General features: G+C 46.2%; 10 protein-coding genes across 14 annotated transcripts; 9 read left to right on the forward strand and 1 right to left on the reverse strand.

Moving 5' to 3' along the window:
• The first annotated feature begins 19,993 nt into the window (after positions 1-19,993).
• Positions 19,994-23,313, forward strand: LOC142586322 (beta-1,4-mannosyl-glycoprotein 4-beta-N-acetylglucosaminyltransferase-like). The gene is made up of 2 exons (XM_075697569.1): positions 19,994-20,776; positions 23,107-23,313. The coding sequence occupies exons 1-2, from the start codon at positions 19,994-19,996 to the stop codon at positions 23,311-23,313; spliced, it is 990 nt and encodes a 329-aa protein (XP_075553684.1).
• A 3,700-nt stretch (positions 23,314-27,013) lies between these two features.
• On the forward strand, positions 27,014-38,241 carry LOC142586323 (SEC14-like protein 4). Its single transcript, XM_075697570.1, has 6 exons — positions 27,014-27,098; positions 29,780-29,849; positions 31,374-31,417; positions 33,503-33,565; positions 37,805-37,898; positions 38,060-38,241. The coding sequence occupies exons 1-6, from the start codon at positions 27,036-27,038 to the stop codon at positions 38,239-38,241; spliced, it is 516 nt and encodes a 171-aa protein (XP_075553685.1). The 5' UTR covers positions 27,014-27,035.
• An 893-nt stretch (positions 38,242-39,134) lies between these two features.
• LOC142585473 (SEC14-like protein 2) lies at positions 39,135-54,420 on the forward strand. The gene is made up of 7 exons (XM_075696255.1): positions 39,135-39,214; positions 43,086-43,166; positions 44,971-45,057; positions 47,728-47,834; positions 49,028-49,132; positions 50,539-50,740; positions 52,781-54,420. The coding sequence occupies exons 1-7, from the start codon at positions 39,157-39,159 to the stop codon at positions 52,906-52,908; spliced, it is 768 nt and encodes a 255-aa protein (XP_075552370.1). The 5' UTR covers positions 39,135-39,156; the 3' UTR covers positions 52,909-54,420.
• A 2,981-nt stretch (positions 54,421-57,401) lies between these two features.
• On the forward strand, positions 57,402-103,451 carry LOC142585474 (SEC14-like protein 2). The gene is made up of 12 exons (XM_075696256.1): positions 57,402-57,499; positions 58,404-58,473; positions 61,021-61,064; positions 61,267-61,329; positions 62,035-62,125; positions 63,126-63,220; positions 65,185-65,263; positions 66,931-67,011; positions 69,252-69,338; positions 70,359-70,468; positions 71,595-71,880; positions 102,399-103,451. Exons 1-12 carry the CDS (start codon positions 57,446-57,448, stop codon positions 102,488-102,490), a joined length of 1,152 nt encoding a protein of 383 aa, XP_075552371.1. The 5' UTR covers positions 57,402-57,445; the 3' UTR covers positions 102,491-103,451.
• Positions 82,081-89,515, reverse strand: LOC142584516 (uncharacterized). The gene is made up of 2 exons (XM_075694630.1): positions 88,898-89,515; positions 82,081-82,410 (listed from the first exon to the last, which is right to left on the reverse strand). The coding sequence occupies exons 1-2, from the start codon at positions 89,414-89,416 to the stop codon at positions 82,081-82,083; spliced, it is 849 nt and encodes a 282-aa protein (XP_075550745.1). The 5' UTR covers positions 89,417-89,515.
• A 5,130-nt stretch (positions 103,452-108,581) lies between the features above and the next one.
• Positions 108,582-135,872, forward strand: LOC142585480 (SEC14-like protein 2). Its single transcript, XM_075696268.1, has 12 exons — positions 108,582-108,850; positions 111,229-111,298; positions 119,714-119,757; positions 122,110-122,172; positions 123,067-123,157; positions 125,068-125,162; positions 125,887-125,965; positions 127,639-127,719; positions 128,810-128,896; positions 133,001-133,107; positions 134,806-135,094; positions 135,730-135,872. The coding sequence occupies exons 1-12, from the start codon at positions 108,797-108,799 to the stop codon at positions 135,819-135,821; spliced, it is 1,152 nt and encodes a 383-aa protein (XP_075552383.1). The 5' UTR covers positions 108,582-108,796; the 3' UTR covers positions 135,822-135,872.
• A 25,426-nt stretch (positions 135,873-161,298) lies between these two features.
• LOC142586324 (SEC14-like protein 4) lies at positions 161,299-169,500 on the forward strand. The gene is made up of 7 exons (XM_075697571.1): positions 161,299-161,332; positions 162,329-162,423; positions 162,706-162,784; positions 164,223-164,309; positions 165,312-165,421; positions 166,916-167,204; positions 169,365-169,500. Exons 1-7 carry the CDS (start codon positions 161,299-161,301, stop codon positions 169,460-169,462), a joined length of 792 nt encoding a protein of 263 aa, XP_075553686.1. The 3' UTR covers positions 169,463-169,500.
• A 13,095-nt stretch (positions 169,501-182,595) lies between these two features.
• LOC142585476 (SEC14-like protein 2) lies at positions 182,596-207,625 on the forward strand. The gene is made up of 12 exons (XM_075696260.1): positions 182,596-182,690; positions 189,618-189,687; positions 194,611-194,654; positions 197,873-197,935; positions 199,830-199,920; positions 200,905-200,999; positions 201,278-201,356; positions 202,187-202,267; positions 203,327-203,413; positions 204,913-205,022; positions 206,575-206,863; positions 207,500-207,625. The coding sequence occupies exons 1-12, from the start codon at positions 182,637-182,639 to the stop codon at positions 207,595-207,597; spliced, it is 1,161 nt and encodes a 386-aa protein (XP_075552375.1). The 5' UTR covers positions 182,596-182,636; the 3' UTR covers positions 207,598-207,625.
• A 10,537-nt stretch (positions 207,626-218,162) lies between these two features.
• On the forward strand, positions 218,163-244,258 carry LOC142585475 (SEC14-like protein 2). 2 transcript variants are annotated; one of them, XM_075696258.1, is made up of 12 exons: positions 218,169-218,322; positions 225,973-226,042; positions 229,777-229,820; positions 231,838-231,900; positions 232,624-232,714; positions 235,101-235,195; positions 235,693-235,771; positions 236,593-236,673; positions 237,822-237,908; positions 239,422-239,531; positions 241,006-241,294; positions 244,131-244,258. In XM_075696258.1, the coding sequence occupies exons 1-12, from the start codon at positions 218,269-218,271 to the stop codon at positions 244,226-244,228; spliced, it is 1,161 nt and encodes a 386-aa protein (XP_075552373.1). In that variant the 5' UTR covers positions 218,169-218,268; the 3' UTR covers positions 244,229-244,258. The 2 variants fall into 2 exon arrangements, with proteins under 2 accessions (XP_075552374.1, XP_075552373.1); XM_075696259.1 differs by lacking the exon at positions 244,131-244,258 and having other exon boundaries at positions 218,163-218,322; positions 239,422-239,560; positions 241,006-241,240.
• A 3,458-nt stretch (positions 244,259-247,716) lies between these two features.
• On the forward strand, positions 247,717-271,178 carry LOC142585477 (SEC14-like protein 2). 4 transcript variants are annotated; one of them, XM_075696261.1, is made up of 12 exons: positions 247,717-247,818; positions 248,636-248,705; positions 251,797-251,840; positions 255,145-255,207; positions 255,811-255,901; positions 257,010-257,104; positions 258,913-258,991; positions 259,805-259,885; positions 261,030-261,116; positions 261,856-261,965; positions 270,031-270,322; positions 270,841-271,165. In XM_075696261.1, exons 1-12 carry the CDS (start codon positions 247,765-247,767, stop codon positions 270,930-270,932), a joined length of 1,158 nt encoding a protein of 385 aa, XP_075552376.1. In that variant the 5' UTR covers positions 247,717-247,764; the 3' UTR covers positions 270,933-271,165. The 4 variants fall into 4 exon arrangements, with proteins under 4 accessions (XP_075552376.1, XP_075552379.1, XP_075552377.1 ...); XM_075696264.1 differs by lacking the exon at positions 270,031-270,322 and having other exon boundaries at positions 270,841-271,178; XM_075696262.1 differs by lacking the exons at positions 255,811-255,901; positions 257,010-257,104 and having other exon boundaries at positions 270,841-271,169.
• Positions 271,179-285,798: the final 14,620 nt, after the last annotated feature.

Below are 285,798 nucleotides of genomic sequence, written 5' to 3' on the forward strand. Positions count from 1 at the left end.
AAAAAGTTTTTGAAATATGATTATTGACAGCGGCATTTGTATTCGTCAGAGCAACAACTGTTGCTGCCCTGACGAAGACCAGTTTCGTTGTCGAAACTTACTAGCTCCAGCCTGAGACATCCCCAATTCGACGACCGTTGATCACTTCAAGTCTCCACTTTCCTGCGAAATCCTGTCGCGTTTGGATTTGTTACGGAATGATGAACGACAACCTCGCGTCCCCGTTATGCTTCAGCAGACCATCAGATTAGTCATCTGAAAGGGCGTTGATCCTCTTCGACAGAGGAAAATGTTCATGAGTGCTGCTTGGTGGATACGCGAGCAGTTTGAAAACGCCTGTTAATTTGCATACGCCGTTACGCTGCGTTGAGACCAAAATAAGTCTACTCACTTTCGCGTAAGCCGATCAAGTGACACTGCCGAACACTTGTAATAGTACGCTCTCTGGGTTCCGTCACTAAAAGTATACATTCTGCAGTATCGTCACGCATTGCAATCGTCGACTCTTGTAGTCGCGGCCGCAAACAACTAGTGGTAATTGCAAGGCGGGCTGGTATAAGTACACTTGGCCTTGTAAATTTATGCCGTAAGCCTCGCAGAAGGTTTCGTGGACATTTGTTGTAGCTCGAACATCAAATGGGATGTTTGAGCGGGCAGAGCTATTTGTCATTTATTTCTCACAAGCTTTAGTCCGATGCGGTATATACATATCTCATAGAAAATCAAACTGACAATATTGTCTAATTAAATATAATAAAGACAGTTTCTTTTCTTCCTTATACGAGGAACGTTCACAATTGAATACTGGTTGTGGGCAGGCTTGACTGGCGGTACTACCTCTACCAGGTATACTAAACTGACCAGAATTCCTTGTGTGTGTAGTGATTACGAGGGGAAAGGAAGAGAGAAGTGCAGGGCCGTAACTATAGAATTCCTTGAACATTTTGGTTCTTGTAAACATTTGGGTTCTTGTATGCTGACCTAAGTATAAACGTGACCGGCGTGGTCGATAATCAAACGCGTGCGAGCTCGTGCTCGGAAGCGAAACACAACGAAGGCTGAAATACGTCTGCCGAGGACGGCGCTGAAGCGGCATTTAGTCCAGTGGCCGTGACGCGGCGTTCCGCATCAGCTGCCTTGCATGTTTCTCAATTAAGTTGCGCGCCGCCAACGCTACTAGTTGTTATAGCGAGAGCTATATACTGTGCCAAGGTCGTCGACTGCGCTGTGGGAATCTGCGGCCTCTGAGATCTTGCAGGCAGTTACTTGCGTCGGCAATCTTGTAGGCAACGCTGTCTCTTTCACTCGCCACGTGGTGGCACTAGCTCCCCGTTCAGCGTAGGGACTAAATGCAAGCGCTTGTGTGTAGGCTAGCTCAGCGGCCGCGCTCGAGCACAGGAGCAACGCTGCGTTCTTCCTCGACAAACCGATTCCGCAGCACTGCACGAATGACGCGGCATCTTTTCTTAACGCGAGAGAGTTGAGGGCCACGTTTCGCGGAAATTGCGGCGTCGGCGTCCCGCGTCTACCGTCTTGTGAGAGATGCATATTTCCGAACGACGCATACCCAACCACGCAAGCCCTCCGTGTTAGCGCAAAGATGTTGCTGAACTAATCAAATTGCTCAAAGTAAAATGCGTCAGAAAAAAAATTTAAAGTACGACTTACAACTTGCAGACATGATAGCAATGGATTGTAATTTGAATGTACGAGAAAACATAATTCTGTCACGCGGGAACTCAAACACAAACCACTTTTCAACGTTCCTACCATTCACAGAGCGGCGCACCCGTTTCCTTGCAACACCATGCATCCATGGCGCTCCTCTCCGCGCATTCGCGGCCCATGCAAGAGACGGCATCTCTACCAGAAAGCTCGATTTCGTGCATAGCATTCGCTGTCAGCGTTTCCCGGTGAACATTACGGTTGCAAAAGCTGGAGTTGGGAAGCGTGAGAAGCAGTCAGGGATCTTTGAATCCTATTGCGTTCCACTCTCAAAGGCGAAGCTTAAGCCTCCAAATTTTTCGCAATCTTAACAACCGCCCCCTATACTCTGTTTAATACAGCGACCTGCTTTTTAATTCGTTTAGCATCCTTTGTAAGCTAACCGCGATTCATTGTTTATGTCTTACCGTTTTCACCGGCCGATCCTGAAGATAAAGCAGTCCGATACAGCGATAAGAAACCAAACAGTGGTACGCTACAACCGCGCTATGTTAGCAGTGGCACCGGCGGTGAGGGTAGCCGTCTCGCATTCTTCACTCGTGTCAGCTAACGTTTTGAGACTCTCTTGTTGAGACGAAGCGCTTCTGGTCGAATATACAGACGTTGCCGTTAGGGACGCTGCGCTTCTTATAGCCGATCGCGGACGCTGTCACGGGGTTCCGAACTGGTCCATGAGGAAGCGGCGCTCGAAGCACCAGTTGGTTTCTACGTACCGATAAGACACGCTCGTACCGCCAACCTTAACACATAGTGCACAATGGTGTTACTAATAACCACCACCTCCCCTTCCTAATCATCATCCTCATCATCTTGATCACCGTCATCATCGTCGTCGTCAACATCAGCCTATCGTTGCGTCGACAGCATAACGAAGGCCTCCCTGCGACCTCCAATTTCCTATGTCTCCTGAAGCATGCTAAACGCATTCTTGGATCGCAACCGTAGTTGGTTCATTTTTCTACAGCGAAAGCTTTACTGGCCGCCAACTTGCGATTTCGCCGTGGCCGTGCTCCGAGGGGGCACATGACGTCACACCACGTTCCTCGCAACATAGCGTTCCTCGTCGTTGCGCTAGCCTCCGCTCGCTTCGCCAGCTGCGTCGCATGCCTGATAACATGTCGGAGGATTGAATAGGAGAGCTCGCGTGCACCGCAACGACAGTTGAGGCGGCAGTATGGACGGCGACAATTCTGATAAGCAGGAGGATGCCTGGAATCGACATCGGAACGAGATGAAGAGGAAACGAATCGCCTAGGAAACAGACGAACAGCGCGCCGAACGACTGGCTAAACGCCGCAACATAGCTGGACAACCAGACTAACCTGGACTTGCAATCAAGATTAACCAAGGCTAACCATGCTATACCAGGATATACGTAGCTTTCGCTACGTATATCCTGGCATAGCCGAGCTAAGCCACTGCCAATTTTTTTCCTTTCAACAACTTTGAAGGGCAATAAAGAGAAAATTAAGTTGAACGGTGCTATTAGTAAATTATGTTCCTACAATAAAGCAAACACCTTTCTTAAGAGGAGGCCTAATAAGGTCAGGAAGAACGCAAACGCGCCAACACGAAAGACAGGTGGCGACGCCGCCTTGAAGTTCTTCCACCAGCGCGCCGTGACGTCACACATTTTTTGCGGTGTCTGCCCAGGTCCATGTTGTAAATAGTATATCTTACGCCATGGCCCAGGCCCAGCTTTATTGGCGACGACGGTCTACATTTTGTTCTAAAGGAGCTGAAGCCTAACCTTCGAAAGTTTTAGAGAACTTTTACCGCTCTACGATGGCTCAAATGCGAAAAAGTACATTGAAATCCGTGGGGTTACACTCGCGTATCGGCGCTCGGGGTCATACACAGGAATTTCAGACATTGCCCGTTCTGTCAAACATCACCGTAATTTTCTAGCGTAACTCGACCGAAACACCCCTATAATTTATAACGAAGAAAGGAAGTTCCCGTCTTTTTTTAAAGTGCGGAGTACCTTAGAGGCCCGGGATGCCGTCCGTCCAATGTTATTGGGCGTCGCGCACCCTGTCTGATACCAAAACTAGTCAAGAGAGGGCGCCACAGCCTCTCTGAATAGAACCTGCGAATAAAGAGCCGGTCTTTCCCGCCATGGACGCTGAACAGTTGGTACCATAGGAATGAAGGAAGGAAAAAGTGGAGAAGGAAAGGCAGGGAGGTTAACCAGTTTAGCTCAACCGGTTTGCTACCCTACACATGCGAGCGGGATGGGGGAATGAAAGATGGAAGCTACTATACTGACTCTAGAGGACAAGCTACCCATAGGGCCCATGCATTGAAATCGGGAACCGCAAGAGCGCCACCCTGTTGCTACAGCTGAGGTTGCCAGCTCCTAAGAAGCTTGCTAGACTTCGTGACAGTAATCAGTTTTAATCTGGCAACCGTAGCAGCGTAGGAGCATTGCGTCTCGATTGTAGAGGTGCAAGCGGTGTGATGTGGTGTGTGTGCAGCCGTGTGTGTGTGCTTTACAAGTTCATTCTTTATTCTATGGTGTGGGTGTGCTCGATGTTGGCATGGATGTTGGCCTTGCAGGTGTCAGTTATGCAAGTGAAGGATGATCCTGTTAAAGTTTCCGGCAGTATGCGGTTTTCAGCGGTGACGCACTATTTGCTATTGGAGGTGTCATTCGAAGTGGTTACGAGTTAAGAGCTAGAAGCTGTGGTCGGCAGATTCCTCGTTGGTGTTCCGTAATTTTCCTTGCACGGGCGGGGTATGTTGCAGAAGCCGCGGGGCACTTTTTTCGTTGCGGGGTGCTTTTCTCGTCGCGACGAGAGATCCTTTTTTTTTTTTACAAGTACTGATCCAGCAGGAGGGCACATGTAACCGCCAAACGGAGGTCTCAGAAAAGCGCCTGAGATTATAATAAAGCAGGGCACTCAAAGGGAAGGGGGGGGGGGGATCAAAGCACGAATAGGGGCGGTCCGTAGGTTGGGGCCGCCGAGGCCGGTGCGTGCCAGGGAGTGTTCGCAAGGTATAGATACTTTAAAGGCACCCGAACCCATGATCTTTCTTGTCTCGGTGCAGTGAGCACGATTAACTAGAATAGTATGGAGGGCATCCGGTGCAGTCGCGAATGCGAATGATGGCATATACAGCTCGCGTCGCCGGACGTATTCAGTAATACCAGAGTTGTATGAGCTGCATGCATAATACGCTTTGTTACGGTACCTTAAAGGAATTGACCTAGAGGACGTTGTAAGTACGTTTGTTCGTACCGCGTCTAATCCAATTCCCCCTCCCACCCCACCCACGCGCGCACACACCTTTTTTTTCTATATGTATACACATCCCTTCCCATGACAGATTGACCAGTTCAAGTTGTCAATAAAAAATAACTGTCATAGGCCCCCATTATAGTAATAAACATAATTCCACGATGAGATTGTTTACTTTTTTTATGGTAACACTTAGAACTGTACGCAAAACCTCAGTTTGTATTCGTCAGAGAAGCATAGGCCTTTTGCACATGTGGATATCACAAGGTTAATCCAATGCACAAAGCAGCTGCTACAACATGAACTGCAGCATTGAGGGCCACACAACACATCCATAATTAAAGGTAACTAACATAGAGGGAAGCTTCAAAATATGCTCTGTAGTGCTGCAAAGTATAACATGTATGAGTGCACTAAATGTAAAAAAAAAAGCAATGCAGCAATGTCCCATTTGCCTTCAAGTTTATTATCAAGTTCAAGTTTATTATGAGCATATGTACGACAGGAATCTGCTCGCACATCCGCAGTCATGGTGGCTATTTGAGATGTGCTGGGTGCCTCAGCGTAAGAAAAAGAAAGAAATTGGGTGAATGTCAACACCAGTGCCATTGCTTCTTGCCTCTGACCTGCACATGCATCCGCGGCATCTTTGTTGGTGGAGTGGGTAATGTAAGCCATCCTGTCCGTCTATCCGTCCTTAGGCCATTAGAGTGCCGTAAATGCCAGAAAATCGGGCACGTAAGTGCCGTGTGCGTGAACAAGAACACATGTCCCCGCCGTGGTGGTGATACCGATAAGATGACGTGTGCTGGCTCTGACTTGAAGTGCCCTAACTGCGATGGGCCGCACGAGGCAACGTAGAAGGATTGTCCAAAATTAAAGACTGAAAGGTCTGTGCTAAGGAAAATAATACGAGATCGATCCACACACAGAGAAGCGGCTACCAAGGTACACCGCCGCCAGAGGCGCTCACGTAATCGCAGGAGGAGATCAGAATCGACAGCAGGACTACCTGTACTCCCTGAAAAGTCGTCACGCGCTCCAGCTATTCCTCAAACGCCAGGGCCACCTTTAGCAACGTCTTCTTTTCTGAACATCAAGGACACTACTATATGGCCTTCCCTACCATCTCGGAGTACAGAAGTGCAGCCCGAACGCCAGCATGAACATGAACCTTCATCGTCGGATGGGCCAATCAAGGCAATGCTTGCACAGTTGGTTCGTTCCTTGCGAATGCTGCTTATAGGAGTTAAGACTCCCGTTGCCAAGGCTTCGGTGCAAATTCTCGACGCACTAGAACGAGTGCTTGCTGATATATAAAAGCTAGCGAACACCATTGCATCATCAACTTCAAGGTTATCACTGCAGGAAAGGATAAGCCGTTCCGTAATATTTCAGTGGAAAGCACGAGGTCTGCCGGGTCGCCTGGGAGATCTTAAAGAGAGAGTGCTAAAGCATAGATTTCCAGTTATTGTGATATGCGAGCCGAATATGACATCGCCATTTAGACTCTCTGGATACGAACAATTCGCGTCTGAGAGAAGTGGAAATCATAGCAATGTTTTGCTATGCGTGCGATGTGACCTCACCTATTCGCTAAACCAAGTGCCGGTGCATAGCAGCAACGAGTACGCTTCTATAACACTGAAGCTGAAGCGTCGGACAATCTCGATAATTGGCGGCTATATTTCCCCCAGGGTAAGATTTGACTCTGGACACCTGAAACCTGTTGTTGACTCCAGCCAAGGACCTCACATTATTGTAAGTGACTTCAATGCGCCCTTTGGGGTAGCAGGGTCAGGAATATTTCAGGAAGACAAGTTATTTACTTCACAAGCTGCAATGGTCTTGACATCCTGAACGATGGCTCACGAACATTTTTTCGTGGCACAACGTACAGCAGCTGTTTCGATTTAGCTATCGCTTCACGAGGCCTTTCATCTTCTGCTACCTGGTGCACAGATGCTGAAACGTATGGTAGTGATCACCTACCCACCTATGTACAATTGAGATGGTTCACAAGACTACCAAGTTCTTATATGCGACGCACTTACTGGGATGCTTTTCAAAACAAGCTGGAAGAGTCCTGCAACTGCAACTGTATCATTTCTCCCCAAAGAGACTAAAGAGCGCATTACAGCAGCAATACACGCAACAACACGCATCATCCAAACATCAAATTCAAGGACATCCGTTGACGTTATATGTGAAGACCTGCCGGCAGTCCGACGTCACGCCAAGAGGAAATACAGGCGAACTAAATTGATATCAGACGTGAGAATCTCATGCCATGTGCAAAAGAAAATTCAAAGATACTTAGACAAGCTTGACAGACAACGTTGGAGGTCTTTTGAACCAGCCTGGACCCAAGGAAACCGTTGTCTCCTATACGGCATGTTGTACAAGCCCTACCATCTTCTTCACAACTACGTCCCTTCCGAGCTTTGGCCATCATTTAGACGCACAGTGAGAAGGAAATCGCGGAAGATGTCTCCATGACCTCTTCGGATGTGCAACAGCGGTAGCTTCCCTACTTAGGTGCGCTCCTTCAACAATGGACGATCGTCTCGACTTCCCATTCATGCTGCAAGAGCTACGTGCAGCGAGTGCCTCTTCAAGACACTCAAGTGCGCCTGGGCCTGATGGCATTATCTATTCTACCTTGCGTCATCTAGGCCCTCGAGCGACTGAAGTGCTTCTGGCCTTATACAACCTCTCTTGGTCCTGGGAACTGTGCCTGCACACTGGAAGACAAGCAAGATCGTGGTATTATTGAAACCAGGCAAGACACCTCATGCTATGCTTTCCTACAGACCTGTGGTGCTTGCCAGTTGTATAGGAAAAACAATGAAACACATGGTCTTGACGCGTCTGGAGTGGTTTTTGGAGAAGCGCAATATATATCCAGACGTAATGACAGGTTTCCGAAAGTGTAGGTCGTCAATCAACAGCGTTATTGACCTGGTAACAACTATTGAACATCAAAAACGTCGCCTTCAATTGACGGCTGCTGTCTTTCTTGATATCAGGGGTGCGTTTGACAATGCTGTATATGATGCAGTTTAAATGCCCTGGAATAATATGGCATCGGTGGCCGTATGCATCAGTGGATAGCCAGCTATCTTCAAGAGAGCTTCAAGAGAGAATGATATTCATGACAACTCTAGACGGCGAAACAAGGAAGCATCCCGTCTATCGCGGGGTGCCTCCAGGAGGTGTACTGAGCCCAATTTTATTTAATGTCGTTCTCGTTGGACTCGTCAAAGAACTCGCAGGCAGTCTCGGTCTCTGTGTAAGCAGACGACATCTGTATATGGACCACGAGATTAATGCGCTTGCTAGTGTAAACGAAGCTGCAGCGTGCGATGTCAATAACGTCGACAAACCTAAACAGTCGAGGACTGCAGCTCTCACCTGCAAAAAGTGTCATCATGGCATTTACACGGGCTTCAATGGCCTACTACCCGTTATGATTAATGGGAAGATTATACCTTCGGTAACTCACTACAAGTTTCTCGGAGTCATCATCGACCGTGACTTGTCTTGGTCGAAGCACATCTCTGCATCAAGAAAAAAGCTGGACAGCTTTACTCAAATCATTCGACATATGTCCGGAAAATCATGGAGGCCATCCAAATAATCTCTTCTGCAGCTATACCAAGCACTTTTTGTTGGCTGCTTCCGCTACAGTGCGCCTGTACTTTCTCGGGTTAGTGCAGCTGCTGTACGCACACTTGAAAGTGCTCAGGCTCGCGCACTGACAATTTACCTAGGGCTACCACGATGTACGTCTACTTGGGACACTATTGCAGAGGCACGTGCGTGCCCAGCTGGAGATTATCTGCAACATGAGCCATTGCGAGTGCACCTAAGGCTACTGACTAGACACAGGAATCATCCACTCACGAACGTCACAAGCGTACGGCCTGTGTCCGCCTACACAGAAACCGTGTTGTCGCAGCAAGACTTACTGCCGTCGGATTTCGAACCGCATGATATACCAGAAGTTCCACTCTGGACGATGGCAAAGCCAACGGTGAGGCTCTCAATCCCTGGAATAACGAAGAAGTCGAAAATGCCGCTTGCGGGGCTCAAGCATTTCGCGTTATCCTACATTCCTTACATGTATGGATATACCGAACATGTTTTTGCAGATGGTTCTGTGACACAGAGATCTTCGGTGGCGGCTTACACGGTAACTGGAAGGGGCATCGCACAACGGTTCAAGATAGCACACAGAACGTCGTCGACAGCCGCAGAGTTGACCGGAGTTCGAGAAGCAATTCGCTGCATACTGCAACAAAGCCTTGAAAAGTGGACAGTGTTCTGTAACTCAAAACGAGCACTGCAATTCATCAGCAATTATATGAATCACAGAACCGCATATAGTCCTCTGGTTTATGATATGTCTCTGCTTGCTGAGGCGTCTCAATACGGGTATAACATCGTGCTACAGTGGATTCCTATGTCATTGTGGAATAGCTGGAAAGCTTCTTCTGGGCAATTAAAATTTAAGTTGTGTTCAACTTTGCTTAGCATATAAGTTGATTGGTAAGCGAAGACATTCTTCCCATAATTTGTCCTGGTTCTCTGGTTGTAGCGTAAGTCTTGTTTTATAAGATATCGGTGTTGCCTAGCATTTTCGTTTTGAGCATGCATTTATTTCTATTATATATGCCCTGTAATACTTTCATGCAAAAAAATTTGAAGAGCACGAAGCATTTAATATTCTTGAAATAATGGAGCTGAGATTAAATCTGAGATATTTTCTTGGCAGATGCGGTATAGTGGCAGCACTCTTTTCTGAAGAAGCGCTAACTTGTGATTATGTATGGTCGTCGTTCCCCACGCTTGAGCTCCATAGCAAAGTTTTGAAGGAAGAAGGCAGCTATATTTGCCACTTCAGCCACAGCGAAATGAGCTTCGCAATTCTGCATATTATATATATATATATATATATATATATATATATATATATATATATACTTTTAGATAAACATGCACCCAATAGATTATAATGTGCATTCCAACGAAATTCTTCGTTTAACACCATTCCCCAAAACGTTTGCTGTTTTACTTGCTTCAATTTCATGCCGTTAAAGTTTATGGTTAGCTCACTGTCTGTGTGTCTGTCGCGTGACCTGAAAACAACGTACGTCGTTTTCGCTGCGCTTAGCTGCAACGTATTCTGGTTGAGCGCCACCGTGCTAGCGAAATGACGTACCAATTCACAATATGCTGTTATTCGTTCAGCTCGTGCGAGCTACAAAACCGATTTGTATCATTGGCGTACATATTTAATTACGGTGAATCAGGTACATTAACTATATCATCTACATAAATTAGGAATAATGACGCACCTTATTTGAAGCCTTGAGGTACGCTTTATTAGTTGTCGTAAATGCGCATATCGTAAGATGGGAGTACCCTCTCAACGTTGCTAAGTACGCTCCCGACGCTCCCGAGTACGCTTCCGACGTTCTTGAAATGCGGTCTATATTTTGAGATATCATTTTTTCACGTACTTGATGATTGAGTTACATTGGTGTATTACTGTCAGGTTCAACAGATGGCCGAAGAGGCAATGTCCAACATTTCTCGACATGTATGGCACGAAATAAAAAAAAAAGGGGGGGGGGGAGGGGAAAGCCTCAATTTGCGTTTCAAGTAATAAAGCTCCAACCGCAACATTAACGAAAATACCACTTTAAGTTAATACTTCATCAGTTTAAGCTCATTTTGTGTTGCGCTCCAATGTTTCGCTCCTCCAGCCTGGCCATGTGCCGCCCGTGCCCTATCTTGGAGGTAATCTCTGGCGGATGCAAAAAATTTGCGAGCGGAGATGGCTGGTGGCTACACGTGCTCTGCCTTTCCACGCGCCTAATGCTGGAGTTCGCGTAATCTGAGGTTTCGGAGATGCGTTGACGGGAGTGGCAGCACACGCGTTCGCTCCCCTCTATACGTTGTTCATCACGCCAGCATTGGGACATCGAGTGTTCCTGGTCGCCGAGTCAGATCTGTTCACACTTTCCTGTGCGCGCGTGACATCACGCTTGCTAACTTTATCAAATGCGTAAGCATTGCTATGCCTACCCGACGAGGAAACCTGTCCGTCCGTCCATCCGTCACGCGAGACGATCGCATTTAACATAGGACCCGCAGCAGCGACCAAGTTTACCTCCGCGCTGCTTCTCACTTCAACGAGAACTAAGCGGCGAGAACGCAGCGCACACGAAGCTATCAGCACTCGGTGCACTTTGTCCCCGTCACAAATCGCTTTCAACATAGGGTCCGCGCGGGAGCACCATACGCAACCGCCGTCGGAGTACGGTTCATCCCGGTTGATTATGGTACGAATCGAGAGCAAGCAGCACCATCGACCACGTCTACGTACGAGGTCTGCCAAACGTGACATTATTCCTTTACGTCACGCACTTCAGTGCTCATCGGCTAGTGCTTATGTTCCATGAAGCAGCGGCATCATCCAAACGTACCGTCATCCAGTTTGAAGATAAAGAAAAAATGCAACAAGAAGAACCAAACAAAAGGCAGCGTATACATAATTAATGTTGTATATATTTGCTTCATTTACAAAATCTATCTCGTCATTTCATTCGATGGCCATATCATCTGGGTGTTATCTATAACATGAGTGAACATTGCTGCTACTCGCCCCTTCTTCGTCGTCTCAATTAAAATTTTGGGGTTGCAAACGCGCTTCTCCGTTTCACGATTTTCTTGCGATGTTTCTCGCAATCATACCGAACACAGCAGCATACGACGACGAAACAACAGGTGATTAGTAGTAAATGCTTAAGCATCAATGAGATACCTCCCACAGACGATTCTGCCTGTAAATTTTTAGTAAGCGAACGTGTACTTCAAATTACGGGGCCGATAAAAAGAACGAACTTTACTGCGTGTAGTTGTCTAATACTTTGCTGTCGCTGTCACTGTCCCTGCTTCGCCTTTCGGACAAAACGGCCATTTTTATGGCAGTTTTATAGCATGAGAGACCTAAGCCCGGGTCGCGTTAAACCTTGTCGGACGTTCAATAATGTTGCGTCCATCCATCCATAGCAATTATACAGACACCCGTGGCCCATTCGCGCCGCCTGCGCCGTGCTGTTCCGCTATTGACGGCGGTGAAGCACGGCGTAGTTCGTAGGACAACACGGCATTTCAGTAATTCCTCACAATGAGCGAACTGGGAAGTGGAACTTTGTTGCACCTTCAACAAACACTAAAACGTTATCCATGTCTGCCACATATGGCTGCACCACAGAAATGGCCAACGTTTTGTACGGCCAACGTTTATGGACGGTGCCACAAAGCTCCACTTTCCACTTTGTTCATTTCGTGGGCCTTACTTCTGCCACTTTCTGAATTTCCGCGCTAGTGGATGCGTGCGCGTTTTTTTCTTTTCTCTGCAGGTGTCCTTTGATCTCACGTTATATAATAACCAGTAGTAGCATGCCAAGCCTTCCTTTTGTTAGGCTAAGCGCTACACATGCGATTAAGATTTCCCTCAGCAGCGGGAACGTATTTTCACTGCTGGTTTCCTTGCGATACATTCGTGCAATTGGGAAATCGGGTGCATGGTAGGTGGGCTACATGCAGTGTGAATAACTTAAGACAGCACTGCGTAGTTCAAGAGACTACTGCCCTAGGCTATAGCGGTCTCACATAATGCAGCATGAACATTCTGAGCAGTTTAGCTCACAGGGCCCAAATGCAAAATATTATGCCTTTCTCTTCACTAGTGTAGATACCAGAAACTTAGTGACGTTTCCAAAGAATGGCAATAACATATAAGAAAAGAAAAAAAAAGGTCTGGAACCCAGAAACTTGAAGCTTTAAGCTTCTAGTCAGGAAAGGACTCACAGTAACTCTGCAAACCGCTCTGTAATCTAGGAAATTATAGATGTTTTGATCATCGCTTCCACCGCTGGTCATGATGTCTGTTTTCAATGACTGCCGAACCACGTTGGAATTGCAGGGAACAACAAAGCTAATAGACTGGCAGCTGCAGAGGAGGCATTAGTGCTACTTGAGTTACGTTTGCTTTAAATTATCAGGTGCCAGGAGTGTTCGTCGCATCCTGCGGCACACGCTTTCTGCAGCGACAGACGGTTACATCAGCAGGCCAATTCTTGTCTCCTGCAGCACCTCCTGCAGTTTTCATCAAACGCAAAACAAAAGAAAGAAACAATTTAACTGCACGTTCTACACGCTCCTCTATCATCTCCCCTTGGATGTAGCTAACACGCCTCACTTCTCGGGCTGCATTAAATAATGTTGTAGGAAAGTAGTATTTTCCGCGACAGCCCTGACGCTTCAGTGGCGCATATAATTACAAAATGCCTGCGATACGGAGAAAAGCGGGATTGTCTACATGACTGTTTGGATGGATGGATGGATGGATGGAAGGTAAAAGCGTCCCCTTTGAAACGGGGTGATGGCAGTTGCCACCGTGCTCAGCTTTTTATTTTTGTTTAACTGTGTTGTGAACATGCTTGGCGGGCGCCCTCTAACAGCGAGCAGAGTGCTTGGACCGTGGTCGTACACTAATTAGCAGAGGTGCGCCATCGGTGACCTTCAAGGCTTCTTAGTAGACAGCAACCTCGTGGACAGCCTCCGAGCGCAATGTTTTGTTTTGTTTGATGGCCAGTTGAGTGTTACGCACTTATTTTATTACGTTTACGTGTAAGGTGTTGATGTCCCTTCTGTCTGCCAAGAATTGTGTGGTATTCTCCCACTGGGATGCGAGGAGTGCACAAAACAACGAGGCCGTGCTTTCCAGTGCTGATCCCCGTGATTCCTTTCCAAACAACCACACGGAATAAACAGGCAATGGAGTCAGAGACAGCATAGGGAAAATTAATTGCTGCGTTTACTTGGAACGTAGGAAGAGTAAGAAAAAAAATACAGAAATGAAAGTGGATGATGAAATAACTTGCTGTAGGTAGGAGTCGAACCCCCATATTCCGCATTACATATACGTCGTGCGGCACTTTACAAATTAGAGAACCGCGGCTGCCATCTTTGCATTCACATTCATGGGTACTTGGTTATGTGTGAAATATTAGCCGTGGGAGTATTCGCCAGTGCCACTTACGGCCATGACGGCGGAGGCGAACGTCTTTTGGGGCACCAAATTCTGCGGAACGCATAATATTCAGGTTCGCATTCAGGAGGTTGTGCGGCATGTGTTCCTGCCCTGAATTTTTCACATTACGCGGACAATGTCTCGCGATCCCTCCTTTGCGGTTGCTCTGTAATTTAACTGAAACAGTTGCGGTTCTTCTCTTTATTTTTTGGTATTGTACCAAGTCGATAAGGAGGTTTCACGAACGCACCATTTTCCCTCCTTTTATTTTGGTCATTCCGTTCTTAGCCATAATCAGAGGAAGGTATCTACTGCGATGGAAAATTTTATTTCTGAATATCGCGATCGAGCAGCCTAACCTAATGGTTTTTTTATTTTCTTTCTCTCCATGCTAGTCGTTATTTTTTTTACACTTCTCTTCGTCTGTTCCTGCACACGTGACGGCTCTCAATTTATTTTTAGTTCTCACAAGCTTTCAAGGTGTAGTGTACATAGAATACTCCGCAGATTTTTCTTACGGATCCAAATTCTTCGCCGATATGCACCACACGGGTTACAGGCCAGGATTTTCTAAACGTATTAACATCATAAATCATCATCGTTATCATCATCAGCATATTCCACACTTTGCATGTGTACTGTAGAACATATGCAGAATATTAAGAAGAAGAAGAAGAATGTCGAGCGTGGAAGGTGCCTCGGGCCACAACTAAGGTAAACAAAATCGTTTGACCTGTCGTCAATATGATGGTTAGACAAACAACAAGTTCCTAAGGATCTGCTATGGCTGCCGTTGGTTTCGCAGTGGGCGACGGCAGCGGCATTTCGAAGGAGGCGGAATGTGAAAACCCCCGTGTATACTTAGATTTAAGTGCACGTTAAAGAACCCTACGTGTTCAACATTATTCTGGAGTCCCCCAGCACGGCTTGCCTCATAATCAGATCGTGGATTTTGGAGCGCAAAACCCCCGTAATATTCATTTCGCTGTGGTTTGCAATTTTCACTGAGCGTACAGCTGCGATTGGTGCGAATCGTTGTTAAATGTGTATACATTTGTGTGTCCGCCCACAAGCGTTGTCCCGATCGCGCTAAAGCGAAATCTCGTGCGTACGCGTTCGAGCTCAAACATAAAGACAAAGCATGCCCAGTTGTGCACTTGCAAAGCTATAGCGCTCTTGCCATAAGCGACGATAGGTGGGGTCGCGAATGCGTATAGCCCGGCTCACGGTGTTCCCCGCAAAACTCTTACTAGAGGGAACTCTGGCGCTAGCCTATGCAAATTGTAAGCATGGCCAGCACGGGAACGATGAATATCATTCCCATGGGCCCGCCAGCATGGGCTCATGAATATGCCTAAACTTCCTCCCTATGCAACCAAATCACGGCTTTGAGACTTCATAAATTAGGTAATGTCCAACGAAGTATTTAGTTATAAATGCAACAGTTCGCAATTATGATGCATACGCGCAGAGACTCATTGGCTTGCTGCGCTTAGAAAACTAAGACTACTTGAAATAAAAAAAATAAAGATAAACCGCAATAAGCAACGACGCAACGTTTGAGTCCGAAAGCACGAAGATTAGACAAATTAGTGTACTACCCCTCAATTCACATTGCAGCGGAATGCTCGCAGCGCCAGATTTACCTCCGGTAATTTACCATTTGCGTACCACATCGCGTGTGGCTCTAGGGGGCTGGGGTGCCTAAGAAGGGCCGAAGCGCTTTGACCGGAGCATGTGTGGTATACCACGGGTAGGGCACTGCGAACGACGCGCAGAGGCGGCTCATCATTGTGTGCATGAAAACTTATTGCGGACCGCACGGTCAAGCCAGCCACTGAGCGTGTTGCCGAAGGTGCGTGGTTGATCGTCGTCATCTAAGTTGTCAGGGCTGCAGTAGTGGCTTACACTGCCAGCCGGCCGAAGTAGTGGACAGGCAGAGTGAGGAATGACAGGACATCGCTGTCGCAGCTGCGTCGCGCTTGATAACGTGTAGTCACCGCGACGTAAGGTGAGGGTGAACGCCCTCGGGTTTCAGGCAGTTGGCGGTGTAGTATATCTATTTTATTTAGACAGCGTGTGGGACTTAGGGTTTCACGCTTCTTGCCGACTGGTGTCTCTACACCCTTCCGCAAGGAATCCGTATGGAAGCTATGGGCTGCAAGTAGGCCGGAGAAAAACTTGCTCATGCCTTTCGAGCGCGCGCGTTATGAATTTAGCTTATCCAAACTCACAAGTGCGCAAGAAAACGTGCCCCATAATTACTCGATACGTACCATTATACTGCCTATACAAATGCCTACGAAGGACGTGTTTCGCTGCTTGAACGAAATGCCCTCCATATGGCGCAACTATAGTCTCTCGTACCATACCGATAGCCAGGCACGTGATGGCTATTCCAGATCGTACTTACGCAGAAAAATTCAGAGTGAGGAGGCAACGGTAAGGCGAAAACCTATTACCGTGCGAAACTAATGTTTAATACCAAAAAGTCATAATAATAGAAATAACCAATTAACAATGACTTTGCTTTTATTTTTTGCCGCTCAGATGCTTTTGGCGATAAACTAACTTGTATGCGAATGAATTTCTGGACAAAGTTCAGTATTTTTGGAACCCACTAAGAGAGGGGCAAAGCGATATACGGCTTGACAGGCTAAAAAGCTCAGCGTAGTGAACATCTTGAACTTCGTAGTGACCTGGCAGGTCGCTACGAGGAACTTGCACTTCACATTCTACAACCAAACCTTACTTCTTGAAAGAACAAATATTACGGAAAGTCCGATCTCAACCACAAGTGCCGCACGTTGCAGCGAACAGGCATAAATGTTTTAAATGGAGTTCTCGAATATACTCATAATTAATGCTAACGACAAGACAAAGGGCAACGCTTAATTTGTTGACTCTTAATATCGTCAGGAAAAAGCTAATTAAATTCAATGCCCTTAATTATTTTTCACCAGCGTTTTATTTCCTTTTCTCCTCTATAACTAGTTTTATTATCATTCTTAGTTGAACCTAATGTACGTCCTTCAATTATTCAGTTATTTGATACTGGCTTACTCTGTTCTCTCTATTTATCTCAGCTTTCGACAAGGCGTGCATTCCTAATCATGGATAGATTTTCTCATTCGCACTTTCCTCTCTGAACTGTACACCTTTTGATACAACTAACTTTCCTAGCAAATCACTTCTGCAGAAATCAGGATAGAGTAATTTTTGTCAAAGAAAAAGAAGAGCGGGTTTCCTTTGCAGCCTCGTGCTACCCTCAGCTGGATGCTCACTTCCCTTTCATAACTCAGTTTCTTCAGGACTTTTTTTTTGCGCTATTTAGCCAAGTGTATAGAACCAACGCCTTGCTCCAATTTTTCTTTTTCAATGAACATGAAGCCCACCTGTGTTGTCGGAACCTGGTTGCGCGTGAATATTCCTTCATGTCTTTTTCGTACACGCCAACATTCTTGACGTTTCTGCGGGTTCTTGAAGGACATGCAAAACTGCGCTCGTGTTGTGTACTTCCTCTCGTCCTTGGTCCGGGTTGCGCTGCCCACCCATAGGAACATGCAAAACTTGCCTGCCACCCACCCGCTTTTTCTGACTTGCTGTCGGCATTATCGCGCTTCCCCATACCGCCTTGGGACCATTTGACTTCCCTCGCTCTGACTGCCCGCTTATTCTTCTCTCACACTGGGCGTGGAGGAGAGAGACACGCACAAACGCAGTCAGATAAAGCAGCTGTTAGCCCTTGATGAACACAAGTCCCCTTGTCGAAATGTCTCCTACGCGAGGAATCCTTTGTTCGAGGAGTGTTTCTCTGTGGTAACTTAATTAAACATTAATGCTAAGTTCCCAACAAGACGCATTTGAATTTCCCTTGCTAAGGCCTATGCAAGTACGTTCGGAAGAAAAGTGGTTCTTATTACAGCGAAGCTGTCTGTTGCTGGGTTTCCGTAGATTTTTTGTGTCCATCAACAAAGCTGTGTGCGCCAAAACTCAGCTCCCAAATTTCGATGCGGAATCGCTTCAGTTTATGCAAACGATTAAACGTCGCATCATTTGGATATGCATTATCAGCAGATTAGTAGTCAATAGGCACCATTTTCAATTTTTTTGCTTGCCTATGGGGGTACTTATGCTACGTATGTAGTACGAACCATTGCTTACGGGGTATGAACCATTCATTGTCTTACGGTGGGTGAGAAAATGGTTACATACATACATACATACATACATACATACATACATACATACATACATACATACATACATACATACATACATACATACATACATACATACATACATACATACATACATACATACATACATACATACATACATACATACATACATACATACATACATACATACATACATACATACATACATACATACATACATACATACATACATACATACATACATACATACATACATACATACATACATACATACATACATACATACATACATACATACATACATACATACATACATACATACATACATACATACATACATACATACATACATACATACATACATACATACATACATACATACATACATACATACATACATACATACATACATACATACATACATACATACATACATACATACATACATACATACATACATACAGTGCAATACCGAGCCGACCCGCGGCGGAGGTGAAGCAGGCTTCAAGCGCGCCACCCCTTCTACTACTAACTACTAATAAGTAACAATAAATGAAATAAATGACTGCAGATGAATTGTTTCAAGTTGATAGGTATACTGGAATCTTTTCTGAACAACACGTGGACTCATTAGCAGGAGGCATTGCTATATACGCAAGAGAGAACATGTATGTAGAATCATACACCCTTGACTCGCAAGAGGGTAATGCCAGCGGCTGAGGGGATGCCTGTGCCGTACAAACGAAAAATGAAGTTGTTGTATCCACTGTGTATATGTCTTGAGGCACACACAAGTGTGATGTTGAGACGTTCATGACCGCGCACTTTGCACAGATTAGCCGTGATCACACTACACCTGTGATCATCGTTGGAGACTTTAATGTGGACATTTCAAAACCAGACAAGAAATGGTTCACTGAGTTTGTGCTATAACAGTTCGGTTTGAAATGCGACACCAATCCAAGTTACGAAATGGTCGCGTATAGATTTAACTTTGGCAAAGATTCTGTCTAAGGTTGTAAAAGAACCAGTCAGTGTATATCACAGTACATGCAAAGCTACCGTCACTACCAGGGTGAAAATAAATATATGTACCCCTGTCTAACCATGTGTGATGCCCTATAACTTCGCTGGTGATACACCTTCACCGAGTGGAATGACTGCTCAATATTTTTGTTGTAATAATTTTCTGTAATTTTATTTTCATTTTACAGACGCTTCGTAACGTTCAGCTTCCTGAGCACCTCAAACACAAATTGTGGCTCGCTCTGGCTGTATCACACCGCGAGATTTTCCGCTTTGGAAGAACAATTTGGTGGTTCGCGGGACAACGATCCCTGTGTAGGATGATCGGCGCTTCGTGGGAAACTGAGAAAAAGCCGAGCAGCTCATCGGCGTGTTCATTCTCGTTTCCATTGGTCGCAAGACGGAAACTATTCAAGTTATATGTAATGTGTGCTATGCTTTCCCTCATTCCTGGCGCAATGTATTCCTGCGGCCTCATGACCATTCATAAACCAGCGGTGAGACGTAGGGACCAGTCGATATCGACTCCCTCGACGGTCCAGCATCTGCACCGACCGCCGCTTACAGTAGTCAGAGGCAGTGGTTCATCCAACAGAGCGAACGCAGCGTCGGGCGTGCTGAGACTAGCGTACAACGCGACCGGTGAGAGGGACTCCTTGAAATCGGTTGAATGCTTCGCACCGGGTACAGTTCCGGGACTTGGGAAGAGGATGTGCGTCTGCAGGGACGGCTGGCACGGCGGCGACTGCGCCGTTCCCAGCGCCGTCTGGTCGACGCCGGTGTTCCGCCAGTGGTACTCCGAGGGTCTCATAACGCGCCGATCGCGGCCGCGCGCAGTCTTCAACGGTATCCCTTTGAACCACGAACTCGACATGCTCGAGATACACGTGAACGAGCTGAGCGACGTGATAGACCGCTACGTGGTCGTCGAGTCCAACAACACCTTCTTCGGCGACGCTAAGCCGCTTTACCTGCAGTCGAACCTGAATGCCGGCTTTCTGGGTGAGCACGCGCACAAGATCGTGCCGCTGACAGTGGGCGAGCTCAGGTGCAACGGCTGCGATCCGTTTTGGCCGGAGAACCGCAGCCGCAACGCCACCTGGCTCGAGGGCCAGCGGCGGCTGGGAAACGTCTCGGACGACGACCTCTTCCTGTTGACCGATGTCGACGAGATACCGAACCGCGACGTCGTGCTCTTCCTGAAGCACCACGACGGCTACGGAGAGCCGATCGGCCTGACCCTGCGCTGGTTCCTCTACGGCTTCTTCTGGGAGCGCAGGAGCGCGCTGCACGTGTACGCCGCGTGCACCGTCGGCTTCCTGCGCGCCGCCGGCGCGAACGACCTCGTGACACTGCGTCAGGGCAGGAGTCCCGTCCCCGAGACGATGCCTGCTGGCACGGGTACGGTGGCCCGCCAGTGGGTCATCGAAGGAGCACGGCCACGCTTCGCCGGCTGGCACTGTTCGTGGTGTTTCAACGCCCAAGGCATACAGGTGACGCAGCCGTCTACTCTGGCACGCACCGCAGGATGAGGTCACGTCATTATTTCTTTTTTTTCTCTCTTTGAACAGCGTTTGCGCTAGTCAGTTATTCCGCAGCCATTTCATTGTGGCTTAGGTACAGTTAACAGTGGCATTAAATCCTTTTAGAGAAGTTGTGTTCTTTCAAGACCTCATTTCGTTAATTCGATGGAAGAGGACTGATTACTGGCTGTGAAAAGGGAGGCTAAATGTCGCCCTCCGTATGCTGCACGACGTGCTGCTCCGGTTAGCATTGAGTCAGATGTTTCAATGTATTTACGACTGTTCTTGTTCGGAGAAAAGTTCTCAAAACTTGTTAAACTGAGTCGCTGGTTACCTTAGGACACAACGTAACTATGTCATTCGACAAGACGTTTATTAGTCACGAGCAGGTGCTCTTCCAAATCCATACCATCACGGGTAGATTCTGCGTGAACTCCAAAGTGGCGTAGTCACCTATCTTTCGTTTTTTTCTGCCTTTACGGGCGTACGTACGCTCAGTCTCTAAAGTTAAATTGGACATGCAGACACGCACCCAGGCACGCAAAACCAGACTCCAACGATGTCTTCTGGTACGTGTACTCATTAGCAGACGGAAATTATGTCCTCTAAAGCTCGCAATGCTGTTTCGCGCAGCTTCCACAACCTCCCTCGAGGACCGCAAAGGGGGTACGCTGCGTCGCTCTCACTTTGCATCGCATTTCAATATTTTGTGCCGTGTTATTTTTTGAGCAGTAGCACCGTGACATGAACGTCGGTGCAGCACGGCCAGTTCTTTTATTACTTGTTTTTTCACTGGGATGGCATTTGCGCAACTGCGTTGGTTTGCTTCTGACGGGTGCATCTCGTAGATTGGACGTCGTGCATTTAAGGGGTCACTAAATAAAATGTTTGAAGTGGAGCTAGAACGGCAGATTATTCGTCTAGAAGTCTATCATCGTCGGCTGTGTGCCAACATGTCGCTTTGCTGCAGTAGGAAATCGCCGCCGAAGGCCCATCTGCTACTCCTTAATGGGAACCCGCCGCGCCGGAACGGTCGAATTGACGTAATCTCTACGTGTCCTCTCTCCAAGGCGCTGATTGCAAATCAGCCAATGCTGACGTCACAGGAGAGGTACCAAAATACAAGGCGCCACTCCGATTTTTCATCTGCGTCCTGCTCTCGCTTACACAAGCTTTGTTCTCGCTACGAATGATTACACAAGCATCAATTTTCTATCGAGGTCGACTTACATTTTCCTTTAGTGTCCTTTTATGTTCCGGGAGTTGGCGTTGGCGTCGCCGCATTCAGAACTGTACTATGCAGACTGGAAAGAAATAATTTGATAATGCTGCAAGAGTCCGATTTTTATTGCCGCCGCTGTTGAGAGGAAAGTACGTTGAAAAGAGTGAGTAATTTCACAACGTGTAATAGTGACATACCCTACGAATCAGAGGCAGAAGTTAGTTTGCAAGGACTACAAACTTCTAAAAAATTTAGCAGCGAAAGACAGGTGCATCTCTTCCGGGTTCTTGCAGGCACACTTATATCACGTAGACACTAGACTAAACATTACTGTAATAAAGTGGTTTCGAGCAAGTCACGTAATGCATGCAACGAGCAACCGGTGACATGGTAATATGACCGGACAGACGTCGAAGGATAGGCTCCAGAGTCTATTAATAAGGGCAGAGAACAAGATGGGGAGCTGTAATCTCGGGAAGCATTTCATTGACTGCGGACTTCTTGACGCGAATGTTTGGTGATGATAATTTTATAGCAGACATGTCTGCAGTTACTCCTGGCTTTTGTTAGTAATGAGATGTGCTCCGGCTTTGAACGCCTAAATAAAAAAAACCGGAAGGCATGAATTTGGTTTGCTTGATGCAGGGCAGGGTTAATGAATACCTCAGGCTGATGCCTTTGTTCCACCGTTCACTTGATCACGCTGATTTTGATGATAGCCCATTCCACTTTCTTATGCTAACAGTGACTTTTAGCTTCTGACTGCCGCCCTATCGCCGTGTCGTTTCTCCGTTTTTCGTTTTTTTTTTTTGGTTACGCTCTAAATAAAAAGTGCCCAAGGTGAATCTCAACCAACCAGACCGCCTGTCCATCTTGCTGTATTATTAGTAATTCATATTACTACACTGGCGAGGTGAGATGACAAAATTCGAGTGGGTATTTTTAAACCAGTTGACGTTTTCGGGGGTGACGTTCCCCGAGACACATTTGCCCGGCGGAACATGTGAATTAGACTCCGGACGACAACTATGAGTGAATATTTTTTTGTTCATATTGATCTTGTTGGGTGACATTGCAGTACAAGCTCACTTCGGCGCAGCGGGATGATGGTGTGCGGTGGGGTGACTTGGCCGAGAACACGGACTTGGCGTACATCGAGTCCCTGAGAAAGAGCGGACGGTTCTTCGACGAGCGGCAGTGGACTGTCAGCGCGGACGGCTATGACGCAGCTCCGGCCCACGTGATCAAAAACAAGAAGCGACTTCTGTACCTGCTGGAACCGTAAAACGTTTCGCGCGACGACCGTGAAGGACGTAATTTGGAGCGAGTGAAAGCAGTCTTATAGAGGCACCTTGCGAACATACGTGGTGCATATTTAGTCATCATGTATATGCTTTGTTCGTTATGTTATCTCTTTGCTTCTGCAATCGCTCTTCTTTTGTTTGGCTAAAATGTTCGACGCACTTGAAATCTGATGCCGCAATATCTCAATATCGACACGTTCCTTGTTCGAGCAGTTGCTTCAACTTTTTCGAGGAAATTTTTCTTAACAGCCGACTTAATCGTTCAGACCACTGGAGTTCGACGCACGCTGTTCACGCTGTGCCAGGGTAACACTGTCCAATTTCAGTGAATGCCGGTGGCGTGGCTCCTTTATTGCTAACGACGGTTTTTTGTTTATGTTTCAACTTCTATTCAGGCAACGCGTAGTGCGTGCGCGCCGAATGTTAGAATTTTTTTGTTGCCGTTTGAAGTACGATTGTATTCGGCAGCTTGTTATTCCACATACAGCTCCGCACGAAAGCTCTGCTCAATGAACTCTTCAATGATAACTTTCACAGAAAATATCGTCCTAGTGACATGTTGGACCATTGTGTTCTTCTTTCATAGCGTTCTTATCTTGTAACTGCATTGGTTCAACGGGCTTTGCCTCCACTTGACTCTAGCGCAAACATTGCTTGTTTTTCTCAGGCTTTGTTTCCGCAAGGTGCTCACATGGCAGCATCGCCGAAGGCGGCACATTCTCCCCGCATTTCTTTCATTTTTCAGGCTTGGGAGCATTCCTAAATCATTTGATACAACATTGCCGTTTTGTGTTAAGTCTGTTTACTCTTGCTTTATTTTTTTTTCGGAGAAGCGGAGATCGTGATTCATAGTTCTCGTTGCATAATTACAGCTGTGTCCTTCACTGAAAGCATTCTTGCGTACTATGCTTTCGGTGCGCCCGCTACTCATGATGGCTGTATACAGAAGCAGCGCCGGAAGTACTTTCGCGAGGACTACTACTAGCAATTAGTGACTTCTAGCAGCTAGTGGCTTCCATTCAACAAATGATGCTGCGTCCGCAATCGCTACCTCTTATCTTACGTCTACCGGAAATCGTAAAAGCTGAGCGGTAGGTTACTTGAAAGAGCATATGCTTGGGCATGCTGGTAACCCGTAGTAACGACTCCTTTTAGCGCCCCAAGATGAATACAGGATTGAAAGGAACGACGCGGACACAGCGCTAACTTCCAACGCTTGTTTTATTGTTCGAAGGAGTACGTGTATACATAGAAAACAGATAGCAGCACACGCAGGCGCATTTGTTCAAGTTTCGTACTTTAAAAACAGCAAAGATGCATGTGTGTCGGCAGTCGGAATGAAACGAGGATAGTGATATATTGTCTGCAAGATTAAGAGACCAGTCTATGTCTTGCCATTCCCGTCGAACCACTCTCTGCGTCTTGTTTAGAAAATCCGATCGTTTTTTTCGAGAGTTAGATTGAAGGTGCACTAACACCCGTGTCCCGCAAACTAGCAATCTTCGCCGCTTCAATTATTTCACAAGTCGTTGGCGTCAGACTCCTTCTTATCACACTGCACTGCGTGAATACGGAACGTCCCGTCTTGCCAATGCATTTCTTTTTTTTACCACAGGACAACGGTAACTCGTACACAATATTACTCTCTCTTTTAACAAAGCTCTCCTTGTGCTTTTTCTGGCAATCGGGCTTCTTCGAACCGCAGCAACTGGTCAAGCACAGACTGGAAAGCTGATTTGGCGCTGAAAAGGCGACGCTTACATTTGCGTTAATTCCGATCCTCTTCTACCTGTGTGAGATGTCGCTAATGTACAGTATTACTGCGCACTTCTGCTTCACTCGATCCAATTCCGATGTAGAATATTGCAAATCTTTGCGGGTACAGTTGATGGTCTTAAGCAAACTTACGGTCACTGCTGCGACAACATCGTGCGGAAACCCGGCTTTTTTTTCAGGCGATCTACTTGTGACAAGAAACCACCAGTGTTGCAAACATGTCTTGCTACCAGCAGATCGCCTCAGAAAAGATGGATACTCCATCCCCCTGCGCAGAGTAGCTAGTCGGACCCTTTTTTTTTTCTTTCTCTTTACGAAATAAAATATATCTTGCCCACTTCACGTGTATTCCTAGGCCGTTTACCACAGCTCAACAATGTAATTGAAGAGTATGCTATAAGTAACACATTACAACTGGCATATGACGCCAAAACTTGTAGGATAACAAGAACCTGAAAGTGAAGCTATAAAGTGCGTTCAACGAGGTTACGAGAAAATAGCAGGCGTAAGTTCCAGAGTTACGAAGATGGCGGCGTGGATTAGAGAGAAAATGTGGATAAAATTGATATATTAGTTTAAGAAGATGAGCTGAATAAGTAAAGATCAGTTTGTTTTTTTAAATGTGGGTTTGCCATAAGACAATGTTTGAATATGTGTTGTGTGTGTGCCCGAAGGCCTATGCATTCAAGAAGCGTTTGTTGACATCTGTACACGTCTATAGCGATCATAGCGATAGGCGTTGCAGTGGGGAGCTAAGGCATACTTGCAGGAGACGCGAGATTTCCGGAAGTGACGCTGGACAAGCTCATTTTAGATGGTAGGCATTTGCTTCGTCTTTAGAAAAATTCAGTTTTGACTGGCTGCATCCAGTGGAGAGTACGGCCAGTTCCAACTACAGGTGACAGCCGGCGTTTGTGCGCATAACGTTTTCCAAATCTCGTCGGAGCTGCGAAGGCTTCAGTGTCATGGTGCTCCAGAAAAAAAAAGATGAGATGGAAAGACAGACACGTACATTGATCACAAGTGCTGGACACCGCTGCTTGCGCTCCTTTTTTTTATTAGGAACATTTGCCGCAAGGCATATGTAGCAAAACGCGAACAAGAGTGCACGAAATAAACGTACGCAGCCTTGTGCGATGCAGGCGCTTCAGCAGCGAGTCCGCTCAATTGCTATCCGCTATCCAGCGGGTACAGGCAATATCGAAAAATATAGCCTCTAGTGCGAAGGCTTCTTCGACGTCAAAATATTTGAGAGCCACCGCTCAAGCGACTGCTGAGTGGCACCGCCGGTACCGTTGTCAGATGGGAAGAGGACTTGGCAACCATAGGCGCCGCGTCCCAGAGCTTTCATGTACTCATCAACCCAGCATCATTCGACACATTGACCCCGGTACTCCCCCACAACCCGGGCTGACTGGGTGGGGGGACTTGGTTCGGGCCAACGGTCCTTCCCGGACAAGGGGGCTGTTGTGGTGCAGTCCAACTGAGGGACTGCACTCAACACACAAACAGCCATGTCGGTCTTGCAGGGCACAAGCCTGACTGACCCTCGGACTGCCCTGACGCAAAAGAGGTCAAGGCATACAACCATGGAGACCACCAAAGCCGTCCGCGGAGCAGCGCGACCACTTGAGGGTGCACCACCACCGGTTCCAGCTCTGGGTTCCACTGAGCCAAACAAAACCCCGTAGATCGACTGGCGCACACGGCCGAGTCGTGCCGCCGGAAGACGACGACACGACGCCGTCGCGAATGACGAGTGTGGAGGACGAGCCTCCGCGAGTTTGCCGCCGTGTTTCAGCGCCTCGTTTGACGGTTGCCGGCAGCGGCGCGGCGGCAGCGCCGCGGTTGAGCAGCGGGCGACGGTGATAACTGGACGTCGCGCTGGGCCGAACTTGGCACAGTGCAGGCGCCGGAAGCTGTCGCCATGAGCACGGCATACGCTGTCGCAGAGCTGCTGAGCGCCAGCGAGCAAGCTACGCTCGAACAGGTGAGACCAGTTTAGTTGGGGGTGCGTTCGAATTAGCGGAAGGTGAACGCGCGCGCCCCAATCTCATTGTTGTTGTAGTGGTGGTTGTTGTGACGTTCTCTCTTTCTCTGCTTGATTGGGCAGGCGGTGACCACGACGAGTGTGGCTCGAGCTGCAGTACTTTGAGGAATGAGAGAGGGAATATTTGAGAAACCCTAACTACGCAGCCAGTGACTGGATCGTTTGAGTCTTTATTTGTACGTTTCTCGTAAGTTGCATTCGAAACACCGAAATATCTGCTAATGAGGGTAGCTGCTTGGTGGTAAAAAAAAAAAGAAGTGTGGGATATTCCCGTCGCTAGATTAAAAAAAAATCTGGTTGCTTTGCGCGGAATTAGTGATAGGGGCAAAAGATGCATGCTGCGAGGTTAATGGTGGTTGAACAGCTTTGCGAAGAAGTGTTAGCTCGCATATCGAAGATGGGGGAAAAAAAGAAAAGAAGAAAGATTGCGCTGATTTACGTCGCATTGTTCTGACTTTTTTTTTTCAAGAACAAAAGAACGAGATAACTCTTTGGACCACTTGACAGTGTCAGGTCCAACAATAACCCACAGTGACACAACGCTCTTTCTAATTTCGAATAAAAAAAGGAAAAAAAGGAACCAGGGCAATAATCCAACAATAGATGAAGAACGGCTGTAGTGAGTTAAGGTACACGTGGCTGATTCCGACTTATGTTGAAGAATAGAGACAGTTCCTTGTAGCTTAAACGCTGTTGCGCGATAAGAATCGGATATTCAAGCCCCTCCCACCGCTTCAATATTTCGATGCGAAGAAAATTTACATCCACTATATTGCTATAATCCCAGTGATTACCTCCTAGGACACCACCTGTGACTTCGCTAGTACTAGCAGCAGGCTTTGACGAATAACTCTGTCAACAAAGGCAGTTTAGAAAAAAACGGCTATTTCATCAATGCTCTTATCTTTATTCTAACTACACGAGGCGCGCCAGGTTATCTGTAACGCTTTGAAGTGTCAATGAGCACAATTCACCCACCGCGGTGGTCTATATGTAGTGGCAATGACGTCGCCCTACTAACCCCGAGGGCGCGGTATCATAACCCCGGGCGCGGTGGCCGCATGTCGGCGAGGGGGTTGGGGGGGGGTCGAAATGCAAAAACGCCCGTGTATCAGGCATTGAGTATACGCGTTAAGGAACCCCGGGTGGTCAAAATTAATCCGGAGTCCCCCACTACGACGTGCCTCGTAATCATATCGTGGTTTTGGCACGTAAAGCCCCATAATTTATATATATTTTTGAAAAAGTGCAGTTATCAGCCGATCGAGAGCAATTCTAGAGTTCGAGCAGTAATGGTCGACTACTCTGCGACTCGCCCGATCCCTGACGTATTACACTTAATGTCACCATCACTGCATAATAGAACGTTCTCTGCGTTGTTTGTCTCTACCGCTGCAAGCCCGTCGCTTCCCTTGCATTTCCGTGCCTCCCCAGTAACTCGTGTGATAAGGTATAGCACCCCTCGTCAGCGCGTTCTTGTGACCTCACGGTTCTGATTACATGCCGCGGTCTCGTGTTCGCTGTGTTTCAAAGCAGTCTAGTGCGTTCGTCGGTTTTGTGGTAGTTGTAGTGAATGAGGCAGTCTTACTCGCAACATGCAAGCACGCACGCACACCCGCAGAGAGAGAGAGAGAGAGAGAGAGAGAGAGAGAGAGAGAGAGAGAGAGAGACGGGGTATATCAAGTGTTTCAAGTGAAGCTTTTACAATTTGGGTACTCACTGCAGCAGCTGCAAGCCATGAATGAGTTTGAAAACCGGGTGTTCAGTGACCTCACATCCGGTGTGCCTTCTGTGATGAACAACTTTGCGGAAATTCTGTGACAATATTTATTATCCACACAAACGCTAGAGGAGGCGTTTCCTTCTGTCAACATGGTTTTTTTATAATGGCACAATGACAGGAAATCTGACCACCTGCTTTACGAGACCTGCTTTCCGCTCGCCGTACAAAGCGGTCTCTGTGTATCTCAATGGGGAATGAAACGTTTATTAGTTATAGAGTTTGCTATAGGCATAAACGTACTGCCACATAGTACGTGTATGTCTCTTGTACCCGCTATACCTGCTTACTGGCTTTGGCGTTGCGCTGCTAAGCATGAGATCGCGGGATCAAATCACGGCCTCGGCGGCCGCATTTCCGTAGGGACGAAGCGTAAAAAACACCCGTGAACCCTGTATTGGGTGCACGGTATAAAGAACCGCAGCTGGTCGAAATCGATCCGGAGTTTCTCACTATGGCTTGCCTTATAATCTGATTTTGGTTTTGACACGTAAAACGCCAGAGTTTAATTAATAATTATGCGTCCTGCAGCTCTTGGTTCAGGTCGTGGTGCCTCATTTTAGCGAATTAAAAGGCTGATAAGGAAACAAAAGTTTAAGGAATCCTATACATGCATAGGTCTACTTATTTTTACCTATTTACAATCACCGTAACGAATAGAGACGTACATAGAAAAGTTTCCGGGAAAAGCGATGTTAATTGGTAGAAACACTAATGTGAAAAGACTGCAAAACGGCGCTTTTCTTGTCACCCGTAAGCAATGACCTCAACTACATTTGATTAGTGTCTTTCCTCTTACCATGCAAAATAAATTACACTTTATTTTCAAACAATTCTTCAGTTCCGAGCGACTGTGGCCGATCTTTCACCGCCATCGAGAGAAGATTGGTACTTGCTGAAATGGCTTCGAGGTAGGTGCACAAAGGCAGTGCCTTCAAGTTGTTTTGCCGCGCAAGATTGGTGTAGCCTGACTAAATTATTATTTTTCGATTCCTGGCTCCAAAAGCTTGAAGTCTCATGGTATCTTCGTTATGGGGAACATGTCCTTCGTGTTGCATATGCAGCCTTTGCTCTGAACTCAATTTTTAATCACACACTAACTCATGCATCAGCAGCGCCTCGTGACCTTCCGGTCATGCATTAAGTTTCGTAAAGGACAAGTGATTTCAATGAGTAAACCTTTTATTTCGAAGCGTTTTTACCGCTACTGCGTAAATGGTATACTGAACTGTGGTCATGAAGAGCACAGGGGCGACATCTCGTGAGGGTTTATTCAAATAGAATGTGTATGAAATGTTGTGGTGTGTCCCTGCTCCTTTGCTGAAGACACCATAAGGAATCGAGGCACATATTAAGTTACGTTCAGGGCAACGCCACACGGGGCTGGGTTAGTTGAATGTCTTCTTCCGCTGCTTTACGCGAAAAGCAGAGCGTTTAGTAAAGTTTCCCTGTGGGGCTTTCTAGCTGCGCTGGTGTAGCGATTTGGACCACTTAACTCCACGCCAGCAGATGCAAAACCGAAATGAAGCTTCTGAAATCTTCTCCGCAGCACTGTGGACAGTACTAAGCTGTGACAGTATCGATACAGTCAGCGCACGATTGGCGAAGGCAATGAGTTCATGTCAGCCTAGTGGTCCGTAATTTTTGCATATACCTAACGATGCAGACGTTCGCTGTCGCAGAGTGAGAGTAGCAACGAAAGTCACGAAATTTAACGAAAGTCGTGCACGGCTGGCCACCCTACATGTGGAAATATGGAAGAAGGCAGAGAAGAGAAAACACACACACACACACACACACACACACACACACACACACACACACACACACACACACACACACACACACACACACACACACACACACACACACACACACACACACACACACACACACACACACACACACACACACACACACACACACACACACACACACACACACACACACACACAGAATAACGTTCAGCAACTTAGCCAAAGTGGTCGCAGAGTCAAGCTGTTTTCAAGGAATGAAAGGCTCTCGTGGCGTTCTGCATGCACGCTGAAAAATTCCACATATCAATGCTATGGAAATCGCGACGTCACTGCATGTTTACAATGTCAAGTGCGTGTCCAGGCCAACACAGAGGTACGGCGTGGTATGAATCAAAATGCCATATTACATGGCGTAAAACGGCACCCGTGTGTTGTAGTGTTTGTGCCAGAACGTAACTTCTTATAACAAGCAGAAAGAGTTTTGTTCGCGGACACGTCAAAATGAAGTGAAAACGTCTCCTTCTAGTTTAATCAGCGTTCATACAATTGTAAAACAGTTGTAAAACTCGCTTGTGAAAATTCGATAGACTAGTGCAGCAATACTTGTTAGTACAGAAGGCCTGCCTATAGGACCTGCTCATAACAAGGGCGTCTTCTAATGATTCCCTCCTTCAACAGCCCGGAAGTTCAACGTGGACGATGCGACGAAAATGCTACGCGAGGTGAGCTGAATGGAAACAGGGCTGCGATTTTGTAGCGATGCCTTTTCTAATGCCAATGTCTTTTCGCGTTTCTTCAGTCTCCGTACGGTCTGTCAATGGGATCAGCCACCCGTGAGTGGTGGATGATAAGAATAGCATAGAATGCAGCGGAAGGCCTCGGTACCATATAGCGGCCCAAGGTCCATGTAAGACAAAGGTCTGGCGACCTGTGTCTTGCGTATGTGTTGGGTTTGAGTACATAGCTTGCTGGCACTAGGGCATCGTATACACTTTTTTTGACAAAGGCTGTGAGGCCTAATGAAAGGCTGTGAGGCCTACGGAAGTGAGCTGCCTATACAGAAGCATGCCTCGCTCGAAGCAAACGAGATGTAAAAGAAACAACTTAGTCATGTAGATAACGCATTGTGATATGACGCGAGACACTGAAGTAGTATAATCGAGAAGAAAGAGAGAGGAGAGGAAAGGGGCAGCGAGGGCATTTGGACGGCATGTTCGGTTTGCTACCCTGCGCTGAAGAAGTGGATAAAAGGGGCGAAAGAAGAAACAGAACACTAGTTGCGCGCGCATATAAAGGTGCTCTTCAAGCCTATACGATTTTGCAGAGACATGTCGATTTGAGGTAAAGTAGCAACGCCTTCGATGCTGGCTGAGCCAACGACGCGCACGGCCAATGCTTGCGAAGACGGTCTGGAATATCATCAGTTTAATGAGTTATAAAGGCTAAAATACCTATATAAATATACTGAGAGGTGTGAGTAGCCCTGCGTTATCTAAAAGAAAACATGTTTTTCACTCGGATTCTGCTGTCCTCTACCATGTGGTGTATTCTAGGCACGTGTGTCCTCAATGGAAGTTTGTCATTCAGTGGAAAGGCAAGGAAGACGAACATTGTACGGATACTCGCGTAGGATAAAGTGTCACGCTATATCGCTAGCCACCCGTCTGGGATGGCGAACAGCTCAGGTGCATTAAAAGGGAAAAGAAAGCAGTTTTTTTGTCAGAAAACAGTGCGCAAGACAAATCTAGGTGGTGATGTCATGCTAAGATTCCCGAGGCCTATTTCGATAGCGTCAAACATTTTGATATCAGCTTGCTGAGGCTATTTGATGGCTAGTGAACAGTAATAATAAACCACCATCGAAAATGTAGGGTTTAAATCGGCAGCATTTGTGAACGTTTCGACAAATGGCGGGCCAGAATCTGAACAAATATTAACGAAACGTGTCGTTATGAGAGGTTTCGTCGTTTTGTCTGGTTACGAAAGCAAATAGAACTTTCAGCCTTGTCTTGCGTTTTTTTTCTTTCATGGTCTTTATTTCCGTCACCCCCGAAAAACCGAATAAATTGCGGGATTTTTCAAGAAGTTAGCGCGTCAACTTAGTATTTCAACGAAACCTTCCTAAAAAAAAAAAAAATCCAAGCGCACGTGCTTATGCGCACATTTGCGGCACATCCTTTTGTGCACAGAATAATCCATGGCATCCGCCTTCCCATATGGCTTAATTTTTTTTCTCATTGTGCTGATATATTTAAACACAAGCGATAAGCGGACTTCCTGTGAGTATAATAACCATATAACCACTGTGCCTTGTCAGGGCTATCTGCTCCTACAGCTATTTATGAAGCCCTGAAGCAAGATAGCGGCTAGAGCAACACAATATAGCCGACGGTTATAGTTGAACAAACTACTTTTAAGGAATTCGAACGTGCACTCTTGAATTTCGTGACATCATGATGAAGTCACTCCGGAGCAAAAAATGCGGAGCAAAAACTATGTTTTTGCTCCGCATTTGTTATTTTGTTATGTGTACCGCCCCCCTCACGCAATACTCCTTCTGGAGCCTGTGAGGTATATGAAATAAATAAATAAACTATGAACACGGCCCAGTGCTTCCTGTTCCAATATGCTTCTGTAAAGAAGGTGACACGATGAAAGAATGAATGAAATGAAGGGGAAAAAAGGAGAATAAGAAAGAAGATAAAATAGCGGAACGGGAAAGATGGTATCGGTGAGCCTTTCTCTCCCTCGAGAAATTCCGTAGTAATCATCTGTCTAACAATTGTTCTGGACCTGGCTTTGTGTAGCACATCGCCTGGCGGAAAAAGCACCAAGTGGATACCATTCTGGAGGATTACAAAGTCCCGACGGTGAGCGCCTGTGCATTTTCATCAAGAACCTTACCTTACACCTTACAGGCAAGCTCACTGAAAAAAATAAATTAGCACAAATTCAAAACGGGCATCGTATTACCATTTCTGGCAAGTGTGTACGCTGATTTGGGTCGTGACACGTTGGAACATTTAAGATTCTTTTTTTTACAAAAACTGTATTTGCTCCACACGCATTTGACTTCGCACACAAATTCGCCATAGCGCTCTGCCCATGTTAGCTAAATTTGATCTTAGTGGAATTTGTAGGCACGCGAGGACAGCAGGTTAAGTTTTCCGCCGCTCGCGAAACACACTCATAATGCTCCAGAGCACTTTCATACGTAATTTATCGCAAAGGCAGCTGTGAAACCACACTCTCTTCACCTTTTCCTACGCATTACCCATATCGTGCCCTCCCTTATTTTCGCCAAGTAGAAACGAGGTACCTTGTTTAATTAGTGCACCGAGTACACCGAAAAAGCCATCTACAACTTTGGAATTAGCAAAGGATATATATATATATATATATATATATATATATATATATATATATATATATATATATTGCCGCAAGGTGGCACGCGCCAGCGCTGAGATAGAAGTGACTGGAACGCGCGCTCGGCAAGAGGCGGGAGCTGAAGAAGAAGCAGAGGCTGAAGACGCCGGCTTGAGTTTTGTGTACGTCATCTCGTACAACTGTCTGTCTCGCCGACGCCGGGTACATCTTTAATTGTCTTTGCGTGACAAAACTGGTGGAGGTGCTGGGTACGATTCATCCGATGCCACAAACCCCTCCTGGTAGCAGGAGTACCAGACCTATACTAGTGGACACCCCTGTTCACCGGGCCAGCAGGAGAATCCGAGGATTACCTCCGGAGCTTGATCACCTCCCCGCAACAACATCGACGCCCCTACGGACCAGTATGGAAGGAACATCGACGTCTCTATCGGCCATTATGTAAGGTACGGCCACAACAGCAATTCAGTACCTGCTGCAGAATCTGAGAGTGCCGAAAGTGTTCGACGGGGATGTCTTCGAGGATGTAGAAGACTGCTTAGCCCAGTTTGAGCGCGTTGCTGAGATAAACGAGTGGAGCGACGCTGCGAAGTTGAGAAACGTCTACTTCAGCTTGGAGGACGGTGCTCGCACTTGGTACGAGAACCGAGAGGGGCTACACAAATTGTGGCTCGAGTTCCGCCGTTCCTTGCTGGAGACATACACCAATGCTGATCGCCGCGAACGAGCCGAACGGGCGCTCTAATCCCGCATTCGTCTGCCGAATGAGAGCGTGACGTCGTACGTATATATATATATATATATATATATATATATATATATATATATATATATATATATATATATATATATATATATAAAGGATATGACGCGCCTCTTCCGTCGGGTGGACCCTATCATGTCAGAGGAAAAGAAGCTGCGCCATTTCATGCGGGGAGTTAAAGAATAGCTATTTGCTGGCCTGGTTCGAAGCCCGCCGATCACAGACCGTGGGTGAATTCTTAACCGAAGCCACCACGATGGAAAAGATGCTGCACCATCGCTCAGCTTTCTGTGAAAGGCAAATGAACGCTACGTCACCTTCGGACCCGCGCTCAGCTACGTATGACAGGCACGCGAATGCTGCTTCACTGACGTACGCGGTTGCCTTTGGAAACCTGGACGTTCTCCGAGACATTATCCGCTCTGTGGTTCGTGATGAGCTTCAACGGCTCAATACTGCCCACCTCAGCCCACGCTGGGTTCCATTTCTGCCCTCGTGAGAAGTGAAGTGCAGCAAGCGATCCAAGGTCCCGTCCCAAGCAGCAATGCGCCGCCTGTGACAGCACAGTTGCAGCGGCCGTCGTATGCGGAAGTCTTGGGGCGAGTCTCTGTCCGCGCTCCGACCCATTTCATCCCCGCCACGTCTTACGCCGCGTCATACGTCCCGCCGCTCCCATCAGTGCAACCGTTCCAACGTATGGAGGATCGGCGCCTGCTCGAAAGAAAATCTGACGTCTGGCGTACCCCGGACAGAAGACCTCTGTGCTATCACTATGGAGAAGCCGGTCACGTATACCGCGGGTACCCATACCGCCGCTTCGGACTGCAAGGTTTTGCCGCGGATTCACCAAGGCCCAGAGATGGCGATAGGCCTAGGGCGATTGAAGAGTACCTAAACCAGCAGGGTATGCCACTGTTCCCGCGGCGGTAGTCGCGCTCGCCGTCCCCCAGGCCATCTTCCCCAGCTTATAGAAGCCCTCCAATGGCAGCGCAGGGACCATTGCCAAGCCCTCGCCGGGAAAACTAAGAACAGCGACCTTCGGGTGCGAGGCCGCTGATAATCGCCCTTCCGAAGACCTCCCATCGACGCAAGCATGGTCTATTCAGCACGATTCAGCGACGACAGCAGCCGAACTCAGCGACAGACTCTCGCTAGACATACCTGTTGTGTTCGACGGCCGCTACGTTAGTGCGTTATTGGACACGGGAGCCGATTACTCAATCTTGTGCGGAAAACTAGCGACGGAACTTAGAAAAGTTATCACGCCTTGGTCTGGAACGCAAATTCGTACTGCTGGCGGGCATATCGTGACACCGGTGGGCATGTGCACGGTCAGAGTACAAATTCGTGGGTGCACGTTTCCAGCCAGCTGCCTTATACTGAGTTAACCCAAACTTCAAATTTTGCGTACTCATAACCCATAACGTCTGCCTTATTTTTGGCAAATATAAATTCTGTGTAGAGTTCCTTCGGAACACTGGAAACAGGGTGAAATACCCACATAATGCTTTTTGAGCACTGGCCACTTGGTAAAGTAATTTTTTACGAAGCTTGTATTTGATCCACTTGCATTACTAAATGTTCGTCACGTCCATACGGTCGCTAAATCTGATGTCGGTGGTATCTGTAGTTACGCTAAGGCAGCGGAACAAATTTTCCGCAGCTCGTAAAACAACCTCGTAATGTTGCGGAGCATTTGCATGCGTAATTTATTGCAGAGGTCGCAATTATTCCTCGAATTTCTAACTTTGCGTACATATTACCCATGACATCCCCCTTACTTTCACCAAGTATAACAAAATGCCTTGCTTCGTTCACCGAGGACAAAAGAGAAACCAACTACGAACCTCGTATGACATATAAAAATAGCAAGAAAATGAGGGTTCGCTAATTATTTTAGAGACTTCTACTTAAACAAGGAGCGTAAAAGTTTCGACGCATGTCACTCTTAACATTACCCTTAATGTTTACAAAGCTGAAAATAGTGTCTGGTGCAGTTGTTTTAGGGCTCCGGGAAGCATTGCGGCAAAGCTACAGTATGGCAAGTACTCTGGAACGCTGGAATAAATAAATTTCAACAAAGGCCGTAAATAGACACAGAGTAAACATTTGTCACTTCTCACTCACAAAACTATTGCTACTTCAGCGACGTATAAACGTAAAAAAGGAGAACGGCGAAAAGGAACCACATACGTTCTATAACGTATAAAAATCGCGAGATGAGTATTCAGTATTTATGTTCGAGGTACATAATTGACCTAGGCATTTCAAATAATCGGTACACGTTATACGCAAAATGGCCCCTCTTTTCTTTAAATATCCGTAAAGTATGAAATGTGTGCCGTTTTGGGTCCTCCAAATGAAGCGGGTAAGCTTTTTAAGCGTTTTTAGGCGTTTCATATAACGCTTCTAAACGGGCTGAAAGTGAGGGTTTAACAACCTTTATTTAACCCCTAATTGACACACACGCCTCAATATTTGTCTGCGTATCGCCCCTTACATTGCGCACATTTTCTCAAAATCTAAACTTCGCGAGTGCCTTAGCTTCTTCTCGTAAAGACGTTAAAACTTGTATCTAAGGTTTTTGAGCGCTTTCAGTCGCATTACCAGCTCCGCTTTAAAATTGCACAGGAGTGAAGTACGTGATTTGACAAGTGAAACATCCACGCTTCACTCTGCGCACTTTGCCGACATCATTCACACGATAGCTGGCAACCCAAGCTCTGTCGTAAAGCCATGTCACACTGCTATCAACCTTTGTAGTTAAAGCAAGCAATCATGTTTTTCCTGCTCACACTGCAATATACGCGTACATAATTGCAATAGAACGCGGCCTGCGCGGTTGCGCTTTCCGATGCACTGCGTAGTTGACGTTTTACAATGCGTAGATTATTTGACTGAGTAAATAATAATAATAACGCGTTTGATCTCATCCGTGCTTGCTGTTTCGGGGCAGCTTTTCCTGCAGTATTGTCCTGGCGGCTTCGTCGAATGCGGTGTCGGCGGTCAGCCTGTGTACATCACACCCGTTGGCAGTACAGACATGAAAGGTATGGGCACGATGGTGAAACGACTGATTTACAGTCTTGTTAGTAGATGTTAACGTTACTCTTTTTATTCTCTTTAACCTGAAAAATTGTAATCTCGACCTTCCTTTTGCCTGTGCCATTAAAGTTTATCTGAGCATGCATTTCTACACTAAAATATGCAGGTTTGCTCGAAGCGGCACCGCGCAGCGACTTGCTACGTCACCTCATCTACATACTTGAGACGCAAGAGGAGCTCAAGAGACAAATCTCACTACAGGTCAGTGCTATAAGCAGGCACGTTATGGTCCCACGATGGATGTGCTGGATGGTGGCCTTGTCGAATTCGCGCTCTCCAAAAGTATGAAATGCACAGTGGGAACTGTCGACCATTCCGAATTTCATCGCTGGTCACGTAACCCCACGTGCGAGCGCGCGAAGCTTAGTGAACGCATTCTCCATATAAAACGGGACAGCATCTGCTCGGCCATTTCTGAAAACAGCAGCGACTGGGAGGCTATTGAAAGTTGATGATGTGCCATTCTTTAACTGCCGAATGGTGAATTTTCCTTACGACCGCGACAAACAGTTTATGCTGTCAACAGCTTTGTGCGGACAGTAAGCTCTGAGGAAACACCTCGGAGGGGCAGCGCAAGACGACTAAGACGAGAAGCAGGAGAGACAGAGGGCACTGTGTCTTTTTGTTTGCTGTGTCTTTTTATCTGGCACTTGCTTTGTGTCTGACACCTGCTTTCTTTGTCTTAGTCGTCTTGCGCTGCCGATTCAAGATGTTCAACCAGTAGCAACTTGCCCAAATCTCGATTCTTCTAAAGCTGTGAGAGGTCGTCTTGGAGTCAGAGATGGTGGACTATTGGTGGAACGATTCCTGATTATTGAGTTCAAGTGTCACATTCAAGGCTTCCAGCTCAGCTGCCAAAGCCCATATCAAATACCGAGTAATGCCCTAAATATACTAAGTCGGTCCAGTTGCTGTAGCTACTCAACTACAGAGTGGGTGACTAATTCATAGCTGTAAAAATGGAGGCGACAAAACTGACAGACGATCTTCAGTATTAGAGCGATGCTGCCAGATTTGTACGGCAGAATAGCGCGTTGCAAGAGAATCAAGCAGAAATGTACGCCCATTTCTTGATGATGATATTCAGACAATTGGTGACTTTGGTAGCCCTCCCTTTCCCAAAAGTAAATGGTCTGATTGTGACGGGTCAACCTCGACTAATCGGGAACGTTCTCGCAGAACGGGGGCCACCGTATCGACAAAATGTACTTTGTCGCAGACATGGAAGGGTTCTCCTTCTGGCAGCTTTCGTCAGTAGAAGGTGAGCTTCACGTCGACGTCTTCCATTTCTTTGATTTTGGGCTAATCGTAAAGCCGCTCACTGAGGGCGCACCTCGCTCGTCGTTTTGTTCAGTTATTCGTGATTCAGGGGTAGCTCTGACGTCTAGCGTAGATGACGGCTTCAGATGAGGAAGTCACGTGCCCGCGTGTGGTGTTACACACGACCGAATTCGCGATTGCTCACGTTTTTTTATAATACGGAATAATTTAATAGTACTGCAAGCGATACCAGCTTATAACTATTTCACGCCATGTCGTTCCGGGACTTGCATCGTGAAACCCTGTTGACTCGTATGTTCGGGCTGTCCTCTCCGAGCTTAGACGCGTACTTGTGTGGCTTGCTGCCTTGCAAGAACTTAAAACCCTTTGCTTACAGAGCACTTGTCGACGGCTGGCCGTGAACCACATGTACTATCTAAGTATGAGCCACATCTGCTATAATTGCTTTTTTTATTTCTTTTACAATTTTGACTAAAACTTGTCCGAAAGCATAATGTTGGGTGCGTATTATTTGTATGCCGTGGGCGCAGCGATGTACCCGGTGATTGTGTGCTCAGCGATCACAACTGAGCAGCAGACACACGGTGGGATAAAAGCGCGTGTGTGCCACCTGATGTAATTTTTACGGGCGTGGAGTGAGGTTAGGGGGGGGGGTTAAGGATAGAGGTGAGAGGGCAACTGACGAAACATGTTGTGTAAGAGGCATGGGTGTCAGCTGGTCGGCAGCAATGTTGCGAGGATTCAGAGCACGGCCTTGAATCCAGTGTATGAGCGACATTTAAACCAGCGCACAGTCTTTCCTACGTGGCCCCTTCTGCCTTTACGCTTCGCCGTTGGTTGACACGGTGCCCACAGAGTCAAACCACATCTGCGTATATATTAGCAGTGTGCTGACTCCTATGTTGGACCATCTTTGCCAACGTACCTCAAGTGAGCCAATAAAGTGGACGGGAGGAGTGCTGTCGCGGTAGCTCAACGGTGGAGTAATCGACCGTATGACGTGAAAGATGCGGGTTCGCCTCCTAACTGCGCCAAGTTGTCTTTCAATGTGAAGCTTAATTTGTCTCTTACTTCGACTCTCTGCAGCTATCTTACCGAATAGCTTTTGCCGATTGCGTGGGTCACACTGCAAGTACTGTTAGTCCGCCGTCATCGTACCTTGTTATCCCTGCTGGCTTACGGTGTTGCCCATTTGCCTGGTACCGGACAAAATGCAGACAAACACAGGATTTAGTGCGAGTCGAGGCGGCCGGCGGCGGCAGGTGATGCACGTAAGCTCGGACGCGAGCTCCTGCACCACCACGCCATCGTCATTATTTCATCACCTTCATGCCATTGTGACCGCTCCTTCGTTGTCATGTCATCGTCACCCTCCCGCCGTCCTTACTGTGTTGCCTTCCCTGCGTTGTCGCATCGTCGCCACCACGCCGCCATCTACGAGCCGTGGTCGTTTTAACGTCACCGTCATCTCGTCTTCATCGGCCACTCGTCGCGATTTCTTCGTGGTAATGTCATCGTGGTCGTTTTAACGACCATCATTATGCCGCAGTGACTCCACTGTCTCGCTTTCGTGGTCTTTCTGTCGCCGTCATTGCACCTTCATCAACCCCTTGTGCTCCTGCCTTCGTCGACATGCCGTTGTCGTCACTAAACCACCGTCATGCCATTCTCTTCATGTCATCGTCGTCATGTCCTTGTAATCATTTCAGCATCGTCATCGCGTTGCTGTGATGCCGTTGTTGTCATTCCGGCTGCGTCATTTCCTTCCTCTCATTTTCTACGCCGCGCCGTCGTCCTTTGTTGTCACTGAATCGTCGTCATCCCCTCGTAGTGTGGTCTCAACATGGAAGTGGACGTTAATCAGGTACAGCATTGTTCACGAACACCAAGACGGCTTCGCTCAAACCGACTCTGTATCCACAGATGTTTGAAATAGGAGACTGAGCACGTGCTGGTGGGTGAGTTGGTTATACATGATTACGACGTGGTTGTCTCGTGTCGCATTCCTTCGTCCGTCGTTTTATTTGGCGCCTTCGTCGTAATCACGAAATAGGGGAGCTAAAACTAGTCGCACAGTACCCGCCCTGCGTATAAAATAATCCAAGCAGTTTCTTGGTTTCTGCGTATGCGCAGTGCCTTTGACGCCATTTCTTGTTCCCTTTCGTTTCTCTTTTGCATATTATTTCTACATTTCTGTTAAAAAGAACAAGTAATTTACCCTCTGCTTTCCCTGATGTCGTACGTTGGCATTTGGCTTCACGTGGTATTAACTACACCTAACAAAAAATGGAGCCCCGAGTTCTTTTTTGTTATTCTTCTCGCCCGTGCTTTATAGGACGAGTAGGAGGCTCTCTAGGCGGACCACAGTGTTCCCGGTACCATGATTAAACAGCCTACTTGACGCTATGCCAAGAACACTGTCCCTCGTACACACACCGATGCGTTCGGCGCTACAGTCGCGGTAGTGACACGTAATCTCGTGAAAGTGAAAGCGTCCCGAAGTGTGATAGTCCGAGAATATTGCCTGAAAAATTCGCGAAGCATCGCCATTGATATCCGACGGCGTCGCCACGAAATTCCTGACGGTTCCGTTTATTGGATACAAAACTTCGAGAAAAAGACCGTACGTACAGCTGCGTACACTTCAAACAAGCTGATGAAAGATTTCCTCACCGAGCTCAGGGAGGCTGGCGGGGTGTTCGCAATGTCGTTTTTCATTCGGCGACGTATACTGTGCTATTCACTATTCGCACTGGAGAGCAGGATCGCACATTATCCATCTTATCAGGTGAGCAAACGGGCCAGTCTGGCCAAGGCTATCTCCCAGCTCTTCTTTTTTTTTTACTTCGACTGTTCGACTCGCTTATTTCGAAAAATGAAATATCGCGAGTGCTTTTCTAGCTGCACTGCCATTCATGAATTTGAACAGCTGCTGAAGCGAACTTCGGCCGAAGCTACTTTCCTGGTACGGAGGAAAACGTACTTGCAGCATTTGATCATCCGGCGTTAGAACCCATTTTCTTAAGAGCTCTCCGTAGGGTTTACCAGGCGCCTACTTTAAACTTGATGTAAACCGAACTAAGCTAATTGATCCTGAAAATAACGAACTAGAGGTCACATTGAGAATAAATCCTAACGTATACGCAGACCTGTCATGTCATGACTACTACGGTTGTGCGGTTGTTCGCGTAGTAGGAGGCTCAGTTATAGACCATTTTCTTTAATATAAACATTTGCTCCCCGATATTCATAAGCTGAGATGATTTATTAGCTGTTCACAGTTTATTGTAGTACTTCAAGCAGAGACCACATCACGATCATGAAAGGAATAACGTATGGTAATTTCAAAGTGGGAGGGTTGTCGAAGACCACTTGGCGACACAGAATAAAATTTGGCAATTCGATTTTTATGATTAATACAAAACATTGTATTCGCCTACATCGTTTCACCGTCTTGCTAGGCAAAGTGCCAACACAAATGTGTGATGCAGGATGCTTTTATGTACCTGGTCAGTCTCCAGAATTAACTGTGATGTCCAAAATATTGACGTAAGGTTGCTATATTCGCAGGTATCAAACCTCCAGACTAAGGAAAAATTTCTTACAAATATATTTGAACGCTGAGTTTATAATGGTAACCACTTGATTTTTCTTCTTTCATGGTAAAATACAGACTGAAGACTACCGCAGTGTGATTACAGCTTGCAGTCTATGTCATGTAGTTTGTTCGAGCCGAACTCTTGAGATAAAGTATAAGGACCACGTAAATCAATTGAAGCTCCCTATATGAAGCTATGTACTCTATACAAAAAGTGTGAAATAAAAGCTTTTGTTTGCACTAAAATATGCAGTGGTGTCTGCGATCACTGAGTCCGTGCGGTTATATGAGGCCAACTACCCTGAGATTCTTGAAGAAGCCTTTGTCATCAATGGTGAGAAGCATTCTTCATATTCAGCGGGCAAAGCGTGCAGGTTTTATAGAAGGAGGATCTAAAGTTGCAAGAAACAGCAACAAGCTTCCCGGGTACAACTTCTCCAGAAGTCCAAAAGAGCTTTGACTTTGTAGTTATTGGGAACACTTGTAATCTATTGAAAAAAATTATCCCGCTGTAGCACGTGTAACCAAGAATTATGAAGGTTTTCGCGTTTCAGAACTAACTATGGCTGTCGAATGTTAAGCAGAAACGTGCAAGGTATACTGAATTTGTACAAAATAGCCGGATTTAAGTTATATGATTCCACCCTGCCTCAAGTTAATTCTATAGCACTACTGTTTGTTGAGTGTGTTGGCATGCGAACTTGGATAACATAGCGCATCGTGGTGTATACGTCTCCCTTTATCCAAGAAATTAATTCTCTGACGCTCTCCCTTTTTTAGCGCTTACTATGTTAGCGCGTGTTGTGAAGATGGATGTTCTTTCTTTTTCTTTTTTTGCTGCAACATTTCATTTTCTAAACAAGCTGTATGCAGTAATATTTCTCATGCTTGAAGTATTTTCATTATATTTTCGGCATCTGTGTTTTGTATAATGTGTAACGTGTTTGACGCGTTGTAGACAAGTGTAACAAAAGAGGTCAAATGTGTCCCTCAAACCTCGTATGTCCGGCTTCTTTTCCTCAGTCCCCTTCAATTATTTTTTCAGTGAATGGAAAGGAAGAAAGTAAGTAAGAAAGAAAGTTCTTGGCAATACAGGGATTGGTCAGATCGGTAGTGAGACGTCTTTGATTACATGGCCTAGCTATTAACTCAATGGGACAGCCACGATGTGAAGACGTTCACCGAGAGGTTTCGCGGGGATGGCAGTTGGTAAAATTGTGACCAGTTTTGAAGAAGTATATGACTTGCAACATAAAGTTCAGAATGGTCGTGAGCCAGACTGATCGAATTGCGCATGCACCATTAAACAAGAATACAAGAATTGTTTGGAATTCAATCAGAAATATTTAACATCCCTCCTAGTTCATGGCTTGTGTTTGTGCGAAGTCGCTTCTTGCAATGAGTTCTTAGTTTTACTTATTTTGCGCATAATTTATTTAATTTGTTTGCTGTGACGTCAGTCTTGCCACACTCCATTAGGCCGGCTTAGGGTGCTATCTTCCACAATTTTAATTTTACCCGCTGCTTTTCTGGTGTAAAGTTTGGACTTCCAGAACCGTCTTGTGCAGTGCAGATGGCTGCTCTTTCTTTCTTTTAGAAAGTCAGGTGTTATGGCGCAAGAGCAACTAAGGCTATGATGCGCAAGTCATTTTTTTCAGAGTTGTCCTTTGAGCTAAGCACAGAATGACAGGAGGCAATGTGCAACAGTGGAGTTGTGAAATTGAGACAAACCCGAACACACATTCATACTGAACTATCTGGAACCATAGCTGGCGTAAACAAAGTGAGGAAGAGTCATTCACTTTCGTAGGATTAAGCACGACTGTTGTGAAGAACGGCGAAGAAGGGAAAAAGAAAGAAAAGAAAGGCCTGGTTTGAAAGATTGAAACCGAGATACGTCACTAAAGCAGTGAATGGGACTGACACAAGATTGACGTCACAGCACCGAAAAGCTGCGTAAAGCTATCTACTAAGTACTAGATTAATGCTAGCAGGTTGCTGGCCTTCTACGCTTTTTTCATTGTAATTTACCTTGAATACGATATGTTGCTAGTGTCAACAACCATAAGAGCCATCTTGTCTGTGCAAGCGTAGGGTCAGCTGGGCGTAGATGTTATACATTATGCTTGGAATTTCAGCCCCCAGCTTGTTTCCCGTGCTGTGGAACATCGTCAAACCGTTGTTGTCTCAGAGGACTATAAGCAAGATTAACATCTTTGGAAAGGGTGAGCATCGCTTCTTTCAGATTTTTTTTTTTGAAACGCGCGCTTTGATCGATACACGCAAGGAAAGGAAGAAAGCCGACAAGATCGGCTTGCTACAGCTTCTTTCAGGCTCTCGAAAGTCTAAATTTTAGATTGACGTGACTCTCATTGAGGATGTCACGCAACTTACAATGACATTTCGTTTTACTGTTTGGTACAGCGACGATACGGAATCTAGAACATTACACTTTCTAGCTTTCGTAAGTGTGCGAACAACGATTTTTGATTGAAGTGTAGGCCTGCGATTTCATCATTGTGCAAATTACAGCGTAACTTGTGCAGTATACTTGCGCAGTGGCGCTGATAGCTTTGCAGTTTATGAGATCGTAAGATATGTATTTTATCCTTGTTAAATATGTTGTAAAATAGCAAAACTTCCTTTTTTGCGGAGCGTAGGATGAGGGTGGGTTATATATGGTGCCACGTAATCTGTAGCAGTGACTTTTGGTATTCTTTTATATGTATATGTGTGTGATTTCTTTCTTTCTTAATCCATATTTCATAGCATATCATGTACCACATCGCGCGCGCGTGTGTGTGTGTGCGTGTTTGTGTGCACGCGCGCGATCCTGTGTGTATATACAGAACCCCTCTACCACAGGAGCGAATTGAATCGAATCGAATATCGAGTACTTTTCGCATAATTAATAGATAATAATGTAATAATATGAAACGATGGTAACATCGTAATATTCTTAACGTTAGCAACTTCCATTAACTTATAGCACATTATGAAGCATTGTTTAATAAATACAGAAATGGAGCATTAAGAAAAAAACATTGTTTCTTAGCATGCATACAAATTTGTGTACACTGCGAATGATCACTCTAGTAGCTCGTAAAGTTTGGCTCCCTAACTGACGTAGCCTGCTCCAGTACACACGCTCTCAAATTTTCTCGCGGGGATGAAACTTAGCGTACTCTTGCTCCAATGTTATGTTTATTTGGGCACACTTAACGTTTTTAAATATTTTAACACTATTCAAATTAAATTCGTATTTACGAATAGTGAATTCGAAGAATGAATTGAATAGAACGACGTACATTATTCGAATCGGTTTTCTTTTTTTTCGGAAGTTGCGAATATTCGCCGCCCGCCCCTACAAATTTTGGGCAGTCAAGTCGATGAAGCTTATTTGTTGCATTGTCCAGAAAGAAGCGAAAGAAGATGGAAATGCCCATTTATCTAGGTGACTATTTCAGCTCTTTCAACCATAGCCAGTGTGCCGCTCCACTATCTTTATTCTCTTCCTCGCTTCGTCACGCTTAACAAACTACATAATGACATAATGGTGCGTGCTGTAGCTGTGATCCGAAGTAAATTCTGTCAATTATCCCTCATGCCGTTCTTTAGCATGGGTACTACATGTTATGCTCCGATAGCATTTTATGAATTCAACTTATCACCGCTATGCCAAATAGTAAATGTTGTAGCCGGCTGGTTGCGCAAGAAGAGGAAGGCAGTCCAACAGTGCTGAGTTGGGGCGGAACATGTTTGCCTACGTACCATGCCCATTAAGGCATTCAGTCTGCTGAAACAGAGCTCTGTAGTGGAATGGAACAGGGTGCATGGTCCTACTCATACACAATTTTCCTACTCATAGGTTTGACTTGAATAGTAGATTTTCGAAGAAAAACTGCTCGATTGTTTTATTTTTGTTGCTCGTTTATCACAGTCTAAACATGCAGGTCACACTGAAGACATAGATTCACAGTTCATTAGACACCGAGTGTGCCTCATTCATAAGGCTTCGGCATGGAATACGTATAAAATATAGCCCGATTCCCATTGGTAATTACATCGACGTTCGCACTGACACAGACACCTCGAAATTGAAACTTTTTATTATCATGTGGTGCGTGTCATTGTTCACATGCACTGTGATTACTTTCATTTGCTATGAAGGTTTTTTTTGCTTACTAGCTTTCTTGTGTGATGCAAACTCCTATTCGATTTTTTTAATGCTAGAGTGCTTGATCATTCTGCTATGTTGTTAAAAGGCGCGGGCTCTCTCAAATTCATTTCTGGTATCTTAGTCGGTGGCTTAAACGCCTTCGTGTTCCCCTGCCGCTGTAGCTCAGTGCCTGTGGCATTCTGATGCCGAACACAAGGTCGAGGGTGCGATTCTATGCTGCGTTGGCCGCATTTCTATAGAGTTTATATGCTATGAAGCTCTCATGTGCTTCCCCCAGCGCAAAATAGCCGAAGGGATAGTTATTGTGTTTAACAACCTCTCTGCTCTTTCCACTCTCATTCCTTTCTTTTTCTCTCTTACGCTTAGATTCAGGTTCTCGTTTCATATCTCCGGGTAGTCGAAATTAAACCTGAGCGTCACCAGTACGGCGTCCTGGGTGATATATTCTGGGCATTGTCGAATTCGCCATCTTCTCAGCTCTCATTGGTCCACTTGGCGGCCACGGCCTCTCTGATTGGTTCAATACGCTGCCGTTGCAGAATTTAACAGTATCCGGAATGGGCACCCCTTCACAGCACAATGTGTTGCTTCGAGAAATTAAGCACCATAGTTTGAGTTTATTTTGATTTATTCGCGAGCGAGTAACACTATAGGAAAGCAGATATTTGAGCATACTTGAAGGTGACTCAACGAGTGGAATCCGTTTGGTTCGCAGACGGCTGGCGTGATGTGCTGGCCAGCCGCTTCGACGTGGAGCGGCTTCCAGCTCATTGGGGCGGACGGCTGAGAGGACCCGACGGCGATGGACGCTGCACGAATCTGGTGCGCGAGATTCTGACTGTGTACGCCACGTTGATCACGCAGCGGGGTGAGCCCGTCGCATCTGCAGTTGTCTGCTTGAAAGCGCAACAGACTGGAGTGCACGAACGTATATAGGAACGTTGTGTCTTGTCCGTGTGTGAACGTTGCGTAAACTCTTGCCTTCTTTCTGTCTTTCTCTCTTTGACTTCCCATCTGCATGTGTAGCGTGGAAAACTAGCAAAATGTAGTTACCCATCCTTACTTTCTATATCTTTATCAATATTTGACGCTTCCATTGCTATTTTAGCCTTTCGCATACTATCGTAATAGTGTAGGTGAACAAATGGCCGCGAAAGCTTGTGACAATATATATATTTGTACTTTTCCACAGTCCTAAATGTAATTGGTTGAACCATTTTCATAACCGCAGGCGCAATCCCAAACAACGTCGTTCTCATTACTGCAGACGATACATTCTTACTTTTTGGCAATAATAGTTACGGGAAGGAAACAAACGCTTCTCTCTAAGCTCTGTATTGTGTGCATTTAGCATGACCTCACTTTCGAACATTCTCAAGCGGCCTGAGCAGAGTTAGTTAATCTAGCATAAGCCGTGGTGTACTTTTGTGTTCACAATAAGCACTATAAAACTCATTCGGTGACTTAGGTTCAGCGATTATATATAGAGCACGAAACGCAACAGAACGTGCGTAATTGACGCCATCGCTTTAAGACTTGAACTCAAGTAGTGCAAGTAGCTGGAAAAGTCATCGAAAGTAAGAAAACGTCGTCTTGTCAAACTCCAAGGGATATCCTACGTGCTAGGTACTCATGCCTTTCTTGGAAAAAAACGCCGACTGTAATAACTAATGAGGTCATTTCGATAAACAGAAAATAAGGAAGGAAAGGGCCGGCTGCGTGAAGAAAAGTAAGATCTACCACCCGATTCCTGACCTATTCTACAGAGTAAACTTGTGCAATTTTCAAGATTATCATCATCAATATCGTCAGTCTAGGTCACCCCAGTTTTTGAATTTTCCCAATGCCAAATGTTGTGTTCTGTCCGTTTCATTGTCTGCTTACATTCGAAGTTAATTTTTTTTCGGTCATCGCTTTCTCGTGTGCCGGCTAAGACTAAAAGCTGCCTTACGGTCGAATTAATTTGGCGTTCGCTGAAGCCCTGCTTAACAAACTTTTCTGGCTGTCGCTCGCAGATCTGTCCGGGAGGACCCGTGCCGGTCGAGTACAGAAAGAATTGGTCTGGAACTGAAGGCACCCGGTCATGCACCGTTGCAGCTGGGTGCTGCTGGTCGCTCCCGGTATGTTCTGTGAGGCGAGGAGTTGTGGTTCTCGAGCAGTTCTGGCTACAGGCTTCTTTACAGAGCTGACCCCCATTAACAGCTTCAGATTTCCGCTAGCGATGTGGGTTATAGATTGATTTGTGTTTATTTGTCGAAAGAACAGAATATGCTGTTTTTCTTTCCTGTATTGACTATTGATGTTTAAACAGGTTTATGAAATGTTCGTTATTGCCGGAACATTTTTTTAATACCACCATGTTATAATCCTTTGCTCATTGAACAATCTGTTGTTTGAGGTGGTTCGCGGACAAGCTGGCGACACAACAGTTTCCAGCATTTCCAGTTTCATTAGAATAAACCACTCACTGGGTCACGGACAGGGCTCACTGGGCCCAAGAATATGCAGTTTCTCTCCTACGGTAAAGAGAAACAGGAAGTGTGGGGTGAAATAACGAATAGAAAAGGAAGGAGATGAAAAGAAAAGAAAAAATGGTTGAAGAGAAGGAAAGTGAGCGATAGGGCTGCTGCAGCGAATGTAATGTAATCTCTATCTTCACCTTTCCTTCTCCCACCCCAACAATAGCAACCAGAACAAGTCTCAGCAAGCAGTCAGCGAAACACACGAGTAATGGATACGTTTGGCAGTCTACAAACCTTGGTGTATAACTGATCAGCGCGTCTAGTTCTTACAGGTTTTGCTCAGCTCCTCTGCTCCTTGAACGTAGTAACGTAAAAAGACAGAAAACAATATGCATCTTACCCTAAACAGTTAAGTTACACTGTGCTAGAGGTACTAAGTTCCTTACGCGAATATTTCACCGATAGCAGACAGACGCCTAAACTTGTGCTTGCGTTAAGAAATACCTCAAGAGCATGTTAGTCATCGACCTAGTTGTCGCTCAGTGCGACATCGCTCCCAGTTTTAATATAGTGTTAAGGTAAAGCAGCCCATCCTTGTTAATACAATCGGGAAGTATTTCGCCGGTTTAGTGTCTCGAGCGCTCGAGAATGTGGGAGGGGCTTTATCATTCCGGCAGCTGCAGTGACGTGCGATGAGAAAGCTGCTGTTGTGTTCTTCCTAGAAGAAAGCTAGGTGTTATCGCGTTTGTTGGCGTTTCTCATGTCAACTAGTCTGAGAACACTTAGCGGAATGCCTCCACGTTTTTGTGGCTGAGTGACATGGCGAAATTGTCTTGACAGCCACTCGAAGGACATGGTTCTTTTTGGACGACCTAGAAAGGAAAGGACAGAATAGAGAGAAAGAAGGCAGTTAACTTTACCATACAAAGAAATAATTTTGCTTGCTTACGCAGAGGGCAGGAGGGGAAGAAGCGAGAGCTTATTAAGCACTTGAAGCCTTATACTGTTCATCTGCAGTGGTATGTTGGCGCTCACATAAGAGTGCCTCGTCGGTGCCCTTTCAGGTGTCTGTGAAGCAGGCTGGCTCCGAGCTGCGATGGAAGTTTGGCACGGCGTCAGGGGACTTGACGTTCTCTGTGCGATTCCGGCCGCCCGGAAGCGTCGTGGAGGAAGCAGAAACACGTGACGTTGTGGCTGCCAGGAGGCTTCCCTCCTCCCACGGTGCGCCACACAGCGGCAGCCTCCGTTGCCACGAGCCCGGAACTTGTGAGTGCTTCTGAGCAGGGCCATGAGCGATTGGCTTAGAATTATTTAAGAACAAACCGCGATAGGTTACTAGAGAATGCGATTTCTCGCTACGAATCCATAGCTTCGTCTTTTCCTGTGTGGTCTTCAGTGAGCAGACGGAGGTCAGCAGCCTTGTATTTTTGCGTTTTTTGTTTTTTTTTGCTCAGGCTGATTCGCTTTGAACGGCGCCTTCAGGGCGACTCTCTTGTGCTGCGCTCTACAGCTCTTGTGCAGTTTTGGGAGAGGAGTACCAGGTGTGTATAAAACCAATGGGCGACTTAAGTCAATATTTTATTGGTTTATCCCCCGTCCACGTTGAAAACACAGCAGCTGCGTCAAGGATAGCTGAGCCGGAAGCAACCGTTTATGCTAAGGAACGATTGTTCGAAGCTGTTCGATCGGTGCCCAGGACGGCTGAAGCCAACGTCCGCAACGATATACTGTAGCGATGCGTCAAAAAAAGACAGTGTCGTGGGTTCTCGGAAGATCTCTTATAAACTCCGCCAAGTCAATTAGCTGCACTTGAGCAGGATTTCTATGGATGGCATATTGAAGCTTGTAAAAACGAAATGCAGAACCAAGAGAATGACGATTATCTTTATAACAGACGGCTTGTAAAGATCACTGTGAAGTGTTGGTGCTTGTTGTAAGGAGCGGCTCATTCGTTACAAGGTAGCGGCTCCCAGACAGTATCAGTGTGCAAGCGGTAGTAAATAATGTGAATTGTCACGTTGTTCAGGGGGGCTGAATGTGACTATCGCTGAAAGATGATAAGAAGCAGGTGGCTGTTAATTTGTCTTTCGTGCACATCACTTAAAATTAAGTTAAATTATGAAATTTTACGTGCCCAAACCACTTTCTGATTATGAGGCACGCCATAGTGGAGGACTCCGGAAATTTCGACCACCTGGGGTTCTTTAACGTGCACCTAAATCTAAGTGCTCGAGTGTTTTCGCCCCCATCAAAAAGCGGCCACCATGGCCGGGATTCGATCCCGCGACCTCGTGCTCAGCAGCATAACACCATAGACACTGAGCAACCACGGCGGGTATGTGCTCTTCACTTGAGTGCGTACGACGAATACAAATGAAAACGGACGGCTCACCCCAAGTACAAAAGAAATTATTAGTTTACGTCGCGTATACTGCCCGTGCCTGTGTGCCCTTTAAGCTTTGTGCCACGATGTTTCTACTATCACAATATAACCATGCCGTGCACTGTGCCAGTTAAACGGGTGAGTGTAACTTCAATAGGCATAGGAGACAATAGTTTACACAAACACCAAGTTCATTCCTTTTTGATATACCAGCATACGCTGCTAAATGTAAAGTACATGCACAAGATTAGGTGTATCTCCTCTAACAATCGAGCACAGTGCCACTTAGTATATAGTATAGTATATATTATAAGCACCGTTTATGAGTAAAGTTGGCACAGACGTTCCAGTCGAGATAGCAGAAAAAAAAAACGAGCTGCTCGAAACATTGTCTCGGTTCTCTTGGTTGGCAGCACTATTAGCTAGAAAAAGCACGGGAGCTTAGGTAGTAAAGGCTGCTGGTACTGTGCAGTCTGCCGGGGCTACAGTCAAGCCGTGTTCGAGCCACAGCTGAACTACAACCAAGCTGTGCCTGAGCCATGCCTTAACTACCGCGAAGTCATGTGCCCGCGGATGCCTTCTTGTTGAGACAGCATTTTGCGACAGAAAAAAAGGGAGGAGGTGGAGTGACGAGGGGCATATATGATGTAGTTTCTCAATTTCTTTTTTGGTCCTTGGTCTCATTCTTGTTGTTTTACTTTTCCTGACTGGGAAAACGTGAGGAATTTCTACACGTTTTCTTCAATCAAGCACTCTTTTTTTTTCTTTTGCGGATAATTGCGAAAACACCCGTGTGCTTTGATTTAGCTGCACATTAAAGAACCCGAGGTGGTTTAAATTTCCAGAGTGCCCCACTAAGGCGTGCCACATAATCATATCGCGGTTTTAACTTCTTTTCACGCATGCGCGCGAAATCTGCACAGATGAGCTGGTGTTCGACAATTCCTTCAGCTGGCTGACGCGCAAGGAGATCAGCTACAGCGTGCAGCTGCTGCCTCCAGTGGCGGTGCGAAGCGAGGCCGAGGATGACGCAAGAGCAGTCGTCGAATGAGACTGTTCGATGGCTGGCCCACTGAATTAGTAGAGGGTTTATGGCCACTTTAATGATGAGTATTCATGCACGTTTACTGCTCGACTCGTGCGCGGTGCAGCAGCGTTGAATGCCACGAGGTTACAGAGGTCGCGAGAAGTTCTGGGCAGCTTTTCTCAAGGTATGCGCGTGCCCTCAAGGAAATACTCACTTCACTTACATGGCGTACTCAACTCACGTGTGCACCTTTTTCCTGGATTGATTGATTGGTTGACCTTCTTGATATTAGACCATTGGCAAATTCTATCATCAGACATTTCTTAATGTTTGGTGATTTTCATACGAAAATGAAATGATATAAATACATATATAGAGAGCGAAGCAACGAAACACTTTTTAGAGTTGGTACGCGACATCTGTATATGAGATGTACCACGCTAATGAGCTGTGTTACAAGACAATAAAACATTACAAGCAATACTGTAAAGAATTGCAGATTAGGTACAAGTGCGGATACACTTGCTTACACTGATGAAATTACAACTGGGCAGAGCAAGGGTGTCGAAGCTCAGCTTTCGCAAGGTGCTTACAATACACCATCAAAGATTACGGGAAAACATATCTTGGAGCGCATAGCTGTGAATCTGCTTTCAACAAAATAGGCTCCCCTAGAGGTGTTTATTGCAAACGTGTCATATGCTGCAAACGTTTACTCATAAATAAATAAATAAATAAATAAATAAATAAACAAACAAACAAATAAATAAATAAATAAATAAATAAATAAATAAATAAATAAATAAATAAATAAATAAATAAATAATGTGGTTGCACGTTTGTACTTTTCTTTCTTCGTAGTGATGTTCAAAGACACTGTCACATGTGTTTTTGGTGCTCTAACTTTTCTGGTATTGGTTCTGAAAAAAATATTTTCCAATGATCGTTTTTTTAACTATTGTGGAATTTGCTTGATCACGTTCTGTTTTTACTTGCCCATTTATATATCAAACACCGACGGCCTATAACACTTTTCTACAATTCTTCAGGATCCTTCCACGTCGGAAAACAACTTGCACGCATTAAATAAATCTCCATATACATGAACTTCGCAAGGGAACTTGAAGAAATATGTCGACTTGCTGCGCCCAAGTTATCCAACAAATGGTTTTGTTGACATTGGCCAGTTCCAATACACCCTCTTTTCATCTGGCGTTCGTCCGTAGCGGCCGGATGGTCTACATCTGCTACGGAAGTCGTTAGAATATTACTAAGCTACGCAGATCAAGCGATCACAAGCATGGGGAGACCACCTGCTCTGTATATACGCCGACTGTTTCCACCACATAGGCGCTAAATCGAAAATGGATCAATACACTGCGCTGCTGACACCGCAATGTTCAGACGACACAGATGAGTTCCGGTTTACCCATTTAGGCTGCAAATAAAAAAGAACTTATTTAGCCAAAAAAAAAAAAAAACATTCCGTGTACCTTTGAACGTAGATGTATGCATATTATCTAAGACAAAGTTGTCGAGCCCCCCCCCCCCCCCCCCATCTCTAAATAAAACCCTCGACTTTCCCGCGAAAACGCGACAGACCACGCTACCATGACTACAAAAACGATATGAACATAAAGAAGGTTGCGAGGACGGTTGCGAGGACGGCTGTACGACGACGACAGCTGCAATGGCGACGACGGTGCACCGACTACCTCGTGGCGGACCCGAATTCGAAAACCGGGGTTTGACAATTCAGGTTCTTCTCATTTTGCCGACCACTTCTGTCAAAGAAGCATAATAGTGATACGCACAATGACGATACCTGCATGCACGCCGCAAAAGCTGGCGGCGCTCTGAGCGCGCATCATAAAAACCTTTGGTGAACATAACCATTGGTAGTATTTTCAGTGTCATGCGCACTCTCACTTGAAGGCTGTTTCTGTTTTCTTAGATTTTTGTACTTGTCATGTTTCACAGCTTTCTCACAATGCTTATTGATTAGCCAATTTGTATTGATTTACTTTGTGATCTAAGATTACCCATGCTGCTTTGCATCACTTCTTTCTTTATGCTTTATCTTGCTCGTTTATTCATTCTTTCTAGCGTTACTGTAACTGATTGCAATCCTGCATCGGTGGTTTCGTTTCGTTCTGGCGTGTCCACAGCGTGCATGTTTGTAAAATGTGAATTTTTTATTTGCGACGTTTATTTGCTTGGAAAGCTCTATTTGAGAGCAAAATTGTCACCTTGTACCACTTTTTACATTGTGCAGCTGCTATGCTCTCAACTGAGAGTGGCAGTATTTGGAAATAAAACGTTACAACGTAGCCAAGTTTGTCGTTATTCCGCGACTCCGCGAGTGTCACACTTCTACAGGCTGTGAAATCATAGCTGTTCAGTGATTTTTGGAGACACAGGTCTCCTATTTGTGAACTGAGGTTCCGAGAGCTGAATGAACTGAGCTCTGACCTAGTCTGGACCGCCCTTAGACAGTTTTGTACAAAATCAAGAGCGCTTTCCCGGCAACTTGCAAATAATCATGCGGCATCTAGTCACATATGTGTCAATGTGTGACATATGTGACTTATGTGATCCACCGATTGTCACGATCTCAAAAGCCTTCAAATTTCGTTCCAGCCATGCTCATGTTTGGATCATCTGCACTAATTTGTCGCTTGTCGCTAAAAGTGGTGAAATAAGCGATCGCAGCGTTCCTGTACTTTCAGCCTGGAAGGAATTCAGTCGGAAATGACGTCCAGTAGACGGGACCATTAACATCTGCGCTGTATCCTTATTAGTATAAACAAAACGAGAGGCAAATTTAGAGGTTATTCAGCCGCAGTAGATGTGTCGGTCGTACCACTATATATCAAGTAACCCTTTGACATGACAAGTAACGTATTAGAATTGCTACGCTCAAAGAGCAACGTCTACACGTGTCGGCCACGTCCATTAGAATGCGCATGAAATTTTCAGCTCTTACTGAGGCTACCTTCGATCAGCGACATCGTTGTCGTGTGGCCACTTCAAGACTATGGGAATAAATTATTCCATAATCACACGACAAAGATTTACATCTCATCTGAAAGCCTACCAAATAAAATGATTGTCTACCAGGTTATGAGAACTGATATCAACGGAAGGGAGACTCAGTGCGTGTGATTCGGGAAGGGTTGTTAAGGACATAGGGAGTGTCGACACTAGCAATTTTGCAAACATATTAAATTGATTAGTTGGCGCATGGAAGGGTCGCTGGAGATTTCTGCGAAATAATTTCGACCCGCGAAGGACTAACGTAGGATAATGATGGTGATCATGACGGTGATGACCACGACGATGACAATGGGGACGACGGAATAAAAGGCAAGTGTCTTGCAAGGCATATGCACATTCCGCGCGCAACCGGCTACAACGCCTCACGAGCTTTCAAATAAATTAAGGAGCGCGAAAAATGCACGGGCAGGATAACGCACAGCCCAAGCGCCGTCCTCTATGTGACCCTTATGCGGGCTTTTAATTTATTCTGTATGATGAACCAAACTGCCCAAGAGCTGTCAAGCTCAAGAGCATTCTTTTTCATGGCATTTCCCGTGGCACACGCTAAAAAAGATTTGATAAACGTAAGTGCTTATCTTGTCCCCAGATAATAACTGCCATCTATCTGGCGGGAACTTATTTAACACTCCGCGCTAGTTGTTTTCGGTGGCGAGCGCCAAGTCAAGCTGATAAGTACATGCCGTACGAGACATGAAAGTATACCTTGCGAGTTGCGTTAAAGACCGAGTACGCACGTTAGATAGACGGCGATTATCATTTGGGAAAAGGTCAGCCGTAAAGAGTGAAAAAGCTTTTTCGAGTGTAGCCGTCTGGCACGCACGGCAGCGACGAGAAGTCGTCGCTGTAATTCGCGCACCGCTGAAAGATACTGACAGTGGTGTATGTCACGTTTGGTAACGCTTGTGACGAGTGGAGAAAACGCGCGAATCTTCTGACGTGAGTCTAAAAAATGCAGCAAAAACGGTTATGGTGATGATGAGCAGTGATCAGAAAATTACCAAAATGTTGGTCACGTAAAGCCGAGCCACACATACGCGCGTTTTTTACATTTCTAACACGAATTGCAGTCCACTACTTCACAATTGATGGAAACAGCAGGAACGGTCTAGGATTTAAAAAATGTTCTCGGATGTATGAATGCTCTGACGTCCGTCAGTCGGACATACCACTTGACATTTCATAAAAAAATTGACTCTTAATTGGGTCATGGTCGTATATGTACGGGTGATAGAACAACACGGCAAGACAGACAGGGTAGAGGCTCTGGCACTTACTAAAAAAAAAAGGGGAAAAGAAGAAACTGTCAGAGGCCACATCTGTGTGTTCGGCTGCCAGGCGAAAGTGCCTGTTCCACTTCAACGTCGCTAGCGCCCGCATGGGGGCGTGACGTCATTAGTGTTGTGACGTCATCTCTATTTCCGAGGCGACCAGAGGTTGCGTGCAGTCGGTTGCTCACCACGTGAGAGCGCGGAGCTGACCGGATACTTGGGATACCGCCGAAATGACCGGATACCTGGGTTGCCTAAACGAACGTCAGCAAGCCGCTCTGAATCAGGTAGCTGTCTGAAAGTACGCTCTTGTGTGTGTCAGGCGCATGTGCATGCCTAAAGAACACTGTGTGCCTGTTCGATTGAGTACAGAATGCAAGTGTTTACTTCTTTCCTGGGAAAAAAAGATAATGGGAAGGGGAAGGGGCGCTTGCGTTTGTAGACTTGATACTTCATTTCACACTTTCAAACAGGAGAAGCTTACAGACTGACCGCATCTTACATATCCCAAAGCTACACAAAGGGCAGCACGCACAAAGAACCTTACTCGAAGGTAAATTGGCAGTAATTCGCCGCGGTAGTCCAGTGGCTATGGCGCTGAGCTCGAGCTGGCGAGTTTTGACCCGCTAGCGGGGCCGCACTCTGATGGGGGCGAAGTGCGAAATCATTCCTGTACCGTGAATTGGATGCACCTAAACCAACACTAGGAGTTCAAAGTTGATCCGCAGCCCCACTAACGGCGGGGCCTCATGTTCAGATAGTGGTGCTGCCACGTACAACCACTAAATTTAGTCTGAATCATTTTAATGCGACAGGCGTTGCCGCACAATAAGTTGCAGAATGCAGAAGTAATGACACTTGCGCGAAACGTTCCACCTTGCACACTGGACAACTTGCGCCTATTGTGCGGCAAGTGACTGTCACCCGGGGCCGGGCTTTACGTCCAAAGCAACACTGGGCCCGTGATGTCACAGCAAACCATTTCACACGTTGAGGGTTCTTGCAACGGTAAGGGTGTAAGGGTGTAAGTTATAGACAGAAAACACCCCTGAGGGGTTCAATCGGTTTACAGTGTAGCCATTGCTGACAAGGTTGAATCACTGCAGCCCCTCAGGCTAATTGATCGGCGTTTTAAAAAGCAGTTCAGCTCCTCCAAGAGCGCGCGCGGTGAGCACTCGATTTACCACGCAGTTTCGCGATGCGGTGTCAGACGTCAAGAGACCTTCGGACACGGACGCTTCCCTGCTGCGCTGGTTACGGGGTGAGTGGACGCGAGACAAACTGTCATTGGGTACGACGAGAAAGTATACAAAGTCTTCTGGACTGGCCTATGCGAAATATATTCCAGTGCATCTAGTGATAATATTCAATTTACCGTATTCCGTTCTCATCAATTGCAGTGTCGGATATCGTGTCATCCCGGTACATAAACATGTACCGCTACACTCGTAACAATGTGGCGTTTTCGTGAGCCCCCCGTTGTGAATTTAAAGGTAAACGTTCCCAGTTTCCTGTCACCTGAATAATGTGAGCAGGCGCGATTTCTTTTAATCCTTTGTTTACAGTTCGTCAGTTCCAATGGTAGCACCTATCGGAGAAAAAATTCAGCATCAATTTATAGGAAGCTTTGTTTCCAGGAGTCAAATAAGGACGCCTAGCGCAGTAGTTAGTTCGATCAATGTTACCCTTTACCTGACAAAAGGTAATCACAAATAAAAATCATCAGGGCTATTGTCATTATTTACGGTACGCAAACAACACACATCGGCACTACTCTCAACTTAATCATGACCAGGAACATTTGTGTTTACAACATGGGTCCGGCACTGCTTCGCTCCTAAGCCATTGTGTTTTCTTACACAGAGAGAGCCGTATGAGAGAAAAATATGAGATAATTTTATTATTGAGGCTTCGTGAGGTCCCGTTTCAACAACAACAATACTAGTAAAAAAAATCAACCAAAGCAACAGACCTGCGCAATTTCTCCGGCTCAGAACTCACTTACCGCGACAGGAAGAGACTGTCGGAGCGAATACCACCGTCTTCCAAAGAACAATTCATTTGCATTAAAGAAAAGTTGAAAGTTAATTTCTGCTTCTTCAATAAAATTAAAACTGCTTAATTCTTGCGAGGTATTCAGATATTCCAAGTTATCTGCTTTTCTGAAAAAAAAGGAAACAAAATACATGGAAACAAAGTGCCGTTCACCTTGAAAAGCGAATGAAGACAGATGTTCATGCACGGAATATTCTACGTTTGATTGGCATAGACTATTTCGCTGTCACCTATTTTGTTTTTCATGAGTAAGTTAAGAATTGATTAGTAGGCTATATTCGGACACGAGGCCAAGCCTCGAGCGACTAACTTGTTTTTGAAAGCTCTTGTCGCAGCCCCCCATTTTTGTCGTTCTTCTAATTAAGATTCATAAAATGCAAAGTAGAAGGAACAGCAAACATATGCGGTCTGTAATACCTCTTGGTATTTCAACTCGAAATTTAGTCGTATATCGCATTTGTGAAGATATCGGATGGTTCCAACCTGGTGGTCATTAAGCCGAAAACATGTGACCGTGAGACGATGAAATCCATGAGCGTCGCCTGCACAACTTGCGCAGCTGCACACATAGATGCTTGCTCTACGGTCAGCTGGCGGCCCCGTTCACTCTATTTGTCCACCTTCCATGGTCACTTGCTCTCGGAAGCCTTTCCTAGCGCAAATTTAGACAGTGATTCACTAATGATATCTGAGGAACCTAAAGAAGATATACATTATGGATGTGTGCGGGGCATTTTAGATTAGCCAATTCAACAAAATAATAAATAATAAACAAAATAGTTCCAAACACGCGGAATCAATTCAAGTCAGGAAAATTGGCGAACCTAATTTGATGGCGCATTATGTGCTTTGCATATATCAAGTACGATGTATTGTATGCGCGATACGTTATATTTTACTATATGTTCATACCACGCTTGTACACGTGCCTGCGGGTGAATACATTTTCTTGTGATGTATACAAATTGTGCTTGAGTTGGAGAGCGCACTTATAACCTCTTAATGCTTAGGTTGTCACCGACGGTAGTGACAAGTACAGTTACATGCAAATTCTAATCACGCAGGCTTATTACAAAACGAATAAGTATTAATTATTAAGGACGCGCAGACACTCTAACGAAATGACAGCATACGCTCATTCATAAAGTTGCGTTAAAGTTCACTGGTATTTTTGCCTGCTGGTAAACAAACAGTTGCATATAGAGTAAAATGTTTCAGGCGGTGTAGCCGTATTTCTTTTCACCACTATACGCTCGTGGCTCAGCGCACACGATGCGTGCGCAGGTAGTTGCAGCATTCATTGCGATCCCTGATGTGCCAGTGACTGTGTTGCACCGAAGTATACATATTACTTAGGGAAAGAAAATCAGTCTCACTAAAATTATTCTAAGACTGCAGGCACGGTGTGGTGAACATACGTTGTCATGGAAACGAGCGTATGCTTGGATTCAACAGTTGGCGCAGAGCTGGAAGCAACGACGAATAGACCTCCGGAACAGGTTCACATTTAGCTAATCGAAATCGGGGCCGTACTGGCAGTGATAACAGTTCCGCTATCTTCTACGCGGGCAGAAATAAGAAAACTGCCTGGACGGTGGCAGCGAATATGAAACGTGCGCGTCAGGTACTCGAAAGATTCGTAAAGCCCTTGAAAATTTCGTACCAACAGATTTTACCTTATATACGTTCTATAGAAGCAAATTTCGCACTCGTGTTCGGATCTATGACGCATGACCCGCACCTCGAAATGCAGCTCGGGACTTCGACGTGGGCCAGGCGGATAGAATGTACCGTCATGTGAGTATCAATTCTGCACAATTAACCCGTAGTTCTTGATCAATGTCTAGCCGTCGCAGAAAGTTCAAATGACACTTTCTTTCTTTCTTTCTTTCTTTCTTTCTTTCTTTCTTTCTTTCTTTCTTTCTTTCTTTCTTTCTTTCTTTCTTTCTTTCTTTCTTTCTTTCTTTCTTTCTTTCTTTCTTTCTTGACGGGCATGTAGGATATCGAATGGCGGAAGCAAAACGGGGTAGACGACATGCTGAAAAACTACAAGACTCCCCAGGTATACACTATTCCACCTCCTGTTTATATACTTCCTGTTTATATGCATATGGTAGGTCTGACGATGACAGCAAAAAAGAAAAAAAAAAGCATGCATTCATTCGAGTGGCTGTTGCACTTGTGATTTGCGCATCATTGATAACATTTCAAAGGATTAAGGAAAGGTGTGGTCAATTTTTGGGGAAAACATGGTAAAGTGTAGGAAGTCCTCCAACTACATCGCACGTGTTATCTCGCTCTTAAAGAAACCGCAAAAGCGGAGGAATCTACACATGTCGAAATTTGATGTAGTCGTCATCGCTATCGTGAATTATCTGTGGCCGTTATTACGGGATTTTTATTTCCCTTAAAACATCGTGAATATTCGGCGTAGGCATTTTCACCCGACAGCAATTTCACTAAAAACCGCAATTTATTTTATTTGCTGTAACTGCTACCGAGGATACTGATGCCATTCTACTACACTTGTGGAGGAAGTATATAGTTAACTGCAGGGCTACTTAAATTTACAATGGTGGCGGCATCCGCACTAGTTACGAATGGAAGCGAATTATTGAAAATGTTATAAAGTGGGCGCTAGTAACGTTTTTTTTTGCATTTTGTTGCCAACCATGGCACCTTGTCCTTGGTGAGATTCTCTGGTATCTAAGGAAGGTACAACAGAAACAAAGCTTCTTACAATATACCCTCCTCTCCTCGTGTGCAGATCGTAAAGGAAAACTTTCCCGGCGCAATACTGCATCCGTGTAAAGATGGCTGCCCTATGTGGATAGTTCCAGCAGGCATCAACGTTAAAGGTCAGCTTTGTTATTTCAGGGTGAATCGCAAATGTCACGCCATAAGCGTTTCCTCTCACAGAGATGCGATTACTGTATTTTCCAAGCTATAGTTAAAGGAATTACGCAGAAATTCCGCATGGCGCAGAGTATCTGTAGTTGCGACGATCGTAGGCACACTTTATAGCAAGAATGAGACTCGTTGGCTCCTGCGATATTTGACCGTGCCAAATCCCACAGCGAAATTGACAAAATACTGGGAAAAACTGACTTATTGAAGTGGAAATAAAACGATGGAAATAACAGCATGTTTTAGGGTAATTGGAAAGGGATGTTTGGTGATCGCAGATTCTGCAAGTTCAACCACAGTGCTATGCATAGTATGCAAGAATTTGTGCAATTTCGCAAATGACTGCGAAGACGACTGTGAAACTCTCTGAAAAAATACGTGTTTTACAGTCCGTTGGAAGCACGTACAGTATTCATGTGTCGCCACTCCCTAGATTCGCCCGAGAAGTATACGCTGGTCTAGTTAGCGTTTTGCAGCGATACATGTTTATGCATTCACTGACGACAGTTTTTTTTTATTCTTCTCAAAAGAAAATTGCTCGCGGGCACCTGCGAATGTTTACTGCAACCGATGCCGCGCGAAATAGCGCAAGACATACCGCGCATAATATTGCGCCAGCTATCGCGTCGCTACTTCTCGTTATGCGCGCAACTGCAACTTTCTTTTTTTTCAACCTGGCCAACAACGCAGTTGACAGGACAATAGCAATAAAAACAGCAGACAGCAGATCCTGCTTGTCGCATCTGTCATATTTGCCTCTTAAAACTTCATTCGCCAGCCAGACCTCCCAAGTCACGACATTCAGTTTACATTCCTTACATGTGTCACACTGTGAGCGCTGATTGAAAATACGCGTATAACAGGTACAGTGGACTTTTGCCATGGTTTTTGTTTCTCTGCGACCTTTTATTTTAAGTTTTTGCTTCATAAGTGCCTCTCCTTGTGTCGCAGCGTTCCTGGCAGCGTTGACAACAGAGGCCGTACAACGCCACTGTATTTACCAGCTGGAGTACTTGGAGTCGCTCAAGAGAACGTCTTCAAGAGAGGTGAGGGGGTCTGTCGATGTACCGGGTGTCAAGTCAGACAGAGAGAGGGGGAAAAACAAGGAAGGCAGATGTGTTAAGTAGATGGACGTTTGGTCGGATACCACGCACGAGGAAAAGGGGATGATGAATTGAAAGGAAAGAAAGAAAGAAAGAAAGAAAGAAAGAAAGAAAGAAAAAGAAAGAAAGGAAGAAATGTAAGAAGCAACAGAAGAGAATTCACATACAAAGTAGTTGACAGAAAGAGCCCATAAGAGTACTTTCAGGTTTGTTCATTATTATAAATTTTTGGAGCGCGCGAAGCTTTTTGGGTTGATGTTGAGAGACACCATGCAGGCAGAATTATTGCTCTTGCAAAGAGTTGGCCGTTGAGTTGACCGCTACGAAGTCATTGACATTAGAGGTCCAAGCGGCTGCAGTGGCTGATGAGGTGCTCATTGGTCTCTTCACAGCTGCAGTAGTTGCAATACGAAGGAGTCAGCCAATCACAAGAAGCAGAACGACGAATTTGCGAAGAATACATCTAGTCAAAGTCAAACTGATGTGGCCAATAAAGGAAGTAGAGTTATATGCCACAGCGACAGCATAGCAACTACTCTTGTGCGTGCGATTTTTCTAGAAATGATTGTTGATTCACCCGTAGAAGCCTGCTCCCCACATATCAGCGCTATGTCATACGCCAAAGATAGACATAAAGGAGAAAGGTGATTTTATACAGCAGAATGAGGCACACGATTTTACTAAGTAACTGCACGAAATGCTCACCGATTGCTACCTATTTAACACGTCTCTTCAATGAAGCGACTTTTGGCTGTTAGAGAGATGGAGCTCTCGCTCAATATATTGGTACAGTAACAGGAGGGGGTAGGAAAATAAGGCCGAAGACCACTGTGTATTTCTTTGACTGTAAAATTGAAGTTCAAAGTCAAGCAGCCGACAGGGGGCTGTTTCAACCTCGAACATTCATGCAAAGCCTTTCCTCAGAATCTCCACCCCCTCCCCCTATCAGCTTCCGGTACAACCGCGGGCAGTTGTAGTATTTGGCCGCTTTTCATCTTCATATCACCGCAAATTACATCCCAAGACCAAATGAGATTTATTTTGTCACAGATGACCTACCGCGAAAGGCTCATATGACAGAGCAATGCGTGAAAACATTTAAGCTTACCGACCTGGTTGAATGCGAGCTGACCGTCATCGTGTGAAGGAACACTAAAGGAAAGAGTCAAGTTTGCCGCCCTGGTAGAGGAAAGTTGACCCACGTATATACCTACACTCCAATGCGCACTGAATCCTGTGTTTTCACCTAACTCTTGATGCTTATAATCGCCCGTTGTGGCACTGTATAAAGTTGAAGTCAACGCGTCAAAGTGCTGAGCAATAGAACAAAACAAATTCGCAGAGACACTCAAGACTGCTTACGCGTGGGAAAGCGAAAACATTATTCCGTTTTTAGACCTCGGAAAGCCACGAACACGCTCATGCTATGCACTCATGACGTGGCGCCACCTCATCCCCATTGGCTGCGCCGTCACGTGCCCAATGACGCACGCACTTGGCCACACCTTATGTCAGCCAGATGGCTGCGACATGACATATGCGATGACGCACATACTAGGCACACATTTAATGACAGCCAGAATCGTGGAGCCGTCGTGGCCTCGGGGAAGCGTGCTCTTCTCGCGCCACAGATGATCGGGTTCAATTCCCACCCAGACCGAAATGTACCAAAATTTATTTTCAAAGCCATTAATTTAGTTTGTTTACAGAAACCTACCTGAGAGATTTGACATTAATCAAAGCATTTTTTGACGTGTTTTTGCTATTTATGCCGTCGCCCATTTTTAGTACCATCTTGCGGCCACGCGTACGACGCCGACGGATTTTCCCTCAAAGGGGCACATAATGCTTTCGCGTTAGAAAACATGGCTTGTCTTGCAGTCTTCAGCCCGTTCGTTTATCCTTAGGCAGGCCAAGAACTAGAGACGCAGTACCTGGTGATCGACTTCGACAATTTTAGCATACGCAACGTCTACAGCTGGCAGGGTAAGTCACTCCGCACATTGTTTTGCTCGAAACTTGCGTGTGGGTACGTTCATTTTCGTTGCAATCGATAGTCACATGTTACAGAAGGCAGTGGGCGCCTGTCCTACGAGTATCAAATCACGGTCGTTTGTTATTGCCAAGGAAGAAAATACAAACTCTTCCTATTCTGAAGCAATTGATTATTTGTATGATTATCTCGAACGTAACTTATCGCGCTTTTTAAGCATATGACAATTATACCACAAGCATCTGAGAGCTAGAATAATAGAAAGCAAGTAGAAGTAAAGGGAAGCTAAAAATCAAGGCAAGGGTCGCTCGCCAAATGTTTATTCAATATCTTTCTAAATCTATCTCCCTTCTCTCGCTTCTCCTTCTCCCTTCCCCCAGCATAGGGTAGCCAACCAGACTATTGACTGGTTGACATCCCTGCCTTCCCCCCATATTACTCTCTCTCTCTCTCTTCTAAGGATGTATTCATCCCGTCGTACCGGAGAGCGCTGCAAGCATTACAAAGATAATGTAAAGAAACTTTAAGGCTATATTAGGATAATTATCCAGTCAAATACTGTTAATGAAACTTCATAATTGACAACTGAACGAAATTATGTTCACAGTAAAACTTCGTTGCCGTTATTGACTTAAGAAAAGCGCAGTACAGGGCAGAGACGGCAGAGGACGCGCACAACGCCGACTTCCAAAATCTGCTTTCGAAAGTGCGGACATATATAAACAGACCGACACCGAATGCTGTTGGAAATCAGCGCTGTGTGCGTCGTATTGCGTCGTTGTCCTGTATTGCACTGTTCCAAATTAAAGACAATCGATCAACAAGTACAAATTTTGGCGTTATTTAGTTGCGTTATTACGCAGATTCTGACGGGCTGCCGTCATTCTGAAACGACCGGTGAAATACGCCGTACACACGTGTTGTATACACTAGCGGTACACGTTACTGCTCGTTTTACTGAATTGCACGAACATTTACCGCGCACTGTAGCATAATAAATTCCTGTTTTTACATGTCCACACTTTTGTCTAGAGCGCTAGAGCGATGGTATAAGAAGGAATGAAATAGTAATGAGAAAGCAGCCGCTAGATTTAAGGTGCTGGGTAGAATACCATGCGGCCTGCGTGCCCATTGTTCGCAAGTATTGTCTCTCAAGCCGGCCAGCAACACACGGATACTGATTTACTTGCTTCACGGCGCACCGATTCAGTGCATCAGACAGGAGCGTGGACGAATCTACGTGCAATTTATACAACACGCCCTTTCATGTGGCAGTAATTGAGCGAATTTATGGCTTTAAGGAGGCCATCAGCTTCCCACCTCTTCTTATTCGTTTGAGAAATAGCCAGCCTTCTTTACAGATCAGGGTCAGGCTAATGCAGCGATTATATTCCAATGCTATTCCCTTTTCCATTCCTATTCATTTCCTATTCCTTTCCGTCAGTGGTCAGAGTGGCTCTTATATTACGTTATCACCGGCATCGGCCGGCCGTGAGTGGTGTTTGATAAGAAAGATACAGAATCGAAAGAAAAGAATACTTAAATAACACCAGCTAAGTTTTTATTAGTCTGCCGGCTGTGCAGCAGGATAACAACAAAAATGGTGAAATGGTGAGCAGAAGTCGCATGTCATGTGCTTATGGTGCCTTTGGCAGCGCAGTGGTCAAGGCAATCACGGACGTGCTGCAAATGATGGAGGACCACTTCCCCGAGTGCCTTGAAAAATGCATTGCCATTAATGGTAAGTCTTTGTTTGTTTTTACGGTGCATGGAAAGTAAGTCCCCTCTTCTTTTACAGCCCCATGTGCAGTCATCTAATGATTTGTGTACGGAGAACAGGCAACGACTAGTTTGCGAAAACGCGAGATGAGCGACATCTGTAGCTCCGGGCGTGAGGTAATGCTGCTAAATTAGCCTCAGTTCCGCAGGCGAACAATATTTTTTGAAGCTTCTGGGTCATTGATTTTAATGTCAAAATTCTACGCCCTTCTACGCTATGAAGAATGACCAGCGAAGCTGTGAATGTGGGCCCTTTAATGGCGAACTGCAAGGTGCTGCGGGTAGTCCCGGCATTGCACCGTCTTCGGGATCGGCCCACATATGAAAAATTCTTGGTCTACATCCACGGAGACGAGATACGTCAGAACCTAGCCATAAACAACTTCACTGTAAAAAGTGTATTTTTAGGAGAGGGGATGGGGGCCAGGCCGGGGATCAATGTATGCTCCTTAGCACGGTGGTAACCAAATTAAACTGTACTAATACGTTTATAGCTGTCTTAAAGGACACCCAAGTAAGCGGCGCGTCTTGTAGAAAAACAGACCAAGGTAATAAAAACACAATCCATTGGAAAAAGTATTTCTTGAAATTGATGTCAATTAATCTAAAACATACTTTTTGCATTACGTTTTCATGCATGTTACGGTAGAAGACCACATCGTCTGCTTTCTGGAGTAGAGAGCGGGAGAAATTTGTGGGCTAGTTGGTTTACCATTGCTGCCGTAGACGCGGTACCTTTCTATGCACACATACGATCATAGAAAGTGACAAACACAAGCAGTGCATTTGTTCCACTTTCTGTGATCACCTTCGTATCTGTAAAAAGGCATTGTATCTGGTATAGTAAGGGCATTGAAGTTTGAGGAGATTGAGGAGGAGTTTGAGGAGGAGGAATGGTGCTAATAAATACAGGTTGGCAAGTGAAGCGGGAAACAACGCAAATTTTAGTTGGCGCAGCGTTTCCGCACGCGTAAAGTCAGAGCAGCAGAATTATAGAGATATATTTTTATTTCAGTACTGTAGAGAAAAAAAGAAGTGGAAAAAAGTTTCAGACGCTGCGTATCCCCATTATTTCGCAGATAATATTTTGTGATTAGAAGCACATAGCGCATTCTTGCAGATGTAAGTGTTTCTGACGTTTCCTTTGATCTGGGCTGTTCAGCTCATTGCACAACACATTTGCCGTCGCGTCACATTACGTGAAATCGGAAATCCAGAAATTCTTTGCAATTTAGGGTTTCCGTAACTAAAGAAGATCGTACAGAGTACACGGCGCAATGGACAACGTGGTGGAGAAAATGCAACTAGACGCTTGACACATGATTGTAATTTTAATGAAATGAAGAGTGCGGCGAAGACTCGTCTGGTCAAGATTGCTCATAGTCAAAGGTGAAAGGGACGCCGCCACAAAGCATTAAAAGAAAAAGAAAAGCAAGACGTTCCAGCTCCCATACGGGCGCCTTGTTCACAATCGGTTCTTCACGACTGCGAACAAAGCCCGCGTATGGGAGTCGAAACGTCTCGCTTTTCTTTTTCTTTTAATTTTCTTTGGTCGGCGTCCGTTTCACCTTTGACTGTGAATATAGTTTTGTCGTCCAACCGCTCTTTCGAGAAGAGTCGCTGGCTAACGTGATCAGACGGTCAACATGATTGCAATTATACATTCGTTCTCTCGCAAGCTAGCCTAGCTTATAAACCCTGCATTCGGTTCTAAACCCAATACATAGCACGAACTAGTTTTTTCAGCCGCAGGGATTGAATACTTAATTTAGATCAACTTTTATTTAATATCGGCAAGGTGATATGCATGCTTTTTTAATATCAGTGGCTTGTTAGCATCCATTCCGACCTCGCTTAATGTTCGAGGCACTATATGGTATACAGTTATTAGCAACGCATAGGGAACATTTTAATCAACCCATTGGGTAGTTTTATATGTGCATGCTGATTTGTTACGTTATTGTGAGGTTGCTACCGGCTTTCAAGGTATTTCACAGCAACACCTGCAGTTGATGTAGATTCGAAGCTGAATACATCTGGATACCAGCTTCTTATTTGAAGTAAGCTAAGCCCTCCTGATGAGAAAAAGAAAGCAGAATTGTAAGCCAAGAATACACTCTGTTAGTAACCGTGCATTGTTACTATTCTGTCCATTATTTCCCCAATGCTTGCTGATTGAACTACATTGAACGACCGGCGCAGCGCCTAGTTTCTTCCCCATCCTATGGAGACTGATTCGGCCATTCCTGACCCAGAGGACGGCGGACAAAGTGGAAGTCTTCGGTAAAGGTGAGCATTCACCACGGAGTAGTTCACCTAACTGTTAGCAGCTTTTGGAATTACTACTTTGGCTCATAAGGTCTAACTGGAAAGTCTCTCCACAGGCTTAATTCTGTCCGCACATCGGTGTCTTTTGTTTGTTTTTGTGGTTGGATAATGTCGCTGTAGCACTTCTCGCTTTACACACAAGACCATTGGGCGACACGTGTAAGCCCTGCAATAACCTAAGAGGCCGTTCTTGAACATAAATCTCTTCATCTAAGCCACTCCGAAGCACTTGAGGTCGAGCTGGGCTGCTCTTCCCTATAATGTAGGCAGATACCTGGGTGCTGATAAAATCTGATGTATGCCCGCTACAATATGCCTTGTCGAAAACTGTGGACATTAACGCTTCCGTGCGCGAAGGTTTGGCAAAAGTCAGAGATAAAAGTTAATCGATACAGAGGACAAATATTCGTCGAATGAGATGACGAGAAAGCACATAATTATCTTGTGGACTTGGTAAGCAAATTTCATCTTTTATATGTGATTCCATATTTTTCCCGGGGTGCATGCACAATATGGCGTGTTCTTAAAGAGGACACTTGAACAGTATTCAAGCCAACATAACCTGAACGTACCACAAACTAACAAACAAGCGCTTGATGTGGTACATCAGGCAGATGTCTACATTCAGAAGAGATTATTTCCGAGACCTTCATTTCAAAACTGAGTACGAAATCAGTCGTGAGGTCATAATTCGATGTTCGGATAAGCGGTGGGCTTTACGGTATATCATTAAGCGTAGGAAACAGTTTTCATTGTGCGCATTTTCCAAGTTGACCATCTGTAGATTATCTTTCGTTATCTTCCGTAACACGAGGTGACGATAACGTCAATAAATGCACAAAGTACGATAAGTAAGAAGGTGTAGAAGGTTGTCTACACATTTAAAGGCATTGAGCGAAGAAAAGCAGGCGGTCTTGCTATGGCAAATTCGATCTCCTTGTGTTTAATGAAGCTGATCACAACTGTCCATGCCCTTCTCAGTGGACGGCTGGAAAGAGCTTTTGCTGAGCATCATAGACGCAGCATCTCTTCCGGCCCACTGGGGCGGTGACATGGTGGGACCAGGCAACGACCCGAGATGCAGGCACAAGGTCAGCTGAGTGAAGGGTTAGCGCAATATGCGCATGCTTCCGCGCTACGAGTGATTCGCTAAACGTTGGCATGCCTTAGCACGACTAGCACTGCGGATGTAATGTGCGTAGGCACATGTTGAAACCGTACTCATTACTACGAAATTGTTGATGGTGATGTTGAATACATAGCACGAAATGACTTTTCACCCACAGGGGCTGAATATTCAACATCGGGAAAACAAATTGTTTCTTTTTATATTGATGCATGGCTTGCTATAGTTTCATCTTTGTGTAATCCTCAAGCCATTTTATGATGTACAGCTCTCAGTAATGAAGCCACTTCTAACTGCTAGTAACATAAAATATTTAAAATGTTAAACACACAACGCTGCAGTTCTGCAGTCATGTGTTTCGATATTTTCTTCTTGGTGTTGGTTTATGTGCTCTAAAGATGCGAAAGTATTGGCGTCAAATTGTGAAACTGACTTTTCTGAAACAGCCTGTCAGAGATCTGATTATTTCTGATTCTTGGGTTCACAGTTTCATTCTCCAACCAGTCATATACTCATTGCAGAGAACGGATCGGATAACAATGCAAGGGGCATGCAGTTGGGACATACAAGTGCTAATAGGTCATATACAAGACAGAACCCAGCATGGCTAAACGTGTCACGTCTGCGATGATCTAACAAGATGCTCTGTGGGTATATTGCTTCAAGGTACCGTTTAATTGCGGTCCATGCAGTACAAACCACGTACTAATGTATGCGTCTACAGATCCACATCAGCTGTCAAAGAATATTTCCTACATTCCGTCGTAGCGGTGACCGCAGTGGCAGTGTGCGCTACCGTTTAATCTGAACATGACGATCTAGGCTGGTTTAGTACTGCATTTTGTGCACCGACGCAACTAAACGTTTTGGGTGTTCCAGTTGTTTGTTGGGGAATCGTATAGCGGAATTGTTCGTGCTTGCAGGTGAACTTCTGGAATGCATCATGTAACCGCACAAAAACAAGGGACAAAGAAGGAACACACAAGACAGGCGCGGTCTTGTGTGTGTTCCTTCTTCGTCCCTTGTTTTTGTGCGGTTACATGATGCATTCCAATAACGACCACCAACTAGCACGCTTATCCCTGTTTAAGGTGAACTACGGCGGTCGCTTCGAGGAGGGTGTGGAACGAGGCGAATCACTCTTCGGCGAAGCTGGCGTCGAGCAGCGTACCGTCAGTCGCCGCGACCGGTGGGAGCTGCAGGTCGGCGTCAACAAGCCGGGGTCGCGAATCAGCTGGCGATTCCAGGTGGCCGCCGGAGATCTGGCATTCGGGTTGCGCTTGCTCGCAGGAGAGCCTTTGCTGCCTTTGCGACGCGTGGAGACATGCAGTCATGCGCCGCAGGAAGGAAGCTGGCTCTGCGATTCACCTGGGACATGTATGAACCAGCACTATCCTGCGTTTTTTTTTGTCCATTGTCACGACTAAGAATAAGTAGGCTTTGGCGCCAACAACATCGCCTGAATACACGCAAAGCGCCTCGAGCGGTCAATTTTCGGTCTATTCTAGAGCTTCTTTTGGGTTTGGAAAAATGCCTTTACGTTGCACGTATTGAGCAATAGTTTTCCATTTTGCTCTGCACGTTGCTTGACGCTTTTAATCTAATAAAATTTGACAATTTGGTTAATTAATTAAATCTAATCACGTAATAAGGCGGAATGCCAAATATATCTGAGTATCTCCAAACGACGGCAAACAACTTTACCTTGGTTCTGTCCAGCTACGTGGCGCTGGCATATTTTTAAAGTTTGGCTCAAGTTACGTGGGACACCCCACTTCAACACGAAAATGAAATGCCACAAATACAGCGTCATCCTCTTTGAACGAAAACGCTACGTTCACTTGTTAACCTAGTATAAGTACAATGTCAATAGGCACCAAAATCTATATTAGAACAGCTGCTTTCTCTGCACGTTAACTAACACCACTACTGCAGACATGGTGCTCTAGGACTGGTACAATGAGCGGTTCTGTTGTGTACAATACTTGTGAATGAAATTGTCGTACAAATATCAACTCGTCTGCTAGTCGTACGGGCTAATGGTTTGAAGACGATAGGTTGCGACAAGCTGACGGCGCCATTTGTGTGTAAGGGAAGTGCCGGTGGTGAGCTGCAGCTTGTGGCAAGCATAAAAAAAAAGAGAATGAACACGAAACACGTCTTAACCAGTCTTGACAATTCAACAGAGGAAACACCGAAAGTGTTGTAACGTAATGGACCATAACGACGCTATTATACTATAATACTATACTATAGTATAATACTATAATAATGGAAAGTAATGACTATACCCTTCCATTAGATATAGCACAAGCGCTTCGCAGTAGCCACTAATTCTATCGAAGCTGGTACGGGGATCGAGGCCGACATACACGCGTGTGCTTTGCTGCTGGAACTTCCCATATTACTAAACAACGCCTCATCTATTTGGACTTACGTGCCTATTACAAACCAATAGGCCGTCTCATTACGGTGAGGGACCCTTCAATGTCGAATGCATTCGGAGGCTGGTGCTCACTGAGTTCGTGTTTCACCAGTGTCTCGGGATTATATTTCCCTTTTTCACTTCTTTAGTTTAATAGTTCTTCCGAAGTGTATTCCAAGGCTACAAACTGTGATGTTCAAGAAGGAGTCTGCACTACAGGCATGCCGATAAGTTTCGCCAGCTTGCTGACATGTGCGCACATATATCTCCATGCACAGGGGATTCTTATTGAATCCTCATCGTGTGTCTTCAAAATGGTCCTAGATTGAGTCTGCGACCTCGCGCTCAGTCGCAGAACGTCGCAGTCACTGATACACAGCGAGAAACTGCTCCTGACCACACGGCATTGTGCGCCCAATGCTGTACACGTATAGACGTGGCGCGCACTCCCAACGTTTCACGCGTCAATACTGTTAGCCTGTAATGTTGTACACCCTCCACTCATTCGCCTGGTAACGACAAAGCCAAGAAGCACAAAGTCGTTAAGATGCAACTTTGTGCTTCTTGTTGTCCTTGATGGTCTTGGCTTGCCAAGTGGTTTTGCTCTTTGAAGCTGCCGTCGACGAAGCCATTCTATTGATGACACAAACTAAGTGCGCGGATATTTATTGTGTTTTTTTTTTTCAAATTGTTGATCATACATGGTTCCTTAGTCTATGTGGAAGTAAAATGAAATAGGGGAATGCAAGTACTTCCAACTATCCACTTCCTATTCCAATTCATTCTACCTACATATGATCACGCCTTTGACTACAGTCAGTGCTCCAGCATGGCGTTCTAGTGTTGCGCAAGAATGGAAGAACGCATCAAAGTTGTTTTTTTTCTTAGAGCGCAGCTCTTGGGTGCTCTTAAGCTAATGAGCACAGTGAAGGATGAAAGAGCGAACGCAGACGCGAGGAGGAACGCGGAGGAGGAAGGTTTGGCGAAAGCGTGAGAAGAAAAGCGTAGTACCGCGCGGGCTCTACGGCGACGGCCGCTATGATGCATTTTCTCACCGATGGTATTCGAAGAGCGCGTCCACCGGCACCACATATGGAAACAAAGTGCTGCATGAGCGGAGGTCTCTCTGCGGCTGCCGCTGTGGAACGCGTCCACGCGTCACCCATGCGCTGCCTCGCGATCTCCCGATTAGCGAGGCAGTTGAGCGACACTCGGCTCCATTTGAAATGTACCGCACGAGCTAGATTTTCCACGCCAGTCAATATATCACGGAAACACATAGATTTCGCATTAGGAAGTATCGTAATCGACAGCGAATTTTTCACCCCAGAAAGAAGCGGTACAATGTCTCACAGCATCTTCGTAGCGTTCTGCCACGAGGAAAGGACTGGGAAATGACAGCCGACTCCGAAGGTGGAGGTGCAGCTTAACACAGCTTCCCGAAGCGTTAGCTTCCACGAGGCGAGAATGGGACAAACTGACACGCTCCCGCTCGAGATGCAAGGAAGCAAGTCGTTAATTATAGTGGCAGAATGGAAATTAGAGCGCGCACAAGTGCTCTAGCTCGTGCTATATTGGACGTGACGTACACGTGCCAGTCGTGCCAAAGAAGTTTAATCCAGTAAACCCCCTTTATAACGAAATGCTTGGGACCTCCGAAATCCTTCGTTATACAGGTCACTTCATTGTAAAGGCCGGGCAGCGCACAGCTCACACAAGAACAGGGACAAAGTTATTCCTTCTTTATACGGGTCATTCCGTTCTAGAGGCTTTCGATAGTACTTCGCGTCGGCATGAGAGAAGCGTGCGTACGGTTTGAACAGTCGCACTGCTGTTCCTACGGCGTCAGGGGTTCGACCCAACCAAAAATGTGAAGAAACAGTATGATAACGTTCAAGCCGTTGGAGCCGAATACGTTGCTGTGCCTGCGACGACAGGGGTTCGATCCAACCAAAAATGTGTTTAGAAAAAGTTTATTTCAACAAGAGACGATACGAACACTAAGTGACAATCACGTCACAGTTCCACCAGCACGATAGCATATACACAAAACGAAGGATTGCATACACGACACGTTTTCAAAGTAGTGTCCAAATCCTCACTCACTGACATGTAACCACATAGACCCACGGAAAGGCATAGTTACACATAAACTAATTGTCACATGTATAAAATGATGTTCAATATATACAGTGTACACAATGGCTATTGTACAACGACGATGTGACAGGGACACTTTACATAATGTTGAAGTAATGCTATGAGAAGTGTATATACAAAAATGATCATGTATACGAGAGCACACACACACACAGAAATCGCGGGCACCTGCATTCTATGCACATTCAATGAACACTCCTAATCGCCTGGCTACAAGAGCCAGGCTGGTCGAAAATTAAGCTGTATGCGTCCATCAGCAACCGACAAGAGACGGCATGACCACTGTCGAAGGAACTCTTCTTCCCCAAGGAAGAACAACTCCTCTGACAGAAACGACAGTAGCTCAGAGTAGAGCCGCCCCAGAAGTGGAAAGAGAACACGGCGACGATGCAAGGCCCCCGCAGCAACTAAATGTCTCTCAAAGCGGCCACGTGAGCAGCGACCAGATGCAATAAAGCGGTTACCTCCAAGGCCACGAACACCAGTATGCACGGTCCTCCAAAATAACCCGGCAACGACGCACTGTAGCAGCACATGTTTATTGGATTCCTGAAGGGCGCAATCGGGACAGAGCGAAGATGGGACTACGCCTCACTGCTCAAGCCTCTCACGAGTTGGAAGCACTTGCCACCGTAGACGCCACATGAAGTCGCGTAGGTGAGCAGACAGAAATGACGCCGTTATTGCATCCCAAGACACATTATTGGAACGTGCGCGGCGCGCTGGGGGAACTAGAGGAAGCAGTAAGGGTGACATAGTATCTACAACACGGTTTTCGGGAACGTCTACATCAGGACATACCTGCTGTATGTGGCGAATAAATGCCACGGCCGTAGAGTAAAATGCAGGTGCGTTTAACACTTGTGGTCTGGAATTTAATGTGCACGCCCGGTAACACGTACCGAATTTTTGTGCCAAGGAAATAGCAGGCAAGTTCGCGCGCGGGACACTGATCACACTGTAACAGACGGAGCAGAAATTGCAGAGCAAGCAGCCGGCAGTGGACAGACACGGATGGGAACGCGAACCCACCGCGAGACCGTGGTTACCCAAGCGCCGCGCGACAGACCAGTTCTGTACTGCCGGACCAATAGAATGAACCGAAAAGGGACTGCAAGGACCTAGTAACCCGTAATGGTGGCTGTACAACGCGACAGACATACCACACTCGGCCACAAAACACAGATAGACTGGGCTAAGTATCTTCTTTCTAATAGGGCAAGTCGTACCCTTGAACGTCTTGAATATGTCGCCTTAGATCTTCAAGAATTGAGAGCCACACAGAGTCTGATGTGCCATCATAGGTGTAATCAAGACCTAAAATACGAAGAAAATCGCTCTTTTAAAGACGGAAAAGGGGACTTCGGCGTGTCTGTGGTGAACCAATGAACAACTAATGACTGTTTGAAAAATTTAGCGCAGCACCCGAAATATTTCCGTACACATTGAAAATTCGAAGGCTACGGGATAAGCCATCTTCATTCCTGAGATGCAATGTGATGTCATCGGCGAAGACTGTCACCTTCACAACTGCCAGGCAGTGGGAGACCGCAAACGAAAGGGTCTCTCAGTACTGAGCGCATAAATGGCTCAAGGCTGAGCACAAAGAGTACTGGAGATAGAGGGCACCCTTGACGAACACCACGAGTAATGGGAAATGGTGCACGTTCACGACCATCAAGAAACAATGTACTTTGGATATGTTAATAGGCAGTCCTAATAAGTTCAACAAAATTTCACGAAAAGCCGCACGATGTCAGTACATTAGATATGTAACTATGTTCAGAACTCTAAAGACAGTTGCACCGTATGGGGTGTACATTTGCCGCAGAGCAATAATCGTCACCTGTCTTGTCCGCATTTCCTTCCTTTAATGCTGCGAACCCGGAACTTCCAAGTCGGGAACTGCATGCGCGTTATCATCAAGCCAGAACATCCTCGACAGGAAAGTAACGAGCGCAGCATTTTCAAGAAAGGAAACGCAAGCAAGACAGATGACGATTACTGTTGTGTGGCAAATATACACCCCAAAGGGTGCAACTGTTTTTAGAGTGAACGCGATCGAATGCTTTTTGTTGATCTAATGAAACTAAGAGACCACGTGCTGACGTGGTAAGCGTGTCTGTCATTATGTCACGCATAACGAACGAGTGACTCTGCCAGGGACTGAGCATGCCTGATGGTGTCCTATTAGGGAAGGCATCAGGCTTCCCGAGCGTTGGGTGAGAACAGCTGTGGAGGCATTGTAGTCAAGACTGAGAAGCGCGATTGGCTTCCATTCCTCTGGACGAACTGATGATGGATCGTGCTTAGGTATCAGCACAATACGACCGTCGCAAAAACAAGACGTGAACTCAAAGTTCCCTGTGTTTAGAAAAAGTTTATTTCGACAAGAGACGATACGGACACTGAGTCATAATCACGGCACGATTCCACCCGGACGATAACATGTAAGAAACGAAACAAAGCGCGTTGTCAACGCAAGTAGTGTCCGAGTCCTCACGCACCAACATATAAACACGTATACCCACGGAAAGGCACAGTTACACATAAACTAAATGCCACATGTACAAAATGATATTTAATATATACAGCGTACACAGTGGTTATATACAATGATGATGTGATAGAACACTTTACACAATTTTGAAGTGATGTGCACGAGATGTGTATATACAAAAATGATCATGTATACGAGAGGACACACACACAGAAATCACGGGCACCTGCATTCTATGTGCATTAAATGAATAATTCTGATGGTCTGGCTACAAGAACCAGGCTGGACGAAAATTCAGCCATACACGTCCATCAGCCACCGACAGGAAACGACATTACCACTGTCGAAGGAACTCTTCTTCTCCAAGGAAGAACAACTCCTCCGACAGAAACGACAGTAGCTCAGAGTAGAGCCTCCCCATAAGTGGAAACAGAGCGCGGTGCCGACGTCCCATGGCAACTGCCTCGCACCGGTTACGCCATAGACAGAAGGCCCCCGCAGCAATTAAAAGTCGCGCGAAGCGGCCACGTGAGCAGCGACCAGATGTAATAAAGCGGTTAACTCCAAGGCCACGAAATCCAGTATGCACGGCCCTCCAAAATATCCTGGCAACGACGCATTGCAGCAGTACATGTTTATTGGATTCTTGAAGGGGGCAATTGGGACACTGCGAAGATGGGACAACGCCCCACCGCTCAAGCCTGTCCCGAGTTGGAAGCACTTGCCACCCTAGACGCCACATGAAGTCGCGTAGGTGGCCAGGCAAAAATGACGCCGTTATCGCATCCCACGACACATTATTGGAACGTGCGAGGCGCGCTGGGGGAACTAGAGGAAGCAGTAAGGCTGACATAGTATCTACTACGCGGTTTTGGAGAACGTCTACATCAGGACATACCTGTTGTATGTGGCGATAAAATGCCACGGCCGTACAGTAAAATGTAGGTGCGTTTAACACTTGTGGGCCGCGATTTAAGTGTACGCCCGGTAACATGTAGCGAATTTTCGTGCCAAGGAAATAGCAAGCGAGTTCACGCGCTGGACACTGATCATGCTGTAATAGACGGAGCAGAAATCGCAGAGCAAGCAGCCGGCAGCGGACAGACATGGATGGGAAGGCGAACCCACCGCGAGAGCGTGGTTGCCCAAGTGCCGCGCGACAGACCAGTTCTGTACGGCCCGCCCAGAAGAAGGCACCAAGAAGGGATTGCAAGGACCTAGTAACCCGTAATGGTGGCTGTACGACGTGACAAACGTACCACACTCGGCCGCAAAATACAGACTGCGCTAAGTACCTTCCTTCTGATAGGGGTAAATCATAACCTTGAACATCTTCAATATTTCGCCTTACATCTTCAAGAATTGAGAGCCACACAGAGTCTGATATGCCATTAGAGGTGTAGTCAAGGCCTAAAATGCGAAGAGAATTGCTCTTTTGAAGACGGAAAAGGGGACTTAGGCGTGTCTGTGGTGAACCAATGAACAAATAACGACATTTTGAAAAATTTAGCGCAGCACCTGAAATATTTCCGTACTCATTGAAAATTCGAAGGCTATGGGTTAAGCTATCTTCATTCCTGAGATATAATGTGATGTCATCGGCGAAGGCTGTCACCTTCACAACACCGCTACCAGGCAGTGGGAGACCGCATACGTAAGGGTCTCTCACTATTGAGCGCAGAAATGGTTCTAGGCTCAGCACAAAAAGTGCTGGGGATAGAGGGCACCCTTGACGAACGCCACGAGTAACGGGAGACGGTGCACTTTCTCGACCATCAAGGAACAATGTACTTCGGATATTTGAATAGGTATTCCTAATAAGTTCAACAAAATTTGACGAGAAGCCGAACGAGGTCAGTACATTAAAAATGTAGTTATGTTCAAGGCGATCGAATGCCTTTTCTTGATCTAGTGAAACTAAGAGACCACGTACCGACCTGGTCAGCGTGTATGTCATTATGTCACGAGTAACGAACGAAAGACTGTGTATCTCTCTGCCAGGGACTGAGCATGCCTGATGGTGTCCTATTAGGGAAGGCATCAGGCTTCTCAAGCGCCGGGTGAGAACAGCTGTGAAGGCTTTGTAGTCTACGTTGAGAAGCGTGATTGGCCTCCATTCCTCTGGACGAACTGATGACGGATCATACTTAGGTATCAGCACAATACGACCGTCCCGAAAACTAAACGGGAAATCAAAGTTCTCAAAGCATTGGCTGATAACCGATACGAAAGTGGCACCAATATCTTCCCAGAACGTTAGATAAAACTCCACGGGTAACCCGTCCGGCCCTGGGGCCGAGCCACGCCTCATAGAAGATAATGCTGCTTTCACTTCCTCGGCTGATGGTCGTGCACAAAGACGGTTAGCTACCTCAGATGGAACCTGAGGCAGCCCACTAAGCAAAGTATGAAGTCCTTGAGAGCCAGAATCTATTTGCATGGTCGTACGCGCCATGTTTTCAAAATGCGTTACAAATAGAGAATAATCACGTGTGGGAGGTGGTGTAACAGGAAGTGCTCTTGGGGCCGCAGAACCGAATGCGTTCGGCTGTCTAAAAAGCGAGTTTCTTGAAAAGCGCAGAACTTCGGGGTGCGCACACGGATTATGTCTGCATCGCCAAGCAGCAGCTGACAAAGACGACGCCGCGATGAGGCGTTGGAAACGCCTCCGTAGCTCACGCTGCCAGGACCGCATCAACGGTGTCAGTTGATTGACCCGAAGGGCGATGCGGAGCTTCGTGGCAGTATCCGCCAGTTCCTCTGACATACGTCGTCTGAGTGCACGTCCTTCAACTGAACAGTGTAGACGCCACTGCACCTTGAGCGCATCCCATGACTCTCGGTCAGATCTAGAAACAGAGGCGCCCAAAACTCGTGACAAACAAGAGCGCGAGCGCGCGTCATGTAGAACGCGCATGTCCAGACGCCAGGGTTTTACTGATGAGGAAGCAGGGAAGCGAATTTCAAGTATTACTGGTTTGTGATCGGAAATATAAACAGGGGATGAAGGTAACGTTATCACATCAGACTGGGTGACATACTGAGCTAAACTGCTTGGCACATAGGCACGGTCTAACCTGCTTGACAACGCACCGCGTCGCCAGGTCCAGGCAAATAAAGAACCATGAAAAAGTTGATATGTATCTAGCAACGAAAAATGCTGGACGAGGCGCCGCAACTCCCGTGCGTTCCAATCAGGGCGACCCCAGCCCGGGCCCTGCACATCTGCTCGCGTGTCTAAGACGCAGTTAAAATCCCCAACGAGCACCACGTGACGGCCGTCAAGGAAATACACGTCCAGGTCACGGAAAAAATCATTGGACTTAATGGCCTGCGCGGGTCCATATATGCACAAAATCCGTAACCTAAATGAAGATAGTACACAATCAAATGCCAATATTCGCCCAGTCCCATCATAAAAGACATGATGATCTCGCAAGAGAGCTCCGTTGAAAATAATAATACCAACTCCGCTAGATCGTGATGTAGCGAAGGAGAAAAAACAGTCTAGGTTAAAAGTGCGTTTGAAAGTAAGGACATGTCCAATGGTGAAAAAAATTTGTTTCTTGTAAACACAGTATGTCACACTGTTTTGCGCGGGCCACGCTGATAATTTCGGCTTGTTTTACAGGACTTCGGGACCCTTGTGCATTTAATGAAATAATCTTCAAAGTGTCAGCCATAATTAATTAAATGTATCACCAAACTGACCTGGTCGTGTTGTTCAAGTCGGCGCCCCGGGAACAAGTCCAGGGGTTAAGCAGTCCACGCGTCACTTCTTCGACCCTCTCGAAGAAGGCCGAGGTTTTTTGGGCCGCTGTAACTCGGCACGGCGATCGGGGCCGCCGTCCGAGCCAGAGGCTGACGCATGAGCGCGCTTTACGTCTCGTGGGGCCGCCATTTCTATGTCGAGTTCATCCAGGCTTGGCGACAGTCCAACGCTGCTATCAACACCGAGGCTGAAGCTGTTTTCTGATGAGGATGATGTCGGTAGCGGTAGGACGGCGGGATTGATTTCATCGTCGCCGACAACCTCGGCAGCCGGGGGCCCACCCGGATGCAATGGCTGCGCCGCTGTAGGAGATGCAACTGAGGCGGATGAAGCCGCAGCAGACTTCGTGGGTACATCGACTGCAGCGATCGCAGAGTCAGGCGCTTTATCCGCGTTCAAAACTTTGCTGGGATCAGGAGGAGTGATGGTAGCAGCCGAAGTGGAGGCGCTTTCGGCCACAGCACGCGTGTCCTTCGCTGCTTGGAAGGCCAGCGAACATGGCGTGTTGCGATCCGCCACGTCACGGTCTTCTTTTTCAGTAGAGGAGGCCGGCGAACATGACGCGCTGGGACTTCTCGAGCTGCATGCCTCTTCTTTTTCATTTCTTGACGCTAGTTCTTGCGGTGTCAGTGCAATTTCTTTGGTTATGGCTTTACGCGCAGTCGCAACCGCAGCTGACGCCGGCGGTAAGGGGGGAAGGGCCCCAGTAGCAGCGTCTGACTATGAACGCCGCACAGGGCACGCGTCTGTAGGGTGACTGTCCCCGCAACGCCGACAAGGACGGTCACACCCGTCGCTTTCGTGGCCATGGACGCCACAACGGCCACAGAACGCTGCGGTGCACTGTGCACGGTAGTGGTCGCTGGAACCGCACCGACGACACACGCGTTGCAAGCCGCGGTAGTCAAACGTCACACGATGACCAGAGACTCGCAGATAATTTGGGACCGGGGTTGTGGCACTCATTTCCATACGCACGAAGCGTGTGCCCGTGAGCACGCCACGTCGTCCGCTCATGAGACCAGCATTGACAGACAGAACCTTGCCGTATGGAGATAGTGCCTGGACGAGGACTTCGTTCGGAACGAAGGACGGCAAAAAGAGGCAGGTTACGTTGGTTACCTGCGGGCCAACGGTGTTGTAATCGCGCCGCTGGCACGAGTTGTTGGGAACTCGGCGCTGACGCCCGATGTTGCACCTGGGTCGCAAGCCCCAAGGGTAGCGTTGGCCTGGCGGCCTGGGGTACAACTGGAAGCATCCGAAGGTCCCGGCAAAGCATGAGTCGACTGGTAACAACAAAACAACTTGTTTATTCTAACCTCGCAAAGAGTTGGAGGTCAGGTTGACCGAAGTAGAGAGACGGGAGTGCACTTTACTCAACAGAAGAAATCGGAGCCCCTTTTTGGCGTCCGGGGGCAGCTGCTTTTATACTCTCGCAGTTGAGGGCAAGAAGGAACCCCTCTATAGACGAGCACGTGACTGTGCCGCTCGGGAACAAAGGGATAAGGTGGCGCAGCCGTCGTGCCGGTGCCGCTGGGGCACAATGGGAGGAGAAGGTGGCTCACACGTCGTGTCGGCGCCTGTCAGACCCCCTCGTTTCACAGTTGTTGGGAGCTCCTCTCCCCGGCTGCCGCGCTTCGACAAGCGTGGGCACCAATATGCACATACACACACACACGCACATGAAGACACGTGGCATTGGAACATGCCTGGACGCGCTTGGCAGGGAGGCGTAGCGGCGGCGCCGAACGGGCCAAAATGTCTGCCGCTTTGAACGAAGCCCCGGCGTCCGTTGCATCCGCGCCGGCTTTACCGAGCGTCGTAGGCGAAACGTAACAGACCGCCCCGCCGGGGGAAGGAGATCCCGATGGTCAGGGGACTGCATCCGCTGTCCGGAGGGATGTCGCTCGATGATGCTCATAACCGAAGTCGGGCGTCCCTCGACGTTTCCTGAGCGCAGCGCACAGAGAAGGCCTCGTTCTCTCGTTCAGGTTCGCACGGGACACTGCAAAGTGACTTCGGGAGGGTTCACATTTTTGTTCTCGTTCCCGGCAAGCGTTAGAACTACGCTGAAACTCAACCGCTCAGTCAGCAAGCACGGCACAACCCTCACTAAGCCCTGCCAGGCTCTTTCCCCTTTTATACCACTGCCTAGTTCCTTACAGTAGTCTAGCAGCACTCAGAACGCGTCCACAAATTGGAAAATTGCACTAGAAAGCATGTTATCACTTTGAAACACTAAACAAAAGCAATATGTTAAAAATCCTGCCTCAGGAAGAAGAACATCAGTAACAAACAATTTTGAGGCTGATTCCTACGTTAGGGGCTTCGACTTAAGCCATCGGCGTTACCGTTGAGACTCCCCTTTTTGTAACGCACCTCAAAGGAATATTGTTGCAAAGCGAGGCTCCAGCGCAGGAGGCGGCCATTTTTGGGAGAGATGGTCTGCAGCCATTGGAGAGGGCAGTGATCCGTCTCAATGATAAACCTCGAGCCGGCTAGATAGCATGACAATTTCTGAACGGCCCACACGAGGCACGCACACTCTTTCTCGGTGGCGCTATACGCCTGCTCACGACTGGTCAGCTTACGACTAGCATACAGGACGGGGTGTTCTACTTCTCCATTTTCCCGTTGGCACAGTACAACGCCCATGCCTCGCTCACTAGCATCGCACTGAACTACGAACCCTTTTGTGTAGTCTGGCGATCGTAGCACAGGCTGGCTTGTTAGGGCGCTCTTTAGGGCGCTAAAAGCTCTTTCCTTTGTCTCGTCCCAGACGACTGTTTGGGGCTCTGTTTTTCTTAGAGCATCCGTCAGGGGAGCCGCGATATCAGAGTACCTGGGGATGTACCTCTGATAGTAGCCGGCGACACCTAAGAACGACCGAATATCGGTCTTCGTGCGCGGTTGCGGGAAGTCTCGCACAGCGGCCACCTTTATTTCAGAGGGGCGGCGACGACCCTGACCAATCACGTGACCGAGGTAGACAACCTCGGCCTGTGCTAACTGGCACTTGGGAGCCTTGATTGTCAAGCCCGCTTCGCGCAGGCGGGTTAGCACTGCCCGCAAGTGTGCCATATGCTCAGACCAGGATGCGGAGAATATCGCTACGTCGTCTAGATACGGTAAAGCGAATTCTTGCTGTCCCCGCAACACTTTATCCATGAGGCTTGAAAAACAGTATGGCGCGTCCTTCAAACCAAAACTCAACACTTTAGGACGGAATGTTCCCATTGGTGAAATGAACGCCGCATACCTTCTAGCCTCTTCTGTAAGTGGAACCTGCCAATAACCCCTGACAAGATCTAGGGTGGAAATAAACTGAGCGCTACTAACTTTCTCAAGGCGCTCCTCGATGTTAGGGATCGGATAAATTTGATCCTTAGTGATGGAATTAAGCCTGCGGTAGTCGACGCAAGGACGAGGTTCCTTGCCCGGTACCTCAACTAAAATCAAAGGGGAGGTATAATCACTCTCACCTGCCTCAATAACACCGAGCTGTAGCATTTTCTTTACCTCAGCCTCCATAATATCGCTCTGGCGGGGTGACACCCGATACGCCTTGGATCGTACTGGCTCCGGGGAGGTAAGTTCTATGTCATGAGTAAGGACAGAAGTCCTACCAGGCCTCTCAGAGAACAGACCTTGAAACTCTTGTAAGAGCTGGTGTAGTTCGGTTTTCTGCTCAGGCGACAGCGATGCTCCACAGACTAAGTCACTAATGACCTGATCGGTGTCTTTCCTGTTCGTCACTGAGCCTAGTCCCGGAAGCTCGACCGGAAGCTCTTCAGGAACGTTTACCATCATGCACACCACTCCTTCCTTTGTCTATAAGGTTTGAGCAGATTACAGTGGTAAACTTGCTGTGCTTTCCGCTTTCCTGGCAGACTCACCACGTAGTTAACGTCCGAAAGTTTCTGAACAATTCGTGCTGGGCCCTCCCACTGCACGTCTAGTTTGTTGTTTAGCGATGTGCGCAATATCATGACCTCATCGCCCACCTCAAAACGACGGGCCCTGGCTGTCCGATCATAATAAACCTTGGCCCTCTGCTGGGCCTTTGCCATTGCTTCATTTGACAACTCCTGTGCCCTTCTTAAGCGTTCGAGGAGCTTAAGCACGTACTCCACCACGACTGGGTCGTCGCCCCTGCCTTCCCATGATTCTCGAAGCATGCGAAGCGGAGATCGCAGCGAGCGACCGTACACCAGTTCAGCTGGCGAAAACCCCGTAGCCGCATGCGGCGCGGTCCGTAATGCAAACATCACCCCAGGCAGACACAGCTCCCAGTCAGTTTGATGTTCAAAACACAATGCTCTCAACACGCGCTTCATGACGGAGTGGAGCTTCTCAACGGAGTTCGACTGTGGGTGGTACACTGAGCTGTGTAACAGCTTTACCCCACACCTTTCGAGAAAAGTTGTCGTCAAAGCGCTAGTAAACACTGTGCCCTGATCTGATTGGATTTCCGCAGGAAAACCAACTCGCGCAAATATGGACAGTAGTGCATTGACTATCTCAACTGAGCTGAGTTCTTTAAGCGGCACTGCTTCAGGGAACTTTGTCGCTGGGCAGATCACAGTCAAAATGTGTCTGTACCCCGTGGTTGTTACCGGCAGAGGTCCCACTGTATCAATAACGAGCCGTCTAAAAGGCTCCGTAATGATAGGTACCAATCTCAACGGCGCCCTTGATTTGTCCCCTGGTTTGCCCACCCGCTGACAGGTGTCACATGTCCTCACGAAATGGTCTGCGTCCCGAAAACACCCTGGCCAATAGTACTCCTGCAAGAGACGGTCCTTAGTTTTCTTAACTCCTAGGTGTCCGGACCACGAACCCCCGTTCGACAAGCGCAACAGATCCTGACGATAGCATTGAGGCACGATCAGCTGATCGAACTCCACTCCTCTGCGGTCTAGATACTTCCGGTACAGGACTCCACCTCTTTCCACAAAACGCGCATTTTTCCTGGCGATACCTTCCTTGACAATGCAGCGTATGTTTTCTAGGCTGCCATCCTTTTTTTGCTCGGCTATCAAAGCCGACCGGCTGACTTTTAGCAACCTATCAAGTCCGTCTGACGTAGGCGCGATGAGCAAATCTGCAGATAGCTCTTCTAACTTTCCCGCATCGGGAATTTCCTCTCCAGTATCTGGTGCCTTTAACGTTACAGACTCAATTTTATTCAGTTCAGGCGTGCTCTGAATATCAGCTTGCTGCGCCTCTGACCCTTTCTCATTGTTCGATAACGTCGGCCCCGCAACTACCGCCTTTGCAGCGAGCTCCCGAACCTTCGATCTGGTTAAGGCCTGAACGCTAGCCTCACCAAACAAAAGCCCCTTCTCGCGCAGGAGGTGATCGGACCTGCTTGAAAATAGGTACGGGTACTGGGGGGGCAGCATAGATGACACTGCGGCCTCCGTCTCAAGTGCTCCGAAAGGTCCTTCAATAAGCACTTTTGCTACGGGCAGACACACGCTATGAGCTTCCACGGCTTGCTTGATCCATGCGCACTCGCCCGTGAACCTATGGGGTTCTACGTAAGACGGGTGAACTACATCCATTGTAGCTGCGGAATCGCGAAGCACTCGGCACTCTTTCCCGTTCACGAGGAGGTCTCGCATGTAAGGCTCGAGAAGCTTCATGTTCTCGTCAGTGCTGCATAATGACAAAAACACAACTTTTGGTTTTGTTTCCGGACACTGCGCCGAAAAGTGACCCGGCTTCTGGCACGTATAACAAACGCGCGCTTGCCTCGTCTCGAACCGCTTTCTGCGTTCGGCTTCGGCTGCCGCCGTCTCCTTAGGTTCCGTCGCACTGCTTTCACTCGCATCCGCACTACGTGTGTTCCCCTTTGCTCTCATGGGTGTGAACTTCGGCCTCTCAAACTTCGAGCCAAATTCACCCTTTTGACCGTCCTTAGCTCCGCGAGCCCGACGCGTCACAAACTCCTCGGCTAGCTCAGCGGCTTTAGCCACCGTACAAACGTCTGGCCTATCCAAGACCCAGTACCGCACGTTCTCAGGTAACCGACTATAAAACTGTTCCAGCCCGAAGCACTGCAGAACTTTATCGTGGTCACCAAACGCTTTCTCTTCTTTGAGCCACTCCTGCATGTTTGACATAAGCCTGTACGCAAACTCTGTATATGACTCACTTTTGCCTTTCTCATTTTCCCGAAACTTCCGACGGAACGCCTCCGCTGACAGCCTGTACTTTTTTAGCAGACTCGATTTCACTTTGTCGAAATCCTCTGCCTCCTCTCTATCCAAGCGAGCGACTACGTCGGCCGCCTCGCCGGGTAACAAAGTGAGCAAGCGCTGTGGCCACGTTTCCCGAGAGAACCCCTGCTTCTCGCACGTTCGCTCAAAGTTAACCAGGAACAAACCAATGTCCTCTCCAAGCTTAAACGGCCGCATCAGGTCAGTCATTTTGAACAATACGCGTTCTCCTGCACCGTGTGCCTGACTTCCATTACGAGCGCGTTCCATCTCTACCTCAAGACGCTTCATTTCCAAAGCGTGTTGACGGTCGCGCTCTTGTTGCTCTCGCTCTTTCTGTTCTTTACGTTCACGCTCTTCTTTTTCTTTCTGTTCTTTAATTTCGCGCTCCTGTCTTTTTGACCTCTCCTCAATAGTCTCAAGGCATTCCGACAGCTCGTCATCCTCAGCCTCTAACTCAAGAATAGCCTTTAGCAGTTCTGGTTTTCTGAGTTTGTCCGAGACATCCAGACCCAACTCTCTTGCAAGCTCCAACAATTTCGGTTTGCGCAACGACTTCAAATCCATGGCTGCTCTGAATGCTGCTTTCTCTACTGCCTATTATTGTCTTGCCGCAATCTAACCCGGCAGCAACGACAACCACAATTACCAGCTCCGTTTCTGACACTAACAAAAAGCCTGGCAAAGCTCAGAAGAAGAAAGTCCCGCACTCACCAAACCTCGCAGCCAAGAATTCAGCGCAGTCGTTCCGCTGCAGGCAACCAGTCATCACACAGGGCTCGTTGCACTGCTCCCGGATCGTCGATGAGCTGCTCAGCATACAGTCAACTGCATATCTTCGCTGCTGGCCTCCGTTGTCGCGATCCCACCGCTGCCACCAGTTGTTGTAATCGCGCCGCTGGCACGAGTTGTTGGGAACTCGGCGCTGACGCCCGATGTTGCACCTGGGTCGCAAGCCCCAAGGGTAGCGTTGGCCTGGCGGCCTGGGGTACAACTGGAAGCATCCGAAGGTCCCGGCAAAGCATGAGTCGACTGGTAACAACAAAACAACTTGTTTATTCTAACCTCGCAAAGAGTTGGCGGTCAGGTTGACCGAAGTAGAGAGACGGGAGTGCACTTTACTCAACAGAAGAAATCGGAGCCCCTTTTTGGCGTCCGGGGGCAGCTGCTTTTATACTCTCGCAGTTGAGGGCAAGAAGGAACCCCTCTATAGACGAGCACGTGACTGTGCCGCTCGGGAACAAAGGGATAAGGTGGCGCAGCCGTCGTGCCGGCGCCGCTGGGGCACAATGGGAGGAGAAGGTGGCTCACACGTCGTGTCGGCGCCTGTCAGACCCCCTCGTTTCACAGTTGTTGGGAGCTCCTCTCCCCGGCTGCCGCGCTTCGACAAGCGTGGGCACCAATATGCACATACACACACACACGCACATGAAGACACGTGGCATTGGAACATGCCTGGACGCGCTTGGCAGGGACGCGTAGCGGCGGCGCCGAACGGGCGAAAATGTCTGCCGCTTTGAACGAAGCCCCGGCGTCCGTTGCATCCGCGCCGGCTTTAACGCGCGTCGTAGGCGAAACGTAACAACGGGAACGACGGGACAACGCTCGCCACCGATGACGAGGCAGCCAGCATCGACGATTAGAGTCATGGAAGCCATGCTCTTGACGGTGACTTGGAAGTTGAGGCCTCCCATGTGCTGAACGCAGTAGACCTCAGAGAGGACAACTATTGAGGCCGTCGCATCGACGACGGTCTCGGGACCATTCCCCGTAGGGACAACAACATCGAAGACGTGGGCCTTCGAGGGAGTCCATGACGCTGTAGGTGCCATGGCGTGAGAGGTGGACGTCCCCGACGTGGAACACGCAGGGGCGTCGGTAGAAACGCTTGTTCCGTGCTCCTCCTTCTTCGTCTTCTCTGAAGTTCTGGTTGCCATTACCATTGGAGCCGAACATTACGCGTGCAAGCCTGCATGTTATCGCTGTTAACCACGGCAGTTACTCTGGTATTTTTTATAGTCTTCTGACAAATGCCTCATCATTGTATGACTAAAAAGGAAAATCATAACTGTTTTCTAAATTTCTTCGGTAGCAGCAATAGTCTTTTAGCTCAATATATCCCATACATAGTTCTTATAGAGCACGAACTCGATGTTGAAGTTCATATTTTGCAAGAACGAGCTTTTTCGAGAGCCGGAAAAAAAACACCCAATGTCGACTGCCGACCCTCATTTACAGGAAACATCGCATTACGTGAAAGTCACCATGTAGGTGTGCTGTTGCTGTGATACTTGCAGTGAACCAAGTGCATGTCAAAAAAGATTCATTGAAGAGCGGTACATGCCCGCTGGCCCCTGGGGCATGTGCCCACTGAGACACACCCCCAGCGGCCCCATGGATGCATACCCAGTGGTATGTATTTTGCGCATTTTTTAACGCGACAGCATTAAGGAGCTCGTGTCGCAGAAAAGCCGGTGTCGTCGGTGATGGCCGTGAGCGATAAATCTGGGAAGGCACTTCAAAAATAATAAAAACACCTTACAAGATGTGCTGGCTGGGAATCGAACCAGGGTCTCCGGAGTGTGAGACGGAGACGCTACCATTCAGCCACGAGTTCTTTTTTTTTCGTGGTATTTATTACAGTAGCAACAAACCGATGTTCACCAGTTGTGCATAGTCAGACAATGGAGAGCACAATGAAAGTCACACAGCGAAAAGTCATCGTTCATACTGTCGGTAGAAATGTTGGTTTCCCTTTAGAAGGGTGGTAAGGATAGGCACCTCACCGAAATGGGGTACCAGTCCGGCTGTGTATCGAGTCCATCATAAACCTGCTTTAGGTGTAGTGTCATTTGGATGAAATTTGCCCTTGTAGGTACAACCGTTGGGGCGTCTCGGTCCATCATTCGCGTTTTCCACAAATTGTGCATTCCAATGAGAAAAAACGTATCAAAAGGTGCACTATTATCAGAGGTCGGCAGTAGGTATCGCACAGGATGAGCGTTAATCTCAGTCTTTTTTTTAAAAGTCCGTTGGAGGACATGCCAAAGTAGTATGGTGTCAGTGCAGCTAATAAAACAATGTTCAATCGTCTCTGGCACATCACAAAGGCGACAGTTAACAGAAGAGACAAAGATACCCTTTTTCTGTAGCCATGTTTTTACCGGTATGGTTTCACTATGAAGTTTACAAAATAATGTTTTGCAGCAAGGGGATATATACATTTTACGAACTCGATTTAGTACGTCGTGACCTGGCCATTGAATGCATAGTGATCGGTAAAATGGAGGCGGAAATAGCATGGACAATAAATCTTTGTATAACATTTTACGCGACACAGAGTACAAGTATTCAGTGGAAAACCGAACTGTCAGGAAACGAACCGCCAAGTAAACTTCTTGCATGAACCCCCACAAGCATAAAAGCGAAGAAAAATTGGAAGAAACAATTAAATCAGGTAACGCATTAGCAAGTGTGACTTGCATGAATGACCGAATTATATAATGCGATGTATCGCGAAAAAAGAAGAAACGAGACACTAGTTGCCGCACATAAAGATGTACTAAACCAAGCCCACCATCACTAACGGGCCTGAAAATATTGTCTCGCCTCATGGGCTCAAAAGTTGAAGACCATACGAAGGTTGCAAAGATTCGGTGAAAGCGTTGGAGGTAGAGCCTGGCACAGTGAATAACTTGCAATACATAGTAAATTTTTGTTCCCAAGAACTTATTGCAGGCCTCAGCTTTCCCAAAAATAGAAAGTCGGTGTGGAACGAATGTCTGGGCGCAGCTTTGCAGGGCCGAAACCCGCACTTTCCAATAGTGTGCGCTTAATTTATATGCGTCTAGCGGCACGCCAAGATACTTTGGCGGGACACCGGTCCACTTAACGCCTGCAAACTGTTCTGGTGTATAGCACCATGAGCCAAACCACAAGCCTAAGCTTTTTGCGGAGTTCATTCGTGCTCCTGATACGCTGCCAAAATCCTCTGTTGTTGATACTACCTTTTCAACACTGAACTTATCCGTGCAGAAGAACGCTAAATCATCTGCATAAGCTAAGACTTTTACTTCATTACCCAGTACATTGAAGCCATGCATGTAACTCGACTGAATTACGATTAAGCATAGAGGTTCCAGATAAAGGGCGAATAGTAATGGGGACATCGGGCATCCTTGTTTTACTGAAGAGCAAATGGAAACGGGTTTAGAGAGTTGGCCATTAATAACTAAACGAGTAGTACAACAAGTATAGCAAAGCTTAACGCCTTTAAGCACAACGGAGCCAACATTGGCATGCTCCAGAAGAGAAAATAAATAGGAGTGACTGACACGATCAAAAGCTTTAGCAAGGTCAAGCTGGAGCATTGCAAGCTGCTCAGTGGAACCGTAACAGTATTGAAGAAGTGTACGGGCGATATGTATGTTAGTTTGAATGGATCGACCCCTAATTCCACACGTCTGATGGGAACCAATGAGAATTGTCATCGTAAGTTGCAATCTATTCGATAAAACTATTGCAAAAATTTTATAATCCACGTTTGACAATGTGATTGGTCGGTAGCTTTCAACAGAACGCAGTTTCTCCTTATCTGAACTTTTGGGAATTAAAACTGTGTGGGTTTTGCAAAAAGATTGCGGAAGGACGTCTATCTCTAAACTTGTAATAAAAATGTCCAATAATATGGGACTGATAATTGATTTGAAAGCTTTGTAAAATTCACAGGAAAGTCAATCAGGGCCGGGTGTTTTCGACCGAGGCAGCTGATCAATAGCTAGCTCAATTTATTGTATCGTAAGGGTATCACTAATGAATGCACAGTCATGATCCTGTAAAGGTTTTACAAGAGACACAAAACTCTCTAAGACTTTTGCATCGTGATCATCGGGCCGGGCACTAAACAAAACACTGTAGTAAGTTTCGAACTTAGAAATTATGTCATTCGTATTTGTTAGAAGAGTACCTTCGGAGTATATTTCCGGAATTACTTTGGAAACAGCATGACGTCGCTCGTCAAGTAAAGCTTGACGTGTTGGCTGCTCAGACTGCAGAGCACGCCTATTTCGAGATCGAACTCGCGCACCTCTGTAACGCTGTGCATCATACTTTTGCAAGTCACATTTAAGATTTTCTATGTCAACAATGTAAGTGCCTGGCATTTCGCGTTCCATCTGATAAAGGTTGTGTAGGCTCTTAAGAAGTACTGTTTCTTCATTCTTTCTATAGAATGCTTTCAGTGATCCAATTTCTATAGCCACTGTACGAACCTCTTGTTTAAAAAGTTCCCAAGCTGCGAATAACGGCTAGTCTGTAGAACGCGAATTTTTTAGGGCCATGCGCACGCGATTAATAAATTCCTGATCATTTAGGAGCTCAGAGTTACGCTTCCAGAGTGCCCACTGTGGTGGGAAATTGGTTACAGATTTCTCACCAACCTTTGCAATAACCATGCAATGATCATAGAACGAAACTGGGATAGTAATACAGGACAGTGCGCCGGAGAGGCGTGATGAAGACACATAAATCTGATCAAGGCGGGCGTAAGAGCGACCCTGAATTCGTGTATAAGAGCGAGCTCCCTGTCCCGACACTCCTATATAAGTGAGCCCTACATTTTCTATTACGTTAGACAAAACTTCACCACTCCTGCCTCGCTGAGTGTTAATGCCGCTTCTATCGCTCGGATCACATACACAATTGAAATCTCCCATTAACACAATGCACCGATCACAGTCTGTTAGACTACGCCTCATCCACAGTATCGAATAAGAGAATTCGTTTTGCAGCGTCATTAAATGCATAGACGTTGACTAATCGCCATGGCACACCCTGCAACACAAAATCACAACATATATATCGACCTTCAGTCTACATGGTAACTGAATGGTAACAGGAAACAGGCCGCGGATAAACCTACAGCGTGTGAAACGCAGACATTATATTCAGACAGAAAAGGTCGCAACGCCCTTTCTGTCTCGTCATCACTCTCAATCTTCGCCTCCTGCACGGCGAGGAAGTCGAGGCGCTTCCTAGACAAAAGCCGGCGAAGCTGCGCCTCTTTCTACAAAGACCTAAGGCCTCGTACGTTCAAAGTTGCGAAGAGAAGTTGCTGGGACAGGGCCATGGTGACTACCCACGATTTAGACTTAATTCTCTATGCTGTCGGTCCTAGAGGGTAACGCTGACGCTCCCTCCGAACCCTCACCAGGTCTCCTGGACCGTGATCGCCGTCACTGTCCTGAGTGTGTCGATGTCTTGAGGCGACGTGCTTTTCTTGGGGCACTGGCCGTCTCGCTGTCCGTGCTTGATTCTGATCTGTTAGTCACAAGGCGCTTCGGGATTGACGTATCCGCGCTACTTCGTCGGTCCTCTGCCAGCATAGCGCACGTGCTAAGCAGCTTCGGTGCAGCAGATGAGTCATCATCGGCTGCCTCATTCGCTGGCTGGGCAGCAACTGGCTGCGTGGTAACGGGTGCCTCTAATAAATGCGGTGTTGCCTTAGAAACGTGCCGTAGAAAGTTATACTGCGGTGTATATCGGTAATTATGAGCATGTAAATTACAGAAGTCGCAGTTACACGAGTAGCGAAGTACGTTTCCGCTAGAATTCTTCTGCGCTCCGCGCACACGCAGAGCCATCTTGCGGCAAACACAGAAGACCCCCTCCTCGCAATATACGGCGCTGCCCCGACACGTGGCGCGCCACTCGCCCCATGATCGCGTCCGCCTTCGTGGCGCGTCGCGGCCCGTCTGTCCGTGCCGATCGCGACGTTTGGCTCGCGTAGATCGTTTGAGTAGGCGGTGCGAATGGGGTGCGATAACGCTATCGCGTTCCACTCTTGAAGGCGATGCTTCAGCGTCCTCCATTTTTTTTCTTATCTCGTCGGTTAATTTTCTTGGCTCATAAGCTCTTCTTGGCTAAACTTGGCTCATAAGTGGTGTTGTCGTGGTCACGCAAAGACCCAGCTGCTCCCACAGCAGAAAAGCTGCGGGAAAGGGCGGTTTGATGAGTTCACAGCTGCGCCGGCGCCGGAGCGTGAGCAAGGGGCCGAATCTTATAACGGTTCGGAAGGGGAACGGTTCACTTGGCCTCATCTGATTGGCCAAAATTTTGCTGGCGTCAGAAGCCGTCAAAGACAGCAGCGCGACACCGCAAGTTATGACCACGACACGCATCTGTCAATCATTTCCAAAGCGAACCCGTCATTCCAAAGCGAACCCGTCGGAACCGGCGAAGGGGTAGTCCACTTTGAGTTCCGTTGCTGCGGCTTGGCTGTTGGCTTGCGACCTTGGCCGCGCGCGCCGATCGCGCGACTCGGGAGACACGCGGCGTCGCACGCGCGTGCGTTGGTTGCTTCGGAGGCTATTACTTGCCTTTGTCGTCTGCTTGGCGTTGTTCCTTCGGCGTCGACTACGGCTGGAGGTGCTGTACGCGATTGAAGAAATGGCGGATATTTGCACCGCCCCTGCCGGCTTTCTAAGTAGACCTTTTGCAGGCTACGCTATCAACTGGAGGAGAATCGGGTGCAAGCGTACGAGAGGTCATTCCACGCAGAGGAAGGAATTGCACGCTGCGGCTCATCGCCACCGGCCTGCAGCTTCCAGAGGTCGGTCGGAAGCGAAGCATTCTTCTTAGTGGCCTTTATCTCTGCTGCCGACACTGCCCACCAAGTTGCTCTCGCAACTACTGTGTTGGCCGGTGGAAGGGCTGGGTCGGCTTTCCCGTGACCTCCGCTTCAAAGCTAATGCCGAGGAGATCTATATTTGCATGGTGAAATCGAATTCCGAGTGCTATCACCAGCGTGAATAGTTCGCAGATCGGCATTCAGCAATCAGAAGGGTTGAACCTAGGCTGGTCCATCACTGAATTCCTTCGTTCGGCTGATAAAACTGTACAGTCTGGACGAGGATATATTGTGGAGATCTCTTATTTGGCCGCAATTTTTTTCTCTAATTCTGGAGCGCCGCACTCTGTTCCTCAATTTCACGGCACAGCACGCACCGTCTGCACTACGCTCTTCGATTTTACTTCGCGCATGTAATGCAGGGCCCGTATATCGTAATGTTAGATTTCGACTTCCATTGCTTCTATCACGCGATGCGCCTTGGGGCAGGTCGAAGAGATAGTGGCAGTGCGGCGCCAAGCGAGTCATGTCCGAACCGATGATAAATGGCGAAAAAAGAAGGAAAATTGATATAGTCGGCAAATAAAGGTGGCCCTAAGAAACAGTTCACGGTTTAGTGGCATTAATAAATTACTTCTGCATTGCGTAAACGCCCGGCACCCCACGTTTGTACTTTAGAACTAGTCGTATAATAATTAATTTATATTTTATATTGAATTAGCAAGCAGAAACATTCTGCAGTTCCTGGATTAGCTCGTCATACAATGACATACACTTATCTATAGGGCGTGGCCTACCCTTTTTCCACCACCGGCTTGGGAGTAGCAAACTTATCGATGTAAGCGACGAAGTGAACGGTTCGTTTTCCGAACCGTTAAAAGATTGCGCCCAAGGATTCCAGCTGCATAGGCGCGCGCTCATGCCACACGCGCGACCAATCAGAGCCGTTTCGCTTCCGCAAGAGAGGGAAAGGGCAGGAAAGGGTTTCGCGCGCGCTGCGCCGGGTTCGTTTTAGTTCGGTGCAGTCTCGGAAAACGGATGGGACGGCCACGCGTTGAGCGTTCCCTCGAGGAATGGGCAGCGAGAACTCGCCCGTGAAAGGGCTCGCCGTCAGCGCGCCGATCCAGACGTTAGAGCCGCCCGAGCCCAGGCAGTCCGGCAGCAACGAGAAGTAGATACCGAGCTGAGGGAGCGGGAGGTCGAAGCAATGCGGCACCCTTACATGGGGGTTACTTAACCGTGACGAACATCAGGTGAGCACAAGACAAGCTCCGCTTGCCCCCGTTTTCCGGTAGGGGAAGGTTCGGTCACTTTTTTTTTGCTCTTCCCCTATTTACATGATTAAGTACGCGACAACGCTAACGTGCGCACCGAAATAACATTAGGAATATAAATGATCGAGCTCCAGATCTTAGCTTATATACTGTGGTGAGCTCTGTTGGTGGGGTGCATATGCATCGCAATTGCACTAGTTTTCTACTTTATGTATTACCTGATGCCATGAATGTGGCCTGCCTCGTACGCGTGACGACCTTTCACAAAAGCATACACAAGAAAATGCGTTTTCCGGTACTTCAGGCCGTAAAACCCGCAGTGTGACATCACATGAAGCACCGTGATCGCCATCGTCCCGTCGTCCGCTTCCCACGACAGTGCTCTGACTTCTGCCGTTCACCGCGCTGTTCGCCACTACGTCTCTGACGCGCTGCCGGCGCCTTACGACAGCCGGCCGGTGCCTACAGAAGAACCGAACGCATCACTGGGCGACAGGTCACACGCAGAAGCAGCACTGAGTGTACTGAAACTAGCACAATAATTAGTATCGGGCATGTCCATAACTTGCACATCGTCGGTCGCTTCTACAGTGCCAAGACATTCCCTTCGGAGCAGCATCATAAGGTATGGGAACGGGTTGCAAACGAAAATGGTGCTGTAGCCCTGTGTGATGTCCACTGTCGCAAACGGTAACAGCAGACCTTTCCGAGTGATAAAGCGGTCAGATGGAGACAGTTGTGCGACTGCGTCTGAGATGCCGCAGCGGTGCATGGGCACGACCATTGACGCGTTGCGAGGAACATGGACGTCAGCTTGGACAAGCAGTTTCCTCGAAAGCGAAAAATTGTTGGTGAGTGGCCAATCTAACAGCGGCGACAATTCAATTTCTGCCCGTGTGCAATGGATGGCGCCATTGTGGCGCGAAAGAAAATCCCAGCCGAGCATAACGTCATGAGGGCACGAGGAAAGGACGATGAATTATATGGCACATAGAACGTCATGAAATACTACACGAGCAGTCCAAGCCTCTAAGTGGTGAATATGTTGAGCATGGACAGTGCGGAGGGACAGCCCAGAAAGGGGCGTCGTGACTTCCCGAAGTAGGTGGGAAAGTTTAGCGTCCATAACACATACGGCGTCTCCTGTGTCCACGAGAGCATCTGCGACTTGACAAAATCCTCAAACCAGTCGTTCAGCAGTACAATAGGAGGTGCGGAGCCTCCTGGTACAATCCAACAAAGAAGGTGGGTTTGTCGTGCATCCAAAGCTTCTCTTTCAAGTAAATGTCGGCCTTGCCATTGAGAAGAATTTTCTGCTTGCGGATGTGTCGAAAAGAAAGTCGAATGCTCTAGCAACACACACCCAAAATACATTAACAAAATCACAGGGGGCAAGGAAAGCGACCAATGTAGGCTCTGTTCAGAAACAGGAACACTCGCACACATAATGTGGGAATGCACCTCGCTCCCGTTCTCTCATCCCCCCGTCAGCAGCGAGACTGACTGGACAGTCTGGCTCAGTTCCGGGGACGTCGACCGACAGCTTGAACTGGTGGACTGGGCGGAAAAGGCCAAGCAGGCCCAGGGCCTTACTTGAGCCCAAACCCTCAGCCACGCTCCCCTTTAACCTCCCCCTTTCAATAAAGTTTATCACCAGCACCACCTCTAGTAATAAACTCCTCAAGAAACTGAAGCTTGAAGCCTTAGAGAAAGCCGTAAAACAAAGTAAGGAAGATGTGCTACGTGCGTTTCTTGCGGCTAGGACTCACAAGCCAGAGGTCGCGTTTCGGGCTATCGTCACAGAAGGAGACTAATGGCAGATAGTGGTTAGTGTGCTCCTGCAGCGTACGTTGAAAACTCTGGATACTTCGGATCCTTTTGGTGTCCAGAGCTACTTGGAAGTCGTGGACTGTTCAAAGGCAAGCGAGATACGTGCCAATGCTGTGATGTCTGTAGATGTTGTCTTGTTCTATTCTATCCCACACGAGGATCTGTTTACAGCTATACGTATCTCATTGAAGGCCGAGGGAAGTAGTTTTTATGAACTCAAGCGCTTTGTCACTTGAGTCATTTATGGCACTTTTCATGTTTTACCTATCAACCACTGTAGAGTCCTTTAACACAGGTGTCTTCATTCAGGGAGAGGGTATTTGCATCGGATCTAAGATCGCTACTGTACAGTGTCATACTTTCTTTATCCAAGTTTGACAGTAATGTAATTCACAGGCTACAGACAAACAGACCGTACGAATTTTTAGGTATGTGGATGATTCTTTAGTGCTTTTAAGGTTAAATTCCAATGATAAATTAGAATCAAACGCGAGAAGGATTTTAACGTGTTTTGAAGAGTCTTCCCGGAATTTCAGATTCACCTTTCAACTCTGCAAAGAAAATTTGATTAGGTTTCTCGATTTGGAAATTAAATTTCAACGTGAAAGTCATGTGTGTTGACATCTATACCATAGATCGAAAAGATCGCTGTTCCCGTACAAATCGTCCCGCTCCAAATTAATAAAGTGATGTGTATCTTCCTTGTGCTTCACGAATGCTCTTAACAAGAGCTACACCCACTATTTGCAAGAGAGTTTTGAAGCCCAGAAGGCGAGGTTAATGTCGGCAGGATAGCCGGCCTCTCTTTCGATGTCCGTGGCTCAAAACTTTTTTAGGAAGATGACGAAAAAGAAACTCATGGAAACGGCGGACGACAATGAATCCTCAAAAGGAAAAAAAAAGAGCGTAGTGATGCCGTTTCTGCATGGCCTGTCTGATAAGCGGGAGGCCACTAGGAATGGCGCCACACTAGTGTTCTCGGCGCCGTAAACTCGCTTGTTTGGGCAAAAGCATTACAGGAGAGAAGAAAGATGCGAGTAGTGGCTGTCGAAAAAAGCATTCCCTTTTTTTTTCACAGAAAGTGCGCATCTTCGGTCGTGTGTCATGTACCTCTCTCATGCGGACTGTTCTACATTGGCCATGCAGGCCGTTGCATCACTGATCGCATGGGTGAACATCGCTAGTTGCTCCCTACAGGTACAGGAGGGAACTCGCCCTCGCATTGAAAAAGAACACGAATGCCGATCACTTTTTGATAGTGTATCCACTGTGGGGAGAGAGCGCAGTAAACTGGAAAGAGAAATAAGCGAAGCGTTCAACATCAGAAAGTTGGGTGCGTATATATGTAGGGAACCTTCGGTCCATCTAACTGATAAGGAACTGAAATATTTGAAATGTTCACGTCAATCCAAGTGTTGTGACCCTTGTCGGCAAGGGGTGTGGCTAGGCTCTCTTTATTGCGATATAAATTATATGGACACTCCAGGCTCATTTTGCCGTCGGCGTCGCCGTGAGGCTCCGTATTCAGTCCAAGGGCGATAAAACCATCGTCGCGTGCCGTATACTGTTTGTGCGAGTGAAAGCATGGGAGAGTCAGCCGGCGAACGGGGGTTTGATCTCGCGGGCGCGAGCGAGGAACACGGACCGGATATATATATATATATATATATATATATATATATATATATATATATATATATATATATATATATCGTGATTTGGGAGAGGGAAAATACGCTCAGTTCTGCAGCCCATATGGGAGCACGGCGCAGCCCTCTCCTATCGCGCGCGAGGCAGGGGTTCAGGGGAGGGAGTAGGGGCGTTCCTCTCCGGCTGCTGCCAGCGTGTCTCGATGTCCTCCTCGCCCGCCGCTTCGCATAGAGTGGAGACAACCGCGGCGTCTTCTACGGCGTTGGCCACGCAAATCGCGTACGCCGTAGTAGACGCCTTTAGCGGACGCCGTAGGGACGCACTGCCGCCGCTCGTGTGTCTTGAAAGCGATCTGCGACGTGGCCAAAGTGCACGCCCGCGCGGGCCTCATCTTCAAAACGATTTCCGATGTTTGCACAGTGCGCCGTAGTGCCGGTAGCTTCGCATGCGCTGTGCTTTCGATGTTTCGTTCGCGTTGAAGGGAGACATGCATGAAGGTCAATTCGCTTGCTGCTGCCGCGCATCCTGACACCAGAATTTTGACAGCGAGTTTCCGCGCTCATCGAGTGAGATGTGTTCATGTTTACCTGTGCGCGCGCGCGCGACGCTGTGCTGGTTAATTAAGCTAAAACACGTTGGCGGGCTAGTTGGTTTGAATCCATGATGGTATGTGTAAGCGCGAATGAACAAGTACGTAGAAAGAAGCAGAAACACAAAGACAGCGCTGTCTTTGTGTGTCCTCGTTCAGTCATGGTTACACATTCTATCATTGTTAATTTAGTTAGTAAGCGAATGTTTACAAGTTTATACGGCTGTTAAAACTACTATCCTTACTTCGTACAGCTATCCACTAATTCGATATCGCAATCGGTGCTTCGCCTTTCGGGCTAAACTGTGAATTTTTTGTGTGTTTATCTTTGACTATAAACCTTGTTATTGTTCTTGGTATTCTATGCATGCGTGGCGGAAATTTGTTGAATGTATCCCCGATAAACTTCAATTGTAACCAGCGTTGTCCTGTTTGTTCGTTTTATTTCTGCTCGCGTTTGTACTTGCTGGAACACCCTGCGCGTTCACCATGCACCAACTGACCCAGCAAACAACATACTAAACACCGATTACGTTCGAGGGACTGTGCTGAGGACTGTCACATTTCAGCGGTGTCGCAGCACTTGTACCTTGGACTGCGACGATTAGTTTTGCTCGTCTTGAGCTACGGGCCCAGGTCTCGTCGGCGACAGAGAGCGACTGCGAGGATACGGTGAACGACGGGTAGCTGGCGTCGGGCGCCACGCCTGTGACATAACCGCCGAGCGATCGTAATATGGACCATTGGACTGGCTTATCACGGTAGTGGTATGGTCTGACGGTGGTAGTGCGGCGCTAGGCCGGCTGCACATGATTACAAAAATGTGCGAGGTGACCGGCGTAGCCGCATGCAAAGCAAACTGGCCGGTTGTCGGAAGTACGCCAGCGGTTCGCTGGGGCAGCTCCCATCCATGTTAAGGCCGATCCACACGACGGACCAAATTGCTCTTTTGGGCCGCGGTCCGCGCATCACGTGATAGGACGTCACCAGTTCGTGCGTACCGCCGCTGGCCCGCGCAAGACCGCGGCCCTCGCGGTCCAACAAATCGCCGGGGCTTTTCCCGCTTCAGTTTCGGCGGCGGACCGCATGCAAACCGCAGCGATTTTGGCGTAGCCAACGAATGCTATCCGGGAACAGAGTGTCTTCAGCCAAATCCAATCTAGTTTTCGGCTCGGCAAAAGCCAGTCAAGCCAGTCGTTTCATGACAGCCGTTCCGCCTGCACGTGCGTGCAGCAGATATATTTTTTAAACACCGTGTCCTCTTGGAGTGACGAGGAGGCTTTTTATTTTGTATCCATCGTTGAGCAGTTCCCGGCTTTGTGGGACTTTAGCCGGAATGATAACAATGATAACACTCTGGCCGAGAGTGTAGCTGGTTGGTCTGCTCTGCCGTCTGCTGTGGCGGTCCGCCGTGTGGATGTGCTCTGCGCCGGCGGAATAGGAAGAGGGGAATAAAAAGAGAATAGATGGTATCCGTGATACGCCTGGGACATAGCCCTTTCGTATTAAAGCAATTCTACGTTTAAGGGTTACGTACTGACGTCATTGATTGGTTGATTAATGATCTTCTATGGCGCAAGCGCCAGTTATTGATGCCGTCTGGGTCGCAATGTTGTTATAGTCGGACCAGCACGGTGAAGGGCTGCGCGTTACCTAGATCCGTCTATTTTCAATAGCAAAGCGGAAGCAGTTATGAATAGAACTGCAAAATGGCGCCACGTGACAAAATGTGAACACTCCCAACACACGGCGAACGCGAAGGTTGCGGGCGCATGTGTGGCTTTCGCATACTACCACTGACTCTCAAATCCTCACTTTTTTCACTCTTTTTTTCTCCGACGCAGATGTGCTCGAGTTCGACAACACCCACAGCTGGTTCACGAGCAAGACTTTGGCTTATGAGGTGAACGTACATATCCCGGAGGACGCTCACTGATCATCACAAGTCGGCGCATCGACGTGGTGGCTACGAATAGCGCGACCTTTTCTCATTTTCTTCACGGCTGCTCCATTTCTTTGGCAACCTTACGAACAGGCGCAAATAAAGGACACTTCGCTCGCCACTCGGATTATATTATTGCGATAATTGTTATGGGTTCTTCCCCAGCTTCAAACTTATATGCAGCAAAACATAAGCGACCTCGCCCGCGAATTCGTGATTAGGGAGACGATGGTATAAGGGCAATCCCCTGCATTATGAATGAGAGAAAGGAGGCCGCGGCGTAGCTCATGCGTATGCACCCATACCGCGCAGCGAAAGGGCGGGGTCATAGTCGGAAAGCAGAGTGCGATCCTTGAGCCGGCGCTCATCCTACACACGCAGAAATGAAGTAATTCATGTAAGTGCGATTGTTCGTATATATTGCGTAGGCAAAGAGAGCTTCATTTTAAATGAACACTCTAATAACAGGCGTGATATCGCGCAACTTAGGGCAGATATGGTTAACAGTTTTTCAAATCAAAAGGCTGAAAGCAGCCCGCTTTCCGCTATCTCATCTCACTTACGGGCAAAGTGGGAATGTGTAAAAGAAATGATAAAAGACGAAGACGGCATACAGTGCTTACGTCGACAGACATCTTCAAGTAATCGAAGAAGGGGAGAGGGTACATAGGAACTACGCAAATAAATAAAAGGCTAAAGATCATAAACTAGCGCTGGTCACGTACAAACACGTCACATACTAGAAGTATCAGTACATTCAGGCACGTACAATGTGACACGGTATGGTGAAATCACTTTCATGTGATCATTACTCGAGAGATGTCGATACCAATGTCAGCAGTCAATATACAAAAGTATGTCGAGACAAGCTTTCCAGCAGAACAGTTATTTTTTCCTTACGCAAACATAGTCTAAGAGTAGGCCGAGACAAACGGCGAACAATGCCTGACGTGGTATCGGCCGCTTTTACATAAATGCACAACAGCTTATTGTTGTGTATTTCCACAAGCAACATTTTCGTTGACCAATTTTATAATTCGAACAGATTTTGAGCCCGCTGTAGGGAACCAGCGCTGTCCACGAGGTGCTATGGCAGTTCGAGTGGGCTACTAAAACATGCTGACAGCCGACACTGTCTGGCAGGGAGGTCACGAAATTGCCTTTGGTCCAAGAACAAGAACAATGCTTGGTGGCGCAACCCGCCACCCCGTTTCGAAGGGGATGATTACATCGTCCCTCCATCCATCCATGACGCCGCCATCAGCATGTCCCTTTTGTAAATGGTGCTGTCTGTCGGGTTCTGCTTTCATGCAGCACGTCCTGCATTGGACACACTGGCAAGCACCTCAACATTCGCCTGCGCGAGCACGCGAACAATGTCAACTGAGGACTGGAAGGTGACATAGCGCCACATTGTCGCAAGTGTGGGTACAAAACACAGTTTGACAGGTGCACTGTCCTGCACAACCTTAAGTGTGTGGAGCGAACGCGAGCGATAGTATAGAGGCATCGATATTTCAGGGTGCGCCGGATAAGCGTGCCCCTGTGGAGCCCATTCACCGTCTTCAAATGTAACTAGCTTTCCTGAATCGTAACCCAAGCACGTGTCGTACCTTGGTGTGGCCATGGCATGTTATTTTGGTAACTATACTTCCAACTTGTTCACTTTTATCATGTCTCTTTATAATTTTTTTTTCATTTTCTTCCTTTATCGCTGAGCATATAATCGTGCCCTTTGAAAATAAAGTTCATTTGGAAGTTTTCACTTGAATGTGTCAGTCTTGTCACTTGCTCCTTCTTTGCGCTTCAAGTTTAAGAGGAAGCCTTAGCTCGGGCCCAACTCCAACGTGGCCTATTCAAATACATGTAAAACGCAAAAACGTTTTTCTGAGATAACCCCTGGACCTATATTAATGAAATTTGTTGCGTTAGAGAGAGGAAGTTAAATTCTAGTGACTGTTGGAAGCGAAGTTTCGATTTAAGGCCTGAATTTTGTTAACAAGATGTTCAAAAACTTTAAAGTTCGAAAAAAAAATAGAAGCACGACTTTTATAAATTAATAGCTCTGCATCAAGAACGGATAACGCGGCTCTGTAAGCGGCATCCGCTAGATAATTGAAAGCGGACAAATCTGATATGTCATATTATATGTTACGTGAATTTGTTACGTTGTGTATACAAGGGTTCCGCAAGAAATGCTTTTCCATACTACTACATTTTTTAGATGCAAGTGTAACACATCAATTTTGTCCGCTTTAGGTGTACTATTAGATGCGATTCACATAATTGTAATATTATTTTTCATTGCTTAGTTACAGCGTTGTAAGCTTGATAGCTTTGTTTTCTGAAAATTTTCTATGTTTGCCACTTTTTAATAAAAAAATTGACGACCTAAATAAAGAATTCGAAACCATATCACTAGATATTAAGTGTTCCTTTTAAATGCAGCAAACCTCGACAAACTTGGCGCAGAGGTTGCCGGGAAGAACGAATTCTCCTTTTACATGTATTTAGATAGAGGCACCCGAGCTAAAGCTTCCTCTTCGTTAGTTATGCAATATCAATCGGACCACTCTCAAGTCTTGCCTGCCATCCGCTCGTATACTTTATAGCATGCCAATGCCTACTCATGTCAAGCTGAACACATGCGCCTCAAGATGAGCGATGAGTTTGCTGGAACATGTGCTACCGAAAACTCGGCTGGGTGTTACGTGGCTGCTGTTGGCACGCGCTGTATCATCGCTGATTAGCTCCATGGCCTCTCGAGAGTAAACGAGAATGCACCGTGTCGTGCTCATCATAGAGGTACTTACTAACAATGTCACACACAGCACTCAAAATTATTCTTTAAGGCTGGCAACGTTCGCAAGTGTCCAGCCCTTTGCGGTTTCGTTTATTATATTGGCCTGACTACAAGTATTTATTGAAACATCAGATTTTTGCAGACGAATGTGTTCTCTGTCGACCAATTAACGGCATTAACGAGATTTGAACACTCTGATCCAATCTTGTTGAAGTTGAAACGGGGGGCAGAAATTAGCCTATGTCACTGAGCGCTAACAAGGCATCTCCTCTTTCTTTTCACCGCAGGCAAAGCCACCCTGCACTAGAATGTCTTCCGCGTGACTCCTGAATTTCATCTGTAACCTCGTATAACCTAGGTTATACCTGCGTATAACCTGTAACCTAGGCAATTTAATTCTCTTCTGATTTTTCTTGGTTGCACCACGAAACCAAGGTAACCTACAACGCCAGGCGCGTTCTTGGCTACCTTCACCGCAACTTTCGCCTAGCGTTGCCTTCTGCAAATGCTAAACTTATTAGCTTACAATACTCTGCACAGGCCAACAATAAAATACGCATGCGCCACATGGGACCGTAACCAAATTCAAAGCCAAGCTAAATATTCATAGAACAGCCTCATCACAGAAAGAAAGTCCCGTTTTAGCCTTCCCAGCCTTGTTTTCCTCGCAAAGTCCACACGACTCTCTGTCTTTCACAAATTTTATCATGCTTCTACTCGTCCATATGCAATCGATCGCAACAGCCCACCGCCATTCTAGCCGACTCAACCACGATAAAGCCGGTCCGCAGCTCACTAATCTTTTTTCTGTCTTTTTGTCGCAAGACTGGAATACACAGTCTTCCTGCCGACGCCGTGCACCACTCCAACTCCATCCGTTTCAAGGAAGACATTGTACATCTGCTCTGTTAAAATGTTGCCCACCCGTCACGTAAGATCCCTAAACAGGGGCTTTTGAGATACTGGAAATACGTGAAAAAAATTCAATGACTGAAAGGGTACGCACTTCGCAAGAGAACCAGGTCCAAGATGGCACAAACATGGTTACACCAAGTGTATTTCAACGGCGGTTCTGAGTGCCCTAGCTTGTGCGCCCACTGCGAAGTGCCTTAAGCGAATGTCTCTTCTATGTCATCTATTCTCACCCTATAGGCTTTCAGACACATTCACGCTGGGAGAAGGGCATGCATGTGAGAACGGCAGTTATCCGACAGAGGAAAGGATGCAGTATACAAATCAACGTGAACTATACTGGGAATGCAAAGTTTTCTCGGACGTGATATCAAAAGGATCGCAAAGCTACAGGTGTGGAAGTTCTGTATACGAAGCCATATTAACACCAGTGGGAAACAGTCTATGTCGGAAACGAAGCTACGCAATGTTAATAATCACTTTCCTTCCTTATTATTATTTTTTTTCATTTATGGCGCACGAGACAATGTGGTCGGTATTGTGTGAGTATATTTTTTTAAATGTTTTCGTTATGGAGCCCCCATCACATTTTTTTTTAAAGATTGGTTTTTCTGATAGTTGATTCAGATCAACGTTTTCGCTAAACTAGCAAAGAGGCAATTACACTGCGCGTGCGCGTACTGATCAAAATACCGTATTGGAAGCACGTCAGGGAAACGACAATGGCGCTTGGGAGCTAGCCAAGCGGAGAGCAGACAAGCATGTCTTCACGTTGCAGTCGCTTCGTAGACAGGATAAATTTTGTTGCTTTGCAGTACCCTGGCGTTATGTCCTTACGCGGAGCTCCGGAGAGATAAAGCTAGCGAAATGGAAAGTGGGTGCGTGCCGCAAAAGCGTTTAGCGAAAACACACTCTTGCTGTGACGGCGCCACGGGGGCACGTTTTCTGACAACCAATTACATTTTCATTTCATTTCGACTGCCCTGATATGTTTTGACGTGGCTAGGGCGCCAGCGCCGTGCAGTTATCGCCAGGATCGGTCACTATGCGCGATTCGAGATAACAAAGCAACTTAACGTGAAATGGAACGCTCCAGAATACGGTTTCCTCGATTTTAATCTTGCCTAAAAGCAGTGCCATCTACTTCCCTCCTCCTCCGCTCCACTCCCGCGATCGGCGCGGCCTCGACCATGGCGCCGCCTATGCTGGCCCTGTCGTAGCAGACGACGGCTAACGCGCTACGGGAGGAAATCGGCAGAAACGTTCGTTCCAGCTCTGCGGAGCAGTTTTTGAAGCGAGGTTTTGCTTCGTCAGTCGGTAACTGGCCTTAATAATGTCGTGTTGGAATTACGCAAAAAATTTAGAGAAAAGGACCATTATTTAAGGCGTAAAGCGCCCGCACGTTGAGAGTTCGTGTTGCTGTGAAACACGACGCATGCACACGGTGTGCCCAAACACGTGCATAATTACCTCCGTTCCAGGTTTTCACTGCGTGAAAATATGTGTATGTGGTTTCGTAGGCTCATTTACGTGCTGCAGGATACTTTTGTTCAGCCGGCGCGTGAGAAATTCCAACTGTCTAGGGCCAGCGATGCCTAGCAACGGGGACACTTCTGCTCCAGACTTTTTACAGATGTGTGTAGATTATGCCCGGACTGTGGCGGCCATGAGCAACGTTTTCAGACATAGACACTATGATAATTTGAACAACCTACCAGCACATGGAATCGCTGTTTATTTATTTATTTATTTATTAGAGTGCAAGTGGTTGGAATTTGATAGCAAGAACGAACTTAATCGGACAACTGAATAGAGATTCTGAAAATTATTACTCCCCCTCCCCCCTCATTAGCACGAGTAACACTTTTGTTGAAGTGATGATTTTACATCTGTATACTACGTGCGTCTGTAATCTTTTGCGTTGTATATTTTCGCAGGGATGCAGTGTTGCTTTAACTGGAACACTCAAGGCCCACAAGACAGAGAAAAAAAATGATTCTTGGGTTTTACGTGCCAGAACCACGATATGATTACAGGCACACCGTAATGAGGGACTCCGAATTAATTTTGACTAGCTGGGGTTCTTCAATGTGCCCCCAATAGACAGGACACGGGCGTCTTCGCAGACGGGGCCGCCGCTGCCGCAATTTCATCCCGCGACCTCCTCAGATCAATCCGTCTGCGCTCACTTTTGTCGCACTGAACCAGCAATGGCAGTTGGAGCGCGCCGGAAAGAAAAATGTACAAAAGCGCGGCGCATACTTCCACGTGACACAGAATGGCCAATGGGGGAGCGGAGCAGGCTGGGACGACAGGAGGCAAGGAGGAGGAAACGCCGGGGAGAGCGGGGTGGCGGAAAGATCTAAGGATGGCGCTACTTTGAGAAAATTGAGGTGTTTTAATCTTGCCGGTGCTGCCTAGCAACCTTGCGGCGGCCACGGCAGTGTGACAGGAGTGACGTTACGCAACGGCAGCGCGACCTCGTCGCGTTGGTTTCGTTATTGCTCCCCGTAGCGAGACCGGAAGAACTTGATTGGTTTGGATGCCGGCGTCGGTGGCAACGTCTCGAGCGAAGCGTACGGACCATGAGCGGCTACCTCGGTGGCTTAAGCGAGCGCCAGCAAGCAGCTCTCGAAAAGGTGCGTGCGCGTTTTTTTTTTTTTTTTCTTTCGGCGCTGCAATCTTGCGTGGCGCAAACGTTTGCTTTTGAACACTGTACCTTTGGTAACGCAGCTGTAGTCCTGCAGATAGTAGGCGTACATTCGCACCTGCGAAGAAAAAAATATTATTGCGTTTGTTGTAGAACTATACGACGTCGTCAAACTTGGTAACACAATGCCATCGGCGCAGATTTTCATGCTACAAGCCGTGCTAGAAAGAAATTTGACGGCGATATTGTTCAACGTCTACCTAGAGTAGGAATCTTGAAACCCCCATCAGTGTCGAGATGTTCGCCCTCATAACCTGCAGCAATATATGTTAGTTTCCCGCATATTCATAGTCCGCACTGCGCGAGGAAAGCGTTATGAATGAGTAAATAAATGGTGCGCCAATGCATTTATCCGCAAATGCGGACGCATGCCTCGAATGTGGCCATAATGACGAGGTTCATACGTTTAGAGATTGCATCTTCAATGCGATGACCGGTTTGAGTTCAGCAGTCGCAATATGCCGTAATATCGAATATTTGGTTGAAAAGCTAATTAGTAACTTTTAGCGAACTCAGACGAGTTTCGAACAATTTCTTGTTTGTCGCCTGCATACTAATGTGCTTCAGAAATAAAAAGGTATTCTTATCTCTATGCGATCTTCGCTGAAACACCCGGCAAATATATCCTCTTGAGAGCCGCAGAAAAAGAAAAAGCTAGCCGACAATAGCAGCTTTGGGACAATGCGCCTCTCTTATGGCACTATTTCGTCTTTTTTCTGAAACACTGACGCTTGTATAGCGACACCCAACGTTATCAGGAGCGACGACCTCCTCCATTCGCATAATCTACGTTTCAGCGCAGTATACAAATTTATTCGCAACGATAAATTGGTATTGCTGACGAAGGAGCAAAAGTTATAGTAAATACAGTTCAGCGTGTAGTGCATGACTCAGTTTTAAACACAATTTTATGTCAAAGTTAGGTTCCACTCAGAAGCACTGCAAACTGAATACATTTGCTACACAAATGAAACATTCATTTACCAGCGCACTATGAGACCAGCCAGGTGAGAAAGCCTATAAGAAGGTGAGGAAAATGAATGCGTTTTTTCTTCATGCTTCAATACAAAAAATTAAAATTATGAAAGACTGTTATTTTTTATGTCACTTCACAAAGCTGTTCGCAAAGCTGAACTGGAATTTTTTGTCGACCATGGGACTAGACTCACGTCTGTATCGCTGCTACTCTGCGTGTGATTGTGTTGTGTGTCCTTTATTCCTCTTTTTTTTTCTCTCACTTCTTTTAGCCCCTTGTTTCCTTTTTTTTATTTCTCTCATCTGTAACGGGTAGGCATGGGGTCCATTTTAGTAGATTATTGCTAGCTCGCTTTTCTTTCTTTTCGTGATATTTCACCATAATTAACAACACCAATAATATATCCTCTAAACCAGTATACTCAAATCAATGTATGTTCGCAGCTTCGCTTTGATCGACAATATTAAGGCATAAACCATTCATCAGTGCGATCACGTCAGTGTGCGTTTTCCTGCTGTTTATGTCCCTCCGCTTCATGGTGTCACCCGCTCGATTACAGAAAAGTACTGCTCTTATAGCATTTTTCCCTCTTTCTTCCAGCTTATTGCTAAGTCATGTGAAAACAAGGTACTTCTTTGTAAACAACCATACATAGTAAAGGCACAAAGAGAGAGAGAGAGAGAGAGAGAGAGAGAGAGAGAGAGAGCGAGAGAGAGAGAGCGAGAGAGAGAACTGTATTGACACATCTTTCTCACTGCTTTTCGCTTCCAACTACAAGCTTTAAAATAATTATTTACTTAGCAGGGCGGACACTTGGGCCTGATTTGGGTAAAATAAATTGTACTTAAGTTTAACGAGGCTGCAAGTTGGGCAAGTTGGTTTACATTCAAAGTGAAAAGCAGCACAAATTGAACATGGCCAGTCAGAAAAAACACACGGACGAGCGCTGACTCGAGCGCTTGAGTTTCTTCTGTCCATCCACGTTCAATTTGCGCTGCTTTTCACCACGAACTTAACTTTCAGAAGCTGCGAAGTGGACTATGACGGAGGCCGTAGTGGTGAGCTCCAGCCACTGAGCCACCGCGAACGAAACAACCTTTGCGAAGTGGCTTGTGAAAGCGCACACGCTTACCTTAACCTTGCCTCCCGCGAAAATAGGCGCCACTAGAGCTCGTCAACCATTTCTTCCCTTCTTTCTTCGACGGCAGAGCTACCACGTCCTTGTTACGTCAGACTGTGAAGCTTGTTCATAGTCACATTGTATACGCCACTGCTTTACTCGTGTGAGACATGCACGTCCTGCACCGCCGCTTCTTTTTGTTCCTCCGCAGTTTCGCTGCGCTGTGAAAGATGTCAGGAGGCCGTCGCACACGGACGCTTTCTTGCTGCGCTGGCTACGCGGTGAGTACGGGTGTGTTACACTGTCACGAGTCGCCACGAGCAAAGTACAACAGCCATCCCTGGCAGTGGGCTCTTTAGTCAGCGTGAACAGCGCACGTGGACGCTTACGCGAAAGAAGAACGCGCAAGTTAAAAAAAGAAAATCAGAGGGTGCTCCGTAGGGGCCGCATGCTGGAGACGAGGACAAGCGATAAACTTCACCTAGAATTTGTTGCACCGTCATTTTGATTGCTACTTTGTTTGTTTACACACCAGCGCATGTTCCTGAAATGTGACACAATCTGCATGTATAGGAGAGGCCTCCCGCCGCTCACGTTATCGCCGCAGACTACAGCACCCTGCCATAGACGTAGCCACGGCATCGCTCAAGCGTGGCACCTTAACTAATTACTCCTCAGAAGAAGAGTCATCTCGTGTGGCCTCCGATCCTGTGAATGGCTGAGCCCGATGCAGCGTATCGACTTGATGAGCTCACGAGTGCCTTCACATTCAGCGTGACAGAGGAGTACCGAAAAGGCATTCTAAGCTCGAGAAGAAAAAACGTACACTCCAAATAAATTACTTACTGAGCTTAAGCGTACTCCTTTCTTGTTATTCATGAGGACTGGCGAAAAGCGCCATCCGCGGTAGTGGCGATGACGTCGTGCTGGTGAACTCCAGAATTCGGGGGAAAAAAATATAAATGCCCCTTGGAAAAAACTGGGGTTAAAAGTATTCGCGATAGCAAGTGCGGATCTTTCACACGATCTCGCTGACGTACAGTCGGCGTCCCCCTTGTGTAGAGCGCGGGAACGGCGGCCTACGGGGCGCTCAGGAGCCAGCCAGCGACGTCTAACGGTAGTTGATGGGCCCAAACACGCCCAGCAGCTACCGCTGAACGTCGGGCACAGCAGCTGGTGTCGAACGTCGATTACTGCCTCCGGAGCGCCCCGTAGGCCGCCGTTCCCGCGCTCTACACGAGGGTGACGCCGACTGTACGTGCTCCCGCTCATCAATCAACATCTCGGGTGATACGTCGACAAACTTACGGTTGCAAGGCGCAGCAGATACTACGCGACATTATGAAGCCTCCGTTCTTGATACATGGCGACATGGTTGCTTCCGACACACACACACACACACACACACACACACACACACACACACACACACACACACACACACACACACACACACACACACACACACACACACACACACACACACACACACACACACGCACACTATATATATATATATATAGCGTGAGTATAAGAGTCACACATACGACACGAATCAGCACAAATCATATCTTCAATTATAAAGCTAGACGCTATTGCAATTTAGATGTCATTGTTTCCTGAGGCGGTATTCCGTAGGAGTCCACCTAGTGGACGGTCCGTTTCGGCCCCTGCTGATTGGATGCAGCTGTGCGATAGAGGAGGAGACGAGCGGCGCTAGCCAATCAGCAGGGGCCGAAACGGACCGTCCACTAGGTGGACTCTTACGGAATAACCCCCCCCCCCCCGCCCTCGAAAGGTGACGAAAGCCGAAGGATTTGAAAGTGACGACACATACAGGACAGAAGCTGTGGGATGTCACTATGAGATACGTATGAGAACGTACGATGCAAAGCTGGGTCAAAGTTATATACACATCGAGGCGCAGAGAAAGGCGGTCGTCGCTCGTCGCGAAGGTTAGTTTATTTTCCCAGCTTACTGCGCACCACAATGCAGGTGTTTTAGCAAACGGTTCGCTTTCCGGGGGGAGTATGCTGAAAAGCGACTTTTTTTTTTTACGACCGCGAAAGAACAAGGTGGCTAATAAAACAATGCGCCAAGGACGTGCTATAGTCAGCCGGCATATGTTATTATTTGGGTGGTGGTGCTCCAGCAGGCGAGGCTAGCCTGGCACACATAGCCAGCAATTGTTTCGCCTGAGCCTCCTGTGAGTTGAGATCAGGAGTGTGTCACCAGATGTCGAAGAGCCCCGTGTCTCGCATGAAGGCAATCAGCAGTATTATAATTATATTAATTAAATATATCACACTAATCAGCCGCCTGTTTTATGTCCACTGGAGAACTAAGGCATCTCCCTGCGATCTCCAATTGCTCCTGTCCTGCGCCAACCGATTCCAACCAGCCCCTACGAATTTCTCCGCCCCCCCCCCCCCCAAATCTTCCGTCATCCTCTACTGCGCTTCCCTTCTTTTGGCACCCATTCTGTAAGCCTAATGGTTCATCGGTTACCTTGCTACGCATTACGCGACCTTCCCAGCTTCATTTTGTTCTCTTTGTGTCAATTAGACTATCGGCTACCCCGTTTGCTAACATATAATTTACCCTTCTTGGCTTTAACGCCATTCCGAGCATGCAATGATTACACGTCATGGCCGGTCACGTTTCGACGCTTTGAATAGCGCACAAACAACCCCGAGGCAAGGAACGAAGCGGGAAAACCTCATTTTCAATGCTAATCGCGTTTCTGTGCTGCAATGCGACTCCATGGAGAAGAAGCACATGCAGCGTGACGGTGCGTACGGTCTCGGGTTGTTGGCGGAACGATTTAATCTAAGGCAATGAATTGCGTGCTTACAAAAAAATCAACTTATGCTTCACGTAAGTTGCTTTCTTTTTAAGCGTAAATTAGATAAATTGTCAGCAATACCATCTGGTCAACCGAATTTGCGCAAATATTTGTAACCTTGTTTCGCCCTTGAAAACTAGCGTTTGTTTCGTTTGTGTCTTCATTTGTTTGTTTGCATTTTTTTTCCTTCTTTGGTTCGATCGTTCGTTCGTTTACTTGTTTGTTTGTTTGCTCCGTCTGTGATATTTTCTATGATTAATACGCACTGCAACGAATGTACCGGACCGCTGTACATTCCTGAGCGCAAAGCACGCCCCTTGAATGACTAAACTCCACATTCACTTCTAGCGAGCAATAGGTCGCTTTGAAGTCATATGTGAATCCGTTTTGCTCGCTCGTGTGCACTGTGTTCGCCTTTACTGCTGTTAGCAAATAGTCACGGCTACTGATGTAGCCTATCGATGGTAAAAAGAAAACGGTGGTAAAAAGAAAACGAACAAAGCAAAACAAACAAACAAACAATCAAAGATCTATTGACAAAAACTGCTGAAAACAAAGTGAAACTCAACTGCCTTGACTATTTTATAGCTCGCGTTTGATCAAATACGCGGGCGGAGTGACTAGCCTTGGCACCAACTTGCATATCTTATTGGGCCACCTTCCCCAGAGACGAGCAGAGACGTGCGACAACTGTACGCAAATTCAAGGTTGTCATACATTAAAAACGAGGGCACTTAAATTAATGGTGTACATTTTCACGTTCTTGTGGTTAACGCGCATTCTCGGCCAAAATAATGGCGAAGTGTCCTAAATAATACTCTTCTTTATATAACGTTAACATGAACGTAAAGTAATGCGATACCCAAAATGCGCACCTGTACCAATAAAATACGATTACTCTTCAATCACCCTGCACGACCAACTTCAAGGTCGGCCTTGGCAGTGGAAAGCCTGAAAACAGGGACAAATAGCACCTCGCATATGTTTACTTTTTCGCCTTTAGACTCAAGGGGCATAACCATAAGCTTTCCTCATTGCTGTCTCAGCTTGTTTACGGCGATCTTGGAATGACTTGGTCGCTGTTCTGAATACCGAGACAGCAGATATATTGAGCGGAGACACTGGACCGTTAACCGATCATACGTTTGATTGTAGACCCTGGACAGTGGGAAAAGATAAGCAGGGTATAGGTACACGAGCATTCCCACTTCATTTTCACGGGGGAAGGCCCAGCCTTGATACATGAGGCCACTCAAACCTGCTTGGCGTATTTGTATAACTGGCACTCACGCTGAAATAAACAGCTGCAGTGGGGTACGTGAAAAGTCTTGTGCGTGCTGCAGACGGTGTTGGGCACTATAAGGTACATAAATGACATAACCAAATACAGAAGTTACATTTATTGACGCATTCGAACGCTTAGACGCTTAACTTACTTTACGAATAGTGAGGGTCTTAGGGTCCGATATTGGAATCGTACTCGCTTCTTCGCGGTGGGCCCGTTTGTTTTGCAGACGGTGTTCGGGCATAATATGGTGCACAAAGGACCCCCCCTCCCTCCCTCCCTCCCCCCTGCTGGTGGAGACCGAGACTTCCCTGAGTCTCTCGAGCTCGCCGCACTCGTAGATGGTTCAGACTCCCGCGCTTGCCTACAAATCTCCTGCGCCTGCCCTCCCTATGCAGACGGACATTTTCCCCCGTGGTCAAAAGGTTTGCACATGCCTCTGCCTTGCTTCCCAAGTCCCTTGACGCCATGTCTGAACCGCAGTACGTGTCGAACGCAGGGGTGCGATAGCCGCGATCAAGCGAGCAACTTCTGCAAGAAACTGCATACTTGCAGGTCTTATAACCCCATTTGAGCACCAGTTTGGATTTGATAAATTATACCTGCTATGGCACAGTGAGCGCTCTGGAACACGACCTTGCTTGTACGGAAGGACAAATGCACTGCCGAGATACGCCTCTCTGAACGCCGCGCACGAGGTTAAATATAGCTCCGATTGCGTCACGCATGGAGTGACAATGGCGCTATCTGTTCACGCGACACATGCACGATCGAGTAATGATTTTTTTCCAGATACACAATGATGTCAAAGTAATGCGCGTGGATAGTGCGGCTGCAAAGATAGCTAAGCGATAATTCTTTAACATGCATTCATTGCATGCGGTTTTGGCAAAGCGCAAATCCAACCGATTTTAAACATGTTTCACGTCAAAACTAAAAAAAAAAAGAAAAGACGAAAACCCAAGAGTATGTAACTACGGCGCGACGTTATGCGGCATGTATAAAGTGATGCCTATCGTTGAAGTTTGTATGGCCTCTGCAAATTTTCGTCACGTGTACCGCAGCCTCATATTTAACGAAAAGTAACCAGAAGGTTAAAACACGGGTGGTTCTCCCCGTTGTTTACCGTAAAGAGGGCCTGCGAGCCACTTGCTTAGAAAATGGTGAAAATAGGCGCCTTCATACAAGCTCCCATGTTTCAAGCGTAAGTACGCACGTTGTTCGACTCGGGCACTTTTGGTCAAACGTCTAATGCAGCTCCCTGCTGGGCGCCAAACAACTGCGTTTCAGGATCAAACACAGTATCACACCTGGGCAGCCAACTTTCCCGGATTCTGCAGTAACAATTATAAAACGCATTGGGTATCTGCAGTACTTCCTTTGCTAAGGTTATTAACTGTACGAAAACTGTTTCTGTGCTGCGTTTTCCAAGCAACGCAGAGATGACAGGGCAGTGGTTGTTGCTCTATTGATATAGAACTCGATGCTTTGTAATCGTAAGCATATAATTCGAGTGTTTTATGGAAGTAGTAGGGTTCAAGCTCATGAATACAAAAGCAAAATACGCACTAAAGGTAAAGTATGCCTTGCGAGCCATATTACTACTCTTCTGTAGAAGCAGATACATTTCATTTATCGGGAGCTGACCATGGTATACTCTAGAAGAATACGCAAGGTAATCGATACATGGCGAAGCAGTGCTTTCCTAATAGCGCCCATGACATCAGTGTTCCTGAAAATTATTTAGTGATGCCTTTTTTTTTCGCTGTAGTTTGTTAAATAATTGTTTTGCACTAGATCATAATTTTAAGACAGTCCCACGGGGCAATTTAGCTACTATATATTACGTTTATTTTGACAGAAAGTTAAGGTACAATGGAGCATACAATGCGTGGTGACTATAATAAGCTAGAACCCTTCTGCCAGAGAATGAAGTTAAAGGCGACTTGATGTCGCCTTACTGGACTGTATCCCGTATCCGTAAACGAGCAGCAGTACTGGTGGTGCTCAAGCTTTCATCACGCCGTTCAGTGTTACAGAAATGGCTTGTCTGACGTTGCATCTCGAAGCACGAAAGCCTCATTTTAAGGGGGTGTTAGCTTCTGACTTTGTTTTTTACTTGGAAATGCAGCAAATACCCACAGGCTAACATGAGCACGCATAGGCTCAATGAACGGCCTCTTTGAGCTAATTACTTTCGCAATTGATGATGGAAACAGAGGGAGCTCATATGCAATGTGCGAAAATTACATATTAGCTCTATTTCCTTGTTTGATTGCGAAATATATTTACTCGAAGATGCCAGTGGTTGAGTGTGTGATCGGCGAAGGTTGGACTTTATGTGTTGATTATTTATTTGCTGTATTTTCTCTAATAGAAAGGTTAATTGCTAGTCAGAGCCTGTCCTGGGTTCTTGTTTTCGTGTCTTTCCTGCTCTTTACGCTGTTTTAAAAAAGGAGCGTTAGCTTCTGATTAAACTTTTCCCGAAAGGTACAACGTGTCGACGTTGTAGTTACCTTCGTGGCCTTCACAGTTTCAAGAGAGAGAGAGAGAGAGAGAGAGGTTTGAAGAGGAAAGGCAGGGAGGTTAACCAGATATCAGTCTCCGGTTTGCTACCCTACACTGGAGATGGGAGATAGGGGTTAAAAATAGGACAGAGATAAAAGCGCTAAAAAAACGCGTGCGCAAACACCCACCCACCCACCCACCCACCCACCCACCCACCCACCCACACACACACACACACACACACACACACACACACACACACACACACACACACACACACACACACACACACACACACACACACACACACACACACACACACACACACACACACACAAAAGGCATTCCAGTTAAAGACGTTCACAAAGGTCCATAGATCGCAAAAAGTGCAATAGTGTCTTGCACGGCCTTCTGTTACGTTAGGTCCTTTCGATGGCGTAAATTCTTTTTTCCTTGAGGGGTTGGGCGTCCAGCTGGTCAAGTTCGTGGCGAAGGCATTCCTTCTGTAGATTGTACTGTGGGCAGGCGCACAAAATATGGTCAATCGTTTCTTCATGGCCGCAGTGGTCACAGGTTGCGGTGTCGGTCATCCCTATGGGCAATGCATAGGCTCTGGTAAAGGAAATGCCCAAACACAGTCGATACAAAAGCGTGGCGTCTCCACGGCGAAGCTGTGATGGCGCTCGAATACTTAATGTAGGATCAAGGGAGTACAGTCGCCTATTTCTTAAATGTGGCTCATTCCATTGCGATGTGGTACACTGCCGAGCAATCAGGCGGAGCTTCCGTGCTGCGTCAGTTCTAGAAAGTGGAATTGGTACGCGGTGCTCCTCAGTATGGGCTGAGTGGGCAGCTTGATCAGACCGTTCATTGCCGATAATCCCGCAGTGACTTGGAAGCCACTGGAAGGTTTATTCATGGCCTGCATCATTTATATGGTATAACGTCTCTCTAATGTGAAATATTAGCTGTTGGTGCGGTCCACGTCGTAAAGATGACAGTAGATACTGCAGTGCCGCCTTCTAATCGCAGAATACCGTGCACTTGTGTGGCGGTTCATCACCAATGTGATGAAGGGCAGTAAAGAGAGCTGCGAGCTCTGCTGCCGCCGCTGTTGTCGTGTCGGTCGTCTTAAATTTTATTAGTGTAACTTTCGCTGGTATCACGATTGCCGCCGCGGATCTGTATTGCAGGACAAATCCATCAGTGTAGATATGCGTAGAGTCACGGTAGTTCTCGTACAAAAATAGTAGTGTGAGCTGTTTAAGAGCTGGTGATGATAAATCAGCCTTTCTCGCGATGCCAGGTATTGTGAGGTTGATTCTTGACTGAGCGAGGCACCATTGAGGAATCGAAGGTCTCGCAGCCGGAGTGGAACAAACTGGCAATGATTCATCATATGCGGTTATCGTTTGGCTGAAAGATATGTTTGGTCTGTCCGCTGGTAGAGAAGCTAAGTGATGACGCGGAGTCCTGGCTAGATGCCTTATATGTGTCCTGAGCACTTCAATTTCAACACAGTTTCAATAGGATTATCAAAAATGTGGGGCTGATGTGTGCAGGGTAGTGACCTGCCGCAGTATATACCTCATTTCAATGAGTGCGAACAAAAATAAAAAAAGAAGCGCTCGTGCAGTTTGATTTAGGTACACGTTGAAAAACCCCACAGGTCGTCAAAATAATTCCAGAGTACCACCCCACCCCCCATCAGCACCCCCGCCCCTGAGTAAGGTGTATCTCATAATCCCATTGTAGCTTTAGCACATAACCCCCCATCCAGAATTGAGCTAATTTTAATTATGGTATGTGCAGATCAGTCTGTATGCAATAGTGTGGTTCACAGGAGCATGCTTCGAACAATGCTGCTGGCGAACGCATTATTAGCGAAAGCGGCCAGTTACTGGCAGACAACGTTTACGAAATCGGCAGTAGATCCTGAAAACAATCGGGAACGAGCACGCCCCACCACCCCTCTTGTGCAGCAGATATTCGCACAAAAGCTCGACAGGCGCAAGTCTTAATACATCGTCCACTTTGCATGTGGCGCCCCTGATGCAGCGCGGGACTTCGACGTAGCCAAGGCGGAGAGCATGTACCGGAACGTGAGTACCCATTACTGCAGCGCCAAGCAGCGCGAAGCCGCATTTCTTAGCGCCTGTATCCGTGCACTGCCTGGTCAGTAAGACACGTCTGTGGCGAAATAGGTTGCGGAACAATATTTGCGCATTATTGCTGGCGCGCGCGATGTGTAAGTGTGATGCGCCCTATATAACGAGCTTACTGTGCATTCGGGATGACTTTGCATGCCGAAGCGTCAATAACGTGCCATTCGCTCTCGCGTGCCAATGCAGAGACGCTAAAGGAGCATGTAAGAGGTGAGGTGAAGTATTCGCGTGTTCTTTTGACTCTGTGTCGTTCCCTCTTCTCCCGCGGCTTCCTTGTTGAGAGCGACATTCAATATTCGCATTCCTGCTCGTTAGTACAGCTGTTAATTCATTGGCTGACAGTCAGGCGGATCAATTTCTATCGATCTTCTCGTAGGAATTGTGATTTGTTGATCATGGAACTCACTCGTGTTTCATCTAGCCAAGTGATACAAACACGGTGGTGCTAGCCAGGTTGGACAGCAAGATTGTTTTTTTTAATTATAGTTAAAGTAGTAACAACAAAATAAAAGTATAAGGTTTACTCGATTAATGTTTGTGGCAATAACTTATTTGAACCTACTCTACTGTAAGTTATGCATCTACTGTGGCTGACTTGCATGCACACTATACGTGAACAACTACCGTATAATCGTTACAGAAAGCACCGGTCTAATAATTACTCAAGCTTTGGCGAACTGAACCGATAGACAATAAGGCCTTTCAATATCGCCGGCTTGGCGGAAACTCGGGTTACGCATACACAAGTTGTATACGGGTGCACGGTCACACAAACTATTACAAACCGTCGGGTAATGTGTGTATGCGTGCGTGTGTGTGCGTGTGTCAGTGTTTATGCGTGTGCGCGCTTTGCGTGAGTGCGTTATGCACTACAACGCCAGCTGTCGTCGACTTGGACCATTTCAGCGTAGCATGTGACCTCCCTCACAGCTATATTTAATCTGTAGTGGTACAGGCCGGTGAATATATCTCCTAAACAAACGATGACTGGACATGTTCCTTCTATCACGCTAATGATGTCCAAAGAGAGTCGTAATCATTTCCTTTTTGTATTGCCTTTCCTGCAGAACGAGACACAAACAAATATTGGCGCCCAAGAACACACTCCTCAGCACGAACTTACTGTGAGGCACCGAAGCCACGCTGTCGGCCATCTAATGACTACCACTAGCCTCTTCGCTCAATGCGCGCCTCCCTATCGGGCGTATCATTACTGGCGAAGCTAGCAAAATATACAGCTTTTCGTTCTGCTACGAACGCACGTTGAAGTGCGACAACCTAATGCTATGACGATGAAAATGCGATACATGCGTTAACATCTAGTAAATGCAATCCCGTGGCATGCCACACAATGCTTAGAAGCGCCTTGGATAATATGTGCCTGCCTCGCCCACTACACCTTCGCGCGTGCATTACTGCGTACCGCCTGATTCAACCGAAGGAAGGGGAGCCTATTGAAAGGCTGCTCGCCTTTGTTCATCCTTCGAGCTATCCCAGAAGAAAAGTATTTTTTTTGTGTGTGAGTGTGTCGAAACATGGGGACCGTAGTATACGTTCTATCGCGAGCCCCCAGAACGAATGTTTATCCCTCTGGAGTTGACACTTGAGCAGGCCTTGGCAGCCAACCTTGCACAAACCCTGTGAGGTTTTTCCAGAAGCTACATCTTATGTACAGCGATATCTATAGGTAGTTGATCCATTCATCGTTTGCAGGAACTTTTGGAACATTCCACGCGTTCGTACATTTTAATTTGTTCTGTAGGGTTCACTGGGCCTCGCTTCTTTTTCTTCATTTTGTCTTTGTGAAATGTGTTACGCAACGTTTCCTTTTCTTTGTATCACTTTTCTTTTACTCATTCTTTAGGCAAGCAGGAGATGATAACTAAATTTCGTTTCCTTTTCGTTTGTGTTGTATTAATTGATACACAACGCAGTCAGAGACGAGCTCACTCAATGACACTGCTGCTTGAAAGAAGCGTCTTGGAGGAGGAAATGGCATTGATGCCTCTGGCACCATTTGTTCCCAAAATCAATTACTTAACTTCCGGACGCGGTTAACTGGCTGCAAAAGAAGGAAATATTTCGTGCTGATGATAGATGGTTTTGTACCGAAAGCGCGTTTCCGTAGGCTTTAAGTTACTACAGTATAGCTGACTTGTACGACCGCCTTCCGTATGACACATTGAGCTGTTCCGGTTGAGCTTGCGAATTTTGTGAACTCTCTACTGGACATGGTACATGGACATGGTAATTTTTGCGGCGTTCTCATCTTCTATGTTCAACACACAGGACCTCGAGTGGCGCAGGGAGAACGGCATCGATGACTTGCTGCGCAGCTACAAGATACCTGATGTACGTACATCGCACACTTCGCATTCGCACCCAAACAATAACTACGATGTTTAAGAGCTGCCTAGCATATTGAATTCTGAATGTCACCCTGAATCACCAGTTATAACATAGAGCGCAGAAAAAGATTTATATTTATGTTCACGGATGCACCTTAGCTGGCAAGATGGTTTGGATAATTGTTGATAAGCCTCGTATAGCCTTAAGTGCATAGTCGATCGATCGTTCTCATAGCAACATATATTATGATCCTGGCCTCAGCAGTCACCTATAAACTTCCCTTTAGAGACTGGCGCAAGCTCGTCCGTGCGCTAGCCTCTATGAACTGTTTCGAAACAATGCGGCACTTGAGTTGGAAGCCAAAAACGGCGTCCACCAATCGCAAGCGCAATCGTGCAAATTCAGCTTTCCTCACGCCGTGTGAACTTCCACATCAGTTCGCTGTCTCTTCTCATTCTCAAATACAGTCTCGAGCACGACTGCACGAACCATATACCTTTCAAGCTAGCACAACGTTAGGCATTTCGAAATTAGCGTATCGAATTGCGGCAAACTGTCGCGGGTGCATTTACTCCGTGTAGTTTTTCTTTCCCTCCCCCAATGTACGGTAGCAAACCCGATGCTTGAGCTCAGCACCTTTACTCTCACCTCTCTCTTGTCTGTCCTTGCTCAAAACAATGACCAGGCAAAGCAAAGTTTAATACTGTATTGTAGGCTGTCTTTGTACGTTTCGTTCATGTAGTACTAAACTACAGAGGAATAAGCCTCTGCACTTGCGCGCTGACGAGCCATAAAATATCAGCGGTCAGAACCACACGACCACGTAACACTTCGACGGTTCAGTACTATCCATCGCTCAAGTGGCATTGTTCCAAACACTGCATTCATTTTTTGCAGGTAATAAAAGAGAATTTTCCCGGCGTGCTAGTCCACCCGTGCAAGGACCGTCGACCCATGTGGATAATTCCTTCATGCGTCGATATCAAGTGTAAGCTGTGTTCACTAACCTCACGACGTTGAATACACGTTGATGCATACATTGCAAGGTTGCCCCTAAACATCTCGTCATCCCCGTGCCTGAGGCGAACTTTCATATTCGATAGTTTCCATTAGCAGCGGCAGACGAGCATCACACGCTACGTGAATTCGTAGGAAACTGCGTGTGCTGTGCCAGGCGCTCGACACGCCGTGTCAAAATTCAAAGATGGCATTTCGATATTCAAGTCCCTTTTAGATTATGACAAATCCTTAGAGCATCTTTTAGATTATGACAAATCCTTAGAGCATAAAGCACGAAAGCACAGTACACAAGCGGGTTCAGAAGTTAAAGAACTTCCTCTCCAGAGAGGCAGACATAGGCTTCGTAGTATTTATTTATTTATTTTATTTATTTATTTATTCAATACTGTAAGCCTATTCAGGCCTATACAGGAAAGGGCATACGAGGTACAAGCACTCCATGTTAACGAAGAACAAAGAAAGAAACATGATACATTGTAAGCATAGATGACAACAACAATAAAGCAATACATTTATTATACATCTGACTACTTCAGCGGGTATATCAGAATTTTAAACATGGTGAAAAAAGTAAGAATGCAGTTGTAAAAGGTTATGCACTGTGCGAACGTGATAATATGAAGACAGACAAGACAAAAGAAGTGAAGGAAAATTCGTTTGAACGGAAGAGCGTGTAACTGCATTCGCGATGCATTGTTTTCGCTTTTCTTTGCGCACCAAACACAAGTGGCTTAGTGCAGTAACTAGAAATAGGATTCCTGATGTGGCAAAAATGCGTCAACTGATTCAGCGTTGACAACATCATTCGGCAGGTCATTCCACATTTCGATAGCTGAAGGAAATAATGAATACTTAAACGTGTTACAGGGTGGGAGGAAGGGGCTTATATACATTTGTCGTGATTATTTCCACTCGAGCGACGATTAGGAGTTTTCAAGTATTCGTCTTTATTGATATTTACTAAATTGTGGGAAAGAATAAAAAGAAGCTACAGGCAGGTTATAGCTTACGCCGACTAGCCAGAATTGCGATACGGGCTCGCATACGCAGCGCAGTTACGCTCTTTTTGCATACTTTGCATAACAAATCTAAGTGCCCTGTTCTGGATTTTCCCCAACATGTCGGTCAAGTGCTTTCGGTGCGGGTTACAAATTATCGCTACATATTCTAAGATGGGCCTAATTAGTGTGTTGTACGCCGTTAGTTTCACCTGGGGGGCGGGGGGGGGGGGCGTAGTAACTAGTTTGCGCCTTAAAAACCTAGCTGTTTAAATGCTCGTCTAGAGATATGTTCGACACGGACGTCCCACTTTAAAGGCTGCGTTAACGTGACCCTCAAGTACTTAACAGTATTCACCCGCTTGATGTTTGTACCGAGAAGCGTGTACTTAAATTGGAGAGGGGTCTTTCTATGGGTAATCGCGATGCACATTGTTTTATCGGTGTTAATTTGCATGTCATTTCTATTACACCAGTTGCCGATATTCTCTAAGGATTTGTTCAGTTTTACTTGGTCTTCTGCTTTATTAGCCGGAATGTATAATACACAACCGTCTGCAAAGAGCCTTAGTGTAACACCTGGTTCCATGCAAGTGTAAATGTCATTAACCTAAATGGGGGATAGTGTTGGCCCTAGTACACAAAACATTACACGCAATACGAGACATCCTTTGCCTCCACTAACAACCTTCTGGTTTCTGTCTTACTGAGTTGCAAGGCTGCGGTTCCAGTCTTGTACGATGCGAGCAGTCTTGCCTGTTCGCATCGCAACGAAAACTGAGCAAGAAACCTCGGAACTTTCTGTCGAAACATTAATGGCTTTGCTTCCCGGCCAGGATTTAAACTTTTCCTTTATATATATTCTCAATTGCTGGCGCAGCGTTCGTGGCAGCCATCACTCGAGCAGTGGTGCAGCGTCACATCGTGTACATGTTGGAGTACTTGGAGTCACTTAAACGCAGCTACACGCCAGAGGTAAGAGAAGCGCAGCCGGTGTACGTGTGGCATGCGCCTCTTTCCTTTTTGAATAAAATGCACTAAACTTCCTGTTGAGAGTGTGTAGCGCATAATGCGCACACACTACATAGCGCATAATGTGCACGCTGATTGCACTGCTGGTCCAGCTCACAGCAACTCTTCAGAGCAAATCCAGATACATTATTCTAGGAGTGATGGTTCAGCTATAGCGTCTTCTGTTGCGGGGCACTCGCAGCGTGCTATATGGACCGACACGGAGCAGCAGTATGCACGTTTATCCACACTAACAACCACATGGTGGTGGTACATGTTCGCACCGTAAGGGTTCTCACCTTGAGCTACAACCGGCACTTGAAGCGCGTACCGGCGCTTGAAGCCGCCTCTGCGTGCCGCGCTAGGAAGGCGCTTTTTAACTTTTGCGTGAGACACGTTGGTCTCAATGAGCTACCGTACTCTTGTGTGTCTTGCGTTTATGTTTGGGTTGTTACGTTTCTGTTGTTATGTGTGCGTGGTATGGTCCTCTGTCTGTCCTTTCATTTATCCTGGCATTAACCTGCAGTAGCGCGCTAAACGTGCCTGTAGGCAAGCCTCTACAGCCTTCTTTCTCTCTATTTTCATTTATTTCGTATCTTTCAGGGTTTTCATTAGCTCTCTCATTCTATTTCGCAAGTGTCTCGTGGGCGAGTGGCGTGAATGCAACTGTTCTTTCTTGCTTTACTAGATGGACAAGGAATTGGAGTCCCAGTACCTCGTGATAGATTTCGACAGGTTTAGCCTGCTTCAGCTGTACAGCTTGCAAGGTAAGCCACGCCTACACCGTTTTCTTACAATAAGTGTACGGTGAGTTAACGTGGCTATTTGTGAAATAGGAAAAATGTGTCTGGGTTCAAGTACCATTAATTTAGTACTCACGTACGGGGCAGAAACCTGGAGGCTTACGAAAAGGGTTCTACTTTAATTGAGGACGACGCAACGAGCTATGGAAAGAAGAATGATAGGTGTAACGTTAAGGAATAAGAAAACAGCACACTTGGTGAGGGAACAAACGCGAGTTAATGACATATCAGTTGAAATTAAGAAAAAGAAATGGGCATGGGCAGGACATGTAATGAGAAGGGAAGATAACCGATGATCATTAATGGTTACAGACTGGATTCCAAGGGAAGGGAAGCGTAGCAAGGGACGGCAGAGAGTTAGGTGGGCGGATGAGATTAAGAAGTTTGCATGGACAACATGGCCAGAATTACTACATGACCGGGGGAGTTGGGGAAGTATGGGAGAGGCATTTGCCCTGCAGTGGGCGTAACCAGTAAGCAGGAAGACGATGATCACGATCAATTTCGTGCAACCCGATAAATTTTCACAACACACACTAAAAATGCGTTGGTGTTTGAACTGACACAAATGTAAGCGCGCGTCTGCGTTCATGTTTGTTACATTCATTTTTGCCTGTCCTCACAACGAACTTGTTGACGCAGAATCCATTCGGGAACTGTCAGCATTTCGAGTGTAACAGTAATTAATATTACTATTTGCATCGTTAGGTAAATAGCTACGTGTAGTACTTTTGGTGCTAGCGCCGCACCGTGTATGGAAAAGTTAATCAGATATTGTGCCAAGATTGTAGACAGGACAGAGCGCGAAAACAAGGACGAAGGAACACGTATAAGTAGGACGCACATAGTTCTGTCTATAGCTTAGGAATAAGTCAACTAGCCCAAACCGAAAGCATATTAATTGAACCAAGAACGTGATTGCTTACTGACTCATTTTTCCAGCACCAACTTTCAGCGTGCCACCGCTAATTCGCAGGTGTTGGGTAAACCGAATCGTAATACTTCATCCACAGCGTGGGCAAACTTATCGAAGAAGTAGTAGCGAGTGTGCGAATGATGAAAGCTGGAGCAATTTTTGCTGTTAGGGACTGTCAACATAAACGGACGCGAACGGTCTGACGGAAGCATAGAAACGTGACATCGCGGTACTTTTTGCGGTGCTTTTATACAGCTTGCCATTGGTTCAATACAAGTGCCATGGTCTCGCTTGCCATTATGATCGGCGATAGCTGTTGTCGTGAGAGAGAGAGAGAGAGAGAGAGAGAGAGAGAGAGAGAGAGAGAGAGAGAGAGAGAGAGGAATATAGGAAGGCAGGGCTGTTAACCAGTCAATAGTCTGGTTGGCTACCCTACGCTTGGGGAAGGGAGAAGGGGAAGAGAGAGAAGGGAGATAGAGAAAGTGTAGATATGTGTGTTGTCATGAAGGATTCTTGCGTGCGGATGACTCTGGCACAGGTCTCAAAGAGAGGAAGATACTCAAGTCTGAATAGAGAGATCTAAATAGCTACTCGTAAATTGCAAATAGCCCCTCATAAATTTAAATTGTAAGAAAAATACACTTGCAGATTTGTCGGCACCACATTGCTGTGAGCCCAGGCCTGGTGTATTGTGCTAACTTTTGGCTCTCTGACGACGCAGCAATGAGGACGGTCACTGACATGCTGAAGACAATAGAAGAGCACTACCCTGAGTGTTTGGAAAAATGCATCCTGATCAACGGTGAGCTTCCGTCCGAAAATAAGGCTCTCGATATTTCCCAAACACAACTCATTACTCATATCTAGGATTCCTACTTCGTAGTGACGCCAACTTATCCCATCTTTACCACCGCAATTAAACATCTTTCTTATCGCTAGGGTCTGCTTCATGAATTTTATCTACGTATCGCAGTATAGCCTCGGTAAATCATGCCACTTAGCTCTCTGCCGTCCTCGACTGCGCATGGCTTCCCTTGGATTTAAAAAGTGTGCCAAGTGAAGAGAAGCACAGTCAAGAACGGCAGAGAACGAAGTGTGTGAGGAAATTAGGAAAATTTTCAGCCATGGAATGGAGTGAGCGGACACAAGACAGGGGTGATTGGAGATTGCTCACAGAGGTATTTAATCTTGAGTGGAAATAGAATAAAAAAACATTGTGGGGCACCAGGTTGCAGAGAGGCTGTACCTTCAGCTTTGACTTGGGTATCACATGAGTGCTTAGACGGGACATTTGGGCGTACGTGCTCAACATGCGTGCTGCATTTTGTAACATGCATTTTCAACATGCGTGCTGCAGTGCTGTTTGTAACTATTTAGGCGCGGGACAGGTGCATTACATAAGAAAAAGGGAGAAACAGCACCGGTAGGGAATGCATGAATCTCCGCTAGGGTGATTGGCTGGTGTAGGAGAAAAGCGCCGCTTCAGCGCTTTTCTCATATACCCAACTTATAGTGAGGCCAGTCATGTCAGGAATGATTTCTGTCATGATTATCTTTATTGACGTCAGTGCGCGATGGCTTCTCGGGTGAATGCAGTGCACGCGAGCGTCATATCGACGCCTTGAATCATGAGCCTAGCACGGCAATTAAGCCAACTGTTCAGCCTGGAAGTCGAAGTTAGCGGTAGGTTACGCTCCCGTCTTCTCTGCATCGTAGTGAAGAAACGGCAGAAAGTGACTTTGTTTCAGATTACAAGACAGCGACAGTAAACTTCTGGTGATTCTCAGCTCTACACAAGTTATGCTCAAATCGCTAAATTATTGTAGCGCGAGATGTAACAACTGCAGACAAAATGCCAACAAGTTGATTCACTAATGAAACGCTTGATGCAGCACCCCACTTTTTTCCAATTTTCTGGCAACTGGTGCGGCCCTTCCTGAGTCAAAGGACAGTCGACAAGGTGGAAGTGTTTGGAAGAGGTGAGTGTCAAGCCCAGTTTCTACTCTGAGCGAGCCACGTAAATGTCTGCAGCTGATCTGGGTGGGTGTAGCAAAATGAATGCCGACCGATATCATACCGCCAGTTATTGGCGACGATCAGTAGAAACAACATTTTTACATTATTGTCTGTACTTAAAATGCGAAGGGCTGTCTGCGTCCAACATTAGCTTATTGATCCTACTTTGAACGTTTCTCTGAAAACCCGCTTATGCAGGAAAAAAAGCGGGCGACGCCCTTGGTACACCGTAGCAAGCTGACGCAGGTGTTCACGTCCAGGAACATACGCTCACCAAGGAGACGGCGAAGAAGGGCGATCAGCTTCGGATGAGGCAAATGCAGATCGACAGGCACGAAGACGACGAGGAGTAGTATTTGGCCTACTAGGTTTACTTGACTTCAGAATAATTTAGAGTTGCACTGTACACTTGGTGAAGCATGGAACGTACAAGATGACGTCATACCCGTCGTCGGTAGCCTGCCTGACCGGTCTTGCCTCGCGTGGGGAGGTTCCGTGGATTGCAGTCTCCTGGCTCATCCTGATGTGGTTGGGCTTCTTCCTTGAACGACTTTCGCAGCCCACAAGGGACCTACGGATTCGTTGGAGACGCAGGCCTCCCCACCAGCCATCAGCTTACACCAATCAGGCAAGCCGACGCATGCCAATCAGGGCGACAGTTTAATCGGCCAGAGATGATACCGAAAAACCATGCGGGATACAAAACTAACCACGGCAGCTTGATAAAGCACAGGGGAACCAATCGCGACACGTACACGCATTCTTCCCCGTCCGTTTCGCAGTCCTGTCGAGGTCGGCAGCGTGGCAAAGAGTCTGTTGACGTGGCATGACTTTACACATAGTTACTCATGTACGGCTGCATCGGCCGGGCGCTACCACATACATGACCGATGCGCCGTTGTGGCCGCTTCCGCTAGCGCTAGCTTCCCCATGCAAAGGCTGCGGTTTCCCGCACCCCACGTTTTCGTCGTTCTATGTCTCGGGCCTCGATCTCTGCCCGGCTTCTCCGCCTCGAGGAATACTCAACAGTTGGTTTTTAGATATCCAGCTTGAGCTCTCGGACCAACTCACGTGTTGGATATATAAGCCTAAAGCTAATATGCCCTTGTTAACTTACAACACTGCCCATTCAAAACTTGTTAAAAGGAGCATTGATAGCCTACTCTTGGAAATGCTTTAACATTGCGGTGCCATCACAGAACGTATACAAGCTTGACGAACCAATCGGAACGGTTGTCTACAGCTGGGTTTCCGAAGTACTTGTAGGTTTCTGTAGCAGAGGGTTTGCTGAAACTATGCCGTGTAGAAAATAGCACTCGAAACACTGCTATTCAAGACGCAAAACAAACGTAAGGTAACGGTTGTGCCCTACCTTCACAGTACAGCACACTGTCTTAAAAAATGTTGGTCGCTTGGACATAAAAGTTGTTTTTTCAGCTCCCTAAAAACTGCTAATTAGCAGAGTGCGTCGGTTGACTGACCCATGCAGAACATCTGCGGTTGCGTGTTCCGACAGGCATCGAAACCTATTTGTGGATTGTGAAGGGCAATGGTGTACGAGTTGCCACTGTCCTGTGGCAAGAAGTGTATAGGACAGACAGGACGGTGTCTTAAAGGGAAGCTGAAGAATTTTCCAGGAAAAATGAGTGAAGAGCTGTACGTAATGGCATTCAACCCTCTGAATTCGAATATCACATCGAAATTGAGCGAAAGAAAGCGCAAACATGTTTTATTTCGACGAAAAGTGCAGCAGCAGACTCGGGGCAGCTCGCCCGCCTCGTTTGTGCCTGTGATTGGTCGGGTGCCTCGTGACGTCAACAATGGTGTTCGTCCAGACCGACCGCTGCCGCTATCCATGAAGCACGGTGCAAGTTGGTTCGGCGCTGTTCTGAGACGGTAATGGTAAATTTCGAGAGCTTGCGTTTCTCTGAGGAGTTCGGCGTTGCTCCCTACGTGTACAAGCCGATTGCGAGGAACCGGCCTCTCGAAGAAGCAAACGATGCTGGTAGCAAGCAGCGGTTTCGACGGAAACGAAAGCGAAGTGTTAGCATCTCCTCGTGTTAGAAATGTTATTTGGTGAGTATGTTTTCTGCAAAGCTGCATTCAGCGATGCAGCGAGTTCGTTTCCGAGCGAACAACTGTACTGATATGTTCCTACGTGCCTCCTCGTAGAATGTAAGCGGGGATGCGATCGTCGGCATTTGTGCTCTGCCCCAAAGCGGTCGGCAATCTACATAGACGGTTTACATGCGGGAAAAGTTTTCCAGCTCTTGCAGCACGTGTAGTGACCTTCATCAGCGCGCCATCCGCACGCTACTCGTAACCGAAGTTGTAAAGGCGGCGAATTCCGTCGGCTACGCGAGACGACCGGTTTCTCTCCGTGCGCGAGAGAAGCGGGAGTGCAGCGTCTTAGCGTACGCTGGCTTTCAAACACATGCAAATTTTACACTTGCACTGGGTTATGGTAGCTGCATGTAGGCTGTTTCACAACGCACGTGCGAATAGAAAATTAACGTGCGGTTGGCGACCAAACCTGCGTCAAGGGTAGGAGATAAACATGCACTTTCCATTCAGCGTGCTAACACGAAACTAGCAGTAAATTAAAATACAGGTTTGGGCGAGTTTGTGTATTCATAAGGTCTTCCAAGACCAGTTACCATCCGTCCGACCGCCCGCAACCGTCGCGTCTTTATGTGTTCGTTGTCCCGACCTTTTCGCGCTGCTTTTAGAAAGCCCGCTAGCAGCAAGTCGTACTCCCACGCATTATTGATAAACTCTGGTAGTAATCGTCGTCACGAAAGTGGTTAGAGCACAGCACTGTTGTTCTTGAGTGCTTGAAATTCTTTCGATTCACAGCAGCCTCCCACTTAGCTCCAAGCGTCTTGTCTTGCGGGTAGTAACGGAACATCGTGGCGGCCGCTAGTGTTCGTGCGACCGCAGGCTGCACAGAACGCCGGCATGATCGGCCCACCACTTCAATTGATGTTGCACATGTAAACTACCACTCTACATACACACAAACAAAGGAATGCAGGGTCGAGTGAAGCAGATTATGACGGCACGCACGCAGAAACGAAGCACGGTCGCGGAGACTGCGAAGGAGCGGAACACCAGTGCTGACGTCACTACGCCGCGGTTTCCGGTCTCCGCTCGCATCGTCACCATCAGCAGCAGCGCGCGGCGCTCGACGGGGGGAGGAGCGACAGTGCAATTTTAACCGACGATTGCGTCACTCCTAAGTGAAAAATCTCCCCCCCCCCCAAAAAAAAAGAAATTTTACCTGCATGGTTTATAAGGTTCCCGCATCCGTATATGAGCGTCTTATTGAATTCCACAGACCCGTCAGTTTCCATTTAATGACAGTTTAAAGAGAATAGCTTAAGAGTGAAAAGTCACGTGGCGGTCATCTGTCTGTTCACTGTCATGAGTGTGGCTGCGCTCCTTTGTTTGGCAATTGTGCTGTACTGGTCAGGCACAGAGGTAAAGACGCGCGCGAAATTATTGAGGCAAATACTAGTGGTCAAAGCTATGCAAGCTTACACAGCTTTGACCACTGCGAATGATATATAGTATTTGCCTCAAGCACTCAATCTATCTACCTGTTACATAAGGTGTTATAACTGAACTGTTATGACTGCTACCGGGCGCGAACGACATCCGGCCGCACGGCCAGGAGCATAATAACGCTCACACAAGAACGGGAACACTGCGCCCGTTTGTTCAGTGACAGCCCTTTTCTCCGACTTTCCGAACCCGCTCCGGCGCGCGCGATGACTTCCCCCTCGCGTCATGGCTAACGCGGTCTTTTGTCTTCGTTGTCGTTTTCACTTCGCAGCATAAGAAAACGACCCTTTTGGAAAGCTCAGTTTGACGCACTGATCAGGTGTGGCGCTACGGTGTATGGTGCATACAGGTGGTGCTTTTCTCGCATTGAATTTTGAACTTAGCGCATTGTGCTAACGTCTTCCTTCTGTCCTCGTCCGCAGGCACTAAATGTGTTATCCAAGTAAGAGTACCAGCATGCCCAAAATACAGCAGTATTATTTTTCCTTCCGTTCATGCGCTAGAGGGCTGGAAAGAGCGTCTCCTGAACATCGTGGACGCGGCTTCTCTTCCCGCCATCTGGGGGGGAGACATGACGGGACCCGACGGAGACCCACGATGCAGACATAAGGTTGGTGAACTAAGAGCCAGTGTGGCACACACTGTCAACTCAAATAACGTATTGCACGCAGTAAACACCCGTCTGTCAAGTCATATCGGTTTCTGCGTGAAACTGTAGATACAGAGGCATTCTGTAACGGTTACTAGAGTCTGCTCCAACGAAATTGCCGGAAGCCTGCTGAAGGCTTGTATGGCCTGGTTTGTGAGGCCATATTCCGAGCATGCCGCTCCAGGTGACATGAAAAGCGGTGCATGAAATTACGCACTCGTGCAGACACGCACGAATTGTACACGGGCAACAAGCACTAGCGCGCACGGCAATAGACAATTGCTGCGTAGACGAACGTTTCGGATCAAGACTATATTAGCGCTTCCGTTGTACACAAAGCACTAGCATAAAAGAGAATATCTTCATCTATACCCGATGGTTCAGAACTACATTCATTTGGGCTAGATGGCGCTTACTTGAACTAGGAAAGAACAGTGCCAACCAAGACAATCACGAGCGGGAGAACGACACAGGACAAGCGCCAGCTTCATCTATTTTTATTCACTGAAAAGTCGGCAAATATAAGGAAAATCACAGACATGCATAAAAGGTGTCACAATGAATTATCTGCCACTCCATTCAAGATATGACATTTCGCTTTTAGAGAGGGTCCCAGACGTATCGCTAACACAGTTTTTTTCCTCTGTTCCTTATATGGAATGCTGCCAAAACCTCACGTGCCTTTGTATCTCTACTTCTGCCGGGATCTTTATCTCTCGGAACCGTGGTTCACCCTTCTTGCAGTATAGGCATTGTTTCCGTGGCGTATGCTCTGCGGCTCGGTCACACACAGTGCAAGTTACGCAATTTTGCGTCCCAGTCGTGTTCTCGGCTCCTCGAAGACAAGCACAGCTCTGCGCCCGCGTCGCTGCGAGCAAGGATACGAGGAGCAGCTGCAGCAGAAAGCATGCCATGCAGTTTGTAAAGTGCTGCACTGGTGTGGTATATGAAATACCATAGATCTGCGGAAAAAAACTATGTGGGCCAAACAGGAGTAGATGCAAGAACATATGTGCGGTCAGTGAAAGAAGGAGCTGTGTATCTTTCGCAACATTGCGCAACTTGCACTGTGTGTGACCGCGCGGCAGAGTATATACGCCACGGAAACGATGTCTCTACCGCAACAAGTGTGAACCACAGTTCCGAGAGATAAAGATTCTTGGCAGAAGCAGAGATGCAAAGGCACGTCAGCTTTCGGAAGCAATCCATATAAAGAAGAGAAGAAAAAACTGTGTTAGTTATCCGTCTGTGAGCCTCTCTAAAAGCTAAATGTCATATCTTGAACGGTTTGGCAGATGATGCATTGTGGTACCTTGTACGCATGTCTGTGATTTTCCTCATATTTGCTTATTTTTCAGTGAATAAAAATAGAAATTTGGTGCTTGTATTGTGTCGTTCTCCCGCTCGTGACTGTTTTAGTTTGCGCTGTTCTTTCCTAGTTCAAATCTGCCCGATGGTTGCACGAAACCTGGAACTTGAGTTGAAGCTACCTCCCAAGGCAGTGAACAGACTGTCGAAATTTATCGCATTAACTGACTGCTACAACGCTATGCGCCCTGCTCCGCTTCCCAGCACACTTTTGGGCGAACAGCTGAACGATTCACCTCGAGACCAGTGCGAACCGCGGCAACACCTTGCTTTGCTTCCGCTTTCGTTTAGGTTAACTACGGCGGGCGGTTCGAAGAAGGCTTCGATCGCGAGGCGACTTCTCTTTTCGGCGAGAGCGGAGTCCAGCAGCGGATCATCGGACGCCGCGACAGGTGGGAGTTGCCGATCAGCGTGTCCAAGGCGGGCGCCCGGCTCACTTGGCGCTTCCAGACGGCCTCTGGAGACCTGGCCTTTGGACTCCGCACGAGCAGTGGAATGTCTCTAGTTCCTCTGGAACGTATCGAGGCGTGCAGCTATGTTCCTCAAGGAGGAAGCTGGCCATGCGACGCACCTGGAACATGTACGTACCAGCTCTCTGCTGCAGTCCTTGTGTGAATTCGTGTGAGTAGGTAACGACACGAATAACTCAAGAAATTGGAAACAACCGCTTCTAACTATTTGATTTGGCCAATGGCTCCAACGTCTGTGTTAGGTTACGTGATCGAACGAAGTTTCGCCCAAGTTCTGAGTTAAGGGTGACCGTGAAATCGCGGGCTTTATCCCTGTAGCAACGAAGGCCGCATTACGATGCGGAGGGAGGAGGGGCGATGGACGTGCCCGCTCGTGTACCTTGAACTGTGAGCGCGTTATGCAATCTACACACGCTCTACGAAATAAGTAAACCAGAAGGCTAGCCGCGTGGCATCTGATAGAGAAGGTTGGCCTCGACTCCCATACCTGCCAACTTTGCCTTTCGCGAATCCACCTCCACCGTGCATATTCCAGGAGAACTTATTACACTGAACACGTACATCAGTGAAACTCAGTCGAACGTTTTGCTATGGGAAACTTGCATGCTGTGCTCGGCGAACGTGCCCTTATATAGGCACCACTATTCTGTTTGCGGTTGACTGCTACGCGTACGGTGATATTGCAGCGACGATCGCTGATGCTAACAGTGTCCTTCTGAAACGCGTTCCTGTGCGTTTGCTGCAGACGTGCTCGAGTTCGACAACACCCACAGCTGGCTAAGCGGCAAGACACTCGCCTACATGGTGGACCTGCGTGCACCTGAAGAGAGCGCTTGATAGACGGACGCGCTCCAAGGGGCCCCATATGCGATCAGCATTAAATAAAGAGTACCTTGCTACATCTTCATTCAATTACATCACTTCCTCTCTAAGCCTGAAAACCGAAGGGAATTGGTGGTTTTCGAAGCCTTGCTTCAAAGTGGAACGTCTTCATTGTTGCAAATGAAAATGGCGCTATCGACTAGGCAGAACTGATCATGAATTTTCGCTAACAACAGACAAGGAAATCTGAGAAACAAGGCATCAAGAATGAAATTTACTGGACCGTGTAACTCCTGTGGTCAATTAGGACAGGGATACAAAAAAAAACTGTGCATGTCAAACGCTCACGTTGGACTCTACGTGAAGCGAAGCTTTAGTCAAGCACCTAATTAACACAAATTTCACACAAACGCTTTGCCACATGCAATTTTTAAAAACGTAACACAAATCGTGAATTGCTGTAAGTGCCATAAGGTAATTAAGTAGAAAATTAATTATGAATATCTTTAATTATCTGATAATGCATTTCGACTTTTCCCGCAAGTCATGTCCATCTCTTTGAGTAATCCAGTTCGATGACAAGAAATATGCTATTTGCCACATGCGATTTTAAAAAATGTAAGATTTTGAAAAAAAAAGATCACCTGGTACATCTGTATATACATCCACCGAAATAGCTAACTGACCTAACAGAACTAAGCAGCCAGGCGGCCACACAAAACTCAAAGAGTAGGCAAACAAAGTATAGCAGAGAAATTTTTGATATTGCTGACCGACTGTTGTTATTTTTCTGCGCTGCATTTGGTCACAAATCCTGTGACTATATATATATATATATATATATATGCCAAGCGACGAGCAGTAGCTGGTGCCACTTAAAGGCGCCAACTTCTCCCATTGCGTCACGTCAGTAATAATAAATAAGCTCAGATTTAAAATAAACCGAAAAATACTCAGCTAACATAAAAAAAGCATTACAATAGAAACAAAGAAATGAAGCCTGTTGAATTCTGTCCCAGATACTCTATGCTACGGGTGCTAATGGATGTGTAGTGGCATTATTTGTGTGCTTCTGACTTGTATTCGAGTGGCTAGGGCGCGTGAATACTTTATTCTTGTTTTCTTTCTTGCTACGTTTGAAAAAAAAAAACTCGCTCTGTTCTTTTACTTGTCTTTTCTTATCCGCTTTCATCGCGCTCAAAAAAGTCGGCAAGAAGAAACAATGGGTCATCACAACATTGCACCTGCTTTTAGAGCGAAGCTCTTTGTAGCACGTTCCTGCGACGAGCGTCTTCGGCGGCGGCGGTGGGCGTAACTAAGGTAACGAGCACAGCAAACGATCAAAGAGTGAACGTACGTGGAGCGGGATATCAAAGTCGCGTGGCGCGAACGGAGGAGACCAACGAGTGCGGGCCCTTCAGTGACGTGCGCGCGAGAAACTGGTGTCATGCGCACCCATAGAGTTTCTCACTATAACACCTAGAGGGAAATATGGCGCCACCGTGTATGAGAGTTTCCTAAAGGGCGCTGTGGCCGTCATGAGAATGACGGTATATGTGTCTGCGAGGCTGGTGTTGTAAGAGGCTTCGTCCAATACGTGGATATGGCAACACAAATAACGCGTTCTTAAAGTAATGTCTTCATAAAACGTTTCCATTCACGCATATTACATCTTTCAGTGGAGCACGAGGTCGCGGGATCGAATCCCGGCCACGGCGGCCGCATTTCGATGGGGACGAAATGCGAAAACACCCCTGTACTTAGATTTGTGTGCACGTTAAAGAACCCCCAGGTGGTCGAAATTTCCGGAGTCCCCCACTACGGCGGGCCTCATAATCAGAAAGTGGTTTTGGCACGTAAAACCCCATAATTTATTTTTTATTTTCATCGAAACCGAATTGCGAAAAACGTTTCGAAAGTACTTGTTTTATTCACCAACTCGTGTTCTTCCTCTTCAATACTTATGCTCAAGTCAGAAATGCTTACGAAGCCTACGTGTTTCTTAACACGGCGCGGACTAGGCCAGTGGAAGTTCGGCAAAATGCCACTTTACTGCAGCATCGCCAGGTCTAGGCGACACAAAACTCAGTTCCAGTTACATACTCGGGCAGCTTGCAAACGCAACGATGAAACTGAAGCGGCTTTTGAAACGCTGAGGGGTAAGAGAAAGACAGGAATCTATTTGAACGTCGTTCAGAAAGGCTGTTTAAGCCCCCTTCACACGTGACACCTTCTTTACACTCCTCCTCAGCAGATGGTGTTCAAGAACCAACCGTTCCAAAGTGTGCGTCACGCCTTTATAGACACAACCATAGAAACACAACCATGAGTGTTTCTATCGCTTTCTAGATAAGAAAAAAAGACAGGGTTACCACAGACTCGTCGTCATGGATCTGAACCAGTGCTTTCACTTCAAAAGCACGCCGCGTCGACGTCCACCCATACACATCACGTGCCTGCTCGCTTTACAACGCCCTGTTTAAGTTTCTTGGAGGAAATGTCTGGGGTACTTCAGTACATGCAATGATGCAACTGTACAGGACGCTCTTTCTTGGGTATTTGCGATACAGCTTGCCTGTGCTGACCAACACCTGCAGAAGTAATATCCGTACACTCGAAAGCGTCCAGGCCCAGGCACTCAGAGTGTGTCTTGGATTGCCGCGGTGTTCGTCAACGGCTGAAACAATTGCCATTGCCCACGATTTCCCAGCCAAGACCCATATAGTCATGGAAGCGCTCAGAGCACACGTAAGACACCTTGCTCGAGCCCCTGCCCATCATCTGGCCTCACTGCCAGAGGATCGACCACGTGCTTCCTTTTGTGAAACAGTCCTGCCTTATCGTGCTTACCTTCCATCAGGTTATACAGCTCCAGTGAAAGTTCCGTTTCCACCATGGTGCTTGGCTCAAGCAAATGTTCGACTAATGGTACCAGGATTACGAACAAAAGCCCAACTCTCGTCTCCAGCACTCAAGCAGCTTTCACTGCTCTTGCTGTACGAGACGTACAACGAGCATCATCATCTTTATACTGACGCTTCAACCACGGTGAATGGGTCTGCAGGATCGGTGATCTTTCCTGCAAAACCTTCCACCATAAAAATTCGACTATCTCACCAGACTACATCGACTGCCGCGGAGCTTGCTGCTATTCGTTGTGCACTTCGTGTAATTTCTGAAGAACTACCCAAGAAATGGAGCGTGTTCACTGACTCCAAGGCTGCTCTTCATTGTTTGGTTTCTGCCTTACGCCGAGGACCCCACGAACAACTAGTTATAGAAATCAGACTGCTGCTTCACCACCTCGTCGAGCAAGGACACGACATCACGTTGCAGTGGATTCCAAGCCACTGTGGCATTATGGGCAATGAACATGCCGACGCAGCAGCACGATCTGCACACGAGGATGGCTTGCAAGACTCCATTCCATTCTCAAAAGCAGACGCTGCAACGAAAATTCGTGTGCTTGCAAATGAAGCCATCAAAACTTTATGGAACACACCCAGCTTAAAACATACACGTCTACACCGACTGGACTCATCCCTTCGACTTCGACCCCCACCTGGACTCTCTCGACTCGAAACAGCAGTACTTTGCCGACTGTGGCTTGGTGTCGCCTACACAAGATCCTTCGCCTTCCGAGTCGGTATGGACGACAGCGCGGCTTGCAGACACTGCGGTGGCGAAGAGACTATCGAACACGTGCTTTGACACTGCCCTCGATACAGCGCGCACCGGCTGTCACTAGCGACCGCGTTGGCACGCCTTGACGACAGGCCACTTTCAGAACAGTCAGTTTTGGAATGCCGACGTGAACTGTCGTCGCAGCAAAAGTCGGTCAAGGCTCTGTTGACTTTTCTACGTGACAGTGGCCTATTAGAAAGACTGTAATGACCCCATTTCGTCCCTTTTCATATTTTTTTCGCTTTTATTTTTGTCGCGCTCTTCTTTCCGTCTTTACTTCCCCTTTCCCTTCCCCTAGTGCAGGGTAGCAAACCGGACGTTTTAAGTATGGTTAACCTCCCTGCCTTCCTCTCATTTGCATCTCTCTCTCCCTCTCCCCTGTTTTGAATGCATGAAGCATTAGCCGATTGTCACGGTTGCAAGCTTCTTCTCACAGTCGGCGTCAAAAGCTTACAGATCACAGGCTACGAGAAAACGCTGCATTGCCCAGCACTTAGTGACTTTAACGAGTAAAACCAGTAAAGGGACGAAATAGAGTGCACATGGGAAGTAGCACACAGTACGGGCGTTTTCCGTTGTTGTTTCTTACCACTGTTTATTGTTTCTTTGCGATGTTTTTTTTTAAAAGAAGCCTACTAAAGAACTCGCCGAATTTCACAGTTGGCAACACAATAGTTATCGCACATCCTGGACAGGCCGGAAATCTGAGCCCATATTCGCACAAAAACTCTTACATTAGAATTCCCCCGATGAAAAAAAAACATACCACGTCAGTCGTAATGCAGGAAGTAATATTAGCAAAGACGACCAGCCAATGGAAAAGAGCACTTCCGAATGAAAACCTTCGTGAATTCGGCCTCTGAGATCCAGGCTGGACGTGCCCGGGGAGCAGAAGTATTCATCTTCTCGGATCCTCCGGTCGGTAAAGAACGTTTGACCTTGAGCGCACCGACAGGCAGGGGCCTCAATCTTCCCCCAGTGAGTTTTCTCTGCCTCAAAAACTCGAAGCAGGAGATGGGAGACGGAGGCGGAGGAGGTGAGATGAACTTATCAGCTTCATGTGGGTTACGGTCCGCACGGAGTGGACAATTGGAAAGCCAATAGGGAAAGCAGGATCTAAGCTCAGAGTTTCTGTCAGCAGCGCATGCGGAAAGGGCTCGTCGCAACCTTGACAACCGTTTAGCGTAGAAGCCAACGCGCGCTCGCAGTCAGTCGATCAACAGCCGCGGAGGAGCGCCGACTCGCAGCAGCTGGAGCCATGAGCGGATACCTGGGCTACTTGAGCGCACGTCAGCAGGCTGCTCTCGACAAGGTAGGTCTGAACAGTAACTGGTCAAGCTTTATATTATATATATATATATATATATATATATATATATATATATTATATATATATATATATATATATATATATATATATATATTATATATATAAGAATAGTAAACAGAAAGGAGACAGCTTAAGCAGACCACAGAAATTCGGTTTGCTACCCTTCATAGGGAAGGGAAAAGTATAAAGGGTAGAAGTAGAAAAGCAGAACGGAAGTAGAATGAGCGAGAGAGAAATATTCTCTGAAACATTGAAATGGTAGTAAGAATAAACACCTTACGAATACAGAATAATGTTTCATGCTAAATTCAATTGCGTCGTGTATATCCTTCAGTTGGGCAACCATTTGACTAATACGCGGAGATAAGAAAATTGTACAAGTCTCGCCGTTTTTCGCCGCAGGTTTAGCTATACTGGCCGATTTGGAGCCGGGCCTTTGCGAGACTCAGAGCGCAAGCAGGTGTTCGGAAAGATTTATTTGTGTGCGTTTGCGAGCGAACGTCACAACGTGTGGATTTATGACAATTTGTTGTTTGTTGTTCTCCACACGTAAAGCTTGCGTGATAGCGAAATTGGAGGCACAGTTTTCTTTCTACAGATCTGACCGGGGTCCTGACTCCAAAACAGTATCTTTTAATGAGCTTGAAACTTTTCCTAAACGGGCATCTTTTTGTGCTCCGATCAAGTGTGCGGTACGCCGCATTCCTCGCTCGCTTGCGCGAGTGCATGTAAACGCGCATGTGCACTTTTCTATTTTATTTTTTAAATATTTTTGTTTGTGTTTAGGGTCCACCATCACGAAGAACAGTTTGATAGCTAGTCATGAAACTCGTGGCCACTTGGCCACCGCGTCTATGACTATGGCCTTCCGGAGCTCGTAAAAGCCGCGTGTTCAATTTTCGACCACAGTTGCCATCTATGTATAGGTGCGAAATGCAAGCATACCCTTGTAACGAAATTAAAGTGGACATTGAAGAACGCCACGAGGTCTAAATTGTCCGTAAGTGGGTTATATTACATTGCAGGCCCAACTTTTGCTTTTGGAATAATAAACCCTTACACTCGTTTTCATTAACACGGTCAACCATTATTTTTTTGCAGACTAACGATACAACCCCCTAGGGGGCCACACCAAGATAATGCATTTCTCGCGTGAGGACATGGGGAACAGCTACTCTTCAGAAACGAATACTTGCTGCTCTTGAAGAGTTTATGGAAGCTAATCATGTTGACGGGCGGTTAGATATTAGGATAAGAAATGCATTGACATTTCTCCAGGTTAAAATGGCATTCTATGCATGTACGACGTTTTATGCAGTTTTGGTCGGAAACTGATTTTTGCCAATTTGTCTCTCCTGGGGCGTACTGAGCATTAGCAGTGCGTCTAAATTTTATAGCGTCCGTGGCGTTTTTATTGTATTTCTGTGTAGTAATATTTCATGCTTTGTGGATTTATTGTAATGTCACTTTACATATTTGCTTTACTTTTGTAATTATATGCGACTTGTCATGTATATCTATGTGAATATGAATAGCCGGCCCGATATCTTCGTGCCAACTCCACTTTATGTATCGTGTCGATAAAAAAATGCATTGGTCACTGGAACTAACATCACTTGAAAAAACGATCCCAAAACAACAAACTATTGCAGAGTCCACAGTTCACACTCAAGGTTCGCTTGTGCTAACCGCTAGCGTTTGCTTCAAAGCCCTTAAGGTTCCTCTAAGTGATTTTTTTTCCACTGTATACGACAGCATTCGCACCGGTCTGTAACTTTGGCTTCAGTGACAACAGCTGGAGGACTCGGTGCAAATGAATACCGGGTACCTGTGATACTTTTTCCTCCAGCACTGCATATATTAACCATGTACGTGCAGCCTTCGCTGCGAGTGGTAAGTTGCTCCTCTTGTTTGTGTGTGTCTGTTTCTCACGACCCCTGGAGTAGGGGACATCTGCGCGCGCAATGCTAATATAAATGAAAGCAAGGAACGAAGTTAGAGAAACCTTTTTCCGTTAGAGCAATAAATAAAATTGAATCGATATCTGACCCACTCGAAGGAGGCAGAAAGAAAACGCGTCGATATGGCATAGCCACGTTTCGGCATGAAAAGAGGCAGCTTGCCTCGTGAGAAGGATGTGCAGACGGTTGCTAAATCTTTCACCCTGCAACGAGGCACGTTCTGCATATTTCAGCTTCGATCGTGCCCCTTGAGCACTGTGGTGGACATTCTAGAGCAAGCGCATTTTTTTTTTTTTTTTGCTAGGCAAACGTGGTAAATCCCGGCATACGACATGGTTGACCTTGTAGAAATGCGTCACAGCCCAACAACACGATGACAGACGCGCAGTGAATTTCTATTTGTTGCCAAAGAATGGCTTATAGCCACTAGTGGGGATTGGCCAAGATGCAGGTTGTTTTGCAAGTGTCCGTAACCGAAAAAAAAACCCGAGGACTCCTCAGCACTTCTTGTGAGTAGCGGATGCGAAAGCATTAATGACCACACTCTAAGTGTACGCCTTTTGAGTCGTATCTTGCCATAGCACAATAAACGTCTTGTGTCTTGTCCGAATTTCCTTTCTCTTGGAAGTACCGGACTCGCAACGTTAAAGAAATGCGGGCAAGACTGATGGCGATTATCGTTGTGGGACAAGATGAGCACAAAAGGATATAAAATTATTTAAGAGCGTACGAACTCCTCGCGGGTAAGCGAGCACGCTGAGGCGCTTGACACGTTTTGATTTGGCCTTACCGAGTCACCGTTAGAACGCAGGCTTGCGTGTACAAGGAGCGCGCGGATAACACGGGCTTCCGAGAGCGAGAGCGAGGGTGACGTGGCGTCGCGGCGACGCCCTCTCTCCTCTCCCAAAACCTGGCGCGCTAGCGCAGCAGGAGGTGCGCCCTTTCGCCCGCTCTGGTCCCTCAACCTCTCTCCTCAGCGTAGGGTAGCAAACCGCATCTTCCCATCTGGTTAACCTCCCTGCCTTTCCCCCTTTCTTCTGTGTCTCTCTCTCTCTCTCTGCTCCGTCGAGGCGCGCTCGCGACGTGGCGTTGCAGCCAGTGGGAATTCAGCTGCCGTTTCGCTGCTGCGGACGACAGACGCCGGCTTTTCGCTCAATGGCTAATTTGACGCTTTCGCACCGAGAAAAACTTAGCATATGAGAGCGTAATTTCTGGAAAGAACGCGTCCCCTACCTTCTTTCTTCATCGTCATCTAAAAGGTGTGCGCGCTCACTTTTTGTAAGCTGTTGCTATACAACACGCCTAGTGCACCAAGCGCCTCAAGCGCTGCCTTGTTCGAGTTTATTCTGCCCCTCCAGGCGTGCCAACGTGATTTTAAACAATTGGACGTTTTATTTCCTCGGGCAGGCGCAATCTGTTGCCATAAAAACACTATAATGTTGAAGATCGTTCTGTGAATGAATACATGGCGTAAATGATTGTGAAAGTAGGTGATGCGTATAAGATGATTGACTATGATGAAGAGGGCATGTCAATGTTCCATGCCTTAACGCATGTAAGAGGAGCGTGCTTTGTAATTATAAACACCTATTCAGGTTTGTAGCCAAGCTGGAAATAAAGAAAAAGAAAAAGAGAACCGTGATCTAATGATTAGAGCCTCGAGCTATATGTGCTTAGAGGGTCAGGGTTCAAAACCTATCATCGTACCTTTTATTTATTTATTTATTTATTTATTTATCTTATTTATTTGTAGTGGAAGCTGACGAAATCTAGTCTCCCAAGTTATTCATAACGACCAGAAAGTGACAAATCGAATTGTGGAGGAAAGATCAAAAGAAAGCTACCGCATTAAATAGGACATCGTCTTGCGCCGGAACTCGATATTCCATGCGGGTGGCGCTGGATATTTTGAGGTAATAAGACTACGGCGTGCCTGTCCTATTTGTGCGCCGATGTTATGACAGATGGTATGACACATTGGTCTGGAGCCAGCGATTTAGTTCGTGTCGTGTTGACAGCCGTCACGACGATGGTCCATGAAGTGCCAGTTATGAATCAAGACCATAAGATTGAAGTGCATCTCTGCCCTTACAACTCGTTGACCTCGGTCGTACTATATTGCAAAATATTCTTAAGAGCCCAAAATACCACCGATAGCTATCTAAGTTAATGCATCGTATTAAGTACGCTTTTGAAAAAGTAATGATGAAATAGCAAAATGGTCTCAAAATTATTTAAACTACCGCACTTTGAGTAGAATATTCATAGGATACATACAAGTCTGCCCTATTCCTACAACATAATGCACATAACTTCCTCGTATCGCAAAAAAATATACTTTCCCGGTTGTTCCGGATGCACTTACTCTTGCATGGTGTCGTTTCTGAAGGTGAAAATACTTCTTGCCTTTCGAAAGATCTAAATTTGACTGCTATGGCCAGCCGCTGATGAGTTTCGGAACTCGGTGAATGTATCTACTGGAACATAGAGTGTCCTGCTGTTCAAAGTCGCTTTCTAAGGAAGCTTTGCAGGACAGCTGCGCATGGCACTGTCGTCAGGCGACACGTGGAAAGTTTCTTCGGTGTTCAGGCAAAGCTACCACGTGACTTGGGGCTTTGGATTTGCGGCTATGTGATAGTGACGCAAGCTTTGGCAGCGGCAAACGCACTTCTTATATCGAGCTAAGCTGAAACGTTCGCCATTGGATTAGTGCAGAAGTAATCCAACAAACGCCTTTTTTTCACCCGCTCGAAACTAACGTTTCAGAGCCATCGATGCCTCTTTTTTTCATCTGAGTCTAGCGGAATATCCATATATACTCGGCTGTCTGTCTAGTTATGAATTACGGGCAGATAATACGCTTAGTGCAACCAATCTTTTTACTTACCATGGCCTTTTATTTTCGGTGTATCAAACAATAATGTCTAGTAGCCATCATATCAAGAACATCTCTTCTTGATATTAACAATACACGATTTGCAGGGAGTATGAAGTTTATTTTGCCGCAGCTTCAGACAAACCACAGCAGTCGGTACATGCTTCAGCCTCATCCCTTTGAAACACAGTACCATTCCCCCATATTGCAGAAAGCTAACCGATTTCAAATATCACTCAGTTTTCTTTTAATTTCTTTGAACACCTTGTAACTTTCCTTATCCTGGTATTTTCTGTAGTTGTGTAAGGCACTTAATTCAGCGCGTTTGTATTTTATTTTTGCCTTTTCCTGCAAAGTTACACTGGCGTTTTTTCTCGTATGTAAAATTGCACCATTGAAGCTTTCGTACCTAACAATTTATTGAAAGCCAGATGTTGTATTTTGATCATTTGCATGTTATAACATTTAAGAGGGCTTCATAATTACAAGCTTCGTGTGCTGCAACAACAGTTCGGTTTAAATCATATTTGCCGTCATTCATAGGAGATCCCAATTCAGCTTAAAACTATGGTACCTCCTTCTGCATAAACATATCTTGTGAGTCCGACAACGCCCGTGTCCCGTGTATTACGGGTACGTTAAAGGTCTTCTGGTGGTCAAACTTAATCCAGAATCACCCCACTACCCCGTGCTTGGCAATGAAATCGTGATTTTGGCACGTAAAGCCCCAGAACTCTGTTAATATGATTTTTGTAAAATCATGTTAAAATACCGGCTAGGCTTTTCTAAAACTTTCCCATCATTTTGAGATCCATACTGTTCAAGTTGTTATTAGGTCTATCAGCGAACTGTTCAATCGACCAACTAATCCGAGGTCCTGTCTTCTGTGCAGTTCCGCGAAGCCGTGGCAGACGTGAAAAAGCCTTGGCACACGGATGCGTTCTTGCTGCGCTGGCTACGAGGTGAGCGGACGATTCGTCGCAACATACATTCTCACCACGAGTTTCATCACGCGAACACCACCGAAAGGCGGTCTGTGCTGTGATAAGGCGTGACCCCATGCCTCTGCCCACTGCAGTCATATCAATGCGTACTCGTGAAAGCCGCGAGCTTCTTGCTGCTATCAAGCCTTTTCAGAATGTTCAGAAGTGCTTCGACGGGGGCCAATTTGTATGCCGTCACTGTATGGCATACTGTATGGCGTGTAGGTATGGTATGGGCTTTGCTCAAGGTTCGTGTTTGTTGTGTATTTTCGTGTCAATGTCCCTGAGTGTGCCACGATAGCGATGCAACTATATGTCGTACAGTATTAAGAATGGTGCATTGATATGGGTCTTTGAATGCTCAGTGGACATTTTTCACTTCTTTCATTACCTCCACCCCTGTTCCCACGTTTACCTTACCTATAGCATGGAGAAACCGCGTTAACCTTCCTGCATTTCTCTTCGTGCTCTGAATGTCTAATAACACTGGTCAGCTGCAAACACATATTGCATAGGTTAGGAGAAGGAGAAGAAAGCGGTTTAACCGAGAGGCCCGCCGCCAAGGTCTGTGAGTGGTGGCGCTGGCTAACACTCTCAGGGTTCTGCTAGGAAAAATAAATAGTCGAGAAAGTGGATGGGGAAACAGCGCCGCGGTAACTCAATTGGTAGAGCGTCGCACGCGAAATGCGAAGGTTGTGGGATCGTTCCCCACCTGCGGCAAGTTGTTTTTTCGTCCAATTTCGTTTCCAATAATTTATCGTTTCTTTATTTCATTTATTAAGCACATGTAATTTCCCCTATGTTTTCTTTGGTGTCAGTGTCTGTCGGGCTTCTTATGACATGACTAATAACAATCGGGCCCCTCGGTTAACCCTCTTTCTTCTCGTATATTGCAATTTACAAATTCTAACGGGTAAGACTGCAAGGCAAATCCACTTGACAACAATTTTGTGGATCACATTTCTGAGACATGAGCCGTCAAGCTTGTGACAAAAACGCAGTATTGTTCCACCTAATTTCTTAAGAAGAAGTCAATTTATGCACTGAAGCATCCAAGGAACAGGAACGCCAGTGCATTACTCCGCAAAGCTCAAGAATTAGCATCTCAAAACTGGTGTCATCTTGAGTATTCGTTCCAATTGGATCGCCTTGCAAACTCCCCGGTTAGAATGTGTAAATTGCAATATGTACCACATGGTAATTATTAAAAACTTAATGAGCTATTTTTGTTATTTATTCGATTATGCAGTTCAGTTTCTTTGTGCAATAATATCCGCCTCTGAAAGCAGACCAGCTCACTGACTAGATGTAGTAAAAATAGATACCCAAGCTAGTGGAAGAATTGATAGCCGTCGCCGTAGCACTCCGCCCTGTCCAACTTTTTTTTTGTTAGTCTTGTTAGCGCTAGTAGCTACGTCACGGTAGAGCAACGCACGCGTAATGCGGTGGTAGTGGGTTCGGCTTCCACCAGCGACAACTTATCTTTTCGCCCACTTTCATTTCCCATTTGTTCATCATTTTCTGCATTCCAATTTAAAATCACAGTTAATTTACCCGATGCTTCCCTTGGCTTGATGGTTTGTTTGCTTTCTGTGGTCATGATGTGGTCAGCCCCTCATTTTCCCTTCTTCTCTCGTTTACATAATAAAGCCAACAAACAATGACACCAGGGACAGCAAAGGGAAATTACTTGTAGTTCTTAATAGAATTAATGAAAAGATTATCGAATGAAAATCAAAGTGGATATTCAGGGTGTCCCATGCAGCTAACTTTAGCCAGAGCTTAAGAATATGGAAGTGCCACGCATCTGGACATAACAACGGTAATGTTGTTTTCCGCAGCTTAGAGATACTCAGATTACTTTCATCATCCTAGCTAATTACATAATTAGTCCTAAACAATTAATGAATTCCTCACTGAAAAGTGTCAATGAGAAAATTGTAGAGCGACATGAAAAAATCACGATACAGCTTTCTGTTGCTCAATACGTGCCACATAAAAGTTTTTTCCGAGCGTGAAAGAAGACCGCGGACACACGAAAAGTGCATCGAGCGGCCAGTCGCGCGGCAACTTTGTCTGCATTTGCGGACTTCTTTCACGATCAGGAAAACAGGAGTTCAGATTGTTGAGCTAGTTGGTTCGTTGAATCAATTGAATTTAAGGCGCTGGATTGACACGGACAAGAAAGACGACAGGACGTGCTTCTACGAAAAACCCTTTTATGTGCGTACATGAAAAACACGTTGTGTAGCACGTATTGAGCAACAGAAATAGTTTTTCATGTAGCTATACAGTTTTCTCATTTACAATTTTCAACTAGTTAGAAGATTCGAGAAAGTCATTTATTAATTAAGGCTAATAATCTAATTACGAGGAATGAAAAAAATTGTTTGAATATCTAAAAGCGACGGCACACAATATTACCTTTGTTCTGTCCAGATACGTGGCATTTGCGTATGTTTAAACTCTGGCTAAATTTACCTGGGACAATCTGGATATTGGTGTCATTGTTGGCTACTTATGATATGACTAATAAAAATCGGGCCCCCTCTGTTTCCCTTTCTCTCTTTCGTATTATATATATATATATATATATATATATATATATATATATATATATATATATATATATAGCGTGAGTATAAGAGTCACACATACGACACGAACGACACGACACGAGAGAGAGAGAGAGAGTTTAGATGCGCCCGGTGACATAGTAACAGAATTGAGGTTACCATGAACAAAAATGGTTTCGCCGGTAAGAATGAGCCAGTCAACAGAAAAAAAAAATCTTACGACATGTTCTGGTCCGGGCAAACGGATGAGCTGCATCGCCCCATTTGAATTAACTCTCGGGGTCATGCATTCGGTGACCCTCGTAAGGATGCCATAGCGATGGCTGCACAGCTGTAGCCCTCATCAAAAGTTCAATAACCTAGAAAAAAAGTTCATGTCTTTTTCTTGCTCCTCTTTCGTCAGGCGGGAGGCACCTATGCGCGCGCTCTTGCGCACAACGTTTTACTGGAATTTTGCTTGCTTTTAACTGGTTCAAATTTACCTGTTGTGCGCGCGGTTTGAATAATAGTGTCAATGATACTTTGGCACAAAATTCCGTCCTTCATTATACCTGTGCCCGAAGCGGATCATTCGCAGGACACAATTCCTCTCTCCAATCATAGCAAACACGTTGGTTGGAAATTGGTGAGCGTAAGTTTTGGTATGCAAAATAACAGACTTTGACTCAATAGCGCGCGTCATATTTTACACGACAACGCAATTTTAAGTCACAGCAAGAAAGTATCAATTTCACATTTTTTCTGCTGTGTTGCGTTCATTTGTGCTGCAACCCAATTACGTGTCTAATTTCTGCGCCTATGTACAAGTAAAATGGTTTATCCAGAAGTAGTTTACTTTGAACACATCTAACCTCCCATATAATTAACATATACAGAACATCAGATGATAGAACACAATGAAACGATGTCATATTATTCCTACATTTGTATAGAACAATAATTATTGCAAACACGATGTGTGATCATTAATAGGTTGTGCTCCATACTATTGCATCTAACAAGTATTGTGAGCTATTATAATGCAATTGTATAATACATTATCTTTGGATTCCAAAACCGTACATGCATGCGAACTGTTTTCTTTTTCCTGTGTATTTTCATCGCATATGGCATGGCCCAACTAGCCCGAGAGTTTGATGTGTCCAAGGCGGAGTGTATGTACCGTAACGTGAGTACCAGTCTTTCTTCATATGTCAGAATGCACAATTCGAGAAGCACCCACTGCCAAACAGATAGCTTGAATTCACCTAAACCAATTTCTTCTCTCTTTATTTCAGTTCGACTAGGTCGTTTTCGATCGTCCGCAACATATATATAACACTGGCTCCTCTCTTCAGGTGCACTTATGAATCTTGCGTGTTTAATAAATCTCAACGGCCAAATAGTTCATTAGGAAGAGACACTAATTGAACACATTATTCGCCTTAAGGGCTACGGACAGGATATGTTCGACAATTCACTTCTCGCGGTGAATGAAAGGGCTAGGCCTATAATCCCTACATAAAGCAATGACAAGCCTCGGAGAACTGTTGATCATATTGATATATTAGCTTTTCTACAGGCAGTATCAGTTCCATTTCCAGGAGGGTATTGGTCGTGACTTCATGACACATTATGTGGGATCTGGACTTTCCGACGTTTTAACATTCCCTCCGCCTCACTTGGTCGCCTCGTACTCTGCAACATTCGCTCTCACAACGAGTAGCAGCATTCGAGACAGCCGAGCCAGCCAGAGCGAGTAACGGAACGTCGCAGTGTCCTCCTCCCACGTGACCACCTGCTGTCTCATGACGCCACGACACAGTGTCCTCGTGGGAAACGAAACCGAAACTGGCTGTAGAAAGTCTATCTTGTTAAATTATTCATGGCGCTCTGAGGCTTGTCACTGCTTCTTCTAGGGTTTAGAGGTCTAGTACCTTCATTCGATGTAAAGAATGACTTGTCAAAAAATATCATGTCAGTACCCCTTTAATTCTTGAAGGCCTGTGACGTAATTCCTAAATTGAAGCAAAGCAGCAGTAAAATCATGCCTGTATAACAGGAACCATAAAACTCCACTTTATAGGTATCCGTCCTGAACATTCTGTTCGCAGTACATTGTTATTCCAGTTAATAGTTTCCTAAAGCATGCGTTAAGAAGATCGAGAGAGTTGTAAACGATGCGGCAATGCAGTTTTTGACAAATCTTTTTCAGTTTTTGTCAGATCTTGTAGGCCACTTGATAACGTGTAACGCACTATCAGGACGTTCTGCTCAATGCATCTTCAGCGTTTGGGAAAAATCTTTGCTACAAATAATCGAGAACAAAAGGTCACTGTCCTTTCGCGATTTAGAACAATATCTCAATTAGGGAGGGAAGAGTGTTGGGCCAGTTGGCGCGTATTCCTGACTTGAGACATTGTGCAAGTGCTTACATTGGACAAGCGGGTCGGTGTTTGAGCGATCGCGTGAGGAAACACAGGGGCAGCTGTCAATGCTTTGGCGACTGCTGGCCATTCGGCTGACCATCGCTGTAGGCGCTCGTGCGACGCTCAGTTTCAAAGCAATCGTGTGCTCAGACGGCTCCAAGAGGCAGATCAATCACAAAGAAATGTTCGAAGCGGTTTTTTGGATAAAAGAGCATTCGTGTACGAAAAATAACCTGCGCAATGATTTGTTCCGCCGTGGTTGCTCAGTGGCTATGGTGTTGGGCTGCTGAGCACGAGGTTGCGGGATCGAATCCCGGCCGCGGCGACCGCATTTCGATGGAGGCGAAAACACCCGTGGTACTTAGATTTAGGTGCACGTTAAAGAACCCCAGGTCATCAATAATTCCGGAGTCCTCCACAACGGCGTGCCTCATAATCAGGAAGTGTGCTTTGGCACGGAAAAGCCCATATATAATTGTTCCGCTAGCTTCTGTGTAAGAGCGAAGGAAAGGGAACACACTATCAGGACGTGCTGTTCAATGTACCTTCATCGTTTGGCTAACCCCCATATTTACTTCAAATAATCGAGAACTATAAAACTCCACTTTACAGGTGTCCGTCCTTGACACGTTGTTCACAGTACATTGGCATTCCAGTTAACAGTTTTTTAAAGCGCGTGTTAAGAAGATCGAGACAGTTCTAACCGACGCGGCAATGCAGTTTTTGACAAAACTTTATCAGTGTTTAGCAGATTTTGTAGGTTACTTGATAACCTGTAACACACTATCACGACGTGCTGTTCAATGCAGCTTCATCGTTTGGGTAACCTATTTACTTCAAACAAACGACAACAAAATGTTAATGGCCTCTGCGCTTTAGAACAACATCTCAATCAGGGAGAGAAGGAAGTTGGGATAGCTGGCGCGTATTCCAGACTTGAGACATTGTGCAAGTGCTTATATTGGACAAGCGGGCCGGTGTTGGTAGCGGGTCGAGGTTCGTAGCGACCGCCGGTTCTAGGATGCACCGAGCACAGTCCCCTAGCTCGAGCCTCTGCTGCGCGCTTGATGCTGCCGATGCTGCTGACTTTGTGCTCACGTTCGTTATCTTCTTTACAATGGCCCCGCGGAAATAAAGGAGTCATCCTGGCTACTGAGTTTTCTGGAAGGACGGTAGAATGGTAATATGGCTTGAGACGCTGAACGTGAACGACTTCGCAGTTACGACGTCGCATGTCGGACGGCGGCGTTAGCGGCTGAATCAGGTAATTACCGGGTGATGTTCTCTCGAAAACGAGGTATGGCCCGTCGTACTTCGGAAGGAGTTTTGATGCGTGCCCAGGTGTGCGGTGTGGCACTAACAACCAGACGAGAGCGTCTGGCAGAAAAGTGGGAGTCGATTCTGGGCGTCGTGAACGGCTTTTTGACGGTTCTGGTCATCCGAGGTGAATCGGCGGGCCAGCTGGCGACATTCTTCGGCATGCTTGGCGGCTTCCGAGATCGGCAGGCATTCGGATGGGTCCGGTCGGTAGGGCAAAATGGTGTCGATTGTGTGCGAAGGATGGCGGCCGTAAAAAAGATAAAAGGCTGAGAATCCGGTAGTGGCCTGAGTCGCGGTGTTGTAGGCGTAGGTGACAAACGGAAGAACTAGGACCCAATTAGAGTGATCAGGTGAGGTATACATGGCGAGCATGTCACCAAGAGTTCGATTAAAACGTTTCGTGGTACCGTTAGCCTGTGGGTGATAAGCAGTGCATTTACGATGAACAATAACGCAGTCGGCAAGCAGTTGTTCGATGACTTCAGATAAGAAGGCGCGGCCTCTGTCACTGAAAAGTTCACGTGGACCTACATGATGAAGGAGAAAACGGCGAAGTATTGAATTGGCAACCTCCTGCGCTGTAGCATTTGGTAGAGCAGCAGTCTCGGCATAACGGGTTAAAGGGACACTAAAGGTTACTATTAAGTCAACGTGGACTGTTGAAATACCATCACAGAAACCTCGAAACGCTTGTTTCGTGCCAAGGAGAGACTTATTTAAAGAGAAAATGCGTTCTGAAGCGTCCGCGTACCTCTAGCGCAGTTCAAATTGCCTGCCCTCCGATCGAGGAGTACTGACATCATGGTCTCATAGTGACGTTGCGACATCGGTGAGTAGAACGGCGTCCGCAGACGGCGCTACGGCTTTTCTACGCAAAACGCGAACGCGCGGCCAGAAACAGAGCCAAGACAGAGCCGACAGCAGAGCGAAAGCGGGAGTATGGTTAGGGTGACCCTAGTATGGTGGCTAGCGGAAGGAGAAACGAATTACGTCCCACATTACGTCCCACGGCACACGGAGAGTCCGTTTTCGTTAAACTATTGGCTGCGGCGAGCTCGCAGCGTGGTCGGCGTGGTCTATGAGAAGCGACGAGCCTTTTCGCACTCGCAACAGGGCATAAAAATGTGCGAATCGACGCAAAACTCGGCCTAGAAACGTGCTTCGCCACAGCCAGGGCTCAATACGACCCAAGCTGGCACGACCCAGATGTCGTTTCCCGCACCGCCACCAGGCGCCGCTACTATACCTCAAACTGCAGCGCAAGACGCCCATAAGCTGGTACTTCATTCTATGACGCTAACTTCGACGCTCGTCGCAATGGACCCTGACACCGACAGATTGGCTCGCGATGGTGGGCTCAACTTCAGCGATTTGAGCACCGACGAGCGCGACCTGCTGCTGAGGGCTCGCACTGCCGGCGTCGTTGCGTACTACGACGGCGGCCTCGACACCGGCTCTTCGGAGCGGGAAAGCAACGAGGGCTTCCCACGACATCACATGGACGTGGCATTCTCGCTGCTTGTTCCAAATGAAAGTTTCGCGAGCCAGCAGAACCCTCAAAGCACGACGCGATAACGAAACTACTGAAACACCAAAGCGTGCGCGGCGCAGAGTCGAGCGCGCAGAGTCGAGCGAAAACGAAACCTTTCGAACACCCATATTACTGAAGGGTAACGTCAAAATGTTATTTTTTCTTAGAATCGAACAGACGTAGACAAGTAGCATTTTTTTCCGTCTTATAATCGAATGAAATGATATTTTTAATACGAGTAGTTGAGTATTAGTAACACAAATTATGAGGAGTCCTTTCGTCATCGGGCTAGTACCGGAATGTCGCTGGGGGGTCTCAAATCGTGTCATGCATTTACCTCAATTTCTCGGTTACTAAAGCTCTGTTCGCGATTATATTGACGCCTTAGACGTTCTAGAACATTGCTCTACCACTTTAACTTGAGTTTCTGGTAACCTTTAGTGTCCCTTTAAGTTGTTTACCGCAACGATTATCCACCTGTTGCCGGTAGGAGTCAGCGGAAGTGGCCCGTAGAGATCTGTGCCCACGCGATCAAAGGGTCGGGATGGGCATTGTAAAGGCTGGAGTTCACCGGCGGAGTTGTGCAGTGGCGCTTTGCAGCGTTGGCACTCATGACAAGAGCGGACGAACTTTCGAACGAAATTGTGCATTCCCCGCCAGTAATAGCGGTGTCGACGTCTTTCGTAGGTCTTGGAAACTCCCGCGTGGCCACACTGAGGGTCGACGCGGAACGAGGAGCAGAGAGGTAGAGCAGAGATGCAGTCCAGGGATCATTACGCTGTGCAGCAGCGATAGCGTCAAAGTCCAGAGAGGACAATGTGCACTCGCAGGAGGAGTCGTGACTAGCCTTCGGGGGAAGCGGTGATCGGGATAGCGCGTCTGCGTCGGAATGCTTTCACCAGAAACGGTAAACCATGCGGATGTCGTATTCTTGGGTTCGCAATGCCCAGCGGGCAAGGCGGCCCTATGGATCTTTAAGCGTCGACAGCCAAAATAGTGCGTGGTAGTCGGTCACTACGTCAAAAGCCGTATAAATATGCGCGAAACTTGCGAAGTGCCAACACAATGGCCAAACACTCCTTTTCTGTAACGCTGTAATAGGTCTCCGCCTTGGTTAACGTGCGACTCGCGTATGCGACGACGTATTCTATGTGGCCAGGTTGACGCTGTTTCAACGCAGCGCCAGGCCTACACCGCTTGCATCGGTATGGATTTCGGTCGGTGCTTGAGGGTCAACATGGCAAAGAATGGGTGGCGTCGTGAGAAGACGGCGCAAGGTTGTGAAGGCGTCGTCACACTCTGGAGACCATGATGGGAGATCTCTAGCGTCACCAAGGAGCTGCGTGAGATGCGACATAATTGACTCAAAGTTTCGAACGAATCGCCGGAAGTAAGAGCAGAAGCCGATGAAACAGCGTAGCTTTTCATAGTGGTAGGTTTTGGGAACGCAGTAACAGCACGTAGTTTCTCGGTATCCGGGCGAATGCCCTCCTTTGACACGACATGGCCTAAAATTGTGAGCTGACGAACAGCAAATCGACACTCCTTCAGGTTAAGTTGCAACCCGGCGTTAGTAAAGCAAGTGAGTACGTGCTGGAGGCGGAGCAGGTGCGTTGCGAAATCAGGGGTGAACACCACAATGTCGTCAAGATAGCGAAGACAGATTTTCCATTTGAGGCCACGCAGAACATTATCCATCATTCTTTCGAGCGTAGCAGGTGCGTAGCAAAGTCCGAAAGGCATGACGGGGAATTCATACAAGCCATCTGGTGTAACAAAGGCAGATTTCGGGCGATCGGCCTCTGCCATCGGAACCTGCCAGTAGCCTGACCACAAATCCAGCGAAGAAAAGAACTCGGCTCCCTGCAAACAGTCCAGAGCATCATCGATGCGTGGCAATGAGTAGACGTTCTTCAGCGTGATCATGTTCAACCATCGAAAATCAACACAGAAGCGGATGGAACCGTCTTTCTTTGTGACGAGGACTACGGGAGAGGCCCATGGGCTCTGTGAAGGTTGAATGACGCCTCGATGGAGCAGGTCATCGACCTGGTCTGCAATGACGCGACGTTCCGTAGCGGACACGCGATATGGTCTTTGTCGCAGTGGTGAGTGAGAGTCAGTGTCGATGATCGATCGTCGATGCACGGCCAAGAGATGTTTGCGCAACGTCGAAAGAACGGCGGAGGTGCTGAAGGATTGCGAGAAGTTGAGATCGCTGCGAATGCGTCATATCTTCGGCGATGAATGGGCTGAACACACCAGTCCATGTTGAGTCGATACGGAGAGGGCACTCAGTTCATGGACGGCAGTAGAAGGCACTTGGTTGAGGACGGAGACAATTCGTGTTGAATCGATCGACTCGACGTAACGAAGGCATTCGAGACGGAGCAGTGATAGCGGCGATGAAAGATGATTGTAAATGGGCATCGTGCTGACACCGGCAGCAAGGTCAAGAGCTGCAAAGGGCAAAGGAAGCGCTTTTCGGGTAACAAAGCGATGAGAGGGCATGAAGAAAACCGTCCCGTCGGATATGGTACTACAGAACACTGGTACGAATGCTGAAGAGCACTGGGGAATACAGGTGTCTTTCACGACAACTTTAGTGGCAGGATGAGCATCGACTGAGGCCAGGTCACCAAGATGGAAAAGTTCAATCTCAGCCCGAGCGCAATTCCTGATGGCATTTTGGCGTGAGAGAAAATCCCATCCTAGAATAACGGCATGGGAACCCGATGAAAGAACTATGAATTCGATCGTGTACGAAACGTGCTGTATGATCACACGGGCAGTACAAGCAGCGGTAGGGCGAATGGGTTGAGCACTCGCCGTTCGAAGCGACAATCCAGAAAAAGACGTGGTCACTTTATGAAGCGAACGGCAAAACCTGGCATCCCTAACTGAAATAGCGGCACCGGTATCGACGAGAGCGACTGTTGCGATATCTTCGATAAACGCATCAATGACATTGGCAGGTAAAGGAGGAGGACTTCGGCATTTCCGCACTTGCGCAGTTCTTGCCTCGGGAACTGCGACGTCTAGTTTCCCTTTTCGTTAGAGACCGGTCGTCGACGCATAGGGGAAAGCGATCGGCGACGTGGGGGAGGGTGACCGGAGGCGTTTGAAGCGAGGACGGCGATCAGTCTGGGAACGAGCTGGTGATGGTTCGAAGGGTCCGTAAGGCGCATTTGGATCAGGCGGCACATAGGGCGCTCGTCGATCATGATCGAATGCCTGCGGTCGGCGGATGCAGAATCTTGCGACATGACCGGCATACCTACATGCGAAGCATATAGGGCGATTGTCCGGCGTACGCCACGTGTTAACGACGGCAGTGGTGGTCCAGGGGACGGGAGGGGGAGGGCGATGCACAGGATGCTGGAAGCGACACACGGGCACAGTGCGAGGGGCCATTGTAGCAACCGTAGCATAAGTGACTGGTGTAGTCACGACATCCTGCTGGTGAACAGCCGGCAGCCATTCCGCGACCTCTTCATGGATGACGTTACGGAGATGAGACGGCAAAGTGCTGGCAGACTCCTGACTGACGGACACCAGAGATAGCTGTCGTGCGACTTCTTCGCGGACGAAATCCTTGATTTGGGTTATCAGGGAGGCTTGTTCGGGGCCGGTGGTCAGGCTGCAGAGTGACGCCGCATTTGGTGTGGGATGTCGCCTTGTCAGAGCTCACTGATTACGTAATTCATCATAGCTGTGGCACAAGCTGATAACGTAGCCAACAGTGCTCGGGTCCTTGGCCAGAAGCATCTGGAACGCGTCATCATCGATTCCCTTCATGGCGTGCTTGATCTTTTCCGCTATCGTCATGGCAGCGTTCACCCGCCTGCACAAATCGAGAACGTCTTCTATATAGCTGGTGAATGTCTCACCCGTCTCACTCACAAGGGCGGGCATCGAGATCTTACTAGAAGCAGGCATACAGCCCCTCTTCATGCCACCAGAGAAGTCGCAACTATGCACAAACGCCAAGAGATCAATAACCGTTGATCCCATCCCACGAAACATACACCCCACCCACAACGAAGGGCGGAGAAAAGCGAGAGCGAAGGCACTCCTTGACAACATCAAACGTAACGAAACGAAAGTCCTCTTCGTTGACGCGGCCAGATATCGGAATCGAGGCGCCTACGCGGTCTCTGTGGTGGACGCCCATGGCTCACTCGTCAACGCAGCCACGGTAGTTACCAACTTCACTCACGAAGCAGAAGAAATGGCCATCGCGGTGGCCCTTCGAAGCTGCAAAGGAGCGTCAGTCATTTACTCGGACTCAAGAACAGCTATTAGAACCATCTCGTCGGCCCTCGTCTCTAGGAAAGCAGCTACGGTTATCAACACCATCTTCTTCCAAGAAACGGGAGGAGACAACCTCACGTCCCCATACATCACAGGGTTCCCGGCCCACATGGGCAACATTTCCGGATCTCCTGAATGTAATCCGAACGAGCGGGCACACCAACTGGCGCGAGAGCTCACATTCCGCGTCTGCGGTCCGTCCTCTCGCTTCAACCCAGCCTGGAGGGACCTAGACAACAAAGACCCACTCGTATCGTACCACCAAATCACTTCAAATCATAGGTTATCACGAAGAATTTTTCCTCCTCCTCCCCCAAAGCTCAAAAAAGCACAGGCCGTCACTTACAGACAGTTGCAGACTAGAACATTCATCACACCAACAACACTAAGCAGGATCAATCCTGACCTTCCTACTGAATGCCCACACTGCGGCCACGAATACAACAACTTCGAACACATGCTCTGGCTGTGCCCTGCCAACGCGAGCACGGACTTTCCCGACCAGTCTTCCTGGGACTCAGCGCTCAGAAGCACAGAGTTCATCGCTCAGCTCAAGGCTGTCCAGAGGGCCCGGGCCGTCGCCGAAGGACTCTGTCTACCGGCCCCGACCTGGGTGGAGCCTCCGCACTGATTTCCCCTCAGGACCTAAATAAAGTTCTAACTCACTCACTCCCCCGTGTCCCGTGCGCGTGTACGCAAACGCTGCTCGGCTCGGAATTTGCTGACGGCGGGTTGGTCAAATACTTCTGTAATCGACGTCTTGAACGCCGATCACGTTCGGATATACTTCTCATGGTTTCTGAACCAGAGACTAGCCACGCCCGCGAGGTAGAATAATACATAAGCCAGCTTGTCCGAGTCATTCCATTTGTTGTGAACGCTCACCCGTTCGTAGGATGACAGCCACTCTTCAACGTCATTGTTGTCGGTTCCGCTGAAGATGGGAGGCTCCTGCTGGCGAACGGTGCCAGCGCAAGGGACGGGTGGCGATGGAAGAGTCTTCTGGTCGGCGTCCGGCATGGCCGAGGGTAGCGTCCGAGAACGGAATCCCAGGATGGTAGAGTGGAACGTTACCCCGTACGGCTCCACCACTTATAAAGGAGATTTATCGAGGTTCGTAGCGACCGCCGCTTCTAGGATACACCGAGCACAGTCACCTAGCTCGAGCCTCTGCTGCGCGCTTGATGCTTCTGACTCTGCGCTCACGTTCATTATCTTCCTTAGTGTATATATATATATATATATATATATATATATATATATATATATATATATATATATATATATATATTTATATATATATATATATATATATATATATATATGATTCTGGAAACACGTCGAATCTGTTAAAATACCCTGTTTCTTTTCCTATTGTTTCCTTAAGCCGTTATTCTTCACCCACAGGACCTCAAATGGCGTAAGGAAAATGGCGTCGACGACATATTAAGCAGCTACAAGATACCAGAGGTACGTTTTCTGCTGTGATAAATAGTTGCCATGCATGTAGTGGCCGATGTGCCTAAATTTACTGTGCGATATCTTGGTGAGCCAGCTAGTGCGTTTCTGTCGGTGTATTGAATCCATGCTGTCCATGTTTCCTTGTGTGATTTGTGCTTATACGGCATGCAGTCAGTAATGCTAGCAGTAATTAATCGCACATGATCTTCACTTTCTGATCTTAAACGGGAACGTACAGTCTACGCTTGTCGCCGTGATCAAGCTAACATCTGGCGCCTCTCAACCCGCCGTGGTTGCTCAGTGACTATGGTGTTGGGCTGCTGAGCACGAGGTCACGGGATCGGATAACGGCCACGGCGGCCGCATTTCGAAGGAGGCGAAATGCGAAAACACCAGTGTACTTAGATTTACGTGCACGTTAAAGAACCCCAGGTGGTCAAAATTTCCGGAGTCCTCCACCATGGCGTGCCTCACAATCAGGAAGTGTGTCTTGGCACATAAAACCCCATAGTTTAAAATTTTTGGCGCCAATCAACAGGATCTGCTTGTACCGAGACATACGCAACTTCTGTAGCTGTTACAAGCGACAATATTTCTTTGATAAAACTACAAAATTTATCTTTGTGGCTGTACACGCATTCTTATCTTGCGATTTACGGATTGTTTGTTAGATATTGGCACGTACTCAGCGACGACGCTTTTACTAAATGTGGTTAAATAAATTGAGACTCCGCATCTTACTTATCAGCCACAGTTTCATTACTTTTGTAACGATACAATTTTCAATCAGCGTCCGAAAAATGTACAGTATACTCATTTTTTTTTTTTGCCGATGAGAGATCGCTGCTACCCGTAAACTGGACGTAGAGGAAGTTAAATTACATGCATAAAAAATTAGGAGTAGAAATATAGATCTAGCCGCTGGATGTTTCCTGAGCTAAATAGTTTTGTTAGCTAATGTGCGGCTAGTCAACGTGATTACGTTACCGCAGCTGGTGAAGGAGAATTTCCCAGGCGTAATACTTCACCCGTGCAAGGATGGACGGCCGATGTGGCTTATTCCAGCAGGAATCGACATGAAAGGTGACTCTTCGCCTTGACCTTGTTCGATGTAACCCTACGATTCTAAGCTCGAGGGGCGACGCAGGTGAATAAGCCTACCGACTAAACGGACTAATTAATTATACCAACTTTAACACTTGTCTAATTTCACGCCCGCAGCGACATTAAAAGCAGCCTCTACCTAGCGGGTAATACAAATATGATAAAATATAATTGAAGTGTAAGTTTCAATTTAACAAAAACATGACTTAAACTTCGAACTCATATTTTCTTCTTATTGTGGTTCGAGTGCCCTCTTGATTATCGTTGTTTTATTTTTTATCTTTTCTGTATTTCTATCGCTACTACACGTGCCTTCACCTCTGTTGTTGTAAGCTGTAAGTATTTTGTGTCAGTACAGTACTGCACAAACAAATCCTGCGTGTATCTTCTGTCATATCCTGTGCCGTCGCACAACAACAAAGTTAACTCGACAGAAACAATTTATATGCTCCAAAAATAGCTAATGGTTTGCTTGCAACACAGGGCAAGCAAACTTACTATCTATTGGCGCTGATGTACCGTAAACTTAAGCCTCGGCGTTAACAACAATACTGGCATTGAAGACTGGGTCGGCTAATGCATAGACGAGATAACGTGCACAGGATAACAAAACGATAACGCAAGAGGAATCGCGGCCCACGCGTGATTTGCCCATATCGGCATTAGTTTGTCTGCATTGCCCTATTGGTATCAATGAGAGACGACGTTGAGGGTAGCTACATGGGCCTTATTTGTATGGCATCTGGCATCCTACTTCGTTGTAGCGCGGGAAGAACGACAGGGACACAGAAATGCACACAAGAGAAACACACAGCGACGTGTGTTTGTCTAATCTACCTGTCCGTGTTCTTGTTGCTCTGCCGGCGCTACAACAAAGTACAAGATGGCGTTGAACTTCTGTGCGTTCGTTTAGCAGGCTCAAATCCTAAATTACAACCCTGTTCGCCTTATGACATCATGTTGTGCATCGTGCAGCACTTGTGGCGGCCTTGACCCCAGCCGTTGTGCTGAGACACTGCATCTACATGCTGGAATATACGGAATCACTGAAACGATCTACATCAAAAGAGGTGAGCCAAGACTATTAACCGAACTCTGTTCAATTATTGTGTGTGATGGGCCTGTTCAACGGCAGAACTCTACAATGACTTTAAGGAAAATAATCATTGCAATATATGAGCCATAATGGAGCTTTTTGCATTTATTTAACTATTCTGTCTCTGTCGCTCTCTCACCTTAATACTGAATATGAATATCTCTCCGTTACATTACTTGAAAGCTAAAGTGCATAGCTTTGTCTCCATAGGTCTAGTTGGTTCCTCTCATTTGTTTTTGTTTTCTTTCTTTTTTAGGCAGAAGCGGAAATGGAGACCCACTACCTGGTTATTGACGATGAAAATTTCGCCCTTCGTCAGGTCTACAGCTGGCAGAGTAAGCAGCATCGGAGCTTGACAGATGCCAGTATAATCTTCGCTCCAAGTACAGCGTTTCTTTCTTTGTTTGTGCGTGCCGGTGTATAGGCATTACATATACTGGACTGCAATACAGTACGGACTGTGGAATGCGAGAAAAAGCCTAACTCGCAGAATGAGTTTCCATATCGCTCAAGTCCTGGCTGTCCAGTACGCCCGTGATAGGGCTAGGAGGCTTGAGCTCCCGGTGCCAACATGGGACTAGCCAGGCAGGTGGCAACACCTTGCACAGGACAAGAATAAAGTTATTTCCTCCTGCTCCTCCTTTCCAGCGCTCTCTTTGTTCATGTGTATGGACATCAAATGTTATAGGCTAGACTCATTCAAGAGCTAAGGAGTAGCCGGTGCCTTATCATATCCCTTTAAAAAGAACGCAGACACGGAACATATCTTACGTCGCAATTTTTGGGGCTATCAGGACACTGTATCCTTTGTTGCTAATTTGCTCTTCGGCAGTGCAGCCGTAAAGACCATCACGGACATTCTGCAAACGATGGAGGAGCACTTCCCCGAGTGTCTAGAGAAGTGTATTATTATAAACGGTGAGTACGCCCATAAGTATGCCGAAACGTGGCTTGCTTTTCACGTTGGCTTTTGCTATGCTCTCTTTCTGTGTTACCTATAGACTAATTTCATACCAAATATCGTGATTTAGGAGCTATCGCTATATGAACATCACTGATTGCGTGACAAGATACTTAGCAACTAAGTGATTACCAAAGAAAGGCTAGCAGTTCAATTAAGTACAAACAGCAGGTAGCGGTAGACATGTCTCTTCTTAGCTACCTGGTCCGTGATTATTGCACAGCAGGAAGCCTATAGAAGGAGACACAAGCAAGGCGTCTAATCGCTGGCTGCCAACTTCAATATTTATTCTATGAGAATTTTTGGTGTTTTCGTGGCTCCTTTGCCATACATGTACCATGCCTTTATTAAAGCTTTTACTTGTTAGCCAGAGATTACATTCTGCTACGAAATATGATGGAATAAAATAACATGTCGCAGCTGTGTGACTTCGGTGATCTTTTCGCTGAGTTCTTGACATACTGAATAGCAGGCATGTAAGTTCGTACAAAGTATAGTTTGAGGCGTGCTCACATATTGTACTGTCATTGTGTTTAAGTCGGATAATCCACGAACAGGCTGCAATGGTTTTAGGGCAGCTGACAGGACCGCCAGCTCTTGAGCTCCAACCAACTTATTCATGAACTGCAATCTGCTCATCGAATAAGCCGTTCTTTTTCAATTGGAATTTTGTCACTCTTGGTCGTTTTACAGCATAGACCTTGTAAGCCCCCATAAGCTTATACACCGTGCAAGGAACCGAGTCCTTACGAGAAAGACGTTTTGGTCATATCGACATTGCACGCGATAAGCTCATGAACTGCCTCATGCAGTGCCCCACTTTTTCCCCGTCACGTGGAAGCTGATGCGGCCCTTCTTGACGCAGAGGACGACCGAAAAAGTTGAAATCTTCGCAAAAGGTGAGTTTAACGATATCCACGCTGGTTTCCACCTAGGTCGGCAGTATCAGGGAGATACAATAACGGCAGTAGCTGCGCTGCAGGTTAAAACCATTATATGTGGTAACTTTTGACGAGTTTGTTTTCATACCGTCATCGATTACTGCCACCGTCTATCATGAAGGCCTGCGGAAATTCACATATAGATGTCTGCCTAACGAGCCTGATCAGTCACTTTCATGCTAACGTTAGTCGTTTACTATAGGGACGTCAGTAGGAGTGGAAATGTCGATCTTCGTGTGCGCTTCAGGGAGCTACCTACTAAATATTCCTTACAGACGCAAAAGATGACACAAAGGACAACCGCAATACAAAGACACAATAGACACAAAGGACAACCGCTCGACCTATATGAGTAAACTTTGTTGCACTTGAAAAAAGAAAAAAAGAACATGTTAAATTTTCGATCAATGCTTGGAATTTTTTTTTAAATGCCCCAAAATTGCTAACTTTCAAGAAAGATTGGAACATGTAGTTTACAAATCAGTAACTATGCACCAAAAAACAAATATGGCAGTTCTGTAAACTGCATTTGCTGGAGCATCTAAAGTGGGCAAATCTGATATATGAATTGACAATTTACGGGAAATGTCTGCAATGTTTACAAAGGTTTTGCCTAAGTCCTACTCACAAATTGGTGATATATACGTATATTATAAGGGTAGTTTACAGAATTGTGATAAATTTCTTATTGCTGAGTTCTAAAGTTGTGAACCTAATACCTTTAATTTCTGAAATTTTGTAATCCTCAGCACTTCCTGTAAAAATATTGACAGCAGGAATAAGAAATCCGCTTTTCACAGTCAGTATACTTCAACTTTTCCCTTTAAATGCAGAGGGTCATTAATATTTTTGAGTAGTCGCCGAGAAAGAACGATTTCTTCGTTTCGTGTATTTTAATAGGAGCTCCCGAGCTAATGATTCCTCTTAAAAGTGGGCAATGCTTTGTGGATTCCATCGTAGCCGACGCCTGGAAGGAGCGGCTGGTGGACATCGTTGGCGCGGCCTCCCTTCCCGCTCACTGGGGAGGAGACATGGTCGGCCCTGACGGAGATCCACGCTGCAGGCACATGGTCAGTGCTCCTGACTACTGACAGGCACAGGCCAGTAAAATTCACATGCATGCGGGAACTAACATGCTGTGTCATTAACAAGTAATGATAGACGTACGTTGTAAGGTGAGCTGGTGCGAGTTGCGCGTGTTGGATTTTCGCACTGAATACAATTGCGAACTGAGTTGTCGTCGTTCTTGTCTTTGTATTTTTTTTGTGCTGAAAGCTAACGTTAACCAACTACTGTTACTCACGTCTGAGTCATTAACGAAAATGAAGGGAACCCAATCACGAATTTGTGAACGAACGCGTTCTTGAGACTCCACGTCTAAGTATGAATTCGCGCCTCCCACGCAATGTCAAGAGCAGCTATACGCGTCAAGAACACTTGTGATCGACATCTCCACGTTTCAGATAAAGCGCTATCGTCGCCTTTGTTGCTGTTTTTTAGATGGCTTTACCCTCAAGAACAAGAAGCTGTTTTTAAATTCTTGTTTTAATACACGGTTCGCACACTATCAACTGAACACCTGACGAATTTTAGCACCTTAATGGCAGTCAAGTGGAACGAGATCGTAGGGCCCACTTAAACTCTCACAGAATAAGAACCAACTGCGTCAAGCGGGCTGTGACTTCTTAAATCAAATAACCTTAATATCTAAACATGCACATTCGACAACAGTGGTAACATCTGGTAAAATACATCTGAATAATCCAAAGCAACGGAAGCTGAATGACAGCCGGCTCGAAGGCTCCATCCCCGCGCAAATCATATGATTGAATAACTATAATCGTAGATGCTCAATACAAGCGCCACCAAAAAATCTAAGCTTCGTAGCTTTGGGCTACGCTCAGGTGGTTGATAATTTTACGTTTTTGTGCAAATGTATACTGAAGCAGTGTTTTGACAAAAAGACCATGCTGCTATATGTGGAAGTTTCTTAGTAAGGTTATATTAGGCGTATGTTATAGAAAGTAGGCGCTTTAAGTATTGCGTCGTGTTGCTAAGACAAGAACGAACATAATAATAATAAGCGATGAATGTTCATGAATTGTCAGGGCATTGACCTTTGCGCCAACATATAAGCAGGTTCTGCGCGCTTTGGTTGAATGCGTATTCATATCTTGTCGCCACGTACACTGCTGTTATTGCCTTGTATGACTGGTTTTAAAGCCACAAAGCAATACCGGAAACAATCAGAGACGCCGCTGTGGAGGCATGTGGATTCATTTCCATCTACTATACAAGCCTTTAGCTTGCGACCATAGATCGGGGCTCGAGCGTTTCTGCATTCCTCACGCACCAGAATGCGATCACCTCAGCCAAGAAACAAATCCCCCTGAGCTCGTGCTTATAGCTGTAGATCGCCGGGGCCACTTCCATGCTGCAGCAGTCGCGCCTTATTCTAAGCCTACGGTGTCGTTGACGAGCAGAAGCTAGACTGTAACTTTTTAGCAGTGCGTGTGCGTAAACCTTAAGCTCTCTCATTTCAAGTTAATGGTTCCTGTGTGCAGGTCAACTACGGCGGTCGCTTCGAAGAACGCCCAGAGCGGCAGACATGCTCCCTGTTCGACGAGCCGGGCGCCAAGAAGCAGACCATAGGTCGGCGGGACCGCTGGGAGCTGCAGGTGAACGTGTCGTGCGCGGGAGTGCAGCTCAGCTGGCGTTTCCAGACGGCCGCGGGAGACGTGGCCTTCGGATTGCGCATGTGCGATGGGGAATCTCTGCTACCTCTCCGACGCATCGACGCAAGCGGTCTCATTCCCCAGGAAGGCAGCTGGAACTGCGCGCGGGCCGGAACATGTACGAGCTTCCAAGTCTGCTGAGAACTTGTTCCGTTTCTGAGGACCGGGGCCAGTGTTCGCGAAACCTCTCTTATGTTGTTCCTTTACTCCGATGTTCGGGCGCTTATTGTTCGTGCGGCACATTGGAATGGTAACGACAGGAACCACAAGATGATGGTCGACCGCGAACGACGCTTCCATTGGAGAAAGAGAAAGCAAGAAAAGGCTGGGAGGTTAACTAGACGGATGTCCGGTTCGCTACGCTGAACTTGGAAAGAGAATGAGGGACTGAAAGAAAGAGAAGGTAAAGGGAAAAGACGAGAGAGTTTACGCGCATAGCAGCCGACACAAGGGGTTTGTAAGCGCCATCGAAGGTCATTTCACTTGAGGAAAATCTTCAGAGCGCACGTAGCTTTCTGGGTTGATGATGGCTGAGTTCATGCACCCAGAATCGCACTTAATTATCGTTCATCGTTGACACGTGGTTCAAGGCTGGCCGACCGACACCTCTGTTAATGCCGTCCGTGCCACTTGTCCAGAACTGATTGCACTAAAAGCGCAAGCCATTCCGGTAAAGTAGCCTTTACGCGCCGCAGCACCTTTAAATCCAGCGTCATTATGCCTGGCTGTAGGTACCCAACGTGAACGGTGTGGAATGGCTTAGCTTAAAGAATGCCGGAGTGCTCGAAGTGACAGGGCAGGTATAAAGAAACCCCGGCAAGCGAAGTCGTGGCAGCCTTTCCTGGAACCCATGTGACACACAGCACAGGAAAAGCGAAAAAAAAAAAGCTTTGCTCACTGATGTAAAGGTCGGCCTATAGCCTTATGCGTAGCAAGCCAAGCTCCTTAATATTTCTATAATGAAAGATTTAAGGAAGAACAAGGAAAATTTTTAAAAATCAACGTAAATATACAAAGTGCAAAATATTTATATATCTATATGGCGGTGCATTATAATACATAGATCGATTGAAATTTATTTCTGATGTTCTAGTTCTCTTCCTTAACATATGCGTGCATCTCTTTCTTCTGTCTACCATGGGTATATCGTCGACAATGTGTGTAACAGGAAGTGGTGAAAATGTAGTACGAAAATGATTAGGTGCCAGTATTACGGAGTGACGTTACATTTAGGCATGTCGTACACATGGGTATGAGAATCTTAACCTCCCAATGCCCAACATTTAGTTTTTCATACGCTGAGTTTGACGCTACCAAATGCTGACTTAAGAGCAGAGAAATTAAGGCGACACCCACAGTAGCATTTCGGACGCGCCGTAACAAAGATTCAGTCACGTATAGGTCAGTAAACCGATGACTTAATATCTATTTACTATGCTAAGTTACATTTCTGTGAAATGCCATCCATATTTGTGTATTTGTATAAAAGGAAGAAAGGCGACTTATGAGACCAATTTGCCATCTAAAAAAGTAAAACAGTTTCTTTTTCTTTGTCGCAGTGACTTCTAACAAGAGTGACAACAATGATTCTAACGCCACCGACGAGCTTACGTTACGTGATTGTCATTCGCAATATGTTTGCAAGGATAGCATATTACGGATGCCAGCGCTAGGTTCCCACGCCGCGCCTGCATGCGGTGTTGGAATGGGTTCGCAAGCACGTTGTGCACCTTCAAAGCGTCCACGAGGAAGTCCGCGTTATGCTTTCGATGTTAACCTCGGGACGATGAGCTCTAACAAGACAATCTACTAGCTAAACGAGCCAGCACCGCACACATCATTGCCCCACGCACTATAATTGCCCCACTTTAACGTATGTCATGTCCTCACTATCAAGCGCGCTTCGGAAAGATATTTACGAACTCCCCGACCGCATGGAGTGCACCCCCCCCCTCCCTACCGTGAATCAATTAGAGTTCCTCAGTTTCTACGAAATACCGCTTATAACGAAATATAGTGCCTGTCCTGACGGCTTAACCACAACGACGATCTACTGTGTCATACTGCGGCTTTAAGCCTTGCAAAGCAGCGACGGCGCATTGCTGACGGACCGAACACATCACGTAGCTAAGTCACAAATCTCGGCGAAACAGTTCAAGAGCCTATTCTGTCGCCTTTTCTCTCCGCGCATGTTAATAAGTCGTGTCGCTGTAGCGGGTAGCTGTGTTGCAGTAATGGCGTATTCCGAATGTGGGTCGTCTTTCTATGTCTCGTGCAGACGTGCTCCAGTTCGACAACTCCTACAGCTGGATGACGGACAAGAAACTGGCCTACGTCGTCGAAGTGCAGACGTCGGATGAGAGCCACGTGCCTTAGGATGTAGCAAATAAATACATGTGTTTTGTACAGTGGTTAACTGGACTCTAAGGAGAAAAGTAAGGCTGTACTGGACAATTATGCTTTTGAAATAGCAAACAAAAAAAGAAAACTCGCTAGCATATCCGGAGAGAAAGCTCAGAACACCAGGAAATACACTAAAACAGGACAGGCGGCAACGCCACCTCGATGTTGTCGCACCAGCCAGCTCCCTATGACGTCATTTTGACCGAGCCTGCTCGGGCCCAGTTAATTGTTAATCAATAAAAACTCCTTACATCGTGTTTTAAACTAACCCAAGAGTCCGCCTTTTCCTTGCGCTAAAGATGCCCGAATACCAACAAGCAAGAAACCTTAACCTACGATATCGTAATTTTTGTTTGCGGCCCCCCTTTATCTTGGTAAAACTAGGGATAAAGATTAAGTAATTCACTCACTCACTGGATTTTACGTCTCGAAACAGCACGGTATAAGGCAAGCTATATTTTAACTTTTTAGATTAACATGCAATGACGGTGCTGAACCGCGGCACCACGCAAGCGTGGTTTTCACGGCCAAGCGTCTAACCCAGATGCTGGGATCAACAATGAAGTGCGGTATCTCTCCAACATCTGTGCGACTGCGAATTTTCTTTTTCACTGCCACTGAATGACTTATCATTAGTTATTTAAACTCACACATAAAAAATCACACAGAGAAAAAGAGAAGGGGCTAGGAATTGTCTCCTGAAACGAACAGAACACCACGCCCGCCTGCTTCAAGAGGAGAGAAAAAAAGAAAGGGAGGGAAAGAGGAAGGCACGCCACAACACATCATGCGATGCAAACACTATGTGCACTATACACAGACGAGAGTCTGGACCCGCGGTTGAGAGGAATTATAGTACAACTTTGTGAGCCTTCTAGATCGAGTTGCCGCACGACCTTTTGGAAATAAATAATTGATGGCATATTCGGAAAGACCCGCCGTGGTTGCTCAGTGGCTATGGTGTTGGGCTGCTGAGCACGAGGTCGCGGGATCGAATCCCGGCCACGGCGGCCGCATTTCGATGGGGGCGAAATGCGAAAACACCCGTGTGCTTAGATTTAGGTGCACGTTAAAGAACCCCAGGTGGTCTAAATTTCCGGAGTCTTCCACTACGGCGCGCCTCATAATCAGAAAGTGGTTTTGGCACGTAAAACCCCAAATATTCAATTAAATATTCGGAAACAAGTCCTGAATGAACCAATAAACAAACAAACGAAAATACGCAGCGTATCGGGACATCTATGGTTTCCCGAATGTTACATCTGTGACGTAGGTGAAACAAACGCTGAGCTAGATGGCACCGTACGATCAGCAAATAAAGTTGGCAGGGGCACAGATGCCGGAAATAAGACGTTTATTTTTTAACTGTCAGTTTCTTGAGTTCACGACCAGAAAACGCTCAATCTGACTAGTTCTCCTTGTTAGTCGAAAGTTCGCGTGTTATCGGGCACAGAGTGTACGACACGTACTTCTATCCTGATATACAGGCTTCATCGCTACCATGTCACCGTATTTATATGAAACTTGCGATACCACAAAGACAGAAGACAAGCAAGAGTTAGGGCGCTTAGCAAGAAATACTCAGAGAACCCCAACACGAGATATACAGATGCGGCAAAATACCCAGGTAGAAGAGCATACGCAATTACCGTGACCAACAATCAAGGGAAGGAGCTAATCGCTGCCACCATACCGGCCAGAAATCCAGAAACGGCGGAGGAAGTGGCCATCGTCCTCGGCATCGCCACATGCAAAGACACAGCAATCATCTTGAGCGACTCGCAAACAGCATGTAGAAACTTACGAAAAGGCCGAATTTCTGCCGCAGCAGTGAAGATTCTCAAAGAAATAACAAGACGCCAAGAACTACCCGACACCTACGTCGCATGGACCCCAGGCCACGAACACCTGGCAGGAAACGATGCAGCACATGCTGTCGCCCGAGAGCATACCAGCCGGGATTTCCTGCCGCACGGTCTCCGGAAAGCGACGAGGGTGGAGGACATTCCCATCAACTACGCCGTAATATTGCAACATTACCGACTGGAAAGAAGACAATATCCTCCACCTCATCCAAAATTAGGCAAGGAAGAAGCCACCGCCCTCCGCAGACTACAAACAAATACGTATGTACATGGAATTATCATGCACCGAATGCACCCCACCAAATTCTCATACCTATGCCGGTATTGTGACGTACCAGACACGCTCCCGCACATGGTGTTGGTGTGCCCGCACCGCGAGAAAAACAGTGAAGATGATGCCTCAGAACCGCTACAAGCGATCGAAGAAACGTGGGAGGCAATGTTAAAGGCACAGAGCCTGGAAGATCAGCGAAGTCTGGTGGACCGGGCCCGGGCTGCAGCATTAGCCAACGGCTTTCTGGACTAAGAGAGCCGCCCACCTAGGGCGAAGAAAGGACACTTTCTCGCTGTTTCTTACAATAAACGTTCATTCCTCCTCCTCCTTGCGATGATCTTTCCCGGTGTGATAGGAGTTTGGACTATTTGAATGGCGCGGCCGAATGCGCGTGACTGCTGTGGGACGGCGACGGACGAAGAGGAAGAAGAGGGCCGGTGTGGCCCATTCGAGAATTGGAATGTGTTTTGTTTTCTGGTGCTCCAGCTTATAAATTACGTCCCCTTGTTCTACTTGAGCGGCAAGCTCTACGACTGTGTTGCGGATTTCCGAAATGTGTTGCCAATAACATACTACACCAAGAAGTCAGATTGCCCTCAATATTGTGTAGATTTCATTTACTGATGGTGTAAACAGCCTTAAATTTGTATGAATCCCCTATTACAAGATTGCAATACATATTCATTTCCCAGCCTGCGCTATTTTTCGGAGTACACTGGCATCGTTTTCATACACCACAGGTGGTCTTCGTACAAACATGGATCAATCCCTTAAATGTACGTCTCTGGGACGTACCGACTATTTGTTATGTGCGAGAGAACCTACAAATTACCTATGATGTCATCTACCCAAATAATGCGAAACTTCTATCTTAATGTATTAAACGGCTTATTACAGGACCATTTATATAGTTTATCTATAAGTACGGTCATAGTGACAGACGCCTCACAGTGTGAAGAAAAATCTGGAATTGGCAGTTTCTCTCCCGCTCTAGAGTGGTCATTTGCAATCAGGATTCCGGACTTCTTTTCCGTATTTTTGACTTAATTCCTAGCTGTAGTTCTAGCCTTACGCAAACTAAATTCGTCAATATCGGCGGTAGTAATAATAACAGATTCTTTATCCTTATGTTCCTCGCTCACAGCAAATGGTGCCACTAACTTTTTACATACATTTCATTCTCTAGTGCCTGTCCACATAAATTTAATTAGATTGCTTTGGGTGTCTGGACATAAAGGATTAGTCATGAACGAAATGGCTGACAGTCTCGCGAGAGCGGCCCTCAGTGGTCCTGTATACCATTACTTCCTCCAATAGCTTACCTTCAGGAGACATATGATTATTCAAGACTTTTTGAACCCAGCTGTAGGTAATTTTTCAGAATATCGACACCTCCTATTCCCTTGGCCCAAAAATTCCTTTCACACCAGAAGAACTGAAGTCATCTCTACCCGATTACGTTTTCGAATACCAAAATTAAACTTCTATCGTCACAGGGCTGGTATGGTGCCCTCCCCTCTGAGCCCAGTCTGTGGAGAAGATTAAACAATAGATCATTTTTCTCATATTCTGCCGCCGTTCTACTTCTTTAAAAGAAAATATTCTAGAATCAAGATTTACACAGCTTGGTTGAAGCTTTTCAATTATAAATATCCTTTCTCTAGGAGGCTCATCTCTTGTAAAGTGCCACAGGGATATTTGCTCAACCGTGGAGGAATTTATAATTGCTACAAAGAGATTCTCTTGAATTCTTAAACATTTTATTTTTGTTAATTTCCTCCAGTTAGCTTTACCAATTTTAGTATTTCATAAAACTTGCCTAATTTCATCCAAACCTTGGCCAATCCCCTATAGTGGGTGTGCGCCATCGCATAAAGAATACCGTACATAACCATCTGGGCTGGGGCGGCAGCCATGCGAACTGCCTGAGCTGTCTGGGCTGGCCTTCCGAACGAGCCGAGCAGTTCCTCTGCTCAAGGCCGGTGTTCCTGGGTGTGCTGGCAGAACAGGCCGGGCTGTCCTTGGGCTTCAACCGGCCTGCTCCACTGCTGGGCGAGCATCCGACGCCGACATGTTCCGGTGCAGTTAAGCCTTCCGAACGGTCTACCCTGTGGCAGGCAGACACTCCGAACCAGCTGTCACGCTTGTGGCTCGTCGTGTGCCGGGCATCCGCCCGGCCTCCAGCCCCTGCGCCACCCGCTGCTCCAGATTCACCTTTGCACCTCTTCGTGCCGTGAGCTTGTCATACCGACGCGCTATCGGACGCCTTCATACATAGACGCTGTGCTTGACTATACCTAAGCGACAGACACTCATGAAGGGAACCGTATGTGTTATCGTGTAGGTTACCCGAGTCCCGACCCCGTGTCAATAAAGCCTCTCTGTGTTCATTGTGCCATCCATGTGTGTTCGAGGCCTGGGCCCACATCTTCCTATCACAATTTTGGCGAGCCTGCCAGGATTTCCAAACGCACAGGAGGGACGATGGAGATTGAGAGGTTGTACGTCATAGGGAAAGAGCTAGGAATGACAGGAGCGGAGGTGAAGCGTTGGGTTGATACAGACATCGTGCGGGGACGCGACCTGCGCGCCCAACACTGGGAAGACACGAAAGCGCAGGCAGAACAAGAGCGCCTACGATTAGACGTGGACGAACTAGTGCTAAAGCTAAAGATCGAGCTCCAAGAAAAGACTGCTGGCGCACAAAGCGCCCAGAGTGACAGAACTAAGGAACGGTCGGTTACCAGTGCGGCTCCTGAGCTATTGAGTCCCCATAAGTTGATCTCCCCGTTTAACGAAGCCTGGGATGATTTACACGCCTACTTGCAACGTTTTGAGCGAGTGGCAACAAGTCAGGAATTGCCCCGCGCAAAATGGGGTCTCTCCCTCAGCCTCTGTCTGACAGGAGAAGCGTTGATGGTCATAGGACGACTTGATTCGAATGCAGCCCTAGACTGCGACCAAATGAAGGCTACTCTCCTTCAGCGGTGCACCGCTGAGGGATACCAAGAAGTTTCGAAACGCAAGGCCCGAAGACAATGAGACTGGCTTGCAATATGCAGGTAGAATATCGGGCTACTTTGACCACTGGCTTGAAATGTCGCATTTGAGAGGACCTTCGACTCCCTCAGGGACACCATGATTGCTAAACAGTTTTTGAGAAGATGTTCTGCGTCGCTGCGCATGTTCCTGAAAGAAATTAATTGTAAGACACTCGCCATGTTGTCAAAGAATGCAGATTGTTTTATATAGGCACAAAACCTGACCAATCTAGGTAGAGAAAAGATCGCCAAGGAGGTCGTGTTAGACTCTGCTTGCAAGATTGAACCTCCAACGGCAATGCCGCGCGCAACTAATCGGTGTTTCCTTCGTGATAAAGCAGGACATCGAGCTTCGGAGTGCTGGTCCCGGGCCAAATAGAACTCTGCAGGTCGCGGTTAGTCCGGCAGAAAGGGACAAGGAGGTGAAGCCTCAAGAAGGAAAAATCAAGGACAAGCTTCGTGTATTCTGGCTCCGTCGCAAGCCGAAAAGCCGACAGGAGAGGCTGGCGGATAGGCGTGCTTCAAGGTGGCAAAACGTTCCCAATAGTCAACGTGACGTTAATGCGACAGGGCCCCAAATGTGACAGTGCAAATCAACCCGATGGTTGCACGAAACTGGAACTTGAGGTCAACCTACGTCTTAAGGCTGTGTACAGACTGCCGAAATTTATCGCATAAACTGACTGCTACAATATTAAGTGCCCTGTTTCGCTTCAAAGAGATATACCTGGCACACTTTTGGCGAGCAACTGAATGATTCACCTCGAGACCAGCGCGAGTCGCGGGAACACCTTGCCTTGCTTTCGTTTTCGTTTAGGCTAACTACGGAGGACGGTTCGAAGAAGGCCTCGACCGCCAGGCGAATTCTTTTCGCCGAGAGCGGCGTCCAGCAGCTGATCATCGGACGCCGCGACAGGTGGGAGTTGCCGATCAGCGTGTCCAAGATGGGCGGCCGGCTCACTTGGCGCTTCCAGACGGCCTCTGGAGACCTGGCCGTCGGACTCCGCACGAGCAGCAGAACGTCTCTAGTTCCCCTGGAACGTATGGAAACGTGCAGCTATGTCCCTCAAGGAGGAAGCTGGCAGTGCGACACGCCTGGAACATGTACGTACCAGCTCTCTCATACAGTCCTTGATTGCGTTCGTGTCAGTAGGTAATGACAGGAATACTCAAGAAATTGGAAACAACCGTTTATAACTATTTGATTTGGTCAATGGCCCTAACGTGTGTATTAGGTTACTTGACCAAACTAAATTTCGCCCAAGTTTTGTGTTAAAGGTGACCATGAAGAGAGAGAGAGAAAGGCAAGGGAAAGACAGGGAGGTTAACCAGAGATTATCTCTGGTTGACTACCCTGTACTGCGGGAGCGGCAAGGGGATGCGATAGGTGAGAGATAGAAGGATTTAAAAAGTAAGAAAAAACGAAATAAGAAACTAAACACACATGCACGTACACACAAACTGTTTCTGTGGGCACTGTCACGCAGCCCGCAAAGGCGTTCCTAGTGCTATACAGTGTCACAGTACAATCCTGCATCACACAGTGAAGTAACAATCTGTCAGAAAGTCCAGTGTCTTTTAAATACCGCAGCAGCGCCTTCATAGCCGATCACGCTGATTTTCGCATAGGCCTGTTTCCAAGGATCTTGTTTTCTGTCATTGGGCGCTTGTCCAGTTTGTCTAGGGTGGCTGAAAGGACTGCTATTTGCGGGTTGAAACGAGAGCACTGACAAAGAAGGTGCGCGATTGTTTCATTGCACCACCAGAAGTCACAAAGTGGGCTGTTGGTCATTCCGATAAGAAAGGAGTACGCATTTGAAAAGGCTACTCCAAGCCATAGACGAACTAAAAGGGTGCAGTCGCGTCGTGGAAGCTCGGGCTGAATAGGGAGTTGTAAATTAGGGTCCAGGGTATGAAAGCGTGCACTTGTCAAATCGGATGAATTCCACTGAGGTAATGTCAGGTCATGTGCAAGTACGGCAATTTTTTTCGCTGCGTCGGCTCTCGAAAGACGAATGGCAACGCAGTTACGCCGTCATGGGCAGATCGGGCAGCTGCACCTGCTCGATCATTTCCATGTATGCCACAGGGATCACTGTTATATGATATCGTGTCCTTCGTCAACTATGCGATGGTGTATTTCTCTGATCTCTGCGACGAGCTGTTCATGTGATCCATGGCGCAGTGGTGAGAGTACACTCTGTAGGGCTGCCTTGGAATCACAGATGACTGACCATGCATGGTGACTATGAAATCAAGGGCTTAATCCCTATAGCCACGAATGCTGCATTACGATGCGGAGGGAGGAGGGAGGATGGAGGATGGACGTGCCCGCTCGTGTACCTTGAACTGTGAGCGCGTTATGCAATCTACACACGCTCTACGAAATAAGTAAACCAGAAGGCTAGCCGCGTGGCATCTGATAGTGAAAGTTGGCCTACACTCCAATACCTGCCAACTCTACCTTTCGCGAATCCACCTCCACCGTGCATATTCCAGACGAACTTATTACATTGAACAGGTACATCAGTGAAACGCAGTCGAACATTTTGCTATGGGAAACTTGCATGCTGTGCTCGGCGAACGTGCCCTTATATAGGCACCACTATTCTGTTTGCGGTTGACTGCTACGCGTACGGTGATATTGCAGCGACGATCCCTGATGTTAACAGTGTCCTTCTGAAACGCGTTCTTGTGCGTTTGCTGCAGACGTGCTCGAGTTCGACAACACCCACAGCTGGTTAGGCCGCAGGACACTCGCCTACATGGTGGACTTGCGTGCCCCTGAAGAGGGCGCTTGACAGACGGACGCGTTTCAAGGGGGCATATGCGATAAGCATGAAATAAAGAGTACCTTGCTACATTTTCATTCAATTACACTACTTTCTCTCTGAGCCTGAAAACCGAATGGAATTGGTGATTTTCGAAGCGTCGTTTCAAAGTGGAACATCTTCGGTGTTGCAAATAAAGATGGCGCTATCCACTAGACAGCACTGACCACGAATTTTTGGCAACAACAGACAAGGAAACTTGAGAAAGAAGGCATCAAGAATTAAATTTGCTGGATGCGTATAAAGCAGTCTTGTCGTCTCTTAGGAGAGACATACAAAAAGAAATTGCATGTCAAACGCACACGCTGGACTCTATGTGAAGAGAAGCTTTAGTCAAGTACCTAATTAAATGATTTACAACTAATGACGATGCTTGAATTTTATTTTTTATTTGCTTTCGTGCTATACAACTTGTAATATGATGCAATTTTTTTACGTTTATGCACTACATCGCTCAAAGGCTGTGCCGACATTCACACTCCAAGATACACACTGTGAGACGTACACAAAACGATGTCACAAGGACGAAGGCGATGCGTGATGCTCGTCGAGGAAATGATTGTGATGACAGGCGTCATCGCAATCATCACAAATCATGTATTATAACTAGTTTCTATGTAATAACATGAAAGTATCTACATGTACTTGTGTTTAAAATACTCTTATATCCACACTTTATGCGTGATTGTATTGATACACCAGACGCCACCATGCCTGTCTGTGAGACCGGAGTTGTCAAGCCGAAGAAGTTACGGCTTTATTTTTCCGGCTCTCCCTTTTCACATTGTATCCAGTGGCGAAAATAAAAATCATGATGATGACGATATATGCAAAGTAAAGTACGACACGTATCAAGCAACATTTAGGGGATTCTGTACCTTTTGCGCCACAGTGGGACAGACCCATTTTAGATGGTTGACCAAGAACAGGCACACCCCAGTGACACATACCGAATGGCTAAATCAAACAAAATAAAGTAACTCAAAGAATCCGTTAAACATAGCTCACCATTTATTAACAGATCCGTGTGCTTTAGCGATGCCTGTGAGCCGACAATATTTGTTCACATTATATGTAGGAAGTTATCTTTTTGTTAGGCAGAACCAAGGTACGCATATTTGGTCAGAATGCAAGAGTTCTATTAGCCGTTCGCTGCCACTTCGGGGCACATATAGCCTTTGTATGTACGGCTGTGTGTGTGTGTGTGTGTGTGTGTGTGTGTGTGTGTGTGTGTGTGTGTGTGCGTGCGCGTGTGTGTGCGCGTGTGTGTGTGTGCGTGCGTGCGTGCGTGTGTGCGTGCGTGCGTGCGTGCGTGCGTGCGTGCGTGCGTGTGTGTGTGTGTGTGTGTGTGTGTGTGTGTGTGTGTGTGTGTGTGTGTGTGTGTGTGTGTGTGTGTGTGTGTGTGTGTGTGTGTGTGTGTGTGTGTGTGTGTGTGTGTGTGTGTGTGTGTGTGTTTGTGTGTGTGTGTGGGTGCGTGCGTGCGTGTGCGTGTGCGTGGCGAAATAAAAACAGGTGTACCGCTGCGCTCAAATTTCGCATTAGGGAGTATCGTAATCGCCAGGGAATTCCCGTCAGAATGTAGAAGACGGGCGCTTGCAAGCCGAAACCATCAGCCAGCGTAAGTACCAGATCGGTGTTTCGCGAAATAGCTCCGCCGCTTAAAGAAAATAATAATAATAATTCTTCCGTCCCTGAACTCCTTTACCGCGACAGCAGCAGGCTGACCCAGCATACATCGTCGTCTTGGTTGTTTGCTTGCCTGCTTGCTTCTCAAATAACATCTCTCTACACAGTTGTTGTCTCTTTAGCTATGGCTCGTATTCACATAGGCAGAATGACCGCGGGTTCCCATGGAAACTGCACTATGGTTGACTCTATCTTTGTGCTAATTTGATGGTAAATAATACCAATTTAAAGAAACGCAACATAAATAAAGAAACGTCGGACAGGCCGATTTTTGATGAAGCCACATGAGAAAAGCCAACAAATAAAATGCGTGTTTACAACTCTAGAAGCAGAATGTTTAGCACACCAGTCTCACTGCAGCGACGATGTAGTCGTGCACAAACAGTCCTCCTCTCCTGCTTGTCACTGGCTGATCACACCAAAGTATCAAATAAGAGTAGACAGCCAACACGCGAGAGCGCTAGCTCTGCGTGTATCATTCTTTTGGAAGCATACTTTCGGCAATAGAGGATAAAATTGTGCCGTGATTCTACATCCCCTTGTGAAGCACAGAGTTTCGATCGCGTGCATCCGTCTACTCCTGTAAAGGTTTAATTGTGGAACTCGACACAATAAAAATGTAATCGATACCTCGCACTGTCGATATTCTCAATAACAGCTTCTTCTTTGTGATGCGCACAATGTCGTCTTCACCCGCTATAATAATGCCCGCTGGGCCCTCTGAAGTACGCAGACAGATGCCATACCTTTCAGACTTCGGGTGGTTCGATTGCTTTATCGTTCGATCGATTGGTCGATTGATTACTTCACTGATTGATCCATATACTGATTTATTGTAATTTGGAAATATAGACAACACGTAGAGTGCGTCGCCGCCTCTTAAAACGGTAAATTGTAGAATGAATGAAGGGTGTTGATAGCTGTGCAACATCGCTCAGAAATTGCCAGGCACGGTGTTGCGTGACAGCTCAGAGGCTCACGCGTCCGGTTCCCAACAGCATCTTGTCGCAAGTGCAGGAGTTCAAGCTGCGGCGGTAGGCACCACGGCTACAGCCATGCTTTCCTTAGCCGTATATGGTGAGGGTGAGGATGATAAGGTGGCCGGACTATACGTAACTGAAGGTACGGGCAAAGCAATCTCAGCTGCGAGCTTTTGAACTTGTGTCGAAGTTAAACGGCGAATAGGATTTTTCATGCTGTCCCTTTTGCACCGTCGCGCCCAACATTGGGTGCTCTCTACAGAAAAATAGTGTGCCAAATGTAGAAACTGCTCCCATGATCAGCCATGTCTCGCTGTCATGCTTTCAACGATAAATAGCGCTCGAGTGGCTGCTTTTTTCTTTCGAGCAGCGGACAGTATGCGGGTATTTATGAAGCGCACAATCCCGCCATTGTTCATGAGAATACATGCATCCACAAGTGGCGGTTGTCCCGATACACTTGGTAACGAGCGTCACAGGTCGCTTCGGGGATTCATCTCAATAGAAAACGTTTGTTTAGACACGTGGAGATGACATCGAAAAGAAAGTCTGCTTTCGAACGGTTCACTGGCGTTTTGCAATGGGATTTTGGGCTAGAGCGCGCTTACAATAACTTAGCGCTAGACAGGTGGAGCCAAGTATTGCAGTTAAAATAATATAACAACCTGTTGCTGTTCGCCACTTAATCAAGTTAGTTCATGTGTGCTCGGGAGTTACAAATGTCAATGCCTGTAATAAAAAAAAATTATACATATTCCACACACTGCTGGAAAGGATGTTATTCGATGCATTCTGCAAGTAGCTGGCTATTCAGCATTGTTCGGCTTCCGCAAAGCGTTACGAAGTGGGCCAACGTGTTCGTGTAAATCGATTACATCTTACTCTCTTATAAACCTAATGAAAGCAAAATAAATTTCTTCGCTGCCAAGGCACTGACAGACACTGCCTGGAAGTTGGATAGAAACTAACTTGCGAAAAACGTTTCGAAAGCCCTTGTTTTATGCACCAACTCGTGTTCTTGAGCTTCGATACTTATTCTCAAGCCACATGTTTACGAAGCCTACTTGTTTTATTACACGGCGCCAACTAGGCGAGTGGAAGTTTAGAAAAAACTCACTTTGCTGCAGCATCGCCAGGACTAGGTGACACAAAACTCAGTTCGAGTTACGTACTCGGGCAGCTTGCAAATACAACGATGCAACTGAAGCGGCGTTTGAAACGCTGAGGGGTTAAAGAAAGACAGGAATCTATTGGAACGTCGTTCGGAAAGGTTATTTAGGCCCCCTTCGCACATGACACCTTCTTGACACTCCTAATCAGTAGATACAGCCCCAACCGTTCAGTTCTCCTCAGTTCCTCCTCAGTTCAAGCCCCAGCCATTCCAAATTGGCCAGCACACCTTTATAGACACAACCATACAAACACAACCATAAGTGTTCCCAACGCTTTCTAGATAACAGAAAAAGACAGGGTTATCACAGACTCGACGTCATGGATCTGGACCGATGATTTCACTTCAAAACACGCCGCGTCGACGTACACTGACACACATAACGTGCCTACTTGCTTTACAACACCCTGTTTTGAATGCATCGGTCATCAGACGATTGTCACGGTTGCAAGCTTCCTTGCACAGTCGGCATCAAAAGCTTACTTATCCCCAGCTCTGAGAAAACGTTTCATTGCCGAGCACTTAGTGAGGTTAACCAGTAAAACCAGCAAAGGGACAAAATACAGTGCACATAGGAAGTAGCACACAGTACGGGTGCGTCCCCCCCCCTCTCCCGTTGTTGCTTCTTACCACTGTTTACTGTATCTTTACCGATGTTTCTTGTTTAAAAAGAAGCATATTAATTAACTCGCCGAATTTCACATTTTGCAACACTATAGCGATCGCACATCCTAGACAGGCTGGAAATCTGAGCCCATATTCGAAAAAAAAAAACTCTTACTTTAGAATTGCCCCCCCCCCCTAAAAAAAAACAACATACCCCGTCAATCATAATGCTGGACGCAATATTACCAAAGGCGACCGCACTTCCGAATGAAAATCTTTGCGAATTCGGCCTCTGAGATCCAGGCTACACGTGCCCAGACTGCGGAAGTATTCATCATCATCTCAAATCTTCCGGTAGGTACAGAAAGTTTGACCTTCAGCGTAGCATGAGGCAGGGGCTTCAATCTTACCCCAATAAGTTTTCTCTGTCTCGCGAACTCGAAGCCGAAGATGAGAGACGGAGGCGGAGGTGAGATGAACCTTACCAGCTTCGTGTCGGTTATCGGTCCGCATGGAGCGGACAGTTGCAAAGCCAATCGGCAAAGCATCATCTAAGCTCAGCTGTTCTATCAGCAGCGCTCGCGGAAAGGGCTCGCCGCAGCCTTGAGAACCGTTTAGCGTCGAAGCCAACGCGCGCTCGTAGTCAGTCGATCGACCGCCGCGGTGGAGAGCGGACTCGCAGCAGCTGGAGCCATGAGCGGATACCTGGGCGACTTGAGCGCACGTCAGCAGGCTGCTCTCGACAAGGTAGGTCTGAACAGTAACAGGTCAAGCTTTATATATATATATATATATATATATATACGAATAGTAAACAGAAAGGAGACAGTTTAAGCAGACCACAGAAATTCGGTTTGCTACCCTTCATAGAGAAGGGAAAAGTATAAAGGGTAGAAGTAGAAAAGCAGAACGGAAGTAGAATGAGCGAGAGAGAAATATTCTTTGAAACATTGAAATGGTAGTAAGAATAAACACCTTACGAATACAGAATAATATTTCATGCTAAATTCAATTGCGTTGTGTACATCCTTCACTTGGGCAACCATTTGACTAATACGCGGAGATAAGAAAATTGTACAAGTCTCGCCGTTTTTCGCCGCAGGTTTAGCTATACTGGCCGATGGGAAGCCGGGCCTTGACGAGATTCAGTGCGCAAGCAGGTGTTCGGAAAGTTTTATTTGTGTGTCAGTGCGAACGTCAGAAAGTGTAGATTTATGATAATTTCTTGTTCGTTGTTCTCCAAACGTAAAGTTGGCGCGTTTTGAAATTGTAGGCACAGTTCTCCCTCTACCGATTTGACCAGGGTTCTCACTCCAAAACAGTATCTTTTAATGAGCTCGAAATTTGTGCTAAACGGGCATTGCTTTTATTCCGCTCAGGTGTGCGCTACGCCGCATTTCTCGCGCGTGTTCATTTAAACGCGCACGTAGTAAACGCGCACGTGCTCTTTTTTTATTGTCTTCTTTTATTGTGCTTTTTAATTGTGCATTTAGGATCAACAATCTCGAAGAACAGTTTAATAGCTAGCCAGGAAAGCCTAGCCACGCGGCCACGACGTCTATGAATAGGGCCTTCCGGAGCCCGTAAAAGCCGCATGTTCAATTTTCGGCCACGGTTGACATTTATGTATAGGTGCGAAATGCAAGCACACCCTTCTACCGACATTAAAGTGGACATTAAAGAATGCCAGGTGGTCGAAATTGCCCGCAAGTGGGTTATACGGCATTGGAGGCCCAACTTTTGTTTTTGGAATAATAAGCCCTTACACTAGTTTTCATTAACACTGTCAACTATTCCTTTTTTGTAGACTAATGATAAAACCCCCTCATAGGGCCCCACCAAAATAATGCACTTCTCGCGAGAGCACATGGCGAACAGCTACTCTTCAGAAATGAACGCTTGTTGCGCTAGTCATGTTGCCGGAGGGTTAAATATTAGGATAAGAAGTGCACGCACACTTCAACAGGTTAAAATGACATTCCATGCATGCATGACGCTTTATGCAGTTTTGGTCGGAAACTGATTTTTGCCACTTTGTCTCTCCTGGGGCGTACTGAGCATTTGCAGTGTGTCTAAATTTTATAGTGTCGGTGGCATTTTGACTGCATTTCTGTGTAGTAATATTTCATGCTTTGAGGTTTTATTGTAATGTCACTTTACATCTTTGCTTCACTTTTGTTATGATATGTGACTTGTCATGTATTTCTATGTGAAAATGAATAGCCGGCCCGATCTTTTGGTGCCAACCCCACTTTATTTTTCACGTCGATAAAGAATGCACTGGTCACTGGATCTAACATCGCTTGAACAAACCATCGCAAAACAACAAGCTGTTGCAGCGTCCACGGTTCACACTCACGGTTCATATGTGCTAGCCGCCAGCCTTTGCTTCAACCCTTAAGCCCTTAGGGTACCTTTATTGATTTTTTTTTTCACTCTATACGACAGGACTCGCACCGATCTGTAACTTTGGCTTCAGTGACAACAGCTGGAACACTTAGTGCAAATGAATACCTAGGTGTACCCGTCATATGTTTTCCTCTAGCACTGCATATATTAGGCATGTAAGTACAGCCTTCGCTGCCAGTGGTAAGTTGCTTCTCTCGTTTGTGTGTGTCTGTTTCTCACGACCCGTGGAGTAGAGGACATCTGCGCACGCAGTGCTAATATAAATGAAAGCAGGGAATGAAGTTAGAGAAACATTTTCCCGTTATAGCAATTAACAAAATTTGATCGATACATGCCCCACTCGAAAGAGGCAGAAAGAAAACGCGTCGATATGGCATAGCCATGTTTCGGTATGAAAGGAGCAGCTGGCCTTGTGAGAAGGATGTGTTGGCGGCTGCTAAATCATTCACCCTGCGACAAGGCACGTGCTGCAGATTTCAGCGACGATCGTTCTCCTTGGGAACCGTCGTGAACATCCTAGAGCAGGCGCTTTCTTTTTTTTGCTAAGAACGTGGTAAATCCCTGCATATGACATGCTTGACCTTGTAGAAACGCGTCACAGGCCAACAACACGACGAGCGACCCACAGCGAATTGATGTTCGTTGTCCAAGAATGACTCATAGCCACTAAGGGGGATTAGGCAAGCTGCAAGTGGTTTTGCAAGTATTCTTATTAAGACTGTAACCGAAAAAACCCCGAGCGCACCTCAGTATTTCTTGTGAGTTGCGAATGCGAAAGCATTAATGTCCAATTGAATGGCCGATAAGAGACCCTTCGTGATAGGCTCTTAAAATGGTTGCAGCCTTTGGGGTGTATATTCACCCACAACACCAATCGTCATTTGACTTTCTGGCGGTTCCTTTCTCGAAAACTCGGCGCTCGCTACTTTCCTATAAAGAATGCTGTGTCACGGTGGGAACGCGCAAGCCGTTCGTCACTTAGAAGTATTGGGTTCGCCGTAAAGAAATGCGGGTAAGATTGATGGCGATTATCGTTGTGGGAGAAGATAAGTCCAATAGTATATAACATTTTTTTAAGAGAGTACGAACTCCGCGCGGGCAAGCGAGTACGCTTAGGCGCTTGGCGCGTTTTCACGTGGCCTTACCGAGATGCCGTTAGAACGCAGGCTTGCGTGCAGCACAAGGAGCGCGCGAATAACACGGGATTCAGAGAGCGAGAGCGAGAGTGACGTGGCGTCGCCGCGATGCCCTCCCTCCTCTCCCAAAACCTGGCGCGCTAGCGTGACAGCAGGTGTGCCCTTTCGCCAGCTCGGTTCCCCCAACCTCTCTCCCCAGCGTAGGGTAGCAAAGCGGATCTTCCCGTCTGGTCAACCTCCCTGCCTTTCCCCCTTTCTTCTCTCTCTCTCCGCTCCGTCGAGGCGCGTTCGTGACGTGGCGTTGCAGCCAGTGGGAATTCAGCTGCCGTTTCGCTGCTGCGGACGGCAGACGCCGGCTCTTCGCTCAATGGGTAATTTGACTCTTTCGCACCGAGAAAAACTTAGCATATGAGAGCGTAATTTCTGGAAAGAACGCGTCCCCTACCTTCTTTCTTCATCGTCATCTAAAAGGTGTGCGAGCTCGCTTTTCGCAAGCTCTTTTGTAAGCACTGTTCCAGTTTATTCCGCCCAACCAGGCATGCCAACGTGATTTTGAACAACTTGAAGTTTTCTTTACTCGGGCTGCATGCGGTCGGACACAGTCTGTTGGCATATACAAACTATGATGTTAAAGACTTATCAGTGAATGAATGTGCAGTGTAAATGGTTGTCGAAGCACGTGGTGCGCATAAGATCATTGACTGTGATGAATATGGGAGGTCAATGTTTCATACCTTAGCACATGCAAAACGAGTGATCTGGGATCATAAACACGTATTAAGGCTTGTAGCCAAGCTGGAAATAAACAAGAATAAAGAACCGTGATCTAGTGATTAGAGACTCGAGCTGATGTGCATAGAGGGCCAGGTTTGAAAACCGACCATCTATTTATTTATGTTATTTATTTGCATTGGCAACTGACTAAATCTAGTCTCCCAAGTTATAGGCGACCAGAAGGGAACAAATAGAAATGTGGAGGGAAGAAGAAAAGAAAGCTATCGCTTTAAATATCACGTGGTTTGCGCCGGAACTTGATATTCCAAGCGTGTGTCGCTGGCTATATTGAGGTAATAAGACTAGGGCGCGCCTGTCCTATTTGTGCGCCGATTTTATGACAGATGGTATGACACATTGGTCTGGAGCCAGCGATTTAGTTCGTGTCGTGTTGACAGCCGTCACGACGATGGTCCATAAGTGCCAGCTATGAATCAAGCCCATAAGATTGAAGTGCAACGCTGCCCTTACAACTCGTTGACCTCGGTCGTACTATATTGCAAAATATTAAGAGCCCAAAATACCACGGATAGCTATCTAAGTTAATGCATCGTATTAAGTACGCTTTTGAAAAAGTAATGATGAAATAGCAAAATGGTCTGAAAATTATTTAAACTACCGCACTTTGAGTAGAATAATCATAGGATACATACAAGTCTGTCCTATTCCTACAACCTAACGCACGTAACTTCCTCGTATCGCAAAAAAAATTTATTTTCCAGGTTGTTCTGGATGCACTTACTCTTACATGGTGTCGTTTCTGAAGGCGAAAATACTTCTTGCCTTTCGAAAGATCTAACTTTGACTGCCATGGCCAGCCGCTGATGAGTTTCGGAACTCGGTGAATGTATCTACTGGAACATGGAGTGCTCTGCTGTTCAAAGTCGGTTGCTAAGAAGCTTTGCAGGATAGCTGCACATGGCACTGTCGTCAGGCGGCACGAGGAAAGTTTCTTGGGTCTTCAGGCAAAGCTTCCACGTGACTTGGCGCTTTGGATTTGCGGCTAAGTGATAGTGGCGGAAGTTTGGGGAGCGGCGCAACGCACTTCTTGCATCGAGCTTAGCTGAAACGTGCGCCATTGGATTAGCACAGAAGTAACCCAGCGAACGCCTTTTTTTTCACTGGCTTGAAACTAACGCTGCAGAGTCATTGATGACGTGCGATGAGGCTTTGTTTTTTTCATCTGAATCTAGCGGAACATCCATATATACTCGGCTGTCTGTCTAGTTATCAATTGCGGGCGGATAATACGCTTAGTGCTACCAATCTATTTACTTACCCTGGCCTTTTATTTTCGGTGTATCAAAGGATAATGTCTAGTATCTATCATATCAAGAATCTCTCTTCTTGATATTAACAATGCAAGATTTGCAGAAAGTATGGACTTCATTTTGCCGTAGCTTCGGCCAAAAACGGCAGTCGGTACACGTTTCAGCCTGATCACTCTAAAACACAGTACCATGCCCCATATTGAAGAAACCTAACCGATTTCAAACATAACTCAGTTTTATTTTAACTTTTTAAAAGAACTTGTAACTTTCTTTATAATGGTATTTCATATTATTGTGTAATGCAATTAATTCAGCGCGTTTTTATTTTCTTCCATTTCCTGCAAGATTACACTGGCGTTCTTTTTTTTTTTTTTGCTTATTCTAAATTGTACCTTTGAAGTTTTTCGTAGCTAACAATTTCTTCAAAGCCACATGTTGTATTTCGATCATTTGTATATTATACATTTAAGAAGGCTTTATAATTACAAGTTTCGTGCGTTGTAACGGCTGTTACGTTTAAATCATTTTCACCTTATGCACAGGAGGTTCCAATTCAATTCATAACTACGGTACCTCCTTCTGCATAAACATATCTTGTGACTCCTGCTTCACTACTTAAATGAATAAACTGATACTGATTCTAATATAACTAGTAGGGTAAAGATTCGAGATTACCGAGTAGCGAAGATAATGGAAGTTTCAGAAGTTGCTAAATAGTTATAATTTTCCCCTATTTTGATTATCTCGTTAATGCCCAGAACACAGGATAAGTTGCACCACTGTGCCGTCCTGGGATCTTATCGGCTATCAGCGCTACTCAGGTTTTAGGGACCGAATGCAGAAGGAGACTTATAGCTGTTCTGAACAAGCTATAGACTGCTTGCTACTCGTTGCAGAGATAAAATATAGCAAGAAGTTGTCAACAAAAACTTTCCCACAGTCATTTTAAACTTGTGTTAAACACGCAAATTACAATAAATAAAATTTTACATCACTGGTGAAGTTGTGAGTCAATGATTTTTATTGAAGAAAGCCAAACTGCGTCCATTCTTGAGCTTAGCACTAACGGCTATGCGAACTTGGTTCGAGCGGGTTGACACAAGCTTCTTGCCCTTTCTTTTTTCTTGGATGCTCCCTCCTGTACATAGTACTTTTCCTTGCTTTCGTTCTTTTTAGTTCTTTTTTTTAGTTGACTTTTCGAGAAATAGTCAGCTAAATGGCAAATTTGTTTTAATATATCAGATAGCCGTCAGACATGTTTATCGAACACATCCGTGCATCGACCTTAACTGAAATTAATTGAAATGTTTAGTGATATTACACATATTTATTGCCACATGAGCCTAACGAGGGCAAAAGTATTATATTATCTTTTGTTATTTATGCTGTAGGCATGCCCGTGTCTTTACGAATGTTTAGACTCGCGCTCTCTCTCTTCTTAGCTTCAGGAGCGTCTGATTAATTCTTTTGTGCAGAGCTCTTTTAATGTTTATTCGCTCACTGAAGTCTTGATGATGATGACAGGAGTTTATTGGCGCAAGGGCCAGAAGTGGTCAAAGAGCGCCTCACTGAAGCCTTGAATGACACAATAAAGATGACACGCTGGAAATTCTCTGCTTTAAACAAGTTGCTTTGTCAACAGCGAAGGCAATTATGCGCTGTCGTTGCTTAATATCATGACATTTTCACCCGCCGTGGCGGCTTAGCGGCTGTGGTGTTTCGCTGCTAAGCACGAGGTCGCGGGATCAAATCCCGGCCGCGGCAGCCTCATTTTGATTTGGGCGAAATGCGAAAATGCCCGTGTTCCGTGCATTGCGCGCACTTCAAAGGTCCGCTGGGGGTCAAACTTAATCCGGAATCAGCCCACTACGGCCTGCTTCATAATGAAATCGTGGTTTTGGCACGTAAAATGCCAGAATTCTGTTAATACTACGATTTATGTCCAATCAGGTTAAGATACTGGTTAGGCTTGTGTGAAACTTTCCCGTTATTTTACGATCCATACTGTTCGAGCTGTTATTTATTAGGTATATCAGCGAACTGTTCAACTAACCATCTAATCCGGGGTCCTGTCTTCTGTGCAGTTCCGCGAAGCCGTGGCAGACGTGAAAAAGCCTTCGCACACGGATGCCTTCCTGCTGCGCTGGCTACGGGGTGAGCGGGCGAATCGTCGCTACAGAGATTCTCACTACGAGTTTAATCACGCCAACACCGTCGAAAGGCGGTCTGCGCTGCGGTAACGCGTGACCCCATGCCTCTATCCACTAAAGTCATATCAATGCGTACTCATAAAAGCCGCGAGCTTCTTGCTGGTATCGAGCTTTTGCAGAATGTTCAAAAGTGCTTCAACGGGGACAAGCTTGTATGCCATCACTGTATGGCGTGTGGGCATGGTGTGGGCTTTGCTCAAGGTTCGTGTTAGTGTTGTGTTTTCGTGTCAATGTCCCTGAGCGTACCACGTTAGCGATGCAACTATATGTCATGCAGTATTAAGAATGCTGCATTGATATGGGTCTTTGAATGCGCAGTGGACACTTTTCAATTCTTTCATTACCTCTACCCCTGTTCCCAAGTTTACCTTACCTATAGCAAAGAGAAACCACGTTAACCTTCCTGCCTTTTTCTTCGTCATCTGAATGTCTAATAACACTGGTTAGCTGCAAACACGTATTGCATAGATTAGGAGAACGAGAAGAAAACGGGTTAACCGAGGGCCCCGATTTTTATAAATTATATCATGAAAAGCAAACAAACAAAGCTAACACTCCCAATGTTAGTTGTAGTAGTAACACATAAATACCCGAGAAAGTGTATAGGGAAACTGCGCCGCGGTAGCTCAGTTGGTTAGAGCATCGCACGCGTAATGCCAAGACTTGGGATCGTTGTTTCTTCATCCACTTTCATTGCCATTCATGTATAATTTCTTTAATTCAGTAATTCAGTAAACTAAAGTAATTGCCCTTGTGTTGTCCTTGATGTCTTTGTTTGTTGCCTTCTTACAATATGATGAATAAATATCGGGCCGCTCGGTTAACCCCCGCTCTTCTCGTTCGTTACATAACGCGGGTCTCGAATCCGACAACATTGATGCCTTCAGGTAGCTCGTGTGGGTTTTACCAGTTACCTTCACCCAGAAAGATCACTTACTCGTGACGCCTGCGGCAGAAAAGATGTTCCACATCCGCCGCCAAGGATTGGGAGTGGTGGCGCTGGCTATTAACACTCCCAAGGTTAGTTCTAGCAGTAACAGATAAATACGCAAGAAAGTGGATGGGAGAACCTCGCCGCGGTAACTCAACTGTTTAGAGCATTGTACGCGTAATGCGAATACGTGGGATCGTTCCCCACCTGCGGCAAGTAGTTTTTTCATCCTCTTTCATTGCCATTCATTTATCATTCCTTTAATTCAATTAGTACGTACAAGCAACTTCCCCTATGTTTTTTTTTTGGTGTCTGTGTTTGTTGGCTTCTTATGACAGATTAGGAGAGTCTTTTACAAACTGTGATCGTCGGAACCCACCAGGTGCACTTAAAAGTGTCCAGAGAGGATCCAGGACGAATATTTTTGAAGGGCACAAGCAGCCTAATGAAGCTTCGTTTACATGAACTCGACGAGAGCGGGTCCAGCTAGTCATTGAGCTGATCGATCCCGACACGACTGCGTTCACGTCCATTTTGCCATTTGATTTGAGCCAGAGGAAACACCGCTTCTAGGTAGGTCGACCAATTTCGCCTCGGCGTTCGCTCGGCTCCACACGCTAGCGTTTACATCAACTCGACCACTGGGTTTCTGACTCACAAGCCAACTAGACCCAACTTTACTGCGCGCATGTAAGCGTAATTTTAGACGAAGCGTCTGAATAGGCATATTGATTTGCCGGAGGGGGGTGGAACCGTGCCAGCTTGTACGTATTCAAAGTTTGAAGCGCAGCTGTAACATACAACGACGATTTCCACAGGGCCGGAGCTTGCCGCTTTCGGTCTTCTTTTCAGTATGTTCTGTTTGCAATTTAGACCAGAAATTTCTTTTTTTTTTTTGTGGGTAAAAATGATTCACCACTTAGATTAAGATCACGTCGGAACCAATAAACCCAATTTCTCATGAGTCAGACTTGCGCTTCACTGCTTAACTCTCTGCAAGTACGTTATGACGGATTCACGCTCTTCAAAGGCATTCAATCAGGCGCCGTTTAAAACGATACGCGTGCGTTGTAAGAAAGCACAAATGTGCTCGATGGAGCGCGAAATCTAGCGCCTACTTCGAAACCCTACACCACTGTGCATGTCAGGACAATGTGCAGCAGGTGAAATCTGCAGCTATTGTTCACTCCTGCAGTAGTGGCTCTAAATAACCTTCTTATAACTGCCGAGAAGACGACCAGAAAAGCAGTGCCCTCTCCTGGTAATTAGCTTTCAACTAATTACCATATGATACATATTGCAATTTACAGATTCTAGCGGTTGAGACTGCAAGGCATATTCACTTGAAACTAATTTTGTGGGTCACATTTCCGAGATATGAGCCGTCAAGCTTGTGGCAAAAATGCAGTTTGTTCCACTTAATAACTTTAAAAAAGTCATATTATGCACTGAAGCAGCAAAGTAACTGGAATACCAGTGCATTTCTCCGCAAAGTTCGGGAATTGGTGTCTAGAAACTGCTGTCATCCTGAGAATTCGTTCCGAGTGGATCAGCCACGCGAGCTCCCCGGCTAGAGAGAGAGAGAGACAGAGGAAAGGGGAAAGGCAGGGAGGTTAAACAGAGGGGATGATCCGGTTTGCTACCCTACGCTGGGGAAAGAGTGGAGGGGGAGTTAAAGTGATAACAAAGTAAAGATACAGAAAGAAAGGAGCACAGACATACAATCACAGTCGGTCACTGTCACCGCACAGCACAGTAGCACTTGCAGCACTATGAACCATCTGTTCATGCTACAGCCGCTTGTCCAATTCTGTTGCCCTTAAAAACTGCAACAGTGCTCTCGTCGCCCTCTGCTGCGATGGCTTGTGATGACGGCATGTTAAAATAAGTTCCTCTGTTAGAGGTCTTCGGTCAAAGCACGCTATCGCGATTGCGAGTGATCGCCTCTGTAAATTGTAGCGAGGACAGCCACAGAGAAGGTGTTGAAGAGTCTCCTCGTCACCACAGTCGTCACACGAGGCGTCGTCGGCCCATCCGATTCGGAAAGCAAAAGACTTGGTGAACGCCACCCCTAGCCATATTCGACAAAGCAGGGTAGCTTCGCGACGGCATAGTCCAGCTGGAACGTAAAGGCGCAGAGAAGAGTCTAGGTTGAGCAGCCGGTTGTTTTGAAAACTTCCTGCATTCCAAAAGAAGAACGTGATATCACGGCTGAGCATTCGAAGCTTTCTAGCGGCATCTGTCCTTGATAATGGTATCGGCTCCTCTTCGTCGCCTTGAAGAGCCGACCGAGCAGCGTTATCGGCGTGTTCGTTCCCTATGACGCCGCAGTGACTTGGAAGCCACTGAAATGTCACGTGGTGTCCTTTCTCAGTCAAGGTATGGATTAGTTCTCCAATCTCGAATACCAGCTGTTCGTGTGGTCCATGCCGCAGGGCTGATAGCTAAGACTGCAGTGGTGAGGAAAGATGGGAGGGGGAGGTAAAGTGATAACAAAGTAGAGATACAGAAAGAAAGGAGCACAGACATAAAATGTAAATTGCAATATGTGCCACAATGTAATTAGTTAGAAACTTAATTAGAAAATTTTCGTTAACTAGTCGATTATGCATTTCAGTTTCTTCTTTTTTTTTTTTGCAACAACACTCGTATCTCCGAGCAGACCAGCTCACTGTCTAGATCTAGTAAACATAAATACCCAAGTTAGTGGAAGAATTGATAGCCGTCGCCGTAGCACTCTGTCCTGTCCAACCTTTTTTTTTTTTTCGTTAGTCTTGTTAGCGCTAGTAACTATGTCACGGTATAGTGCAACGGATGCGTAATGAGGGGGTTGTGGGCTCGGCTTCCACCGGCGACAAGTTATCTTTTCGTCCACTTTCATTTCCCATTTCTTCCTTATTTTGTACATTCCAATTGAAAACCACACTTAATTTCCCCGATATTTTCCTTGGCTTCATTGTGTGTTTGGTTTGTGTGGTCATGATGTGGTCAGCCCCTCATTTCCCCTTCTTCTCTCGTTTACATAATAAAGCCTACAAACAATGACACCACGTACAGCAAAGGGAAAGTACTTGTAATGCTTAAATGAAATAATGAAAAGATAATCGAATGAAACTGAAAGTGGATATACAGGGTGTCCCAGCTAACTTTAGCCAGAGCTTAAGAATATGCAAATGCCACGCATCTGGACAGAACAAAGGTAAGGTTGTTTGCCGTCGCTTAAAGATACTCAGATTATTTTCTTCATTCTAGCCAATTACATAACTATTCCTAAATATTTAATCAATTTCTCAAATATTATAAACGAAAAGTGTCAATGCGAAAATTGTAGAGCGACATGAAAACATCCCGATACAGCTTTCCTTTCCTCAATACGTGCTGCATAAAAGTTTTTCCGAGCGTGAAAGAAACACACGAAAACACATGAAAACACACGAAAAGTGCCTCGAGCGGCCAGTCGCGCGGAAATTTCGTCCGCATTTGCGGACTACTTTTAAGCTCGAAAAAACAGTAGTGCAGATTTTTGGGCTAGTCGGTTCGTTGCATCAATTGAGGTCAAGGCGCCGGACTGACACGGACAAGAAAGACGGCAGGACGTGCTTCTACAAAAAAAAGAAAAAAAACACCTTTTATGCGCTTATATGAAAAACACATATAAAAACCTCACATGTAATTAATTTATACAGAACATTACACGATAGAACACTATGAAACGATGTCATATTATTGCTACATTTGTATAGTACAATCATTATTGCAAACACGAGGTGTTATCACGAATAGATTATTATTCATACTGTGGCATCTCACAAGTATTGTAATCTGCTATAATGCAGTTGTATAATACATTGTCTTTGTATTCCGTAACAGCAGACGCATACGAACTGCTTTTTTTTTTCTTGCGCATTTTCATCGCATATGGCATGACCCAACTAGCCCGAGAGTTTGATGTGGCCAAGGCGCAGCGCATGTACCGTAACGTGAGTACCACTGTTTCTTCGCATGTCAGAATACACAGTCCTTGAGGCACCCACGGCCAAACGGAAAGCTTGAATTCACTTATACCAATTTCTTCTTTGTTCTTTATTTCAGCTCGACCAGGTCTTTTTTGATGACCTGTAAGAGATAGCGCTGTTCCCTCTTTTCAGGTGCATTTCTGAAGCGGCTAAACTTATGTGTTTAAGACATAGCCATGTCTAAATAAGTAAGGATATCCACTAATTAAGCACATAATTATTCGCTTTAAGGGTTACTCACAGGATATTTTCGACTGTTTATTCGTCGCGGTAAATGAAAGTGCTAGGCTTCTAATCCCTACATGAAGCACTGACAAGCCTCGGAGCACTAAATTAATTAATTATGGGGTTTTACGTGCCAAAACCACTTTCTGATTATGAGGCGCGCCGTAGTGGAGGACTCCGGAAATTTCGACCGCCTGGGGTTCTTTAACGTGCACCTAAATCTAAGTACACGGGTGTTTTCGCATTTCGCCCCCATCGAAATGCGGCCGCCGTGGCCGGGATTCGATCCCGCGACCTCGTACTCAGCAGCCTAACACCATAGCCACTGAGCAACCGCGGCGGGTAGCCTCGGAGCACTGTTGATCATTTTGATATAATAGCTTTTCTACAGCCAGTTTCAGTTCCGTTTCCACGAGGGTATTGGTCGTGACTTCATGACACATTATGTGGCATCTGAACTTTGCGACGCTTTAACATTCACTCCGCCTCGCTTGGTCGCCTCGTACGCTGCTACATTCGCTCTCACAACGAGTAGCAGCATTCGAGACAGCCGAGCCAGCCAGAGCGAGTGTCGGAACGTCACAGTGTCCTCCTCCCACGTGACTACCTGCTGTCTCATGACGTCACGACAGGGAAACGAAACCTCTGGGAAATGAAACCGAAACTTGCTGTAGAAAAGCTATCATGTTAAATTATTTACTGCACTCTGAGGCTCGCCAGTGTTTTTTCTAGGGTTTAGAGCTCTAGTACATTCATTTGATGTAAAGAATTACTAGTCAAAAATATTCCGTCAGTAACCCTTTAATTGTTTAAGGCTGGTGATGCAAGTCCTAAAATGAAGCAGAACAACAGTAATACTATGCCTGTTCAACAATAGGTATCTGTCCTTGACATACTGTTCGGAGTACTTTGGCGTTCCAGTTAACAGATTTCTTGAAGCGTGCGTTAAGAAGATCGAGATAGTTGTAATCGATGCGGCAATGCAGTTTTTGACAAATCTTTTTCAGTTTTTATCAGATCTTGTAGGCCACTTGATAACGTGTAACGCACTATCAGGACGTTCTGCTCAATGCACCTTCAGCGTTTGGGAAAAATCTTTGTTACAAATAATCGAGAACGAAAGGTCACTGTCCTTTCGCGATTTAGAACAATATCTCAATTAGGGAGGGAAGAATGTTGGGCCAGTTGGCGCCTATTCCAGACTTGAGACATTGTGCAAGTGCTTACATTGGACAAGCGGGTCCGTGTTTGAGCGATCGCGTGAGGAAACACAGGGCAGCTGTGAATGCTTTGGCGACTGCTGGCCATTCGGCTGACCATCGCTGTAGGCGCTCGTGCGACGCTCAGTTTCAAAGCAATCGTGTGCTCAGACGGCTCCAAGAGGCAGGTCGATCACAAAGAAACATTCGAAGCGTTTTTGCTTTTTTTTCATAAAAGAGCATTGGTATACGGAAAATAACCTGTGCATTGATTTGTTCCGCAAGCTTGACCCGCCGTGGTTGCTCAGTGGCTGTGGTGTTGGGCTGCTGAGCTGGAGGTCGCGGGATCGAATCCCGGCCACGGCGGCCACATTTCTATGGAGGCGAAATGCGAAAACACCCGTGTACTTAGATTTAGGTGCACGTTAAGGAACCCCAGGTGGTCGAAATTTCCCGAGGCCTCCACTGCGGCCTGCCTCATAATCAGGAAGTGGTTTTGGCACGTAAAACCCCATAAATAATTGTTCCGCTAGCTTCCGTGAAAGAGCGAAGGAAAGGGAAACAAAAATAGAAATTTACTTCTGCGCGTCGGGACTCCACACATCTTCACGAATGCTATGTACGTATGCGTCAGCGCAGCGGAAAAGTTCGGTTGAAATGCAGAGTCGTGTGCTTCTCGTTCCGCGTCTTCTTAGCGCTAGTTTACAATGTCTTAAGAAGAAGCTTTAGCTCGGGTGCTCCTATGTAAATACATGTAAAAGGAGAATTCGTTTTTCTCGGCAACCACTGCACCAAATTTGACGAGGTTTGTTGCATTTAAAAAAAAAAAAACTTGAAGTATAGTGACTGTTGGTTTCGAATTATTGTGTTCGGTCGTCAATTTTTTATTAAAAATTGGCGAAAATCGAAAATTTTCAGAGAACGAACCGTTCAGGTTTACAACCCTGTAACTGAACAACGACAAATGATAACACAATTCTGTGAAGTGCATCTAATAGTACATCTAAAGCGGACAAAATTGATATGTTACACATGAATATATATAAAAAAATTGTAATATGGAAATACAGCTTTTGCAGAACCCTTGTAACCAACGTAACAAATTCACGTAAGATGTAAAATGACATATGAATTTGTCCACTTTGAATGATCTATTGGATGCCGTTTACAGAACCGCGATAGCTTTATTGATGCAGAGCTATGAATTTGTGAATGTCGTGCTTCTATTTTTTTCAAACATCCGAATTTCTTAAAATCTTTTTACGCAATTTAAATCCTAAATCGAAATTCCGCTTCCAAACAGTCACTAGAACTTAACTTTCTCTCTCAAATGCAACAAATTTCGTTAAAGTCGGTGCAGGAGTTATCTCAGAAAAAAACGTTTTTGCGTTTTACATGCATTTGAATAGGCCGCGTCGGAGTTGGGCCCGAGCTAAAGCTTCCTCTTAAGTCTGAAGGAATATCCCCAGCATCACGCTTGGGCACACATCTTATCTTCATTTTTTCCTGTATATATGGCATGTTTTCTTTCAGATGAATTAGTCCTCTCCTCTGTGACAGGACAGATAGCGTGCTACACACCGGATAACCTCTTTTCCTCTGGTTTTCTTCGTTCTTTCTTGAAACTTTTGCTTTTAAGAAATAACTGGCTAATATATATATAATTTTGGAATCACATAGAATCCGTAAAAATACACGTGTTCATTATTGCTGTTTCTTTTCCTAACGTTTCCTTACGCCCTTATTCTTGACCCACAGGACCTCGAATGGCGTAAGGAAAATGGCGTCGACGACATATTAAGCAGCTACAAGATACCAGAAGTAGGTTTTCTGCTATGATAAACAGTTGCCGTGCATGTGGTGGCCGATGTACCTAAATTTACTGTGCGATACCTTGGTGAGCCAGAGAGAGAAAAAAAAGGATGCATAGAAAGGCAGGGAGCTTAAGCAGAGGCAGTTCCGGTTGGCTACCCTGCAAGGGGTGAAGGGTGAAGGGGGATAAAAAGAGAAAGAGAGCGGAAGGGGGAGATAGAAAGAAATAGAGAGGAGCACGACCAAACCGCGTACGCTACAGAGCGGTAGCGGGCGGCGTTCTTACAGTCTATCGTGAAGCCCCGCAGACCGCAGGAACCTTAATCACGCGAGTAAGGCTTTTAGCGTGGATGTTCTGAGGGAGTACTGACCTAAAGCTCTGAATTCTGATAGTGGACTATTGTCGGTCCAGTACTCTGCACAACACTTGTCTATGGGCACTATATCGCAGGCAGACACAGATAATATATGCGAGAGTCTCATCGATGTTGCATGTGGCGCACGTGGGGCTGTTGGCCATTCCAATAAGGAAAGCATACGAGTTCGTAAATGCAACGCCTAGCCACAGACGGTACAGCATGTTCTGTTCACGTAGTGGTAATCCAGGCGGGAGGTGCATCCGCATGTCCGGAGACAATGAACGCAACCGACACATGGTGAAAACATTTGAGTCTCACAGGGGGAAGTACACTCACGGAACATCAATCGCAGCTCAGCCGCAGCGTCTGTTCGCGAAAGCGGAATGAAGTCTCGTTGACCACTTTCATGTGCAGATCAGGCGGCTTCGTCGGCTTGGCCATTCCCGCTGATGCTGCAATGTCCTGGAAGCCATTGAAAGATTATGTTGTGTCCCCTGTCATGGCTACGATGATTATTGTGCGGAATTTCTGAGGCCAGTTGTTCATTAGGTCCGTGGCGCATTGGGCTTTGTATGCGCTGAAGGGCTGCCTTGGAGTCACTAAAGACTGTCCATTGTTGCGGTGGTTCCTGATTAATGAAATCAAGTGCTAGTGCCTTTCTGTCGGAGTATTGCATCCATGTTCTCCGTGTTTTATAGTGCGATTTTTGCTCATACGAAATGCAGTCAGTAATGCTAGCTGTAATTATTCGCACATGATGTTCACTTTCTGATCCTAAACGGGACAGTTCAGTCTACGCTTGTCGCCGTAATCAAGCTAACGTTTGGCGCCTCTCACCCCGCCATCGTTGCTCAGTGGCTATGGGGTTGGGCTGCTGAGCACGAGGTCGCGCGATCGAATACCGGCCACGGCGGCTGCATTTCGATGGAGGCGAAACGCGAAAACACCCGTGTACTTAACTTTACGTGCACGTCAAAGAACCCCAGGTGGTCAAAATTTCCGGAGTCCTCCACTACGGCGCGCCTCATAATCAGAAAGTGGTTTTGGCACGTAAAACCCCATAGTTTAAATATTTTGGTGCCTCTCAATAGGATCTGTTTGTACCGAGACATACGCAACTTATGGAGCTGTTACAAGCGATAATATTTCTTTGATAAAACTACAAAATTTATCTTTGTGGCTGTACACGCATTCTTATCTTGCGATTTACGAATTGTTTCTTAGATATTGGCACGTATTCAGCGAAGACACTTTTATTAAATGTGGTTAAATCAATTGAGACCCCGCATCTTGCTTATCAGCCATAGTTTCATTACTTTTGTAAAGATCCAATTTTCAATTAGCGTCCGAAAAACGTACAGCATGCTCATTTCCCTGCCGATGAGATATCATTGCTACCCGTAAACTGTACGTAGAGGAAGTTAAATGGTATATCTAAAAAAAATAAGGAGTAAAACTATAGATCTAGCCGCTGGCTGCTTCCTGAGCTATATAGGTCTGTTAGCTATAGCGTGTGGTTAATCAACGTGCTTACGTTACCGCAGGTGGTGAAGGAGAATTTCCCAGGCGTAATACTTCACCCATGCAAGGATGGACGACCTATGTGGCTTATTCCAGCAGGAATCGACATGAAAGGTGACTCTCGACCTTGACCTTGTTGAATGTAACGCTACGGTTCTAAGCTCGAGGAGCGATGCAGGTAAATAAACCTCCCTGCTAAAAGGACTAATTCATTATACCAACGTTAACACTTTTCTACTTTCACGCTTTCTTTTTAATTAAAAGCAGCCTCTACCTAACGGGTAATACAAGTATGATAAAATATAATTGAAGTATAAGTTACAATTTAACAAAAATATGACTTACACTTTCAACTTTTATTTCCTTCTTATTGTTGTTCGAGTGCCCTCCTGATTATAGTTAGTTTATTTTTATCTTTTCTGTATCTCTATCGCTACTTCACGTATCTTCACCTTTGCTTGCCCATTCGTAAGCTGTAAGCATTCTGTGTAATTACAGTACCGCACAAACAGAGCCTGCGTGTATCTTCTGCCATATCCTGTGCCGCCACACAACAACAAAGTTAACTCGACAGAAACAATTTATATGCTCCAAATACAGCTAATGGTTTGCTTGCAACGCAGGGCAAACAAGCTTACAATCTATTGGCACTAATGTACCGTAAACTGAAACCTTGGTATTAACAACAGTACTGGCATTGAAGACTGGGTTGGCTAATGCATAGACATGACGTGCATATGATAACAAAACGATAACGCAGGAGGAATCGCGGATCGCGCGTCATTTGCTCGTATCGTCATTAGTTTGACTGCATTACCCCATTCGTGCCAATGAGACCCGACGTTGATTGTAGCTACGTGGGCTACTTTGTATGGCATCTTCTACTTTGTTGTAGCGCGGGAAGAACGACAGGGACACAGAAAGGCACACAAGTGAAACACACAGCGGCGTGTGTTTGTCTAATCTGCCTGTCCGTGTCACTGTCGTTCTGCCCGCGCTACAACAAAGTCCAGGACGCCGTTGAACTTCTGTGCGTTCGTGTAGCTCAGTCAAATCCTAAATTACAAGCCTTATGACGTCATCTTTTGCATCGTGCAGCACTTGTGGCGGCCCTGACCCCAGCCGTTGTGCAGCGACACTGCATCTACCTGCAGAGACATACGGAATCACTGAAACTATCCGTATCAAAAGGGGTGAGCCACGACTAGTAACCGAACTCTCTGCAATTATTGTGTGTGGTGGAACTGTTCAACGGCAGAACTTTACAATGACATTAAGGAAAATAATCATTGCAATATATGAGTCATAATTAAGCTTTTGCATTTATTTAACTCTTCTGTCTCTGTCGCTCTCTCACCTTATTACTGAAAATGAATATCTCCGTGACATTACTTCAAAGCTAAAGTGCATAACTTTGTCTCCATAGGTGAATTTCCTTCCTCCGATTAGTTTTTTTTTTTTTTTTTTTTAGGCAGCAACTGAAATGGAGACCCACTACCTGGTTATTGACGTTGAAAATTTCGCCCTTCGTCAGGTCTATAGCTGGCAGGGTAAGTAGCAGCGGAGCTTGATAGATGCCAGTAAAATCTTCGCTCCAAGTCCAGCGTTTCTTTCTTTGTTTGTGCGCGCCTGTGTATTACGTATACACATTACGTATACTGGACTGCAATACAATATTAACTGTGGAATGCGAGAAAAAGTCGAATGTGTCCACAATCTCGCAATGCTGCCCGGTATCCTGATTTCCAGCCTGCAAGTATATGCAAACAACGTAGGGCACCGTTTTACTGGCTACGGTCGCAAAGTACTCGCAAATTCGTTTTCGCATGTTCAGCTGTCCGCAAACATTCGGTTGACTGCACGTGCGTGCACGCGAGCTTGTGCGTGTGGGAGGAGGGAGGGAGGGAGTGAGGGAGGGGGGAGGATGGCACGCCGGAGATTTCACGCACAATCTAAGAGACGGCTGCAGCCCCATCTGCTAGAATAACGCATTGTCTCATACTAGGCTCTACCTTCAGTGACTGACGTACACCTCGGTTCCAAAAGTTGCAAAAAATTCACTCTGATGGCGCCCTGAGTACAAGATTATTGTACTCCTCGTATCGGATTAATGGATCCACGATAACTTCCCTAACTTGAGCTGCATATGAGCAAACTAGCAACTTCGCAGAATGAGTTTCCAGCGCTCTCTTTGTTCATATGTATGGACATCAAATGTTGCAGGCTAGACTCGTTCAAATTGTGCGTCAACATGTCCTTATATCATGTCACTTAAAAAAAAAGCAGACGCGGAACATATCTTACGTCGCAATTTTTGTATCCAATGTATCACTGTAGGACACTGTATCCTTTGTTGCTAAATTGCTCGTTGGCAGTGCAGCCGTAAAGACCATCACGGACATGCTGCAAATGATGGAGGAGCACTTCCCCGAGTGTCTAGAGAAGTGTATTATTATAAACGGTGAGTACGCCCACAAGTATGCCGAAACGTGGCTTGTTTTTCACGTTGGCTTTTGCCCTGCTCTCTTTCTTTGTTACCTATCAACTAATTTGATACAAAATATCGTGATTTGGGAGCTACGGCTATATGAACGTCATTGATTGCGCGGCAAGATACTTAGTAACTAATTGCCAAATAAGGGCTAGCAGATTAATTAAATACAAACATTAGGTAGCGGCAAACACGTCTCTTCTTAGCTACCTGGTGTGTCACTATTGCGCAGCGGAAAGCCTATAGGAGGAGACAACCAAGAGGTCTGTTTGCTGGCTGCCAACTTCAATACTTATTGCGTGAAGATTTTTGGTGTTTTCGTGGCTCCTTTCGCATACGTGTACCATGACTTTATTAAAGCTTTCACTTGTTAGCTAAAGATTCCATTCTCCTAGGAAACATGTTGCAATAAAATAACAGGTCGCAGCTTTCTGTCTTCAGTGATCTTTGGTTCAGTTCTTTAAATATTGAACAGCAGGCACGTAAGTTCGTACATGTATAATGTAGGCGTGTTCACATACTATACTGTCATTGTGTAAGCGATTCGTGCACTTGTGCACTACTTGATGTGCGCCGGCTTAAGAAACCTTTGATATTGTCCCTGTGGATCCTCTCACAGTTACTCCCAGTGCTCACTCTCTCTCTTTTTCTCTTTCTATTCCCCTTTCCCCCACTCCCAGTGTAGGGCAGCAAACTGGGTGCTCGTATGGTTGACCTCCCTGCCTTTCCTGTCTTTGCTCTCTCTCTCTCTCTTGATTCTCATCATCCACGAACAGGCTGCGCTAGCTTTAGGGCAGCTGACAGGACATTAGTTCTTGAGCAGCAATCAACTTATTAATGAACTGCAATCTGCTCATCGAATAAAACCTTGTTTTCAATTGGAATTCGCCACCTTTAGTCATTTAACAGCATAGACTTTGTAAGCATCCATAAAGCTTATATACCGTGAAAGGAACCGAGTCCTTAAGAGAAAAATCTTTTAGTGATATCGGCATTGCTTGCGACAAGCTCATGGACTGCCTCGCGCAGCGCCCAACTTTTTCCCCGTCATGTGGAAGCTGATACGGCCCTTCTTGACGCAGAGGACGACAGACAAAGTTGAAATCTTCGCAAAAGGTGAGTTTAACGATACCCACACTGGTTTCTGCCTAGGTCTGCGGTATCAGGGGGACACAATAACGGCAATACCTGCGCTTCAGGTTAAAACCATTATAGTGATAACGTGTGAAGAATTCGTTTTCATTCCGTCGTCGATTACTGCCGACATGCATCATGAGGGTCTGCCGACATTTACATATACATGTCTGCTAACGAGCTTCATCAGCCACTTTCACACTAACGTTAGTCATGTACTAAAGGGACGTCAATAGGAGTGGAAATGTCGATCGCCGTATGTGCTTCTGGGAGCTTCCTACTAAATATTCCTTGGAGACACAAAAGAATAATTCATTTAGTGGCTAAAGGATTATCGTCTACGTCATCTCACTTGCCGCGCCCGAGCAACGGCGACGAATAGGTATCGCACAGACTCGATCCTTCGTAAGAACTTTCACAAGGACCACGTTGACTACTTTCAGATATAAAACATCGGGCCATCAGTTACTGCTATGCGTTACGCGATGAGGGCTTAAAACATTACACAGATCTTTCCAAAACAAAAAGTGTAGTCCTTGCTTGTAAAAATTATGCTGTGACTGAGTGATAGAATGGAACCGCAAACAGCAACACAGTTTAATAAATTTTACGTCAGAATATATCAGCCTGGTCCCCACCATGCACTAATTCATAGTCAGGGCGAGAACTTATTGACGTTTTTTTTTAACAAAGATGCAGAAATGCGGCAGTGCTATTGGTGTAGTTACTTTTTAGGCGGTCGCCTTTAAGCGCCAGCTTTTACTCGGGGCCAACTCCGATTCTTCTATTCAAATACACACATGTAAAAAGTGGTAGTGCTTTTAGGGGACAACCGCTGGACCTATCTCAGTAAACATTCATTTAAAAAAAACAAAAATTAAATTTTCGATTAATGCGTTGAATTTTTTTTAGGTTCCCCAATATTGCTAACTTTCATGCAAGAATTGAACACGTAGTTTAGAAATCAGTAACTACGCAACAAAAAACATATATAGCAGTTCCGTAAACTGCATCTGTTTGGGTATCTAATGTGGGCAAATCTGATATATGAATTAACAACTTACGGGAAACGTTTGCAACGTTTACAAAAGCTTAACAGAAATCCTACTCACACATTGGTGGTATATTTCATAGCACTTTACATTACATCATTTTTTGCGCTTTAGATATATCATAAGGGCAGTTTACAGAATTGTGATGACTTTCTTATTGCTGAGCTACTAAGTTGTGAACCTAATATTTCGAATTTCTGAAATTTTGTAATTCTCAGCGCTTCCTGTAAAAATATTGACAGCAGAAATAAGAAATCCGCTTTTCACAGTCAGTATATTTCAACTTTTCCCTTTAAACGCAGAGGGTCATTAATATTTTTGAGTAGTCGCCGAGAAAGAACGATTTCTTCGTTTCGTGTATTTTAATACGAGCTCCCGAGCTAATGATTCCTCTTAAAAGTGGGCATTGCTTCGTGGATTCCATCGCAGCTGACGCCTGGAAGGAGCGACTGGTGGACATCGTTGGCGCGGCCTCCCTTCCCGCTCACTGGGGAGGAGACATGGTCGGCCCTGACGGAGATCCACGCTGCAGGCACATGGTCAGTGCTCCTGACTACTGACAGGCACAGGCCAGTAAAATTCACATGCATGCGGGAACTAACATGCTGTGTCATTAACAAGTAATGATAGACGTACGTTGTAAGGCGAGCTGGGGCGAGTTGAACATCTTAGATTTTTGCAACGAATACAATAGCCAACTCAGTTTTCGTTCTTGTCTTCGTATTTTTTTTTTCGCTGATAGCTAACGTTAACCAACTAGCGTTACTCACATCTGAGTCATTAACGAAATTGAAGGGAAGCCAACCACGAATTTGTGAACAAACCCGTTTTTGAGACCCCGCGTCTAAGTATGAATTCGCGCCTCCCACGCAATGTCAAGAGCAGTTAGCTATACCCGACAAGAACACTTGTAATCGATATCTCCAGGTTTCAGAAAAAGCGCTTTCGTCGTCTTTGCTGCTCTTTTTTACATGGCTTCATCCTCGAGCACAAGCAGCTGTTCTTACAATGCTCATTTTAATACACGGTTCGCGCACTATCAACTCAACAGTTGACGAATTTTAACACCTTAATGGCAGTCAAGTGGAAAGAGATCGCAGAGCCCACTTAAACTCTCACAGAATAAGAACCAAGTGCGTCCAGCGGGCTGTGACTCGTTAAATCAAATAACGTTAATATCTAAGCATGCGCACTCTCGCACACAGCCTTGGTGTCTTTTAGTGACGCATTCGAAGAAACCTCGAAACAGTGCTAAGATCTGGTAGGATACACCTGAATAATACAAAGCAAAGGAAGGCGAATGACGAACAGCTCAAAGGCTCCATCCCCGCGCTAATTACATGAATGTATAACTATAATCGCAGATGCTCAAGAGAAGCGCCACCAAAGGAATCTCAGCTTCGTAGTTTCGCGCTACGCTCAGGTGGTTGAGAATTTTACCTTTTCGTGCAAATGTATGCTGAAGCAGTGTTTTGACAAAAAGACCATACTGATACATGTGGAAGTTTCTTAGTAAGGTTATTTTAGGCATATGTTATCAAAATTAGGCGCTTTTAAGTATAGCGTCGTGTTACTAAGACAAGAACGAACATCCAAAGACAATAAACCGATGAATGTTCATGAATTGTCACGGCATAGACCTTTGCGCCAACATATCAGCAGATTCTTCGCGCTTTGCTTGAATGCGTATTCATATCTTGTCGCCACGTACACTGCTGTTATTGCCTTTTTTATGGCTGGTTTTAACGCTACAAAGCAATAGCGGAAACTATGAGAGACGCCGCAATGGAGGCATGTGGATTCATTTCCATCTACTATATACAAGTCTTTAGCTTGCGACCATAGATCGGGGCTCGAGCGTTTCTGCATTCCTCACGCATCAGAATGCGAGCGCCATAGCCAAGAATCGAATCCCAATGAGCACGTGCTTATAGCTGTAGGTCGCCGGAGCCACTTAAGGTCTGCGGCAGTCGCGCCTTATTCTAAGCCTACGGTGTCGTTGACGCGCAGAAGCTAGACTGTAACTCTCTAGCATTACGTGTGCGTAAACCTTAAGCTCTCTCATGTCAAGTTAATGGTTCCCGTGTGCAGGTCAACTACGGCGGTCGCTTCGAAGAAAGCCCAGATCGGCCGACATGCTCCCTGTTCGATGAGCCGGGCGCCAAGAAGCAGATCATAGGTCGGCGGGACCGCTGGGAGCTGCAGGTGAACGTGTCGTGCGCGGGAGTGCAGCTCAGCTGGCGTTTCCAGACGGCCGCGGGAGATGTGGCCTTCGGATTGCGCATGTGCGATGGAGAATCTCTGCTGCCTCTCCGACGCATTGACGCAAGCGGTCTCATTCCCCAGGAAGGCAGCTGGCAGTGCGCGCGGGCCGGAACATGTACGAGCTTCCAAGTCTGCTGAAAAGTTGTTCCGTTTCTGAGGACCGGGGCCCGTGTTCGCAAAACCTTTCTTACGTTGGTCGTTTACTCCGATGTTCGGGCGCTTATTGTTTGTGAGGCACACTGGAATGGTAACCCACAGGAACGACGAGGTGATGGCCGATTGCGAACCACGCTTCCATAGGAGAAAGAGAACGCAAGAAAAGGCTGGGAGGTTAACTAGACGGACGTCCAGTTCACTACCCTGGACTGTGGAAAGAGAATCACGTGTGATTAACCGACAGATGATGCAGTTGCTCACGGACATCAGAAACATTTGGCCACTGTCATGTCCTCACTATCAAGCGCGCTTCAGAAAGATATTTACGAACTCCTACACCGCATGGAGTGCACCCCCCCCCCCCTCCCTACTGTGACTCCGCTAGAGTTCCTCAGTTTCTAACGAAATACCGCTTATAACGACGTATAGTGCCTGTCCCGATGCCTTAAACATAACGACGGTCTACTATGTCATGCTGCGGCTAAAAGCCTGTTTTCTCTCCGCGCATGTTAATAAGTCGTGTCGCTGTAGCGGGTAGCTGTGTTGCAGTATCGACGTATTCCAAATGTGGGTCGTCTTTCTGTGTCTCGTGCAGACGTGCTCCAGTTCGACAACTCCTACAGCTGGATGACGGACAAGAAACTGGCCTACGTCGTCGAAGTGCAGACGTCGGATGAGAGCCACGTGCCTTAGGATGTACCAAATAAATACATGTATTTTGTACAGTGGTTAACTGGACTCTAAGGAGAATAGTAAGGCTGTACTGGTCAATTACCCTTCTGAAATAGCAAAACTAAAGACGAGAACTCGCTAGCATATCAGGAGAGAAAGCTCGCAACGCCAGGAATGGCACTAAAGCAGGACAGGTGGCAACGCCACCTCGAAGTTGTCGCACCAGCCAGCTCCCTATGACGTCATTCTGACAGAGACTGCTCGGGCTCAGTTAATTGTTAATCAATAAAAACGGATTACATTGTGTTTTAATCTAACCCAAGACTCCGCCTTTTTCTAGCGCTAAATCTGCCCAAATACCGACAAGCCCGAAACCTCAACTTACGATATCGTAATTTTTGTTTGCGGCCCCCCTTACTTAGTAAAACTAGGGATAAAGATTAACTAATTCACTCACTCACTGGATTTTACGTCTCGAAACAGCACGGTATAAGGCAAGCTATTTTTTCACGCGTTAGATTAACATGCAATGACGGTGTTGAACCGCGGCACCACACAAGCGTGGTTTCCATGGACGATCGTCTAACCAGGATGTCGGGATGAACAATGAAGTGCTGTATCTCTCCAACACCTCTCCGATCGTGAATTTTCTATTTCGATGCCAATGAGTGAATTATAATTAATTATTTAAGCTCATACATAAACAATCACACAGAGAAACAGAGAAGGGGCTAGGAAGTGTCTCCTGAAAGGAACAGAACACCACGCCCGCCTGCTTCGAGAGGAGAGAAAAAAAAGGGAGGGAAAGAGGAAGGCGCGCTACCACACATCACGTCATGCAAACACTATGTGCACTATACACAGACGAGAGTCTGGACCGGTGGTTGAGAGGAATTATAGCACAACTTTGTGAGCCTTCTAGATCAAGTTTCCGCACGACCTTTCGGAAATAAATAATTGATGGCGTATCGGGAAATAATTCCTGAATGAACCAATAAACAAACAAACGAACATACACAGCGTATCGGGACGTCTACGGTTTCCCGAATGTCACATCCGTGACGTAGGTGAAGCAAATGCTGAGCTAGATGGCACCGTACGATCAGCAAATAAAGTTGGTAGGGGCACAGATGCCGGAAATAAGACGTTTATTTTTTAACTGTCAGTTTCTTGAGTGCACGACCAGAAAACGCTCAATCTGACTAGTTCTCCTTGTTAGGCGAAAGTTCGCGTGTTATCGGGCACAGAGAGTACGACACGAACTTCAATCCTGATATAGAGGCTTCATCGCTACCATGTCACCGTATCTATATGAAACTTGCGGTGATGGCAAACGCTTCGAGCAACAAGCGCGCCCAAATAAATGTAAATAAACGCGGCATTTTTTTTCTTTACACACGTGTGTTACTTCGCAATTACTCATCCAGTGCTCCTACAGCAACTTTATTGCTCACATTTGAAAAAACGCACTCGAGCAGGCTCAGCACTTTGCGAAGCGTGCTTGTTGTATCGGCACAGGACATACAAAATAACGAAAGTAGAAATGAGCTCGCGATACAACGATGCTCTAGAACAGGATTTTGAATTCGTAAACGAACTGAAATGTTTGGTTAAGCTGACCTGCCAAATCTCTCCGTTCCACTTGTTGAGTCAAGCGGAGGCGGACGTCTGTTAAAAGGTGGGGATGTCGATGGCACATAGGCAGGATTGTTCGCAACGTTGTTTTTTCTGTTACCGACGAAGTGGCGGCTGCAGATTCTTGAGTTTTCGCTTGGTCACCACGGTCCTCCATCAGGGCTACGCAACACAATTACAGAAGAACAAAACTGTCGCACTTTCTCATGCGAGCCGCTGTGTTGTGGGGAATGCAAGTAATCCGATTACCCAACAGGTTGAACGGCCCGTATGCAGCGCTTTCGCCTTTCCCCTTCATACGATCGCGATGGAAATCGGTGAAATTGAACGTTTTTATTCCGTCCTTCACGTTCATGGCAATTTACAGCACAACAGTAGCGTCGATTGCGGCGTTTCTTCGTAGCGCGCGGAGCTATCGCGGTTGCCGTCGTTTCCGCCATCAGTCTGAAGAGTGAGCCAGCAAGCGCTTAATGGCACTTAGGCGGCGCGTCCGACTAGCGTAGAAATTCATAGCTCTCTGTTTGGGTGTTAAATGCGCAAAACACTCGTAATATGGACCAAAATCTAGTTAAATCGTTGTTTCGCAGTCGCTAGCTGCATAGGCAACTCGGCAAGGGAGCCGGGCTTCGCACCACTCAATTACTGCGTCTTCGCACCCGCAGGTGGCGCTACGCGTTTTGCAAAACTCCCGAGTCTGACGTCCATTCTGGCTCCGTCGCAAGCCGAAAAGCCGACAGGAGAGGGTGGCGGATACGTCGTGCATCAAGGTGGCGAAACGGTCCCTATAGTCAACATGATGTTAATGCGACCGGGCCCCAAACGTGACAGTGGAAATCAACCCGATGGTTGCTCGAAGTTGGAGCTTGAGGTGAAGCTACGTCGAAAGGCAGTGTACAGACTGTCAAAATTTCGCGCATTAACTGACTGCTACAATACTGTCACGTGGTAGTGACTGTGAAGAAAGCAGCCAAACTGAGAAAGACGAAACTAGCGTTTGTTGGGCGAACTTGTGCCCTCAAAAACAGGCTACACTCAAAGAACGGCGACAGCGGCGAACACAGTCGGCGATCGTCGAAAATCTGATCAACGGGTCGAGCGCGTCGGCTTTTATACATCAAGCGTCGAACGTTCCAGACTAATCGCCGGGACCCGCGTGCCTTCCACAAAGTTCTACATCATTCGCACCGCGCACACATTCGATCAGATTACACAAGGTTCGGTCACAGACAGCGGAGGAGGTCGGTAACATTACAGAAACTTCCCACACATGCAAGCGCGTCCTGCGCTGTGCGATAACATTTGTTAGGCGGTGAAACGTGTCGCCCGATGAAGACATAATATATAATAATATTTGGGGTTTTACGCGCCAAAACCACTTTCTGATTATGAGGCACGCCGTAGTGGAGGACTCCGGAAATTTTGACCACCTGGGGTTCTTTAACGTGCACCTAAATCTAAGCACACGGGTGTTTTCGCATTTCGCCCCCATCGAAATGCGGCCGCCGTGGCCGGGATTCGATCCCGCGACCTCGTGCTCAGCAGCCCAACACCATAGCCACTGAGCAACCACGGCGGGTCGATGAAGACAAGTACACCTGTCAATATTAAGTGCCCTTTTTCGCTTCAAAGAAATGTACCCGGCCTACTTCTGGCGAACAACTGAACGATTCACCTCGAGACCAGCGCGAGTCGCGGAAACACCTTGCCTTGCTTTCGTTTTCGTTTAGGTTAACTACGGCGGACAGTTCGAGGAAGGCTTCTACCACGAGGCGAATTCTCTTTTCGGCGAGAGCGGCGCCCAGCAGCTGATCATCGGACGCCGCGACAGGTGGTAGTTGCCGATCAGCGTGTCCAAGGTGGGCGCCCGGCTCACTTGGTGCTTCCAGACGGCCTCTGGAGACCTGGCCTTTGGACTCCGCACGAGCTGCACGCTATGTTCCTCGAGGAGGAAGCTCGCAGTGCGACACACCTGGAACATGTACGTGCCAGCTCCCTGCTGCAGTCCTTGTTTGCATTCGTGGGAGTAGGTAATGACAAGAACACTCAAGAAATCGGGTACAACCGTTTCTAACTATTTGATTTGGCCAACAGCCCCAACGTCTGTATTAGGTTACTTGACCAAACTAAATTTCTCCTAAGCTTTAGGTTAAGGGTGACCTTGAAATCAAGGGCTCAATACCTATATCCACTAAGGCCGCATTACGATGCGGAGTGAGGAGGGGGCATGGACGTACACGCTCATGTACCTTGAACTGGGAGCGCGTTATGCAATCTACACACGATCTACGAAATAAGTAAACCAGAAGGCTAGCCGCGTGGCATCTGATAGTGAAAGTAGGCCTCCGCGCCCATACCTGCCAACTTTGCCTTTCGCGAATCCACCTCCGCCTTGCATATTCCAGGAAATTGAACACGTACATCAGTGAAACGCAGTCGAATGCTTTGCTATGGCAAACTTGCATGCTGTGCTCGGCGAACGTGCCGTTATATAGGCACCACTATTTTGTTTGCGGTTGACTGCTACGCGTACGGTGATATTGCAGCGACGATCGTTGTTGTTATCAGTGTCCTTCTGAAACGTGTTTTCATGTGTTTGCTGCAGACGTGCTCGAGTTCGACAACACCCACGGCTGGCTAAGCGGCAAGACGCTCGCCTACACGGTGGACCTGCGTGCACCTGAAGAGAGCGCTTGATGGGCAGACGGGCTCCAACGGGACTGATGCGAGCAACATGAAATAAAGAGCACCGCAATACATATTTATTAAATCACACCAATTTCTTTGTAAGCCTGAAAGCCGAAGAATTGGTGGGTTTCGAAGCCTGGCTCCAAAGTGGAACATCTTCGTTGTTGAAAATGAAAATGACGCCATCCGCTAGGCAGAACTGACGATGAATTTTCGGTAACAAGAGACAAGGCAATTTGAGAAAGAAGGCATCAAGAATTAAATTTACTGGACCGTGTAAGTATTGTGGTCTCTTAGGACAGAGATACAAAAAAAATTTTGCATGTGAAACGTGTGCGTGTGTGCGCGTGTGCGTGTTTTAGCGCACAATGTTTAAAAAACCCGCCTGTATTGGAGAGCGAAATCGTAATGCTTGAACTGGATTGCTCGAAGCAATGGGCTTTGCTCGCATGTGAAATCAAAATACCTAATCGATTAATTAAACAACTAATTAACCTTTTTAATTAGTCAGCTTGCGGCACCTGTTGCAATTCGTGAGTGTTTAACGGGTCATTTTGCAAGTCATTTCAAGTTGGAGTTAATACTGAGGACGAGATCAGTTTCGAGATATGCGCCCTCAAACTTGCGAGAAAATACGCTGTTCCACTCACTTCGTCTGGGTAATCTTGTCTTACGCACTGAAACATGAAATCACTGGGCCGCCAAAGTATCTTGTCGCCAACTTCAGGAATTACTATCTCGAAACTGGTATCATCGTAAAAATTGGTTCCAAGTGGATATAGCTTCTGAACTCTCCGCCTACAATTCGTAAATTGCTGTATGTGTCATAAAGTAATTAATTGGAAAATTGGTTAGCAATATATTTAATTACCCGATCATGCATTTCGACTTTTCCTGCAAGTCATGTCCACCTCTTTGAGTAATCCAGTTCAATGACTAGAAATGTAGTATTTGCCACATGCGATTTTTTAAGATGTACGATTTTGAAAGAAAGATATCCTGGTACATCCGCAAATACATCCACCGAAATAGCTAACTGACCTAACAAAAAGAACCAAGCAGTCGGGCTGCCGCGCAAAACTCAAGAAAGTAGGCAAACAAAGTTTAGCAGAGAACTTTTTGATATTGTTGACTGACTGTTCTTGCGATTTTCTGTGCTGCATTTTGTCAAAAATTCTGAGACAATATTTTTTTTTTTTTTTGCCAAGTGACGAGCAGAAGCTGGTTCCACTTAAAGTCGCCAACTTCTCCCATTGCATCGCGTCAATAACAATAAATAAGCTCAGATTTAAACTAAACCTAAAAATTCTCAACTAACATAAACAAAGCATTACAAGAGAAACAAAGAAATAAAACCTGTTGAATTATGCCCCAGATACTCTATGCTACGGGTGCTAATGGATGTGTAGCGTCAATATTTGTGTGCTTGTGACTTGTATTCGTGTGGCTAGGGCGTGTTCATATTTTCTTCTTGCTTTCTTCCTTTCTACATTTAAAATTAAAGAAGGAAGAACTCACTCTGTTCTTTTATTTATCTTGTCTTTTTATCCCCTTTCTTCGCGCTCAGAAAAGTCGGGAAGAAACAACAGTGGTTAAGCACATTGCATTTACCTTGAGAGCGCAGATCTTGTCTTGTCTTGTCTTGTGTCCTCAACAGTGGCGCGTAGCCACTATGGGGGATTGGCCAAGAAGCAGGCGGTTTTCCGTATGGTTAGAAGTATAGAGAAACTAGATTTGATTAGGGGAGCGTGGGCCGATAGAACTGTAATTTAGAATTGCAATAAAAATATCGTTAAGAATTTTTTGAAAAATAAGTTAACGTAAAGAAATGATATAATATAAACTATGGATAATTGTACAAAATCAGCAAGGTACTCTTTTTGTATCTCTAATAAAATTGTAAACTGCAACTTAACGTTACAGAGCAAACACCTAAGACGAACCACAAAAGGAAGACACGACACACACTGGCGCTGAATAGTCAGCGCCAGTGTGTGTCGTGTCTTCCTTTTGTGGATCGTCTTAGGTGTTTGCGCTGTAACGTTAAGTTCATAAGTATGTACCAACTAGGCCCAAATGAAGTTTTACTGTAAACTGCAAGAAAAGCATCCCTGCGGCTGGATCCCAGTGAAGTCGCCCCAAAAGAAAGAATGCTTGGAGAGGTTATTGATAGGCCAAGTTTGGTAAATGAGTATTCTAATAGTTTTCTTTGTCTTAGAAAGCGGCGGCATGAGAGAAAATAATGTTCGATAGCTTCAGGTGCACTGCAAAAAGAACGTAGAACGGACATAGCGGGACCAATTAAACCTGTGTAAGTAAAAACTTAGAGGAGGTATACGACATCTCAATTTTGTAAAAGATACTTCCAATTGCCTTGTAGGACACCAATTAATATTCTATGGAAAGCCAAGATGGTGGAATTCAGAACACGGTGTTAGCATGGATATTGCTGTGTTTTGAGATATAGCGAAATATGATATGTTTTACATATGTTTTTGTCTCTCAACATATCACGAAATGAAAACACGTATACCGCTGCGCTCAAGTTTCGCATTAGGTAGTATCGTAATCGTCAAAAATCCGGAAGAAGCAAAATCAAGAACGTTCCCACCGCGGCTCCAGGCAGCCGCGAAGAGCTACGACCGAAACGAACAGCTGTGGACCACCCAGCAGGTCCTCGGGGCGTTCGAAAGGCAGGGACCCAGCGAGCCGGCAACGGCGAGCGGCGACCCGCGCCGAGTAACGGCGACTTCGTAGATGACGTAGGCCCTCGTCGGGGCGCGCGAGCGCCCAACTGCAGGCACAAATAAAGTTGGCTTCAATCCAATCCAATCGTTAGGGAATTTCTTACCGTCAGAATGCAGAAGACGGTCGCTTGCAAGCCGAAATCATTATCCAGCATAAATACCAGCTCGGTGTTTTTCGAACTAGCTAAATAATAATAATTCTTCCGTCCCAGAACTCCTTTACCGCGACAGCAGCAGGCTCTCCCGGCATACATCGTTATCTTGCTTGTTTGCTTGCCTGCTTGCTTCTCATACATCTCTTTACACTGTTGTTGTCTTTTTAGCTATGGCTCGTATTCACATGGGCAGAGTGACCATGGGTTCCCATGGGAACTGCACTATGATTGACTCTATTTTTGTGCTAATTTCATGGTACATAATGCTAAGTTAAAGAAACGCAACGTAAATAACGAAAAGTTGAACAGGCCGATTTTCGATGAAGCCACCATGAGGAAAGTCAACAAATAAAATGCGTGTTTACAACTCTAGAAACAATATGTTTAACGTGCCTGCCTCACCGCAGCAAAGATGTAGTCGTGCACAAAGTCGCAGTCTTTCTTTCCTGCTTATCGCTGGCTGATCACACCGAAATATCAGATGAGAAGAGCAGTGAGACAATACGCGAGAGCGGTAGCTCTGCGTATATCATTCTTTTGGAAGCATACTTTCGCCAATAGAGGAGAAAATTGTGCCGTGACTCTACATCTCCTTGTGAAGCACAGAGATTCTATCGCGTACCTCCGCCTCCTCCTGTAAAGTTTTAATGGTGGAACTCGACACAATAAAAGTGTAATCGATACCTCGCACTCTCGATATTCTCAATAGCAGCTTCTTCTTGGTGATGCTCACAATGTCGTCTTCGTCCGCTATAATATTGCCCGCTGGGCCCTCTGAAATGCGCTGACAGATGCCACACCTTTCAGACTTTGGGTGGTTTGGTTACTTTATCGATCGATGCATCGATTGATTACTTTATTTATCTATTAATTGATTGATTGGAAATTGGAAATGTAGACAACAAGTACAGTGCGTCGCCGCCTCTTAAAACGGTAAATTAGAATGAATGAAGGGTGCCGATAGCTGTAGAAAATCACCCGGAAATTGCCAGGCACGCTGTTGTGCGACAGCTCAAAGGCCAACGCGTCCAGCTCCCAACCGCATCTTGTCGCAAGTGCAGGAGCTCAAGCTGCGACGGTAGACACCACGGGTACAGCCATGCTTTTTTTAGCCGTATATAGTGAGGGTAAGGATGATAAGGTGGCCGGACTATACGTAACTGAAAGTACGGACAAAGCAATCTCAGCTGCGAACTCTTGAACTGGTGTCGCAGTTAAACGGTGAATAGGATTTTGCATGCGGCCCCTTTTGCACGGTCGCCGCCCAACTCAGCGTGCTCTGCACAGACAAATAGTTTGCTAAATGTAGAAACTGCTCCCGTGATCAGCCGTTGCTCGCTGCCATGCTTTCAGCGATAAAGAGCGCTCGAGTGGCTGCTTTCTTTCTTTCGAGCAGCGGACAATATTCGGGTATTTATGAAGCGCACAATCACTCCATTGTTCTGGTATGAGAAGACGTGCATCCACAAGTGGCGTTTGTCCCGATACACTTGGCAACGAGCGTCACAGGTCGCGTCATATCAGCTCGCTTAGTGGATTCGTCTCAATAGAAAACGTTTGTTTGGACAATTGGAGATGACATTGAAAAGAAAGTCTGCTTTAGAGGAGTTCACTGACGTTTTGTAACGTTATTGTGGGCTATAGGATGCGCTTAGAATAATTTGGCGCTATTATGTGGAACCAAGTATTGCAGTTAAAATATTATGACAACCTCCTGCTGTTCGCCACTTAATGATTTTGTTTCATGCGTGCTCGGGAGTTACGAATGTCAAAGCATGTACAAAATTGTAGATTCCACACACTGTTGGAAAGGACGTTATGTGGCGCATTGTGCAAGTAGCTGGCTGTCCAGCATTGTTTAGGCTTCCGCAAAGCGTTATGAAGTGGGCCAACGTGTTTGTGTAAATTGATTACACCTTACTCTCTTATAAACCTATAATGAAAGAAAATTTAATTTCTTCCCTGCAACGGCACTGACACACAGTGACTGGAAGTTGGACAGAAACCGAATTGCGAAAAACGTTTCGAAAGCCCTTGCTTTATGCACCATAACTCGTGTTCTTGCTCTTCGATACTTATTCTCAAGCCAGAAATGCTCACCAAGCCTACGTGTTTTCTTACACGGCGCCGACTACGCGAGTGGGAGTTTAGAAAAATGCCACTTTGCTGCGGCATCGCCACGTCTAGGCGACACAAAACTCAGTTCTAGTTACATACTCGGGCAGCTTGCGAACACAGCGATGCCAACCGAACTGGCTTTTGAAACGCTGAGGAATAAGGGAAAAACGGGAATCTGACGTCGTTCGGAAAGGCAGTTTAAGCCCCCTTCGCACATGACACCTTCTTTACACTCCTCCTCAGTAGATGGTGTTCAAGCCCCAACCGTTCCAAAGTGGGCCTCACGCCATTATAGACACAGCCATAGAAACACAACCATGAGGGTTCCCGACGCTTTCTAGACAACAAAAAAGCTAGGCCTATCACAGACTCGACTCACGGATCTAAACCAGTGCTTTCACTTCAAAAGCACGCCGCGTCAACGTCCACCCACACACATCACGTGCCTGCTCGCTTTAAAGGACCTTGTTTTGAATACATGGATCGTCAGCTGATTGTCACGATTGCAAGCTTCCTTGCACGGTAGACGTAGAAAGCTTACAGATCACCGGCTCTGAGAAAACGCTGCACTACCGAGCACTTAGTGACTTTAACCAGTTAAACTAGTAAAGAGACGAAAGACAGTGCACATGGGAAGTAGCACACAGTACGGGCGCTCTCTCGTTATTGTTTCTTACCACTGTTATTGTATCTTTTGCGATGTTTTCTTTTAGGAGAAGCATACTAAACAACTCGCCGAATTTCACATTTTGCAACACTATAGTTATCCCACATCCTGGACAGGCCGGAAATCTGAGCCCATATTCGCACTAAAACTCTTACACTAGAATTGCCCCAAATAAAAAAAAACATACCACGTCAATCCTAATGCTGGACGTAATATTAGGAAAGATAACCAGCCAATGGAAAATAGCACTTCCGAATGAAAACCTTTGTGAATTCGGCCTCAGAGATCCAGGCTGGACGTGCCTGGGGAGCAGAAGTACTCATCATCTTCTCAGATCCTCTGCTCGGTAAAGAACGTTTGACTTTGAGAGCACCGACAGGCAAGGGCTTCAATCTTCCCCCAGTAAGTTTTCCCTGTCTCAAAAACTCGAAGCCGGAGATGGGAGAGGGAGGCGGAGCAGGAGCGATGAACTTATCAGCCTCATGTGGGTAATCGGTCCGCATGGAGTGGACAGGTGGAAAGGCAATCGGCGAAGCAGCATCTAAGCTCAGTTGTTATGTCAGCAGCGCACGCGGAAAGGGCTCGCCGCAACCTTGACAACGTCGTTTAGCGTCGAAGCCAACGAGCGCTCGCAGTCAGTCGATCGACCGCCGCGGTGGAGCGCGGGCTCGCAGCAGCTGCAGCAATGAGCGGATACCTGGGCGACTTGAGCGCACGTCAGCAGGCTGCTCTCGACAAGGTAGGACTGAACAATAACAGATCAAGCTTTATATATATATATATATATATATATATATATATATATATATATATATATATATATATATATATATATACGAATAGTAAAGGGAAAGCTAGACAGGTTAACCAGACCACAGGGAATTCGATCGGTTTGCTAACCTACACGGGGAGGGGGAAAGTACAAAGAGTGGAAGTAGAAAAGTAGAAGGGAAGTGGGATGAGCGAGAAGAGAGAAATATTCGTTGAAACACTGAAATGGTGGTAAGAATAAACACCTTATGAATACAGAATAACGCTTCGTGCAATTGCGTCGTGTCCATCCTTCAGTTGGACAACCATTTGACTAATGCGCGGTGAGGAGAAAATTGTATAAGCCTCGCCGTTTTTCGCCGCAGCTTTAACTATACTGGCCGATGCGCAGCCGGACCTTGACGAGATTCAGTGCGCAAGCAGGTGTTCGGAAAGTTTTATTTGTGTGTGCGTGCGAACGTCGCAACGTGTGTATTTATTGACAATTTCTTGTTGGTTGTTCTCCACACGTAAAGCTTTCGTGATTGCGAAATTGGAGGGACAGTTTTCTTTTTACAGACTTGACGAGGGTTCTGACTCCCAAACAGTATCTTTTAACGGGCTTTAAAGTTTTCATAAACGGGTATTTTTTGTATTCCGTTCAGATGTGCGATACGCCGCATTTGTCGCGCTTTTGCGTGAGTGCATGTAAACCCGCACGTGCTCTTATATATATATATATATATATATATATATATATATATATATATATATATATATATATATATATATATATATATATATATATATATATATATATATATATATATATAGTGTGTGTGTGTGTGTTTAGGGTCAACGACCTGGAAGAACTGCTTAATAGCTAGCCAGGAAAGTCGTAGCCACTCGGCCACCGCGTCTATGACTATGGCCTTCCGGAGCCCGTAAAAGCCGCGTGTTCAATTTTCGGCCACGGTTGCCATGTATGTGTAGGCGCGAAATGCAAGCACACCCTTGTACCGACATTAAAGTGGTCATTAAAGAATGCCAAGTGGTCGAAATTGCCCGCAAGTGGTTTATACGGCATTGGAGGCCCAACTTTTGCTTTTGGAATAATAAACCCTTACACTAGTTTTCATTAACACTGTCAACTATTCCTTTTTTGTAGACTAATGATAAAACCCCCTCGAGGGGCCCACCAAAATGAAGCAGTTCTCGCGTGAGGACATGGCGAACAGCTAGTTTTCATAAACGAAAACTTGTTGCTCTTGAAGAGTTTTTGGGAGCTAGTCATGTTGACGGGGGGTTAAATATTAGGCTAAGAAATGCATGCACATTTCTCCAGGTTAAAATTACGTTCTGTTCAGGAATGGCGTTTTATGGAGTTTTGGTCGGAAACTGATTTTTACCAATTTGTCTCTCCTGGTGCGTCCTGAGCATTTGTAGGGTGTCTAAATTTTCTAGTGTCGGTGGCATTTTGATTTCATTTCTGTGTAGTAATATTTCATGCTTTGGCGATTTATTGTCATGTCACTTTACCTATTTGCTTTACTTTTGTTATTGTATGCGACTTGCCGTGTATTTTTACGTGAAAATGAATAGCCGGCCCGATCTCTTGGACGCCACCTTATTTTTCATGTCGATGAGAACTGCATTTGTCACTCGTACTAACATCGCCTAAAGAAACCATCACAAAACAACGAAGTGTTGCAGCATCTACGGTTCACTCTCACGGTTCGCATGTGCTAACCGCTAGCCTTTGCTTCAAAGCCCTTACGATTCCTTTAAGTGATTTGTTTCCACTGTATACGACAGCATTCGCACCAATCTGTAACTTTGGCTTCAGCGACAGCAGCTGGAGGACCTAGTGCAAAGGAATACCCAGGTCACTGTCATATTTTTCCCTCTAGCACTGCATATATTAGGCATGTACGTGCAGCCTTCGCTCTGAGTGGCAAGTTGCTCTTGTTTTTTTTTTTTGTGTGTGTGTGTGTTTGTTTTCACGACACGTGGATACGATGACATCTGTGCGCGCCATGCAAACATAAACGAAAGCAGGGAATAAAGTTAGAGAAACATTTTCCCGTTAGAGGAGCAAATAAAATTTGATCGCTACCTGCCCCACCCGAAGGAGGCAGAAAGAAAAAAAGTCGATGCGGCCTAACCATGTTTCGGTATGAAAGGAGCAGCGTGCCTTGCGAGAAGGATGTGTAGACGGTTTCTAAATCTTTCACACTGCGATGTGCTGCAGATTTCATCGACGATCATGCTCCTCGAGGACCGTGGTGGACATTTTAGAGCAAGCGCATTTGTTTCTTTTTTTTTTGCTAACAAAACGTGGTAAATCTTTGCATACAACATGCGTGACCTTGTATAAACGCGTCACAGACTGACAACACGATGAGCAACGCGCAACGAATTTCTGTTCGTTGTCAAGGATAGCTCATATAGCCACTACAAGGGATTTGCCGAGATGTGTTAGCGGAATCGGAAGGGAAGGCTGGCAACAGAGGAGAGGGAGATGGCGGCCGCGAAGGAAGGCAGTCGTCACGCTGCCTTAAACTCCTTTTTTCGTTCATTTATCTATTAAAGAGCGCCTTTCTTTAAAATCTGTGCGTCTGCGAAGAAATTCCTAACAGATGCAGGTTGTTCTCCAAGTGTTCTTATTTATAGACTGTAACTGAGAAAACCCCGAGGGCACCTAAGCACTTCTTGTGAGTTGCGAATGCGAAAGCCTTAATGTCCACACTCTAAGAAAAGTTTACACCCTCTGAGTCGTATCTTGCCACACAACAATGTCTTGTCCTGTCTTGTCCGCATTTCCTTTCTTTAACGCTGCGAGCCCGGTACTTCCCAGTAACGAACGGCATTCGCGTTATTGGCATAACATAGCATTGCCGAGAGGAAAATAGCGGGCGCGGCGTTATCAAGAAAGGAAACTCAAGCAAGGCACATGAGAATTATTGTTGTGTGGCAGATATACACCCCAAAAGGTGTAAACTTTTTTTTTAAGTGCAATTGAGTGCCGCCGAGAGGCCCTTCGTGATAGGCCCTTAAAACAGTTGCACCCTTCGGGGTGTATATTCGTCTCACAACAACAATCGTCATTTGCCTTGCTTGCGCTTCCTTTCTCGAAAACTCGGCGCTCGCTACTTTCCTGCCAAGAATGCGGTGTCACGCCGATAACGCGCAAGCCGTTCGTGACTTCGAAGTACCGGGCTCGCAGTGTTAAAGAACAAAAATGCGGGCAAGACTGATGGCGATTATCGTTGTGGGACAAGACAAGCCCGATAGGACATAAAAATTCTTAAGAGCGCACGAACTCCTCGCGGGCAAGCGAGCACGCTGAGGCGCTTGACACGTCATGATTTGGCCTTACCGAGGCGCCGTTAGAACACAGGCGAGAGCTTGCGCGGATACGGGCTTCCGAGCGCGAAGGTGACGTGGCGTCGCGTCGACGCCCTCTCTCCTCTCGCAAAACCTGGCGCGCTAGCACAGCAGCAGGTGCGCCCTTTCGCCCGCTCTGGTCCCTCAACCTCTCTCCTCAGCGTAGGGTAGCAAACCGCATCTTCCCATCTGGTTAACCTCCCTGCCTTTCCCCTTTCTTCTGTCTCTCTCTCTCTCTGCTCCGTCGAGGCGCAGTCATGACGTGGCGTTGCAGCCAACGGGAATTCAGCTGCCGTTTCGCTGCTACGGACGACAGACGCCGGCTTTTCGCTCAATGGGTAATTTGACGTGATGAGCATCAGATGATTGACTGTGCTGAAGATGGGATGTCAATGTTCCATGCCTTAACACATGTAAAACAAGTATGATCCGAGATTATAAACACCTACTCAGGCTTGTATACGAGATGGAAATAAAGAAAGAAAAAGAAGAGCTGTGATTTATCGATTAGAGGTTCAAGCTTATGTGCTTAGAAGGCCAGGGTTCAAAACCGACCATCGTATATTATTATTTATTTGTGTTATTTATTTGTACTCGCGAATGACGAAATCTAGTCTCCCAAGTTGCTCATCGACGGCCAGAAAGGGACAAACGGAATTGTGGAGGCAAGAGCAAAAGAAAGCTTTAGCTTTATATATGTCATCGGCTTGCGCAGCAACTTCATATGCCAAGCAGGCGGCGCTGGCTATTTCGGGGTAATAAGGCTACGGCGTGCCTATCCTGTTTGTGCGCCGATTTTATGACAGATGGTATGACACATTGGTCTATGGATAGTGATTTAGATTGTGTCGTATTGACAACCGTCACAATGATGGTCCATGGAGTGCCCGTTATCAATTAAGTAAATAAGATTGAAGTGCATCACTGCAGTGACAACTCCTGAACGTCAGACGTACTACTTCACAACATATCCTTAAGAGCCCAAAATACCACCGATAGGCATCTAAGTTAATGCATCGCACTAAGTACGCTTTTGAAGAAGTAGTGATGAATTGCCAAAATTCTTGCAAAATAATTTAAACTACCGTACTTTGAGTATAATTTTCATGGGATGCATACAAGTCTGCTCTTCCTACATGGTTATAACAGGAGAATGCCAGCAAACTTCGAAGTAGAAAAAATCGAGAAGCAGACAGACAAAGTGACAGGAAGGTGGCTGGTCACTTTGTCTATGTTTGCTTCTCGATTTTTTCTACTTTCAAGTTTGCTGACATTCTCCTATTATAACCATGTACCAACTAGCCCAACAAGTCGCTCTCATGAGCTCTTCCTGCAACATAACGCACGTAACTTCCTCACATCGCTAAAGAAATATACTTTTCAGGTTGTTCCGGATGCACTTACTCTTACATGGTGTCGTTTCTGAAGGCGAAAATACTTCTTGCATTTCGAAAGATGTAAATTTGACTGCCATGGCCAGCCACTGATACCGAGCTCCGGAACTCGGTGAATGTATCTACAGGAGCATAGAGTGTCCTGCTGTTTAAAGTCGCTTTCTAAGGAAGCTTTGCAGAACTGCTGCGCATGACACTGTCGTCAGGCGGCAAGAGGAAAGTTTCTTGAGTCTTCAGGCAAAGCTGCCACGTGACTTGGCGCTTTGTATTTGCGGCTAAGTGATAGTGGCGGAAGCTTTGGCAGCGGCACACGCACTTCTTACATCGAGCTAAGCTTAAACGTGCGCCGCTAGATTAGTGCAGAAGCAATCCAGCAAACGCCTTTTTTTCACCCGCTCGAAGCTAACGTTGCAGGGTCATCGATGAGGCGCGATGAGCTTTTCTTTTTTTAATCTCTGCTGTCTCTCTAGTTATCAATTACGGGCTTAGTGCAACCAATCTTTTTACTTACCCTGGCCTTTTATTTTCAGTGTATCAGAGGACAATATTCTGTACCGGTCCCGTCAAGAACGTCTCTTCTTGATACTAACAATATAAGATGTCCAGAGAGTATGAACTTTATTTTGCCGTAGCATCGGACAAACTACGGCAGTCGGTACATTATTTAGCCTTATCACAGTACGAAACTCCATATTGCAGAAAGGAAAGCTAACAGATTTCAAACATAATTTTTAATTTATTCAAACAACTTCTAACGTTCTATATCACTGTATTTACTGTTATAGTGTAATGCACCTAACTCAGCCAATTTTTATCTTTTTCCTTTTTTCTGCAAAATTGCGCTGGTGTTTTTTCGCTTATTCAACACTGTACATTTGCAGTTTTTCATAGGTAACAGTTTATTCAAAGCCACATGCTGTATTTCCATCATTTGCATGTTACAACATTTAAGAGGGCTTTATAAATACAAGTTTCATGTGTTGTAACGGCTGTTAACCTTAAATCATTTTTTGCATCATGCACAGGAGGTCGGAATTCAATTTATACTTACGGTACCGCCTTCTGCATAAACATATCTTGTTACTCCTACTTCACGACTGCGATCAATAAACTGATTCTGATTCTAATACAACTAGTAGTGTAAAGCTTCGAGATTACCAAGTAGCGAAGAAAAGGGAAATTTCAGAAGTTGCTAAATAGTTATCATTTTCGCTAATTTCGATTATGTTGTTAATGCCCAGAATACAGGATAAGTTGTACCACTGAGCTGTCCTGGGATCTTATCGGCTATCAACACTACTCAGGTTTTAGGGACGGAACGCACAAAGAGTCTTGTAGCTGTTCTGAACAAGCTAGCCTTCTTGATACTCGTTGCAGAGATAAAATATAACATGGAGTTCTCAGCAAAACCTTTTCCACAATCATTATAAACTGGTGTTGTTGATTAATGCAGCCGTGTCCGCATAACGGCCAGTGAACATATCCACCCTTGCGGGTTACATTTTGAAACTAGCGAATTAGGCGTCCGGGTGCACTCCCCAGGCGATAAAACCCGAACACTACCCGGTAATGGGTTCGGGAGCGCCTGTACCCATCTCTTTCTTTTTTTTTTTTTCGGTGGGTGCGAGGGGTGGGTTTCGAACTGTCCGCCTACCGCTGTCGTGGCGGTCGCCCTATACATTATGCCACGACTGCGGTATTAAACTGGTGTTAAGCATGCGAATCACAATAAATGAAACTTTACATCAGTGGTGAAGTTGTCAGCCAATTATTTTTATTGGAGCAAGCCAAACTGCTTCCATTCTTGATCTTAGCACTAACGGCTATGCGAAATCGGTACAAGCGTGTTGACACAAGCTTCTCGCCCCCCCCCCCTTTTTTTTTTTCGTGTGCTCCCTCCCGTCCATGGCACTTTTCCTTGCTTTCGTTTTTTTTATTTCTTTTTTTGAGTTGGCCTTTCGAGAAGTAGCCAGCTAAATGGCAAATTTGTTTTAATATATCAGATAGCCGTCAGATATGTTTGCCGAACAACCTGACAAGTATCATCCGTGCATCGACCTCAATTGCAAATAATTGAAATGTTTAGTAATTTTACGCATGTTGATTGCCATACGAAGCTAACGGGGGCAAAAGAAGCATATTTTGTTATTTATGGTACAGGGATGCCCATGTCCTTACGTATGTTTCGACTCGCACTCTCTCTCTTCTTAGCTTCAAGAGCGTCTGCTTCATTCTTTTGTTCAGAACTCAGTTTTAATATTTATTCCCTCACTGAAGCCTTGATGATGATGATGATTGAATTTTATCGGTGCAAGAGCCAAAATTGGCCAAAGAGTGCCTCAGTGAAGCCTTCAATGACACAACAAAAAAAATGACACGGCTGGAAGGTCTCTGTTTTAAAGCAAGTTGCTTTGTCAAGAGAGTAGGCAATTTACGCTGTCGTTGCTTAATATCATAACATTTTTACCCGCCGTGGTGGCTTAGCGGCTGTGGTGTTGCGCTGCTACGCATGAGGTCGCGGAATCAAATTCTGGCCGCGGCGGCCGCATTTCGATGGGGGCGAAATACAAAAACGCCCGTGTTCCGTGCATTGTGGGTACTTTAAGGGTCCCCTGGTGGTCAAACTTAATCCGGAGTAACCCCACTACGGCATGCTTCGTAATGAAATCGTGGTTTTGGCACGTAAGACCCCAGAATTCTGTTAATATGATTTTGTCCAATCATATTAAAATACTGGTTAGGCTTGTGTAAACTTTTCCAATTGTTTCGAGGTTCATACTGTTCAAGCTGTTATTTATTAGGTCTATCAGCGAACTGTTCAACTAACCATCTAATCCGGGCTCCTGTCTTCTGTGCAGTTCCGCGAAGCCGTGGCAGACGTGAAAAAGCCTTCGCACACAGATGCCTTCCTGCTGCGCTGGCTACGGGGTGAGTGGGCGAATCGTCGCTACGGACATTCTCTTCACGAGTTTCATCACGCCAACACCGTCGAAAGGCGGTCTGTGCTGCGATAACGCGTTGCCCCATGCCTTCACTCACAACAATCATATCAATGCGTACTCATAAAAGCCGCGAGCTTCTCGCTGGTATCAAGCCTTTGCAGAATGTTCAGAAGTGTTTCGACGGGGGCTCCTTTGTATGTCATCACCGTATGGCGTGTGGGTACGGTAGGGACTTTGCTCAGGGTTCGTGTTTGTTCCGTATTTCCGTGTCAATGGTCCTGAGTGTGCCCCGTTAGCGATGCAACTATATGTCATACTGTATTAAGAATGGTGCATTGATATGGGTCTTTGAATGCGCGGGGGACCCTCTTCCCTTTCATTAACTCTACCCCTCCCTGTTCCCACGTGTACCTTACCTACAGCAAGGAGAAACCACATTAACATTTCTGCCTTTCTTCTTCGTCCTCAGAGTGTCTAATAACACTGGTCAGCTGCAAACACATATTGCATAGGTTAGGAGAGTCGTTTACAAACGGCGGTCGGCGGAACACGCGTCGCACCAGGTGCACTAAAGAGTGTCCACAGAGAATCCGGGACGAATATTCTTGAAGAGCAGACGTGGCCTAATGAAGCTTCCTTTACATGAACTCGACGCGAGCGGGTCGAGCTAGTCGTCGAGCTGATCGATCCCGACACGACTGCGTTTACATGCATTTTGGCATTTGGTTTGGGCCAGAGGACACACCGCGTCCATGTGAGTTGACCAGTTTCGCCTCGGCGCTCGCTCGGCGTGACACGCTAGCGTTTAGTTCAACTCGACGACTGGGTTTCTAACTCACAAGCCAACTAGACCCGACTTTGCTGCGCGCATGTAGACGTAATTTTAGGCGGAGCGTCTGAACAGGCATTTTGATTTGCCGAAGGGGGGTGCAAACGTTTCAGCTTGTAGGTATTCAAAGTTCGAAGCGCAACTGAAACATACAACGACAATTGCATTGTGAGCAAAGTCATATGTGCTCGATGGAGCGCGAAATCCAGCGCTTACTTGGAAAGTCTGCGTCACTGTGCATGTCAGGACAATGGGCGGCACGTCAAATCTGCCGCTATTGTTCTCTCCTGCAATGGCTCTGAATAATCTTCGTCTAACTACCGAGCAGACGACCAGAAAATCAGTGCCATTTCCTGGTAATTGGTCGAAAACTAATTAGATATGATACATATTGCAATTTACAAATTGTAGCGGGCGAGACTGGAAGGCATATACACTTGGAAAAAATTTTGCCGATGGTACCGTTGCTGAGATATGCGCCGTCAAACTTGTGGTAATAATGCACTATTTGATCCACCTAATTTCTGACGAAAAAGTCGATTTATGCTCTGAAGCACCAAAGTAACCGGAACGCCAATGCATTTCTCCGCAACGTTCAGGAATTAGTATCTCGAAACTGTTGTCATCCTGAGAGTTCATTTACTTCTCAACCTCGTGAATCTCAACCTCAACCTCGTGGCTAGAAATTGTAAATTTCAATATGTCCCGCAGGGTAATTAGTTAAAAACTTAATTAGTGATTGATATTTGGTAATTCGTTTAATATGCATTTCAATTTCCTTGTGCAATAGTACCTGTCTCTTCGAGCAGACCAGCTCACCAGCTTAACCAGCTTAATAGCAGACCAGCTTAATAGAATTAATGGAAATACAATCGAAAGGAAATGAAAGTGGATATACAGGGTGTCCCAGCTAACTTTAACCAGAGTTTAAAATATGGAAATGCCACGTATCTGGACAGAATAAAGGTAATGTTTGCCGCCGCTAGGAGATACTCAGATTATTTTTTTCATTCTATCTAAATACATAATTAGTCCTAACTCATTAATCATTTTTTCAGATACTTAAGTGAAAAGTGTCATTGAATAAATTGTAGAGCGACATGAAAAAATCCCGATACAGGTTTCTGTTGCTCAATACGAGCTACATAATAGTTTTTCCGAGCGTCAAAGAAGCCCGCGAACACACGCAAATTGCATCGAGCGGCCAGTCGCACGACAATTTTGCTTGCATTTGAGGGCTTCTCTCATGCTCGGAAACACAAGAGTGCAGATTTTTGGGCCAATTGGTTCGTTGCATCGATTGAAGTCATAGCGCTGGATTGACACGGACAACAAACACTACAGGACGTGCTTCTACGAAAAACACTTTTATGTGCTTATATCAAAAAGCACGTTATGTAGCACGTATTGAGCAATAGAAAGCTGTATGGGGAGTTTTTCATATTGCTATAGAATTTTCTCATTTACACTTCCCAGCTAATTATAATATTTGGGAGGTTGATTAGTTAAGACTAATTATCTAATTAGGCGGAATGAAAAAAAATTGTCTGTGTATTATAGAGCGACGGCAAACAATATGATATTTGTTCTCTCCAAATACGTGTAATTTGCATATTTTTAAACACTGGCTAAAGTTAGGTGGGACAACCTGTATATTGGTGCCATTGTTTGTTGGTCACTTATATGATTAATAAAAATCGGGCCCCCTCTGTTGCTACCTTCCTTCTCTTTAGCACACACACACACACACACACACACACACACACACACACACACACACACACACACACACACACACATTATATATATATATATATATATATATATATATATATATATATATATATATATATATATATATATATATATATATATATATATATATATATATCAACCGTTAAGGTGCGCCCAGTCCCATAGAAACATAATTGTGGCTATCATGGTTTCGTCCGAAAGAATGAGCCAATAAAGAGAAAGAAAAAAAAAACGCTACGACATGTTGTAGTTCGGGCAGACGGATGAGCTGCATCGCTCCATCTCTATTAACTCTCGGGGTCATGCATTCGGTAAGCCTCGTAAGGATGCTATAGCGATGCTTGCACAGATGTAGCCCTCATCAAAAGTTCAATAAGCTAGAAAGAAAGTTCTTTTGTCTTGCTCGTCTTTTGTCAGGTGGAAGGCACCTATGCGCGCGCTCTTGCGCACAGCGTTTTACTGGAATTTTGCTTCTTTTAACTGGTTTAAATTTACTTGCTGTGCGCGCGGTTTGAATAATTGCGTCAATGATACTTTGGCACAAAAGTCCGTCCTTCATTATACCTGTGCCCGAAGCGAATCATTCGCAGGACACAATTCCTCTCTCCAATCATAGCAAACACGTTGGTTGGAAATTGGTGAGCAAATTGGTATGCAAAATAACAGACTTTGACTCAATAGCGCGCGTCATATTTTACACGACAACGCAATTTTAACAGTCACAGCAAGAAAGTATCACAATTTCACATTTTTCTGCTGTGTTGCGTTCAATTGTGCTGCAACCCAATTACGTGTCTAATTTCTGCGCCTATGTACAAGTAAGATGCTTTATCCAGAAGTAGATTACTTTGAGCACATCTAACCGCCCATATAATTAACATATACAGAACATTAGATGATAGAACACAATGAAAAGATTTCATATTATTGCTACATTTGTATATTACAATAATTATTGCAAACACGATGTATGATTATTAATAGTTTGTGCTCCATACTATTGCATCTAACAAGTATTGTCAGCTACTATAATGCAACTGTATAATACATTATCTTTGGATTCCAAAACCGTACATTCATGCGAACTGTGTTCTTTTTCCTGTGTATTTTCATCGCATATGGCATGGCCCAACTAGCCCGAGAGTTTGATGTGTCCAAGGCGGAGCGTATGTACCGTAACGTGAGTACCAGTCTTTCTTCAAATGTCAGAATGCACAATCCTAGAGGCACCCACGGCCAAACAGATAGCTTGAATTCACTTAAACCAATTTCTTTTCTTGTACTGTTTTTTTTTCTCAGTTCAACCAGGTCATTTTCCATCTCCTGTAACAGATAGCGCTGTTCCGTCTTTTAAGGTGTATTTCTGAAGAGGCTAAAGTTACGCGTTCAAGAAATTGCAATGTCCAAATAATTGAAGAGCTCCCCAAATTAAACGTAAAACTTCGCTTTAAGGGGTACTGGCAGGATATTCTCGGCTATTCATTCGTCGCGTTAAATGCCTCTTAAAAGGCCTCTAATCCCCACATAAAGTTCTGACAAGCCTCGGAGCACTGTTGATAATTTTGATTTAGCAGCTTTCCTACAGCCAGTTTCAGTTCCATTTCCAGGAGGGTATTGGTCCTGACGTCATGACACATTACGTAGGATGTGGACTTCGCGGTGTTTTGACATTCACTGCGCTTCGCTTGGTCGCCTCATACGCTGCAACGTTCGCTCTCACAACGAGTAGCAGCATTCGAGACAGCCGAGTGAGCCAGAGCGAATGTCGAAACGTCGCAGTGTCCTCTTCCCACGTGATCACCAACTGTCCCATGATGTCACGGCACAGTATCATCGTGGGAAACGAAACCGAAACTGGCAGTGGAAAAGCTATCATGTTAAATTATTTACTGCACTCTGAGACTTGTCGCTGGTTTTTTTTTTTTTTTTTTTTAGGGTTTAGAGCTCTAGTACGTTCATTTGATGTCAAGAATGACTAGTGAAAAATATCATGTCAGTACCCCTTCAATTCTTTAAGGCGTGTGACGCAATTCTTAAATTGAAGCAGAGCAGCAGTAAAATCATGCCTGTTTAGCAGAAACCATAAAACTCCACTTTTTAGGTATCCGTCCAGGACATACTGTTCGTAGTACATTGGCATTCAAGTTAACATCTTCTTAAAGCGTGCGTTAAGAAGATCGAGACAGTTCTAACCGATGCGGCAATGCAGTTTTTGACAAAACTTTGTCAGTTTTTATCAGATTTTGCAGGCCACTTGATAACGTGTAACGTACTATCAGGACGTGCTGTTCAATGCACCTTCATCGTTTGGGTAACATATTTGCTTGAAATAATCGAGAACAAAAGGTCACTGGCCTCTCGCGCTCTAGAACAATATATCAAATAGGGAGGCAAGAAAGCTGGGCTGGCTGGCGCGTATTCCAGACTTGAGACATTGTGCAAGTGCTTACATTGGACAAGCGGGTCGGTGTTCGAACGATCGCGTGAGGGAACACAGGGCAGCTGTCAGTGTTTTAGTGACTGCTGTCCTTTCGGCTGACCACTGAGGTAGGTGCTCGTGCGACGCTCGGTTTCAAAGCAATCGTGTGCTCCGACGGCTCCAAGAGACGGGTCGATCACAAAGAAATATTTAAAGCGTTTTTTCATAAAAGAGCATTGGTGTACGGAAAATAACCTGCGCATCGATTTGTTCCGGTAGCGTCTGTGGAAGTGTGAAGGAAAGGGAAACAAAAATTGAAAGTTGCTCCTGCGCGTTAGGGCTCCACGAATCTTCATGAATCCTATGTATGTATGCATCAGTGCTGCGCAAAAGTTCCGTTGAAATGCAGAGTCGTGTGCTCCTCGTTCTCTTTCCGCGTTTTCTTAGCGCTAGTTCACAATGTCTCAAGTCTGAAGCAATGTCCCCAGCATCATGCTTGTGCGCACATTTTATTTTATTTCTTGTACATATATATAGTATGTTCTGTTTCAGACGAATTAGTCTTTTCTCTGTGACAGGATAGATAGCATGCTGCACACCAGATAATCTCTTTCCCTCTGGTTTCCTTCGTTGTTTCTTGAAACTTTTGCTTTTAAGAAATAACTGGATAATATATATATCTGATTCTGGAATCACGTAAAATCTGTTGAGATACACATGTTCATCATTGCTGTTTCTTTTCCTAACGTTTCCTTACGCCGTTATTCTTGACTCACAGGACCTCGAATGGCGTAAGGAAAATGGGGTCGACGACATATTTAGCAGCTACAAGATACCGGAGGTACATATTCTGCTATTATATATAGTTGCATGCATATAGTGGCCGATGTACCTAAATTTACTGTGCGATACCTTGGTGAACCAGCTAGTGCGTTTCTGTCCGCGTTCTTGAGTCCATGCTCTCCATGTTTCTTTGTGGGATTTGTGCTTATACGAGCATGCAGTCAGTAGTGCTAGCTGCAACCAATCGCTCATGATCTTCGCTTTCTGATTCTAAACGGGACCGTTCAATCTACGCTTGTCCCCGTAATCAAGCTTTGGCGCATCTCAATAGGATCTGTTAGTATCGAGACATACGCCACTTATGGAGCTGTTGCCAGCGATAATATTTCTTTGATACAGCTACAACATTTGTCTTTGTGGCTGTACATGCATTCTTATCTTGCGATTTACGAATTGGTTGTTAGATATTCCACGTAATCAGCGACAATGCTTTTATTAAATGTGGTTAAATGAAATGAGACCCCGCATCTTACTTATCAGCCATATAGTTTCATTACTTTAGCAACGATCCCATTTTCAATTAGCGTCCGAAAAGTGTACAGCACGCTCATTTCCCTGCCCATGAGAGATCGTTGCTACCCGTCAACTGTACGTAAATGAAGTTAAATGGTATATCTAAAAAAATTAAGAGTAAAAATATAGATCTAGCCGCTGGCTGCTTCCTGAGCTATACAGTCTGTTAGCTAAAGTGTGGTTAATCAACGTGCTTACGTTACCGCAGCTGGTGAAGGAGAATTTCCCAGGCGCAATACTTCACCCGTGCAAGGATGGACGGCCGACGTGGCTTATTCCAGCAGGAATCGACATGAAAGGTGACTCTCGACCTTAAAGGGACACTAAAGGTTACTACGAAGTTAAAGTGATAAAGCAATGCTCTAGAACCTCTAAGGCTTCAATATAATCGCGAACAGAGCTTTAGTAACCGAGAAATAGAGGTAAATGCATGACACGATTTGAGACCCCCCAGCGACATTCCAGTACTAGCCCGATGACGAAGGCACCACTCATCATAATTTATGTCACCAGTACTCGACTACTGGTATTAAAAATACCATTTCATTAGATTATAAGACGGAAAAAAATGGTACATGTCTACTTCTATTCGACTCTAAAAAAAATAACATTTTGACGTTACCCTTGAGTAGTATGGGTGGTCGAAAGGTTTCGTTTACGCTCGACTCTGCGCGCTCGACTCTTCGCCGCGCGCGCTTTGGAGTTTCAGTTGTTTCATTATCGCGTCGTGCAGCGCTGGTTCGGCTGGCTCGCGAAACTTGCATTTGGAACAAGCAGCGAGAATGCCACGTCCATGTGATGTCGTGGGATGCGCGAACGGTCCGCGGAACTTGGCCAAGGGCAGTTGCAGCGGCGAATCCAACGTTACTTATCACTGTGTGCCAACGAGTGAACCTCTCCGTTCGAAGTGGTTAAGTGCCGTACCTCTGCCACAGAGCGTTGGCAAAGAGCCCAAAAATCCCATAGTGTGCTCGCTGCACTTTCGTACAGAGGATTACCAGTTCAACGCCGACTTACTGAAGTCATGTGGAGTGCCTTTCAAAGCAATGCTTTGCCATAGCTCTGTTCCGTCGGTCTTGCCTGCATAATCCGAACCGCAAGAACAAATGCAGGTCGAAGACGGGGCGGTGAGTGCGGCATTTGGTTTTCACGAAGGAAAAGCTACAAATATGCGAATATGTACAGCCATGACATACAGTTGCCGTCGTAGTAGTACGCAACGACGCAGGCAGCGCGAGCCCCCAGCAGCAGGTCACGTTCATCAGTGCTTAAATCGCTGAAGTCGAGCCCAGCATCGCGAGCCAGTGTGTCGTTGTCAGGGTCGTCCATTGCAACGAGCGTTGAAGTTGGCGTCAGAAAATAAAGCAGCAGCTTATCGTCGCATGCTTTCCCTTCCACTAACCACCATAGTTCCGCTTTCGCGCTGCTGTCGGCTATGTCTTGGCTCGATTTCTGGCCGCGCGTTTGCGTTTTGCGCAGAAAAGGCGCGTCGCCGTCTGCGGGTGCTGTTTTACTCACCGACAACACAACGTCACTATGAGACCATGACGTCACCACTCCTCGATCGGAGGGCGGGCGATATGAACTGCGCTATAGGTACGCGGACACTCCAGAACGCATTTTCTCTCAAAATAAGTTTCTTCTTCGCATGAAACAAGCGTTTCGAGGTTTCTCAGATGGTATTTCAACAGTCCACGTTGACTTAATATTAACCTTTAGTGTCCCTTTAACCTTTTTGAATGTGACGCTACGGTTCTAAGCTCGGGGAGGGATGCAGGTAACTAAACCTACCGGCTAAACGGATTAATTATTTATGGCAACTTTGACACTTTTCTGCCTGCAAGCCCACAGTGAAATTAAAAGCACCTCCTACCTAACGGGTAATACAAATATGATAAAATATAATTGTAGTAAACTTACAATTCAACAAAACTATTACTTATACTTTCAACTCATATTCCCTTTTTGTTGTTCGAGTGCCCTCTTGATTAGAGTTAGATTATTGTTATCTCCTACGTATTTGTATCGCTACTATACCGGTCTTCACCTGTGCTTGCCCGTTTGTAAGCTGTAAGTATTTTGTGTCAGTACAGTGCTGCACAAACAGAACCTGCATGTATCTTCTGTCATATCGTGTGCCGTTACACAACAAAAAGTTAACTCGGCAGAAATAATTTATAAGCTCCAAAAACGGCGACTGATGTGTTCGCGACACAGAGAAAGCTAGTTTGCAATCTATTGGCGCTGATGTACCGTAAACTGAAACCTCGGTGTTAACAATACTGGCATTGAAGACTCGGTTGGCATCGACAAGATGACGTGCATAGGAGAGCGAAACGTCAGCGCAAAAGGAATCGCGCCACGCGCGCGATTTGCCCGTATTGTCATTAGTTTGACTGCATTGCCCCACTCGTGTCAATGAGACACGATGTTGAGCTTGTTTGTGTGGCACCTTCTACTTCGTTGTAGGGCAGGCAGAACGACACGCCCACAGAAAGGCACGCAAGAGAAACACTCAGCGACGTGTGTTTGTCTAATGTGCCTGTCCGTGTCCCTACATGTGGTTCTGCCCGCGCTACAACATATAGTACAAGACGGCACTGAACTTCTCTGCGTTCGTTCAGCTGACTCGAATCCTAATTACAACATTATTCGCCTTATGACGTCACTTTGTGCATCGTGCAGCATTCGTGGCGGCCCTGACCCCAGCCGTTGTGCAGCGCCACTGCATCTACATGCTGGAATATGCGGAATCACTGAAACGATCCGCGTCAAAAGAGGTGAGCCAAGACTAATGACCTTCACGACAGACTCTAAGAATGCCCCCTAAGCGCTTTGTTTGTGCTTGTCTCTTTTCTTTCTATCTCCTCCTTCCACTCTGTTTCTCTTTTTATCCCCCTTAACCATTCCCCCTGCGAGGGGTAGCCAACCGCACAGCAAATACCTCTGGTTAACCTCCCTGCCTTTCTCTGCATTATCTTATCTCTCTCTCTCTCTCTCTCTCTGCGAGTAACCAAACTCTCTGCAATTATTGTGTGTGATGGGCCTTTTCAACTGCAGAACTCTATAATGACTCTAAGAAAAATAATCATTGCAATATATGAGTTATAATGGAGCTTTTCGCATTTATTTAACTCTTCCGTCTCTCTCGCTTCCTCACCTTATTACTTCAAATGGATATTTCTCCGTGATATTAATTGAAAGCTAAAGTGCACATCTTTCTCTCCATATATGTTTATATGCTTCCTCTCATTTCTTTTTGTTTTCTTTTTTTTAGGCAGCAGCTGAAATGGAGACCCACTACCTGGTTATTGACGTAGACAATTTCAGCCTTCGTCAGGTCTACAGCTGGCAGGGTAAGTAGCAGCGGAGGTTGCCAGATGCCAGTAGAATCTTCGCTCCAAGTGCTGCGTTTCTTTCTTTCTTTGTGCGTGCGTGCATATGCGGACTCCATATACTCGACGGCAATACAGTACGAACCGTGGAACGCGAGAAAAAGCCCAATATGTCCGCAGCCTCGCAATGCTGCCTGGTAACCTGATTTCCAGTACGTAAGCATATGCAAACAATGTAGTGCACGGCTTTGCTGGCTACGGTCGCAAATTACTCGCAAATTCGTTTTCTGATGTTCAGCTGTCCGTAAACATTCGGCTGACTGTACGTGCTTGCACGACAGTTTGTGCGTACAGCGGGAAGGAGGGAGGGGGAGGATGGCGCGCCGGATATTGCACGCGCAATCTAAAAGACGGCTGCAGCCCCATCTGCTAGAATAACGGATTGTCTCATACTAGACTCTATCTTCAATGATTCGCGTACACGTCCGCTCCAACAGTTGCAATAAGTTCACTCTGATTGCGCCCTGAGTACAAGATCATTGTACTCCTCGTATAGGATCAATGGATCCACGAAAACTTCCCTAACTTGAGCTGCATACGAGCTAACTAGCAACTTCGCAAAATGAGTTTCCAGCGCTCTCTTTGTTCATTTGTATAGACAGGAAATGTTGTAGGCTGGACTCATTTCAAGAGCTGAGGATAAGCCGGTGCCTTAAATTGTGTGTCAACATCTCCTTATAACATATCACTTAAACAAAAGCAGACGCGGAATACATGTCGCAATTTTTGTAGCTGTCAGGACACTGTATCCTTTGTTGCTAAATTGCTCGTTGGCAGTGCAGCCGTAAAGACCATCACGGACATGCTGCAAATGATGGAGGACCACTTCCCCGAGTGTCTAGAGAAGTGTATTATGATAAACGGTGAGTACGCCCACAAGTATGCCAAACCTGGCGTGTTTTTGACGTTGTCTTTTTGCTCTCCTCTCTTTCTCTGTTATCTATACACTCATTTGATACCCAATATTGTGATTTCGGAGCTGCGGCTCCATGAACATCACTGAATGCGCGACAAGGCGCTTAGCAACTAATTACCAAAGAAGGGCTAGCGGAGTCATTAAATACAAACAGTAGGTAGCGGCAAACACGCCTCTTCTTAGCTACCTGGTGTGTGGCTAAATAGCAGTGGAAAGCCTATATGAGAGGACACAAGCAAGAGGTCTGTTTGCTGGCTGCCAACTTCAGTACTTATTGCGCGAAGATTTTTGGTGTTTTCGTGGCTCCTTTCGCATACGTGTACCATGACTTTATTAAAGCTTTCACTTGTTAGCTAGAGATACCATTCTCCTAGGAAACTTGTTGAAACAGAAGAACAGGTCGCGCAGCTCTGTGCCTTCAGTGATCTTTGGCTCAGTTGTGGACATATTAAATAGCAGGCATGTAACTTCGTACATGTATAATTTCAGGCGTGTTCACATACTATACTGTCATTGTGTAAGCGATTCGTGCACTTGTGCACTGCTTGAAGTGCGCCGGCTTAAGAGACCGTTTATAATGTCCCTGTGCATCCTCCCACATGCACTCAGTGCTCATTCTCTCTCCTTTCCTCTTTCTATTCCCCTGTCCCCAACCCCCAGTGTAGGGCAGCAAACCGGGTGCTCGTCTGGTTGACCTCCCTGCCTTTCCTGTCTTTGCTCTCTCTCTCTCTCTCTCTCTCTCTCTCTCTCTCTCTCTCTCTCTCTCTCTCTCTCTCTCTCTCTCTCTCTCTCTCTCTCTCTCTCTCTCTCTCTCTATTCTGATCATCCACGCACAGGCTGCGCTAGCTTTAGGGCAGCTGACAGGACCGCAGCTCTTGAGCTGTAATCAACTGATTCATGAACTGCAACCTGCTCATCGAATAAACCCTTGCTTTTCGATTGGAATTTGGCCACTCTCTGTCGTTTAACAGCATAGACCTTGTAAGCAACCATAAAACTTGCAAACCATGCAAGGAACCGAGTCCTTACTAGAAAAACGTTTTAGTGATATCGACATTGCATGCGGCAAGCTCGCTCATGAACTGCCTCGCGCAGCGCCCCACTTTTTCCCCATCATGTGGAAGCTGATACGGCCCTTCTTGACGCAGAGGACGACCGACAAAGTTGAAATTTTCGCAAAAGGTGAGTCACAACGATATCCATGCTGGGTTCCGTCTAGGTCTGCGGTATCAGGGAGCTACAATAACCGCAATACCTGCGCAACAGGCTAAAATCCTTATACGTGATAACTTTTGACGAGTTTGTTTTCATTCCGTCGTCGTTTACTGCCGACGTCTATCATGAAGGCCTGCCGCCATTTACATGTGGATGTCTGCCTAACAAGCCTCATCAGCCACTTTCATACTAACGTTAGTCGTGTACTACAGGGACGTCAGTAGGAGTGGAAATATCGATCGTTGTATGTGCTTCTTGGAGCTTCCTACTAAATATTCCAACAGAAAGCGCACTTACAGACACAAAATAATGATTCAGTTAGTGACAAAAGGGTTGTCACGTCATGTTCACCTATCGTGCCCGAGCAATGGCGACGAATCAGTAGCGATCATTAGTAAGAACTTTCACCACAAGGTCCACCTTGACTACTTTCAGATATAATTCATCGGGCCATCAAGTACTACTATGCGTCATCCGATAAGCGCCTACAACATCACACAGATCTTTCCAAAACAAAAAGTGTAGTTCTTGCGTGTAAAAATATATGCTGTGGTTGAGTGATAGGATGGCACCGCAAATAGTAACACAGTTTAATAAACGTTATGTCGGAATACATCAACCTGGTCACTACCATGCACTAAATCATAGTCAGGGCAAGAACTTATTGACGTTTTTTGAACCAAGATACAGAAATGCGGCAGTGATATTGGTGTAGTTACTTGTTAGGCGGTCGCCTTTAAGAGGAAGGTTGTGCTCGGGGCCAACTCCGATTCCGCTATTCAAATACACACATGTAAAAAGGGGAAGTGCTTTAAGGAGGTAACCGCTGGACCTGTCTGAGTAAACTTTGTTGCACTTGAAGAAAAGAAAACATGTTAAATTTAGGATTAATGCTTGGAATTTTTTTTTCAAGTTACCCAAAACTGCTAACTTTCAAGAAAGATTGGAACACATAGTCTACAAATCAGTAACTATGCGCCAAAAAACATTTACATATATGTAAACTGCATCTGTTAGAGCATCTAAAGTGGGCAAACCTGATATATCAATTAACAACTTACCGGAAATGTTTGCAATGTTTACAAAGGTTTCGCAGAAATCCTACTCATAAATTGGTGGTATATTTCATAGCACTGTATACTACATGAATTTTTCCGCTTTACATATGTCATAAGGGCAGTTTATAGAATTGTGATAAATTTCTTATTTGTTGAGTTACAAAGTTGTGAACTTGATACTCTTAATTTTTGAAATTTTCCAATTCTCAGCACTTCCTGCAAAAATATTAACAGCATAAACAAGAAATCCGCATTTCACAGTGGGTAAACTTCAACTTTTCCCTTTAAATGCAGAGGGTCATCAATATGTTGCAGTAGACACCGAGAAAAAAACGATTTCTCTCTTTCATGCGTTTTAATAAGAGCTCCAGAGCTGATGATTGCTCCTAAAAGTGGGCATTGCTTCGTGGATTCAATCGTAGCTGACGCCTGGAAGGAGCGACTGGTGGACATCGTTGGCTCAGCCTCCCTTCCCGCCCACTGGGGAGGAGACATGGTCGGTCCTGACGGAGACCCACGATGCAGGCACTTGGTCAGTGCTCCTGACTACTCTTTGCGCAGGCCAGTAAGATTCACGTATACGCCGGAGCTAACCTGCTGTGTCATTAACGAGTAATAGTAGACGTACGTTGTAAGACGAGCTGGTGCGAGTTGCCTATGTTAGCTTTCAGCAACGAATACAATAGCGAACCGAGTTGTCATCGTTCTTGTCTTCGTATTTTTTTTAGCTGAAACCTAACGTTTACCAACCACTGTTACGTATGAGTCGTTAACGAAATTGAAGGGAAGCCAATCACGAATTTGTGAACAACTCTACGTCTAAGTATGAATTCGCTCCTCCTACGCAATGTCCAGAGGAGCTAAACGTGTCAAGAACGCTTGTAATCAACATCTCCATGTTTCAGTAAAAGCGATTTCGTCTACTTTCCTGCTGTCTTTACAATGCCTGTTTTAATACATGGTTCGCGCATCATGATCTGAACACTTGACAAATTTTAGCAGCCTAATAGCAGTTAAGTAGAGAGAGGTCGCATGGCCCACCTAAACACTGACAGCGTAAGAACCAACTGCGTCCCACGGGCTGTGATTTCTTGAATAAAATTACCTTAATATCTAAGCATGCACACTCTGGCACACAGACTTGGTGTCTTTTAGTGACGCACTCGAAGAAACTTCGACAACAATAGTAAGATCTGGTAAAATACACCGGAATAATCCAATGCAACGGAAGCTGAATGACAGACGGCTCGAAGGCACCATTAACGCGCAAATTATCTGAAGGAATAACTATAATCGCAGATGCTCAAGAAAAGCGCCACCAAAGGAATCTAAGCTTTCCAGCTTCGCGCTCAGCTCAGGTGATTGACAATTTTTACCTTTTCGTGCAAATTTATACTCAAGCAGTGTTTCGACAAAAGACCATATTGCTATATGTGAAAGTTTCTTAGTAAGGTTAATTTAAGCATATGTAATACAAAAACAGCTGTTGTAAGTATTGCGTCGTGTTACTAAGAAAAGAACGAACATCCAAAAATGAATGTTAGTGAATTGTCACGGCCCAGAGCTTTGCACCAACATAAAAGTATAGTCTGCGCGATTTGGTTGAATGCGTAGTCATATTCTGCCACCACGTACACGGCTGTTATTGCCTTTCATGATTGGTTTTAACGTCAGAAAACAACAACGGAAACTATGAGAGACTCCGCAGTGCACGCATGCGGGTTCATTTCCATCTCCTATACAGGTCTTTAACTTGCGACCATAGCTCGGTACTCGAGCGTTCCTGCCTTACTCGCGCATCAGAATGCGATCACCATAGCCAAGAAGCAAATCCCTTTGAGCACGAGCTTATAGCGTAGATCGCCGGGACCCCTTAAGCGCTGCAGCAGTCGCGTCTACGTCTACGGTATCATTGATACGCAGAAGCTAGAATGTAACTCTCTAGAAATGCTTGTGCCCGTAAACCTTAAGCTCTGTCATTTCATCTTAATGGTTCCCGTGTGCAGGTCAACTATGGCGGTCGCTTCGAAGAAGGCCCAGATCGGCCGACATGGTCTCTGTTCGACGAGCCGGACGCCAAGAAGCAGACCATAGGTCGGCGGGACCGCTGGGAGCTGCAGGTGAACGTGTCGTGCGCGGGAGTGCAGCTCAGCTGGCGTTTCCAGACGGCCGCGGGAGATGTGGCCTTCGGATTACGCATGTGCGATGGAGAATCTCTGCTGCCTCTCCGACGCATCGACGCAAGCGGTCAGATTCCCCAGGAAGGCAGCTGGCACTGCGCGCGGGCCGGAACATGTACGATATCTTCCAACTCCACTGAAAAGTTGTTCCGTTTCTGAGGACCGGGGCCCGTGCTCGCAGAACCTCTCTTACGTTGTTCGTTTACTCTTTATCTCGTGTTTTATCCGATGTTCGTGCGCTTACCGTTCGTGAGGCACATTGGAATGGTAGCGACAGGAACCACGCGGTGATGGCCGATCGCGAACCGTGCTTCCATTAGAGAAAGAGAAAGCAAGAAAAGGCTGGGAGGTTAAATAGACGGACGTCCGGTTCGCTACCCTGAACGGTGGAAAGAGAATGAGGGATTGAAAGAAAGAAGGAGAAGGTAAAGGAGAAAGACGAGTGAGTTCACGTGCACAGTAACCGACACAGTAGATTTATAAGCGCCCTCGAAGGTCATTTCGCTTGAGGTCATGAGAGCGTACGTAACTTTGTGGGTTGATGATGGCTGAGTTTACGCACCCAGAATGTTTGCTTCTGTAAAAGGTCGGCCATCTAACTAGCTGAGCACGCTCCGAAGAGACGTCCAACGTCAGTATCTTCAAACGAGAAGCTTTGTCACTGCGAGCCCAATTCTTGTTAGCATCGCGGTTCGTTATCGTTCATCGTTGGCATGTGGTTCAAGGCTGGCTGACCGGGACCTCTATTATTGCCGTCCGTGCCACTTGTTCAAATCTGATTGCACTAAGAGCGCAAGCCATTCCGTTTAAGCGGCGTTTACATGCTGCCGCACGTAGAAATTCAGTATCATTATCCCTGGCTGTAGGTGCCCAACGTGATCGGTGTGGAATGGCTTGGCTTAAAAAATGACGGAGTGCTCGAAGTGCCAGGGCAGGTGTAAAGAAAGCCCGGAAAGCGAAGTGGTGGCAGATTTTCCTGGAACCCACGTGAAACGCCGCGCAGTAAAAGCGAAAACAAAAAGTTTTGCTCACGGCTGTAAAGTTCAGCCTGTAGCCGTATGCCTAGCAAGCCAAGCTCCTTTGTATTACTATAATGAAAGAATTTAAAAAAAAAACAAGAAAAAAAATAAATATGCAACAGAAGTATAAGAGTGCAAGATATCTATATATTTATATAGCCGTGCATTGTTATATTTATGTATTAAAATTTATTTCCGATGTTCTAGGTTAGATGAAGAGTTCCCTTGTTTAAAATATTTGTGCATCTGCTTCTTTTTCTTCTGTCGAGCATGGCTGTATCGCCGACATTATGTGTAACAGCGCGCGGGGAAAGTGTTCTAAATTCAATGCAGTACTAAAATTTCCAGTTGTGAGTATTTCGGAGTGACGTTAAATTTACGTGTGTCGTGTACATGCGCACGAGAATATTAACCTCCCGGTGCCCGACATTTCGTTTTTCATACGCTGAGTTTAATGCGGCAACCACAGTAGCATTTCGGACGCGCCGTAGCAAAGATTCAGTCGCGTATAGGTCAGTAAACAGATGACTGAATATTTCAATAGTATGCTAAGTTATATTTCTCTGAAATGCCATTCGTATTTTGTATGTATTTGTGCAAAAGGAAGAGAGTGGACTTATGAGACCAATTTGTCATCTAAAAAAAGTAAACGCATTTTTTTTCTTTGTCGCAGTGACTTAAGAAGAGTGACAACAGTGACTTCTAACACCACCGACGAGTTTACGTTGCGTGATTCTCATTCGCAATATGTTTGCAACGATAGCATTCTACGGATGCCAGCTCTAGGTTCCCATGTCACGCTTGCATGCGGTGTTGGGATGGGTTCGCAAACACATTGTGCACCTTGAAAAAGTCTACGAGAAAGTCCGTGTTAGGCTATTGAGGTTAACCTCGGGACAATGAGCTCGGGACAATCAACTAGCTAAACAAGCCAGATACAAAGCAAGGGAGTCATTTTTCCCGACATCTCATCTCTTACGCACGCGAGAGGGAAGAGAGGAGACAGGGAAATGAAATCCCCAGAAATCAGCTCATAGCTTTACGCGGTCACATACAGCGTCAGCTGGCAAAAACGAAGGTTCGAAGAGAGCGACACCAACACTTTATAAGAAGCTGAAGACGTAAGCCTGTCTCCATGCCACACGTCTGTCCTCATGCAGAAAAAAACAAGCACACTTATTCTTTATAGAGCACATTGAAGTCTTGTTATAACTAAATCGCTTTATCTGAAATATCGCTTTATTCAAAGTTTCCTAGGGTCTCCATTGCAGTGTATGCATATTATATCGGATTACTTGAAGGGCAGTGGCACCGAACCCCCCTTGTACGAAGTTCGGAGCAGGAAATCTGCCCCGCACAGTGCAGAACAGACGGTGACCTTTTGCGTTCTTTAATAGCAACCTGAAAAGGACAAGAGCGTCGCGAAGGTAACTCCCCATAATACCGGCAGCTTATTTGACCTAACTGTATCACCTGTGATTAACCGACAGATGATGCAGTTGCTCACGGACATCAGAAAAATTTGGCCACCGTCATGTCCTCACTATCAAGCGCGCTTCAGGAAGACGTCTACGAGCCCCCACAGCGCATGGAGGGCACCTCTTCCTCCCTATTGTGTCTACGTTAGAGTTCCACACTCTCTAACGAAATTCCGCTTTAACTAAGTATAGTGCCTGTCCTGCTGACTTCACCATAACGACGGCCTACTGTGTCATATTGCGGCTTTAAGCCTTGCAAAGCCGCGACGATGCCTTGCTCACGGACCGAGTATATCACGTAGATAAGTCACAAATCTCGGCGCGACAGTTCAAGGACCGTATTTTGTCACTTCTTCTCTGCGCGTATGTTAATAAGTCGTGATGCTATAATGTGTAGTTGTGTTGCAGTAATGACGTATCTCGAATGTGGGTCGTCTTTCTATGTCTCGTGCAGACGTGCTCCAGTTCGACAACTCCTACAGCTGGATGACGGACAAGAAACTGGCCTACGTCGTCAAATTGCAGACGTCGGATGAGAGCCACGTGCCTTAGGATGTACCAAATAAATACATGTATTTTGTACAGTGGTTAACTGGACTCTAAGGAGAATAGTAAGGCTGTACTGGTCAATTATCCTTCTGAAATAGCAAAATAAAAGAAAACGAAAACTCGCTAGCACGTCACGTGAGAAAGCTCATAACGCCAGGAAATGCAATAAAACAGGACAGGTGGCGACGCCACCTCGAAGTTGTCGCACCAGCCAGCTCCCTATGACGTCATTCTGACAGAGACTGCTCGGGCCCAGTTAATTGTTAATCAATCAAAACTCTTTACATTGTGTTTTAAACTAACCCATGACACCGCCTTTTGCTTGCGCTAAAACTGGTCAAACCCAAACAAGCAAGAAACCTTAACCTACGATATCGTAATTTTTGGTTGCGGCCCCTTTCTAGCTTGGTAGAAATAGGGATGAAGATTATAATTCGCGCACTCACTGGGTTTTACGTCTGAAAACAGCACGGTCTAAGGCAAAGTATTTTTTAACTTGTTATATTAGCATGCAATGACGGTCTTGAACCGTGGCACCACACAAGCGTCTTTAACATGGCGGAGCGTCTAAGCCAGATGCTGGGATCAACAATGAAGTGCTGTATCTCTCCAACACCTGTCCGATCGTGAATTTTAAAGCGAAAGCTTTACTGGCCGCGAACTTGCGATTTCGCCGTGGCGGTGCTCCGAGGAGGCACATGATGTCACACCGCTTTCCTGGTCACACCGTATTCGTACACCGCGTTCCTCGTCGTTGCGTTCGCCTCCGCTCGCTTCGCCAGCTGCGTCGCATGCCTGATAACATGTCGGAGGATTGAAAAGGAGAGCTCGCGTGCGCCGCAACCACAGTTGAGGCGGCAGTATGGACGGCGACAATTCTGATAAGCATGAGGAGGCCTGGAATCGACTTCGTAACGTGATGAAGAGGAAACGAATCGCTCAGGAAACAAACGAACAGTGCGCCGAACGACTGGCTAAACGCCACAACATAGCTAGACAACCAGACTAACCTGGACTTTCAATCAAGATTAACCAAGGCTAACCATGCTATGCCTCAACTTTCGATACGTATATCCTGGCATAGCCGAGCTAAGCTACTGCTTATTTGTTCTATTTCACTGCCAATTAATGAATTGACAATAATCATTTAAACTCATACATAAACAATCACACAAAGAAACAGAGAAGGGGCTAGGAATTGTCTCCTGAAAGGAACAGAACACCACGCCCGCCTGCTTCAAGAGTAGAGAAAGAAAAAGAAAGGGAGGGAAAGAGGAAGGCACGCCACAACATATCACATCGTACAAACACTATGTGCACTATACACAAACGAGAGTCTAGTCCCGTGGTTCAGAGGAATTAAAGTACCACTTGGTGAGCCTCCTAAATCGAGTTGCCGCACGACCTTTCGGAAATAAATAATTGATGGCGTATCGGAAAATAATTCCGGAATGAAGCAGTAAACAAGCAAACGAAAAAACGCAGCCTATCGGGACCTCTCCGGCTTCCCGAATGTCACATCTATGACGTAGGTAAGACAAATGCTGAGCTAGAGAGCGTCATAGGATCAGCAAATAAAGTTGGTGGGGGCGCAGATTCCGTAAATAAGACGGTTTTTTTTAAGCGTAAGTTTCTTGAGTTCACGACCAGACAACGCTCAATCTGACTGGTTCTGCTTGTTAGGTGAACGTTCACGTGTTATCGGGCACAGAGAGTACAACACGTACTACTATCCTGATGTATAGGCTTCATCGCTGCCGTGTCACCGTATTTATATGAAGATTGCGATGATGCTTCCCGGAAAAAAAGCAGAGACGTGTAAGTTGCTAAGCACTTGTGCGTAGGGTAACGCATATGATTGGTTCCCTTCCTGCATGAGGCAGAAGGGAATATTTACCAACCTGCCGCCAGGTCTGGGGGGCTTATGTCGTTGCTAAAAATTAATCTATTCCTTTTTCTGTGATGCAGTGCTCTCTTTACTGTTATTACCGCAAGCGGCAAGCATTTCACCAAAAAATTAAATTACCGAGTTCATACAGCAACTGCATTACGTAAGTTGCCTCTCCCCGTTCACTTCAAGTTTGCGCAAGCTGCTAGTGTCTGTAACAATTTTGGGGAGGAATCGGCAATGAGATAAATTTATTCTTCTCTCCTTCTGTCTACTTTAACTTTTTTTATGCCCTTACCACAGTGAGAAAGTATTTCACTGGCTAAACTGCCTCTCTATCCCTCTCTTCCTTTTTTTTTTTTAATTTCTCTTAGCCAGCACTAGAAACATGTTTACAAACAAGTGCAAAACTATCAGAATCGAATTATGATCGAAGTGTTCCACTGCTGGCTGAGCTCTTGTGTTTTCTCCTTAAGTCCGACTGCTGCTATTCGCTAGTGAGAACGGTCCTACGCCAGGCCGCTAAGTAACTATTAGTGGACAAACAATCGGAGCAATTACTAGGCCAGGGATCACTCTATCTTTTGCCCTTAGGAGAAACGTTGGCTAAGAAGCATGCATTATATTCTGTTGCCTCTCAACAGAATGACTATTCAGGCAACAAAAAGAGAACATGTTTCTTATAAAGAGGTTTGCAAGCCTGGTTGTGGTGCTCTCACTCACTCACTCACTCACTCACTCACTCACTCACTCACTCACTCACTCACTCACTCACTCACTCACTCACTCACTCACTCACTCACTCACTCACTCACTCACTCACTCACTCACTCACTCACTCATTCTCCCACTACGCATATTTAGGCTTTTCATATATATAGCGTTGAAAAATGCTCGTTCCAAACTAAGCAAAGCAACACACTTCTGAGGTCACTCAACCAGTTCTGGGAAAGCGTACTCCCCAGTGTATAGACGCATCACGAATGCACATAATTCATTCATTCATTCATTCATTCATTCATTCATTCAAAATACCCTCTAACGCAAATGCATTCTAGAGGGGAGTGGTTACAAAGGAATGGTAAGTTATACAAAGTTACACAAAGTTATACAAAAGACACGGTAATACAAAAACTAAGACAGAATACAAGAAATAACAAAACAAAAAGCGGACGACGATAATCCAGCTATGCGTTCGTTTACACAGTGCGTCTACTGATTGCACAAAATTTGACAGCAATAAATGGATGTTTGTCAGTCTAGATAGTTCACTCAAAGACAACGCAAAAGAGGTTGCTTTTCGCGTGGCTCCGCAAAGGCCACTCAACCGCTACATTCGCTATCTCGAGTTTGTCGAGAAGCTCGCTTTACTAACAACTTTGAAGGCCATGTATGAAGGCCGTGTATCGCGATAAGCTCATAGACGACCTCCGACAAGACCAGTAAACGGCCCAGTTTAGAGAAAAGCGCTGCAACCGGTAGTTTTGTGCAACCGCATCCCACGAGCACTTTGCGGTGACGTCACCGGGGCGGTAGAACGTTCTCCCTCCTCCTCGAAACGAGGAAGGTGCGCGTAGAGTGTCGACTTTCAGTCAGACGATTGCCGAGACGACCGCGCAGTCAGCGTCACCGTGAGAAGCTGCGTGGAGCTATGAGTGGCTATCAGGGCAGCTTAAGCGACCGCCAGCAAGCTGCGTTAGATCAGGTGAGTGTTTCATCGGTTCTTATTATTCATTTATTTATTTGATTTTAAAAGATATCCACGCTTGATAGGAGAATGAAAAGCGAGGAGCAGGCTGGCAACCTCCACTCAAAGGGGTACAGCGCCTGCCTACTGTTTAGAAAGGAGGAGACAGAAGCATAGAAATGGAAGATAGGAAGGAGGGAAGGAAACAGCAAAGAAAGAACAAGATGACACATCTCAAGGAATATAGCAGAACGCGCATAGTACTGATCACGCACAGTAGGGCAGGTCCACTGCAAGTCACACTACCAAGGAATGTTAAAATAGTTTGGATAGTAATTTGAATGCAAAGAGCGTGGAGCTTTTAGCCATCGCGTGAAAACGCCGGCTGCTCGCGAAGCAGGATTTTTCCGCATGTGTAAGCGGGGATTTTATTAAGCCTATAACGACCGTCGGAAGAGGAAAGTAATCCTTGGGTTGGAGGCGTTGTTTCCTTAGAGTGCGTTTCCTTATACCTACAGGCAACATGCAGGAACCGGGTACCTTTGACATGCAGAATTAATGAAAATGCACGCATGAGAACAGAAGAAAAAAAAGGATAATTAGAATCGAGGCTCCGGCTTGTGAACGATTGAGCCGTTCACTTAGGGACGTCGATGCAAAAATATATTAATTGTGCCGGGCGTATTCGTGCGAATTTTTAAAGCATAAAGATAACGCCGCATGCGAAATATGAGCAATCCCAGATGGTGGGGGGTGCGTGTAAATACTGGATCAAACCGGAACGCCTGGAAGCTTACACGTGGCTGACGGTCTCAATGTTTTCCTCGCTTTGCAGTTTCGCAATGCGGTGGAGGACGTGCGGAGGGCCACGGACACGGACGCATTCCTACTTCGCTGGCTGAGAGGTAAACTGAGCTTCTGTCTCAGGTCGCACGGGTCTGGACCATCGTAAGCTGAAGAGTGGGTCAGCGCGTTTCTGGAGAAGCCGTTGACATTGATAGTACTCCTCTGGTAGTACTATATACGCGAGCTCAGGAGACAGGTCACATAATGAAGCACAACCTCCCCTTTGACTAGCTGAGACATAGCGAAAGAAGAAATCGTAGCACGAAAACGCTGCATAGAGGGCACAGCCAAGACTATAGCGCTACGCTTCCAACTAATGATTTGTCTTTAAAAAAAGACTGAAAACGCCCCATTGAAGTAGAAGTGCATCCCCAGGACGGACATCACGAAGATAAGAAAGGGTTAAGCAGATAAGGCCATCCTAATATGACAACAAATAATTGTTCATCATATGAAAAATATATGTCAATATGTTGCAACTTATTGAGAGAAGTTGCAAGAAATAAAAGAAGAGCCACCTAGAGTAGAATCGGGGCCTGCCCCGGGATACCGTTTCGAAAATCAACGTTTGTTCCTCTTCCTCCACCGACAACTTCTGGAGCATGTTTAAAGAGCATGACGAGTCGGTGGTCCACATAAACGTCACGGATCTTACTATACTGCACTAGTGAAATTCGTGACGTTATAAGCTCCAGCAGGTGAGAAGTACGTATATTCACTGGCCCGGCCACTTTAGTCTAAGTAAATGAAGACGTTTGCATTTCGCCCTCTAAAATGTCGCCGCGGTGTCCGGGAATTAAAACCGTCACATCGCGTTCTGGAGGAGAACGCCATTGTCACTGAGAGACTTTGGTAATTTTTTGGATGTTCAGTCACGTGTCGTCTTTCAAAGGTGAGCAACACTTGGTCGGCCGTGCTGACGTCAAAGAGTGCGGTTCACCTTTGCAGCGGCGAGCGAAATCAACTGCGTGCTGAGGAAAGACAGAGAAAAGAAAGAAAGGGGAAAGACAGGGATGTTCAGGATAACATAAGGTCTGGTGTAATTCAGAGAAATAACTTATGAAAGATAGAAAAAAAGTGTTGCAGCTACGAAGTCTTCCTGCCGTTTTTGAGCGCCCAGAGATATGAACCTCGCTTTATTAAATTGACTCGTCAAAAATACTTTGCGATTGAAGCCGGGCGACGAGGGGCTGACAAAAAGAAAAAAAAAGTGACTCTGTTGACCAGCTCCGCACATGATAGAGCTAAAAGAATTACTATTTAGTAAACAACCAGTCACAAAATAATGCGCAAGAGAAGCGCAATACTAAACCGACGTTCCAATTAACTTCGGATCGTTAGCTGCAGCAATAACACGCCGTTTGGCTGCCTGGTTTTTTCCCGCGACACACGGTTTGTGTTTTCTTTTTATCTGTTTCGCCAGCTTCAAGGCGCGATTAAACCAGAGACCTATTTTCCTCGTCACAACACAAACCGCCAAGTCGCTAAAGCACTTAATAGCAAGGTAAGTGGTTACGAAATCAAAAAGCATTGAGAAATTGTAAGGTGCATGTCGCACAGACGTGGAGATTTCGGAGCATAAGTGTTCGATCAGGGAGTCTTCTAGCGAAGGTCCTCTCGTCCCAGTTGCATGCGACGCAACCGGTTAGTCGCCTCTTTTTTCTGTCATTGTCGAAACGTAGGCAGTTGAGCGAACTTCTGATTAGCAGAGGACGAAGCTTATTCTGGTGCCATATTTGTGCTCCGTACTCCGTGTCAGTCGCCTTGCCTCTTCGTAGAAAATATGCACCGCTTTCCATGAAAATTCGCCGATGATTCCCAGAGCACATGTGCTCGAACACGTCTGCAATACACGCGCTAGCATGCGCTATGCGCCAGCAAGGATTGTACGGTGCTTCTTCGCGACACACGATTATCCTATTGCGCACATGCACGAAGAACTATGTAAAGGTTAGTGCTGCGGTCGCTGATCAGTCAAGCCCCGAAGATATTCTAGCCCTAGAATGTCTTCGACTTGGCGGTTCGTGTTGTGACGAGGAAAATAGGTCTCTGGTTTAATCGCGCCTTGAAGCTGGCTAAGTAGATAAAAAGAAAACACAAACCGCGTGTCGCGGGAAAAACCAGGCAGCCAAACGGCGTGTTATTACTGCAGTTAACTATCCGAAGTTAGAATGTTGGTTTAGTATTGCGCTTCGTTTGCACATTATTTTGTCACTGGTTGTTTACTAAATGGTAATCATTGTAGCTCTATCATGTGCGGAGCTGGTCAACAGAGACATTCTTTTTCTTCTTTTTGTCACCACGTCGTCAACCGGCTCCAATCGACAAGTATTTTTGACGCGTCAATCTAATAAAGCGAGGTTAATATTTCTGGGCGATCAAAAGCGGCAGGGTGACATCATAGCTTCAACGTATTTTTCCATCTTTCATAAGATCTCATGACATTACTGTTTTATCCTAACAACCTTTCACACCAACATAAGATAAAGCATGCGGGCGAAGCAGTGCCAGTTATCATTCCCTTACAGGCAAACATAAGTCCGCGTCCCGGACCAGGACGAATTTTTCTTCAACTGTGAGACTTTTCTTTCGAGCAACCCGTATGGGTTTCCTTTCTAGCAATTTCTACGAACGGGTGGATGTCTGATTTTCCCTTTATTAATTACTTCTCTCCACCTTGCGGGTTCCCGCAAAACTATTACGTCAAACCCCGACTGTACAATAATTTGTTCTCTTTCTCTCTCGCTCACCAACTCGTAAGTTGAAAATGGGGTTTGAACTTCTGCTGGACACCGAAACACCTAGAGGAATGTAGCAGTTTGACTGCGGAGCAAAGTTACCTGTGTGCTTGTATATTCTTTATCTCGTGCTCTTTGTCTGTAATCTGAACGACATAGTTGCCAGAGTTGCTGGTTATACTTTCACTGCGCCATATTGTGTCAGGTGCATGTTGAAGCACATATACGAAAGTTTTCAGTTACAGAAATATTACGTCTGACTTTCTATTCTGGTATTCGAACGAACATCAAGTTACAAATGTATACTCTGCTTTTAACACCGTCGTGTAAAAAAAAATAGTAAAGCCTATAGGGGTCCCAATCAGTGGCCTTATCTCTATTACGTCACTCGCATGTGGTGGTCGGTGCGCAGCGCGGGACTTCGACGTGACCAAAGCGGAGAAAATGTACCGTCACGTGAGTACCACTAACTGCCATCTTGCCATAATGGTACGCTGAGGTTCTCACTGATGTCCCCGTCATTTTGAGGGCGCGGCCACCTGGAGCCAAAGCAAGTGTGCGGTAATGGTGATATCTAATCGCTACACAGTAATATTAAGGCGACAGCCTTAAGTGGCTCATACTCCCCGATGGTCTGGAAAACGCGGCATGCGGTACAGAAAGTCATGTGAGCTCGCCTTGCTCCGACACGGGCTCGCGCCACTGCTCGCGCATTCGTCGTCGTCTTCTTCCGCATCTGGATCCGATGCTGCTCATCATGCCAAAAAAAAAAGGCAAATTTCATTAAGATGGTGTTAATCTAGGCCCTTGGACCCACGACCTTCGGTGGGAGAAAATAGGTATTAAGAAGTAACAACGCATTCGAATGAGAATGCCAAGTAATTTAATTAATGTATCTTGAGTGCGCAGACTTTCGCCTTCACCGTCTTTGGCGTATGGTAAAGTGGCTGTAATTATTGTTTTATGAAAGCTTTCTCGGTAACTCATGCTAAATTCAATCTCACGCCAAAAGTTTTTTTTTTCCTTTTGCAGAGAGATATATATATAATTTTTAATGGCGTAATGGTGCAGAGGTTGGCCTGAGTGAAGTTCTTCGAGCGTGCTACTCAACGTCAGGGAAGGGATGAGGTGGAACTCCTATGTGCCACGGCCACTCAGGACAACAACAACAACAACAACAACAGCAGAGATAGCATGTGAAGAAGAAGGAGGGTGGTGGTATGGTGAAGATGATGATGAGGGCTGCACAGGGCCCTGTTCCTGTGCAACGCGTACATGCACAATTCACAGCACAGGGCAATGATCCTCTCGGGTAGAGGTTGTTACTGCAGTGTAGCTAGGAGAGTTCGTTTACAGCTTACATAATTTTTTTCAGCTGTTAGCGCCACTGGCGAATTTCAAGCAGACCGTAGCAGTGGCAGGGTGTCGATTATCTATGGCAGCGCGGTTTTGATGAGAGAGTTTGGTGCGCTGACGTTGCTCGCGCTGGCGGAGTTACGCAAATAAAACTAAGTGTGTGCGAGTATTCGGAACTTTGGAGTAATGAATCCAATATTGGCCCTATTCGACTCTGTCACCGAATCGAATTGCCACGATTCGAATATACGAATAGTTTCCTAATACTTTACGTCGTAGATCGTACCCGAACAAACGTGAAATTGAAGCGAGAGTGCTACGCTTTTCATCATATCCCCAGCGCAGCCTGCGTCAGTGAGCCAGCCAAGCTTTTCCGCCTAAACACGATCACTCGCGATAAAAAGTTATTTAGACATGGAATGCAACAGTAGGTATCGCTTATTATCTGACATGGATGCAGCACCTGTGTCCTCTCATCTTATTAACTCAGAATAGGTTTCATTGCAACATACTTCACATAATAGCGAAACCATGTGCTGCGACAATTCGAACTCGAGAAACAGGGTTTTTCATTTTTCACTCTGCCGTTTCCACAGAACACACAGATGTCTGGTTGTGACTGTACATCGGCCATTTATTGATACATAAGGTTACCTTTATAAAGTCACAATGCATGACCACGTATTCTTTAAGAAGTCCCGAGTTTGTGAAAAATCTTAGTTGTTTCTAATGGTCCCTTTGTGCTTTTAGTGAAGCATGCTTTGGAATGTGCAGCCTAATGACAAACTTCCTGTTGTTGTGAATACCAGGTAGTTAAAATCGTTTAATATTAATGGAGAGAAGGTTGTACAATATTCGCAAGCTATTCGAAAAATACTCGATAATACCTGATATTCAATTTGACTTGATTCGCTTCTGCTACTGTTCAATTCGTATTCGGTTGGCTTCTGTCACTATTCGAGGTTCATTTGATTTGGCTTCTCAAAATTTCTTGTAACACGTATGTAAACTAAACAGATGAACTATGGAAGAAGGGAACACGAACCTAGTATATATCCTTTTACGTGAGACGGCGTAAGGAAATTAAGTAAATGGAATGCGTGCTCAAATTGACTGTGTGTCAGTGGGCAAGACGTTGGATAACACCAGAGAACGTATGATCATTTTTCTACCAACAATCAACAAATACACAGAAGATGACTAGATACATGCAGTAAGTACGAGTGATTACCTACTCCTGCACTATGCTCGATAACTGTCAGTAACTGCAGCGAAAGGAATTCGACATAGCTGCTAAGCTCTTCATGTCGCAGTAGTCTCTCGAGTATGTTGATATGAATAAATTAAGATTACTTTGGTTACAGTTGGGTGGCAAATGTTCGGACAACTTTTCGAAGCAGAACATTCTTATTTGAATCACTGCAGTTTAAATTATACAAAAAATGAAAAGAAAAGAAAACTTACTGCCAACTCCATTCAGTCAGCGTACCACTTATGAAGCAACGACGCTTCCCTGCAAAGGCTAATGCATGTTTGCTAGGTATAGCCATAGCAGCAATACCTCACTATTTCACGGTGAAGCCAGAAGGACCTGGCCACCTGCACGAGTCGTTACTGCATGCAGGCTACGGCAAACGTTCTGCGTTCGAACGCACTGGCGTATCCGAGCCAGTCCTGCGGATGTATCGTGTCTACATCGTCAGCCGACTCGAAATGTTATGCATAAATCAGTGAATAAGGTGATATCTTATTTGTTTTCTCAAAGAGCACGCTCACCCGAAATGTTGTGTGTGTGTGCGTGCGTGCGTGCGTGCGTGCGTGTGTGTGTGGGGGGGGGGGGGAGCAGGTAGTTGTTTCTTCTTGTCACGTAAAGGACGTGATAAAGAGATGCTTAATGACACGGCGAATTAATGAAAGGATCGTTAAGAGCAGCAAATAATTTGAAACAACGTGATATATGCGTTTAATGTACATTACGTTATAATTATCTGACGCTACGCATAACACTATAATTTGGATTTACCACCTTCAGCTTTCCCCTGCGCGTGGCCTGTGGCAGCGGAAATCGTTTTACACTGCGGCTTAGAAACTAGTACTTGTTCGGAACAATGGCACAAGTACGCCGTAAGCTTGGCTTAAAAGCTAACTAATATAATCACATAGGCCCGTGTTCACATAAGAATTCCTTACGCTATAATTGCCCTTAAGAGTAGTTGTCGGTCAGTCATGATCCAATGGAAAGCAGCAATTGCCAACGAAAAAAACGTCGTGCATCGGCTCCTGGTTCATGCTGCGATGTTTCACACAGTGTAAATATTAGCTACCAATTATGTTCTATTAAAAGTGAATGAACGATGCACGAGCTGTTTCAGCGATGTTGAACATCTTGTTGTCCCAACGGCAGCACCTCGAGTGGAGGAAAGAGAACGGACTGGACGACATTCTGCACAGTTATGAGATGCCTGAGGTAAGCACGTTCCACTGACCATAAATTATGTGAACATGTACTTTGCCCATGTTGTAATATGAATGCATGCATCTAATAAAAGAAAGCTTTCGGTTCCTTTAGCTGTCATCCGATACTTCTTGCTGCATATTAAACAAAAACTAGCTACACATTGACGAAACCAACTGAACAAATGCGATGATGAGACACGCGATGTCACCAGAAGTTTGAAGTTGTGTTTTCATACCTTTTGTCTTAGATCGCGTGGCGCTGCCATAGCACCACGCACGATCAAGAATTCGCCGAGTTTTCTATTCTAAATATTACATTAAGGACGGGCGGTCGGTCAGTTAAAGAGCACGTGACGGGTCAACGCAACGGGAATAATATCGTGCACACACACATACATTCAACACGTAGCTTTGCGCTTATAATATAACCAAGCTCATTATTCTAATTTATGGCTTCATAATGCACACTTGCCACTTCCCTCGCTACTTTAGGCTTGTCTTATGCGTCTTTATCTTTAATCAAATTGATGTTTCCGTGTGGTGTTCCATGCGTTTCACCTTGCCGACATTTAGCTACCATCAGGTAACGATTGTCGTGTCTTCCTTCACACAGCTTGTGAAGGAGAACTTTCCTGGCGCATTTCTGCACCCAGGAAAAGACGGTCGGCCTGTGTGGGTATGTCCAATGGGCTTTGACATTCACGGTAAGCACTCTCTGATTGCCGCGCACGTGCAGAAAGTAGAAGCAGCTGCTAAACGGCGTATAGCTTTATTATGTCCAAAATGCATGATGCGTGCGAGTCTTGATATTTGCTTTCCCTCAAATGCTCATTTGTTCCAGCGAAGGTTTCTTTGCTTCTTCCTCCGACTTTCGCGTTGCCTTGCCGCCGCCCAGGCGGCAACGGCGGTAGCTGCAGCTGCTGCTGTTGTGGACATTACTCGAGATTACTAAGGTGACATTACTTCGAATATGACCCACGTATTCGGCAAAAGCCGCCTTCATTCGCACCATATACGGTGCTTGTTAGCGCTATGCCCCGTACCGGCCAATCGTCCGAGACTATAGCCAATAAGGATGACGATGCATATGGGCGACGACGAGGACGTGATGAAGTCTGCTATGAGCAGATAACAGATGAACAGATAAGGAACACACACTGATAAAACAATGCACGCGCATAGATATGACAGTCAAAAGCAAGATTTAACACAGAATACAAAATAGTACCACACGTAACATACAAAAGCTCATAAATATAAATAATGAAAACAATTGTCGTTACATTGTGTGCTATTCGGTGCGGCATCTATAATACTCGTTAAGGGTACCTGTGTCTTCGAAAAAATGTTTGAGTGCGTTCAGTGCTTTTCGCTATTATATTCGGTGGCGAACGGCCCACCAATTATGCAAATGAGAAGGGTCGACGGGTATCAAGAGAGTGCAATTCTTGTTCATTTTTCCGTAGTGGTTCCAGTGTTGTCATGTCATAGTCGCCATTTCATTCTTGTCATTGCGTCTTCGTCAGCAGGTCATCTTCATGCTGTCGAGAACGTTCCGTCGTCGTCAATCCTTCGTCGCGTGTGACATGCGCATGATCGAGCGCCACGTGTCTATGTCGAGCGAGGCGGTTCCCAGCGAAAACGTGTACAACTGGGTCGTGTAGTCTCTACTTGCAAATGATGGTTAGGCAGGATGAGCGTTCTTCACAAACAGCAATGGAAGATTCGCTTAAAGAGAGGTTATTAGAGACAATACAGAGGTTATTGTTTTGCAGTTTTATGTTCATTGGATTACGTGTTCATCTTCCACAGCGTTTCTGCAGTTGTTGACACCCAGCGTTGTGAGGCGTCACATCGTCTACCTGATGGAGGAATCGGAATTTATAAAGCGGGATTCCTCAAGAAAGGTGATTAAGATTTCGGTCAATTCATTTTTAATTCACCGCGCGAAAAAAAAAAACCCAGCCGATCGTTGTGACAACGCACTCTGGATACTGACGAAGCATGAAAGGGAAAAGAATTGGAATATAATCTTTACATTATTCGCGCGCGTAAATGAACTCGGGTATTGACCCTACAAGCATCCTGAAGGTATTATACCACAGCGTGAAAAATTAAGTTCTGGGGTACTACGTGCCAAAATCCTGTCCTCATTGTGGGGCCTGCCGTAGTGGATGACGCCGGCTACACTTTGACCATCTGTGGTTCTCTAACGTGTACCCAACGCACGGTGCATACACACCATTCCATACGTAGCGGTCAATGCTTTGGATGCTAGAGAGACTTCTTGCAGTGGCTTCGTTCACACTTGGATATAGCTTGATGTCTTTTTGACCACAGTTGTGTACAACTGTGTTTTTATATAAGCTCAATATTGAATGAAACAAGTTTTCATCCTTAGGAACAAACACAATATGTTAATGCATTGTTTTAGATCACTTTTATTTTTGACGTTCTTTTCGGGTTTTTTATTTGCGACCCCTCGTGAGGAGCTTCACGCGCATGCTCGCGCGAGTGAACGCTGTTGGCGCGTAGCGAAGCATGAATAGAACGCGCGGAGTGATACATTTTCTTGACCGAACTTCTTGCGTAGCTTCCACAGCGTTGACTGCTATGTATGGAACAGAGTATAGCCGCCACTGAAATGCGTCTTCCGGGACCTACAAGTACAGCATTCAAATGGTGGTTCAAGAATTACGAAAGAAAGCAATGTTGCTCGAGCACATGATAAAACGGAATAGAGCAATAGATTCACGAAGCAGCTGCCCTTGTGGTGGCTCAATGGCTATATATATGGGATCCTGCTGCTGATGACAAGGTCGCGGGTTCGATTACCGCCGCGGCGTATGGATTTCGATTGGGCGAAATGCAAAAAAAATAGAGAATGCTCGTGTACTTAGATTTAGGAACATGTTCAAAAACCCCAGGTGATCAAAATTATTCCAAGCCTTCCACTGCGACGTTCTCTCATGAGGACGTTACAGACCATAAATCAAATCACTCTCGGTGCAGTTTTCAAGAAGAAATTTCTTGTGATCACAAGGAAATCCTTTACTGCCTTCAAGTATATTAGGGTAGGGGGTGGGGGTGCAGCCAGTTAGTCAGCCTCCATTCAATGAACAAACGCCATACACCAAAGAACAAAGCACAACGCACATCTTTAAAGGAAATTTTACCTATCGTGCACCAATTCGATTTCGCACAAAATCCTCAGGGCTGCAATGTCTTCTACGTTTTTTCATGCTCTCATACAGGGTTTACAGGATGCTTTCTGCGATGTTCTGGGTAACCAAGATTTCTATTTCATGAAACCTTGTCCACCATGTGCGTCGTGGCCAAACGCACCTGGTTGACAGAACACTGGAGGTTCTTCAATGTTTTTGTTTACTTCAAGCACTCTGCGTTCGTAGCCTCCTGTGGGTGGTATATTTAGTCTAACTTCCGCACCTCACTGCGGGTACCCCTTGTTTCCATTAGGGAATAGGAACACATTTTTTTCAATGTTCGCGCTTCGAGGAAGGCATGCGGGTTTTCCTTTTTTGTAACATTAATTCACCTACAATAAAATGTACGATAAATTTCGCTGTCCTACTGCCATTATAGAGGTGAATAACGCGACGACATACCGATTTATAACACGTAACACTGGACAGATGAAAATCTGTGTTTTCATGTCTCCTCCACTCCTTTTTTTTTCTCTCGCTCTCTCTTCAAGACTGGCAAAGAAATACATAGTCACTACTTTGTGGCTGACATGGACAAGTTACGATTGCGACAGGTATACTCTTGGCAAGGTAAGGAATGCCCTCACAATAAACATTCGAGTAAGTTGTTTAGGGTTTCTGACTAAATGTAGGCGGCAAGAAAACCTTAAACTACGATGAGATGGCCAGGAACGCGGGCATGCAACGGCAGCAGTTCGTAGGCTCATTATATCTCGACACATTTTTCAAATCAAAACACGCCGCCACCAGGGGTTATCGAAATGGATCTCCAACTCACAGTAAGTAAACAAAAGTCTGAATTGCAGCTCTTTTATGTTCATTTCTCTTCGGAGACTGGCGGAATCGAGCTGGTTTTTGGGCGTCGCATTGGCAGAAACTTACGAAGAGCTTAGAAATAAGTTCCTTGTTTGGGTGTGCGTGGCAGGTCGTACTTTGGAAATACTCGTCGTAAGAGTACATGTGACTTTTTAGCAAGTGAAACAAATTTTATTCAATAAATTTTCATTGTACGCTCAGTGGCCGATAAATTTGTGATAAAAAACGATATTACAGTCTTTCTTTTTTCGCTCTCCGTTCGGCTTCCTAATTTCGAGGTTTGTTTCGCTACAGCTGTTTACTAGCCAACACATTGTGAGTTATTTTGTCTTTGTTTTCTCCTGTATTTTGTCGGCTCACTTCGAATTTTTCTTTTTCTCGGTAAAGTTTCGAGACAGCCAACTCTCAAGCAGCCAAATATTTATATGTCGTCTCTGCCAATAAGCAGCAACAACAACCGCGGCGTTAGCATGTACAGCTCTGTGAGAATGCTCCTGTTGGAGCTGATCCCGCCTCGCGAGATCAGTGTGCTTGTGTTGATGTCCCTTTCCTTGCGTGTCCATGCAGTATTAAAAGCTGTAGGCTATACTCTACACCTAATGGAAGACCTGTACCCCGAGTGCGTCGAAAAGTTCATCATCATCAACGGTAAGTTTCCCGCTCTTGGTCTTCGTACATCTTCAATTTAAATTTTTGTCTGTGGTCTTAGGAACAGAAGGTCGTAGACCAACTCTTTCCAACCCTTTTGATGCACACGGAATCGCAGCATAGACCTAGGTTCTTCCGCAGAACAAAAAAGAAAAAAATAGAGAGAGACAGGAAATAAATGGGGAAGGGGAAGGGGTACATGCGTGGCTAGCTCTTACCACGCTATTGACTACAGAGCGACATAAAAGTAAGCTGTGCAAACATAGCTCGTAGGCCTCTCCAAGATTTAGCTTATTTCTGCCAAGTCACAACGCACCATACGTATTACGAAGCCTTCCGTGAGCGTCATGAGAAGTATAGTCACCTTGTACCGGTTAGCGAGTGCTACGACGTTTTCACTTATCACTTCAGCGTCACCAACGCAGACAGTTACGGAAACGAGGAAAGTAAGCCACTATTCAAAACGATAGCAACCCAGAAGTTGTGCATCGTTGCGCAACCCAGTGTTGTGCATCGAGCTATGCCGAGCTCAAGCTTACGAATTTTCAGGATTCCGGATCTCATGTCCATGCAGTCACAAGCGGAGTATGCGTGCTTCGGCATTTGCATATATCGCACACTCTTGCCCCGTGATAAGGGATCAGAGGGGTCGTCACGGCAAATTGTCATCGCGTTTCCCCCATTTGGTTTCCACAACACGTTGCGCTATGTGTCGTGATCTACTGTCAACTATGGAAAGCTTTTGGGGCAACGTGCATATAGCCCTCGCCACTAGAACTCGATGCACTCAGGGTGTCTAGCACCAGTTTCAGAATTAGGCAACTCATTTGTTTTGATCCCTTTTGTATCACCAACTTCCTATTGCGGGCACTGCTCACTGACTCGCGGAAATTAGGCTACCTTGCAGGAAGTCCCCGCGCGTTCACAATTGTATTTGCTGGTGACGGTGAACAGAGCTCTCCAGAACTTCCTGCACTGACGATTCGGCGAGAAATTTAATTTAATGCTGCCCATCCCTTTTATTCTCATTCAAGCTGTGTTTCACATGTTTTTGTCGTCGTGTCATAGGGTCGTCTCATAAAGTGTGTAAAGCTTTGCGCAAACCGGCTTCGTCACTGACCGAAAGACTTTCTGACTGTTGCAGCTCCAAGCTTTTTTCCTATTCTGTGGAAATTTTTGCGAACGCTAATGACCCAGAGGACAGCCGACAAATTTGAAGTCTACGGAAAAGGTAAGTACTCTTAGAACACGCTCTGTGCCGACCTTGATGGCCCATAACGTCTTTACTATACCGGCCGTGTCGCCGTAAACTTCGATGCTTCAGAACGGTGCAGTGCAAATAAAAAGGGCATATCTTCGGCGATACATTCTTTTCATTCTGGTGGAAACCAAGTTGAGGGACAACCTTTGTTTAGACCTTCAGTTAACTGAGCCTACCTAATTACCATTCAATTAGTGACAGCAAAGGACGTGTAGTGAACGTGAAATTATCATTATTGAGGATCCCAATTTACTGTATGAAACGTCTTGTCCAGCAGTGCACGGATTCGATCAATGTTGTTTTGTAAAGCGCGTCAAAACAAAAGCGCCTATCAGGCGAAACAGCTTTCGAAAAACAAACGCATGCAGTCTAACGTGTCTGTGGGCCGGTGGACGTACAGTCGACCACAATATTTTACGGACCGCAGTATCTGAAAAGCGCTTAATATTTCCGCAGCCTCACAACGCAGCCTGGTATTTGCGAGATATACGGCTTTACTATAGCTGCTTTTGCAGGCTGCTTGGTAATTCAACGTTTTCTGAGATCCCGTGGCCTGTAAACTATTGTGCCCAACTGTAATTGTGTGTGTTTGTGTGCTGTGCCGAAAACCAGACGACGCATATGACGGAGCAGGCTGCTCGCGTGCTCTACACCGCGCTGAATGTGTCTGCACCTTGTTAAGTTATGTACATCCCTTTATCCCTCACAGAAGACGATTGGAAGGAGCGTCTCCTGGACATCGTGGGTGCGGAGATTTTACCCGCCCACTGGGGCGGGAACATGGTGGGGCCCGATGGCGACCCGATGTGCAGGCACAAGGTTCGTCATTTTGTTCTGTAGTTTGACTGAGTGGAACAGGCAGCAGCACCGCGGGCCCGGTTGGTAGCGATGAGGTCGCCTCTGTAAATCCGCGCAACTTCTACGAGCATTGTCGGGCGAGTTCGCTTGGGCGGCTGCACGAAGCACGGTGGCGAAACACGACGCAGTACGCTTTCGCACTTAAGCTGCAAATTGAACTCGTGACGTCTAGTAAAGCCGTCATCAGGAATTTGCGCCACTTGTTCGTCTTCTAATGTCAAGCAATAAATTAAGAACAATTTCTGGAATTTTAGGTGTCAACATCAACGATCTGATAATGAGGCACGCTGTAGTGGTAGACTCTGGACTGGTGTTTCTCTAACGTGCCCTTGAATCTAACCACACGAGTGTTTTTTTTTTTATTTCGCCTTCAATCTAAATCCGTCCTCCGCGGTCAGGATCGAACCTGCGACCTCGAGCTGAGCAGCGCAACGCCATTGCCACCAGGCTACCACGGCGAGCAAAGCGAGGCAATCTTTGCCTCATGCTAGGCACTTTGCGTTAGGTAGGCATGTATAGGTGGGTAGTAAGGTAGGTTACTGTCGGCGTCTTGTTTCGGGCTTCTTCGATAAAAGAACATTGCGTGTGACATGGTGGGATTGGACAAGGCTAAAACACGCCTTTGCGCTATGCCACTTCACCTACGGGGCGGCCATGCACAAATGGAAGGTAGCAGAGAAGGACAAACTCAATGTACAACTGAGGAAGCTAGTCAAACTAGCGCTGGGAATCCCTAAGAACACCGAGACAGAGCTCCTGCTGCAACTGGGGGCGCACAATACACTTGAAGAAATCGCCGAAGCTCAAGAACGGGCTCAATGAACAAGACTCTCTGGAACCAAACCAAGTAGAGAAATCCTAGCCAAACTAGGTCATGACACCACAGTAATGGAGAATCTATATCAAAGCGTTCCGACGGTCACACGCAACTCCTACACGGTTCGCCCACTCCCGCGGAACATGAACCCCGCGCACCATCAACCCAGAAGGCTGGCAGGCGGATCGTTCATCCTGCGCGAAATACGTGATAAGAAGACCTTAGCCTGTTTCGTAGACGCGGCACAGTACACGACCAGGAAGGCTTTCGTTGCCACCACGATCAATAAGCAGGGTCAAGTCACAAACGCTCTCACAGTCAAGACCCACAAGTCCGAAGTAGCAGAACAGGTCGCCATCGCACTCGCGCTCACAGACCCGACCACCACCCACGTCTACAGCGATTCACGCTCGGCCGTCAAAGCCTTTCAGAAAGGAGCAATTGCAAGCCAAGCTCTACAAATAATCAATAGATCCGCACGGCTGCAGCATCACACCATCTGCTGGTTCCCGGCACACCTCGGAGATATCGAGGACGCCCCTCGCAATCTCAATGAGATGGCTCACAGGAGCGCGCGAGACCTAACCCTCCGCGACGCCACCTATTCTGGTCGTGACCATCCCAGCGAGAATCGTGACCCTCCCTCCACATATAACGAGATAACAAAGCACTTTTATCTAGACCGCAGAATATACAGCACACCTCACAATAAGCTCACCAGGCCTCAAGCCCTCACGTTCAGAATGCTTCAAACAAACACGTACCCCACGCAGAACAGACTACATCACTACATGACTGACCTATACAAAACATCATATTGCGAAAATTGCCATAGCACACTAGACGTACATCACTTGCTATGGCCGTGTGGTCGGACCCACGCAAACAAGGATCAAGACTCCGCCAGGCTACAAGAAGCATTACGCAGCACGGACCTGGCGGAGCAGCTCTGGGCCGTCCAGCGAGCCCACGATGCGGCCAGGGAGTTACAACTCCCGGTCCCAACGTGGGAGTAGCCCGCTTTATGGGACCTTGCGTCCCGTAGCTCACAGGACCTTTCATTAAAGTTATTCAATCCAATCCAAATCCCAGAAAAAAACCCCGATGCACTATTCATTAGAACTCAGACGCATGCATTCTTCTCACGTGCTTACGCCAACTATCATTCCAAGATGATTGGCGTTTGATTCACGTCCCATAGCAGCAATCCTTCTTCCTGTCACAATTATGCATAGCGAATTAGAGCAGAAAACATCAAAAGGCACCGTCATTAATGTCAGCGTCGCGGTCAATGACATACCTGGCCAGCGCCACTAGCATGTATGTGGCGTAGGATTGGGAAGAAAATGTGAACAAAGCCCACCGCCATTATTTTGATTGTGTTAAACATTTATTGGGATGTCTTTGGAAACGGGGCGGTTCCAAATAGTCGCCTAGCCTGCTTGAGCTAATGAGGTAATTTATACAAGCTTGTCAGTCTAACATTTTGCCTACTCCTCCGTAATATTTGCTCCCTTTCTTAAAACTGCATTACCTTGTACAGTTACCTATCCCTGCCACGGAACCAGTGCCATCAATCTCTCCTCATGCTTTTTTTGCCGCCTATAACCTGAACGTCTTTTGGTTATCTCGACAGCAGACGGATTAAGTTGTCTACTTCTCTACTCTTGTGTCCTGTCTGCACGCCTCACTTCTATTTTGCATAATTAATGTTTCCATTCGCTTTGAATACCAGTTCTGTAAAAAGGACGTTACCAATGGGGTCTCGCTTGGTGAATACCTTCAGATTTCATTAGAATGTGCTCAGCTGTTTCCAGATTTTCGCTGCCGCGGATACCTGCCTCATGCTGTTGGGAATATTTGTGCCGGTATGTTTTTTGACCTTCTATGCAACCAGCGCGGGCCTCAAATAGCAAGGCACAGACTGCCCTTTGTGTTATCGTACAAATGTTCCTTTCTAATCTCTTGTCGCACTTGTGTAATTCTCCATGGTCTTTTTGCTTGTCTCCATCCTTTTCACCCAATTTACTGTATCTGTTTCTCTCGCTTTCTTTTTTGACAGATCCTGGTTGTCAATTTACACTTTCAATTATCCTGTACCTTCCTCCACTCTGTGTCCATCCTTAGGAGGTACGATTATTTGCGCAATTCAGCCGCACATTTATTTTAACGCCATTATCTTAAAAGCCCCTTCTCGCAGAAAACACGGCGTCGGCGTTGGCAGAGAACATAATTCCAAACCACGCATCCCAAACCATGCAGCCCCTCCGCGTGGAGCATAGGCGTTACTTGAATAATTGCATTTATAAAAGTAAAATACGTCAGTAAATTCGTAAAGTACGACTTACACACAGCCTATAGACGTGGTGCGTCGGATTGTAATTTTAACATAGGAGAAAATACTATTCTGCTAAGCGAAAACTCGAACACCAACCCCTTTTCCAGCTGCTGTCTGAGGTCTGTCTTAGCACGAGCGGCGCGAGGCGCTCGGTTCTTTACAATACCACACAAATATATATATATATATATATATATATATATATATATATATATATATATATATATATATATATATATATATATATATATATATATATATATATATATATATATATATATATATATATATATACACACACACGCACACTTTAGTGAAGTCCAACCTTCCGGTAATGAAAAAGAAATACGTTCCTTCTTGCACACTCACTCACGCATCACCCATATAAGCTCCAGGTCTGTACCACTAATTGAATGGATGATCTAATATTTATTAATAGTAAATGTATGATTCAGTAATCTAGCCAAGCAACACAAGATCTCATTATAGTAACGGGCCTATAAGATATATATATATATATATATATATATGTGTGTGTGTGTGTGTGTGTGTGTGTGTGTGTGTGTGTGTGTGTGTGTGTGTGTGTGTGTGTGTGTGTGTGTGTGTGTGTGTGTGTGTGTGTGTGTGTGTGTGTGTGTGTGTGTGTGTGTGTGTGTGTGTGTGTGTGTGTGTGTGTGTGTGTGTGTGTGTGTGTGTGTGTGTGTGTGTGTGTGTGTGTGTGTGTGTGTGTGTGTGTGTGTGTGTGTGTGTGTGTGTGTGTGTGTGTGTGTGTGTGTGTGTGTGTGTGTGTGTGTGTGTGTGTGTGTGTGTGTGTGTGTGTGTGTGTGTGTGTGTGTGTGTGTGTGTGTGTGTGTGTGTGTGTGTGTGTGTGTGTGTGTGTGTGTGTGTGTGTGTGTGTGTGTGTGTGTGTGTGTGTGTGTGTGTGTGTGTGTGTGTGTGTGTGTGTGTGTGTGTGTGTGTGTGTGTGTGTGTGTGTGTGTGTGTGTGTGTGTGTGTGTGTGTGTGTGTGTGTGTGTGTGTGTGTGTGTGTGTGTGTGTGTGTGTGTGTGTGTGTGTGTGTAGAAGAGCGAGAGTGAGAAAGAGAGAGAGAACCAAGAAGCTCGCCTTCGTGTATAGCGTTCGCCGCCAGCGTTTCCAGGAAGCCATTACGGCTACATAAGCTAATAAGCTACATAACTAATTTTGCTCTGCGCTTCTTTTTATACTTCACCATAGCTCGAGGTTGTTGTGTTCATATAGGAGTTTGTGGCCAAGTACTGCATCAGGGTGGCCAATCCCGCTCTGGTGAGAGGCACCCTCTGTGTCAAATGCTGCCAAGTTGATACGTATGGGCTACAATTCCACGCGGTGGTATATACATGTGGCGGGCCACGGTGAGCCGTTAGTGCAATCGTACTTTACGAAAGCCCCTGTGAATGCCCCCTCGGAAGCTTCGATCCCGGCGCTGCGCAGCGCCGCAACACTTAACGTGGTAGCACAAGAACGTTGGTTTATGAGCCCAGCAAGTGATTGCTCCACTGGTGGATACATCCTGTGTGTGTGCGTGTGCGCACGATTCTAAAGATGCAGAAGTTCGCTGCACTTCAGCGGCGATTCCGCGCTCGTGCACAACCAACCAGCTCAGCCTCTTGCGCACGAACTTTGAGCGGTTGGGATCAGGTTCTGCGGTTCGTAATTCAGACCCGGGCATCACACAGAGAGTCGCTTGCCTATCCCTCCGGAGCACCTCAAGCGTAGTAGGTGACCTGCGCTATACCGGGACGTCACACTAAGCTGACTCAGCGGACCCACGCCGTTGTCCGTCTCCATCAAAGACAGTTGCTTTTTGGAGAGGAGAGGAGGTCGGGGGGCTGAAGGAAACGAGGAACGGGCTTGTTTTACATATTTGCAAGTCACAACTGCCCCAACAGATGTGGCAGCACGCTATACATGTACGAGCCCTTCACGTGTCTTTGCACACACATCACCCCTGATGTCCGCTTTTAAGCAGTCGTTTTCCCTAGGTCTCTAGACGAGGGAATTCGATGGCGCTGCCTCGGCCAATCGGAATGGTTGAACCGTTCGCAGCATCCTGCCGGAATACATGCTTCTGATGTTGCTCCTTCGCTCCCGCTTATGGCGCAGTGACGACACCGGTGTTCTCGCGGTGGGCCGTTGGCTCCTTGCAGCAATTAGCCGAGCCAAGCCCGGATGAACGCTACACTTTTCACAGAATAGGGCCGTTACTGACAACTCGAACGGACGCTGACCTCGCACGTCGACCCACCGTCGTCTAGGCGTAACAGCCAGAATGCTGGTCTTATGAGCAGTTCTATGACCCTGGCGTTCATATATAGGGTGTTCCAGCTAGCGTTAGCCAAGCTCTTTAAAATATACAATATACGAGGAACGCAACCAATATTACTCTGTCAGTAGCGACGCGCCACATCACCAGGACATTTTTCACGATTGAGCTATCCAAAATTAAATTAGGATTATTAACGAACATTGTACTACGGAATCGGGGGTGCGAATTTTGCTAGAGAAGTAATAATAATCGTGTTTTAAAAAGCTCGATTCAGCCGTTTTCGGTGTGCTATGAGTCGCGCAATTATTTATTTTTTCCGCGTCATAATGAAACCACGCGACGTATGAAACTAGCCGCATGATTACGCGTTCGCGAGCCGCGGCACCAGCGGTGCCAGGCGTTTCTCGGAAGAATTAACTCGGCTCAATGACCTTGGCCTTTTCTTCGATGCCGCTGCGCACTATTAGCGCGTAGTTTCGCGTTACTGTGTGAATTTTCTCTTATTTTTTTCCATTTTTTTCCCTCTTCTTCTTTCTCCTTTTATTCCCTTTACCCCTTTCCCCAGCACAGGGTAGCCAGCCGGTACTTACACTGGCTAACCTCCGCGTCTTTCCTCTCCTTTGTCTCCTCCTCCTTGGCTTCGCGCTTCATGCGGAAGCGACAGCTCGCAGTGACCCACGCTAGTACCGACGCCTTCGCCACTTTAACGTGGTAACGGAGCCAGGCATTGAGCTAAGTTAATTCTTCAGAGTTGGCACCAGCAGTGCCAGGCGTTTCTCGGAAGAATTAACTCGGCTCAATGACCTTGGCCTTTTCTTCGATGCCGCTGCGCACTACATTAGCGCGTAGTTTCGCGTTACTGTGTGAATTTTCTCTTATTTTTTTCCATTTTTTTCCCTCTTCTTCTTTCTCCTTTTATTCCCTTTACCCCTTTCCCCAGCACAGGGTAGCCAGCCGGTACTTACACTGGCTAACCTCCGCGTCTTTCCTCTCCTTTGTCTCCTCCTCCTTGGCTTCGCGCTTCATGCGGAAGCGACAGCTCGCAGTGACCCACGCTAGTACCGACGCCTTCGCCACTTTAACGTGGTAACGGAGCCAGGCATTGAGCTAAGTTAATTCTTCAGAGTTGGCACCAGCAGTGCCAGGCGTTTCTCGGAAGAATTAACTCGGCTCAATGACCTTGGCCTTTTCTTCGATGCCGCTGCGCACTACATTAGCGCGTAGTTTCGCGTTACTGTGTGAATTTTCTCTTATTTTTTCCATTTTTTCCCCTCTTCTTCTTTCTCCTTTTATTCCCTTTACCCCTTTCCCCAGCACAGGGTAGCCAGCCGGTACTTACACTGGCTAACCTCCTTGTCTTTCCTCTCCTTTGTCTCCTCCTCCTTGGCTTCGCGCTCCATGCGGAAGCAACAGCTCGCAGTGACCCACGCCAATACCGACGCCTCGCCACTTTAACGTGGTAACGGAGCCAGGCATTGAGCTAAGTTAATTCTTCAGAGTTAAAGCCCTGGGATCGCTGGTGTCCGCGGCGGGCGGAGGCGTAGTATTGCGGCTATTTTCATATTTGGCGCGTTTTCTTTGTAACGCGGGAAAAAAAAGAATACGCGGGACATAGCAAACTGAAAACAACTAAATCGGCTGTTTTAAAGCCAGAATTATTATATTTTTCTATAAAAGTTCGCGCTCTCACTTCAGTCAGCAAAAAGTTCGCTAATTAATACTATTAATACAATCTAATTATCTCTAGTCCAATTACAAAAAGAAACAGCCTCCTGGCGCTGCACGTCGCTGCTGGCAGAATACTTTTGGTTGCGTCCTCGTATATTCTACATTTTGTTTCTTTAGAGCTTGGCTAACGTTAGCTGGGACACCCTGTATACTTCCGCAAGTGCGTGAACTCGCTTTTGCAAGAAGCGTGCTGCGCCCGGGTGAAACGAATAGCGAGCAGGATGCACCTTCTCAACTACCGTATGCGGTCATACTCATGTAATGGCCGCACCCGTGCGAAAGTCGCACCCAGAACTTTGTAAAAAATAAACCACAAATATATATTTAAAAATTATCAATGTATAGGCCACACGCTTGATTTTCGAGTAGGTCGGCAGTGTTATCGGTTGTGGGGTGCGAGACTTCCGAAGCGTTTTTTTTTTTATCAGTGGCAAAACAAGGCAGCCATGCCGAGTTTTGGGCACCTCCACGTAGTAAAAGCACAGACTCCGATATTTAGCGACTGCCTCCGAGATGCTGCCGTCGCTGGTCTTTGGGGCCTATCCATTTATTCCAACCGGCCGGTGACGCGCGACGCGAATAGCCAAGAATAGCCAGCGGCAGTACAAGCGAGTACTGTACTTCAATGGAGGCAAGCACCACCAAAAATATTTACGAAAGAAAAAATGTCTTTTCTCCATGTAATGGCCGCAGCCCTGATTTTCAACCCAAATCTCGAAAAAAAAAAAAAGAAACCTGCCGCCATTACACGAGTATGTGCGGTATATAGTCCCAAGGAAATGCAACCAACGCAAATGAACCTGTTGAAAGGAATGTCCAGTACTCGACAGCTTTGCAAATGTTGGCTCGCGCGCAGGTGAACTACGGAGGCCGGTTTGAAGTAGGCGCAACGACTGCATCGTACGACTCCGTGTTCGATAAAAAGGACGCACAGCAGCAGACAATAGGCCGCCGGGATCGCTGGGAGCTGCCGGTTGACGTGGCGGAGGCGGGCGCGCGGCTCAGCTGGCGTTTTCAAACTGCCGCCGGCGACTTGGCCTTCGGTCTGCGCAATCACTGCGGGCAGTCCCTGATACCCTTGCAACGCCTTGGAGCATGCAGCCTCGTACCACAGGAAGGAACCTGGCACTGCGACGCTCCCGGAACGTGTACGAATCAAAAATTGCATAGTGTCCTCCAAAGAAAAGCCTCGTCTGCAGTGTGATCAGAAGCAGATAACTCTGTTTTGAATGGCGCTTAATTTATGTTCGAGTGTACTAACCCAGCTTAGTTGGTTTACGTTCAACATGGCGAACAGCGCAGATGATGATTCGAGAAACAATAACATACAACAACAATAACAACAACGACATTATATCTTGACCCGTCACCTGTACCGTTCGTCCTGCTAAACTTAAGTCATGTATTGAGAATTCAATTGGAAAAAAGAATGCACAGCAACGATAATCAAGTGTCAAGTGACGTGTTAATTGGTTGTGTAAAATACATATATTTACTTTTGATTTAACAGGGTTCTCATTTCCGTCGTCAGAAGTAAACTTCATAATTCCGGTAGCGGTCATCAATGCCGCTTGAAACCTTGATCTCTCATTAATGGTCTCAGTATTGCTTTAGCTTTCTACAGCGCCAATGTTACGCTGACATTTTTTTTTCTGTCCCTTAACAGATGTGCTCGAGTTTGACAACACCTACAGCTGGCTGAACGACAAGACGCTGGCGTACACTGTGAACGTGGACTGCCCAGAGAAGTTTCCTTGACCTTTCAATAAACCACGGAATAACTATTTGCGACTTCCTATAAGTGAAGGGTATTGTGATCATTCCTTGTGGTCCCTTGGCTAGCCCGGTGATACTCGAAGTCGTCATTGTCATTAACAAGCCGCATAAGCTTTGCTGAACACCGGTTCTTCAAACGGACATTGGAAAGGAACATTAAAGAGGCACTGAAAATGAAAAAAGAAAAACTTATTTCTGCTGTAAAAAAAAGAAAAAGCCACTGTTACCCTGAGAAGACTCTTGGCACAACAGAAAAGGCGCAATAACGAGACACCGGTTGCGATGCCGCCGTGAACTTCTAGGAACAGCTCGCTGTGACGTCACGAATTTTTGAGGGCGTCTGCTCGCCCCTAGTAAGCTTTTTATGGGTAAAGGTTCACTACAGTGTATTCTAAAACAGCCAAACACAGAACTTGGCACGTTCCCAGAGAGAGAGAAACGAAGAGGGAACGATAGGGAGGTTAACCAAGGACGTGCCCGGTTGGCTACCCTACACTTGGAGAGGGGAAAAGGGAAGAATAGATAAGGAGAGAAAAGAAAGATAATAGTCAGTCACTTACAGTCAGTCGCAGAGGAATCTCCACTCTCACAAGCGTTCATACAATGCATTGCCCTTCAAGAAACGCAGACGGGCTCTTGTGGCATTTTGCATGCAAGAACGCATAGGCCGTGGTGCAAGGGTTTTTTTTTTTCTTCTAAGAGCGCTCTAGTGTCTAGCAGGTTAAGTTTCGCTTGTAAATTGCGTCGCCGAGTCTCGAAGGGTGGGCAGTGACACAAACGGTGCTCTAGAGTCTCCCGCACGAATTGCAGGAATGAATAGGAATTCGTACACACAACGCCCAACCACAGGCGACACAGTAAAGTTGTTTGGCGACGTTAGAGTCTAGGTGGCAGGCTAAGTCGCACGTTAAGGTCGAGAGAGTGCAAGCATGAGTTGGTGAAACCCGGTGATATACCATCGGAGAAGTGCGATGAGACGAGCAAGTGAGTGAAGCTGTCGCGCAGCATCGGTTCTTGAAAGTGGTTTAGGAACGCGCTGATGTTTTTGGACCGAACGCGCAGCTTCCACTACGCTGTTGTTGCCGACAGTGCCGCAGTGGCTCGGCACGCATTTAAATACAATGTCGTGACCTTTCTCGAGTACGTGATGATGAGCGTGTCTTATTTCGTACACAAGCTGCTCGTGCAACCCATGAAGTAGAGCAACTGCAGAGTTTGTGGGGCGGCTTTGGAATCACAGAAAATGGCCCCCAACTATTTGGGGGCCATTAAGAGCACGTCCTTGAGTGCACCTTGAAGAGCCGCAAGTCCTGCTGCTATCGACGTGGTATCGTGCGAATATTTAATTTGCAAAGAGTTCAGTAGTTGTTCCCATGGAACAACTACTGTTCCGGTAGAGCTGCTGTAATTGGTGGAACCATCCGTGTTAATGTTTATGCGGTCAAAGTAAGACTCGTTGAAGAGAAGCAGAGACGACTGCTTCAGGGCTAGCGGGGACAAGTCAGCCTTCTTAGCAATTCCAGGAATTGAGTGCCACTTCCGGGAATTTGCCGGAGACACCGCAATCTCGACAATGGGCGTTTCGCAGGCAGGAAGCCAGATTGTATCGAGTCATGGTGTCTCTTCACAATACCACAGAATGTAACTTGTGGTCTTCGCACTGGCAAATAGGCTAAATTGTGGGATAGTAGCCGTGAACGGTTTCGAATGTGCGCTGTTAGGGTCTGACCGATGAGTGGCGATAAGGTGCTCCCAGGCAATGACAATCGTTGCAGCTGTCGAAGAACATAGGCCAAGACATGTCCGAAGTGCTTGGGCTTGAACGCTCTGTCGTGCAAGGAAATTAGTCTTGCATCTGTTGGACAAAACAGGAAGACTGTATCGCAAAAATCTGAGAAACAGTGCCGTGTATAGTTGTTGTAAGGCGGCCTGCGGCGTGCATCGAAGACGCCGAAGACATCGAAAACGCTGAAATCAGCCAGTCCGTGCGTATACGTCCGACCGTCCGTCGGACGCCTATATGAAGCAAACAGTTAATGAAGCCAAGGAAAGCAAAGGGTAAATATATCTGTTGTTTTTAATTGAAGTGTACAAATGATGAACTAAATGAAAACGAACGTGGACGAACAAAAAAGAAAGCGGCTTGTCACCGGTGGGAGCCGGACACATGCTCTACGCATTACGGGTGCGTTGCTCTACCAATCGAGGGGGGGAACCCAAAGGTAACTTTTCTATGCAAAAGAAGGGGGGGGCACCTTTACTAGTACAACTGTGACCAATGGCAACCAATCAACGTAAGGACGCGTAAACTCGCAAAAGAGAAATGAAATAAGGTGTACTTCATGGGTATGGCTGTGAGATACACTACTCCTTTACTTAGAAAACAAGGAACTACATCAAATGGACTCGCGCAGGAAAGCAGCGCAGGAAGAACACTGCCAAACGGGGGTGTAGTTATTGGGGGGGGAGGGGGGGTATAAAGTTCTCAAACTTTTGTTGCGAAGGGTGCATTGACATTTCCGAAGTCGTGCTTTAGATTTTGAATTCCAGAACTTTGCGGGGTTATGTTATAAACATTTGACGCCACCGGTGCATTGACTTCTCTATGATCGTACATCGGCGCATACAACAAGACAAGCCGAATCAACACCCTATAATACAAGTTGAATGAGCACTCAGCGAGGTCTGATAAGACGTAGCGTGGTGGTGGTTCATTCTTGCCGTCATGTCACAGAAAATAATATCAACATTTTTTTTTTCACCTGCGCCAAAGCATCCATGTCCAGACACTAAAGCCAGCAACGGTAACTACGTTCTTATTCATTTTTCTACTTTAACTTTTATTTGCGAGGACACATCGATCCATTTGTGAGGACACGTTGATTTTTTTTTTTCTCGCTACCAGCGGGCTGCCAGAACCATCCACAGCACATGCGTTTTTATCGTGTTACCCCGACCACGGCGCGGTACACTTAGATGCGCGTTCGTTTTTTCTCTGGCTGAGTCTATTTTAGCCTGGCAGAGTTTTGGCCGCTTTCTGGCTAACAGACGAGAAAAAGAAACAATGCATTGTCGCTCGCCGCCATCACTGCGGGGATTGGACGGATTGCAACGCGTTCGCTTGAGCGCAACCCCTCCGGAAAGTTTTGCCTCGCCGGTGTAGGATACCGCGAACAGTACGCGTACGGTTCTCCAAGGTCCAAGCGTCGGACGTTTTCTTCGATACTTCTTCGGTAGCCACATTAGGTGCCAAAAGTTGGCATTCGATTGTGGCGAACATGCTTTCATTTGCGTTTTTTTTTTTCATCTCCGTGCCTCCGCCACACAAAAGAAAAAAAGAAGACATTGTTGCGGCGCAGCCAATTGTCGCATGGTGGAAGTTCGATTTTGTTATTTCTTCTTTTGCCGAAATTAATGGGCCATCGGACGCTCCAGTTGCCGGATACTTCTATTATATTATTGCGATAGCAATTATATGGACACTCCAGGCACATCCCTGCCGTCGCCATCGCCTTCTTGTTCCGTATAAAGTCCAAGGGCGATAACATTGTCACCACGCACCGCATGCTGTATGTGGGAGTGAAAGGTGAAAACGCAGGGGGGGAGGGGGGGGCCATGGGTGAGCCGACGGTGGTGGCTCAGTCTTCTGTGCGCAAGGGAGAAAAGCGGGGAGGAAACGCGCCTCCTCCTGTAGCGCGCGATACATCAGGGTGAGAGGAAGGAGGGGGGGGTGATATGTGAAATTGTGGTTATGTAATATGTTTATTTGCCTTGTTTGGTGCATTATATACAGCGACGTTTCCTTAGATACGTAGATTTATTCGATACTTATACGTATATTTAAATATCTTGTTGCGAGGTTTTGTGTATACGTGCTGTGAACTTCGTTTTCCGTGACACTTTTCTTGCCCTTTATCAAGCTGCATTTTCGCATTTGTATTTTCCATTCTATCTTCGCATTTCTAATGTACGAGGGCTAGTCAAATGAAAGTGAGCCAACCCAACCAGCGCAATAATGGTTCGGTTCATTATGTGCGAGGCATGCGCGTAGCACAGAGGCATCTTTCCTTTACAAAAGTGACACACAGGTTTAAGAATGAATGTTATTTAATGCTATAGCTCATAAATTGGGTTGAACATGGTTGCGTGACATAATGGACACTCCAAAAGTCGAACAGTGTGGTGTCGTGAGGTTTTCGACAGGTGAAGGTGCATGCCGAAAATAAATTCGTCGCCGTATGGCTGCCGTGTACGTTGAACATTGCATTTCATTGGCCACTGTGAAGCGTTGGAGCAAACGGTTCAAAGAGGGACGTGAAAGCTGCGAATACGATTCAAGACCGGGCCAAAGCCACCGTGCAATCACGCCAACACAATTGCAAAGGCTGATGAGCTGATTAGACCAGAACAGAGGATAAGCATGGATGAATTGGCAGGGCGTGTGAACATCAGTCTCGGTTCGGATCGCACAATAATTCATGAATATCTCGGTTATCGGCTCTTATCTGTGCAATGGATGCCCAAGATTTTGAACCACCGCCAGAATACGCAGAGGTTTGACGCTGCCTTGACTCATCTAATCCGGTATCACAATGAGGGTGATGACTTTTTGTCTGCGATTGTGACCGGGGACAATTCATGGTGCCGCTACTACGAGCCTGAAACACGACGACAAAGCTTACGGTGGAAACAGTTGAATTCACCACCCCTCAAAGAAAGCAAAGGCCGTCATTTCTGTCGGAAAAGTGTTAACTTTTTTTCATCAGGGCCCATTATTGATCGAATTTCCTAAATTTGGAGAGACTATCAATTGTTTTCGATATTGTAAAAGGCCGCATCGGCTGCATTTCGCTATAAAGAACAAACGACGTGGAAAATTTACAAATGGGTCATCTTGCTCCACATTTCCAGACCCCACGTCGCTGATGGGGTTAACACAAAACTAGCAAAGTTCAAGTAGCAAACGCTGCAACATCCGCCATACAGCCTACACCTGTCGACTTGCAACTTCTACATTTTGGGGCCTTTGACAAAACAGCTCAAAGGAACCCTATTCGTGTCGGACGATGACGTAAAAGAGCCAGTTAGACCTTTTGAAGCAGCAGCCGAAGGAGTTTTATGAGACTCGAATCACGCGACTAATTAGTCAGTGGGTTAATGTCTAAATACTCAGGAAGACTATGTTTAAATAAAGTACCCATTTGTCATATATTCACATTGGCTCACTTTCATTTGACTTGCCTTCGCATATTTTGCTTTCTTTATATGTCCTCTCTGTTGTGACTATTATTTCGGTGCAATTATAATACACGGCTGGTGACAGCTGCTCCTGCGCAAGACAATGGAACAAAGGACAGCGTCGTTGATATTTTTCCCTGGCCGTCGCATATGTGCAAAAATGTAAACAAGGTTCTGGATTGACAAAACTTCATTAAAATATTTGTCCTCAACTTGTTCATTTCAAGGTCTTTACATTTTTCATATCAACGGCATGCAGTGCTTTGCTGGTTTCGAACTGATATAGTTCTAAAGCTCGTGTGGTATTTTATGTACTTACTAAATAGACAAAAAACGTGGAAGCATTGATATCAGTTATCTCGGGTACAAGTTTTGGGACATGCGAGTATATTTTTTTATTAAAAAATACGTATTTTACTTTTCTTCACAGTGCCTAGCGTTCAAATTCGTTTGCAGCATCTTTGGCAATGCCAATGCAGTTATTTTTGATGTATTTGATCCCTCGACAAATTCCATAACGAGTAGGTCGAGTTGCAACGTGAGCCCCCACCGCGAACGAAGTTTCTGGCTACGCCACTGCTGCCAAGGACAAGAAAACAAGCGAAAGTGTAAAATAAACATTTCTAGTAGCGTTTTTTGAATTAGCTCTGGAAGAATTATAGAAAGATATACAGGTTCTCCGACATAACTTGAGCCAAAGTTTTAAAAACGATAGGCACTCCGGACGTGAGTTGAACCGAATGCATTATGTTGGCACAGGCCTAGAGTTACTCAGGCTACTTTTTTTGTTTTCCCCTTAACGGATTAGTTACTTTTAATTAATCAACTTTTCAAGTATTAGCTGCAGACCCCAAGTGGGATATGAAAAGTTGTAGAGCACCTTGAGAAACCTGTAGAAAAATTGGTTTCAACACGACATATCTCACGTGGTCCCTTTTCCCACGTTCCAAAGAAAGGCCGCAAAATATGAAAAAATACCACGTGACGTGGTGGTTGCGCACTGTTATTGTGCTGCTCTCAAGCGTGCGATGGATGAACAAGATCGGCTGCAGCAAGACTGACCCACGACAGGGCGTCATGCCTGGTGTAGGTACCTGGGCATGCGGCTCTTATCGCAAGACGGTAGTAGATCAGGTAGCAGATCCCTTAGTAGATCGTTTAATTTCTCAACTCCTTGCGACTTCTTTTCCAGTTGCCAATTTTGCAGGAAAAGTCCTGTATAATTTGGGAAAAACCAGACGAGGTAACGCGTGACATTTATATTGCTTATGGGTTTAACGGTCATTGCAGGGTTTGATGATGCGCGCTCTTTGGAATATTTGATTTTCCCCCTTATTTACCCTATATCACGGGTGTATGGTTTCGAGGACATGCCAGCGTGGCGGCGAGCCGTCATTCGAGGAAATGACGAAGGAAAAGTTAAACGCAAGTGGCGTTCTCCAGTCGCAACTCGTTCGACGAGCATACAGATCAGCTGACTACGAACTAAATCTCTTTCCTGGTTCCTAGATCAGTCTAAACAAAGAAGGTTGAACTAACGAAGCAACAACGATGCGCGTGACCGTTGAATAGACGGTCACAACTGAACGCATCTCGAGTTAATCGCGCGGGCACCGAATCGATGAAAAAACTGGCCTTCACACCCGAGGAGATGCCGGTAACTACCGCCATCCATATGGAGTGAAAAAGGCAGCGAAATGTTGACCGCCGAATAGCTTTCACGGCTCAAGATTGATTTGGCGGCACTTTGGGAATGTGTGTGAGGAGTGGTGGCCTGGGCCACCACTCGGGCCCCTTAGTTCCCTTCTTCTCGTTTATTGCTATTAACTATTGATAATCATGCAACACGTAAGCTTCGCGAGTAACGTTTGCTTAGCAACTGCATCAAACGCAGCCTAAAACTCTGTTCTGACGGCTCGTACCGGCCGAATTTAATTTGCAGCAGCAAGCTTCTACTCCATCCTGCAAGTTTTTTCTGAACATGCTAATGTGCGAGAGAATAGCCGACCAGATTGAAGACCACGACAAAGGTAAATGCGCAACCGGAAGTCGCTAGTAGAGGCCGGCTTTGCCCAATTCATCCCTATAGGAATAACTCCTGCAGAAAACAAATATTACTTTCATCGTATTGTATTATGAAACAATAGACCTGGTACGCTGGTGAAACTGATAGCCTACAATGATTTATTGTATTATGAAATAGACCTTATGCACTGATAAAACCGATAGCCGGTATCGCTCCATGAAACAATAGGCCTGAGCGACTGATAGCACGTACCGGTCTATTAGCTTACAAACGTATTCGTTTAAATAGGAGCACTGTCTGCCAAACGGTTCGATCTACAAAGGTGCATTAATGGCCAACTTTGAAGCGAAGCTTTCTAGGCGAACCATCCCAGACTTTGCTGATCGTGGTGGCTGCTGCTATCTCGCCAAATCGATCACACACGTACGGGCACCAGTATAACAAATGGTGGCCCATATGCAGCCCCATCTCTGCTATAGCCCTATATATGAGCTGGCGGCCAGCTCTGTTGTCTACGAAGTTACGTAGTGAAACAACAAGCAAAACCTTTTATCCTCAGTGCAAGAAATATGCAGCTTAGAAAGCACATTTCCAAGCCTTCTGTGCCTTCATTCTCGATGTTTGGTGCGTCTGCTTGGTCGGCTTGCTGCTGAGCTATGAGGTACTACCAGTACACGTTTATATCAGGATCACAAGTGACTAAGCGGCATGGCTGCCGTGCTGCTCAGTCACTCATGATCATGCTTAGTCAATCCGCGCTTGCGCAGTGTGTTTCCTTCTTCGTCCCTTGTCGCTTGAGCGGTTTACATTATGCATTGAAATAGTCACTCCTCCCTTACACCTCACCTTACGCGCAGCAGGCGTATACGTGTGAAAGAAAATAATATAAAGATAAAAATTCATCAACCCTTCCACTCTGTGAAGAAGGACGAGCAACGAAGTTGTGGCGTGTTTTACCTCAATCGACGGATCTGTGTATATATAGGCGTTTTATTGTTATTATTATTATTATTATTATTATTATTATTATTATTATTATTATTATTATTATTATTATTATTATTATTATTATTAATTGTATTGAAGGATACACACAACGAATACATCTTATGACTGTGATTTATTCTTTTACGAAGTAGTGTCGTGTGCAATTACCGCAGCCTATGGCAGACGGGAATTCGACAACATTCACAACTTCACCGTGAAGTACGTAATTGCAAAAAGTAGATCAAACTCGGCGTAATATTAAAGTCGTCTTAGCGTGTGATTGCCATACAGTTTGTTTCGGGATAGCTTCGATAAAACAACAGTTACCGCCGTTTTTCTGTACCCATACTCCCTCCGTAGACGGCCATGTATTGACAGCAGACGGGAATTCTGTAACGTTTACAGCTTGACTGGGGATTAACTAATGGTGACAAGTAAATGAAACTCGCCGTAATGACAGAGTCGTCTTGGCGGTCAACTTCAGGATGTTTTTCCCAAGACATCTTCGTTAGATTGAGAGCTACAGAGCGTTCGCGAGTAACTGGAGACGAAAATCTTTGTGTCGACGCGACGCGTAGACAGACGGGCATCGACTACCACCGGAGCGTAGCTACACACAGCTTCACAGTAAAAAGATAAAGATATCTGATCCGTGCCGGCTGGCGCGTCATGATTGGTGTTTTTTGTCGAAGTAGCGCAGCCTTACCAGCGCCTCGTTTGCCGACAGCGTTGGAAACAACGCGCGATGCCCCAACGAAAGATCGTGCTGTGATGATTGCGCTGTGATAACCGCAGCTGATTTGCGAATTTCTTTCCAGCTTTAGTCCAACGCGTCCTGAGCAGTGGCGCGTAATCTAATGCCGGTGCGCCAGTGCCAGACGCGGCTGGCATTTCTGGCCGTGCTTTTGCGCGTTATTGTGAGCAATTGTGAAGCACTATACTCAGAACCCATAAGCACGCCGTAATATTAATGCCGATACAAGCTTGTGCAACGATGCACCATGCAAATCACCGCACAGGCACACCAAACACATGTATCGGCTCCGTGAGCCGCTAGACGAAGTGACAAGCAAGCACCCTGTCGGAGCTTCGGCGACAAATCTTAATTTCCCAGGGGCGATAGAGCAAGCTACGCCGTTCAGTTGCACGCCCAGAAAGAATGGAGACGGCTGAGCGTCACAAAAGCCCTCGCACGAGGTCTGGAATAAAAAACGTGCCATATACGGAACGGCAGGGGCAGGCAGTGCACAACTGATTCGTAGATGAACAGCTTTCTGACGCAATAACGAATTCAAGTTCATTCGAACTTACCGTGCAATCCTTTGTCAGGAGCCGGAGAATGCACAAGGCTGCACGGTTGGACCTTGCGTCAGCGAAAAACACGGGAAACGATGAAACCCGGGACGAAGGCGCCGCTGCTGGCACATCCGAAAACACCACAGAAACTAGGCCTGCGTGCGCCTGGCCGTGTTCTTTCGCGCAGCGTCGTCGCCGCGCAAATTCCGAGCAAAAAGTTAGTTCGCTTGAAGTTTTAATGCTGCATTAGTGAAACAGATATCGGATGGGCTTCCTCGCAATCGCAGACAATAACGGTACTCCCCACATCAGCCACACTGAACATAACTACTTATCATACCCCCAAATAAGATTCTATTGTGAAACGGGTTCGGAGCCGTTGAAGCCAGCTATATACAGGACATGGCAGGTACGACGTTCGTGCGGCTGGTGTCATGTAGGATGTTCTTGCAATTTTACAGGTTTTTTTTAACAGTGTACGCCCATTATTATATAGCCTGAACATATGTGACGTCTCATTTGGGTTAATGTCTCAGGTTAGCGTCGAAAAGTCACGTAATGTTCAGGCGCATTGTAGTGCGAAAATAGTGACTCTACTCCACGGGACAAGTCTCTTGCGTGCCATTCACGAACGCATTCAATGTATCTTTCCGCAGGCCCCTTGCGACATCGCGAAACTAAAGTATACCACCCCTTCGCTGTCATTTCCTTTACGACTACATTCGCGATCCATCATTGCAATGCAGCGCTGGGTTTCGTTTCATGTCTCCACATGTTTCTGTTCCTTCGTGTGCTATATATATATATATATACCTATAAACTAACAACAAACCAGACCACCTTGTTCTCTCTCTCTTTCGCAATCTTCCAAAAGCTATAAGGCCTCGTTTTGTCAAGGTTTTAAAAAGTTGCAGTTTCTCCCACACTGCGGAGCAATGACTGAAATATATAGCAGTTTATTATACCTAGTATTACACAGTGTTGCGCATAGTATCAATTACACAGAATTTTCGCAGTGACGGGTGTACCTCCAGAACCAGGGTCTTTCCTTGGTCCACTTGGTGCTGCCTACTTTTACCATATTGCGGATTTTTCATTGTCTTGTGTGCCGTATCGCCTATCGCGACCGCTGCTTTCTGACGCAGTACTGTTATCAGCATTCGCATTTCGCCAATATCTCGGCAGAGAAGTCCTTTTATTCTCGAGTATTGAATATCATCGCTGCTTTTAGTAGAAGAAATGTTTTCATCGCAAAGTGGCTTCGACAGTGTTGGTGTTGAGCTTGTGGGCGCTAATATATTACACGCGTGTGCGATATTTGATTGTTTGAACGAGGCGCGCGGGCGCCATCGTTTCCACCTCTGGGAACTGGTGAATCGTTGTGGCCACGGATTACGCCAAGCGCTATGCCATCACCCGAGCGCTTCCTACAAACTGCGCCACAGATGTCGCCGATTTTCTTCTACGCGACATGATTTTATTACGTGGAGCTCTGCGACTTCTCACAGACCGTGGCCGGACATTCCTATCAAAAGTTATCGCGGACATCCTGCAGTCCTGTGCCACGAGGCACAAGCTATGCAGGTCATACCATCCGCAAACAAATGGTCTCACGGAGCGTCTCAATTGCACTTCACAGACATGCTCGCTACATATGTCTCTTCAGACCACACTGACTGGGACCTCGCTCTACCTTTTGTCACATTTGCTTATTATTCCTCGCGCCACGACACCGCGGTTATTCCCTATCTTTCCTTCTGTTCGGCCGAGAATCAGCACTGCCCCTCGGCACAACCCTCCCTGTTCACGCGGCACCGACCAGTGAATATGCACTTGACGCCATCGCCCGCTGTGCCCACGCAAGGGAAACCGCCTTCTGAAATCCCAAGAGAGTCGAAGGCGTTTGTACAACCGGCGACACCGAGACACGCACTTCCCGCCTGGTTCTTTGGTGCTTCTATGGTCTCCGTCGCGTCAGGTATTGGCCTGTCAGAAAAACTGCGGTCTCGTTACACAGGCCCGTACCGAGTGCTTCGAGCCGTGACTCCCGTCGCCTACCAGATCGCCCTTGACGCCCCATCTTCTTCCCACTCCAGTCATATCGTGCACGTCACACGACTGAAGCAGTATCCCCCTCCCAGTGATGACATTTAGACGCTCCGGGACGTCGCTTCTCCCACCGGGGGGATTATGCTACACGCGTGTGGCATTTGATTGTTTGAACGAGGCGCGTGGGCGCCATCACTCGAGAAAAGTGGATGAAGAGCGAACTGGGCTCGCGCTGTGAATGTAACCGGTCAGCGCTGTAACCGCTGTTGTAAATATAACCTGTAAATAGTTGCTCGTCCTACTGACTCGTCCTTAGCGTAACAATGTGGTTGCTCTTGTTGCTGCGTTTGTACTTGGGTGCACGTATAGCTCTTTTCTTTTAGTAACGGATACCATTAGCGGAAACTAAAAACTTCAGTTTAGTGAAATGATTGCTGACTTGAAGGACCATGCACAAACTAACAGTTTAAACCAGACTAATACAACGCATCTGTTGATCACTTACTTGTCGCTGCCACTCTTCTCGATGCAAAACTGTTTTGTAGTTTTCTGTGCCGCAAGCGTACGCGCCGTACTTTCAAGCTACTTTTCCGACCAGCCAATTGTGATTCGTTGGCTAGGATTTGTACAGTTATCGTATGGAATGTTGTACTTGACACAATACAGGCACGGTGTATTCAACCTAACCCACGTCGTCACCCCATCACAATCACTTTCTATTAAGCACGTGCAGCGACCTATGCTCCTTAATCGTGGGAGGTCAACCTGTACCACAAGTGCCCCTGGTACCTAGCGCCTACTCACGCGGTACTTTTTAAAATCTCGAGCACTATCTTTGCACCGCGGAAAAATTACAACCTCAGCAGCTACCATCACTGGAAGAAATTACTTAGTTATTTTCAAATAGGCTCTACAATTTATTCTTTACAAATGTTGCATTAGAAACGATTCTTTAAAGGCTTTTTAATTAGTTATTGTTAATTAATTACCTATTCTCATGGTAAAAGATACCCGGAGTTGCTCAAGAGGGCAGTGATACATGCTAAGTTGGTTGCAATTTTGTAACGCACATGTGCATTGTTTAAAGCTTGGCACGAGTTAGCCGGAACAGTGTGCAGATAGCAAATCAGCATAGAAGACGTCCTCATGGCAGGATTGATTTGTGCGTATATTTCTGGCAATGAATTTTCCATGTTCGAACTGGTTCAGGTAGATTTTCGTTGTCGTTGAGCCTCTACACTAACGGCCTACATCTACGAGTCAAATGTAGCAGCACAATCCCTATAACAAAGTTCGAACACTGCTGAAATTTCATTGCTCAATGCACGTTTTGCTTATTTGTTGTTGTTCTTTCCTTCTTCTTCTGTTCCGCGCAGACATCCTTGAGTTCGACAACACCTACAGCTGGCTGAACGGCAAAACGTTGGCTTACGTAGGGAACGTCCTAGCACCGGAGGGTATTTCCTGATTAGTCGTCACGGAAGCAATTAACATGTGCGATTACATAATAAAGGGCGTCGACATAGCGCCGACATGTTACCTCCTTCCATCCTTTCTAGACACGGGAAGAATGGATGTTGACTACCACGCGATGTCTATAGCCAAATATCGCGCATCCTTTTTTTTTTTTTCAAGTGAAAGTGATTAGCTACAGGAGAATGAGCCCGACAGTTCTCTGTCGAGGGCACTGCGCAAGCCCTTCCTGCAATTTTAGTTTTACCAAGCGCACACTTTTTGCGTGTGCCGCGTGATCGTGAAAATTTAGTAGGTGCAGAAATTGAGAATTAAATTGTGGAGTTTTAAGCGCCAGAAACCCGATCTCATTATCAGGTATGCCGTGAAGTGGGGTTCCGGATTAATTTCGACCACCTGGGGTTCTTTAACGTGCACCCAATGCACGATACGCATACGTTTTTGCATTTGTGCCCCACCAAAATGCGGCCACCGTGGTCGGGATTTGTTCCCACGGCCTTGTGCTTAGCAGTGCAACGCCAAAGCCACAGACCAGCCACGGTGGGTCCTTTAGGAGAATTCAACTTATTGGTCTGCAGATTTTCGTTTGCACGTTGCTCATATGAAAAACGAGCTTGTCAACGCTACTTTGCTATTCGGCTATGCGCCTGGATACTCTGATTTATATGCCACCAGAGGACACATTTTTCTGACTGAAGAGGCTCCAAAGGGTACGACACAGGAACCTACGCAGCAGCCGCAAACTGCCTGGTGAGAAGCAAATGACTTTTCGCATGGAAAGCAACTGCCCAATCCAATTCACGCTAGCACAGAGAAGGGCCGGTTCTTTTACTGTTGCGTTCTTCGGCTGGTGATACTACTCTCGCGCGACTCGCTCTCAAAGGTTCTAATTATCCACTTCGTGTACAGAGCAGGTCGTCAAAGTCGCGGGCTGTTTCTCTATGTGCACAGAAGCTGCAGCAATTCACCGAAGGCCGCAGCTTGAACATTCAAGATTCGGGCTTCGATAAAGAAGTCCCCACCGAGTAGCGGCAACCTGAAAAAAACGGAAAGTTGTATAGCGCAAAGCGCAGCCACTGGACCTTTTCAAAGAACTGAGGTAATTGCTACGCACAACATCAACGAGCTTCTACTAGGGGCAAGTTTGGGAACACAACAACGGAAATTGGGAGGATAACCAAAGTTGGGCGAATCGGTTTCTTCCATTTGCGAACTTCAATTGCGACGCCCCCCGCCCCCCTCTCCTTCACCGAACTCCACTTCACCACTTGGCAACGCCATCTCCACAAAACTAACCCGGAATAAAGTCGTTTGTTCTGGCTTCTTTTCTATTGCTTTTTTTTTTTTTTTTTGCTGATGGCGGAGGTAAGTGGTAAGTGATGGTTAGTCCTATAATGAAATCTTCGTCTTTCTCAACAAGGTTACAGGGACGTTTCACTTCGTGAACGCAGGTTACGCGCAAGTGTATACGGGCTATTCCCTTGCTCAGCATTGCACGTAGAATGTCTTATAAATGATTTGATTGTGTGTAAGCGTGGCCGTCTTTTTCAACGCTTACTTTTTATTTTGTATGTTTTATGTTCGTTTTTCGTTTCTTCATAAAGTTTAAGGTAGCATTAGAAAAGATGGTGACGCACTGTAATGAAATGCAGAGAAAGAGGGAGAGAGAGAAAACAAGAACAGGAAAGGCAGGGAGGTCAACCAGAACGAGACGCAGAATCTTTATTAGTGTGGGGAATAGTATATTACCAAATCGGCTTGAAATAATTAAATGCAGAA

This window comes from Dermacentor variabilis, chromosome 6, assembly GCF_050947875.1.
Source record: "Dermacentor variabilis isolate Ectoservices chromosome 6, ASM5094787v1, whole genome shotgun sequence".
Taxonomy (NCBI): Eukaryota; Metazoa; Arthropoda; class Arachnida; order Ixodida; family Ixodidae; genus Dermacentor; species Dermacentor variabilis.

Excerpts from the sequence above, each read along its gene's own strand:
- LOC142586322 (XM_075697569.1), top strand. The coding sequence starts at position 19,994 with ATGTGCGTCTGCAGGGACGGCTGGCACGGCGGCGACTGCGCCGTTCCC. Across the intron at positions 20,777-23,106 it reads TCAACGCCCAAGGCATACAG|TACAAGCTCACTTCGGCGCA; the intron begins GTGACGCAGCCG and ends GTGACATTGCAG.
- LOC142586323 (XM_075697570.1), top strand. The coding sequence starts at position 27,036 with ATGAGCACGGCATACGCTGTCGCAGAGCTGCTGAGCGCCAGCGAGCAA. Across the intron at positions 27,099-29,779 it reads AGCAAGCTACGCTCGAACAG|TTCCGAGCGACTGTGGCCGA; the intron begins GTGAGACCAGTT and ends ACAATTCTTCAG. Across the intron at positions 29,850-31,373 it reads CTTGCTGAAATGGCTTCGAG|CCCGGAAGTTCAACGTGGAC; the intron begins GTAGGTGCACAA and ends CTCCTTCAACAG.
- LOC142585473 (XM_075696255.1), top strand. The coding sequence starts at position 39,157 with ATGTACTTTGTCGCAGACATGGAAGGGTTCTCCTTCTGGCAGCTTTCG. Across the intron at positions 43,167-44,970 it reads AGAAGCCTTTGTCATCAATG|CCCCCAGCTTGTTTCCCGTG; the intron begins GTGAGAAGCATT and ends TTGGAATTTCAG. Across the intron at positions 45,058-47,727 it reads GATTAACATCTTTGGAAAGG|ACGGCTGGCGTGATGTGCTG; the intron begins GTGAGCATCGCT and ends TTTGGTTCGCAG.
- LOC142585474 (XM_075696256.1), top strand. The coding sequence starts at position 57,446 with ATGACCGGATACCTGGGTTGCCTAAACGAACGTCAGCAAGCCGCTCTG. Across the intron at positions 58,474-61,020 it reads CCTGCTGCGCTGGTTACGGG|CTCGGGACTTCGACGTGGGC; the intron begins GTGAGTGGACGC and ends CTCGAAATGCAG. Across the intron at positions 62,126-63,125 it reads AGCAGGCATCAACGTTAAAG|CGTTCCTGGCAGCGTTGACA; the intron begins GTCAGCTTTGTT and ends CTTGTGTCGCAG.
- LOC142584516 (XM_075694630.1), bottom strand. The coding sequence starts at position 89,416 with ATGGCACCTACAGCGTCATGGACTCCCTCGAAGGCCCACGTCTTCGAT. Across the intron at positions 82,411-88,897 it reads CTGACAGGCGCCGACACGAC|TACGGCAAGGTTCTGTCTGT; the intron begins GTGTGAGCCACC and ends GCACTATCTCCA.
- LOC142585480 (XM_075696268.1), top strand. The coding sequence starts at position 108,797 with ATGAGCGGCTACCTCGGTGGCTTAAGCGAGCGCCAGCAAGCAGCTCTC. Across the intron at positions 123,158-125,067 it reads TTCATGCGTCGATATCAAGT|CGTTCGTGGCAGCCATCACT; the intron begins GTAAGCTGTGTT and ends TTGCTGGCGCAG. Across the intron at positions 127,720-128,809 it reads AAAATGCATCCTGATCAACG|CACCCCACTTTTTTCCAATT; the intron begins GTGAGCTTCCGT and ends CGCTTGATGCAG.
- LOC142586324 (XM_075697571.1), top strand. The coding sequence starts at position 161,299 with ATGTGGCTTATTCCAGCAGGAATCGACATGAAAG. Across the intron at positions 162,785-164,222 it reads TCAGGTCTACAGCTGGCAGA|TGCCCCACTTTTTCCCCGTC; the intron begins GTAAGCAGCATC and ends TGCCTCATGCAG. Across the intron at positions 164,310-165,311 it reads AGTTGAAATCTTCGCAAAAG|CCGACGCCTGGAAGGAGCGG; the intron begins GTGAGTTTAACG and ends ATTCCATCGTAG.
- LOC142585476 (XM_075696260.1), top strand. The coding sequence starts at position 182,637 with ATGAGCGGATACCTGGGCGACTTGAGCGCACGTCAGCAGGCTGCTCTC. Across the intron at positions 201,357-202,186 it reads TCAGGTCTATAGCTGGCAGG|CCGTAAAGACCATCACGGAC; the intron begins GTAAGTAGCAGC and ends TTGGCAGTGCAG. Across the intron at positions 205,023-206,574 it reads ATCCACGCTGCAGGCACATG|GTCAACTACGGCGGTCGCTT; the intron begins GTCAGTGCTCCT and ends TCCCGTGTGCAG.
- LOC142585475 (XM_075696258.1), top strand. The coding sequence starts at position 218,269 with ATGAGCGGATACCTGGGCGACTTGAGCGCACGTCAGCAGGCTGCTCTC. Across the intron at positions 226,043-229,776 it reads CCTGCTGCGCTGGCTACGGG|CCCGAGAGTTTGATGTGTCC; the intron begins GTGAGTGGGCGA and ends TGGCCCAACTAG. Across the intron at positions 231,901-232,623 it reads GCAGCTACAAGATACCGGAG|CTGGTGAAGGAGAATTTCCC; the intron begins GTACATATTCTG and ends ACGTTACCGCAG.
- LOC142585477 (XM_075696261.1), top strand. The coding sequence starts at position 247,765 with ATGAGTGGCTATCAGGGCAGCTTAAGCGACCGCCAGCAAGCTGCGTTA. Across the intron at positions 261,117-261,855 it reads ATTTGAAGTCTACGGAAAAG|AAGACGATTGGAAGGAGCGT; the intron begins GTAAGTACTCTT and ends TATCCCTCACAG. Across the intron at positions 270,323-270,840 it reads CTGCGACGCTCCCGGAACGT|ATGTGCTCGAGTTTGACAAC; the intron begins GTACGAATCAAA and ends GTCCCTTAACAG.